Source organism: Melozone crissalis, unplaced genomic scaffold (assembly GCF_028551555.1).
Source record: "Melozone crissalis strain CALT ecotype California unplaced genomic scaffold, PUWL_Pcris_2 ptg000063l_1, whole genome shotgun sequence".
Classification (NCBI taxonomy): Eukaryota; Metazoa; Chordata; class Aves; order Passeriformes; family Passerellidae; genus Melozone; species Melozone crissalis.
Genome location: NW_026535841.1, coordinates 14,605,979 through 14,893,199, shown reverse-complemented (window position 1 = coordinate 14,893,199; position 287,221 = coordinate 14,605,979). Strand labels below are relative to the sequence as shown.

Sequence of the window (287,221 nt, the reverse complement as noted above, 5' to 3'; positions counted from 1 at the left end):
AGAAGTTTCCTCTGAATTGTCTCCTTGAATTGTTTTCTGCTCCTAGTAAATCAGTGGCTCTCCCTCACCTAAGGAGCTCTTTATTCAGGGTGCTTATCCTGCCACCTTGGAGGCTGCATTGAGCACTCTGTCAAATTTTATACCTTGATAAATAAATTGCACCTGACTGTTAGTGCAGATCTAGGTAAGTAAACAAAATATCTTTCTCCTGCTGAAGAGGGTTGGCTGTGCAATCAGAAGTAACTCAGTACCTGTTTAGCCTCAGTGCTGGCTAACAAAAGGCAGATTCCACGCCCTCATGGAAGAAAGATCAAAGCCTTTTTTGGCATTAATGAATGTTAAGCAAAAACCCCAAATATTTAATCAAGAGGGAACAAAACCTTAAGACTCACACAGCTGTAAGCATTTTTACAGGTTTTTGTAGTTCATATTTGAATCATATCTAAGGGTTTGTTTCCCTATACGTGAGCAGGATTAAAGTCCCGTGGCAAAGGGTGGGATTTTCAAAGTGTTTTTAAAACTCACAGATTCAAATGGGGCCCAGGGTGGGACAATAGGGGAAGAGCTATTAGAGGCTGTCACTTCTGAAAAAGCGTTTAATATGATGGAGTGTGGCTATGACTCAGAAACACAACGAACACTTTAGAGGGAGCCAGAAAGGAAAGGATGCACCTGACTGGTTTTGTAAGGCTGGGTACAAGTGATACAATAATTCTTTCACAACCAAAGGGCAGTCAGCTGATATCCTCAACCTGAAGATTTGATTGCCCTGCTTAAAAAACACAATGCACTTGTCACACAGTCACCCTGAGCAATTGTAATGATGCATTATTGTCACTGCAGTTGTGCTCCTGAGCCTTGGTGATGGATCAGAACCCACTTGCAGTGACCCAGCACATAAGAAACCCTGGGGGTTCTGTCCCAGGGAATTTATGGAAGATGATGGGCAGGAAAACCACATGAAAGCTGGCCACTGATACTGGCCCTCCCGACAGGAGGCAATCCCACTCCCCCAGGTGTTTGAGTAACACTGGTTTTGTACAGACAGCACGGCAGAGCAGAGGATTTCAGTATGACAGGGATTACAATGCAGTCACTGAGGAGATGTCTCAGAGATGCTCCACCTGCTCACACAGGTAATACAAACAAAGCTTAGCTGGAAAATAATAATTAAGTGATAAAGGTGCCATCCAAAGGAGCAGCTGTGGATATGACACCCAGCTGGTGAGTGAAGGGTGTGGGTAACAGAATCCACAAAGAGCTGGGCAGTGTTTGAAGTGGTGGGGAGGAGGCACCTTGCAAAGGGAGGGCAGAGCACACGGTGCCAGGACCACACATCCACGGGGAGATGATCCCTGCAGGAACGTGGGGATGAGCAAACTGAGATAGGCTGGGACTCGCTGGGGTGGCACAAAGAGGTTCTACCTAGCCAGACACACCGTGAGGAATCTGCGTTTCACCCACGAGCCAGGGCAGAAAAGAAGGATTGCAGCTGTACTCTGTGAGCAGAAGGGGAAGCCATCACATGCAACTTGGATGTGGTGGTCCATGGAGGAAGAACAAGGCAAAAATACAATTCAGGTTGTTCACCCAAAGGTTGGTAAGGACAAAAGAAAAAGAAGAAGCATCAAAGTTTCTAGGCAATCAACAGAAAGCAATGTGGAGATTGCAACTTGGATATGAGGAGACCTTCCTTTGTAAGAGCTAAAAGGAAAAACCAACTGAAAAATTAACATTCTGGTTAAAAAAAGAAAAAATAGAAATGGAGCCAGGTGATGATTTCTGTCACCCAGCCTTAGCAAAGCAGAGCTGCATCTTCCTGTCCATCACAGGACAGTTATTGATGCTTATGCAAAATCATTAATTGCAGAAGAGCCTTCCAGGTGCTGAGGAGACGCAGTAACACAGGGCTGTGACTGGAAGCGGAGCCTGGCACTGAGCTTTAATTACAGCAGTGATGCACCAAGTGGAGACAATCATCCTGCTCACCTCTCACAGCCCCAGCTGCATGGAGGACTGGCAGTTAAAAACCCATTATTCATTGAACTGTGCAGCTGCTGCATCTATTGTGGAAATCAGGGAGCCAGGGGAAAAAAAGCAGAAGATTCTGTGCAATTTGTAAGTGTCTTTCAAAGTAAACCACATGAGAAATTCATTTAAATGTTTTGGAGTGAAATGTTCAGGTGATGAAATAGGGGAATCTCCTACAAAGCCAATGAAGCTTTTCATCAGTAGAATATGCTATGGTTACCTCTGTACCTTTCTCTTTTTTTTTCCTCAATACAGTTGAAACCCAGTATTATTTATGTGGACTGCATAATGCCCCATTAATTGAGAAATCACCTGGCAGATGAAATATTAATGTAGATAAAACCAACAAAAAATTACCTGCTAGAAAAATCTTGTTTAACAAATACTTGTGTGAAGTGCTCAGCTTCTTAGAACATAGATGATGTTGAGAATTTTTATTATTCATTATTAAGAATGATGAAAAGAGAGATATTGCTCTCTTAATCCATCAAAGCCCAAAAGAAATCTATGTTTTACAGAAAAGGAATAGAGAAACATAAGTCATATTCCCTCGAATGAGGTCAATGTTCACTCTTGGAGGCCCAGAAAATGCACTTTGAAGCACATAATGATGGGTGGGGAATGAAGCCCATTGGGGAGAGCTGTAAATCCTAAACCACAGGTGAAAACCTCACCTCAAGGTCCTGTCCTAAGCCATGGTCTCTTCTACACACTCACTGAACTTGTCTCATTTTAGCTCTTCTTTAGCTTCAGGATGGAAACACCCCCTGCTTCTGACAGCACCTGCACTCAGCCCAGCTGGCCCCAGGGCTCCTCACTGCAACCCTGCCCAGCTCTTTGGGTGTGCCCACCTGGTATGGTGCACTTGGGGCCTGCCCTTTATCCTCCCTGCACGCCCAGTTGGTAACAGATCAGAATATTGATTAGAGCTGGCTCTGATTGATTCAGGCATTGTGCACAGAGCGGTCATTAGGGGAGGAAAGGCAGCACAGGAGCAGGGAGGGGGTGAGGGAAACCCAAGCTTGGGTGGAGCAAGGGAGGGGAAGGGTGTGAGCTGAGGTGGTGCTGAAGCTGCAGGCAAGGGTGACACATCCTGCACGGTTATTACAGTGCTTTAATTACCCCTCATGACTGACATTGCTCCAGCACTGCTGCCGTGGGCGGGGCTGATGGGCGCAGAGGGGCATCGCTGCCCTCCTGCCCCTGTGCAATTCCATCTCAGCAACAACTGGCAAATCCTGGTCTATCCAAAGCTGTGCTCTATCCCAGAGCTGTGCTCTATCCAAAGCTGTGCTGTACCCAAAGCTGTCCCATATCCCAAAGCTGCGGTGTATCCAAAGCTGTGCTGTACCCAAAGCTGTGCTGTACCCAAAGCTGTGGTGTATCCAAAGCTGTCCCGTATCCCAAAGCTGTGCTGTATCCAAAGCTGTCCCGTATCCCAAAGCTGTGCTGTATCCAAAGCTGTGCTGTACCTAAATCTGTGGTGTATCCAAAGCTGCGGTGTATCCAAAGCTGTGCTGTACCCAAAGCTGTGGTGTATCCAAAGCTGTGCTCTATCCCAATGCTGTGCTCTGTCCCAGAGCCGTCCTCTATCCCAAAGCTGTGCTGTACCCAAAGCTGTGGTGTACCCAAAGCTGTCCCATATCCCAAAGCTGTGCTGTACCCAAAGCTGTGCTGTACCCAAAGCTGTGCTCTATCCAAAGCTGTCCTCTATCCCAAAGCTGCGCTGTACCCAAAGCTGCGGTGTATCCAAAGCTGTCCCATATCCCAAAGCTGTGCTGTACCCAAAGCTGTGCTGTACCCAAAGCTGTGCTCTATCCAAAGCTGTGCTGTACCCAAAGCTGTGCTCTGTCCCAGAGCCGTCCTCTATCCCAAAGCTGTGGTGTACCCAAAGCTGTGCTGTACCCAAAGCTGTCCCGTATCCCAAAGCTGTGCTCTATCCAAAGCTGTCCTCTATCCCAAAGCTGTGCTGTACCCAAAGCTGTGGTGTACCCAAAGCTGTGGTGTACCCAAAGCTGTGCTCTATCCAAAGCTGTCCTCTATCCCAAAGCTGTGCTCTATCTACACCTTCCTGCCCCACCAGCTGGGAACAGCTCTCCCCACCCTGGTGCCTTTCAGGACACCGTCTGTGACAGGCTGTACAGCTCTGGTGCCAGTATTTGGGTTAACAAGCCCCATGGTTGGAGGGGATCAGATATTACACTAACAGGAGCCATATCGAGGTCTAGGATAGCAGACTCAAACCCATGAAATTGTGAGGGTTCATTTCAGTTACTGATCCGTGGTTCTGTTCTGTTCTGCACCAGAGTGCCACAATACATTTGTAGGGATTACTCCACTGTCACTTTCACTGTACTCAGTTCCTTTTCCATCAGAGGCCTGGGATACACCACTAACACATGAATCATGTGGCACTCATCCCACGGGACCACACAAAACAAATAGAAAGCAGCCATTCCTTTCCTAACATGAACAGCTCTAATTAACAGGAGGATTTGTTTTGCTGGTTGCTTTTGTTGTCTTCCGACATCACGTCTGTAAATAATCAAAAGGAACCTGAGAGATCTTCCTCCTTAAAAAAAACCCAAAAACAACACCACAAAAAAACAAAACCCACCTGACTACAGGTTCTTGAAGTGCTGCTTGTACATTTAAAGCACAAGTCTAAAAGATTAGGCCTGTCTTGAAATATGATTTACTGGCTTGAAATATCAACATGCCCAATATTCCCATGGTGAGAGTTTTATGTATTGCCAGATTGTGATGATAAAAAAGGATACTTCATCATTTACAACACTACTCACAGACTACAACTATTTGAGTCCTGTGTGGTTTTGAATAGATAAAATGAGAAAACAGTCCATGAAGCCCTCACCGCAGTGACCCAGGGTTACTGTGGAGCTGTGGCGTGAATTGTACACTTCTACATCAGTCACAAGCAGATTCTGTACTTGTTAAAATCAGCTGCAAAGCTGGCACTAGTGCTTCAAAAAGACTACTTTAGGGAAAAATATATAACAGTGGAGCCCCTGCAGCTTGGGGTTTGGTTTTGGTCTGGTTGTTTAAACCTTGTGGGAGGACAGGTCTCATTTACTGCAAAGTTGCCTTTTGGTGCGTGTATGGAACAAGAGACTGAGCTCCAGAGCAGGCAGGTCCTCTCTGTCAGCGCCAGAAACAATCGTACATTTCAAAGGAACCTCCTGCAAGGCCAAGGAGCTTTTTGTTATGTAAACGAGCCCAGCTTGTTTGTTTTGGTTGCTGTTTTTAAATGCCAAGTTGTCGATATGTCTGCAGTGTTAAACACATCAAACGGGGCAGCAGAACATCAGCCTCCCGCATCCCGAGTTCCGCTGCAGACGGGAGAGTTTGCTCAGGGCTGCATTTCAAACAGCAGCCCTTTGATGCTGGAAACGGGCCGAGAGCCCCAGCAGCACAGGGAGGTGGGAACAGCAACAGAGGGGTCCCTGGCAGGACAGGGACAGTGACAGGGACAGGGCTGCCAAAGCCAGAGCTGAGCTTCTGCCTCCAGGATCACTTCCCCTGGTCCCAAAACACAGACAAACCCAAAAGCTGTCACTGCCACCACTGCTTTTAAACCCTCCACTGCTCCTGGGAGCCAGTCCCTGGGAAGTTGAATTTGGAAGTTAAAAAAGGAGTAAAGGACGTGCCTCCTTCTGCCTTAAACTTGGCTTTGTCATATCCTGCAAATGAAGGGCTTTGAGGAGTTTTCAAAACTGATCAAAGAGCTGTGCAATACGCCCCTTCACCGTCCAGACTCTCTGGGCTCTAAGGGTGGAATTGTCAAAGAAATATGCAGAAGAACCTGTTGCCCCAGATAAGTTAATTAACAAAACCAGTAATGGCTGGAATTCTGGATTTGATTATTCAAACCTTCTCTTGCCACTGCATTGTGATTTGTTTCAAAACCCATACATTGGTGACTTCAGTTTATCAAAAGTTGTGATATTCTTCTAATTGTGTAAGATACTGTGCACAGAGCTAGATAATGAATCCACTCCAAATATTGATGCACTTCACCAGGATAACCAGGGAAGCGTGGAATCAAACCCCGAATGCCTTTCTGTGTCTGTGAGGGGAGCAGGGGCTCAGAGCAGTGCAATGGAAACCAAACTCCTGGGCACCACATTAGGTTAATGTGCAAAAATAAGCAGTTGAGTTTGTGCATCTCTAGCCTCAGGATTTAACAATGCCAACTCCCTTGAGGCACTTTCTCCTTCCTCCTCTCCTGTGGCTCTGTTCTCAGGATCTTCAGCCTGTTTTCCTTCTCCTGTCTTTTCTGGAGGAGCTCACAGAATGCAGTTTTGCCTCCCTCCATACAGACACACTCAGATGGTGTTTACTTTCTTGTGAAACTCGCTATCAAAGACAGCCCTACAGCACTCAGGATTCAGAAGTCTCTTTCCCACAGTTGTCCTTGTTAGATATGCAAAGGAGGTCCTTGAAGAGCTATTACAGAGTGTGAGAAGAAACATAAAATTTGGTGCACTCTTATGTTCCTATGTCAGCACACAACTCTCCCCACAGCCCAAGGGCCTCTGTTGGGTCAGACACCTCCCAAACGCTGAGCAGCACAGTTGGCACTGTCCTGGGTGATGGGGGCACTCACTGCGCTCGGAGAGTCCTATTTGTGTGTTCCAGTGAAGTTTCAGCATCTCAAGAGCTGCTCCAGAGTAGCTAAGCTGAAACACAGCTGAAACACCTTCCTAATGAAATCAGCTGGATGATTCTTTGCTTGTGACAGGCTGAGACCCAACAAAACATATCTGCTGTCTGTTCCACGGCCCCTGGAATGCAGAGCTCAGCCCTGGATGGCTTCACATAAAGATGTAAAAGAGATGGGGGAAAGAGCAAGCCAGGTTTTAGAGAGCTCCCAAAAATCCCTGAGCTGGGAATGAAAATCCCAAAACCTCAGCACAAGGGCTGTTCCATAAACTGGCTGCACCTCTCGCCTGCAATTGCCATGAGGACGCAGTGTCCTACTGCACCCTGCTCACAGGGCTGTATTATCCTGCAGCTCAACTGCAGAACTGCTAACAGGGAAATTGCTAAAAGCACCTAAAAGGATTTGCAAGCACAAAACAATCTAGAGTGATACTTGATCTGCCAAATCCCAGAATTCAGATTTATTTGGTGCAGTGTTCTGACCTTAAGCTTGCCTATACACCATGCCTATACTTGATTAAATAGCATTTTTTATCTGGTTTCAAATTGAATCAATTAATTACAAAATAAAAAGTGTATGTAGGTATGTGGCTTGGTTTTTATTCTCTCCTAATTGTCAATGAATAACTTATAAAAATATTAATAATGTGTCTTATGTCAAACAAGAAAGGTTTATTGAAGAAACAAAAAGGCTGCTTTAAGATTGTTGCAAAAGGATGAGAAGTCTAAGGAAACTGTCATATCTCATTGTTAAAATCAGGATCCTGAAGAACAAAAAGGTTCTTTAATGGAATTTTAAAAAGAAAAAAAGATTACATAATTAAAACCACCCCAAACATCTGCAGTGTTAAACCTCAATAGAAATCTGTCCTTTAAAAATCCATTTGCAAGACAAAATGTTGTCAATATGAAACAAAAATATTTTGACCACTAAAATGTTAAAAGGAAGAAATGGCATAACTGAAAGAGTGTGAAAGGTCCAGATGTCAATGCCATGACTCCGATGTTATCAGATTACTGAGTGCCCACGGGCCAGGTCTGGAATTTGTCTACAGAACCATAGGAACCACAATCCCTCCCTGTGATGCAGTTGTCAGAGCTGCCCTGCCGGAGCTGGGAGCGGCTCAGCAGATGAGGAGCCAGGCTGAGGGCAGGGGAATGCTCCTGCCAGGGCAGAGCTGGGCACAGCTGGGAAAAGCCAGCTCTGAGGCACACACAGCGCTCCTCAGCCTCAGAGCTTTGGGCAGAAAGGTGGCGGCTGTTTTCTCTGTTTTATCAACTGGTCAATGTTCTTCGTCCCCTTCCTGTTTTTATTTCACACAGACTTAGTCTCAGATAAAGGAACCATAAAATAACAAATATACAAGACAGAAGCAAACAATGTCTGCGTTCCACAAAAGAGCATTTTCAAGTTTAAGGCACCTGCTCAGAACTGGCAGTCTCTCCTTGACAGTCTCCCGTGTTCATCAGCACCTTTGCTAGCCCAGAACTTTGAATCTCTGCCTCTTACCACAGTCTTTACCCAAAAAAGAAAGATGAAACGCAAGTTTTGAAATCTCTTTTCGTTTGTGCAGAACAGAAAAAGCTCAAAGCAGCGGCAGGTCCTGGCCAGTAGCACAGGAGCTGTGTGTGGGCAGATTAGAGAGCGGGGAGGCATCACTGGAGAGGAGGGGAAGGGGAGCAGGCACATGCAGATGATGAAAGCCTGCTCAGCTCCGGAGCAGAGGTGCTGCTCAGGGAGGGGAGCAGGAACGGGGCCACAGCCACTGCAGCTCCTCGTTAGCACTGGGTGCTGCAGCTCTGAGGGGCGCAGGCACAGCGAGGGTGGGAACTGGCTGCACAATCTCTGGGGAGCTGCCTCGAGCAGGAAATGCAGATTTATTACACTGAGCATCTTGCAAGAACTATGTGTTCTCAAAAAGCCAAAATATGCTACATCAAAATACAAAAATAAACCTTCATTCCATCATTATCAGCATCCAGTATTTCTGAATTTCACTTTGAAAGGACAGGTGCTTTTGTGATGTACTGGGCTTTGTCCATTCTAACACAGCAGCACATTTTGAAAATATAACTGAAATTGTTTTGTTCACTGATACTTTTTCCTATATCATGAATTTTTGTCACATCGGGATTTTCAAAAGATGCTCTGATGTGGGAAAAACAAAATAACGACTTTTCCTGCAGCTCATGCTTTCCCTGAGATAGGAAGTTTGATTCAAAGCATACACTGAATTTAGCTGGACACCCATTGACTTCAGTGGGGCAGATCTATGAGGAGATCTTGAAGAATGGAAGGAAAAAACCAGTGACAACAAACTGAAGGAATTCCTCTTTAAACAATGCCCTACAAACACACACGAGGGCTGCCCCGTCCTGCCTTTGATGTCCAGCTCCCCAAAGCTTTAACTTTGCACCACAGGAAAGGCAGAGCTGGCCCCAGGAGCCACTGGGACTGCCTGATCCCACCCTGCTGCCTGCCCAGGAACTCAAATCCTGCTCCACAGCCTGCAGTAACCATGGGCACTCATTCTGAGATTGGCACAGCCCCTGGTGAATCAAAGCCCTGTTGGGCTGCTTTTGGAAATAGCCATTCCACTTCCCAAGCAAGACCTAAAGCTGTTTGAGCAGTATTTGCTGAGCTGAAATGGGATCTACCAAAGCAGGACCTGTTTGTTTCACTGAGCCGATCCTGTGTTTCTGCTGGAAAAACGTGTGGAGATACAGCAGGCTAAGGCTGAGCAGATCCAAGGGCAACATGTACCATCGTCTGGACCAAAAAAACATGGAAACCAGGTTAATATTAGCACTCAGACTGATTGGAACTTGTGGCTCCCTGAAAATAAAGCTCCTGTAATGGGGATGCTGATACCTGCTGACCTGTTACAGCACAAACACTGAAATACAGTTCAGAGGCAGCTCCATCAAGGAGCGTTTTGTAAATGAATAATGGCTTTGCTTAAAGCTAATCAACATCAAGTGTGTTAAAAAAGATGAAATAGTGCTGGAAGGCAGTGGGAGGTAGAGCAGCCTCAAAGTGCAAACAGGTGCTGATCTCCCTTCAGGGGGGATTGAGTGGCACAGACCTTACAGGGCTGTCACTTCTGATCAAAGCCAGCTCCAAGACCACATAATCACCATCACCCACCTTTTAAAGGATGCCCTGATTTATCATCTGTCACTGTTAATAACTTGGCTACTCTGTCTGAAATACTTTAAAACATTACACGAGGATAACATTTCATTTTTTTTAAGAAATGTGTAAATGTTTTAAACCGAAACGCACCGGGGCTCGTCCTTTGAGGCCATCTGTTGCTGCAGACCACCTGCCATCAGAGCCCACCTGGGCAGGAGCAGCCCATCCCTGCAGAGCCTGTCCCTGGCAGCCAGGGGTGCCGGGCTGGGGAGCAGGGTGTGCGTCAGCCGCGGCTGCTCCTGCTCTCTGCAGCCAGGGCTGACAGCCAGATGTGAGTGATGGCTGCACAATAACACGCACATGAAATGCTGTTCGGGCAGAGCCTGATAAGGGATCTCAGCATTCCTGGGCTGAGCCCCTCACATCCTCTCAGCCTGCACTGCACAGCTCGGGGTGTCCCAACATGTCAGGTCTCAACCTGCAACTGCTCAGCTTAATTATTTTTGGGTTATGAGAAGCATCAGCATTTCACTCAGAAACAAGAGTTTTACCGCTGTAATTAGAATTTTGTGGGGTTTTGCCCTGAATCCCATTTTCCCCCGCTGATCTCATACTCTTGCCTCATTAATCTCTCCCCAGTAAATCACACTGTTCTACCAAGCTACCTTTGCCAGAAAAAGGAACTTTCTGCCTTTCTTTTGCCTGCTCACAAGCCTGTGGCAAACATCTGGTTCTCGATTTGGTGGATGTACACACCAACAGAATGCATTTCTTTTATAACTTTTATCTGATAAATGACACTGGACATTTCTTCAACAAGTTTCCCATGGAGTGACTGGATTGTTAAAACAAGCACATACAGACACTTTTCCTAAAAGTCTGAGATAAGCAAATACCTATTGGGCCTTGACAGTAAAGAAAAATCCTATAAAATTTAACAAATCAAAATTCAAACACGATTTCACTAAAATATAAAATTACTGTGAAAAATATAGAATAATATTTTTGAGATGTTGCCTTAATGATTTTTAGTATTACTATGATTTAACTAATATGCAGCCTTCTAAGACAAGAGTACAAATTTGTGTTGATTATTAATAACTGTATTAAATTAATTGTTTTGAAAATAAGTATATCACTTTCCTTTAACAGTAATAAGCTTCCAATTCCTTAAGTAGCAACTTCAGTATTAAACTGTTAAGACCGTTAGGAGCTGTGGGACAGCAAGAAATACAATTTCTGACTTAATTAATTCTTAAACGTCTTCAAAGCCAATCATTACATGGTGCTGCATTTACAGTGCACTAGTGCTGATGTAAAGAATCAGCATCATTATGTACTTGAGGAATCTCATTTGCTTACCACTAACCTCCCCAAATAATTCCTGAATAACTGCAAGCACAAATAAAATCTGAATACTTGGTTTACAGTTTAGCAAGAATCTATTTGTTACGGGATGCCTCCAGCCAAGCCTCATTTGTCACTCCCATAGGAAAAGGTGCAGCTCTGCCCTGGTGACAGTGAAGGGCCCGAGCTGACAACTGAACAAGCTCAGAATGGCAGCAGCAGCTCAGCCACTGCCCAACATCTGTCTGCACTCCTTTCTCTTCAGCATCCTGACGGCAGGCTGTGGGAATTCATCATCAGCAATATAGCAAACAATGTTCTGCAGCCCACAGACAGTGAGGTGTGCATTGCAGTGACCCATGCAGGCTGGAGCAAAGCCCGGGACATTCCCTGAACAGCCCTGCCCTGCTGAAGCCAGCACTGGCCCTTGCCAGGTGTGCACTCCCTCAGGTGACACACACCCGAAGGCCTCCTGCAGCAATCTGCAACACACAGGCGATTTTAAACTCTGTATTTCTCAGGATCTGGGGCCATTGGTCTAGCTGGAGCACACACAGACGCACAGGCATTAGCTCAGCAGCTTCACAAGTGGATTTGTTTAGTGCAATGTCCTACTTTGGCTGCAGCTCAGTGTCCTCTGACAGGATTAACTTCCAGGGCATCTCAAAGCCCTGTGTCAAACAGTGGCACAAAAGAGAAAAAAGATCTTTTCTCTTCCTCAAAAGATGAATTTTGTATCAAAACTGCTTTATCTATGTGCACTTCAGACATGAAGATTATTGATAATAGCTGTAAGATCATTTCTGCCACTCAAGCTCCTCATCACTGCTGGGAACGCTTCAAAAGAGTACAAAAAGGCAAGAATTTATCTGTCACACTGCACAGATAAGTTGGAAAACCAAACCACTACTAAAGAACCTTTTGTTGGCAAACTCCCAGCCACAACATGACCGTCACAAGGATCCCCAGTCTCCCATTGGGATCGGTTCTCTCTGTGATGAGATCCCTGACAAAGGGATCTTCTCTGGAGCAGCTGGGTGAGAAAGGGAGGTTCTATCCCTGCCTCACCAGCACATCACCCAGCCTGGCATCGCCTGGAAAACTGCAGGGACAACTTCAGCTTCACACAAAAACACACGCCACCAAAACTCCCTGAAAATGATTCACAGTTTGAGCTCCATCAGGCAACCTCGCCGAAGCAGATTCACATCCTGCATCCGCATGTCCCGGTGTCCCCTAGGTCCTTGCACAAATGGCGATCTTTCAGCGGTGTCAGGGGGGGGATTCCCTGAAGGGCACAGACTGAATTGTGTTCCAGCGATCTTTAACATGCTGAACGCGGCCCATGCAAATGTTAAAGGGCTGTTAACCGGGGATCACTGCTGTAATCTCAGCGCTTTGTAAACACGCTCCTGCTCTACGCGCTGCAGCTCTTTACATCACTAAAGCCCATTCCGTTTTCTCTGTTGCAGAGGCTCACAGAAATCTGCACCTTCAAAATCCATTTATTTCACCTTGCAATTTCTTTCGAGTAAATTACCGTTCTCTCTATTTATACTTGCAGGCAAGTGTAACAACAATTATTATATTCAAAGTGTGCTTTTACCAAATCATCCAGAAAACAAGTTTATTAACTGCAAAGCACATAGGAGAAAGTTTAGAACACACAAAATTATCAAACTAAAGAACATATTTTATTTTTAATAAAATAGTGGAGCATGAAAAATAATTGTATATTACAAATATATACAGCAGAGAACTGTGCACCCCCAGCACAGTAAAGAGCATCACTCTATACAAAGCTTCCCTTTGCAGAATCTAGTGCTTCTTGATCTATTCATAGTGAGAATTTGTTTAACAATAGAAAGAGTCAATAAGCCCTTTGGGTCTCTTTGAATTGATCCCCCCCCTTTTTTTTTGCACAAATCAGTCCAAACGTGTATAACATTGGCTTGATTTCCATTAAAAAGCCACAAAATGTAACACTAAAGGGTTTCTGAGGACTAGACCTCTTAGTTCTTTTGTTAAGAGATTTCTTTTGTTGTCTTTATGTACAGCAAAATACTTGTTTCTCTTTTCATGTCATGGTAAGAAAAAAAAATGTATTGCACATTATTCTTATTCACAAAGTTTGTGTCTGGTGCAGGAAGTTTCTCTTTTGGTGAAAGAATATTGGTGAGCATTATAGATCCAGCCTATTTTTAGGCACTCCAAGCCCAGTGGGCTGAGAGGGGCTGTGAAGGGTTTCAAAGTTAGCACGGAGGTTGTTTTCCCAGAGAGCATCCTCCCCAGGATGGGCCTGCTCCCGTCCCTGTGACACAACGCTCACTTGGGCACTTCTACAATCAAACCACTGCTCCCTAACACTTGGCCATACCTTGTTACTCACAGAGCTGGAGAAAATCCAGCCCAGCTACATGAAGAAGTTAAATAAGTGTTGGTTGTTGTGTTTGGTTTTGTTTTTAGGTTGGTTTTTTTTTTTTAATCTGAGGGATGGATGTGATTCTTAACTACAAATTAGTAACAGAACAGACTGTTTCAATTCACAATATTTCTTTCACATCAAACCTTTCCATGAGTACATTTACCTTCAGCTTTTCACCAGGTCCTGAATTCAGCATGACACGTTTTTGTGCCTTGAGATATTAAAATGTTCTGACAAAAAAAGCACCATTTTTTAATTTCTGACTGCTACTGTGGACATTGGTAAGTCTGTGAGGTGAGATACAGTCTTTTCTACAACCTGGTCACACACAGGTGGGCGGCTGTAATGTTGATTCATATTTTGCAAGGTGAGTTTTCTGTGGATGTTGAGGCTTTTTGTAGATCCCACCACTCGTAATGACACTTGCGGGTTTTCTCCTACTTCTCTTCTTTAATCTCCGACTACAAACATTTTGCCAGGATTGAAGGGTCTTGGAAGTCCAGATCCACATGCCACTAGTAATGCCCACAACTAACAACATAAAAATTTTGACCATAAAAATTTCTACCGCTGGGATAGAGTTATTCATCATGCAGTCTAAATTTTTAGTCTGATTGTTCATCTTGCATTTCTGTTGAGTTGCCACAATTTTCCAGTAATCCATGTTCAGTCTCTCATAAAAATAGCAAGCTATCACGCAAGTTGCAGGCACTGTGTACAAGACCGAGAAGACACCAATCCTGACCATAAGCTTCTCCAACTTGTCGGTGTTTTCTCCACCCGTTTTCATCACCCTCCTGATATGAAAAAGGGCCACAAAGCCAGAAAGAATAAAAGAAGTGCCAATGATTAGATAACAAGCCAAAGGAACGAGCACAAACCCCGTCAAGGCGTTCACGTCCATGCTGCCGACATAGCACAGCCCCGTCAGCTCGTCCCCGGCCACCCTCCTCATCACCAGGATCATGATGGTCTTCACGGCCGGGATGGCCCAGGCTGCCAGGTGGAAGTAGCTGCTGTTGGCTTCGATGGCCTCGTGCCCCCACTTCTTGCCAGCCGCCAGAAACCAGGTCAGGGTCAGGATCACCCACCACAAGGAGCTGGCCATGCCAAAGTAATAGAGAACCAGGAACACGATGGTGCAGCCGGTGCTCTCCAGCCCCTCCTGGATGACATAGAGCTGGCCGCTGTCCCTGTCGCAGGCAATGCTTTCGGCACCTGAGAAGAGGCGGATGATGTACCCCACCGAGTAGACGCAGTAGCACATGGACAGGAAGATAATGGGCCTCTCGGGGTACTTGAACCGCTGAGGATCGATGAGGAAAGTGAGCACGGTGAAAGCGCTGGAGAAGAAGCACAGGATGGACCAGATGGCAATCCAAATGACAGCAAACTGTTTGTCATCCCTGCTCCAGTAGACATCCACCCCCGGCGTGCAGAGCGGCGCGCAGGAAGCGCTCTTTTCCACATGGTGGAACTTGCCGGGGTTTTCGCAGGACGCCCTGCTCAGGCTGTCCTTGTGCTGCTGCAGATCGTGCCCGCTGCTGGGCCGCTGGGGACGGAACATGGGGGGCAGCATGCCGGAGCCCCGGGGCGGCTCATCCGACCCGTTGTTGGGGGCTTCCATGCACAGGTAATTGGGGTCGTTCTTTTTGGGCAGTTTGCTGCAGTCCAACGAGTCCGGCCACTTAAAATTGAACTGCTCCATGATCGGGGAGCACTTCAGCCTCGCCTGCTCGCACATCACCCTGCAGGCTGGGATCGGGGTGGAAACCTGCTCCGTGCACATCGGGGCGTAGAGGGAGCACAGGAAAAATTTCAGATGGCCGTGGCACCCGTACTCCACCAAGGGGGCAAACTCGTGCAGCTGAATGGCAGCTTCCCTTTGGTTTTCGTGCCCCATCAGGTTGGGCATCCTGGTCATGTTGTAGCCGATGTCCTTGCACATGGGGATCTCGACGGGCTGGCAGCGGCCGTCGCCGGGCCGCTCGATGTCCATGGAGCTGATGGCCGCGCAGCAGCCGCTGAGCCAGCAGAGCAGCAGCGCGGTGCTGCCGGCCGCCGGCCCCATGCTGGCGGCTGCGGGGCGGCCGGAGCGCGGCCCGGGGGCCGCGGGGCTCAGAGCAGCGGCCGGCCGGGCCCCGCCCGCCGCAGCACCGGCCCCGAGCGCGGCGGGGCCGCGGCGCCGGCGGAGCGGGGCAGCATCGCCCGGGCCCGCCGGGGAGCGGCGGAAGGGAAGGCGCCCCCGCTCCGCAGGAGCGCCCAACTTACTGCGGGCAGCCCGGCAACTTTCCGCTCCCCGGGCTTCCACTTTCGCGATCCGCCTGCCCGCCTCCCGGGGCTCCGCTCCTTCCCGCGGCCGAGCGATGTCCGCGGAGCCGGGCGCGGGCACGGCCGGGCGATCGCCGCGTCCCCCGGCACACGTCCCGGGCGGCTCTGCTGCCGCCGCCGCCTCCGGAGACTCTCCGCTCCTCCGGCGGGTCGCGGCTCCTCACTTTCTTGCCGAGAGGTGGAGATTGGTTTATCCGAGCGCGGAATGAAGGAGGAGGAGGGGGAGGAAATATCTAAGCCATTGAAGAGGGGGGCCTGAGAAATCCCCCCTGCTCGCCGCCCTCCGCTCCGGGTTCGCAATAGGTCGGCTCCGGCGCGGAGTGTGCGCGGTGTCTGTGCCGGCTCCGCTCCCCCGCCTCGCCGGCTCCTGCGGCAGCTGCGGCTTTGGGGGCGGCTGAATCCGAGGGGAAAATAAAGTAAAAAAAAAAAAAAAAAAAAGCTAAACCCAAGAAGAAGAAAAAAAACCTGTGCAGGATCCGCCTCGCATACGACATCCACTTTGCATGAGAAAGGTGAAGCTGACACGGTGATTACTTTCCAATCACTCGGAACGCCTTGAAACCTCCTTAAGGACCCCTACAGGTTCTCCTCGATCGGCACAGATTAGAAAAAGCCCCATTTGTTTCTCTGTCCTTCTCTCTTTCCTTCCTTTCTGCTTTCCCTCCCGTTGCCCTCTGTTGAAAGTTTAACAAGATCTTTTCTGTAGAAGGCGTCAGCCTGCCCTCCCTCGCTCAGGTAGGAAGCCAGGGAGAGCGAAGCCTTCAGACTTCGTGTCTCCTAATAAGAGGGTTGAAGGTGGTGCCTCCTTGACTGCCTTTATTGGAGGGGGGGCAAAGCTTTAGCAGGGAGGATGTGGGGAGGAGGATGCATTTTATGGCGAGTGCTATAAAATCTTCGCTGCCAGGGTCATAAAATATGGTTGCTTTCAGCCTGGAGTCTCAGCTTTTTTCAAATGTGGTGCTTTGTCTCGAATTCCTAAGTGAACAGGACAGGCAGGATTGCTGGAAAAGTACCTGATTATGGCTTTAATCACAGTATGGCATCACTCGAAAAGTAGGCTGCTTTTTTTTTTTTTTTTTTTTTTTTTTTTTTTTTTTTTTTTCTTTCCCCATTCCTTAAATAAGAAATGCTAAGAGGACAGGAGACATACCCTTGGGGAAGTTACTTCATCCACTATAGAAAAGATACGTACAGGTTTTTGGAGACGGGAATCGTTCTAAAGTGAGTTGTGTTTACTTTTAAAGTTAAGCTCAGAGATTGATTTTGCTTATTGGTCTCTCGGAGCTAGAGAAGGAGGAAGTTAAACCCCCGGCCACACTCCAGCTCGCAGTTTCACAGGCGGAAAGGAGCGCAGTGAGCACAAGTCAAAGCTTAGCTCTGCTCAGCTCCCCCTTCCCCGCCCCCCACCCCCCCTTGAGCTCGGTTTTAGCGAACATATTAATGAAGAAGGGAAATCTCATTTCATTCATGCCCACCCGCACAAACCGGGCTCCTCTCCATTAGTGCCTGTTTCTTATCGAGGAGAACACGGATTCTGCTGGAAACTCCCAAATCCCGCAGGGTCACAGTTAATACCCCGGCAGCTCCAGAAAGGAAACCTTGGCTTCCTCAGCTGTGATAAGGGAGAAATGGATCCAGGCTAGGACAACAAACCAGGGCCAATGTTTGTCTCTGAAAGCCCCGAAGATGTGGCCGGCTCTTGCCAGGGAGTAAAAGCCATGATAAAAACGCGCCTTGCAAAGCGAGGTCCTTGCTGTGGCTTTCCAGGGCACCGAGATCAGATTTATAAAGTACTGCTCTGAGGGACCGGCCTTGCCTCGGACACTTGCACATTCCTCGGGGAATGCTTCAAAAGCAGGCAGTGCTATGAGCAGAAAAAGAGCTTTATTTATTTTAGTGTGTCTGTGTGTGAGAGAGGGAGGGTGTGCTGGGGCATTTCCATTCTTCATTAATCTAAGCCTGTTTTCTTAGTATTTGTATTCATCCTGATTCCTCTTCTGGAGAGCTCAGCTGGGGGTAGCAGGGAAGTGTGGGGAAAGCTTTTTCAAGGGACAAGTAAATTCTGCTTTAAAAAGTAGAATTTAAATAATAATAAAAAAATAGAATTTAAATAATGCATAACAGGCACATATTCAATGTTTGTTTTATCCAACTGGATTGCTTGGGAGCTTGTTTTTCTTTCGTTTTTTTTTTTTCCCCAACAAGTATTTTTGTAGAGCATATTCTATCAGCACTGACATTAAAGTAATCTAGAAAAAAAATACATGATATAAAACATGGCCTTTTTTCTTCTGTAACGCTGATAGCAACCTTTTTCTCCTAAGAGGCAGAAAAGAAACACAAATGAAAGTGAGAAAAAAGAAGGGGGGGAACCTCCAACCTTTGTAGTTGTCTCTCTTAATTGATCTTTCATGTGCCAATTTAAATCAGCCTTGTTTTTCTAGCCATTGCTTTAGCCAGTGCATCCTGCTTTAGATCATTTATTTTACTTTCTATATTTTTAAGGACTATCTACACATATCAGCCGTGTGCCTGAGTCAGTGAGAGTAAAAAACAGAACATTATTAGAGAAAAATGAGAGCGCTGAGAAATCAGCAACTGGAAGATACCTCTGTAACTAATAAATGAAAAGAACCTTTTGAAGGCTCCAGCTGAAAAGATATTTTATTTTATTTTTTCTCCTGTGTGTGGGATTTGAGATGTGTGATTCTATGGAGCAGCCAGGCACCCCTGCTGCTAGGCCCTGGCTAGGAGTTGGCCCCCCTCTGGCAAATGTTATGGAGAATTGGGAGGAATTTTATGGCTGTCTTTTCCCTCAGCTCTTTTTTCTTTTGTCTTCTTTGAAGAATGACTTTAGACATTTTATTTACATATTTAACCATGGATGAAAGAGGAAAAAGAAAGCATTTGGGCCGTTGTGGGAATAGTGATATGTTTAAATTAATGGAAATCTTATTAGGCTTCTAAAATTTTAAGCAAAAGATTTTTAATGAAACTTTATAATTAAACATGATTTCAAATAATGTGCCAACTCACAGGAAGGATGCATTTCTCCCTCTAGCTATCCATCTCCCCACCTCCCAAAAATGTGCAGAGGAATAATCTCTATCTTAAAGTCCAGCTCTTCTTGCGTCCCGTAAGGAAAAGATTTAAAAACTTGAATATTTAATAAGGCATGCGATAATTCAAACCATAACTAAATATTTTGTAGGTAAAGCAAACCATAAACGAGCCAGGGAAAAAAAAGCCCTCGTCCCTGCAATGGCAAAGTTTCATGCTGGATAATCTATTACAGTGGCAGTGGAATAAAACACTTTGATATGGCTGATGGTGAAAATCAAAGTTGCATCCATTCAATCCATGTTAGAGCCATTGGAAATTACAGAGCCAGGCAAGGTTTTCTGAAATGGGATTAAAGAAGACCCAAATAATCCATTTGCGAGAAAATGTTCTGACACTTCAGCAGAAAAGAGAAATGAAATGAGCAGCTCGGGGAGTTGAAGAGTTAATTAGTACATTAAAGATTTTAGTGAAATAGTCTAAATTACTTACGAAGAACAATGGTGTGTCAGGACAGAACGTGCACTGATATTGACAATCCTATATTTAAGAAGTCTGTAGCTATAACTGATTTTCAAGTGTAATATTTCTGGCCAGCCATTTTATTACACAAAAAAAAGAGAGATCAGTTTAATGTTAATCCCATTCAATAATGTTATTCTCATCTATACTTTTACACATTTGTTCATTTTTTAACTCACACATTTTATTGCAGTAATGAGTTCTATTTATATATTAAAACCACAGGTATTAAAACACATATTTTAAAAAATGTTAGCCATAGAGATAACAACTATGAAAGAAAAGGATCACACACATGAAAAGAAAGCTGATAGCTATTCTAGCAATGTTATACGCCTGCATTTCTTACTGAATTTCCACTAGATATTAATAAAATTAAATGTCATGCAGAGAAATGTTTACTTTCTAAGCCAAATGGGTTTATTTTTTCCTAGCTACAGAATCTTTGTAGCAGTTTTCCTCCAAAATTTAAGTAAACACGTCTGCCTAGTAGGACAGGCACACTGAGAAATATTCCCATGCAAGTGCGAATCTGCACAAAGCACAAAAGTTTTAATTGCCTTAGAGAGCCACCACCACCACGAGTTAAAGGAATTAAAAACAAAAACAAATCATAAATGGCTGAGTGGGTTGTATGGTATTGCTCTAATACAATTTAGCTGGCTATTTTAAGGGCACTTCCCTTGAAATGTGGTTTGAAATATTACCAAAGGTTCGACGGGGTGCATTAGTGTGAATTGCAAATCAGAACATTTCTTTAATCCCCTTTTCATGGCCTGGCTTCGGATCAGTGGCATCTAAGGGACTCCCCACTGCTTCTGGCTCAGGAGGAACCATTCACTGGGGCAGCTTCCCTCCTCTATTCCCACAGTCCAGAAAACAACACCACAGACAGACACCCTCCAACTAAATTAGATTAAACTCCTTCTCTTCCACAGCACATTAGCCTTTTCACTGCCCGAGATTCATTATTCAGCTACTCCTAATTTAAAGATACAGTATTTTTCTGCACTTGGGAACAAAAACAACGAACAAAACTAAAGCCAAAGCAGGAAAAAAAGAAAATTCTTGGTCAGAAATAAACCTGATAATGTTAAAATTACATAAAGGCAGGATGAAAACATCCTTTTCACTTATACTCTAATATTACAGGAGTATTATCATTTTAAAGCACAGGTCGCAGAAGAAAGTTCCACAGACATTAAAAACAAGAACAGGCTCAGTAGAAAAAGAAAATGCACTCAGATTTTCTTTTCTTTTAGACACCATTTGATACCCTTCATTCACCAGCTTTCTGCATGCATTTGTTTGCGTATCTTGCAGCCAAATCTAGCCTTGTAAAGGCATAAACAGTGAAAAGTGCAGATGATAGCAAGGATTAATTAGTTCTCTTGTTGTCATTTCCTCCCTTATTTCCATCCATAACTTCTCCACTCCTCCTTTCCAAGGTAAAACCAGTCTTTTGAACCTGTGTCCTGCGGGTCTGTGCCCCTGCCCCTTGCACAGAAATACAAATTCAAGCAGCCAGCCATCTCCAGGAGCAGCCAGCAACCTTTGAGAATCCTTGACACAGTTCAGACCCGAACCAAAGTTTAGCAGTTGAAAGAGTCCCATAGGCGTATGATATTCCCCACAGGAATACGTTGTTCCCCCATTATTTACTCTGATGTATTGAGGAATTACCAATGGCACCACGGCTTTATGTTCTACCCCTCTGCCAGAGGGCACTGGCAGAGACAGGATATCCTGCTGGAAGGGCTCCTGGCCTGACCTGCTGATCCTTTCTACATTCTCAGGTAGCAGGAATTCCTGATATGGGTTTAATCACTGCTGTAAGTTGCCCTCACACATTCTCCATCTGGCATTTGAATTTGAAGAGTGTGATGGCAATCACACGTTCTCTGAAGGAAGCATGAAGAGTGAGAAATTGGAATGCCATCGTTTGGAATGCTATTTATTATTTCCAGATCAGGAGAGAGAGATGCTCTGTGTACATTGCATGTGAGAGGCACAGGAGCGACGGAGCCGGCAGCGAAGGCAGCCATGTCACATTTCTCAAAATCAGCACAAAGGTCACATATAAAGGTTGATTCTATCCAAAGGTGCCTGGTGTGTTTCTAGCCCGGCCTTTCCCTCACCTGATGCCACCAAAACTGAATTGTAGCTGGAGGCAGCACCCGTAATTTCACTGTCAGGCTGCAGGACAGGGGAGACAGCTCAGGCTGAGTTGGGGCCAGAGGGGCTGTTGGTGCTTGAGCCCCACACTCACCCACAGCCCACACCCATCCCAGTGCCACCAAATGCAACCTCTTCTTTTACCCTCATCATACAGAACGTGGCCTGTACAGAGCAGGAGTTGGATAGAAATGTTAAAGCATTTGTCAGGGAATCCATCTGGGTCAAACCCACAAACTGCCAGCGTGGCACGGAGTGAGGCACAGAAAGCTCTCCTGTACAGTGGAGTTACACCACTAGGAAATATGGGGAGGAAGTGTTACATCTATATCAGTCTTAGATGTTCTGAGGTCTTTTTTCCTATTTAATTTATTATTATATGGAAGTGATTAAAACACAGTGGGAGGAAAGACCTGCTCAGTCTGAAGTGCTTGTACCAGACAGGGAATGCACAGACAACAGCATGGTAAAGTATAATGAGATATTAGTGCTGGAAATGTCTCTGTGTCCTCCAGCCCCTTGTCTAACTTTGTGTTTTCCCTGTCTTTAATGAGAAATACTCTGCTTGATGAAGGTGAACAGGAAGTGCTGGGACACAGTTGGAATGCCCCATTACTCCACGAGAGAGTGATCAGAAAACCCAGACATTTGGGAAGGGACTGCCAGACCTTTCTGGATGCACTGCCAGTTCAGCACACGTATATTTGAGTTTGGCAGTCTCCTGTCCAAGAGCGCAGGAACGCTGTTACATGCTGCACACATTAGGCAACCATGTATACAAAATCAATTCAAAGCAGCTGTTGGAGACCAGAAATTTTAGGGGACCTATAGGGTGAATTCCTCCATCTATACATCTTTTTTTTTGAAAGTGGGAATGCAAAGGAGGAGGGAATGAAAAATTGATACTGCTCTGTGCTCCAGATGAAAGAACAAACATAATTTTATTTTCTTTAATGACTCTACTGGATTCTGAAATTAAACCCAGCGGGTAAAAAGATCCTGTGCAGATTTCAAAAGAGATCATGTAGTCTGTCCATGTGCTAAGGCAGGCACATTTTTTAAGCCCTGCCATGTTCTGTAAAACTGAAAAAGGGTTATCCCTGTAAGCATTCTGCTTTTCAAAGCCATCTCTCTCCCTCCACCTACCCCAAGTCAGTGGATATTCCAAATAAATGTCATCCTAACTTTAAATGTCATTTTGTGGTTCCTCCCTCTAAGTTTAGAAGGAGAATTGCTGTATACGCTGCATTAAATATTATTAGACCTCAACATGCAGACAGCACGCCCATTTTTTTATCCTCTCAGCAGAACCAGACAGAAAAAGAAGCCAAAAAACAAACAAAAAACCCCCAGCCATATAAATAACTGAATATAATCCCCAGTACAGATTTCAAACCAATTGAACTGAGAATAGCTAACCTTGGCTCTGAACTCTCTCCAGCTGCAGGTTAATGCAGTTAATTGCAGAGCACCTGGTCTGAGCCTCAGGTGTATGAATCATCCCCACAGCACACCTTTCAACCCTTCATTCTCCTCCATGGCCCGGGGCAGCTGACAGGCTGCTGCAGCTTTGTTCTGCTGGGTGTGCCAGCCAAGCTCCCTGCTCAGGAGCTGGGGAAGGTTGTTCTGTACAGGGTCTGTGGGTACCTGCCGGTGGGTGTGCCAGCCAAGCTCCCTGCTCAGGAGCTGGGGAAGGTTGTTCTGTACAGGGTCTGTGGGTACCTGCTGCTGGGTGTGCCAGCCAAGCTCCCTGCTCAGGAGCCAGAGAAGGTTCTGTACAGGGTCTGTGGGTACCTGCCGGTGGGTGTGCCAGCCGGAGCTCCCTGCTCAGGAGCCAGAGAAGGTTCTGTACAGGGTCTGTGGGTACCTGCCCAGGAGTTGGGGAAGGTTCTGTACAGACTCCATGGGTACCTGCCGGTGGGTGTGCCAGCCTGCACTCAGGGCTCCCTGCTCAGGAGCTGGGGAAGGTTCTGTACAGGGTCTGTGGGTACCTGCTGCTGGGTGTGCCAGCCAAGCTCCCTGCCCAGGAGCTGGGGAAGGTTCTGTACAGGGTCTGTGGGTACCTGCTGGTGGGTGTGCCAGCCTGCACTCAGGGCTCCCTGCTCAGGAGTTGGAGAAGGTTGTTCTGTACAGGGTCTGTGGGTACCTGCCCAGGAGTTGGGGAAGGTTCTGTACAGGGTCTGTGGGTACCTGCCGGTGGGTGTGCCAGCCGGAGCTCCCTGCTCAGGAGCTGGGGAAGGTTGTTCTGTACAGGGTCTGTGGGTACCTGCCCAGGAGTTGGGGAAGGTTCTGTACAGGCTCCATGGGTACCTGCCGGTGGGTGTGCCAGCCTGCACTCAGGGCTCCCTGCTCAGGAGCTGGGGAAGGTTGTTCTGTACAGGGTCTGTGGGTACCTGCTGCTGGGTGTGCCAGCCAAGCTCCCTGCTCAGGAGCTGGGGAAGGTGGTTCTGTACAGGGTCTGTGGGTACCTGCTGGGCTGGGGGAGCCTCCGTCTGCCCAATGCTCCTGAGCCCGGCCCGGCTGTGCCAGGCTGGGCCAGGCTGTGTTAGGCTGTGCCCTCTCCCTCAGCTCTCCGGGCTCCTGCAGCCACTGGACAATCAGTGCCCTGGACAATGCCCTGGACAATGCCCTGGACAATGCCCTACACTGCTTGCACAGCCTCAGCACCCACGGGCACAGCAGCACTGCTGCTGCTCCTGGCACGGTGCCGGTGCGGGTGCTCAGAGCAGCGTGGCCACACCTGTACAGGTGCTCTGCTTGGAGCACTGCAGCGTCCCCCTGGCTGTGTGCACACACTGCACATCCCTGCAAACCCAAGGCCTGTCCTTTTCAGCTCTTTTTTACTCCACAGCTGAACTGCTCAGCCCTTCAAACGCCGGGCCAGTCCTCTCCAGCTCTTTTTTAACTCCCCAAGTGAGCTGCTTTCCCTTGTCCATGGAAAGCCTGTTCTTGGATGCAGATTTGTTTATACATCAACAGCAAAAAGGCTAACTGAATTAACTGTTTACCTAAACACTGTAACATAGATGCCTGGAACATATGTACAGCCATGTGTGTTTTATAAATAAATACCTATGTGCACATGTGTCAGGCACCGAAATGCCTACAGGGTCTTTTGGTAAGGGTGAGCTACTTGTAGATACTTGAAGTTCTTGCTAGTCTGGGATTGATTATGTTGCGCTTATTAAAGTGGTTTGCAGCTTTGGACTGGTAAATATAATTTAAAAAGGGCAGGACAGTGTTTTGAAAATAGTTGGTCACTACTTTGCACAGACATAGCTCTGGAAGTGCAGTTTCATTTATCTCACCAAGTATTAACTGAACTACATCTCTTTACAAGGGTGCAATAAATCCTGTCACATGGCATCCGTCAACTACTGTTGATACACAGATAAAGAACATGAAACTAATGGATATACAGGAGGCTGGTGGAGAAAAGTCCTGAAGAGAAGGCAAATGAGCTGTATTGAACCTGTACTTTATACACACAATGAATGGCTGTTTGTGCAGAAACTGTCCTGTAAGGACAGTCTGGAAATTATAAAACTGCCCTCTTTGGCAATACCGATTCCTTGTTTTTTGATGTGTGTTAGCACAGGAGATTAGGTTACTCCTTAATTACACACAAATAACAATCAGACATTGTGACAACAATCTTGATGTCATCTTTTCCATTGTAACATTCCACTGCACTGGCTGGCAAACTACCGCCCAAATATCAAAGTACTCCCTCCCAATGATTATTATTTCAAGCTACTTATTTTCAGTCTGCCTGATACTCTTGTTTTCTGCCTCTTGCTTCATTAAGCGTTCCCATATATAATGAGAATGTGAAAGTGTAAAATACTAAATCTCTGACTTCATAGCATTTGACATTTTCTTTGTCCCAGCACAATAAAGGAGCGGACCCAAGGGAAGCGTGAACCAAGCCCTGCCAGCCCCAGGAGCAGGAGCCTTCTGAGGAGCTGGGATGCCTTTCAGACAAAAAAGGCCAAGTCTGCTGCCATGGAAGTCCCCATCAGAACTCTTGCTGCCTTACACAGAGTCAGCACTTTGCAGCTGCAGAGGGGATATTCAAACGCAGCTTTGGAGGCCACAGTGGCAGCACAGCTCAAGGGTGAGTGGCAGACCCAGACAAGCAGGGCATGCAGCTCCCCTCCCAGCCACAGAGGAGCTCTGGACACACACAGGGATCTCTGTCTGTGATGCCTGGCTTAGGACACATGCTTATCTCTGATAACCTGTAGGAAAAGCGGTGTCTCTGCCCTAATCTATGGATAAGACTTAAGGAAACACAATAGTTTCCATGGTTACCATCAGTCACTGATGGGATCAATATTCAGATCAATACCTGAGGTCATTGCGGTGCACCTTCCTCCTGTGTAACCAGCATTGGCTCATTCAGCTGGGTGGGACAGCTCACCCTCTGCTGCAGTGACACAGATGTGCATCCATCCTGATGTGACAGGAGAGCCCAAGTCATACAATTCATTATCCAAAATTGGCTGCTGGAGGTCAGGCACAACGCCCCTACTGTAAATTCCCATCCTGTCTCTGCAGGGGCCTGAACAAGGCCTGGGCACCCCTGAAGCTTTTTCTGTAATGCCAAAGTGATGCAAGTGGAGAATTTCACCATAAGAAAAAGGGTCCCTCTTAAATCCTGTCTGTAAGACAGAATATATTAAAAAGCAGCCATTCAAAGTCCATGACATAAATGGGAAGTTGCTCCAGCAATCCAAATTTTGTTCAGTTACGGGCTCCAAAATTTGCTTTTAATGTTTTCACTGTCCTTGGCTTTGGGTTTATTAAAAATTCAACTTGAAGTTCAGTTAGATGATAGTTTATGTTATTGGAGTAAATACAGGTTTACCATCACATTGGTTACTTAATTTCAGTTTTACTTTACCATTTCAAAGCAGTGAAATAATACAATTACCATCACCTCCCCATTCCTACTTGCCCCAGGTACTCCTGCAGAATCTCTCTTTCAATTCTAGAACAAATGTTTATAAAATGCTCTGTCAAAGGTAAAGCAGAGGACAGACACATCCCTTCTTCCCTCTTATGATGAATGTTTGCTGACATAGGTCATAAACTTTATAGCATTCATTCCAAACAAAAGCCTGCTATTAAGTAGTGGGGGATATCTGTAACAGGGGAAAGAGGAATACTTGTTCTTGTTTCTATAGCTCAGTTTGATTTTATTACTATTACATTTCAGTGTTTGGGTTATTTGGGGTTCTTTAAGAGGGAAATAAAAGAAGCGTGGACTTAATTTTGTTTTGCTTCTAATCTCTTGCCAAATGAATGAGCTGGAAGCATTTTATCCTGACAAAATATGGTCTGAGCTGTGGGAGCTCTGACTCATCTGCTGCTGTCCAGCCTCCCTTGAGAAACAGTTTTGTGCAGCCAGGGAAAGTTCTGGTCCATGGAGTCTGTGTTAATGTGTTTTACTGGTGCAGATACTTTAGCCTGGGATCCCCTGCCCTGTGGAACAGGGGAGCCCCGGGTTTATGGGTGAGCCAGGTAATCAATCAGGGCAGACAACAGCGCCCTACAGACAAGATTTAATAAGAAGAATGAATGGAGCCAGCTAAGCCCCCAGGGACAGATGAACCTACTTCTCATTTTCTGTTTATTAAAACCATTCATATCAATTTGTCATGTGGGAGCATTTAGTTCATTCAAGCACAAGTGTAATTTAAAAGTCTTATTAATAATACTTTAAATACAGACTGTCAGATTCCTTACATACAGGTGATAAGAGAACCAGAGTGGCAGCTTAAGATACCACAAAATGTACTAAACCATGGCTCAAACTTACTTTTTCTGTAAGTTCTCTGAAGCCAGAGTAGTTGCAGAAAGCATGAATTTAGGAAAGCACTCCAAGGGCCACATATGAACTTTTCTGAAGTTGCCTTTTTTTTTTTTTTCTCGTTAACTTTCTAAAATGTATCTTTCTATTTGCTCTAATTGCCTGTGAACTGATTTCAAAACTTGTAAGAGTTCCTGAAAAACCCAAAAAGTTGGTTGGATTTTTTCTTCGGGATGAGAAACACCTTGGAGCTTGTAAGATTTATCGTCTGGTTGCAAGTTATCCTCTGGTTTCACAGCTATCCTCTGTCAAAGCAGAGGCTGACTCGTGGCTAAGTGCACGGCTGTATTTGCACACTCGCTGCTGTATTTGCACACTCACTGCGCAGGGAAGGTCTCCTCATACACGGAGCTGTGAGGAGCTGGAGCACAGCCCTGCTTCACCAGGCAGGACAAGGTCCAGCACTGCAGCTGTGGGCATGGCTCTGGGGAGAGTGCTCTTTCTGACATTTAACGCTGAAATTTATCCCAAAAAGTCAATTGCTGAGGAACTAGCCCTGTCAGGCTGTTTCTCAGCACGTCCCTGTGCAAATGTTGTATTTTTATGAAGTTTGGCTCAGTGTTCTAGCTGTCTGTGTACTGGTGTGTGCCTGTGGGCTTTGCCCAAAGCCTGCTGAAACGAGGGTCTCTCCATGTCCTTGAACTGCCCACAGCTCAGAGCCTCTAAATGCCAGTTCAGAGTGAGACAAATGTCTGTTTGTGAACTCTGGGAGGGCAATTGCAAAGAGCAAGGTGAGGTGCAGAAGAGTTTTCCTGGTGTGGCCTTGGCTTTGCCTTACCCTCTCCCATTCATCACCAGTAATCCAGACACTTAGCCCTGGCATAACATCCATCTTCACATATGTAATTAGTATCACACCTACAGGCTCTGTTTCTTTTAAATAATCCTTTGATGAATGCTAGAGATATTAAGCATGTTATTAGAAGGAGATGGTGCTTAGAAGAAGGGAAAAAATGCTGTGCTTCCTGACTGCTTTGTTCTTTTGAATTATTACATGGTAGAAAAAGAAAACAAAACCTTTTCTCTCTTCCAAAAGAATATACAAAATGTTGCTACCGATCCAATTGAACTGTTTCAGGTTCCAGTAGTTGTTAAAATTCCAAGGCAGAAAGGAAAGGGAACCTCAAACTCTCAAGGTATTCAATAAACTCATGGCCCAGGACTAGCTCAATACATGACAGCCTGTAAACATCAAGGCTGGGAATTGAAACAACCTCTTGATATGAATGGCCAGACAGACCTCCCTCCTTAAACTAAGCAACTACAGTACCTGGTAAAGTTTTATAGCCCTAACAAGACCTTTAACAAATTAAAGCCACTGGAACCGGGACTTTGTTCTTTCTTTTCAAGCTGCCCACCTTCCCATTCCTATCCAGAAACGCCCCTGCCCCACGGATGGTTTTAATTCAGGTCCCAGAATGGTACAAAGCTTAGCGTTCCTACAATAAACCCTTCAAAGGAGAATTTAGGTTTACTGGAGCTGTTTAATTGTTGCAGAAGCTCCGCTGTAATGAAGAAAGACTTCTGTCATTTTTGTATCTTTGTTATAATTGACTAAATCTATTAGAATATATTCATAGCTGAGGGAAGACTGGGATCCCTGTGACTGCACTTATATTTGCATTATTTATGTAGCAACAAGAACTAGATAAGGCAGAGAAATAAGATCCTTGATCATCATCTCCTTTGATCATCCCCTTCCCCCACTGCACGCACAGAGCTCACCACGGAGGTATTCTGGTTCAGAGCTGGGGTTCCACGGAGCCCTTCCAGGAGCCCCCCACCAAAGTGCTGCCCTTCAGCCTTCCTGGGGCTGCCTGTGTTGGCTGTGGCAGTGCCAGCACCAGCGGAGGGTGCTGAGCCCACCCGTGCAGTGCAGACCCAGAGCAGGGCTCCAGTGTGCGGTGCAGGCAGAGCAGGAGCAGCGAGCAGGGCAAGGGGGCTCCAGCTGCTCAGGCTGAGCCCCAGGGCAGGCTCCCCTCACAGACACTGCAGAGCCCGGCTCCTGCCTGCTCCTGCTGCCCCGGCCACGCCGAGATCCCTGGGCAGCGCTTCCCACAGCGCTGGCAATGTTCAGGCATTTCCTCTCCTTCCTTCCTCTAAGAACCTTCTGTTTTCTGGGGGCTTTCACTGCTTGAATTCCCAGCCAGAGAGAGATGCCCCCAGAGCACCAGCAGTGATCCAAGGGAGCCCCTTTGCACACACCTGTGAGAAATGCACAGCAAGGATTCTGCTCCACTCCCACTTTAGGGTTCAAATACCTGTGAGAAATGCACAGCAAGGATTCTGCTCCACTCCCACTTTAGGGTTCAAATACCTGTGAGAAATGCACAGCAAGGATTCTGCTCCACTCCCACTTTAGGGTTCAAATACCTGTGAGAAATGCACAGCAAGGATTCTGCTCCACTCCCACTTTAGGGTTCAAACACCTGTGAGAAATGCACAGCAAGGATTCTGCTCCACTCCCACTTTAGGGTTCAAACACCTGTGAGAAATGCACAGCAAGGATTCTGCTTCACTCTCACTTAGGGTTCAACTGAAAATCACATTTCCCAAACTGTTCTCTCAGTCTGCTCACGAAAGCTCTTGGGTATAGTACAAAGCTACCAAAAAGTAGAAAATTGCTACCAAGACTTTGCATACTTAAAGGAAAGGGAAAGCACATTCCCATCCATAATAGGATGTAAACTATGGCAGTGAGCAGAAAGAAAATGCTGGGAAAATCCCTTCCCATTACACGTATGAGATTTGGGTTTAGCTCTAGATGGTTTTTTGAATTCATTGTCAGGTTTGGCATGTGCCCTTCTGCTGCTTACACAGGAGCCCAAGAATCAAACAGAAATTCTGAGGATGTTGTGCTTGAAATCAGCCCCTGTTTCTTAGGGAGTTTTCATGGTCCAGGTGTAAAATATCCAATAAACATTAGACACAGCCTAGACACACAATGCCACCCCTGCTCTGACAACCATGAGGCCACGAAGTACAAAGAAGCAGCTTCTGACATCGAGACACACATGGTATTCTTAACTGACACCCATAAAACTGAAATTAGTCAAAACACATTCTTCACCAAGGCTTGGAGCTTGGAGCATTTACTGCACACTGAATAAAAATCCCCACTGATGAAACTAAACTTTTGGTGTCCAGAGTAAAAAGAATTGAATTCATCCTATCTTTAACATCTGTACTTCTTTGCCATAAGGTACAGACAGAATCTTGTAAAATAATTTTGTACAAGTACTTGGGCTTGGTTATTTTTAGACCTGTAAAGCTGTGATTGTACAGGAAAATCCCGATAAATATCCATTTCTATATCAGGGATTGAATACCTGTTGATAGCCAAGGCTCAGACAGTGACAGCGCACAAAATCCCCTCTCTGGAACAACCTCAGGGCTGAGCTGAGGGACAGGCATGGGCCGTGAAGTCAGAATTACCCGGAGCTGGGGCTCGCTGCTCGGGCATGAGCCGGAGGATGAGGAGGTGCTCAGCTTGCACTGAGCAGGTGGGGCTGCAGAGCCACGATGGATGTTCAGCACAGCTGCTGCTCTTCAGACCCCCCTGCTCACACTGGGCACCTCCCAGCTGAGCTCCAGCCTTGTGACAGCAGCACGGTGCTTACAGCACTTGGAAATGAACATCCATTTCCTTACAAGCTCCCCTGGCAGCAATGTGCTCAGGTAGAAGCTGGAGGGCTGCAGCAGTGTGCCAGTAAAAGTTTGTTTTCTCCTGCCAAGGAAAGTGCTGTTTTCAAGGCAGATTCAATTAAAGGCAGAGGATGTTACCTTGAGGAGTCACTCTGTTTACATTTCAAAGGGCCAGTCCTCTTCTTAGAGGGATCCTGTATCATGCAGATCCTTAATGAAAAGCAGTTGTTTGGCATTATACCTCAACAGCAAAGTAGATTCTCCCAGGACAGTTTGGCTGTGTGAGAAAGCTTTTGTGCCTGCCCAGACTTTGCAGGGTCATTGAGATAACCACCCTCACATCTGCACTTTGCAGTGCCCTTCTCAAGGAGAACACAAAAATTACCCAGATCTGTTACAAACTTACAGGATTTATCACCCCAGCTTGATTTAGATAACTTATTTTCCCTCTAAATTCCTGAACTCAACCTGAAATAAATTACAGGACCGAACATTTTGGTAGTTCCTCTTACCCAGTACCTTTAAGCAATGTCCCTTTCAGACACTGGCAGTGTCTGACTCTGGCCAGCAGCAGTGGCAGCTTTGCTCAGAGGGTTTTGGAAGGGTTCTCACCACACCAAGAAATGAAAACAATGGAAAAGTGACAAGGAAAATGACTGCAATCATGTTACCTATTTCCTGGCTCTCGCTTCTCTTGTATGAGCATTTATAAAAAAAGGTGCTCTCTGCCTCTACTGAACATTTCCCCTACTAATGGGCAGAAATCAAACTGAAATTCTACCTGTAAGTTACATTTGAAGAATTTCTGTGACAAGATCCAGAGAAAGCTACAAGAACTTCATGTATTTAGAGAAGCCAACTCCCCTGCAATGTAAAATAGCTATAAAATTGCTATATAGATATATATATATATAAGCTAGTGAAGCATTTTAGTACCCATCACTTTGATGCCTAGAAAATAACGGTAATTTCTTTGTTGAGAGATCTATACAGTCAGTTCTGTTCTGGAGTACATACCAATCCAAACCCCCTTCATCTAGAGGCTCACTAAAATCTAAAAGCCATGCTTCTCTTGTTTTGTTCCTGGGATGCTGCTGCACCCTGGTTTGGAGTGCTTGCTGAGCGAAACGTGGAAGATCCATCCCAAAGCCCCGAGAGTATTTAGAAGGAAACACCGTAATTGAGGTTTATTTCTAGTCCCATCTCAGACCCCTCCAGAAGGGTTTGTCACACACAGACACAGAGCCCATGGGGCTCAGCTGCCAGCTCCACACTCAGTGCCGGGGCTGGCTCAACCAGGTGATTCTGGCTGTGCCAAACAACGCTGGAAATGCTGTATCCTCAACGAGAAGAGCTTGAATGACAAGTGACTCGTATTAGGAATTCCTTCTGTTCAATCAGCTCCCCTTGATGTGAGATAAAGAGACTTGATGAAAACAGACAGAATCCAGTTCCAGTCTCCTCTTGGGAGGAGGGAAGACCTTTTTTACATAGGGACAAATTCATTCCTGGCATAAGGCTTTTTACTGGAGGGGAATTATAGCAGGGATGAAAACATGTCATCTTGTTTTGTACTACATGCTTCACATCAGTGATGAAATAAACTGGGTCTCGAAGGAGAGGTGATAAAAAGTCAGGCCTTGTGCTTTTTGTGATTTCTTTTAAACTATAAAACATCCTTATGCTTAGTTTTTAAAATATATTAGTTTGATTTATCACTGACTTATGCAACACTCTGTGCAATGACAACCAAAAGCTTTTTGTGGAAAATAGAACACACTCTGAAATCATCCAGAGCCAGCAAAGCACATGGACCAGGGCTCTCACAAAGAAAGCCAAAATCACCTGCTTTAAGCAGCCAGCTGGAAGGAGAAAAAAGACCAAAGCAATAAAACCCAGCAAAGGCTTCTAATCATTCTTTGTACCTCCCTTTTGGTGTGCTTGATTTGAGATGCTTTAATGAATCCTCATTCTCCAACAAGTGCTGGGTACCTGTTCGCTGGGAATCAGGCACAGCACAGCAGTCACCCACAGGCATTTAGGGGAATATTCAAGGACCTCAAGCACAGCTGAATATTTATTTTATGATTCTATCCCGGTCTGAACTGCAGTTCTTGTAACCTGAATATCTCTTTTGTAGTACTCTGAATATATTTACAGTACTCCATGGTAATGGTTGCAAATGCTGCAGTCACACTCTCATGCAGAGCCGGCCGCACTGCTTTGATCATCCCATTATTTGGGTTATTTTACGACAGTTTTAAATGGCTGAGAACTGCACAGAGATGACTCCATTGTATCATTAGCCATGAACAGCAAGTCCATGTTAACAAGCTGTAACTACCCCTGAACAATGTAAACAGGAAGCCTGGTGCTGGAAATTCATTCTGATGATTTCCACTCTTCTTGCAGGTCACAAAGAGAGTCACAAATTAAAAAATGTCTTCACAAAGTGCCAGCTAGGAGTTTAACTATTGCTGGACCTAAAGAATAGAAATTTTCAGCCATTCTGAAAGGTATTTTATGTCGCCATTCACAACAGAATTATGTGAAAAGTGTCTTAGCATTTGAATTTAGTTATTTCATAAAAAGCTCCCCATGATATGTGTGACATAATGCACAAAAATAAATAAATATTAAAAAACCACTTCAAAATCTTTAGGACTTTCTTGAATGTGGTTATAAGCATAACAGCCTTGGTTCTGTATTTCCATGAGTTCAGAGGGAAGTGCTGTGACTGAAATGCTGCCAGGAGATTCCTCTCTGCTACCCAGTTTATTCAGCACAGTAAGTATGTGGCCTAAACTCTTCTATAATAAGGATATTCTGGAAAAAACTAAATCTCAAATTCTGGCTATTTAGGATATGTATGCAGCGTTGTAAAATGCTATGTGTTGGCAGTGTTTGGGTGTTTGGTTCATTTGGGGTTTTTTGTTTGCTTCTTTTCTTGCTGTTCTACTTATCCCAGAAATCTTCCCAATAAGTTCCTGGGAGCAGCACCTCAGGAAACATAAAAACCCAATTTTCTACCTTATGTCCCAGGCACATTGATATAATCTGTAGTGCAGAACAAATTGTGCCAATAATTATACTTGATTTTACGTAAAAACAACCTCTACAGAAACAAGAGAACAAATCAAATGAAAACACAGTAATCTGAACAAATGCTTTCAGTGCTAGAAGGTGTAAGGTGAGCAAATTGCTGCCCTAAGGACAAGGTGAAAACCCCCAGCCCCCCTTTCCAAAGCAAACAAACAGCAGTGAAACGTAACTTGACGCTGGTTTCCACCGAGGGAGAACATTCTGCCCTCCGCCTTTCCTCTGAGGTTGCCTTGGGTTGGTTTTTGTGCCAGCTGATGCTCGCAGGAGCTGCCCCGTGGCTCTCAGCTGGTGTGAGCGAGGCCGAGCTCTCCCGTGCCCACCAGTGCCCACCTTGCTCACAGTGCTCCCACCACTCAGAGACATTTCACACGTGGATCAAGTGCAAAAGGCACCAGTTCCAAGGTGCTCAGTCTTTAAGAGCCCTCTGGAAGCTGCAGGTTTTCGGTGAGTGAAGGTGTTTCTCCCCCGGTAACCCACATTTTAAAGCAGCAGACATTGAGAACTTTTAAAAAGCTGGGCATAATTGATTTCTTGACACTCACATACAAATCAATAATGTAACTAGAAACACAATCCAGAAAATTTAAAATGTAGTACTTTGTACCATCCAGGTTAGCAGTGACCAACTGAGACACTGCAAATTTGTGTGTTAAGGACTGGCTCTGGTATGGATTTCTTAAGCGGGCTGAAAAACACAGCAAAGCACCACCAAAGCTTGTACCAAAGTTGTAGTTGGATTTTTTTTTGCTTTGATGAAAAACTATTTCACTTTGATTTTAGAGTTTCTTTATAGCTTTTGAGTGGCAGGCAGCCCTTTACATTATTAATAAATATTTTGAATTTAAAGTCTTTAAACTAAAAAGTTTTTTTGGGGAGGAGCTTTGAAAAACCAAGAAATAAAGGAACTCATCATAACATAAGATAAAGCTGCTTTTTTCACACTGAACTTTGGTTTAATATGTCAGAGTCATGATTTTAATAACAAATTCTATCTAATGTTGAAATAAATGCCAAGGATGATGACTAGAGGAGCTCTGTCTTTATAAATCTCCCATCAAGCAAAGTGGGGGGTGAAAGTCTGAGGAGTGTAAAGGAGGGATCACTTCATCGCCTCAGAACAAAAGTCGGTCCTGCAGAGAGGCCGAGCCCAGACTGAGCTTGTGCCCTGAGCACTGGAGAGGAAGCACCTGGTGCAGCCTCCAGCAGCAGTGGGAAAGCTCTTCTGGAGGTGACAGAAGCAAATCAGTGTACAGGGATGGGAGATGCTGCCCCTGGCCCTAGGGAATCCCTCCAGATCTGCTGCTATTTTCTTCTATTGATCTGGATCCTTTACTCATTACATAGGCTCAGTGCAGGGAAGAGTTTTCTGTTCCCCAGAGGTCAGAAGCAGCAAAAGGTCTGCTTGTGCTCCAAGCCCTGAGCACAGCCAGAGCCCAGGCCCGGTGCCCATGCACATGAAATCCTCTCTCCAGGCACACTGGCAGCACACACAGACATAAAACCATCCTCTTGTTGATCAAGCCCCAAGGGACAGTAGAACTGCCTTCAGAGAGCAGGAAATTGGGAATGTTTGCCAGCCAGTAACCAGCTCCAGGAAGGGCCACAGGAGGCGGCTCCATGGAGTGAGAGAACATGGGCACTCAGGAGGATGAGCCACTTCTGAGCCAAGGCGGGGGTGAGCCACTTCTGTCCCTAGGAGGGACCAAAAGCCCTTCCTCGCCTAATGGTGGCTCTACTCCTGCAGCTGCTAAAAGATGGGGCTGACAGATGTGCAGAGACGGCTCCTGATCACTCTCCTCCCCAAATCCACACCCACCTACCCCGGCAGCTCCTTTGGCTGCAGCAAAAGCAATGGAGGGAACAAATGGTGCTTGAGCAGCTGGTGTCCTCCTGCCCAGGACGACCATCCGTCACCTGCATGTCTGAATCTGCCTGAAGCACCCTCTGCCCTGGACAGGGATTCACTGGAATGTCACCCTGGATACCAGCATGGTGTTTAAGGCTCAGCAAGGAGAGGTTTTCAGTAACTGGATGGCAGAAAGCACAGAGGCTGTGTCAGCCATCAAACCTGCAGAGGCCTTTGGCAGAGGACCCATATTTCCCAATTGCTCCAGTCTCACAGGAAGGGGAGGCATTACCCACCACCCCTGCTCATCACCTGGTGTGGGACCATACACTGTGAACTCTTCAGTGAAGCACAATTTCAGCTGGCAGAGATTTCTGCTTGGAAAACACCTGCCAGCTGTCATTCCCATTCATGGGGTCACTGGGAAAACTCAGGGATGTGCAGCACAGTTTTTAAGTCTCTTGCATCGCAGCAGAATGTCAGCAGCAGCCAAAGGTCCCAGCCCACTGCAAAGCCCCTCGTGACAGTCAGTACAAGTCAAGTTTCTTGATTCCACTCAACAACACATGGCAGAAACAGCAGCATTCCTGTTAGAACCTGGGCTGGCGTTCGACACGCATCACATTGTAGTAACCTAAAATCTTAATGCACGGTAATAAATACCCTGGAAATAATTTAATAATATGCTTTGTTTCATCATAAATTGACAGGAACCAGTGAATTAAACAGCCCTCTCTAGGTCTTTTCACATGATAACTCTCTTAATAACTGTGGAGTATTCCACAGTTCACAACATAAGGGTTTTGTAAAGTACATTTTAACTTAAAAGAGCCTCTGTGTTTCTGCAGGGTTTATAAAGATTGATCTGCAGTAATCTATCTAGAGTTCTTTGCCTTGATGAGAGATATTTGAAGTGGTCCTTACTGTATTCTGAAGCTTCACCCACTGCATAAAGAGCTACTTCTGAAAAAGCCCATGATGTACTGGGTAAAACATCAAGAGCAATTAGATTTAGCGAAATTATTCAGAAGAGGGCCAAGATCAAATAAACATTGCTTTTCCACAGCAGAGGGGAGCAGTCTCTCACTTTTTGCCTAACAACAAGGTACTGACGGCGGGGCTGCGCCAGGATGGGGCCGGGCTCTGATCTCTGCAGGGGGCTCGTGTTCACCACCACTGCGGGCTGTCTGCGGGCACACGGGTCAAGCAGGTATTTTTAGTTCTATTTCCAAGACACAGAAACACACTTTCTCTCATTTCAACAGCAGAACTATTCATTTTGGGCCGGGGAGGGAGGGGGAGCTGCAGACAGATATATTGTTGAGATAAATCAAAACAAAGGAGACATTCGATATTTAGCCATTAAGAAAATACAGAATACTTCCTGTGTGACAGAATCCCTCCCACCTATTTCAATGGCTGCATCCCTCATAAAAGTTAACAGGGAAGAATTAGGGAACAACGTTCCACAGCAACAGTCCTAAACACTGCAATGACACTAAATGGAGCATTTTGGATGTTGCTGCAGAGCATTTCAGTGGTCAGTGAAAGAAATTAAAGAGAATAATTCAAAATGTATAATACTGCCAGGATCAGAACAAGCTATTGTTTAATCCAACATATAAAGATAGAATAAAAGCAGGAATGGAGACATTAATTCTTGGCTGTTACTGCAGCTAAGGACGATTTGAGTTCATCAAGGCAACCTAATGACCAAGCAAGAATGAATCCCATCTCATCTCCTCTCCTGCCTTTTCCCCAAGGACGCTGAGCAGGGCAGACAGAGGCTCCACCTGTTTCCTCCTTTCCTCCCCTGCAAAGGTCTGGGTGAAAGGGTTCTGGTGAAAGCTCTACTGGAAATAGCCTGTGTGTGGTTATGCCCCCGAGCCTGCAAAACTTGCACACATGAAATTCCCACCGACTTGGATGGGAATTTTGTGCATAATCATTTCAGTGTCTGACCACAAAAACCATAATTGGAATTAAAACATCAGCGGAATTGTTAAAAATCCAGAACCTTGGCACCAAGATAATATGGTTTTGCTTTAGACTGAATATATGACATTTACATTTATATGCCATTGTACATGATCCTGGGCATTTTAGTAGATTTTCATTTACTTCACAGAAAGAATACATTAAATGCTGCCCTAAATGATGTAGTAAGGATATTACAAACACATACCTTAAATCAAAGCAAATTGCCCCCCCAACACCCACTCACCCATGAAAATGATTTTTAAAAGTACAGTGCAAGCCACAACTGTTTCCTTGTATTTATTATAAAAGCTTTCTTTCCCTTAATGTTTGATCTAACTATAAAAGGCAAAATCTGTTTTGTTAGTAAAGCTCAACCTTTGGCAGCCAGCAAAGTGACTGAATTTCCTACAAACAATTTCAGTTACTCTTGTGTTTACCACTATGCTTGTTTCCCACAATCCCTCTGGGAGGAGATAATGTCCCTGTGCAGATGTTCAATGTTATAATTGGGCAGCATTCAGCAGAAATGTCATCAGTGACACAACACTTTAACAATAAAAGAAAATGAAACACACATCACAGGGGACTCCCATTTCAAAGCAAACCTTCAAGGATCTGAACAGGAAGCATATTTTCCATATTACAAGTTCTCATTTAAATTACAAAAGTACATTGGCATTTATTTCCTTAACAGATGAGTTTATCACCACTTTAGCAATGAGTATCAATGGCAACTGAAATTGCAGTTCCTTTCATACTGTGCTTCTTTTGATAAGTCCTTTCCTTTACTTACAGCCTCTTACAGATTTCTTTTCTTCTGACTGTAACATCCAACATTTTGCAAATATACAAATTTTCATTGTACCAAACTGCTGCCGTAACGCCTTTTCTTTTGCAGGACAGCAAGAACATCCCATTGCAGTGGCCCTGTGCCGAGTGCCCCTTTCCAGCCAGCTGTAGCTGAGTGCCTGCTCAGGGTCTAAGAGAGACAGGAAAGGGCAGCCGTGGCTGCACAATTCCTGTGCTTGCTGAAGCGGAGGTGACAGCGTGACAAGTGGACCCTGTGCCGAGATGTTTTCTGTGCCTGAATGATTCTGTTCACCTGCCAGCGGCACGCACAGCTAACAACAGTTGTTCCTTTCTAACCGCTGAGCACCCACTCGGAAATCTCAGGCTCCCCAGGGATGTCTGCTCTGAGTCCTCTCGCTAATAACCAGCCCTGTGGAGACCCAATGTGCTGAAAAAGCTGGGAAAAGCAATCCCACAAACTAATACTGGGGAAAAGGTCTAGAGGTTTGTCTAAAGCATTATGATTCAGGTTTTGTTCTCAGATACACATTGGGTAACTCTTACTATCTTTATTCACATAAGAATTCTGAGAAATTCAGAAACTGGGCAAAACTCAGCCCTATCCCATCAGCTCCATCCAGAAGACAAGTGACACTGGCTTTTCTGCATTCTCTCCCAGGATTTACAGAGTGCTGCTTCCTGCCCTACTCGCTGAACATTACCAGGAGTGTATTTAGGTGGTACCACGGCAGCCTGCAGGGAGGCTGTGGGGCACACACTGAGGACACTGCCACCATGCACAGCACAGTCCTGGGCCATTGGGGACTGCCAGGATGCACGGATTGACTCAGTATTGATGAAGCAATACCCAGTTATTGTCAGATGCCAGGCAAACCCAGTGTGTAACAGCAGCTACTATGTCTCACCTCTTATCCCCACGTACAGCAGGGCACAATGTCAGTCCCAGATGTCAGCAGGTCCAGAAGGATGAGCCTCAGTTAAACCTGCCTCGGCTGGAGAAGGTTTTGCATTTGGCTGCAGAACAAACAAACAAATCTAGTTCAGTGCATAAAAGAAAACTTTGAAGTAACTTTCTTATGCAGTCTGGGGTACAATGTGCTAAAGGCTCAAATGAAGAATTGCAGGAGTCCGTACCTGAGGGGGAAAGGAGGGAGCATAAATTGGAGCAAGGAATTCACACAGTACACTTCCCTTCAAAGCATCGTGTACATTTGCAAGCCTTGCAGCTGTCATTTGCATTTTTGTCATAAACATTTTGGTAACACAGTGGAAAAACCCCAGAGTGCCCAGAGTGCATCCCAGCCACCACGGTTTGCTGCACTGTGTCTGTCGTAGGGCCGGAGCCTGTGCCCTCCACAAAGCCTGGAGGGGTTTGGAGGATATTCTTACCAACTCAATGCACCCACAGCTGCCACCCCTCTGGGGCACTTTCAGCTACTGTAACAGTTTTCTCCAGAATCAGAAGAATTTCCTTAGAATTTCCCTAAGTTTTCCCAGCTCTATCTGTGCTTTGCCCCTCTGGAAGTGTATAACCAAGTAAATGCTGATAAAAATTACAAATTTATCGAATGAACAACATACATAGGAGGAAGAACTCTTTCCATCTGCAGAACTTCAGTCACCAAACTAACACCCTTTATGCTGCACTCCCACAGAGTAACAGCAGAATAAAAAACCCTAAAGCAAACGCCTATCCTGTCTTTTCCCAGCAGAGTTTCGACCCTTCCAAGGGAGACATTCCTGAGATTTTATGAAGTCCAGCAGGAATGTGGTTTTCTTATTGATCTTACATGGAAGTTGCAGAAGCGCTACCAGCCAAGGATGATGGTTTGAAAAAAGCTGTGAGAGAAATGCCATTACATGCACACACATGACCTGTAATGACAGGGAAGGAATAAATATAGAGCTGCTGCCACCTCCTCTGCCCTCCTCAACCCAAACCACCTGCAGACGTGGCTGCTTTCTTAAGCTCCTGCTGCTCTCACTGTGTCTTTGCCCACCTTCTCCAATCCTTTCATCCAATTGCATTTTCCTCTGCACTAAAATCAAATACTTGTTCAGGGCTCTGTGTAGGTGAGGGCAAAATTCCATCTCTTACTTCATTTTTTCTTTGCTGCTCCAGTCTGTCTCCTGAAGGTTCCCTTAATCTCAGCTCAGGCTCCGTGCCTTCTCTCCTGCTAAGCTCTTACACTGACAGCAAGGTCAGAGTTTTGTCATGCCCCGTTCCTCTTTCCTGTACAAATGCAATCTGCAGACTCTGCAGCGCTCCCCATATGCTGTGCCTGTATTTTCCCTTTTAACCACTGGCACAAGTGCCATGATGTGTGTTTTAGTGCCACTAGCCTGTTTCAGCACCACTGAGTGCACGGTTCTGGTTCCTCCTGTTTGCAGCAAACCCCACAAATTCAGTCCCTTTGGTGTGTGACATTTGTGTGACAGTGGGGCACAGCTGGGGGCTGAGGAGGAAATTATCCCATGTGGATCCAAAATAAACCATACAAATTCTGAGAGGAAAGGAAAGGGGGAAAATCGGAAAATGGCAGTGGGGAAAGGTGAGAAACAGTAAATAGGAGAAATTTTGTGTGGAAATTCTGATCATTACCAGATACTACATCCAGTACCTACTCCTAAAAGAGCTGACCCTGACACTGAAAATCTTTACATTGTGAAATAGAAAGTGATGGGAAGTGGGTAAGATAGGATAACACTTTCAGGAAAGCAGTTGTAGCCAGTGTTTTTCCCTGGCTAACAGTATGAGATCCTGATCTATACTCTGAATTGAACAGTGGAATTCCACAATCAATGAACACTTTTTAGAAGTTACATTGCAGTGCTTATATAATGAATCAGATCTCAGTGTGCTCATATACTTCAGTATCTTAACAAGAACACAGCAGCTGGACATAGGAATTCAAGAGCCTACCTAACTAATTCTTCTGTCATAATCCACAAACTAAGATTTGGCGTTTATATACTTTCAAATAAAATATCAAGGGCAGTGAAAGGTGTTGAGAACAGCTTCAGAAATTTGTCTTAATTCCTCTACCATACTACAATGCATGTACATCTGCGCTGGCTCCAGCAGATGTTGGAAAGTTTGATTTTTATTTTTTTTTTAGCTGAAAAAGAGACAACCAGGCCTCTAACAGACCCTCTTTGATCTCACCTGGAAGGAAAGTTCTAATCTGGCCCTGAGAATCTCCACAGTTCAGGCTTAAAAGACAAAAGAGAGGAGAATGTGAAAAGAACAGGAAGCAGCACATAAAGCAAATGGGCTTAGAAACGCAGCCTGGTTCCCGGGAATGGCACTGAGTGGAGTTATGTCCTTGGAAGGTTGTTTTTGAAAAAAAAAGCTGTCTCAGAGATGTGCCAAACGCCCTGCTTTTGATTTGGGTGGCAGCAAATGGGACACGACAAGTAGAGCAGAGCAGAGCTGTTGCACTGCCCACAGCAAAGGAAGCCCCACTTAGGGGAGAGCAGGAAAAGGAAAGGTGATAACCCCGAAATTGCCCACCCACAACAGAGGGTTTACAGAAAACATTCCTGGGAAGCTGCATCTTAGAGCACTTTGAGAACATTTATCCACACATATAATATAAAAAAATCAGTGTCTCTCTGACTCTGTATTTTTGGGGTTTTTGCACACACAACAGAATTTTTTGCATATTTATTTGTTGTCATTCTTAAATCACAGTCAGCGATAAATGTAAGAAGTTAAGAGGTACTGAAAATCTGTAATAGAAAGTAACAGTGGCTGCTGTGCATTGGAATCTGTCCATTAATTGGATTGTTCTGTACAGAATGTTATCAACAGAACTTGTGCTTGATGAATGAAATGTGGGGTGGCGGGGACTGTCTTTGAGTGGGGTATTTGCCTGTAGCAATAGATTCATTCAGTTACCAGACGTTTCTGTATTTACTTTTCAATTTTCCCAAGTTCCTCTCAATTTGCCCTTTTCCTCACAGACTGAGGACGTGGCAAACGGCCCCAGGTGTCCCCCAGAGGCCCCTGAGCAGAAGGCATGAGCTCTCCAAGGCAGAATCAGCTGCTCCCAAGGAGCCTGCGCTGTTGTGCCGTGTACCAGCACCCCCAGGAAAGGACAGTGACCCTGACACCCGGCTGTGCTCTGTGCACAGCAATAACCAACATTCTGTGTGCCTGCTGAGGCCAGCATTGCCGCCCTGGAGGCCGCAGCCTTCCCTGGGGCCGTGGTGCTGGTGGAGCTCGTGTGCTGCTCCAGCACAGGGCTCACCCGGCTGCACCCTCAGTCTTACAGCATTGCTCCTCCTCACCGCGTGCATCAGGGCAGGAGCTCCACCAAGTCATCTTTTGGGAAGCCTTTTAGTCCTTTCTTCCAGCTTTATTAATGAGCTGATGGCCATGGTACAGCAGAAAATCCCCGCACCTCTCAAAAGTAGGTTAGCAGCCTGGCTAGGAGTGATTCCTCTCCAGCACTCCTGCCTCCTCCCCCTGCACACGCCCTTTTTAATTGCACATTTTCTAAAATAGTCTGAGATCAAGATCAACAAATGTTCTTTGTGGTGCCAGCGCAGAAACAGGAGTATGTCAAAATGCCCTGCACAAGCTGGCATACAGTGTGTATCACTGACGGGATGTTTACACGCCTGCCTTTAACAGACGTGTTTCCAAGCACACCTTCAGAGCACAACAAGCTGCTCAAGTTTTTACCACATAAGCTTTTTTTCTTTCTTTACTTTCTTTTTGGGTGAGGCTTTTTGGGGTTTCTTTTTTTTGCGTGTGCGTGCTTTTGCTTTTGAATTGAAGTTGCTTGGGGTTTTTTCACTCTTTATTAACAAAGCAAATCCTGTTTTACTTGTTTACCCTCGAGGAATTCTGCTATTACAGTGATTTTCATAATTTTAATTGCAGCGCAAATGTATGGAAAAGTCTTTCTAAAACACGAGCTGTCTTACAATAGCACAGTGGTCCATGCTTGGGACCTGTTGTATTATCACTTGTAGAGTTCTTGGATTACTCCATGCATAACAAGCACTGCCAGAACACACAGTAAGTTTCACTTCAGAGGAGTCTGCCAGCTATATCAAACGTTCAAAAATCAAAATTAAACAATGTTGTCAGTGTTCTGAGCGGTTCTGATACTCCAGGCACTGGAAATGTCCTCCCAACAGCTCGGTGCCTGTGGTTCCACCCTCCTGCACCCTGGACAATGGGGCTGCACGAGGAGAGCTGAGGGCACAGAATGTGGATGAACGGCATGGGAAGGTAGAGAAAAGGTTCTACAGTTTGCCAGGCTTTCCACAGCTTGCTTGTGGAAATTTTTGACACTTCAGATCACAATTGAGATACTTAAGCTTATTAAAAAAATTAAATATATATGTAACATACCAGTCTTAAATTTTTGCTTCTGGCTACACTGAAAATTTAGTTATGGAGTCATTAACTAAAGAAAGGCATATCAGTTACATCAACATACATTGTATTTTTCTCACTAGAGGGAAAAGCTTTGTCATAAAAATATAAATCTTGCAGTTTCTCATGTGAAACAGAAGGCAAATTAAACTGATTATATACACAAGATCTACTATATGTATGAACTGAGAGGCATTAAATAAACAGTCTCTTGTTAGCCAAAAGATTGTTTCAGTTAGTCAGATGTCAACACAAACCTTTGTACTACCCCTAAACTGACCTCCTGTAGACAGGAAGAGAAATCAAGTTTGCATCAGGATAGTAAACATTAAACTAATCTTGATTTCCAGAGCTCAAATTTATATTTTTATTTTGACTTACTGGATATCAAGCGTCAGTGCAAAGTGAGTGTCAAAGAACGTTAGTTTTCAAACTCCTGAAAAGATGAAGAAAGCCCCTGGAGCAGTGAGCAGCACAGATCATGTTTCCTGTTCCAAGAGATTCTCGTTATAGAACTTTGATGGTAAAATAAAACTCTTTAATCTGGGGCATAATCCTGAAGATAGCATGCTAAAACTTGAAGGACACCAGCATGCAGATGTTCTGATGTTTTTAACCCTGGGCTACCTTGCTTGCCAAGAAAATTTAATCTCCTGACATGTACCTTCATGAAGAGTCTGCTGCTAATGGTGTCTGGGGGCAGCGAGGCTTCCTGCAGTCTGATCTGGAGCTGCTGCTGGGGATGGAGGAGAACAACTGGGACTCCTCTGGGGCTTGGCAAAGATGGGAGCCTGGCCTGTGGAAGTTTTCAGAAAACCTTTCTTGAGAAACCTCCAGTCTCTCGTATATTGAATAAACGAGGTAAGGAAATGTTCTAGATTTGTGCACCTGACATGCAGTGAGCAGCTCTGGTGGGAGTAAACACCCTGAGAGCAAGAGATGCCACTTGCCAGGTAAATGAAGCACACACAAAGAAGGCTTTACAGAGCTGAAGCCTATTAATAAAAACCTCACTTTTACAAAAACCTCCTGGGCTGTATACAATCCTTCCTTTAAAACAAGGAAAAACTGTGAAAATTGGCCGTTAAGCAAAAAGCAAGTTATCATTGAATGAAGCAAACATGCTTTGTAGAGTGATCCTAGCAGAGATTTCTGTATGTAAGCTCTAAAGCTCCAACAGCAGTGCAGAGTGAAGCACACCTGAAAACCCCACAGGAGGGGTGAACTGGGGAAGGATTTGTGCTGGCACTGTGCTGAAGGCAGAAAGAACCTGCTTGTGGTTTAAATTGGTTAAGAACCACTGGGCCCTGCTTTAGGTAAGGTTCACTGGATGCTGCCCTGTGGGAAGGATGGGCAGTCACGGGTCCCAGCTCCAGTCTGCACTGTCATTCCCTGTGGAGATCACCAGAGCCAGCTCTGAATGAGGACATGTGTGCAGGGCTGACCTCAGTGCCTGTGGGAGCTGGGGGAATTCTCCTCTGCTCATTCCACGAGAACACAAAGGAAAGTGAAGGCAGCAATCCTACCAACTGCACTTGTAAGCAGCTCATTTGATTAAGATCTCAGTTGAGCAAATGCAGTTTCCAACATAATCAATAAATCCATCCATGAAGTTTTCAAAAACCCAGCCTACCTGAGAGAATGGAACCAAAGCCAGCAAAAGTCTCTCATTCCACTCCCAAACTCTGGGACGTGGCCATGGGACTCAGTCTGGATCCACCCATTAGACCTGTCCAGCAGGTCAGACTCACCCAAGTACTTCAGGTAAAAACCACCTTTCAGGATTTCACCATTTTCTGGTGGGGAGGTTTCCCTGTTGGTAATTTCTTTTAAAAGGCCATATTTCAGGTTATTCCGTTCAGAGTGAGAAAGGGATGGACTGTATGGGTTTGGGGAGGTAAATGTTACAATGGTTACAGATGCCAGCCACAACAATGAAATCGGTCGGAGAGCCGACTGCCGGAGATGCTCGAATTCCTCTGTAATTAGCACATCGGGAACATCCAAATGCCAAACCCTGGCAACCCCGAGGAGCGTGCAAAGAAGCTGAGGAGCACAGCAAAGATGTGACATCAACGTGACCCTGGCTTTTTACACAATATCGGGCAGCTGGAAGGCTGGTGCTCCTGGAGGGGAGCAGTGGGGGAAAGGGAGCAAGAATAGCCCAAGTTATTGCTTGGAAATTTTAGTATTTTTATAACCGGGACATTCTTAGGGTATTCTCACTTTTCATTTATTCTACACTCCAACAAAAAGTGGGCTTAAAATGCAGCCCATCAAGCAATGTTACTCTCTTAGCTGATTTTCTGCTTCTGTGTTGTTGTTCTAGTAAATCTAAAAGCAAGGACAATGTACACTGCATAAATCCTTGTGGAATGCCAAATTAGAGAGGATAAGGAATACAAGAAGGATGTTGTACTCAAAGAAAAGTAAAAAATCAAGAAAGCAGTAAAGCAGGGGTCAGGAATTCAGTTGGCCCGATTCTCTTCACAGGTATTTTTGTGTCTGTGTGTGTTTTGCCCTTCCACAATGGAGCTGTAATAATTTAGCCCTTTATTTGGCTGTGCAGAGCACCGAGGGATGCTCAGTAAATCAAACAGGTGTGAAGTGGTTGCAATCAGCCTAACCCTTACTTTCCCCATACAGAGGTTTTGTACAAAGAAACTGTGGCTGAAATGTAGGTGTTTAAAATTAGATTTATTTTAGAGACTGAAGGGAAAAAACCCTCAAAGGATGTGAAGTGTTTTCTGCTAAGTCTAGATGTCACTGTCAGATTTCTCTGAATTAGAGGATTTCTTGGGGAATGTAGATACTGCTGTAAGGGTGCAGAAAAGCCAAACATGTGTCTGCACCATTCACAAGGCAGCTTCTGATTCCAATCAAAGCGAGCCAGGACTAACACAAATGGATGATATATAACAAATGGAGAAATCAAAAGGTGGCAAAGCTTCTTGCTCCTTTCCCTGGCTCTGTGCAGCTAGCCACAGGCATTGTGACACCTTAATGCCATTCAGCAGCTAGAGGTAAGTGATCTTCCTTTCCTGCAGGCTTGCTGTGCACTGTGGTTCTGTAGTTTCTTCTCCAACTTTCACATTATTGCAGTGTGGGGTTTTTTTCCAAAAAAGGCATTTGATTTCTCTTTTGGTTGATCTTGTCTCAAATTAGATTCTGAAACTGTACTTTAGCAGGCCATCTATTGCAAGGTGTCTGATCAGCGCCGTGTCCTGGTCCCACCAGGAGCTGCTGATATGAATGTATCAGCAGTGTCCATTGGCAGCAATCACAGCCTGTGCCAGGGGGCTGCATTGATCCAGGACCATTCCTGAACCACTGTCTTATCAGTGCTAACTAGACACAGCTCAGTGACTTCCATTCAGCTTTGCAAAGCAGAACCATAATGCAGGTTCTGATTCATTGTACGCCTAGGTCTGCAATGATTTCCTGGTTTCAATTGTTCCTAGGTTTCCAAAAGATTTATAATTTAAATGGAAATGTTCTTACTCCAGATAAGCAGGGTGATTGTTCCCTGTTTGTTATAAAAGGATATAATTCCTAAATACAGGGAAGATGGAGCTCGTGTTTTATAAGGAGAGAACACTTGTTTGTGCTTGGCTGAAACTCTATTACACATCATTAGGGCTTCGTGAGGCACAGATGCTGAATGGATGTGGGAGGATATTCTTATTAAAAACGGTTTCACATGCCCCAAGCAGAGCAGCTGCAGCTGTGCATTGCTGGCCCTTCTCTCTGTGATAACTCAGCCCAGGGTCCATTTCCCTGAGGGCTGGGGCAGTGTGACTCTGGGTGCCCCAAGCCCTGCGCCACCTGCACGGGAAGGGTTCTGCTTGACAGGCAGGGCAAACCAGTGAGCTGCGGGTTGTTTATAACATTAACGTACAAACAAACATTCAAACAGGCCGTCCAAAAAAGAGATAACATAAATGGGTACTTCCAAACGGGCAGTGGTGTATCACTGCTTTCTCACAGGCAGGTTCTTGCTGACTCGTTCCCAGTTCTGCCCGAGCTGTAATCCCCAGGAGCCAGCACCGAACGCAGGCTTTGCAGGGAGCAGTATCTGTGATTGGATCTGCTGACTAGAAAATATGTAAGGGCCGTGGTCCTTTCATCAGTTCTGACAACAAAGCTGCTAAAACAGGTTTAACCTAATTATGATAATCAACCAGACAATTTAAAAGAAAAAAGTAAGTCAGTGTGGAACAGAGTAAATGCCAGCAAAGAAAGAGGTGAAAGTTCCTGAAAGAAATTTAAAATATCTGTCTAAAAAAATCAAACCATACCAAGTTTCTGGGCTCCTAAGAATGCCTGCCAACATTTCCACTAAGTAATTAATTTTGCCATACCACATCTTTATTAAAGAATAAAAAAACCCAACAAAAATCACCAATAAGCCTCTCTTTTCTATTTGTCTCTCTGCCTTTGTCTTTAGAGTCATTGATAAGGGCAGCTGAAGAGAAATAAAGTGCTATGATTTGTGGAACTCCCTCTTCCTGCTGATTTGCTGCTACTTCTGTGGTGGAACCAACAAAAAAATTACTCCCCTACTATCTTTTTAACAAGGCCAGTGGAAAATAACCTTTGATCTAAAATAATCATCACTGGAGGAACATTTGGCATATAGGCTGAATGACAACAAAATGAGCTCCATCAAAGGGAGGGCAGCAGGAAAAGGAACGTGGGAGAAGGGCAGGGAGAATCGTTATAAATACAATGACAATAAACTTCATAGGGCAGAAGGGCTGATACAACCATGAGAACCAGCTGAATGTGATAAAAACTTCTCTTTTTAAAAGGATCATGCTATTTGTTTCTAAAAAAATAATCTGTGAACTGGCCTATCAGCACAAAATATGGATTAGGGCAGGTTTGGCTGGATTATTAAGTATCTAATTTACATCAGCTTTATCTGAAATCGTGTCCCTGACACCCCACAGGAGAGAAGAGAATTTGCAAATTCGCTGATGGGAGATGGAGCTTTCACTTTTTAATTTACACTGTACATTTTCACTTCCTGGAGTCAGCCTGGCATTTCTATCCCTAAGTGCAGTGGCTTTGGAGTGCTCGAGTGCTCTCAGATGGAATTCTCCAAGGTGTGTTCCGGTCCTACAGATAGCAAGGAATGTAAGGGAAGGAACAATTTTATATACATCTTTTTCCAGTTGTTTTAAAATCAACCTTGTAGAAAGCATCCGTGTGGCAGGATCCAGCACGGGGGAAATGCTCCAGCGTTGGGGAACGCGGGGATGCTCACGCTGCCCCTCTGAGGCCGCGCTGCAGCACCAAACAGGGATGGATTCAACAGCCCCGGCTGCCTGCATTGCGGGCATGGTAACTGCGAGGGAAAACTCAGCTCAGGGGGCTTACAGGTGGTCAGGGAAGCTGAAAGTAGTGTAAACACTTAAATACAGTCCTGTTCTTTCCAAAAACATCTTAGGCCTTTTTAGAAATCCTGCTTCTCTGTTGAACACTGAATAGACCAAGGAAATACAGTCTCCACACACATTTCTGTAAGTAAATCCTCAGTTTTGTAGCTTTCACATGTACTGACATAGGGGATACAGAGACGATTGAGACAGCACTCCTGAGTGCAAAGATGAAGAACAGGTACCTGTGCTCACTCATGTCAATCCCATCACTTTTGCAGATAAACTGCAAGTTTGCTGATAATTCAGTATTTTTACAGACAGTGTATAAACTTGTCAAACATCTCAAATTTCCAAATGGCCACTGAAATGAGCAGAGAAATATCTGTATGCTGCAGAATTGACCTGCAAATGTGTAGCAAGTTTGATAATGTGAGGACTGTTTAAAGACCTGAAAAGAAAATGCACTTTTCCAGAGGGTCTTCTGCTAGGAGAATCCAAAGGGGGTTTGGGCAGTTTTGGAAATGCAAAGCTTTGAACGTGTAACCCCCTTTTCAGCTGATTGCACAGTTGGCAGAGTGATTTTGTTTACTCCCATTTCCCCAGCCGTTTTGAGGATTAATGTTTTCCAGAGAAAGATAGCCACTAGCAGATAGAAGGCTTTATTCTTCCACAGAGTTCAGAGAGCTGGGCATTTAACTTGTCTCAAAATTTACCCTTCTTAGTTACAACTTCAAAAAAAATCTTAATCTGCAGAAGAGGAATAATGGAAGTGTTGGACTTGAAAGAGGCACTGGGAAGATGTCTCGTCTGGGGAATGCTCATGCTGCCTGAGGAGCAAAGGAATCGGAATGAACAGAGCAAAGGAGTGGAAATGCCCAGTGCTGGAGACATCCCTGACTCGAGGCAGGGCAGCAGCACGTTCCCCATGGCAGGGCGCTGTGTGTGTGAGGGCACACACGACATGGGCACACAGGCCGGGCTGAGCTGGCCGCAGTTCCAAAGGGGCTGCCCACGGGCAGAGCTCTTCTGGGGAATGTTCCCTTTGCAGGGCAATGAACATGGGAGCACCCAAACCTGCCCACGGGCAGAGCCGTTCTGGGGAATGTTCCCTTTGCAGGGCAATGAACACGGGAGCACCCAAACCTGCCCATGGGCAGAGCTCTTCTGGGGAATGTTCCCTTTGCAGGGCAATGAACACAACACGGGAGCACCCAAACCTGCCCATGGGCAGAGCTCTTCTGGGGAATGTTCCCTTTGCAGGGCAATGAACACAACACGGGAGCACCCAAACCTGCCCACGGGCAGAGCTCTTCTGGGGAATGTTCCCTTTGCAGGGCAATGAACACGGGAGCACCCAAACCTGCCCACGGGCAGAGCTCTTCTGGGGAATGTTCCCTTTGCAGGGCAATGAACACGGGAGCACCCAAACCTGCCCATGGGCAGAGCTGTTCTGGGGAATGTTCCCTTTGCAGGGCAATGAACACGGGAGCACCCAAACCTGCCCATGGGCAGAGCTGTTCTGGGGAATGTTCCCTTTGCAGGGCAATGAACACGGGAGCACCCAAACCTGCCCACGGGCAGAGCCGTTCTGGGGAATGTTCCCTTTGCAGGGCAATGAACACGGGAGCACCCAAACCTGCCCATGGGGAGAGCTCTTCTGGGGAATGTTCCCTTTGCAGGGCAATGAACACGGGAGCACCCAAACCTGCCCACGGGCAGAGCCGTTCTGGGGAATGTTCCCTTTGCAGGGCAATGAACACGGGAGCACCCAAACCTGCCCACGGGCAGAGCCGTTCTGGGGAATGTTCCCTTTGCAGGGCAATGAACACGGGAGCACCCAAACCTGCAGCCATTTCACCCTGCAGCGAGGGGATGGAACAGACACGGGGTGAGCTAACACACGGATCTGAACCCCACGGAACAAATGAATGCACAATGGGCTTCATGCGCTCCAGCTCATTTCCATTTCAATATCCCACAGATATCCCCTCTGCTGATTGTGCCCAAAGGATGTGCTTTCAACTTAGTTACAATCTCTTCTATTCTGTTACACATTCAATTTCTATTAGTTTTTATATCTGCGGACTCCTATGTAACTTTCAGAATCAGGGAGGATTACCACACTGCCAGGGGGTGCTTAGCTGAAATGGAGCATATGGCTATTAATATAATTATGAATCTGTTGCTTTAGGCTACATTAGATTGCCTTTGGGGTTCTGATTCTTAAGAAGAAAGGATTGAACTATAGTCACCCTCCTTTGGTGCAGAAGATGTGGAATAAATAATCACTTTTTTTTGGTTTTTTTTTTTTTTAATTATTATTTACATGCTTCATTGAGGTAACTTTCACATGGCAAAAATTTAGACAGGGTGCTGACTCATCACATTATCTGTGGCACATTTAGCTTTAAGCATTTGTTTTTGTTTGCCTTCCTTTGTTATAAAAAAGTTCACAATACCTTTCTAAGGCTTTACAATTTTAATTCATTGTAATAAAATTCATATTTGTCTTTAGAATTGCCTGCTTTTCTTCAGTCCAGTGTCTGGATGCATTCATGCCCTTTTGTTCCCTGTTACAGCAAAGGTGAGTTACTTTCTCGAAATAACATATTTCAGTCTATTGTATCTTGGGTAAGAATAAACCGAAAAGCGCTGGCCTGCAAAGAGAAGCTAAATTAACATTTTATAAGCTGGGTAACTTGAATTGCTGAGAGCCAATTACATCAAGCATCAGTTGAAATCAAAGCTTCAAGTTCTCTCTCCAACACACTAACTAGCTTGAATTTAAAGCATCAGATAAACGGGGCTGGAGATTTGCATGTGTGAATAAGAGCTGAGTTAGAAACAAATCTGAAGGGTTCCAATGTACCGAAGATAAGCCCCAGATTTTCACCTGACACCTCCATCGAGCTGGGGAACGGGACACAGAGTGACCAAATTGTGTCGGGGTCTGGAAAGTGTCAAAGGGTTTTTAGGGCGAATGGAAAAGTGGTATTCGGAGGGATAGATTTACACAGAATTACAGAACTGGGTTTTCTAACTTTTGTCTCCACTGACAATCCCCCTTTCTCTTCTCAGTAAAATGAGAATAAAGGAATTTTCAGGGAAAGGGAGAGAACTGAGATTGCTTAGTACTTTAAGTCCCACAGCATGAAAAAACAAACCCTCCTTTACAAGTGAGAAAGAAAAAGAGTATGAATGAAAAGATAGATTTACTAGAATAAGAGAATATAAGCAGATACTGAAGTTCTGGAGTGGCTCTGATTTATGAGGAATTAAAACAATCCCAAAAGAAGACGCTGTGGAGCCATTTTTTATTTAAGACCTCACGTTATGATGATTACTCGATATCTTTCCTCAAACAAGAATAACAACCTAATGTGACTGAGCTTAACTGGGAGCCAGGAAGGGAAGGTGAGTGATGGAGTTGGAGTACGTAGCCACCTGAAAATGAACTGTCAGCAGATCCAGATGACAAGAGGGAGATTAAAATCAAGCCTTATCTCGTACCTGGCCCTGTCCTCAGGGGGTTGCTCCCGAATGTGGGGTTGATCTTGTTTTACAGTTTGGCAGCGCTCAGCGGGGACTGAAACCACTGTGATATTATATAAACAACCCATTGAGCTCACACAGGGCTGAACATCCCAGGCAATAATACCCACGGAAAATACAGAAGTCATCAGCTAATTGCAAACTGCAGAGCTGCGTGTCTGAGCAGGCCCTGGAGAGTGCTAATATTAATCTGCAAGTGCAGGAAATAATTCTGCACAATGAACTCTGCTGTCTCCTAAGGCAAGCTGTTCATTTCACAGGTACCAGTTTGCAAACTGAGAATCCAGGCACTACTGTTTATAAGTATCTCAGGTGTAACCTCGCTGCAGGAGACTCGCAGAGCACCTTAGGTAGTTTGTGGCTCATCTTGCACAATATTTCACAAAGCTCACGCACATTTCTAAGGTCTCCTTCAAACTGCCACAGCCTGAGCGCCTTGTCCCACATACAGCAGATTTTCAAAGAACATTGATTCAAACCCATGATTTCCCCTTCCTCTCCCTCTCAAAACCAGAGGCACATTTTCCCTGGAAGCGACACTTTCTCATAGGATTTTATTTTGATATGTCTTTTTGTCCTGCAATGTTTCACCACCCAGCAGCACTCTGCTCATCTGCACTTCAATGGCAGAATTCACCAGAGGTACAGGTTTAAATAGCGCATCTTGAGATGGGAACAATGAGGGAGAGGGGGAATGGCCCTGCAATAAATAAATAAATAAATAAATGAAGTCCTATCACACACTTAAAGCCAAATGCCTGCTGGGACTTAGGTTCAAAAGCACATTTGGAAACTGATCCCTTGAGAAGATATGTTTGTTACGGTGTTTGGCCTCAGGATTTAAAAGGATTTGCTTTTAAGCTGTTACTTTACTGCAAGTATGCGACTGGAGGCCTCAGGTGTGAAAGTCCTTTGATAAAAGGGACCCGTGTGTGCCAGATAGAGCGAGTGAAAAGCATTAACACTCGCAGGAGCGGGAAGGGGAAAGCAGGGGAAGGCTGGGACAAAGTACATCAAGTTTAAGGCAAGCAAATGCTTGGAATGCAAGAGGGATGAGAAACCACAAAAGCCCTTGAACTTCTCGCTTTGCATACGAAAGTGATTATGGAACAAACTCTCAAGGAACTGAACACCAAAGTCGCAAGAAGGGTCATTTCCAGTCAATCGGGTGAAGCCCATCTGGAACCTGGGCACAAAGCCCTCCATAAAATGTTGTGGCTGGAAGGAAGCCCAGGGGTCACCCAGGCCCTCTGCTAAGCTCTGCTTAGGCCACTCCAGACAGACAAATGTTTATCTACCTGCACTTACAGACCTTTAGCGGTGGAGACACTGCGGTTTCACCGCAGGAAACGTGTTCCAGTGCTTATTCCACTTCCATCAGAAAGTGTTTCTAAATGTGTGACTTGGGTGCTTTGTGCTGCAGCCCAGCCTGTTGCTGTCTGTAGGGGACAAAGAGAGGAGCCCTCACCCCCTTCTCTTTGCCAATCTTTCGTGTGTTTGATGATCCTTTGGTGCCTGAGCTGTGTCGCTCTCATCATGCTGTGCTCCTCTCACACTGCTCGGGTTCCACAGCAAAACTGCATCTGCTCTCTTATCAGAGAATCTCTGCAGCATTTGCATTTTAGAAGTCAGGTGCACCATTTTTCCCAACCTCAAGATAATTCTACATTGTTTCCTCAACCACTCCCCTGTAACAGAGAAACTTTTCTTGCATCTCAAAATCTGCTCTGAGAAAAACTCCAGTAAGCACAGAAATATGTAAAACTCACACTTCCCCACAATCTGCTTGGCAGTGGAATTGAGCACTGTTGATTCAGTGCATTTTTAGTGCTCCAAAATGGTTACAACTGCCAAATCTGTGGGCTGCACTTCCAGTCTGCCAGACACTGGACACATTCATGGTGATTCAGCATCAAAAGCTTATGCTGGATAGTATAGTAAATATATCTATTGGTTTGTTTCCATTTGAAAATCCTGGAGAACATCTGAAACTAGAAGTAGGCACATGAAGAAAAAAAAAGGCAGTTCACGTTGCATCTGAATTTGACCTAATCTGGAGTAACTACATGCAGTCCTAGAACAGAACCCTTCATTTCTCTACTGAAATAGCAAGAAATAATAGCACTACAACTTCTGAACTACCTCAGGTCATTCAACCACATATTTTTTTGTCAGGACCCATCAATTTCAGAGTAACAAAGAATTCTCAGTTATCACAGCTACACTTATCTGTGGGTGCAACCACAAATAAGTTACAGGTGCACGGCTTCCATGGAAAATCAGGCTATTGACCTTCTGCGTGAGAATGTTCTCAGGGGCACTACCATAACAGGCTGTCAAACCATGTCGATGTCTTCCTCTGGAATGCTACATATGTATTACACTGACGGCAGGAAAAAGAACATTACAATTGTGTGACATTGTGTATTCTCTAGCAGCTAATTCAGAGCTGCCTTGCCAAATAAACGCTGCCTATCCCGTTACACGTTGCCCTGCAATCAAGTCCAAAGCCAGAATTCTTTTTGCAAAGTGCAGGCTGGTTCAGCTTTGGTGACCGATGCGCTGTCAGTGTTTGAGGTGCGAGTGAAGAGGGCATCCCTCGGCCGGCCCGAGCACGGCCGTGAGTGCCCGACGGGAGCCGGGCCGCTGCTGTCCCGGGCTGGCAGCGTTTCAGGTTCAGGTGAATTCGGCATCTCTCACGGCGGTGCCCGATGGGAGCCGGGCCCCATGCAGTCCCAGGCAGTCCCAGGCTGTCCCAATTAGAGGTCCGGGATGAATTTGGGGTCTCTCCCGGCCAGTGCCGCTCGCAGCCTGTCCCGATGCTGTCCCGATGCTGTCCCAGGCTGTCCCAGTTTGGGGTCCGGGATGAGTCTGGGGTCTCTCCTGGCCGATGCTGTCCCAGGCTGTCCCAGTTTGGGGTCCGGGATGAGTTTGGGGTCCCTCCCGGCCGCTGCCGCTCGCAGCCTGTCCCGATGCTGTCCCAGGCGGTCCCAGTTTGGGGTCCGGGATGAGTTTGGGGTCCCTCCCGGCCGCTGCCGCTCGCAGCCTGTCCCGATGCTGTCCCAGGCGGTCCCAGTTTGGGGTCCGGGATGAATTTGGGGTCTCTCCTGGCCGATGCTGTCCCGATGCTGTCCCAGGCTGTCCCAGTTTGGGGTCCGGGATGAGTTTGGGGTCCCTCCCGGCCGCTGCCGCTCGCAGCCGCTCCAAGCGTTGTGCGCAGCGCCGCCCCGTGGCCGCGGCCGCGCCCTGCAGCCGCTGGGAAGCCAAGCCCCAGTTTGTTATGTCAGCATCAAGTTATTCCATTTATGACAGGGAACAGGAGCACATACACATAATCTCACTGCTCACAAACTGTTTCCCTCTGCTGAATTCCCATTAGGGCCTCAGACATTTACTGAGGCCTCAGACATTTACTGGTGTCTGGATATGGGCTGTACTGGACTTCATAGGGGAAAAAAATGCAACAGGAACTTTCTTTTCAGTTTGAGAGGAAGCTCTCACATCTGATCATGGTCTGTGTCTGACTGTAATTGTGTAAAGCAGCTGCAGATCTTACTTTTCAGACAATTTAAATTCAATATTAGAAAACTGAAATGGCATTCAGCAACAGAGAAGGTAGAGCTCATTTAGAAAACTTTTATGTGTGCTGAAAATCCTGAACCACAACTTTTCCAGACCATCCTATTCCAACAACATGTCACAGAGAATTTTGCAATTTCCAGACCTAGGTCATTCACTATAACCAGTTTCAAATAAAAATGCAATTCAGTTGCATCTGGGATCCAAGTTGGAAAAATTGAAGTGATCCATGTAATCATACCAACAGAAATAATGACTCATTTTGCTTGAAGAGAACACAGCAAACACTGATAAAAGCTGGCAAACACAGGACTGCTGTAAGATGATGTCCCTGCTCTGAAACAGGGCATAGCAGAGTGGATTAAGTGCTTTAAACATCAAGGAATACAGGTGGCTGACATCCCTTCTGATAGAGCAGCAACAGATCCAAAATCCTGGCAAAATTATATGATGAAGACAGAGGTAGAGGTGAGGTGCCTGATTTTTGGCACCTCTTGACCCTAAAACATTGCAGTATTTAATATTGGTGTTTTCAGTTTTGGCTAGCTGAGAACCTGTGCACAACAACATTAAATGCTAAAGGGAGCATCTCAACATTCTCTGTATTCCCTTTTTCCATTGATCTCTTTCCAAAGAAGGAAATTAAGCAGACATAATACAAGCGATAGAATACAGATGAAGAAAATGCTTAATCACATCAGACACAATTTTGAAATCAGCAGCCCATGCCTGCCGGGAAATATGGATTTATGTGGCATTTCAAATGCAACACAATCTTTTGCCTTTCTCTATGTTGGGACACTTTTTACATTTTTATTCATTAGATAGACTTGCAAAGTACATCTCTAAAACATGATTCAAATCAAATCAGCTCACTGAGAGCAACAAAACGGGACAAGATAGTTGTGATATTTAGTTAAGGATGTTACAACATAGAAAACATAAAATGTTATTCCCCTAACCCTAAAGAATGATTCCCTAGGTCTCACCAAAGGTGCAGTAGCCCTGTCTGGTCACAGCCCCAGCAAAAGCACGAGGACAAGGCACAGAGATTGTGATGCTCCTCAGTCATCACCAGCTTCCAAAAATTTCGGACTCAGGATCTTTGAAACCAGTAAATATGCTTGAATTGAACAGTTTTTGGCACTTGTTTCCTGCATGATTTTGTCCAGTCACTTTTTAACTATTAGAACTACTGGCTGACAAAATCCCAAATTCATATAGTGTCAGGATTGCTTTTGGCAACACAACGGACATTCTCAACATCCTGTTCTGAAATGGATTTCAAAGTTTTGCCTTGGTACCTCGAAACACAATGATCCAACAATTGTTCAGGGCTGGAAGCTTTTTATGTGGTCTCTATAGCACCATTCTGGTTCTGCATAAAACAATTTCATGACCATTTAAAGGCTGTTTTACTGCACTCAGTTTAGACAGACACCACATTAACGTGCCGAACCGACACCAAGGTGAAAGTATTTTCTTTTGCTGAGAGTTTAGACCACAGGCTGTTGAGGTGAGTGACAAAAAGAAATGCGAGAATTATTGCACAGCCGGGCACTACAGAGGCGCTGCAAGTGAGGAGTGGGGACTGAAGGAGCTGCAGTTTGAAAAGCAAGGCTTGTTCTGCGCTGAACCCCCGGCTCCGCGGGGCCAGCCGTGCCGGAGGAGAGCGCGGGTGCCCAGCGCCGGTAGGTGTCAGCAGCCGCCTCTCCTGGTGTTCCCGTCCTCTCCGACCTCTCGTCGCTTCCACAGGCAGCAGCCCAGGCCCCAAGGCTTCAGGCTGCTGTGGCGGAGACACCTCAGCTCAGCCAGTGCCAAAGGAGGAATTACCTCTGCAACTCGCGTGAAAAGTGCTCCAGCCAGATATGTCCTAATCTATGTGTTGTTTGATGTGGTGTTTCAGAAATCATATCCATAGATCAATGAATTCAGTTACTTTAGTTCTGTGGATTTTACACTGAGGCTGAACCCAACATAAAATAGATTGGCAGATCGAGACAAAACGAATTCCTGTATTCTACAAGCTGTGAACATTATATCACATCACCTCAGCATCCAAGGGCTGATTAATGACCCTGGCATTTCTGAACTTAGCAATTCTTCCTTGTTCAGATATGAGGCATTGCAGAAGCTGTGACAAGTGTCCAAAGTTCTGTCCACTTAATCTCATTAAATTATGGCCCACTCATTTATCTTTCAGCTGTGTTATTTAGGAAAGGCTGCATTTTCAGGCAGCAACCTGAGCAATGACATCTCGGTAGGCCGGTGGGACATGCCTGAGTTATGGAACACTTCCTCCCAAAATGAATGCAGGATAACCTTGCAGAAGGCGCCATCGCTTTTCTTGGTGCCACAGCTCTGCCAGTGCCGACTGTCGTTATCCCCAAGGTCACAGAAGGGGCCTGGCAGGAATTGCAGGCCCTGTTTACACTGGGTTTGCCGTTCCCATCCTGCTCTCCGTGACCAGAGCACTCCTGCAGCCCAGCCAGAGGCACTCCTGGATTACACAGGCCACTGGCACTTTACAGAAAGTTTTTGAATTTGGGCCATCTGCCATGTCCCATTAACTTCCACAAAGCCTAACTCCACCACGAGGCTTTGAAATCTCAAATCCTAACACTTGTTTCTTCTTGACCTCTTTTGATCTTCCTTTCTCCTGCCATTAGCTGTGAGTTCAGAACCACAGCCAGAACAATCATAGTTAAAATGACTGCAGTACTTCCTGAAAATGTAACGAAAAGGGGTAAATAGGGAAATTTCATTTGGCTGGCTTGAGTACTGTACAAACTCCTGATACCTGGGCATTTGAGCATTAGGATCTACACCTACACCCAGAACAAAGAACTCTTATCAGAAATCTTGGAACCAAAAATTAAACTGGAAATTAAGCAATTCTTCTGCTGAACAAGTACAATTTGCTCAGACAGAAAAGAAAAGCAGGATATAAGCATCAACTTCTGTCTGGTCTTTCACACTCTACAAAATAATTTTGTGCATGTTGCTTTACAGGCAGATATTTAGAAAAAATATACTCTATTGTAGCATGTTTATGTACTCAAAAGGGTCATGTTCAAAACCACAAAGTAAATGTACTTTGAGATAGCCTGTCAAAAGGAGATACTCTTTTGCTTTTAATTAAAATCCATTAATTAGATATTATTTTAGAGCATGTGTGCTTTAAGTGACAACTCATGTTGATTTTCAGGCATGAAAATCTGAGTGAAGATGTGCATTACATGTGCTTAGTGGATAGAATATTTGCTATTGAAAGTAGTAAAAGAAGTGAAGTACTCAGGAAGTTCTGTTTGGTGAATTAAACAATTTTTTTTCAAACTTAGGTGTAATATCACATTATTTACCTAAAAAAGTTAATGCTGCGAATGACAGCACATGCATCGAAAACTCTGCTTGCTACTGTTAAAATTCTCCATCTCCTTTGCATTGCCCCATTGTAGCTTTTTTCTTCCATTTTGCCCATCCTTGTGACTTTTTTTCCATAGGAAAACTCTCACTGATTTTTACAAGGGCAGTACAGGTTTCCCCATGGCCAAGGCTGCAGTCATTCAAAAGGAATTACCCAAACATCAGCATGTTCTTTAACACTGCCACCAGCCTGTAACATGTGAATATATTCTGGCCACAGAAACAATGAACTACAGCTCCTTTTTTTTTTTCTTTTTTCCCCCAACTCACTGGTTTCTTTGTTTCTACATCCCATAATCTTTTCACTCTTCTTTGGCATGTCCAATTTAGAGGAACCAGCACTCTTCCTCTTCTCATTAAATATGCTCAGAACACTTTGTATAAAATAAATAAAAATACTGACTAGTTTGAAAAGTGTGTATTTTTGATGGGGGGAGGCTTAAAGCCAAGGCACTAATTAGCCAGCACAGATGCAGGAAGTTAGATTTTGATGATGTGATCAGATGTAAAAGAAGATAATACACAGTCAAAGAGGGGAAAATGATGCATTATACCCTCAAGAAAAGGATTTGATTTGTTTGGCTTTTAAAGTCAAGTGCTGAAGCCGAATGAGCTGAAGCCCAATTTTAATGCGTGGAAAGAAACATCTGCGATGGGGATGGTCCAGAATACGCAACATATGGAACGATGAGGCAAAGCCCCAGCTCAGCTTCAGAGGGAACAGCACAGCCCTCCCCTGCAAGTGCAGATCCTGCAGAAGATGCCGTGCAGAGGGAGGGTCAGCGGCAGGCAGCGCGCAGAGAGGTTTCAGATGTCAGCAGCACACCTGGGCCACATCTGGAATCTCGCCGGGCCCCGTGCTGGAGCTGCTCTTCTCCCTCCTGCAGCAGCAGCAGCCTCACTGGCTCTGGGAGCAGGGGAGGAGAAAGGCACGGCTCGCAGCAGAGCTGTGAAGGGCTCCTGCCCTCTGCAATTCACCCTGTGCTGCCCGAGAGGGTTCTGCTGGGGGTGCTCTGCCCACCGACCCACAAGGCTCATTGAAGGCTGCTAAAGGCAGGAGGATCAGCGCTCTGTGCTGGTACTGATCTGCACGCCCACCAACAGCAGCACGCTCAGTCTTCCCACTTACCCTGATTTACCCAGGGATTCATGTACTGAGCACTGCTCAAAGCCCTTCCGTAACAACTTTGGTTTTTGCTAATATTCACCATAATCATTCTATTCTTCTAGACTCTGTTAGGACTGAGAGACAGGCAAAGAGCCTGCAGACACAGGCAAAAAGCAAATATCTACTTCAGCCTTGTTTTCCTTTGCCTCCTAAGCTGCTGGACTTTGAAATTGCGAATTTCAGTCACAGCAGAAGTTCGCTAGAATCCATCACTACATAAACTGACAAAGTGCAAGGCAACTTCGTTTTTAGTAATGATTTAGGCTGCTGCCAAAGCTTTATGCTTCCCAACAAAATGAGTGACAAATGTTGCATGCATAGCTCTTTCCTAATAATACAGTGTTCAAACTTTTATCATGAATAGAAAAGGAAGCAGATATTTATTAGAAATCTAAAAGACTTTAAAGATAATTAAATTTGTTTACTCAACCACCCAGCTGGTTTGGCAGAAAAAGTAAATATTTCTTCGAATTTCCAAAATATTGTTCACCAATGAGAAGTTACTTCTGAAAACACCATTAAGAGGATTTTTACAAGGAGAAAAAGTGATAGGCACCATGACCAAAAGACCTTCTTAGGCTGAAGATCAGAAATGTCAGATGCTCTGCATTGGTTTTAGGCAAAGACATGTCAATCCAAATTCTGGTTTCTTGCATGTGGTATTTAAGCATGTGAAAAATATAAGACCATCTCCAAAAACTGTTTAATAAATATGTAAAGAGCCTTTTGGTAAAAGCAACTCTTACCTTTTCACAGAAGTTTGAAAATGTTTTTCCTTCACTTCCCTTGTATTTCTAAAAGCGGTTCTATGAGAGAAAGAAGTTAAATATGAATATCTTCTTATGTTTCTAAGGTGATTTTCAAATAAATTTAATTGTCAGATCAGAGGAAGTAAATCTCCCATCATTCTTTGTTCCCCATGATTTTTGAGGGACAGTTCTTTGGTTTCAGAAAAAAAGCCAGTATTCCTCAGGGGTATCTAGTTGATATTAAAAAGTCTTTCAAAGCCTTGGATAAAACTTTGCAAGGCAGGCCAGTATCATTACACCAGTTTTCCAGGTGCAGACTGACAATACCCAAACTCCTGGGTTTTTTTAAAGTATATATGTATATTCAGAACTTTTAAACATTGGCCCTTATGTGTCCTGCTCAGGGCTGCCCAGTATCAGACACAAAGGGAGTCTGGTTATTCTGATTTCCCAGTTTGTGATTAGGATTTTCCCCTTGGCAATCACACATGAATATTGCTATTTACTCAATTATGCTTTTTGGATACCAAAGTGACAAACACTTCATTTAGTAAATAGCTACCATTAGTTAATACTCCTTGTAAAGCAGTGCAAACCGCTTGGAATCCGATGTCAGAGGATCTTGAAGCAGGGCTAGAGGCCTGCCAGGAGCAGGGAGGAGGCTGGCACGCAGCAGTATTTACAGCTGCCATTCCCCGCCACTGAGAGAGGAATGTGCTTTGGAGCTCCCCTGCCCTCCTGCCTTTCCCCAGCCCCCTTTTAATGCCTTCTGATTGATGAGTACACAGATTTAGCTGTGAATACAGCACGCTAAATCTGCGTGAATCACAGGGGCTGTGTGAGGTACAGCGCTAACGTGCAAAGGACACGGCAGCACTTAAGGCAGCTCTCACATGAAATATCCTTTTAAAGCTCTGAATATGGAACCAGGCAATGCTGTAATGGCTGGAGTGGAAAATCAGATCCCCGCCTGTCAAAAACTAAAATAATTGCACCAGAAATAAAGGCAGACTCACAAGGGCTATTAAGGAAAACAGAAAAGAAGCTTTCTTTTAATTACTGAAGTGAGATATCCAAATTAATACAAGACTACATCTCTGTAATTGAAAACTCTACCACATAATATAATGTGTGCTAAAATAAAAGGCAATAAAGCATTAAAGTTCATGTGACATTTTAATCAGAAAGCCAAATAAATGCATTAGTAAACGGAATTGACTCAGGCACTTATTTTAGGTTTTAAAAATTAATTTGTTTACCATTACTTCATCCTTGAACTTGTAGCATTAATATCAAACGCTGTTTTCCAGCATGTCCATGAGAATATTCTCAGGGTATTTGAAAGCAGCTGAGAGGTAAGTGCTTACGAGATACATGCTTATGAAAAATAACTGGCACCACTGCAATATAACCTTGCTCACACAGAAAACAGGAGGAGGCACACCAGCAGACTTTACAGCCTCTGCGTAGCACCCCAAGGGCTGTACCCACGCTGTTCCCCTGAATTGCAGCTGCTGGAACCCCAGAGAGCCCTCCCAGCCCTCACTCACACACGGGAGGCTCCAGCTCCTCTTTGGGAGGCGATGTTTGCGCACGGGAAGCAGCAGGGTTTGACTGACCCCCTTTGCTGAGCTGTCAGCTGCTGGGCACAGCTGTGTTACCCCCACAGACCCTCGCTTTTGGGACACCCCCAGATATTAGCTTAAAAGAACAGGTGGTATTTGGCTCTGACATCTAAACATTGGATCTTTGCGGAAATTGGACACAGCTTCTCCAAAGGGAAATCCAAGAGTAACTTTCTCTAAGTCCATTAAGCCCTCAGCTTTCCATGCTAAGAAAATCAAGTTAAGCTTTTGATTTACCAGAGCTTTGCACTTTGGTGTAACTGCTCATACCCACTTAAATCCAACATAATGGCCGTGTTTGCCCCAAATTGTACACTTCTGATTTCTAGAGAGCCTTCAGTGCTACTGTGAGAAGGCTTGAGTCTTTACTTGAGCGCAGTTAATTAATAAAGAAAACATACATGTACACAAAAAGCAGAATGATGGATCACAAGTTTTATAGATCCTGCACTGCAGGATGCAGTCAATAGTGAAAAATGTCATTATTTCCTGGTAATGAAAAGTTGCCTGTGGATATTTTTCATTAATATGCCAACTATTTGTTTTCATCTGGAACTGCCAATTTGCAAGCTGGGACATACAAAAAACTGATTCCTGACAACTGAGACCTAAGTTTATTGAAAAAAGTTGCTTAAATTTTCCTAACTATAAAAAATGATGGTCCATCTTGTGTGCCATGCAGGAGGCTATCACTGCTCATATTTTCTAGCTCAGCTGAAAACCTTGTCTGAACTCAGCTTCTTTCTGTGCCTTGCACTGGTCAGCGATCACAGGACAGCCCCAGCACTGTTTCCATTCATGTCCTAGCAAAGCACATTAAGATTGTATTCATTATTTTCAGTGTTGCACTGGTCACACTACTGTTAGTTAATCAAGCAGTGTGCATGAACTTGCTTTGTGAAAAAACAGAACAAATCTGCTGGAAACATCCCATTCCCACACCAAATCCACTCACTGCTTATACATGGATTAATTATTTATTCATTTTGAAATACACTATTGAGATAGTCAAGACTTCCTAACTTGTAGTAAGTATTTAAAAGAAAGTGCAAAGCTATTTTAGGACATGAAGAACAAAACATTTACTGTTCCTGTACTTTCTTCCCTAGAGTCCCTTGTATGTCAAAAAATATTTCTTCAGACAAAGGAAAGTATTATTCTTAGAAGACATCCCTAGGAAAAGAAAAACTCGTGTTCTCAGTCTTGGAGCTAAACTCCAAAAAGCCAGAATAAGCTGGAAATATCTGGTTTCATTATTTATTTAGGGGAAATTAGATCTCAAAATTCATCTACAGCCTCTTAGCACTGTCTTAGAGCTGCAGAGTAGACAAGGTAAGAATAGTTCATTTTCCTTTCAAAGATGATGTTAATCCTACTCTGTGCACATCTACCCTGACTAAGCACAGGGAAGAACAAGAGGAGACAAATGCTTCATTTGTCCTACCCTAGAACAGCACAATATTTCAGAACAGAGAGGTCAGATAAAGAACAGATCCATTCTTTCTCTAAACAACTTTAAACCCAAGATTTACCATGACAATCAGCTTTCAAGACTTCATGTACAAAAATGCAGTCTTAGAAGGCAGGCCTATTTCTTATAACCTTTGGTCAATAAGAAAAAAATCACCTTTTGTTTTGATCCAACAGAACCTGTTCTACCTGTTGTTTATCAGCTCAAGCACACTTTTATGAACCGAAATGCAATATCAAAGTGTCTGATGTGTTTTAGAGAACGAGGTATTAATGATATTTCCATGTATTAGAAGCTGAGGGAAAATTGCATATTGATGATAGCAGAGTTGTTCCAGAAAAGAAAGAATAAGAAACCGCTTTTATTAGATATTTTCTGGATGTTGAACTACCCAACTTTAACACTGGCATAAGGAAAGCACTTCCTGGCTTTGGTATTTTTTGCCTGCCATTTACTGCAGATGCACATTTTACCAGGCAAGATGGCTTGGCTGCTTTCACAAATGGTCAAACCCTTCCAAAAACTCTCCTGATGAAATCTTAAGCCCAAACAGATGAACAGCAGGTTGTATCTTAGTTTCAATGCAGATAGATTTAATTTTTGTTAATATACCAGTCTTTCACTACCAGGCAGATACATAAAAGTTCATAAAGTGAAAAAACCATCATAGAATTATAAATTGCATGGGTTGGAAGGGTTGACGCTCATCCAGTGCCACCCTTGCCATGGCAGGGACACCTTCCACTGTCCCTGGTGCTCCAAGCTCAGTCAAACCTGGCCTGGGATCCAGGGCAGCCACAGCTTCTCTGGGCACCCTGTGCCAGGGCCTGCCCACCCTCACAGTAAAAAAATTCTTTATAATATCTAATCTAAACCTACTCTCTTTCATGTTCTGTGTGATTTATTTCCCCAAAAGATAACTTTGCATTAACAAAATTAAAGCTGCTTTCCAATCACTACTGCTTCTTTTAAAATCAGGATTAAATGGCAATTACTTAGGAAGAAGCACTATGCTTAATTTGCTCATTTGCAGTGCTGCCAAGCAGCACACTAACTAGATAGTTATCAGCTGTAAAAACCTTATTGAGCAGAAACAGGAATTAATTAAGGTTGCACGTCTAGAATCAGAGGGTCAGCATCCCAAGGCTGCCTGAGGACTTTTTGTCCTGGAGGTGATTGCACTCAAGGTGCTCTCAGGAAGTTCTCTCAGTGTGGAATCTTTTATTTACCACTTACAGCCACCATATGACTAAATAGCATGGTTGCAAATCAGGTTAAAACTGCTTATTTATTAGAAGACCTTAAGTTTTGAGTCCAGACATTCCTGTTGTATAATACATAAAAACTGTCTGTGATGCCAGCAGTCTAAAAACAAACACTAGGGCAGCTGGAGCTTTTTATTTCTATTGTACATGCAGTACCAAGCCATATCTGTAAGGGCTGTCTGCTAAGAGATCTCACAGAGTAGTAGTTACACACTTGAAGAAAGAGAACAGTTTTGAAGTTTCACACCATTTTGACATCATCCACTCAAATACAGCCTTCTCTTCTGGGATGCTTACTTTGTATGTTACTAAAAACATGTCTCAGAACTTGCTAATTACCCAGCTACTCAGGAAGAAAGCCTTGGCACACCAGTAAGAAATGGTCATACCAGTAAGAACTCCTCTTAGAATGTCAAAGTAGAAGGAAAACAGAAATGATAATTTAATTCCCATTTTAATTGAAATCTACTTTGGCAAAGAAGAGGTAGAACCAGTACCCTAAAATATGACCCTACCAACAGGCCAAAGGATGTTGTAAAGACAGATGAAGGCCACCCATGAGCTGGGTGGAACCATGAGCTGACTGCAGTGCTTGCCCTTGCAGGGTAAGGTCAAACTGGTACCAAAGAAGAAGTAGAACCAGTACCATAAAACATGACCCTACCAACAGGCCAAAAGGACGTTTTAAAGACAAACAAAACCCACCCATGACAGAACCACAAGCTGATTGCAGCGCTTGCCCTTGCAGGGTAAGGCCACACCAGTACCGACCAACGGGCGCCATGTCGGCCTCGCCGGGCTGGCTCCCCCACACGCGGGCTCTGCCCCGCCACTCCTGCTCACCTGGCAGGTCAAATGAAGGAAAAGATTCCCTCCTGCTGCCCACCCAGCAGAGCAGGCTCATGGTTACCTGGAGAAGGCAAACTGGAGGAGCCATCCTGCTGTCGGGGGGTACTGTGGCTGTGACCCCTCACGCCCGTCAGGCCCTGTCCAGGCGCGGCCCTCACAGCCCTCACGGCCCCTCACGCCCTCACGTTCCTCGGCCGGCCAGGGGTCTGGGCACCCATGGGCAGTGCCAGGGCTCAGGCAGGCTGAGGAACACAGTGCCAGGGCTCAGGACAGACTGAAGGACGCCGTGTCAGGTGTGAGGTGAGCTCCTGGTGCGGACCCTGCTCACCTGGAGCAGCCGGACTGAGCCGCGGATCCGTGAGGGAGGCAGTGACATGGCGGCCACTTGGGCAGAGGCATGAGGTGAGCTGGGATCTCCGCAGGGACCTTGGGCTGGGAGCTGGAAGCATCCCCTTCCCTTGGGAGGAGGGCTGCAGGTGGGGCTGCCCCTCACACCTGTGTGGGAGGACGGAGGAGGTCTGGAGCAGGGATGGGGGTACCCCTGGGGATACCCGTGAGTACCTGCCCAGCTTGGCATTGGCATTTCCATAGACTAGAAGCTGAGGGAAAATTGCATATTGATGATAGCAGAGCTGTGCCAGAAAAGAAGGAGTAAGAAACCATGTAAGATTTTATTAGATATGTTCTGGATGTTGAGTGACTCAACTTTAACACTGACATAAGGAAAGCATTTCCTAGCTTTGGTATTTTCTGCCTGGCAGAAGGTGCTGGCACTGCCAAGGTGAGTGACCTGTGGAGCTGGGCAAGGAGCAGAGCTCAGAACAGTGAGCAGGCTTTGTAGAGAAGGAAAACTACACCAGGCTGCCAGAAACAGCTGCTCTCAACAATGCTGAGAAAATGCCTGCACTCCTTCTGGATATGTATGGATGTGCTTGCATTGGGGTTTGAACTGTCTGTGGGTTCTGTTTGAGGCATATCCCTCAAAACCAGCATTACACTGAATGTCAGTATTTATCAGATTTATCCCAATTCTGATTTTGCAGAGTCTTTTCTATTTGCTGTTGGACCTGTGTGCTAAAGAATAGCCATAGCACAACCTAAATGTACATTTCACTTACCTGTTTAACAGACCATGAAATAACACAGGCCACATAAGAATTTCGCTTATATTAGGCTAGACCTTTTGTTTTCTTGTTATATACAGTGGTAGATTTATTTATGGTGTAATACAAACTGTAATTTATTGTAAATTTATGAGGAAGTCTGTAGAGGATCCAACTTTATCACAACAAACCTGATGAAACAAGGGGAGCTGATGCCTTGTGCTGAGGTGACTGAGGCTGAAAGTGCACACCAGCACTGCTGCTTGGTACACAGAGATCAGGAATGTCACATCTGTGTCACATCTGTGTCACATCTGTGGCACTGCTGGCCTCTCAAACAAACCCTGCAAAGGCTGAAGGAAGGGGAGAGAGCTGGCTATAAGCATTTGTTTCCTCTTGGCCTTTTCTTCTGTTAGTTTGCTTATTAACAGAATACTCTGTCCCATCCCTGGATTTTTTGTCTGCCTTCCTTTTTTCCATTTCAGTGGTTTTGTTGAAGTTAGCATTCACTTCAAATATCACACACAGGGCTGACATTGATTTCTAACCAGCAGTGCAGTTACATTTAGATGAAGGTGGAAGAGCCTTGGCTGGGAAGAGAAACCATGACATTTATCACAGATGCATGGAATGGGTTTGGGTTGGAAGGGATCTTAAATCCCATCCAGGGCCACCCCTGCCATGGCAGGGACACCTCCCACTGTCCCAGGTGCTCCCAGCCCTGTCCAGCCTGGCCTTGGGCACTGCAGGGATCCAGGGGCAGCCCCAGCTGCTCTGGGCACCTGTGCCAGGGCTGCCCACCCTGCCAGGGAAGGATTTCTTCCTAATATCTGATCTAAATCTGCCCACTTTCAGTTTAAAACCATTGCACCTCACTCTGTCACTACCTCATTTCTGAAAGACTGATTACCTCCTCTTCTCAGACACAGTGGTGCTGATCCCTAGAAATCCATGATGTATTCTTCTGACAGAAGGAATTAGATTTATCTGATCTCTGCTCCAAAAACCTATGGGAAATCGGTTTTCTTTCAGCAAGCTACTATTTAGCAGTGTGACTGTTGACTGAGGCAGATCTTGCATCACAAAGAAAAAGATAAGAATTTAACTTCTTGCAGAGTAACAGACTTTTCTCACACCCCTAAACTGAACTATTTTACTATTAAAATGAACTGTTTTGCTAATAATTTTTCTTCCAAAGATACCAAGCACACACTTTCAAAAAGGAGCAATTCCTCCCCAGCACAACTGTTGATCAAACTGCTTTTGTATTGGGAGATAGATTTGGAATATTTTTTTTCCAGAAATTCATTGTACTGGAATAGACTTCTGAGGCATAATTAACAGTAATAACTTCAAATGCACTGAAACTCCTGAGTGCTTGCTGCACACTCTCAGTTATCCATAATTGAATAAGCAGTTAAGATTTTAGTCAATTTGTCTGGAAGTCTTTCAGTTCATTGGCTTTAGAAAATCTCCTGGGCTCATCAGGAAGTGCTGCACACCTCCCCTCATCCCTTTCATTTTCTGGTTAATGCTCCAGCCTATTTCCATGCAAAGGGCTGCTGCTTGAGACAGGAACAAAGTGCATCTTGGTTTACTTGCATACATTTACATCCCAATGAAAACCATCATGTTGAAAACATCTGAGTTAATTTTAGGCATTAAATTCAGCAGGAATATTCATATGAGTAAATATTTTCACAATTACTTCTGTCCCAGAGGATAGACATGAAATGAAATTTGAAGCCTAATCTACTACTTTTTTCTGTGAATAAAAATTTCATAGGAGAACATTGGTTTTTTCACTCTTTGCTTTTAAAAGATTAGTTCAAATGATCAGGTTTATTAAAGGGACTCTATCAAGGCTTAATTTAGGAATTGATGAGGTAACAATATAAAAAATCAAATCCATGCTTCCTTTGTGCTGCTAATCTATGATTTTCTGTAAGACTGAAGTTGAGCGTGTGTAAAATACAGTTTTGTATTTGGAATTTTTTATTCTCATGAGCTAGAAAATGTAGCAATGTGGTTTTTATTACTATTCTTTCTTTCATGCTTCTGTTTTTTTCTTCTACCCCATAAAGGTTTTTTTGCATGTCTTAGCCTGAATGAATGTGTAGGTTCTTCAAGTGAAAAATATTGCATATTGGAGTATGAATATGGAGTAATAAACGTATTTGTGGTGATGTCCATGGTCTGTATTTGAAAAAAAAAGAAAATAACATTAAAAGAGGGAAGGACTAATTGTTCATATACTGCTTACACAAACCCAGTCCTTCAGTTCACTTTTATATCCACATGGAATTGAGCAGAGATTGTTATTCCCAGCGTCCATGCATAGATGTAGGTTTGAAAGTAATGCAGTTAAAGGCTGTGGAACTCCAGCTCTTTTCCTTTTTTGAAGTTCACATGATTGATGTAGATTATACTGTAATTTGTCCAGGAGGTACTGATGCAAAATTATCTGGAATTTATTAGATGACAGTTAAATCAGCCCCAGCGTGCCCTTTTGCCTTGCAGCCCAGCCTCCTTCCCAGGCTTTTGTTACTTTGCCATCACGAAGGGGGAGTCATCTGCTTTCTGCAGCTTTTTGGTTGAAGTGATCTTTTCATGTTAAATCAAATGAAAAGTATTCAACGCTTAACTGTTGTTGTTGTTTTGCTACCTGAAGCACTTACCTGACAAAAAAATAATCACTGCGATATCCCGTAAGGCTTCCTCCATTATCAGATTGACAGCAGCATGCTGTTTTGATTCAGATTAGTGGCTCATGATGGCTGCTGTTAAAACTCTTGCTTTTCCTAAAAACTCTATTTCAATTTTCTTTTTTTTTGTGCGAAGGTGAAGGAGCTGGTCCTTCAGAGAAGTTACCTAATAATTTTGCAGAGAAGAAGTGTTTCAAAGACAGGATAATTGAAGTGAGCTGAATAAACCTTGCAAAATTAGGATGCATTTATTGACCAAAGATGCTTCCTTCACTTGTGTGGTTCTGCTGGCTGCAGGAGCTGCCCAAGGCCTGCAGCAGTGTCCCCCAGCACCCAGCCCTGCTCCTGGAGTAGCTGTGCTCTGTCTGAGCTCCCCTCAGCCTTCTCTGCACACCTTCCACTGTTCTTCCTCCACACCTTCCTGGGCTTTGGGATGGAAGCAACAACAGGCTGAGCAACCAGAGCAGAGCTAGGCACAAATGTGAGTTACAATCTGCTTTTAGAGCTGAATGGAACAGAAATATTCCCTGTTCCTGCTGAACCCGTTGGAATTGTGTCCTACAATTAACGAAGCTGTGCTGATTTACCAGTGTGATGGTCTTGCTTAGAGTGGAGCTATAAACTCAGAGCTTGATGGATTTCTCCAAACATTAAAAAAAACAAAGGTGAAAACATTGCTTCATCTCTTACCTCAATTTATCAAACTTCCAGCAAACATCAATTAAAAAAATAAATTTACACAGCAGGTACTGAAATCATTGGCACAGAGAAAGATAAAATGGAAGCAAACTGCTGCAAAGAACCTCAGTGTCTTTTTCTGGTGACCAACATGGCAGTAGGGACAATGCCCTGGAATTGTTGTCCTGGGAGGCCACATGGCACTCTCCAAAGGGTCCAGCCCTAGAGCACCACAAGCATATCTGCCAGGAATGACCTGTATGTCTTACCTTGCAGAAGGCAGATATATTAACCAGCTTCTTTATCTTTATAATTTTAATATACAGTAAATCCTTGAGATTAATTCATAACAGATGTCAACAAAGGGTTTATCCATGTGTTGAATTAATTGGGAAAACAACAGGAGAAAAAAAGTTATTTTTTGTTTTATCCTTTATATCCTAGCCAGCCACCATCTCCCCAGACTAACCTAGAACTTTTCAAAGCAAATTATTATCATATTACTTTTCCAAAAAAAGAGTTTCCCTATAGGCTTTTTAAAAAATTCAGCTCAGTCAAAGTGCTGGAGCCTTCCCTTTATTTGGTGCAGTCTGAAGCCACGTGCTCTCAGTACCCCAGGGCAATAACTGCAGCCATGTGTGTGCCCTAGCGCAGGTTTTGCTATCAGCAGAGGAGAGCAGGGCTGGCTGCTGGAGCTCAGCAGAATTTCTCTCTGTGTGCTGACATCTGGGCTGGATTTTTGGTAAATGAGTGCCAAAAGGGTGACTGACAGCAAAGGCAGCAGCTCTCTGAGTGCAGGAAATGCTTGGGAAAGGATGCTCAGATATTTATTATGTGGCAGCAGGAGGACAAGTAATTCCACCCAGTTACCTTAACGGATTCTGGGATACCAGAACCTCAACCAGGCTCTAAAAATTACTTAATATGAATAAAATATTTATGTTTTCCTTGTATAATGGATGAGCTACCTTAAAATAGTGCCATGTGAATAAACCCCTCTAGCTCAACAGCAAAATGCTCAAGTTGTCATCACGTTTCTGCCTATGAGACATGACTGAATCAGTTCTGCTTAATTCAACCGTAAAAACAAAATCATGAGACCTGGGGATTTCAGTTACCCCCAGGAAGGGCACCCCAGCATGTGCAGAACTATTGTCTGTGCAGGACACTGCAGCTTAGGCCTGAATTATCAGAGGTGTGATTTGGGTGTTGCCTTCAGAGACAGACCCGAAATATTTTTCTGCAGGACATTTGCAGATGCATTGTGTGAATAAGTGAAAGGGACATTGAGCTGTGTATTAGTACTGGCAGTGGAACTGAGCAGCACCAAGTCTAGACCCTGTATTAATGCAAATAATAATCAAAGACATGGCCTGAGCAATATTTCTAGTTACTCTTTTCAGTGAATATTTTGATACCAAGACTAGGGAGGAAATTTCTTTTTTAACTGTTCAGCAAGCACACACTGAACAATTGAACAAAGAAGCAGTAAATTGTTATCAGCAACTCCAGCTTAAAAAGAACTAGGCCTGAGATCTGATTTGCTAATTCTGAGGCTGAGGCTATCTCCTAATATTTTTTCCAATAAGCATTTCTAGTCAGGTTTTAGTCATCAAGAACTCCGTTCAGTTCAAGTTTACACTGGTCTTGCTTCCACAGTTTCCTTGACTTCTACTCAACTTGTGGGAATTTTGATTTAGAGACCAGTTCAAGAACTAAATATCAAGAGTTGATGAGAAAATGCTTCTTTGTGCACTGCATAAAGGCATCATAACTTACATCCCCTCATTCTTCATTAATATGCAGTTACACAATTTATATACCACTTTAGTCATTAGCATATAAATTGCCACCAATATACTGCATTCCCAGTGCAAAAACAACAAGTGTGAGGAAAGGAAAAGCTACCACAAAATGCCTGGTATTTTTATATCTATAGCTGCTTCAGTGAATAATAACCCTAGAGAGTCAAACTGATACACTTGGCTTCGTTATGTAGAAATGCTGCTGTGGTCACTTCCTCACTTCTATCAATGCCTTAAAATTTCAAATATCAAAATATTTTTCTGTCTGGGAAGCCAGCAAGTATTTTTGTAGGACATTCTAAAGAAAACTCTAAAATCATGTTGATAATGTTTTACAATATCACTCAAGCTCCAGACTGGAAAGCATTTTCTTCCCCACTTAGAAGAATGGTAAATTTGTAATTGTCTCTATTAATGACCTGCTTGCTGGTCTTGATGCCTTGGGTTAACACAAAAGTAGCTTTGAGGGCAGGAGCCAGAAGTTGTGGCAACAGGACTGAAGTGAGAACCCTTTTGACACGGTTTGCTGCAGAGACATCTAGGTGTGCCAGGAGTCAGCCTCCATCAGGACATGCTGACATAGGTGGCAACTTTCCATTAAAATTTTGGGGGGTTTAAGCAGAGCTGGAGATGTTTCTGTTACATGGCAGATTCACATGGAAGATGGTAGTGGAAGTCTGTGAAGCTCAGATGGAGATGAGCAAGCCATCACAAAAAAACCCAAAACAAACTGTAAAAAAATCCGTGATTCACTAAGTGAATTAGCCTAACTTTATAAAAGACACTTTATTTGAATTGCAATAAAAACACCAGCTTGCATCCTTTTCTGGTTTAGAGATGCATTATTAGCTTCTCGAGATCACAGTTTCAGGTAGTTCAATTGTTCCTCAAGAACGCTCTTTGTTTTACAAGAGCAGAGCTTTTTGACAGTCTTGTTCAAGACATAATTAGAACAATTAAGTCATTTTAGGTTAACTTCAGCAGCAAAGAATCCCATAGACTTTAATAGGAGGAGGACTGGCTTTGAACTAAGCTTAGGCATGATTTTTTCTTATGCCTTTGAAGACACAAATAAAATAATCTCTCTCACATGGCTGGATTTGCTGGTTAATTATCCACAGCATCTGCAGCACAGAATCCAGTTGTGGGCTATTTCAGGTTTGGCAAGACAAATCTATGGCTCTGCAGTCAGAACACTGCATCCTTGCTAAAATCACTGACATCTGGAATTGCCAAGCGCCAGGGGCTGGCCAGCGTTGGTGACTTTCCATAGGTAAAAATGTATTGCAGGGTGACTGCACATTCATCACCATTCATGGCTGGGCTTCCCATCGCATTTGTTCTTGAAAACATCAGAAGTCTTTTATTTCTTCTAGAGATGCCATCTGATGTCCTGAGAATATGTGGAGGTTTTCCTACAATAAAATAGCAAAAAAATTTTGTGCTTTTTATGGAGTGTGAATGGCAATGTTCTCATTTGGAACCGTAACTCACCACAGTTTTCAGAGTGCTCAGAAATAAAATCAGAGTCCTGTAATAGAGGCTGTCACAATGCTGTGTCAGATGAAGTGCAAAACGTAGATACAAATTGTAACTGTGGTATCATTTCCCTTTCTATGGACAGATCTTTTTTCACAATCACCTATGAATACACATAAAAGTGACAGGAACTTCTCCCTTCTGGTCATCTCTGAGAGCTGAAGGAACACTTTGAACATACCAAACGATGTCCCAGCCACGGTTTCCTTATGAAGTGGTTAAAATGAGCAATGGTTCTTTCTGATAAAATGTCTGGGTCATTTCTAGTATAAATATTGTCAATGATTATTTACCAGTCTTTAAATACTCTGAGTATTATTTCCCCTGAAACTTGGCTTTCTGATTCCCTGGTACCATTCCACCCTGGTGCAGTGCTGTTCATGGGAATGCTGGAAGTGCAACAGGCCCCACTTTGTCAGTGTTATCTCTGCAGGTCTCTCACTGAGATGGAGGCCACTTGGAGAAGGAGGATATTTCTCACCATTTTGGGAAGTGTTACTGATCCCTGAGGAAATGTGAACATCCCACACTCAGTTACTTTATTCAAGTGTAATTTAAAACCGGCTCTCAAGCATAATGGGATGTTACAGCCAATATTTATTTTTCTTTCATTAGATAAATAGTATTAAATTGCAATCCTTGAGAAAATTGTACAGACTGTATCACATTTGAATGTGTTTGAGCTTGAGTCTTGCTCAGGCAAATTCTCATCATATTCAAATAACCATCATTATGCAAATAAGAAGATCCTCATTGCCAAGCAAGTTTAAAATGGATGGTTGTTTTTTATCGTGATGGATTATCTTCCCCCTGGTAGCAGCCACATGCAGCTCAGAAGAGCTGTACAGGTCCTGGTTATTCTTCAGGTTTCTTTTGCCAGTTGCAAGCTATGGTTTTTGCCAGGAAGGATGGACTTTGACTGTTCCTCTTCCCATGTATGCTGCTTGAAAAACAGCACAACCAAGCTTTGCTTATCACCAGGGATTTTGGTTTCTTGATTGTACTGAATTTTCATGTAACAAATAAGGTTATTCTGTGAGAGCCATTTTATTATATTACTACTGCCTCAAGGTAAAAATTAATTATAATTACAGTTCTGAAAACTGTAAATATAAGGCTGCAAAAGTCATCTTTGTGTTTTCTCTCTGATATACATGTTGTGGAAAAAGAATGGTAGCTGCAGTAAGTTACAGCATTTAGCCCAAACATAGGATCTCTACTATCAAAATACTTTTAAATACTTAAAAAGAAATGGATTGTATGGAGATGACAGTGTCACAAAGATCTCTTACTCAGTTTGTCAGACTGTTAGCAGATTCTTCTACAAGCTGTGCAGAAAATGGCTAAATTTCAGTCCAATTACAGATACTGCAGATGAAAGTCAATGCTTCAGTTATTTATGACAAACAGAGGAGCACAGTGAAACATGACTCTACAGCCAATAGCTGTTGCAGGACAATTTTTGCAGATGATGTTCCATTTAACTTAAGAAACATGAGTTCTATGAAATCAAAGAAATAAATTCATTAGAGCCCCAACTTTTTCACATGGTACAGGATTCACTGCAAATTTACCAGTGCCATCTATATGGAAACCTACAAACTTCAAATTCTTCACTCAATGTCTACAATCTACCACATTAAATGATTTTTCATTTTTGTTTCTATAATATTTAGAAGACAAAAGGTCTGCAGCAGAAATAATTATTTCTGTCCTAATTTTACAAAGTTCAATTAATGCAATAAACAATAAATAACAAAACTAATCCCCCTCATATTTGGATTAACTGCAACCCTCCAGGACCTTTCTGTTCTGTTCTCTTGGTTTTTCTGCCAAGCATAGTGAGGATAAAGAATTCAAAATAGGTACCTGGAAAAGAAATGCTTCATTCTCTGCAGAGCCATGAGAGAATGTGCAAGTGAGTTACAGGCCAGGCAGGCTTGCTCTGATAACAACATTGTTCTTATTTCTATTTACAGTCAATGTTATAGCTTCTGTAAATTAAAAGTGCCACCAAACTACTTGAAAAGGAATTAGAATCTATAAATAGCTACTTTATGCACACTGTATCGTTTCCAGTTCTGTTAAGCAAATTCATTTTCATCCTTTAGTGGAGCAGCTCATCCTAAGCAGTAATGTCTGCATGCAACAATGTGCTACAGGCCAAAATCTGCTTCCATTTACTGCTCTCTTTTTAAGATCACTATCTCAAAGAAGTGCAACAGGATATTTTCTATGACCAGATTCTATCCTTGGCCATTTGTGTGTAATCCTGAAATAACAATCAGTTCCTGAGCATGACTGATCATAAGCAGTTGTCAGGGTGGGTTATTTATAAAAAGGCTGAATTTTGTGCATTCTCTCATGTACATTTCAATTTCTTTGAAACTCATTCTTTCAGTAAAGTTAAATGTCCCTCAGATTTCTAAATGAATGGAAGGTTTGTTTTAGAGCAGGTCTTCACAGACACATGAAATCATGAGATTTAAACTACTCTTCTAAGTGCTAAGGGATAGGGGTGCTGTTGACATATTAGGCTTTTTATCTTTAAAAAAAAGAACAAAATATCTGTGATAGGAGGATTCTTGTAGATACCTAATGCCAGAGGGAAAGGCCTTGGCAAGGAATATGACATTTGTTGTAGCCTTTCCCAACAGCACTGGCTTGGAACTCTTGCTCCCATCAACCACAGAGCAGATAATCAAAGTTGTACTTTTAGTCTTACACAGAGCTAATCCTGGAGTGCTGGAAGTGCCTTTGTTTGGGAAGGATCAAAGGTGTGCCCAAGTCTGTGTGCAGCACGCTGCACTGTGGTTCAATTAGGAAAGAGGTGATCAGCTTTTGCAGCACTCCAGGGGTCACTGGATGGAGTTAATGAAGAAACAATGGGTGCAATAAGGCAGAGGGGGCAGCTCTGGGAGGAGCAGCTCAAGGGGAAGGAAAACACCCCCAGTCTGCCCCAAGCCTTTTTTGCTGTCCTAGGGATATGGAAAAGACTTGGCAAATGCTCACTGGAATGAAAGTATCCAGATTTAAAATTCAAAATTCCTTGTCCTGGGCTTGGAAAGAGAACTTAATGACAATAAACTGTTGCAGTCTACATTTTTTTAAAAAGCACAGCTGCATTTCAAAAATATAGACAGAGTAGGATCTGAGCAGTTGTGTTATAACTCCTGTTTATACCCAATGAAACTTTCCATGAAAAAGACACATCTAGCCCATCGTGCAGGACAAGGGATGTACATCCACCTGCCATGTTATTTTGCATAAGGTGGGAATGTATTGTTACATTTTAAAAGGCAAAACCCCCCACACCGGATAAATAATTGTTTTGGGGGTTTTCCTTTCTTTTTAAGGAAGCAACATGGAATTGTATTGTAAGAACCCTCTAACAGTTTGGATTTTTTATTGGGTTGGTTTTTTAAGGCACTGGCAATTATAGAAGCTTGGAGTATTTTCTAAACACAGAAGAAAACCCCATTGAAAAGCTGTCCAGTTTTGTTTCCGCAACTGATTCTATTGGGGAATTTGTGGTGTTAAGGGAAAAGAAACAACTATTTCAGAAAATGAGGCTGCCCCCCTTAGATGAAATAAATGAGCTAGAGCCTCTTTGTCATTATAGAGTTCAATTCAGCTTGGAAAATTCTGTGTATTTCCCTTCTTTTGCCAGTCTGTTGTACTTCACCACATAACTCTACAAAACAGGAATTGAGACACCTCTCATGCCATCATCTTTCCTCTAAAACAACTTTCTTGCACAGACTGGGATTAAAATTATTTTTCCTTTGGCTAATATGAAGGTTGTTAATTCCCATAATGCAACTGTTGTTTATCTAACACAGGCAAATCATTTACTTATTAATGGCACATTTAATTGAATAGCTTTGCTGCTTAGTGTGTGCAGAGTGCGTTGTTTGTGTCCTTCTTAAATAGCAAATAATTTCTTCACTGTCATCGTTTCCACTGGCCGGAATGGATGTGTTTATTAACTGTTCATGCTGTTTGCTTTGCTGCATTTTTGGATAGCCAATAACCCGCTTTGCTGAGAAGTGCGCGGCTTTCTTTTCTGTCATTAACTACAAGGACATTAGAGAGAAATCACTTTGCCCTGACCAGACATTTGCAAAGTTTAGCTCAATCCAAATTACCCTGTAGTGCTCTAAAATGGAATGCAGGGATGTTTCCCCCAGTCCTGCTCTCCCAGCTGTAATTCTGGCTGAGCACAGTGACTCCTCCTGTCCTGCAGCAGCAGAGTTACAACAGCACCTCAGCACATCCTTCAGTTCAAATGTTGTGCCAAGCTCACAGAGAGAGAACAACAAATACATGAAAATGAAATCAGCTGCTCTTAAACAAAATAAGAATTGCAGAAGGATGTAGCTTACCTTGTGAGCTCCATTTCATCATGACAGCTGGTTTATTGCACCTTTTACAGGCCATGTGTTTAATCAATATAAAACTCTAATAATGTAACAAGATCCCCCAATGTTTTCTGACAAGTACTTGTAAATTTTTCTGGAATACTTCTAGCTAAACAAAGATTAAATGTGGCTATTAAAAGCGGGCGATAATGTTCCAGGAAGAGAGCTTTATTTCCACACATGAAATGGGTACTGGGAAAGGATTGGTAGGCTCTGTAAACTTAAAAAAATGAGGTAGTGACAGAATAGCTATTACTTTATATAAACAGTCAAATAAGCAAGGCTGCACTTGCCTTGGACTCCATGACTGAGATTCTCAGCAGTACAGAAAGCAAACAAAAATTGTGTTCATTCCTATAGATCAGCACTTCAGGTAAAATAATCTGAATTGCATCAATTCCATGATATTAATTGATACTGTTTAATTAAATCACCTCAACATGCACTGCTGAGAGAATTACTCACTCTGTAATGGTGTCACTAATCTGGCAATTATCACTTTAATTTTCTGGGTACAAAACAACTTGAAAGGGTGCTGGAGAAAAAAACCCTGAAATGATGCTGAACAAAATTGAGGTTTTAATTTGCTGTCTGATCAATAAGTGCCAGATCACAGTCCCCACTCCCACTGACGATCAGCTGTGCATGGAAAGTCCTCCTGACCTGTTGTAACCAGCTCTATCTGCTGACGTTCATCACAGAAGAGAGCTCCAGTTCTTAACCTTCCAACCAGAGTTAGGAGGTCTCAGTGCTGCAGAGTAACTCCCTAATCCTTAAATAAATGCAAAAAGCACACCCAAAGCTTAGGTTTCTTTTAGCAAAGAAAGTGAAGCTGATGCCCATGAGCAAGAAGATCATCTGCATTATAGAAATTGAACAGTGTGTCAGCAATTTGCAGTCACTGTTAACTTTGTGGGTGAAACAGAATTCTGTGGGATAGAAAAGCATTTCCTGGGTTCTCCCAGACAGATTTTGTGGCTCAGACTCCATAAAAAGCCTGATTTTGCCGAGCTTTGAGGGGTCTGATACCCACGTGCTGCTTTTCCTCTTGAAGATGAGTCCTAGCACAACAAAGACTGAAAAGTACTTGGGTCTGGAAGGAGACAAAATAGAGCTGAACTGTCCTGGAGTGTTTGGACAAGTTGAGAATCCTGCTTGTGTAATTCTGGTGAGTGTTGAATACAAAACTGAACTGGGAATCACTCCCTGTTAGCTCTCAGGTGAATGTCTTCACCACTAGGTTCAAGTGTCACTACAGTGTCACACCCCTGACAGAGACCCCTGATGGAAAAATGTGATTTTGCATTGCCATTGAAGATCATCCCAGACCTGCTCGGGCAAGATCTCAATGTTTACTGCACATTGCCAGTTATGTAATTCAGTGTTAAATCTAGATTGATGTGATTTTGAGATAAAGATTGCATTTGCTCTAATCCTGGGATAATCCTTGCTTATTTTTGGAGATCCTTGAAAACAAACTCTGTGACAAGATCTACCCATAGGTATTCTTAAAAACTTAAGATGATCAATTAACAGCAGCTCTCTTTTTTGGCAATTCTCCGGGCCAAATAAAGTCTTTTGATGCTCATCCAAAGATGTAAGAGGTTGCATTTTTCTCCTTGTGCAAATCACAAGCCAGACTTTTGAAGTTAATCATGTCTTAATGATATGTACCAATATGAGTTAGATGAGAATTGGGTGAATTGCTTAAAACCAAGTATTGAAAGAATTCCCTCATAGAAACCACCAGCTAATTTCTTTGTTCCTGTTCTCCTGTGCATTCTCTCTAAAGCACTGAAGCTGAAGGTTGCTGTGGGAAGGCCTCTCCTTACAAACAACAAACTGCTTCCAATGAGATATCTGTGGATCCATGTGTAATTGATTATTTGGAGACTTTGTGCTTGTATAGGAAAAGGTGTCACTGGGACAGACCTTCAACCTAGGTGATGTTTTTGTCCTGGGGAAGGGTGCAACCAGAGTGTTTTGGAGGACAGAGGCTGAGCTCCTTCCCTGGTGTTGTGGGGTGGCATTAATGCGTGTTCTGGTGGCTGCACAAGTGTGAGCTGTGCCTGCTCCTGGCAGCCCCCGTGCAGGACTCACTCCTGGGTCACGCTGCATGCGCCCTGAACTCAGGGCTGTGCATTTAAACATTTACATTCCGCTTTCCTGGGAGAAACTGAAAGAGAAATCCAAACTTTCATCTCCTCCACGTGGCTTTCAGTGGGCTCTCGGTTTTGCTGGCTAGCTTTTATTCACAAAACAAACGTAACAGGCAACAAACTTGTGCCTCTTCTGTGGCTTGGGGACAGATAATTACAACAGCAGTGCTGTGGGACCAAAGGCTAGCAGCTCCCTTCAGTGGAGTGTTGAGCATCATAGGTAGTTCCTGGTAACCCTGGTTTAAAGTTAATCCATAAAAAGAAAAAAAATAAAATCAATCTTCTTCTTAAATTCCCGAACCATCTTATTCTCTCAATTTATTTTTCTTCCAGCTTTGCTACTGTACATTCATTGCTGGTTCTAATCCCTCAGCTTCCCAATTTTGCATGCAAATTTGTTTCTTTTGCACAGGATCTTGTTCTCAGAGTTGTTGGTTTGGGGTTTTTTTTTGTCACACATTCACAAAGCTAGTGTAATTTTCCCCTCCCCAATTTCTTCTCCAGCAGCTCCAACTGCAAGGACAGCCAATGTTTATAGTGAGAGGGTTAAAATATTCTGGATATCTTCCGTTGCTTCCTCCCGTTTACTGACACTGCAGTTTCAATATGAAATCTACTATAGTGTGGAAGCTGTTTGCAATATAGTGTAAGGGCTTCCTACCATATGCTCTCCCATCTGTGATAAGAATGAGGCCTTTGGAAAAAAAGGCAACAATTTCAGTGTGACTGGAGTTGAACCGCATGCAATTTCTGCCTGCTTTGAGGAAATCTTGAAAAGTAAATATGTGCATTATACATGTCATGAATTCTTCTTCCTCCTGTTCATTCCCCATTGCTGATCAAGCATTTTCTGTGTCAAAACCAGTGGCTAAGATCCCTGGAGAATGAGGGGAACTGAATAGACCTCAGGAGCTTAGTTCAGAAATCAGTTTGCAGACACTTTAATTGCTTTCAGTGGCTTTCAGCCCTTCAGCGCTGACTGACACTTTGGAGAGGGCAGGTACAGATGTTAAACTTACACACAAGTGTCCCTTTGAGTCCTTTAAGAGCTTTTGTGGAACCTGCTTGCCCTGGTTGCCTCTGGTATTTGCAATGTAAGGGAAGAAGAGGACTATGGCTATACTAGACGGCTTAAACACCCCCCAAACCACCAAAAAACCACAGAAGACGGCAAAAAGAGGAACTGTTTAATTTAAAATGTCTTTATGGAAATTACTTTTAAATCTTACATGTTTTTCTGTATTGCAAATCTTTCCTCCTGATGTGTTTGATGTTCCTATCTCTTATCATTCTGCAATGGAGTTAGAAAATCTGGATTTGGAGGTTAAAGGTTCATTGTCTTCTACAGTAGGTTTGAATTTGGCTCTATGTAACTACTATGTAATATTGGCTCTATGTAACTACTCATTTTGCTACACTGGATCTTCCACTAATAAATATTTTATAAAGAGCCAATAAATTATTAACCTCTAATAGCATTACAACATGGATATAATAGTAAAATGTAATAATCACGTTACTGTTGGGTATTTCCTATAAGCAAATAACAGACTTAATTAGACCTTACAAACATTTATCCTCCATTAAAAATCGATTAGACTTACACTTTATAGACCAACCCTAAATACACAGTGTGATCTAAAATACACAGAATTTCGTATGCAGACAAATTTATGCAGAAAAACATACCCAATATTTTGGGCAACAACAATTCTTCAGTAGCCAACAGAGATCTGAGATGGGAACCAGACAAATATTTCCTGTATAATTCAGCAAGTTAAGTAATCCCATTCCTTTTGAAACCATATTAAGGAAGATGAACAGTCAGTGTGTTTTAAGGGACCCAGCTAACAATTCTTTGATATCAAGAAATGGAAAAGTTTAAAAACTAGAAGTCTTGCTTTTTCCTCCAATATCCTTGGTTTACCGTTTCCTCATGCCATTTATTTCACTATAATTTATACATTTTTGATACACATTCAGTTCAGATGCCAGTTCTGGTCTGGTTTTGAGGAGAAAACCCGTCCTGCTTGGGTGTGGGGATGGTGCCGGAGGCTCGGTGAGTAACTGCAGCGCTAGGGGTCACTGGCACTCCATCAGTGCCGCCGTCCTGGCAGACCAGGCTGGGTCGTGGCGCAGCCACGAGCCCATTTCCCCGGCAATTTCGGGAATGCCGGTGCTGCCAAGCGGGCGGCTGCTCCAAGGTCTAACGTGTGCGCACCCGTCGGCACCATGCGTGTTTATTCCCCGGGTTTTTGGGTTTCTCGTTCCCCCCAAATTCCTGGGCTGTGCTCTTTATGTATTTCAGCCTAACCCACGGTCAGCTGTAAGCTCGTGTTCCACGGGGGCTGGGAAACTCCAGACCTGTGGATCCAGGTCACAGGAACCAGCCTGGGGCACTAAAGTGCTCTCCCTGCGAGGTTTGTGCAGCACTGGGCTCCTTCTTTCCAAGAGATGTCGAGCACAGAACATCAACTGGTTCTCAGAAAAAACAATTCTAATCACTGGAGATTGGACCGCTACTCACAGTATTGTATTACAGATTATATTCAGTGTGTTTAATGACCCTTCTACTAAAACATGTCAGTTGGTTTGGCGTAAAAGTTGCATTTTTAATCCTGTTTATAGAATTGTTGTAATTTCAGTATTTTTTCATATTGAATATGAAGATCTAAATGATGAATTAAGGAATCTCTTGGTTTTCCAGAGAAGGAAGCAGGCAGTACATGCAGGCGAGGTTTTCATATCTCCAGAGTAATTTTAAATGGGCTTTGCCTTCCTTGATTGCATCACATCCACTTGTCTTTAGTTACATCTCAGGTCAGGCAGGGTAACATCTGTTCTGCTGTCTCACGTTATGTGCTCCTACAAACCAGTGCGTTTCAGCTGCTCCCCTGGGAATGCTATCAGCTTTCCAGTTGGACACTGCCTGTGAGCACTGACATTCCAGCCACTTGGATCACTCTGCCTGTGGTAACTTGGCAGGTACTGGTGCTTTTGTACCTGTTCATTTTCTCACAATATACAGATATTTCTTCTCATACTGACTTTTCCCTGAGGTGCACACATACTGGTTTGTTTATTTATTGAGTTTTCTCTGAGCTGGCCTCTGCATCTTGTGTGATTTGGTCCTTATAAATCATTGTGCTTTATTGTGATATGAGTGCAGTAACTTGCAGCCACAGCAGCTTTTAAAATCCTACTGTCAGATGAAGCAGGTTAATATATTAGTTCATTAATTCAAATCAAAAAGCCCTCTTAGATACACCTTTGCCTATTAGAATGCTGTTGATTTGGCTGATAAGAGCCTAGCTGTGTTGATAAGGTCCTTTGTCACTTTTAGAATGACAAAGGAAATAATTTGGATCTGAGATATTTCTGAGTTTTCATTGGAAACAAGTGAAGGAGAGTGGAGATTCTGACATCATCTCCTTTCCAGCCGTTGTGCACTGACAGCAAGGCCAGCACCACAGAGCAGAGCTGTAGGAACGCTGCTCCCCACTGAGGCTGGTGTTTGATCGTTTAGGAGATGGCACTCAAGGGGCACTGCCACAGCCAGCAGAAATACAGGCTGTCAAACAGATCTTGCTTTCAGCCTGGCCAAGATTTTTCAGCGACTCTGCTTTTCTCATAAACAGAGGCATTATAAGGAAATCAAGTGATTTCATGTTTTATTTCCCTATGTGGTTTGAGTGAACAGATGAGAATTAGTTTTAGTCAAATTAACAAAGATTTAATGCTTCATCCTGCTGTCACTGAAACAAAAATCTAAGTGCTGGTTAATGTCAAAAAAGCGTAAGATGCAGAAATTAAGAGGCAACTGAAGTGTGTGACTCAGTGTGGTCTTTGTGGCATCTCCCATTAAGCTGTTCTGATTTTCAGAGCATTTCTGTGGGAGCATCACAGCTGTGGCTGTGGCGCAGCTGGCCCAGATGTGGGGTACACGAGTACCCAAAGGAAGTGCCTTCCCCCAAAACTCTGCATTGCACAAACAGAACAGACCACAGATAGATGTGCTGAGGAAATAGGGGATAGAAACATGAAATAGTAATGGAACAACTTGCACCGTGCAGGCTAGCGGACAGTCACAGTACACCTGCTGCCTCATCGCTGCTCAGTGTTTTGGAGACAACACATGAAATTGTATAAAATTGCTGGGAGGTCAAGCTGATCATGCTGATGCCTTTTCATCTTCTGAATCTCTGACTCTAATTGTTCCTCTCTTTGAATGTTGTGCAGTTGCAAACCCAGATAATCCATTTCAATGCCCTTTGTGCAATCCCAGGCAAAGGAGAAAAAAATAGGAGTAAAAATCTGTCTCTGTAAAAATCAATGGCAAGGCATGCACTGACTTCAGCAGCACCAGGATTTTTCCCTCAGAGTTTAATTGAAAGTGAAAAATATTTTTGGAGAAAAATGTCTAACTGCTCAGGTTAAAAGACTCAATAACATGCTCAGTTTTTCCAGTCTGTGGGCACTGAGAGACGAGTTTTAAATGCAACTGGCTTTTGGAATGAATTGTTTGCTTTCAGATCAGTAGACATATTCTGTATTTCCATGTCTGTTTATCTATCTCTGTGGACTTATTTATTGAGATATCTATATCTATCTGTCTGTCTCTCTAGATGTGAAATACTGGGCAGAGGAACATTTTTGCTCAGGTACCTGGCTCCAGTTTTCCCTTGTGCAGCTCTTTGCCATGTCACTGTGGCAGCCCTCTGCTTTTAGTCTGTCAAAGAGGGGACATTGCTGCTTAAGAAAAACCAACCTCAAACAAAAATGGGAATTGATAAACTGATCAGAACAATTAGCAATTTTAATGACATAAAGTTGACGTAACACACTGCAGATGAACCAAGAAGTCTCAGGGTGAGGATGGATCTTTTCATTACCTCGTTGGGTGCGGATTAATCAGTTTTCTCCCTTTTCCATTAGGTTTGGGTTTTCAGGTCTCCCCACTCTCTCATGTTTTCCTAATGCCAGTTCTTCCTTCACAATTAGTTGTGTTAATCACCCAGAAGAGATGAGGCATTCTTGCCAAAATAACATATTGCTAATGAAACAGGAAGATGTTCTGTCATTATGAGTTGTATGAATTGCTGTGATTTCCACGAGCAGAGCACAGGAAAGGTTTTCATCCCAGAAGCGTTGGCCAGGACAGAGTTTGCACAGCTGATGTGCTGCCACCTGCACTCGTGGGCACAAACTGGAACTGGGACACCCACTCTGCAGGGGCAAATTTCAGTGGCCCGACCTTCAGCTGGCACTTCAGTAAAATGCTCGCTAAACCAAACGTGAGATTATTTCTGGGCAGGGCGAGAAATGGGTGCACTTGTTCATCTCTGAAAGGACTGAAGACAACAGTTTATTCACTTGGTTTTGAGAGAGACTCGAGACCCAAATCTGGTTTGTGGGGATAACAGGATAGTGGAAGATGAAGAGGAGGTTGTTGATGAAATATTAAGTGTCCATTACTACCTCCTAAAAGTAAAAGGTCTGTGGAGTGCTCTGGAGGGGAAGAGTATTGATGCATAAAATTTAATAATTAGTTAGTGACCTTTCAGAATTACTTTAAAAAACCTTAAGGAAAAGTAATAGCTTAGATTAATTTTTTTCCCTCTCACAAGATCAAATTAAAAAATCAGTCTGTTCAGTGAGTAGCAGCATCCTAGATGAAGGATCCTAGGTTCCATAGTTGCCCTATTTGGGCTGAAAAATGAAGTAAGTGCTTCCAAGCCTATTGTTTCAACAACGATGTTGCAAAATATGAAGAGAAGGGAAATAAGCTAATTTTTCAAACATAACATGGCTGGCATTAAAACTCTCTCTCACTCTGCATTTCTGTGGGGACTTCTGCCCTTCATTGAATGACTGCAAGGCCTTAAAAAAGCCAATGCACAAAATATCTCCAAATGGTGCACAAAAGAACAATGTAAAGGCATAGGGGCAGAAACTGTAGAAGTAAAAGAAGAGAATCTTGGTTTGGTTTTCTTATTATTCCAGTATCTTTTTTTTCTTAAATTACTTTGGTGACTAAACTGCCCACACCTGTATCTGGAGAGAAAGCTCTTCCTTTGCACTTTTCATACTTTGCAAAGACTTCTTTTGAAGCTTCTTTACGAGAACACAGATTGACTGGGTTGTTATCCTGGCACATTCCACCCTGAATGAAGCTGGACACTGACTTCCTCCTCCAGAGCATGGCTGCTCTATCTGGGATAGAGTGTTGTTCAATAACGATTCTCCTATGTTGTACAACACTGCAAGGTTTGGCCACAACATCTGTCAAGAACAGTTCTTTATCCTCTGTCAGGTGGGGGATATTCTGAGCTGGTACATTTCAGTGCAGTGCCAGTTCTAGAGATGTGCTTCATTTCTGTGCTGGGGAGCCTCTCAGGAGCTGGGAATCCTTCCAAAGCTGACATGAACCTCTAAAATGACTTCACACCGCCACACAAAATGCAGCCTTTTCTCACTGCATGGGTAATCGTGTACTTCTCAGTGTTGGCAAACAGAAAGTGTGCAAAGTTTATTTTGATAGACTATTTACAGCTTCAGTGTTGTGGATGTTGATATACAGACAAACGTTGTTATTGCTCCCAGACATGTACTCCATGAAGGAAGAAAATGACTATAAATTCTTGTAGCTACTTCTTGTTTTGTTTTGTTTTGCACTGTTTTGTTCTGGCTCTGGTAAATTGCATTTTGCTGCAATTCTATCTGCCAAGAGTAATATAGATCTCATTTTTAAGTTTGACCAAATGTTTGGGTTAGTATTGATACCCTCTGTAACGGAAAACCTGAGGTCAGTTATTTTCCTCCAGCGCTTTTGGAGATTATTTTAGACCAAATGTTTCGCTGCTGTTTTTGCAGCACGTACGAAGTATTCCATTACACGCTCCTCACATTATTTCCCTATTCCGCCTGCACCGCACTTGATTTGGCTCACGACAGTTGCGGCGGCTTGGGGAGAGCTGACAGCACGGCAGAGTGGGCCGAGGGAAGGAGCCCAGGGCTCGCCACGTGCAGCAGCACGCTCCTGCCGGCGCGTCGCTGCTGGCAGCCGCAGGGATGCCGCGGGTGTTTGGGTGCGCGTCCGTCCGTCCGTCCGGGCCGCTCGGGGATGCTGCCGGAGCGCCTCGGGATGCTGGGGATGCTCTGCCTGCCCGCGCTCCCGGAGCCGCCGCTGCCCTGCCCTGTGCCCGGCGCTGTGCCCGGCGCTGTGCCCGGCGCTGTGCCCGGCCCTGCCCGCCGAGGACGAGCCGGGTTCCAGCCCGGGGATCGCCGCTGCCATCTCCCGCCGCGCCCGAGAGGAGCGGGCAGGGGCCGGCCGGGGGCCGGTCCGCGCATCCCCGGCCCGCCCCGCTCCGCCCCGCTCCGCGCCCCGCTGCCCGGGGATTGGGGCTGCCGGGCCGCCGGGGGCGAGGCGGGGCTTGGCTCGGCCCGGTTATTTATTTATTTGTTTGGCCGCGCCGCGTTGTTGTTGTCGGCGGCGGCGGCTCAGCCGGGACCCGAGCGGCCCCCGGGATGCGGCGGGGCCGGCGCGGGCGGGCGGGCCGGGCCGCGGGGGCGGGAGGTGCGCGCCGGCCGCCGCCGCCGGCCCCGGCAGCCCCGAGCGCCGTCAGCTCCTCCCGGTGATGTCCCTATCGCGCCGAGAGTCAGACAGGTCAATGAGGAAACGGAGAACTTGAAAAAGAGCGCAAGGAAAAAAGAGCGCGCACCGCCGAGCCCCGCGCGTGCGGATGATTGCAGGGCGGATCGGCGTCGCCTGAAGGAAAACTTCGGTGCCGCCCGGCAGCCGCCGCGCCGCTCCCCGCCATGCGGGCGCTGCCCGCGTGAAGCGCATCCCGCGGCGGGCGCTGCCCCGAGCCCGGCCCTGCCCGCGCCCGGCGCTGACACGGACACGGACACGGACACGGACACGGACACGGCGCTGCCGGGCACCGCGCTGCTCGCCCGCCTCGGGCAGCTGCGGCTCCGCGCCGGCATCCGAACCCAAACCGACTCCTTATTTATTGCGGGAGAGGGGGGCTTTTCCACAGCATCATCTGTTTGGAAGAAAGGAGGGAGGAAGGGGGAGGGTTAACGCTGAAGAAGTAAGTCTTCTCTGCGAAGGAAATCCCTTTTGCGCTTTCCAGATGACCTTTTCTGAAAATGTAGCTTCTCCAGCTGAACGGTTTTGATTTTGACTACCAAGTGTGTGAAACTGATCCCTAAGTGCTCCACAAACCGTAGGATGTGTGCTTCCGGGATTAGCAATATGGGGCATCTGTTGTCGCCTCTCCTCTTGAGCCTGGCAGCAGTTTTTTCCAAAGGTAAGTCTTAATCTCTTCTGTTTCGCTGCATCTCGTTCCTTATTTTGCACAGCCAGCCCTTCTCCCCTCTCTCTGTAGTGCCTTGAGTGCTGATACGATTCAAGACGGAGAGACTTGGGGGAAGCCATGTGCTAGTCAAAACCACAGAGGATGCGATGGGAAAGCCTGAATGGAAGGATCTTTCCTTGGTTGACCATGACAAACAGTCTGGCAGTTTCCTGAGGCATCTGTTACCTCCTTACTGTACTTTTGGTGGGGTAGAAGATGCTGCTGCTGAGCATAGCTCTGCTTTGGATTATGAAGGGTTTGTGGTATGGAAGTCTGAAATCCCCGGAGGTACAGGCTATTGGACTTGGTTGCCCCACCGTTACCTTCTGTGCCATTTTTCAGATTAAAATTCCTGCATCTCAGACTGGCTGGCAGTGTTTTACTGGACCAAAGAAACAGGTACACAGTGAAACATTTCAAAGCTTTGATGAGATGCTGTAGCAGGTGTCTGGTATCCTGCATGCTGAACAGAGTTGGAATGTCCCGATGGCATGACTTCACACAACTCAGTGATTCCTTCTTGGAGCCCTCGAGCTTGTTTACAGTTCAAATCAGAAAACCAGCACACAGGCAGTGCACATATTTTTGTGTGCATTTAAAGCTTCCTCGGAACTTAAAAGTTTCCATCGATGGCATCAGCCAAAAGGTGAATGCACTTTTTGCAATACTTAATTTAGATGATTCTGAGCATTCCTGTGAAATATAAATTAGGAGAAGTATACATATCTACTGCAGATACTGTGCATCAGCAGTTATATTTTGGCAGGAAAACAAAGTTTTCATGTGGTTTAGTCTTCAGAGGGGAATCAAAGCATATGCATTTAATCTGTGATTCTGCAAACATACTGGTAAAGAGTCCTGCTTATAAATATCCCTATTAAAAAATATATTACTTATTCTTAATGCCCTTTTACACTTCCAGAGATCAGCACTTTTCTTTTTCATTAAGTGAGTTATTTTTACTAATTAGTTTGTATCCACAACTGAGCTTACTGACGGAAGGCAGAATACCTAGCTCTCTGTTTCTGTGATGCTTCCCTGTATCAAATTCCATTCTCCTCCTTTTTTCCTTAGAACAGGTAAAGAAAGAAAGGAACAAAATTATAAGTCTTCTCAAGTGTTCCTAAATGCAGTGCCTACGTAAGTCCTGTTCTAAAGTTGCAATTGGAAATGCATTAGCAGCAGGGATTAGAATTCAGAGTCTCTTCAAGAGATTGCTTCATTCACATTGCACACCAGTAGCTTGTGATTGCCCAGCCAGGCTGTAAATGATGTATTTTGTTATAAGCAATATCATCAGTACTTTGGATAGGCTCACAGTGCAGTAAGAGTATGAACTTCATTTCATTCCCTGGCTTTTGCTGTGTTTGAGTTTGCTGCCCTAACACTGTATTCACATAATGTTGGACTGAGATTGCAGTTTATTCCAGGGTGGGAATAAATGGCATTTCAGTTTTACAAATACAGCATTTCTTTTATTGCCAACTCAGCAATTATAGCATTCAGATGTGATTTCATTCTGACCTGTTACTTGCATCTCTTTTGAAAGATGTATTAGGAGAAATTGCTTCTCCAAAGGGGCTGTCAAGCCCTGGCACAGCTGCCCAGGGAAGCGGTGGAGTCCCCATGCCTGGAGGGATTTAAGGGGCTGTAGATGGGGATGTGGTCCGGGGTGAACGGGGCAGTGCTGGCTTAGCAGGGGCATCGATGGTTTTGGGGGCTTTCCAGCCTAAAGAACTGTGTGATTGCATGAACCCTGAGATGAGGAGATCCCAGCAGAAGCACTGGCGTTAGCTGTGCTGTGGATCCTGCACCTCGGGTATCCAAGACACCGCTGCTGTGGGAGTGCCAGGGCTCTGCTGTTCAGTGACACAGATATCTGTCCTTAATGCAATTGTTTATTTTCTCTTTGGTGACAGCCTCCATCTGCACTGCTATGCCTTAACACACTGGAAAGACCAGAGTGTTCCAGAGATTTATAGTATGAACTTCACAGTGTAAAAGGTTGATTCCCACCCCCTCCACGCAGTAAGATGAACAGACAAAAAACACATCAGGCATGATTACTACTGCAGGGCATGTTTCTTTGATGCTTCTCTGCTGCTAATAGAAAAACTCTCTCATTTATGACACGATGACAAAGTTTTCCTAAGGAGATACAAAAGCTTTTAACATGCAACAGCAATCAGCTGTCTATTGTGTATAGGGCTGCTGCTTATTACTCAGAACCATGGCAACACACCTTGTACTGCACCGTTTCCAAATCTTTCAGGTAATAATGTTGAAGACTTGAGAACAGTATTGTGATTTTGCTTTGCTTTTATCTTGTAAAATGCAGAGCTCCAGCCTGAGAAATGAAATGTTGTTTTCAATAATGAGCTAAAGATCCTCCCAGGCCATCTTGTCAGCGGTGACAGAATCCACGTGTGTTAATGCACTGTCAGTCTCGCAGTCGGTGGATGTGTCAGGGCAGAGGCGATCATGCTCTGGAGCTGCAGTTCACAGCTTTGTCCTCAGCACAGTTCTCCTGAGTCAGTCCTGGGGGGCCAGTGCTGGCCCTCGGTCAGTTCAGTGTTTGCTGTCAAAGGTGGGAGGAAGTTCTTGGGAAGTCTTCAGTCAAAAAATAACCAGGTCCAGCTGATGTTAATGAAAACAGACTATATGCAACAGGCACAATAATGTGGGTGTTTTGTTCTCTTGCTTAAATGGAAATTCATCAGCTCCACTGCAGTACAGTAGGAACTTCAATACTGTATTTGAGCTCCAGGTTCCATGCCTGGCTTAAGTCTAGAATAAAACCAGCATCTCCCATAAGATGCCAAACACTTTTGGGGTGTATACTGTGAAACTAAAGATTGAGGAGCCTTTTTCATGATGAATGTCTCCATATAAAACCCGATTTCATTGATTTCAAATTTCAAGTTTAAGTTGACAGTAAAAACCAAGTGAACATTTTAGTGGCTTGTTCTGCTTGTCTTCTGCTGAGCATTTTGTGTTCTTCTGTGTCATCCTGGGCAGAAATCCTCCTGCAAGATGCTCTCTAATGATATTTCAGGCCATGGAGCTGCTGGTTTGATTTTCTTTTTCTCTCAATTAAATTGAAATGGAGGCTTGGCAAGCGTGTTAGGCAGGATTTCCTTGTATCCCCTCAGGGTGTTCCCCATAGCTAGAGATGTGCAGAGCACATGTGCAGTGATGCAGATCTCCTGTTACAGCAAAGTGAGTGTGGGAAAACAAGGAAACCAAACCCCCAAATGTCTAGTTTTGGTTCATTCCTCTAGAAAAGTGGTAGTATATTAGTAATGGGTTATAATTCTGTATATGGGATTAAAATCAAAGATTGTTTGATTTATGAGATGTATTTTTTTCCACTCCTTGGTGGTGGCTAGACAAGAGTTCAGGGTTGAATTACAGTTCACGTTGACTGATTGCGATTGTGATGACGAGGGACACACTCTTCTTCTCAAACTAACAGTGCTGGTGTTTCTTGTGGACAGACCCATTCCTGGCATCAGCTCCAGCTGTGCAGCTGGTCTGGATGGGAAATGTGGTGCTTGCTGCTTTCACGTGAGCATAAAGTACACGTGTGGTCAGTAGGAGCTTTTCCTTTGAGCTCTGCTTATGGCCAAAAACCCCAAAAGTTTTCTGTAAAACCCCCAAAATAAATTAAATCTTTCCAGCTTAAAGTTCAAGAAGTTTCCTTAAACCCAGAGTTTTTGTGCTTTGTCCCAGCTGCATTGAACTTGAAGTTGTTTGATACACTAAAAGGGAACACCATTTCCACTTTTTCACTCTTGCTGTGTTTCTTGCCGCAGAATATTTGTGGGAAAAACTCCATTCTGATTCCTTTTCTTTCAGTAAAAATAATAAATTCAGACTGAACAAAAAATTCCACAGCTAGACCCGTGTTTTATTTGTCAGCTGCAATACTGGCTTAATATGATTTGGTTTCTAATATTTCCCTGTAATGTTCTCATTTTTTACTTCTGTCTTTTCTTTTATTAGTTCCTTAGGACAGGCAGGCTCTGTGACACCAACCAATGTTTTAGATATTAATAAAAGCAGCTTTATTCAATAAAGATCAGTTTTATTTAATAAAGGAGAGAATCAAAAGATAATCTGATTTTTCATGCTGCATTCACATTAAATCAAGCTCCTGAGGTGGTTGTGGATGCCAAGTCTAGTGGCAGTCTATCACGGGTCCTAGGATACAGAAACATGACTGCAGACAGATTGATTGCAGGGAAGCTGAAGAGGCAGCTGAGATTCATCACAAGTTTGGTTTATAAAGTGGTACATTAAATTACTTGATTTTCACCAGTCTTTGTAGTATTGCCTGCTGCATTATTAATGGCAGCTCCAAATGAAGTGGATTTTAAGTAGGTCCGAGACATGTAGATAACACTAATTATCATGAGCAGTTTAAAGTACATATTTGAGGATCTTAGGCTACTTTGCCCCGGGGTTGAAATGTGGGCACAGTTCACTGGAGAATGAGGATTGGCCTCTTCATGTCCCTGATTTCTTCTTTTATTGAATAGACGTAATTCTGGTGTAAGGTGTTGGTCTGGTGGTCCCACAGAGCCAAGGGATTGAACCTGTTCATCTTCCAAAGCACAGCCTGTGTGGTACCGATGCAAACTTCCATTTCTTGCTTTAGTCCTGTGCCTGAACTGGACCCAGGGGAGGCTGGAGTTACACCCTGCTATTGAGCCCACTGCAGTCCGTCAGGGCGGTTCAGTGCCTTCAGCAGGCTTCAATTCAGACTAGACAGAGTTTTCTGGCGTGGTATTTTTCAGCCTGTAGCCCACACACCGGTGGTGATTCATAGAACATCTGAGCAGTGTTGTGAAACCAGTGCCAGAAACCTTCTGCGCGCAAGGGAGAAAAAACCGAGGGGAGGAAATGGAAGTAACAAGGCTGCTTTCAGACTGCATCCCAGTTTGTGCCTGCTTGTAAACAAAGACCTTTGTGACAATACCAAAACCAGGGCACTGTGTAAGATGCTCTGCATTTCTTTGGGGAGGTCAGATGGCTTTTTTCCTTGAAAGAGAAAACCAGTGCAGTGAGACTAGCTGTGGTTACTCGGAAGAGCTGCTGTGCGCAGTGTGGTGTTGCCTGTGTGCCCCAGCCACAGGCACTGCTGAGTGTTTGTGATCCAGTGCAGCAGAGGCTGTTCAAATCACCGCTGAGCAGGAGGACCCTGCCAGTCACTGATGGCATCTGCACCCTGGGGTCAATTAACTGCCTCAGAGCTTCCGCTCTGCACACACAGAACGCTTGTTTGTTCTCACACCCTCGCTGCTGGGCTCTTTTCATCAAGAGAGAATCCTTGAGGGAGTTTTCTGTGCTGCAGACCATCGTCTCCCTGGAAGTGGCTCAGCAAAATGCACTCTGGTTTCTTGTACAAGCAATGTATAAAAGGTTGGTAGGAGACTCATCAATGTTGCCATATTTTCCTGGTATTACAAAACAGAAGGCTTCTTTCCTCCTCCTCTAGTCACTTCACCTTCTCTCAGGCCCATCTGGCTCTGGTTTTAAAGTTACTTTGAATTGGTTTGTGTAGTTATTTGGGATTTTATTTGCAAATAAAGACTTTGCTACAAGGATGTTTTGGTAGAAGTGTCTCAGAAATTGACTGCAGTAATGGTTCATAAGCAAAACAGACCCACATCTGAAAATGACCACGTAGATTCTAAACTGTGGGAAGGGGAAGGATATTGAATAAGGTAGCTCTTATAAAAACAGCAGAGGCAATCAGTTAGCTGGGTATGTATAAAAAAGCAGCAGGGGTAATAATAACAAGCGCCACAAGCAGAGGTGTGGAAAGGTATCAACACACTCTTTACCCTTGGGGGACACAGCTTTGAGACGGACTCAGGAGCCACAGGAGCTCCTCTCCAGCTGCACCAGGATGCTCCACATCTTGTCCTTTGAAGTGTTTGCTTTCAGGAGAAGCAGACTGTTGAGCAGACAGTCTGCAGATCTCTTGCTGAGGAGCAAGGCAGATGTCCAGATAATCACACAGATGACTCTGCATGTCCTGCATGCTAAAAAAATCCTCCAAGTCACAGAGTGCAGTCTCATCTAATGCTGAATGGTCTCAAAACCTTGAATTTTGTGGGCCCTCCACATCACTTGCTTTTTATTTATATTTTTAAAAGTGTCGTTTTATGTCTTCAGTGAACACTATGTAAATTGATTGTGCAAGAGGAGGAACCCAAAGCTGACAGAGGTAACTTGTAGTGTCTGTGAATATTGACCTAATCCACAATATAGGGAAGAAGCAATCCCATTTAGTGTTCAAACCACTCCCGTACTAAAGATTCTGGATTAGCACATAATTGTATCCTCCATTTTCTGCTGAGCCATGGTGACTCATTCTGCTTGTCTTCATGGAAATAATGGTGATTTGCATCTGCTTACAGTTGCAATATCTGTATTTATCCTTTAGCGTTGCATCTCTGTCCTAATGTAATCAGCCTTGCTTGGTTAATTTTGATTTGCTGGTACACATGGGGTAGTTATCTTTCTTGTCTGTGTGTGTCAGATTCCCACATTTAACTTCCTACTTTGCTGCCAGCACTGGGTATATTGTCAGGTTTTCCTGCTTGACGTTGTTTCTGTAGATTGTGTTTTGAGCTACTGTTGAAAGAACTATTCAGCTCTGCAAAACTTTGCAGTGTGATAAATCTGTAAATACACCATGTACCTGCAGTTACACTCCTGTCATCCTTACCTTGTTCTCAGACATAAGAATAGGATCTAGTTTGCTCAGGGTCACAGGTCTGTAGCTCTGGAGATGAAGGAGGATCTCTTTATGTGGTTCTCAATGCAGGACTTGGGGCAGAGCCGAGCAGCTGATTGTGCCCACACACTGCAAGTTCAGTGCCAAACGTGGTGCAGAGTACAGGGAATCCTTTTACACTCATTTTCCATGTGTGTGTTCTGTTCAGGATCTGTTTAACCCAGGGTTTGTTAGGTGCTGTGCTCACCTGCAGAATTAGCCACTGAAACACTGAGCACACCGGTCCTTCCTTCTCTGGAAGGAGCACATGAGAAGGGGCCAGAAAGGTTCTGCAGCTCATGCTCCCTTGTTCCATGTCCTTTGCCACATTTCTGGGCTGTGAGCCTCCCCTGCCTTTGCTGTGCTCTGCTCTCCTCTGTGGCTGCCTGTGTCCCCTGCAGCACTGTCTGATAGGAGATGATTTCTTGCATACTGAACACTCGTGCACAGTGGGATTCTGTTCTGTGCTCCTGACTCTCTGACACCATCTGCCCAGCAAAGTGGTTTTAATGGGTTTCCACTGAGCCAGCCTGTACTACAGCCCTGGCAGCATGCTCAGTGTTTTTAAAAATAAACAAAATCTCTTCAGACAAGCCACACACGAACATTGGCATCTCCCACAAAATTGAGGATTTCATGCTGTTTGATATTTTGTGGAGCAGAAATATCTCTGTTTGATAGGCTCTGAAATGGGAAAATGACTGATAGCTTGGAGTGGCCTTCTAATAGTACTGGTTTATTATTGTAAATGACCTTATAAAGCATTATTTTCCAGCCCATTTTTTTAAAGTCAGGCATTATTATCCTTTTACAAAACTACAATCATTTTACCTTGTTAGAGTTCTCTTCTTTATGAGAGCAGGGGAACGTAGTGGTTCATGATGGCGATTTAGGAGTGAGGGTATCCATTGGCTTTCTGTAACCTTTGAAAAACCACTCCAGTTCCCTGCTTTCCCTTTTTTCAAACTCAGAATACAAGGTGTTCAGAGCAGAATCTGGTTTACTTACAGCTCTGCAGCATCTGCTGTACATTTTACCACATGATAAGAATTAATTTCTAGCATCTGTGTTAAATATTGGAATGTGACATTCTGATTGCTGGACAACATGAGCTGCTCAGAGGCCTGCAGGAATAGAAAAGAGTGGGGTAAGGAAGAAGCAAAGATCTGATGAAAGCATGTGTGTGATTAAAATATTCTAAGGGATTGAGTAGATGCCATCCGCTGATGTTACAATGAACATGCTATCTAAGCCTTTTCAAACAGCAGCATGGTAAAGGGAACATAAAAAGACTTTTATAAGAAGATGTAATAAAGATGGTTTTGTATTTATTTCTGTTGTATTCCATGTTAATAAACTATTAAAGAAAATATTTTCAATGTCTGTATTACCAATGCAACAAACCACTTATGAAAGGGTAGGTTTTTTTGGCAGATGGTACAGATCTTAGAAATATTTCATTCCTTCTTTGCCCCTCCAAGTCTTTGGAGTTTATTTTAGGCTCCTTCAGTCTGGTAAGTTGTGAACATAGTGGGCAGTGGGGGTAATGAGATGGTGAAAGAGACTCTTGGCTGGTCCCTGTGTTATTGATGGGACATGGAAGTTGAAAGAGTCAAAAGAAATGGATTCTTCTGACTTGTGAGCTAACTTGTGTGAACACACAGCGAACCAGACACAATCCTGTTCGTCAGCCTTTAGGTTCTTTCATTCTAAATTAGGTGGAGTCTGACTTGGAACCAATTTCATATTATAAAAAGCACAAAGAAAATATCACTGTGAATTCCCTTGACAAAGAAGGTGGCATTTCCTTGTCAATGCTGTCCACCAGGCTGATGTTTTGAGTGGTATCTCAGTGCCTTTATTGTTCTTATTTATTGATTTGTGTAAAGCTAACTAAGGTAAATACTTAAGATCTGTGATCTTCCACAGGTGTGTGCTGCTGCTGTTACCTTTTTTCCCTATTTGTCTGTCATAACTTTGGATATTGCTGAAGATGCTCCCTGCTGTTTCAGCTGCAGCAGTTTACAATACAAGTATCAGCATCAACTGGGGCTTTGCCTGCCTTTTTATTTAGCCTCTTTATGTGAGCAGCAGTAGATCAGAGTAATGGTACAATAATCACTGGTGAAGCATGTATTTGTTTGGTTTTGTTCTATTTCTATGCAGTCATGTGCTGCTTTCATCCTTTCATCTATTCCTGTCAGAATTATGAGTTTGGTTTGGATCAGACCCTGAAGAAAGAGAAATGCTTGTAAGTGGAGAATACTAAATATAGCAGACCTTTGTTCCTGTATTTATAGTTTGGTGCTCAGAATGTCTGCGTGTGCATTATAGGTTCTCATCAAATAATCAAATGGCATCAATAATAATAAAACGATGGTTCATGAGGAGATTCTCTTCAACTGTTCTCCTTTCAGCAGCTCCAGAGGAGAAGGGTGACTTTGGCAGCATATCTTTGCCAGCCCTGGGCTTTGGCAGCCCGAGTGAGCAGCAGCGAATTCAGATGGAGGTGCAGAGGGGGGCATTCCCAGACCTTGTAGGATTTCAGCAGTTGCAGTGGGTCAGATGGTAATTTCCCAGGTAGTTAACTCTCCCAGCCCTTGGGTACTTATGGCCTACAGCTTGTCTGGAAAGTTGTTGGGAGACAATGAAGATCAAGGGATGAAGAAAAGTCCCCCCCAAATGCTGACAGAGTCCTGCAGGACGTTACTTGGTGTAAGAGGGCTTTTCCAGTGTCTCAGTTCATCCTGTGAAGTGCTAAAGCCATCCTCTGTTTCATAACAAGGAGAGTCTCGTTGGTTTTCCGCCTGAGAAGAGCAGCCTGTAATCCTCCCATCTGTGCTGACTCTGCAGCGTTCCCTTCTGGGCCTCTCTCTGACTTGTTGCAGATGTTTGCTGCCACTTTGATCAATTTGTCACAAGAACTACACATTCTCTCCCTTGTTCTATCTTCTTCCTACAAACAGGCACGATCAAAACCTCCTCTGTGGAATTGTTGTGGCAGTCTCAGTTATCTTTTGTCCTTCTCTGACATCTGTCTTAGGAAGAGCTGATCATTGTGTTCCTTCCAATCTAAATCTGACCGGTCCTTAGCAAATGTCACTTCCAGCGCCTCGTCATTTTCTTCTCCAATTTCTGAATCAGTGTTTCTCTCAGACACTCAGCAAGTGAATTCCTCCATAATTCCTGCACTTTCTCCTGCCCCCTTATTTATAGGTCAGTGCTGCTGCCGTTCTCCTTCCAATACCAAGCCTTGTTTTCAGCAGTGGGATGAACAGAAGGAATCACGGAGGAAAACAGACCATATATAATAGATTTAGAGATGACATTGAACTTTAGTACTGACCTATACGAGTTATCAGAAAATAATTGAAACTCTAGGCTGGGAGCCCAGAAAATTAAGATTGAGGGCAAGCAAGAAGAAATTTATGGAAGTTGGAAGACAAGAAGAAGAAATAATGATCCAACTCTGTGTTGTGGTGGTACTCTGCAGAGTAAGAACTGATAGTGAAGATGGGATTGTGAAAGTTGCATGCTGGAGAAAATCAGAATAGCTGTGCTCTGTGAGCTGCTGCAGGCACACAGGGTGTGCACAGCCCCTCACCAGAGCCATCCCAGGAGGCCTGATGGGTTCAGTTACACAAATACTTGATCTTATCCAATGAAACTTGTATTCTACCAAACTGCAGAGTTGCCCTCATGTTCATTAAAGCAATTTAAATGAAGAAGACACAATTCCTTCTTTACACTTAAGTTTCAGACTAATACAAATATAAACTACCATAAATTTTCATGGAATAAATAAATTCTTATTTTGCTTATGCTGAATGCAAGTTGCCACAGCTAAGATAGTTTTGTTAATTTTCTCAACAATCTCATGTGAAATGGTTTGTACTTTATTTCACCCCCCTGAAAGGAAAACCAGAACAACTGATGCTCAGGTACTCCTTTGCATTCAGTGGTTGAAAATAACTCTTTTGTCTTTGCAGTAGAATATTCTGGCATGCATGCAAGCGTCGTCATTCTCACCTCTTCTTTGCAGTAGTAAAAAGTCTCTCTGCACATTCTGGCCTTTGCATAATGGAAGCTGTCACACTTTGCAGATCCTCTGAGTGTGTTCCCTTGACCTGCTGGCCGAGGGTGATAGCGGGAAGGGTTTTGTTTCGTTCTCAGCTCTCACAATAGAACTTGTCTTCTGCCCTGCACAAGTAGGCATCGGCTGGGCCAGGGAACGCTGCATTGTGTGCTCCTGGAGATGCCATGCAGCTCCAGAGGGGATCATGAAACCACGCTGCATTGCTGGGAAAACTCGGCTAAGTGCTGTGAAAACACAGCTGGGAACAATAAACCTTCAGGAGTCAAGGCCTTCACAGAAACAATGTTCAGAATTTTTGTAATTTGGCTGTAGAAAATGGTTCTGACAGACCTGTTTCTGGAAATTAAAAAAGCCCACTTTACAGGGATAGTGCAGGTGCAGTAGTTGACCAGTGGTACTTTCCTGTATTTTGTGTGTTGGATTTTGTTCACTTAAACCTAGACTGTAAGCTGGAGACAGAAAAAAAAAAAGATAATAATTCTTTAGTGGGCTGAATCTGCTCTGAAAAGGAGCATGGATGGTAGAGCTGCTCACAGCAGAGTCAGCCTCAGCTGGGGCTGCTGCAATCTCTTTCCTGTGTGGCATTGGCATTTCTGCAGTTGAGTAATGAGGCATGCAGGGAGCTCGCAGAGACAGCTGAAAACTAATATTTTTTCCTCATTTATAGAGGTTGGGGTTTTTCTTTGCAGGCACCAGCTCCAGTAATACTGCAGTTGCCTACTGAGGTGGTTGAGCTCCTTGATCTGCTGGAAAACTAACGGAGCAAAAAGAAAAGCTTTGCAACAGAGGTGGGACTGTGAACAATCTCACCCCGAGGCCACACGCTCACCAGATCTCAGATGAAAAAGGGCTGAGTGCCTTCATAGGCTGCAGTGAATGCTTTCTGTTTGTACATCTAACTGTACATCCAGTAATCTGTTGCCAGGCCTTTTCATTCTCACTCCCTTGCAGAGAGCACGATTATAGAGCCAGGTGATGTTCAACCTTAGCTGTTGTTCAAGCATAGAAACCAGGCCAGATGGAAGGAAGCTCGACAGTGATCACGGTGTATTTCTAATTGCCTTTGCAGCTGATAGGCCTCAGCAAGCTAACGTGCCATTGCAGCCCCAGAGCAGAGACACTGGCTCCCAGTGCAGCGTTCAGCACTGCAGACTGCTGTGGGGTGGGACCCTCACACCTGCCTGTCACCCAGACACTGCCCAGCTCTTCAGCCCTTGCTCGGTTCCTCCTGAACTGAACGGAACTGAACTGGTTAAGTGCTAATGCTCCTCGCATCTCATCAGTGTGGGCTTCCTGCCTCTGTCCCACCCCCAGCATCACCCCCAGCTGACACATTGCATGTGGGAGCTGTAGCTGTGCCACAGGTCCCACTGCTGCTCAGAGTGTGCAGGAAGGTGCCAGGACCCCTGCAATGCTCACTGATGTGCAGCACAGTTACCTTTTCTGTCCGTCTGGACTCTTAAGGCACTCAGCCTTTGGGTCCAGCTGCGAGCTCACAGGAGGGTTTTATTCCATTACAGCGGAATGGTGAGACCAGCATGAGGGCAAGTGGCTGTTTGAGTCATGGCCCAATTCCTAATTACACCTGTGTGCTTCCTTAATGGAATTCAAAGCAATGACGATGTTGTGTGAAAGCAGTGATATTGTATTTATTTCTAAATTCATTCGAAGGTGTCAGCGTGTAGCCCTGAGGATGTGAAAGAAAGGCAGAGCTTGTCAGCCTCCCTGGCTGCTCTGAATTACCCTGAACCTATTGGAAATGAAAGGTTCAGAGAGCACAGATGGAATAGATTGAAGCTTTGAGTGAATTGAAAGGGCAAGTTTGCTGGCTAATCATGATCTCTGTGGAGAGAGGGGTAGCTAATAGATTGGAATTGTCAGACATTGTGAAGTCCTCCAAAGAACTGCTTAAGGCATTTCACTTTCCAGCTCTAGCTTGTGTAGCTGCCTTCTCTTTAATTAAAATGGCTTTTGTTTCCACATAGTTAAAATAAAACATGGAAGCATGTAGTAATTAGTGAATATGTGATGTAGGAACGTCCTTATCTTGGCTGATTGTTTTCCTGCTTTTAAGATAACATTGCATTAATACATCTGTTTAGCAACACATTTCTTCCCTCTTTAGATGAAGGCTGGGTTTTTAGAAGCATCTGGTTTTAAATTTAAGAACCAAAATGCTCCCAGCTCAGTGGGTAGGATCTTGTCTGGAGTTTAGGGATGCTGATGTTACTATTACAACAGAAATGGATGAAACTGATGAATTCAGAATTTCTGTTCCCCTGTCTATATTCCATTCCTCTGTGTTATCTTCTGATGGCAGAACTTCTTTGTCTTGAAATTCAAAGTCACTTTCAGGTCAGTTGTGAATATCTGCAAGTTCTTCATTCCAAACCCATGTCCATGATGCAGAACTTAAGACTGCTTTAAAACTATCCTGAAACAGTTTTACAGATATCAGGTTCTTTCACAATTTTGCATGTTAGAGCCCAGCCTGAATTTTGTTGAAAGAGCAGAGAAGCCCCATAAAGCCCTAGGAAATAGGGTGGCAGTCCTGAGGGCAGCAGGAGTTTCATGTCAGAAGGTTGGATTAGGGCACCAGGAATTTCAGGGGTTTGTGGAGAAGCAGCCAAATCAGGCCAGCCTTTCCCTGAGACAAATGAACAACAAGCACGTCCTGATGTCCTTTCCAAAGAGATTCCCATTGACTGGATTGTTGTTAAGATTTTCATTGATCACAGCATTGAGCTGCATTCTCCCTTCCCCAGGATTGCACAAAGAGTGCTGTCTTGAAAGACAGTTTTTTATGATTCCCAAATAATGCTTTCATGCTTCCTGTATACACAGAACAGTCCATATCTGCCTTCTAAAATTAAATTCCTCTTGCATTGTTTCAGGGCTGGATAATATCACAATATTCACTCTCCACAGCTGGTGGCCCCAGAAGATGATATGCAGGGCGTTCTGTTAAATCAGACATATTGCAAGCAGGCCAAACTTCCATTTTTTGGAAAACAATCCCTTTTCACATATTAAGAAGTCTACATGCAGCTGGTTTTTTCACGTGCTCATACAAGCTTTGGGCAGGTGAGCTGATTGGATATCATTTTCGACACGCTGGCTACTGAGGCTTGAGTTAAACATGCAAGTAATTCAACATTTATTTCCCTTGGGACTTTCCTGGGAGTATCTGGTGGGCATCTTGTCCAGAGGCAATTCTCCCTGGGAGGCTGCCTGTGTGAGGAGCTCCAGTTACCATGACAAAGACCTCTTTTATTTATTTCTCTGGGGGGGAAGGCAGGAGCGGCAGAGCAGTGGGAGAAGAAAGCAATCCCCAGAGAGGTGAACCTGGCCATTGCTGTGGAAGCCAGCAGGACACCCTGGCAGGTGGGCATGGAGCTGGGTGTGGCTTGGCTGGGTCCTGCCTTTGTATCCCTGCCCAGCACACACAGGGAGGGGACAATGCTGTCCAGAGTTCAGGTCTTAAAGCCACCAACCAAATTTACTGTTGTTACAGCCTGTAAGGCCCTCTAGTCTCTCCATTTATAATACAAACATGCAGTTAGACCTTTATCCATGGTTTCACCTTTGTACTGAGTCTAGTGTTGCACATTCTCCTTTCGATCACCTTTAAAAGGGCAAAGCTTGTTTTTGTTGACTGTCACCTTGGTAATTAAATCTGCTGCTTTCCAGTTTGAATTTTCTGGTTTTCTGTTCAGCAGGTCCTGTTTTACCTTGATAAGGGTCCCTGTCTGTTTAGGTTAAGGACATCTTTAGTGCCCAGTATTGGGGCCTTTTTAATGCACCAAAATCCTGTCTGAGCCCTTCTGTGACACCGAAAAAGGACTTTATAGCTTTATACAGCCCAGTGCCTCTTGTGGCCAGAGGCAGCTCCGATGGAAACAGCTGTCACACTGGTAGCATTCCAATCAAATTCAGAAGGCCAGATTCAACCCCTATCTTTGGGGCTGTGTGGCCACAATCAAAATCAAAACTTGCCCCTCAGTTTGAGGGAACAGCAAGTCAGCTTTTGTGGTTCCTTGGGAATGGTATCACAGCCCCAGCATCCCTCTGCTGCTCACCTGCTCTAAATGGCTGTGTCAGTAACAAATGAGAGAGGCCTGGGCATAAAGAAGAATATTTAAAGGATCAGAAATTAAGTGCTTTAATAAAGCGTAGGTGAGGCGCTGGGATACAATTCGATTTCTGTTGTTATTATTAATTCAAGGAGGGAAAAAAATACTGTAAAATGAGCACAACCTCAGCTGAAGTTTATGGCTTTGAAGGAAATGGTGCCTCAGAGGAGTGGTAGGACTCAGGCTTGATTAAACTGGGATCTCAGAAATTCTCTGCACTGAACAAAATAAAAAGGCATTCAATCTAATTAGATAGAATTGTGGAGGGAGAGGAGGAAGAGAGGTATTTCTGACCTGTTGGCTTTTTATATAACCTTTAATCCATGGAATGTGTTTGCAGCTATTTTGGTAGATTTATTTTTCTTCTCAAGGGAATTTGGCCTGAAATTGTAACCTTTTGATAACTTTGTTTAGGAAAATCTGAGGAGAAGACCTTCTCATGGTCTTGTTAATATATGAAGACTTTCAGCAGGCCTATTCTTCCTGATGAAGAGTATTTTTTCATGATGAAGGTTCATATTTTGGCCAGATCCCATGCCTCTGTACAATTTCTTTTGGGTTAAATGGCTTTCCTGCAGTTTTGATTTCTAGAATATGCATCTCATTCTTATATACTTTTGAGGAGCTAATTGGTACTCACTTGGCAGTTGCCTATTAAGGCATGAGTATAAAAAGATGCAGAGATATGTTTAGAGATAGCTAACATAATGCTTTTTAAAATACTTTATAGGCACAGCTTTAGAAATGCCAGCTAATATTTTTGGAAAATCTCTACTACATTGTGAATGTCCTCAAGAAACAGAAGAGGTTGCAATTACTTGCTTTGAAATGGAATTAATCCTTGACCCTTCAGAGAAGCAAAATGCTATTTGTGCTTTGGGACTGACACAGATTAATTTTGATCATTTACCAGTCATTCCAGTCTTTCCATCTTCTCATTTACTTGAAGTTATCAGGCTTCAGAATTCCCCCTGGACTCTGTGATAAACAGACCTAGGCCAGGGAAATACTGTTCCCAGGGGGAGGATTTGGAGTGACCCAGGGACATTGCAGAACAGTTTCCAGGGCTGGTGTTCTTTGTCCTTTTGGTGTAAATCTATGTTCATGTAATCCCTGAAGGGCTGAGGAGCCAAAGATGTGCTTTTAGTACCAAATTTCAGTGTGCATGGACAGCTTGGCAATCAGTGAAAATACCAGCTAAGGAGCTGTCCACATTTCAGGTAAAGCCTGCGGGGAAGGCATTCTATGAAACGTTGCTTAGGCAAGGAATTCCTGGTGCCATGCTGTGTCACAAGGTTAAACAAGGGTGAGTTATCTTTCCTTTTCACAGCATTTTATTTCTAATATTAAATTGTGACGATTTCAGATGTGCAGCCTACAGCAAAGGCTCAAAGCAGAGTTTGATTTATGGTGGTTGCAGCTTGTGTTAAAGCTCCTTTGCTGGTCTCACGTTTGCTGCTGTTCCATCAATGCTCCCTTCGCTTGCTGCTCATGCTGAGCTGAGCTGTTGCAGAGCACACACACTCTTTGTACCTCATTAGTTTGGTGTCTGGGAGAATTTGGAAGGAGGAGAAGCCAGTGCTCGGCTCATGCAGACTGGCTCGTGCTCCAGGTGACGTGCAGTCACTTTGGATTCACATCTCTGCACTAGGGGCAGAATTGGCCTCTCTCTGAGGAATTTCACCATTCCTTTAGCTCCCGAGGAGCCTGATTAAACTCCATTCAGTATGGATTGTTTTATTTCCAAAATTGTGAGGTTTTCCTTGAAAGCAAAATCGTGGTTGGGACTGCTTCCTATTTTATTTGTGACTGGCTTGTATGTACAATTAACACAATGAACAATACAATTTAAACAATGAGATAATTGTTACGCTTTGTGACTGATATGGAGACATGATTTGATGTTTTCCGGTATGTAAAGCCGCCATGTGTTTGTTTCTTTTACAATACTTGATTCTGTTATGTCTAAATATTTAGTTACATCTATGTAACAGTGACAGAAACCACAGCAAAACATTCTGAAATAAATGTTTTAGTAAAAGAAGCATCTGTATCCCTGCATTAATAACAGCCCACGTAGTAGCTCCAAAATTCAATCACTGCAGCGGCTTCAGTTGAGGATTTGGCTGCAGCAATTTGTGTAATGGAGAAAACACCTGTTACTGAGCAGTGGTGAATGACTGGATTTTATTGGTTCATAACCAAACTCGGAGGTTAATATCTTTGTTTTGTGAAACAGATGTTTAATTCTGAGCCTGGGCAATTGGCTCTTTTCTGTCTGAAGAGGGAAAAACAATGGCTGTGTTGGATTACTGCAGACTCTGTAATTGAGTGTGACAGATGTAATGAATTAGCCTTTCCCCAAGCTTTTGGTGTTCGCCTCTCTGAACTGTGAATTTTACTGGACTGTCTCCCTGCAGGTGGCACGGCAACATTCTGTGCATGTTTCCTGTTTCTCTGATAGGACAGAATATCCAGGGTTTGCTGTAAAGTCCCAGCCCTTCCATGGGGGTAAAAGATTAATTCCCTGGGGTTCATGCCTCAGACTGTAACGTGAGAGGAGGACGGGGAGGAGCCCTCAAAAAGAAATGCTGCATATGCTTTTGGTTTTCCCAAATGCAGAAACAGAGCAGTGCCCAGGTGAGTGTCCCAGCGTGTGCCACAGCCCTGGGAGCACCAGGGCACCCTGGGGCTGTTTAATGACCCAGACACTGGTAGAGTTCATTAACTGTGCCCAGCCTTCATCTCGGCCCCTCATCGTCCTCTGCTGATTAAAGCAGAGGAACCTGTTACACCAAGGGGATGCTCTCTGGGTGTAGGTAGCACTTGCAGGGCTTCATTTTAATCTGATTGTCAAGAACCCTGACTAAATTCAGCTACTTGTTACCTTGATATAACGGTGGAGCGGTTTCTGGGGGATTACTCTGGATTTACTTTGCTTTAACAGGAGACAGAATTTATCTCTTTAGATTTCAGCAGGAGGAGAAACTTTCTAATTAGAGTAATTTCTGCTTTCCCAGCACATGTATTTGATACATGTGCTTTCCCTGATCTTATTCACTAATATGGCAAGCCTTTATGGGATCTTGAAAAATTTATATCTGTTTTGTTTTAAAAATTACCTTAAGAAAACTTTGCATTTGGGTTCCTTGTTTTATGATTTAGCTTTTTGTTGTATCAAAAAAGAGATTTATCACTCCCATGGCATTTGGGGCTTTTGAGAAGTTTTGAGGATTTAACTATAAACCTCTGATTTATTACAAAAACTTCACATTTCTGTGGTTTTGGAGGAACCCTTGAACATATTTGGGTCTTTAAGGTTTATGTCTAAAGAAAAATAAAAAGAAATCCATAAAATTTCTGTGGAAGTTATTGCAATGACTTCTTTTTGAGACACCAGAAGAACAGACTGAGACTACAGATATGAGAAGTATTAACTCTTAATCCCATAAGTGCAGGCTGAAAGATTAGAACTGTAATTGTTTTCTGTGTTGTTTTTTCTTTGGTGATTTGAGTGGAAGGAGAAATTCAAGCAGGACAGGGAAAATAGTTTGTTTAAATCCTTGTTATATATATTTTTGTGAAGTTTATTGGAACGATAATGTTTATTATAATGCCTTCAGCATCCTTAAATTAGGCATGTTACAAGAATGGGAAATCAGGTTTTATTGGTAAATTACTGACTTTATTTCTGGTCTGTGTAGACAAGAAAACAGGTGAAATTACAGGTGCAAACTTGAAATTACAGACATGTTTGCATTTCCATCTCAGGCTCAACTAATAAAGCTCCCCAGTATTTTTAGAATGCTCTGCTGCTGGTAAAGTCAACAAAATCTCTGGAGTCCTGCTGGGGACTTGACCCTAATATCTTCCCTTCTGCTGCTTCCCTGAATTGGGGCTCTAGCTGCATTTGGCTCGTTCTGGCATCTCTGCTGCAGATCAGAGCAAAGCTGTGTGACCCCAAGGGAGCTGGGGGAGAATGGGGACCCACAGATCACGCATTCCTTATAGGCCTGCCATAAATATGGATCTCTCCTTCCTCCACACACCTGCAGTGGGAGGCCAGTGTGTCACTGAAGAGCAGGCACTGGAGTCCCCAGATCCCACTGGATAAATGGATTTTACACGCAGCTCCAAGTGCAGTGGCTTGCAGTGGCTCAGTTACACTCACTGACGTTTTCATTCAGGCTCATTTCTTAATTCCAGTAGTATTTTTTGGCCTTTCTAACAATGCAGATGCATTTTATGACAGAATGGGGAAAATTTATTCTCTTGATGCCTATTTCTTCCGAGGTGATGGAAAAATGATAACACTGGAGTTTTGCTCTAAGTCCAGCTCCAGTTTTTCCCTGCTGAGAAAGGAGCTCCTGCACCAGGGCTGATGGATGGCTGGCTGGAGATGAGCTGTACACCTTTTTGCAATGAACAGATTGTGCTTTTGAGTAACTTTGTCTGGAAGACATCCTTCTCCATAGCAAGGCAGGTTTGGAGGAGTGATCTCTGAGACAGAAAAGCTGTTCCAGTCCTGCTGTGTTTTCCTTACTTCATCTGAAGCACTGAGGCCATTTACCCAGCCTCCTTCAATGCATGTTGCTATAATCCATGTTTCTGTGGAGTAAAGCTCACCACAAATCTCTGCTCTCCTTTATAAAGCTGAGCTGGAAAATGCTGTGTTGAAGAGGTATGAAGTGCTGTATTGAGAAGCCCAGCACAAAAGTAATTTTTCCATTTGTTTTCTTTGCTAGATACCTCTCACTACTGAAAGGCCTGCAGAAGTTGCAGCGGTATTAGCAAAGGGAAAGGGAGATGATGAGGAGGAATTAGAAGAAGAGTGGGAGTTCTGGCTAGCAGCCTGTCAGCTCAGATTCGTGTGTGGAGCTGGGAACGGCGGGATTGGCCCTCCGCACTCCCAGCAGCTACAGAACATTAGGGGAGAAGCTTTTGGGAAGAAAGGAGAACTTACAGGGGTGCAGAAGAGTGATGGTGCTGCTGGGTGTCAGAGAAAACAGGCATGTGCTCTGTGCAAATCCTCCAGTGGGGCTTTGGGGAGAACACTGCAGGTGTTTGGGTTTTGCTGTTGCTGTCTGTGTGGATACACGTGAAATTCAGTGGCATTTTGCAGCTTCCCTCATGCTTCCTGAGGCCATACCTTGGCTTTCCAGAATTATTTCATTCTATTTATTACTAACCCAGTTGTGACTTCAGCTCTTTAAGTGCTAAAAATAAATGCAAAAATACCACCCCTTCTGGAGGAGGAGAATAGAAGGTGCTTTTCATTTACATGCTTATTTTTCATTCATTTTTGATATGTCTCGGTTCTCTGGGTTTCTGGAGCACAGTGATTATGTACATGTCTGTACTGAGGCTGAAATTACTGATTTCTTTTAGAGCTTCTCTGCAGTAGGTCCTGCAGACAGTTGAAGCTAATTTGATTGTGTCTTGCTGAGAACTCTCTCCAATGGCAGACTGAAACGTAAAGAATACAAATGTCATCTGTATTAGGGGTGTAAAACATCCAGCTGTGAGAGGGGAACGGCAGAGCTGTTACGGAACAGACACATTAAAGATTTTTAAACTGTGATCCGTGGCCAGCAAGTGACAGCTAACACAGAATCACTCCCCCAGACGCCTCCATGGAAAACTTCTCCCTGGTCTTGGCTCTTCTCCGGGGCAGGGGATTGATGGGCACAGGAAACTCTCCTTGGAAATGCCTCAGGTCCTGGAAGCCAAGTAAGGTGTGACCCTTAGAACTGGATTGAAACCCAGTGGTTTCAGAGGAAACTGCTCCTGCCACAGCCTTTCAAATGCTTGATGTTAAGTGTTGTAATTCTGCAGAGTTACACTGTTGTGCCAGATCATTTCTATGTTCTTTGCTCCACTGCTTCCTTAAGGCACTGAGTTTTCTTGTTAATAATCCTGGTCAGGTGAAATATGGAAGAAATGCTGGATGTGACCCTTAATATTCAGTTCTCTAATGTTTTTATTGGCAAACTGAATTTCTAAAGGCTCAGAGCTACAATATTTTCTATACTTGAAGCAGCAATTTCCCTTCTACTGTGTATTAACAGCCGTATAGTAACATTTTTATTCTGTGCTAGGGGATAAAATGTCTTGGACATTTTAATAACATCTGGCAAATCATTTTCATTTTCCCTCTTATATGATTAATAATGGTCTAAATAGATATGTAGATCTACTCTTTACTTACTATGTGGGTTCATGCATATATAATGTATAATATGGAGATGGGATGGATATAGAAAATTAGCAACAGTATAATGGGTTATAGTCAAAAACTCTAATCTGGGCAGTTAAAAAACTTTGGGTGAAATATTCTGGGATTGGAACGTGAGATCAGTTGTGAATGTTGCAGTTCCAGTTAATCACACCTGCACATCCAGCTCCCAGTGCCATGTCCAGGGCTTTCCTGAGCTCCCCAGGGACGGGGACTCCGCTGCAGTCCTTGACAGCCCTTTCACTGCAGACATTCCTCCTGATGTCCCCCCTGAGCGAGTGTGAGTCTTTTGGGACACTGGGCTGGGGCTTACCGGGGGTCAGGAGCACTGGCTTGGCCACGGGGAGCTGCTGTTTGTGCTCAGTCAGGACTGGTGGAAATGCACACCCATCACAGCAATGAATGCCCATGGGCAGAGCTGTACAGCTGTGGTTACTCAGGTTGGTGTAGCACTCGGTGCTGCTGCACAGAATGCAGCCTGTTGTATGATGGTGCTGGTTTGTCCTGAAAATCTCCTTCAATAGATTTGCCTTGCAGCTGTGTTTCAGCATGGAATGATTTTCAGTGGTAATAACGGAATTATGACAGATTTGTACATCTGGATTTGGACCTTTTGATTCATTCCTGCTCCCACCTTTGCTCCTGTTTTTCCTAATGGAAACAGAACCTGTTTCACTTAATAGGATTTTTCTTAGTGCATGATTGCATGACTTGAACCTTCTTGTGTAGCAGCGGCTGATGGTTTGTTCCCAGACAGATGCTCTCTCTCCCACTGTCCTCTGATGTTTGCATCTCACTTTGCTCTTTCTTCATGGTAGCTTTTTTCATAGTTTTTGTCAAACTGCACCCTTGTGATAAAGTGGGGATCTCTGCTTCCATGTGGGCAACAAGAGCAGCTCACAAAATGCTCCCCCCTTGCCCGTGAAGGATTATTTTCCAGTGCCAGTCTGCAAGCACGACATTACAAATGTACCCTAAGTCTCTGTTCATCACAGGTCTGCCAAATCCAAGATTTGAAATCAACTTGGTAAATATCAGTGCTTTGTTTTTGTTCCTGTGCTCCTTCCAAAGGCCAGCTGAGGAGTTCAAGCTGCCTGCCTTCACAGGCAGCCCTTCTCCAGTATTTATTTAGTGAGAGCTGCAGCCTGCACAGAGTAATCCCAGTGCAATATCAACTCGCAAACAATTTTCTAAAGCATCTTTAATGTACAGTGTTACTGTACCCAGAGGTGCAGGGGAGCAGTATTAATGCAGGCATGATAGTTCTGAGTGTTCATATGAGTCCTCCAGGAATAATAAACAGCTTGAAATAACAACCAACAAATTCTCCAGATGCTTTTTATCCATGTGTTGGCAACTGTGTTGATTCCAGATCAATGCAGGGTATTAAGACATTTATATGATTGAGCTAAAAAGCTGCCAGGTTGTGCAAGCATTGGGCTCATAAAAGTAGGAGAGCTGAGAAAAGGCAGTGGTGTTCTGTTCATAAACTGCAGGATGGCACTCCCTGCTAACAGAGCAGATAGTGGCACTGGGAGCACGTGGGGTTTCATTGGGCAGGTGTGCTGGGAAACTCAGGGTGCGTGAAAGTCACTTGAGTACCTGATCCCAATACTGCAATATTCTGCATTTATAACATGAGGCTCCTGGTAGGAAGGTCCAAGCCATTCCTTAGACAAAGCACACAAAGCCTTTGTTTGAGATGGAACCCCAGCAGAGCTCAGAGCTGGGCCTGCCTCTCTGGTTCCTGGGCCAGCAGAGCTCTGGGACTCGTGGATGGGCACCATGGAACGCTGGGGAAAGCAGAGAACATCCAGAGTACTCCTGGGGCAGCCAGCTGCTGCCTGGGCTGGCCCAAAATCGGGACAAATACGCTGATCTGAGGATGATGGAGGCCTTTGGAGCCTTGGGTAATTGGCTGTGTGGAGATTTGGACCAGACTGTATTTTTTTATTGCATGTATCAAAACCACATATGGTTGGATAAAATGAAGTTACAGCCAGTTTTTCTTTGAAACAATTTAATAATACGAAATTCCCATGGCAGTGTAAACCCAGATAAGATATTGATGCAAATGCCTGTGAGGTGAATGGGTTCTGTTTGGTTCTTGTACCAACCTTTTATGGCAAGAAAATTACACAGAAAGCTCCAAGCTTTCAAAGGGTTTTGAAATATTTCAGATGCAAACTGTTTTCCTGCAGATGTGTCTGTAGCTGTGGGGGTTTAGAAGCTGAAAATCTTGGCTTCAGACCATTTGTTTTGGAAAGTGGCTTTATGTACTTCTTGGGCAAAACATTGTGAAAAACAGGAGGGGTTTTGTTTTTTTCCATTTGTATTTAATCTTGCATGTATTTCAGAATATTCTGGAAACACACAAGTGCTGTCAGGTGTTTGAATTTCCTTGTTTTGCTTCAAGGACTGTTTCGTGTGAAAGCATGTGATTTGTTACCTGTCATCTATTCCACAAAAAGTTTGTCAGCAAGTTAGGAGATCTAAAAGTATTTCTTTCATTTTATTGACCTAATTTCATTTTTAATTGCTTTTTCAGTTGACATCAAAATGAGGTAATATTCATCAAATAGAGAGACAAAACAAGCAAAAGAACAGAGACTTTACTTTTTGGCTTTTATGCTCGAATCGTGATCAGTATAAAATATTTTTAAAGTGGATATTAACTTCTTCAGAACTCCCAGGCTTTCATGTCAGTCAAGCCGTCTCTTCACAGGGATGCATTGCACAGTTTTAGCTGGATATTGAACAAAGAAAAGCTTTCTAAACATCATCACCTCAGGAATGTCCTGGGGTGACTTTATGATGCTCGTACGCTGGATGTTTGTATGCTTACGGTGCTGCTGGGACAACGTCCCAGGGCTCATTTCTGCAGCCTTACTCCTCGGACAGATTTACTCACATGAGTAATCTCATGGGCTTCAGTTGAATCCTGGCAGGAGTAACAACTGGGTGAGTAAACTAGTGATTATTTTTATCCCTTCTTCAGAAAACCGTATTAGAATTCTTCCCTCTGAAATATCTTCCCAGTGTCTCTTGCATCATTCAAGTTACACAGCACTACATAAAATTCATTACAACTCAATTATGAGGCTCATTAGGTAGGTAGTAGCATTTTGGCTATCGTACCAAGTTGTGAAACATATTCATTTATTATCCATGGTATTGTTAGAATCAGAATGGAACAATGAAACCAAACATAACATAGAAGATGGTTCAGAACATAAAACCGTGGATCTTTGCCAAGAGCAGGTTTTATGTAACCTGCTTTGAAATCTCCCTGTGCTGCGTTCATGGCTGGAGCACAGGGAGAACTGTCCTTTGGAGGTGATAATGAACTCAGAGCACCTTTGACAGAGTGCCACTGCGTGCTGGCTGCTGCTGGGCTGTATCCTTTTCATCTCCTGAATCTATCCAGCAGGTAGAAAGTATATTTATCTGCCTGTACATCTTTAAATATGATCCAGCTCTTGCTTTCTGTGTTAATTAGCCCTGGTTTCCTCGGCAGAGTGCTAGCAACAGCAGAATCTGTGACAGGGACTCAAACTTCCCGAGCACTGCACAGAGCCAGCAGAGTAATTTGTCCTGTTTCAAGCAGGCAGGGACAGTGTCCCCAGCCAGGCTGGCATTTCAGCATCCAGGAATTTCCTTTCTTAGGGGCTCGTTAAGGCCAGTGGCTGCTGATCGTTCTCAGGCTGACTCTGCTGCAAGGATGCTCCCAGGTGTGAGCTGGAACGGCTGGGTTAGGGTCTGCATTGAAGGGTTCTGCCTAGAACTGGTGTTTCTCTTGGGTCTGTGCCTGTAAATGTTCTGTGTGGCTCCCCTGTGTGCCGATCCCTGCGGCTGACACAGACCATGGCTACCCTGAGGTGTCCATTTCATTGTGGTGGCACAGTGAATGCTTTGGGATGGAAGGGAGCTTGAGGATCATCCAGTTCCAACCCTCCTGCCATGGCAGGGAGCCTTCCACTATCCCAGGTTGCTCAGAGCCCCATCCTACCTGGCCTTGGTATCCTTATGTTAACAGAAGAAACTTAAAGCTTTTTCCTTATCCTGTTGTTTCTTGAGTCAGTTTGTCCTGAATCCCACCTTTTAATCCAGTGAAATTCAGCCATCTCATACCTTGCTGTTATTTATTGAGTCCCAACATCAGGAAGTTGAAACTCCTTTAGGCTGCACCTCCTTTACACCGAGCCTGTGTCTCAGTTTGTATTGTTTGTATTTTGATGAGTTGTCCTATCATAAAACAGCAGATGGGAAGTGACAGCTTTGAGCTGTTCAGGAACAGGCACATCCCCATTGATGACTGAAGGCCTCCTGAGGAATGCATCACAGGGAGCCTGACTCTCGCTCCTGTTGCAAAGGTGAAACCCAAAGCTGAGCTTGTCACGGAGGGCTGGATGTTGATTGCCCGTGACGCGTGTGCTGCTGGGATGAAGCGAGGGCCGTGTCAGCCTGCACACATCCCCACACTGAGTGCAAAGGCTCCCGGTGCCCACAGGAGAGAACAGTGGCCCTGAGCGGTGAGGAGATCAGAAGAGACTGCTCCCTTCCTCCTCAAGCAGCATCTCCTCCCAGAGCAGGGGCTCTGGGACTTCCCTCTCCCACTACAGTGGTCACAAGCCTGCCCTTTGCGGGTCAGGGAAATGTGTGCTCGCCTGCCAGCACAGCACGGCACGGCACGGCACAGCGCGGCACAGCTGGGCACTGCCAGGCTGTCTCATTGCCAGGGTTTGCTCCTTGCCAGGGGTTGCTCCCTCCCCTGCACGCTGCCAGCCCCAGATGAGGAGTGTGGTGTTTGTTCTTTCCTCTCTCCGTGCTCCGGCAGTGTCTGTGTCCTGTCCCCCACTCAGGGACACTGAGCAAGGGAAATGATGCTGTGTAACGAGTGTGTAGGCATTCCACTCAGGGTTTGTCCATGTGGGCAGGGCAGCTCCTGGAGTTACCCACCATTGTCTGCAGATCTTCCTGCAGCAGGGGTTCACACTTAGCTTTTGGTGTTTAAACTGGAGCCCATGTCCCACAAATCTCAGATTAAGTGAAGTCTTTTATAACGTGCTTTCTTGCATGATCACTTCTTGTGCTTCCTATTTGAGAAGATAATGGACTCTGTAAATTCTGCTCTACGAGCACCTGTGTCAGTGAGAAACCGTGCCCCAGAAAATGAAATTCTTCTGCTGTATTAAATGCTTGGATTCCAAGCTAAAGAAACCTTCTGAGTAAAAGCTACTCAGTGCACAGTTTCTCTATTAGCAAAGTGCTGTATACACTAAATTATATTGTGTGGCTGCCTCCAGTTTAGATAAGCACATAAATGAGATGTGCTGAATCTACTCTTTTCACAGGCAGCAGTTCAAACTGGGTGTTGCACTGCAGCTGAAAACGTAAAATGGACATTATTCATGTGAATGGCAGTAGTTACCAGTTAATGCTCACACCTTGATCAGGAAAGGAGCTCTGCCAGAAAAGTCAAAATTCCAGCAGCCTCCTGAAATTTCTGCCTGAATTGAGTGATGCAAAGTTTTGAGAAAAGTATTAAAACAATATGAGGAGGACATTGATTATTCTTTTGCCAAACTGTGGCACATTCACCTCCTTTAGCTCTCCTCCTTTCAGTGTTACTGGCAGACAGAAGGGTGTGCTCTGCACCAGTAAGTGCTGCTCTGCCTCTGACAGGATCGTTTCACACCTGTGTCCGGACTTAGTGTGACCTCTGGGCAGGCTTAGCCCTCACACAGGCTGGTGAGCACAGGATAACAGCTTTACTTAAACCTGACCCCAGCATGGAACCGTGATCAGCTGCTTGAGCTGCGCTATAAAGACTGAAAATCTCTGGTACTCGAGGCAGTGATGTGAACTCAGCCGGTTTTTTGTCAACAGACAACAGACGCTATCCATGAGACAAACAAAGTCCTTATGGTTTGTAGTTTGATTTCCTCTTCAGACATCGTTTTCTTTTAGTTCACTGGCTTCATATGAATGCAAAATACTAATGCCAGGAGACCATCCCTGTTAGGGCTGAAGCAGAGAGGGGCGTTGTTTGTTTCTGGATCTTGACTGTGCTTGCCCATAGTTCAAGGTTTGAGATGAAAAAAAAGCAGATTTGGTTTGAAATTAAATTTCTTAGGTTCTCCTGAGATGCTAAAATCAAACATGGGCAATCCTAGAAGAATTCTTTTGTTTGGAGCTGCACTTAAATCAGAACAAATTAAAAAGCAGTTTAAGATGCGGAGAAATGGACTCTGAGTACAACCATGGAGCCTGTCAGCTCTAACGTTCTGCTTGTCTGATTTTGAGCTTCCCTTATGCCAGCTAAACCTAGTTTAGTGGATTACTCTGGGCTTTCTTGGGATAATTTAACCACAGCCAAGCTGCACTACACTGAAATCTCTCGTTACTGAGGTCCCAGGCAGGACACAGAGCCTCAAAAGCTGCATAATTAAAGGAATTGTGCTTTGCTTTACTTTCAACACTATTCTAACAAAAAGCAGATTTGCTGCTCATGTGGGTAAGACAATTATGGCCACAGGCTTGGATTTCTTTTTCTGTGCAGATTTCTGGGGTGGTGAGGGCAGTGATAGAATTCTGTGGTTGGCAGGGGTGGGACAGGAGTGTCCCTGTGGGTTTGTGTCTGTGCACAGCCCAGGAACAGGCACTCAGCACATCCACACTGCAGAGATGAACGGTCTGATGTTTGCCTTGGTGGTGAGCCCATGGAATTAGTTGTAAATGGAACATAAATGCTCTCCACTACATGCCCAGAGCCTTTTAGTTGCCTGTCACTGCAGCATTCCCAGGCATGGGGCAGTATTAGAACTCCTGTGCTCCAAAATCCGGGGTCTGGACTGCTGGTGCTGGAAGGCAAACAGTGCCTGGTACTGCAGCTCCTACACCTGTCCTGATGGAGCTGGACACCTTTACAGCTCATAGCAGAGCTGCAGCTAACACCAAACGTACCACATTCTATTTTCAGGCTGGTCTAATGGAATCATAGAGACAGCTGAAAATTGTGATTAGTCTAGCACTTAGTCTGGGACTCAGCGAGCTACAGCTGAAACCAATCTTCAAAGAGTTTATTCTTTTCAAATGCTTGGAGAGTTCTTACTTCATCATGAGCTAATGCTCATGAAGTCAAATGCTTCCTCTGGTCCTCGTCCTCTTAGCAAGTTTATAAGAATTTTGGTCTTTGCTTCTTTCTTTCCTCCCCTTAAGTAATAAGAAACCTCTCCTGCTCAGGTCTCAATCAGCCTGATCACCAATTAAGCTAATTGGCAACACATTTGAAACACTCCCTAATTACAGCTGCAGAAATTTTCAGAGAACAACCTTTCTGCAATTTGTCCTTCAATCAAAATGTAAAAAGCAATAAACCCCCTGCAACTCTTAACTCTTCCCTGATAAGACGCTTGAAATGCTTCCAGAAGAGCTTGGTCAGGTGAGCCCTGGGCTGTGTGGCTGCCCAGGCTGCTGGAGGTGCCATGGGGAGGTTCCCAGTGACTTTGCTCACAGGGAGTCTCCTGTGAGTCCCTGTGTGCAGGCACGGGTGTCAGGGCAGGCACTGCTGGACACAGCTGGTGCCAGTCCGAGTGCTGAGCAGCATCAAAGCTGCAGAAGGCTCTCACAAACCAGTTTAACTAGGAGCAGCTGTGGGGTTTTGCTAAGTCCTGCAATCAGCCAAACCATCCCCAGGTGTGCCTTCCAATTAAATGCAGAATTCTCCCTCAGCCCCCTTCATTTACAGAGCAGCTCCTGCTCACCTTCCTGTGTGCAGCTTTGAAAGGACGGCGTGTTACACAAGGCCTGCAGATCCTGGTTTTAAACAAAGTGAGTGGTTTGGGGTTCCTTGGGTGGTTTTTTACCTTTGGTTGTGTTTCAGTGGCAGAGAATTCCATCTATCCAAATTAAGACATTGGTAATAACTGATGCTATCTCATTTGCTACTACAAAAAAAAGGCTGAGCTACTTTGGTTTATAAATGAGGCTGATGTCATCTTTTCTTTGGGTTTTTTTGACCCAAGCAGGGGAAAAAGGTGCATCTTCTCTTTTATTTTTGTATTTCCTGTGGGTTGCTGATTTTGTGCTACTCCTTTCTATCCTGCATTATTTCTACTGAACTGCCTTGCCTTGTTTTCTGTCTCAGGAGCAGTTCCCAGCTCCAGCCTGCAAACAAAGCAGTAATTTGTTGTGTGAAGGGAGCACTGCTGAAGCAGGAATGGCACGTGGGGGGAAGCCAGTGACTCCTGACACTGGGAAATGCCAGCCTGGGACCTTCAGAGGGGCTGGAAGGGGCTGGAGGGCACCAGCCCGAAGGGCGTTGTGCTGAATGCGGGGTGCTGGCTGCCTTGGCGCTGGGAATGGTGATGTGTGGGGCCTCTGGGGCCAGCCTGGGCAATGCCCTGCTCTAGGAACAGAGCCCGTGGTGTTCCGCAGAGCGAGCACTGCTCTACTCGTAAAGCTCTGGGAGCAGTGGTGTGTGGGGCCTCTGGGCAATGCCCTGCTCTGTACCTTATGGTGACACTCTTACCTATTGCAATATTTCCTCCCGAGGTATTGCCAGTGAATGTGCTCTGGCCTCCTTCTGCAGGTGGAGTGGTTGGGTTCCGAAATTCCCTCCCATGTGTGGAGTTCCTCACTTTCAGTGGCTGTGGGATCACTAATGCTCCCTGCTATTTGTACAATTTAAAGCGCTCAAGTCTTAAATTTTATATGTGGCACCTCTGTGAACCATATGTAATTTGGCAGAACGCTTTTAATATGTCATCTTAATGCTTCTGATTTCCTTCGCTTCCAGTGGTTTGTCTTGGTTGATTTATTCCTGGATATTTCCTGAAGTGCCAGGCAGTAAATGTCTGTACATTGTGTGATTTGTTCCATCAAGTCAAACCATTTCTCAGGGAAAGGGGTCTGAAGTACTTGCAGACTGTGTACATGGATATGTAAAGAAGCTTATCTTAATTTGTAAAACAAGAGATAGTAATGTAAGTTAGATTAAGTAATCAGTACTTTTTGTTTGGTCTTAATTATATATTTGTTGCCTTCCAAATACAGGTTTAATCCTTCTTTTTGTTATGTAATAAAACAACAGTTGGTAGTGATTTGTGGTAAATCTTATGATAAATAAGCATAGAAATATTTGCTCAACTGTTTATTCCATTTATCCAATGATTTGATTTTATCCAGCTAGGAGAATGAGGGATAGCTGCTATGTTCAGGAACAGCCACTCACAGGGAAGCGATGTCAAGCTTTAAAGGAGCTGCCTTTGTTACGAATGCACCAAATTAAAAAAATTAAAAATTCCAGTAGCTCTTGCACATGCCATTGTAGTAGAAAGGTTGTGGATTAAAATGGAGATGTAGAATTACTTTTCTGAGAAAGGAATATTCAAGAAGTAGGATGGAACTTAAGAAGACAGGTTGGAAGCTTTAAATTTTTTCAATTTTAAAATGGTACTATTATGCTTTCCTATGTCTTTATTATGGGTTTTCTTTCCCTTTTGTAGTGCTGGGGTGCTGAAGGTATTTCACTTTGGATTGACCTGAGAGAATTGTTTTTAGATTTTGATTAGTTTGGCTTGGCAGCTGAAAAATCAGTTATTCACACAGACTTAGAGCAGAATCTGTGAAAATGCAGCAGCAGTTCTGTAAATGAACCCAGCTGAACCAAATGCAGTGGCCAGGGCGGGTTCCAAGTGGAGCTGCAGTGGGGTAATGCCTTTCTGCTGGGCTGCTCTTGCACACAGATCCCACCATCTGTCCTGCTCCACCTGGCACACACCGCTCTTTATTCTGGAGACTTCAATTAGAGAACTTCAGCTTTTCATCTGTTATTTGCAAGCAGTGATGTGAAGCCTCGGTCAATTACACAATTGTACGATCAATTTGGTGCAGACTTGATATACACAACTTAATATGTTTGCTTGCAGCAGGGTTTGCACTCAGCTACACACAAACAGTGGCATGAAATGTGAATTGAGCTGTTTCAGCTGTGCACATGCATTCACACATGCAGACACTCCCAGACTTGGTGAGGATAATTGGCTGGAATGTGTGGAGAACCAGCCTTAAAGAGCTGCCTGTGACAGGGGCTTCTGTGAGTGTGGAGACCTGCTTGGCAGAAAGTGCATCTGTAATTTGTTTTAAATGTGCTGTGATTGTTTCTGGGCTTTCCACTGTGTGTTTTCCACCACTGCCTCTGCAATCTCCTGGTGAAAGCTGCTCAGTGGGACTAGAATGCAGAGCTATTCATGTCCAAGGAGCAGGGATTTTAAGTATCCAAGGTAATTGCAGGGTAGGGGAAAATAACCTGAGCTCCCCTGCAGTCCTGTTGCTGCTGAATATCAGAAATCCTGTGGTCCGCACTCTCAGGAGGAGCTGTCCTGCCCGTAAGGCACCAGAGCAGGCAGCTCCGTGCAGCGGCATCCTCCTGGGGGGTTCTGACTGTGGCACCCAGCTGAACAATCCAGTTTCTGGTCAGCCTTCAGGAAAACAAGGTGTGTGTATCTTCTCTGGTGCCCTCCAATTTCCACACTCCTCAGGTATGAAAGGTGCCTGAACAGGGACCCATTTCTATCTTCAGCTCTTTCTGAGAGCACACTCAAGTATTTTTAAGCTGCACTTTCTTTATTGAATGTAAAATGTGTGACAGCAATGTATTTAATGAAATATTGCTGGGTTTATTGAAATTCCTGGAAATTTACTGCATATACCAGCGCTGTGGTGTTATTTAAATAAGACTTTAAAAGATTTTCTTAATTTTTTTTGGTCTTGTTAGTGAATGTAGCCATTGAAGATCAATATTGTAATTGTTGGTTGTACAAATTCAGTATTAGGCACAGAGCCTGCAGCAAGATGTAGAGTCACGATATGGATTAATAAAATTAAAATGAATTTAAAACCCCCCATACTCTGCAGAGGAAGAAGGCTCAGGCAGCAGCCACAAACACTCTGGGCTGCAGTTCCCAGAGCAGGGGCTTGGCTTAGGGTGCACAGACACGGGTGCCTTAGGAAAGGGCAGCTCGGGACCTGCTCTGCTCCTTCTGCTGACTCGGGTCTTTGTGGAATGCTTGGGATTCTTGTTTCCTCCCATCAGTAATGGCCTGGTAGAGAACTGCAGCCTCTGCACAGCCCTGGGGTCCCTGCAGGAAATGAGGAGGGGATTCTGCAGGCACACGAGGCAGAATTCTGATCGTCTGGTGAGCAGCGTAAGGCTGTCTGCCAGTCCTTACTTCTGTGTGTCGTGAGGAATTGTTCAGGTGATGTTGGGTTCCTGGCACTCTGCACTCCTGTTACTCAGCCTTGCCTTTCTTTCTATTGCTTCCCAAACATAAGTGCATGAAGAAACTGTGTTTAAGTCAGGATATTCTTGGCAGGTATTTCAGCTTTCTAATTTTGTGGGTGTTCTTTTGCTCATATGTTTGACTATGTTTTGTTCTTTACATCTCTGCAATCTTCATGTATGGCTTTCTCTGGAAGCAGAGCCCTAAGTGAGGAGGGGGCAGGGCAGAAATGGAGACACACGGAGTGGTGCTGCTGAAAGCCTCAGACACGTCAGTCTGTTGGGCGCAGCAGCTCTGGTCTGTCCTTTTGCTGCTAGAGCTCTTCAGCTTGAAGTGGCTCCCTGCTGTCCCTGTGTTCTTCATTGCATTCTCCTCTCCTGGCTCATTAAACACCTGCCCCAGGGGTGCAGGAGCAGGGCTGCTGTGCGTCAGGAGGGTGAGGCAGGGAGCAGAGCTCTGTGCCTGCTGGAGCAGTGACACAGAGGAACCGTGGTGCCTCTCACCTGTGTGGCACCTGCAGCCTCTCACCTGTGTGGTACCTGCAGCCCTGGTGCCTCTCACCTGTGTGGTACCTGCAGCCTCTCACCTGTGTGGTACCTGCAGCCGTGGTGCCTCTCACCTGTGTGGTACCTGCAGCCTCTCACCTGTGTGGTACCTGCAGCCGTGGTGCCTCTCACCTGTGTGGTACCTGCAGCCTCTCACCTGTGTGGTACCTGCAGCCGTGGTGCCTCTCACCTGTGTGGTACCTGCAGCCTCTCACCTGTGTGGTACCTGCAGCCCTGGTGCCTCTCACCTGTGTGGTACCTGCAGCCTCTCACCTGTGTGGTACCTGCAGCCGTGGTGCCTCTCACCTGTGTGGTACCTGCAGCCGTGGTGCCTCTCACCTGTGTGGTACCTGCAGCCCTGGTGCCTCTCACCTGTGTGGTACCTGCAGCCTCTCACCTGTGTGGTACCTGCAGCCTCTCACCTGTGTGGTACCTGCAGCCGTGGTGCCGCTCACCTGTGTGGTACCTGCAGCCCTGGTGCCTCTCACCTGTGTGGTACCAAATCAGCTGCAGCTGATGGCCTGGGCCAGCCCTCTGTGCGTACTGGTGCCCTGTGCCTGGACTGTCAGTAATCCTCCTCTGCCCCTCTTTCCCTATCCCCCAGTGGTTAGTGTGGCTGTGAGTTTGGTTTATTTATTGTTTGCTTTTTTTCCCCCTGATTTTTCTCACTGTAAACTTTGTGGTGCCCATCACTGCTTTGCCCTTTCATGTTCAGGCTGACATCATTTTGTGAAACAGCGTCATATCCTTTTATCTAAATACTCTTCTCTGTAATTATTACTTTGCTGCCTTTTCAGGTGGGAGCTTGCCTTTGTTATATGATCTTTCTCTGATCATTTTTGTATCACTTGATAATATAAAGGTGTATGTGTTCCTTGGAGGCCTTTTTATTTAAATTATTTCTTTATCTGTCTGTCAGTGTGAATAATAAAACACCTTCAGGATGGCTCATCTCTCTCCTAATGAATGATGAGGTGTCATGTGTTCTAATATCAATCATTAGTTTACAAAAGTTTGAATAAACTTCAGTAAAATGCGATATTCAAAGAAAATATTTTGTCATGAGAGCTGAGTGCTGTTGTCAGAAGGCTTTGTGTGCCTGTTGGTGAGGCCCATGAAGGCAGCTGGGGTTGCAGTGTGTGTGTGTGAGGGATCCCTGCCCAGCCCTGAGCTGGGTGCCAGGGCAGGCACGAGAGGGGCAGCAGCAGTGAGGGACCAGGGCTCTGGGGCTGTGCCAGCACTGCTGCTCTCACTCACCTGTGCGGGCTGGAGACCCCTTGGTGCTGCCCCAAGAGCTCCTGATGGTCAGGCTTGCTGGGGTCACTGCCTGCTCTCACTCACCTGTGCGGGCTGGAGACCCCTCGGTGCTGCCCCAAGAGCTCCTGATGGTCAGGCTTGCTGGGGTCACTGCCTGCTCTCACTCACCTGTGTGGGCTGGAGACCCCTCGGTGCTGACACTGAGCTGCCACAATGGCCCTTTAGGGCAGCCCCAAGAGCTGCTGGGGTCAGGCCTGTGAGAATGATGCGTTCCTGTGGGCTTTGGTTTATTGCCCAGCTTTGGGCAATCAGAGAGTGGCTCCTGCCAGGGCCTGGGATTGTTTCTGTGCTGCTGGCTCTTCTGTGGTGGAGCAAGAGCTGCCTTTGCAGAAAGCCTTCAGAATGTAACAGAACAAAGCTCAGATGCGCTTTGCTGGGCGGGCTGTGATGTTTCCCCTTGCGAAGGCCTCTGTTCAAACACATCAATAATGACTTGTCTTTCTGGTCAGGCAGAGCCCAAAGAAGTTTAAGCATCTTGGCTCAGAGTACTTCCTTCTTTGTCTGACTCAACACTGACAAATTCTTGGTTTCTCACTGCAGAGGTGATGCTTGGTAGTGTTCACAAAAAGAATGGTTTGAAAATGTGCAGTCCTTTTAGAAGTGATGGTGCAGGTGATTTGTCTGCATCTTTGAGAAGTTCAATTTGCTTTATTCAGCATCTGCTGTTGCTAAGTGTGTATTTTACTCTTTAAAATACTTGAACTTGTTTGACATTATCTTACAAGAAATGAGGAGTCACCTTTTCACCAAGAAGCTTTTCAGTGTGGTCTGCCGCCTTGATGTCTAAATCATCTTTCCCTGACTTTCTAAAAAGGTCTGCAGAGAGATGCAGAACTGGAATGAGAGTTGGAGTAGCTGGGGGAAGAGGGAGAAGTTGGCAGGTTGGGAACAGCATTGCTCTTGGAGAAGAATGATAATTTCCCAAGGATGAAACAGTCACAGGGAACGTTATAAAGTGAAGCAGGCAGAGCAGTCTGAAATGCTAATAAGGAGAGGACTTAAAAAGAAATTGGCGATTTTGGGCCTCGAAGCCATTTTTCTTTTTAATTTGTTACAGATAAACGCATGACTCTTGGGTTGCAGGGTTCTATTTCTGCCTCCCTCTTTGTGACACATCGATTTGGCCTTATCACTGCTCTCTGGGTGCTTGCCCTTTAGAGTGCTGCTGGCTCCCAAAAGCAGGAGGCTTTTTTGGGAACTGTTCTTCAGTGGTGCCACAGCACAGGGAAGGGAGATCAGGGTTCTTGCTGCAGATAGGCTGCATTCTTTGATTGCCGATTATGCTGATTTTTCTCTTCCAAGCAAGTGGGTGAAGAATAATGGGAAATCAGGGTGAATAGTGGCAGTTACTGGCTAGTGATCAATTGCTGTTTCAGCCTTGTGTTGCACAGCTGGGTAGGGAATGTTGGGATCACTGGAGACTTCTAAATACAATCATGCATCCATAGGGAGAGGCTCCTTTGAAGAACGAGTTCACCTGCAGGGCAGAAACACCCTTGGGCTGCTGCTGGGGCAGGGGTGACCCTCACGCTGTGTCTGTGCTGGGGGTGATGGCTCAGCCTCCTCACCTGCCTGTGCAGGTGTTCAGCAGGAGGGTGGGCTGGTTTGGAGGTTGGGTTTTGTGTATTTATCGTGGGTTTGGGGTTTTTTAATTTTATATGGCAAAGCAGGGGAAGTCTACAGGAAAATCAGACTGGTTTAGTCCTCAGCCTCCCCTTACTTCTTGCCACTGTCACAAAGCTGCTGGCAGTAAAGCAAAGCAAGCCTTAATCCAGAAGTGGAAAGTGCACTGCTGATGGTGCTGAGGAAGCTGGCAAAAGAAGGAAGATGGGCAATCATCCTTGGGAAGCTCCAGTTTGGCTGTGGAGGATGCTGGAACCTGAGGGTGGAACAGGACAAGCAGCCTACAAACCCTTCAGGATGGAAATGATCCCACTCAGATCTTCAGTCTGAACCCTCTCTGTCTGTTGTGACTCAAAGGGGCAGAGCAGAGCATCCCCCTGGTAAAAACTGGCTGAGCTGCACCTGGGGAGGGACTCACTCTGTTCATAGCATGGCTTTAAAATGCCTCCCTTTTGAGCATCAGCAGCTTCAGCCCCTTAACTGGGTTAAAGCTGAAATACCTTAATTTTTCAGAAGTGAGCATGAAGCTTCATTGGAGCAGACATCTCCCACAACGTTACTTTCCAGAGCTGAAAATATATCAGGCTAGCAAATTTTTTTTTCTCTATACTTTTGCTGAAATGATTTCAATTCATAGCAAGCCTAGAAGAGCAGAAGTGTTCAGAAGATTCAAGGAGAGCAGCTGAAATGAACTAAAAAGGTAAAATTTCTGGCCTTGCTGAAAAGAACCACTTATCTCAATCCCCAAGATACAGCAACAAATTCCATCTACTGCATTACCAGCCTGAGCCTGCAGCTGGGAAGGCAATTTCCCTAAGAAGTTGTTCCCTTCAATCTACAAGAAAAAGACAATTTACTTTTTTTTAATAGTAGCATTATGTAATTGATTGGAAGAGTCTCATGAATGCTGGATGATTGTGGATTGAACTGTTTTAAAAATAAAGTAACTGAGGGCTGAAATCCCAAGGATCTGGCACTGGAGAGTGGAGTTAGTGGGCTGGCAGATTCCTGCAATTTTCTGAAGCCGTGGTCAATAACTGCGGTAGAGCTGAGCCCTGAGGAGTGGTTTGAGAGCTGCTGTTCCGTGACACTGCAGAAATAAAGAGGGTGCCGTACAGAGTGAGTGCCCTCATGAGCAAGGCACTGTGACTGAAAGGTGGGTGCAGCAGGGGCGCCCAGGTGGTGCTGAGGGATTTGTGCCCAGGCTTTGGCTGTGCAGGAGCAAACTGAGCGTGCTGCCTTTGCCTCAGACGCTTTCAGACTCACTGACCTACAAATCCTTTGCTTCTGCCATCAATGGCAAGTGTTTTTTGAACTGCATCAGCCAGAGGAAGGTTTACTAAGGAGGACAGAAAACCATCCTGTGGTAACATCTCAGGTGGCCACGGACTGGAATCCTGAGCAGCCTCAGAGCAGGAGGGGTCAGACAGTCCCTGTGGCCCTGAGAAATGGTCACTCCTGGTACGAGCAGGGCACCAACACCAGGGCTGGCTGGTTTCCTTACCCTGCTGGATCCTCTCCTGGAAGCAGTGCTGCTGCTTCTGCAGCCAAGGTCTCTGTGTGGAGACGTTTCCAGACACAGTGGGACAGCGAAGGTCATTTGCAGTTCTTGAATTTATCTTTTGTCTTGATGCTGTTTCCTTTAGAGCGCTTCAATTCCCCATCCTCTGCTTTGTTTGATGTACTTACAGTGGGAGAGTCACTGTGTCACTCTTGACTTAACATCCAGGTGGGTTATTCCAGTGGAACGTGGGTTATGAGGGTATAGATGGAATGTAATATTTAGGATAGATTGTATAATTTAAATCTTTAAAACATTGCTTTTCTGCTGAGCCTCACTCAATAACAAACAAAATGGTAATCTTCTGCAATTCTGCCTTTGTAAAAACATGCATAATTTTTACAAAAATAGTCATGCTTGTAATTAAGGACGCTGATAGTTGTTTTTGTTTTTAATTTCCTATCCTTCTGAATCCTTAATAAACTTTCACGGTCAAAATCCAGATGGTACAGCAGAGCTCAGTGGTGTTTTTGAGACTTTTTTTTGTTTGTGCCAATTATAACTCTCCCCAGATAAAAGTTTAAAATGGTTTGGGTTTTTGGCCTTTGGCTGTTTGGAAAGCTGCTGTCAGCTTCCAGCACAAACCAGTTCAAATTCGGTGTGCATTCCCAGCTGGTGCTGGGGGAAGGGCACTTTGAGGGGACCGGTTTGCCCCTGCCCAGAAATGGAAAGCCAGTGCCCTTATTCCAGCTGTGAGGGTGGTTCCTATTTTCATAGGCTTTCATTCACCTCCTCTTTGATTTTTTTCCACTGTTTGTGTTGCTCTCCTGTTCTGAAGAGTCACTGATTTACAGAATCTGAGGAACATTGTCCTGTGGGGATGGGGAATGCAGAGGAAAAGTTTTTAATTCCTCAGATAATTAAGCACTAAAATAAATGATAAAAAAATTATGAGACGAAATACTCTGTTAATTTTAATATAAAAATAATGTACTTTTCCCTGTGGACCACAAGGGAGGGAGCTGCAATCAAAATAAGGGGAATAAAAAATTGAATACTCAGAGATTTTTTGCTCTTCAAGTTGCTTCTTTGATGCCTTGCTGTGCTTTGCCAAGATGTTGGGAGGAGAATGAAATGAGTGTGGAATCTATAAATGGGGAAGGATGCTGTGGGCTGGGTGAGCTGAGGAGCACACAGGGCAGAGCTCCAGCCCTGCAGCTCCCTGCCCCAGAGCCAGGCAGCAATCTTTGCTGGAGGACTGTCCAGAAGAGGGGCTTGAGAAGCTGCACTTGCTGTCAGTCAGTATCTAGAGAAAGAGTGGGAGCTCAGTGCTCAAAAGGCTAAGATGAAGGTGGTTTTGTGTGTGAGAAAGCTCTGCAGTTACTCTTTATTAAAAATGATCTTTACAGCAGATCTCGGATGAATTTGCCCCCTCTGGGGGGTCACAGGATTTCGGTGCTCCTGCAGTTCAGTCTCAGGTGCTGCTGTGTGCTGGGGCCATTTTCCTGGTCCTTCAGATAGACTTGATTTCCAGTGCTTTGGGGTTTGAGGGGACCTTAATTAAACTTTGTAATGTAAGGTTTTATTGCAGCTGTTTATTGGAAGAGGAGTTCCTCATTTTCAAGATGTAGAGAGGGATTTTGTGATGCTCTGAAACTCTTGTGTAATCTTTCTTCCTGGCCTCTTCCATTCTGAAATGGGTTCCTTCTGAGTGGAACCCTTATCTAGCGTTAGTTGGTTTTGGTTTGTTGCTGATTTTTAGGGGATTTTGTGGATTATCTTCTTTTAAGAAGCCGGATAGATTTGCTTTTTCATCTAGAAAGTCTTTTGCTTTTTTTTTTAAACTTCACTTTGTTTTGCATTGTATTAGGCCTGGAGACCCTAACCAAAATCCCAGCTTTGGCATTTTAAGTGCTGCTCCTACATAAATAGTAAGATAAGTTGGTTATGTTTGCAGTCTACAGACAAAGGGTAAGGGGAAAGAAACACTTTAATTTTCGGACAGCAGCCCAGGAAAAGTGGCTTGTCTGAGGTTGGACAGGGTGGGATGCAGCACCTAAATGGAGGATTCATGGTTAGGAGGAGTAAGTGGCATCAGTTTAGGCCACCACAGCACTCGTGAGCAGATAAATATTTAGGTCAGATGCTGAACAGAAAAATAAAGACTGCTGAAGCATTTGTGAATTAGAGCTTGAGAAACTGGGTTGTCTTTGGATGCCTTTGTCCCCTTTCTGAATAAGGGTAAGGATTTGAATTTGCTGTGGGGAAAATAAAAAGGCAATTTATTTCATAATTAGGGTAGAGAGTGTGAGCACAAAGGTCAGCCGTTCAAATGGGAAAGGTGACACTGTATTGGCATCTGTATTTTTAAAGTTTCTGTATTCTTTGGGACTGCCAGTTCCTAGAAAGGATGCAGAGCTTGCCTGCCTCAGGTAATTGCTGGCTGGCAGAGTTAAAATAGGTGCCCTGCAGTGGGAGAGGCTCGGGGCCATTGGAAATGTTCTTTGTGTGCAGTGATGTACAGCCTCCAGATAATGCAGCTGGATGAGGGGACAGTGGAGGGTTAGGCAACAACGAATCCTGATGGTGACGTACAGAAAAACCCTTTATTCATGTGTAAAGTGAAATAGAGGGGACTCTAAATTGGATGTAAATACAACTCCTTTTGAAATCCTCCCAGAGTGATGTAAAGGAGCTGTTGTGTAAATGGCTATTGTGCCAAATATTTTTAAAGTGAAATTCAGCCTTGTGGAGGCAACCATTGCTTGTATTGCTGGAGAGTGCTGAGAAGGTTGAAGTGAACTCTGGGCAGTCCATTTGCAGCATTTGATGTAAAATCATTGCACTGGATTCCTGCACAGGTGGAGCTTGCTGTAATGATCAGATTTTTCAGATGTGCCTGTGCAGTGATCTGGGGTTGCAGGTGCTGACTGGGTCATTTTGTCTCTGATGATAAATGTTCATTGCAGTGGAGATGTGACCTTTGGCACGTGTAAACCTCCACAAGCTACTTCTTTTGATCTGGCTGTCATGCAGAATGTACCATAAAGCATTGTTCTCCAAGCTGATTGGATAAATCATGTCAGCCTAGGCCACCTCCGCATGGACTGATGGAGTTTATTGCCACTAATGCCAGCTGCAGCACTGTCCAGCCCCTCAGTAAAGTCAGCCAGGTTATGTCACAGTATGACCTGAAGATCTGATCTCTTAAACTCTGCTTTCCTTCCAACAGTGACCGAGAGTCGAGGGATCCTGGAGAGCATCCAGAGGTTTTCTTTGCTGCCCACGTACTTGCCGGTGACCTATCGCATCCACAATGCCGACGTTTCCTTCTTCCTTAAGGAAGCCAACCAGGATATTATGAGGAACTCCAGCTTGCAGTCCCGGGTGGAATCCTTTCTGATCTACAAATCCAAGAGCCCCCCCGTGTTAAACGCCAGCTATGGGCCTTTTTCCATCGAACAGCCAGTGCCCCAGGACTTAATGCTGTCCTCAAATCCCTTTGGATCCGCCAACAAGTTCACGTACAACTGGAAGCTGCAGGCCTACATCCTGAGCAGCAAGATCTACCTGAGCAAGCCGCGGGTGCAGGTGCTGTTCTACATCGTGGGCAGGGACTGGGACGAGTACAGCCCCGCGGAGCGGCTGCCCTGCCTGCGCGTGTTCGCCTTCCGCGAGACGCGCGAGGTGCGCGGCAGCTGCCGCCTGCGCGGGGACCTGGGGCTGTGCGTGGCGCAGCTGGAGCTGCTGCCCGCCTGGTTCAGCCCCCCCAGCGTGGTGGCTGGCCGCAAGAAACAGCTGGAGAGGTCTGAGGGGAGCCCCGTGGAGCTCTACTACTCCATCCAAGCGGGGGATGAGAGAGGGGAGTGCGCCAAGGAGGACGTCAGGAAAAGCAGCGGGATCCGCTCGGGGCGCAACGACATCGACGAGTCGGGACCTCCCCTGCAGAGGATCGGAAGTGTTTTCCTTTACCAGACACGTGCTGCCCCTTCTTTAACTGAAATGAGATTGGATAATAATATTGTCATCCAGTATGCACCAAAGACCGTCAAGCAAGGGGACATTCTGACTTTCCTTGTATCTGTTGCTAAAAACTCCACAGAGGATCAGTTCACACTGAGGTAAGGCTGCTTTGTGTTTCTTGGTACCTTACTTTTAGTTTCTCTGCTCTTCGAAGTCGCTTTCTCTGTGTGAATGGCCTAACAGTCCATCAGTTGCTGCTCTCCAGTTCTCACGTTGCTTAGTGTGATACTGTGTGAATTGTCTGAGGTGTATCTCGTGGAGTGGAGGCCTTTTCCTGAAGCTCTCCTTTGAGGAATGCTTACAAAAATTGAAATGGTAGAGCTGGGACATATCTATGTACTAAGAGGTGATAACATCTAAATTCTTGAGAGCTGGAGTTTGCAGTTCTCCTAATCTCCCACCGGACTCATGTTGAGATTAATGAAGCTTAAATCCACAGAGTTATTTACAGGAAGTGAGCAAGAATTGGGCATTTAGGTGGGATTCACATGTTTCAGCATCTCTCATGTTTCAGCTTGTTGTGAGCTCTGTTCTATATTGCAGGATGTCTGAGGTTCCTAAAGGTTATTGGTCTACAAAACAATTTCTGGAAGTGAGAAGCTGCCCCGGGGGTGGTGGTTGGTGTTTGGATGTGCCATCAGGTGCCACACAGGTTCACCTCATTCTGTCCAAGCGCTGAGCTGCTGCAGGGGCAGCTCCCTGTAAGCACCAGTACAATCCAAGCCAGACCAGCAAGGGCTGGGCTGGGGCACGGAGCAGGGGTGTGTGCCTGCAAGGGGAACTGTCCAGTGTCTTTCCTTTCCAAGCTTGCTCCTGATTTCAGCGCTGTAAACTGTGGGGCTGATGAGTGGGAAATCCATGTCTGCAGAGATTATTCCATTTTTGATCCCTTACCGATGACTCGTGCCACCTCCTCCTGAGCTGAAGGTCAGCGTCACACTCTGGCTTCTGGGGTGAGACCGATTTGTCTCAGGTGTTTGTCCTAGATGTGGTGGGTGTGCCAAAGCTCCCAGAACGTTCCTAACACAGCAGGTGCATCCTAGAGGGAGCAGTGCCCTCCCCACTTGTGCAATGCCACAGGCTGGGAACTGCACTCATACCCAGCTGTGCTCAGCACCAGGGACACTTGGGAGCTGCCACCTCAGAAATCCTGAGAGGAAACTCCTTTCTCTGGTGGTTACCCATCTCCCGTGCCAGGCTGGAAATGGAACATTGATGGGCTCACACGTCTGCCTTGGCTGGAGTGAGGATCACCCAGATCGGGCACCACTGGCCTCAGTACAAAGAGCTCAACCCAGTAACTTTTCCCCTTCCCCCAGGGAGATTTGCGGGGGATTTCTGGGGAAATGGTTTGCCCTAAAATCAGGACATTTTCCCTTTGCAGGTGTGTGATGTATAAACTGAATAACCACAGCACTTGGTTGCTGACTCAAGGGCAATTATTTCTTTTTCATCTGGGGGAGAACAAGCACATCTCACCATATCAGTTGCTCATCCTGTGAGTCAATCCAAGATTTAAATTGTGTCCTGAGTACTGATTTCAAGCCAGACAATCCAAGTTCCTCATAGCAAGTGTTAAGGGATGGCTTTGTCTTTATTCTCTGCACTAATGACTTAATCACAGCAGCAGACATGGCAACTTCTACATTTGAAAATAGCTTTAAATATAAACATTAAAAGCAATTAAGGTAAAAAATGTTTATTGTTTTTACTCGGTAAATGGAGAGTCTGAGAGATCTCACGTCAAAGCTTCTCTGTTTCCATGAGCTGTAATCCATTAAAAGTGGAGCTGGTTACAACCATGATAATTGTTACATATGGGTTTATAAAATTTTCAAAAACCTTGCTTTGTTTAAATTAGGATGAAAATGCAGCACCTGAACTTTTTAAGGAATACTTCTAAAATGAATTTTCTGGAACAAAAAGGCAAAGATGTGTTTGAATTGTAGCTTTTTATTCAGAGATCTAAGGTAGCATAAAACAAAAAATAAGCTAAAAATAGGGAGGGAATATCAGTTCAAAATGAAAAGTGTGGCATTCTTGTCTTAAAAACAGCACTTTGGTGTTACCTTTTAAAAGCAGACTTTTGTAACAACTTGCTGTTGCTTTCTTGAGTTTTGATTTCTCGTGGCCTCCTTTTCTGCGAGCGCCTGGCTTTCAGACTGTGAGCTGCTGCGGTGTCAGAGTGGGTATAATATTGTTTAATTGTGCTTCTAGGGAGCCACTCCTCCCTTGGATCTGGGCACAGCATCTCTGAGGGGTTTTGGGTTGGGTTTTTTTGGTCAGAATTGTGATTTCTGTGTTCATCCCTCCATGGCATGGTCTCCATCTGTCTGGTCTCATTCTGATCTTCTCTGATAGAGGAAAAGATCTCTTCCCCCTCCCCCAATGTAATTGCTTTATGAGAAAAGATTGTATTAATTTTTATTTCAAACCAGTCCATTATTTTTCGAAGTTCTGCCTTGAGTGGCAGCAAGATTTGGAGCTGTATTCATGAAGTGAGGCCAAGGGCTGCTGGCAAAATGCTTTTACCATTGCTTTTGCTCCAGTGGACTGGAAACTATGGCTTGAACAGATGGAAAATATAGGATATACAGGTCAAAAATGAAGAAACAGACATGCAAAACAGCCAAAAGTAAAAAATTACTCATCACTACTGAGTATTTTCTGGTTCAGAACTATTGTGCCTAGAGTAAACCCCATCCCCTTTCTAACAGGAAATTGTCTTCAAGGGGAGCCTTCTAGAAACTTCTGAATACTAAAAGATTTAGGGAAAAGTACCCTTGGTTTTTATCTTATGCTGTTCTGCACAAGGGAAGATTTAGAGTTGTGAATGTGGAACTGATGGACTGTTTTTAATTTTGGGAAAGAGTTGGCCCATAAGAGCCAAGGCCTAGGTTTTGTTTTTTAATGAGATGAGAAAATTAAAAATATTTGTCTTGACTCCCTATGAGTGTAAGAGATGGAGCAAAGGAAGGAGATAAAATATAGATGATGGGTAAATATGGAATGTTGCTGTAGCTTGAAAGCTTCAGCAGGGCCTTAGCAAACGGAGGGATTTGTCAGCCTCATTCAATGCTTGCTTCCCCCTTTTCCCTTCTTTTCCTGTGCTGCTGGCCAGGGATGGCTGAAGGCTCTTCCTCCCCATCATGGGTGCTGAAAGTTTCCTGGTGTTCATAGGAAATACTCCAGTCTGCCTTGTTTTGCTGTTTTTCTGCAGTCTCACGGTGCAAGTATTGGAAACCGAAGTTAGGTCTTTATTGGAAGTGTTTTTGCTGAGAAAGGAAAACACGAAGCATAATTTCCCGTCAGTCCTTCCAAGTGCTCTCAGCAGTTACGGCCTCAGAGCTCTGGGGTGGCACAGTCGCAGCTCCTGTTGCAGCCAGCCCCAGCTGTGCTGGGCTGGGCCCTGGGCTGTTCCAGGGCTGCAATCCGTGTGTGCAGGGACCCGCAGTGCCCAGGGTCGGGAACGGGGCATGGCTGAGGGCACCCTGCACGGGCAGTTCTGTGCTTATTCGCTTTCGTTTGTATTGCCGGGCCTAATAAACGTAACCTTCCGATTGGTCTTAAAGTCAGCAGGATTGATACTTTCTGCTCGCAGCCTTTTAAATTTGTTTTCCTATTTCTGGAGATGAATCAGCAAAGAAATTAGAGAGCTAGAATTGCCTTAAGCTACTGAGTGTGAGGCCTGGATGCATTCATGAGCGGAAAAAACCAGCAGCTTTTTTTCTTTTTACATTTATTCAATTTCTAATTATACTTCATGAGTCCTGTGTGAGGGAATGACTGAAGGTTGAAATAGAAACTTGTAAACCTCCAATACTGGAGAAAAGTAAAGGGCTTTTATAAACTATCAATGCTATTTCTGCATTTGTAAACCCAAATTGGGGTTGGACATCAGTAGGTACCAGTTTTATAAACTCTTGGGAAGCTTTGTGCCTTCCCTGTGGGATTTTTAATGATGATAATTGTGGGAATACAGGGACTGGTGTGGAACTGTGGTGGTGAATAAGCAGTGCTTATTGATAATTGGGAAGATTTTCCCCAAAAGGCCCCAAGAGTTTGATACATGAGCTTCTTATTCTCTGTTTTATCTAACAATCAATGGACAATAATCCAGCAAACATGAAAAGGGCTGCATAAATACATGAGGGGAGCAGAGTCCAGATCATTAGCACTCAATTTACACAGCAAGAACATTTGAACAAGACTGGCATTTTATCAAAGTGCTTGTGTGCTCTTCTAGGGCTAGGCTAAATCAAATCTTATTCTTCGTGCTGAGCTGAATCACATTTAAATAGCAGAAACAAGTGGTGATCAGGAAGGTTACCAGCCACATAAAACTGAGATGGGCTTTTCTCTAGGCCTTAGATTATGTGGCTATTTCATGGCACCCCAGCCCTGAACTTGTACCTCCTCTGCCAGATTGAAAAGAATCCTATTGTACGCTTTTTACTCCTGCTTCCATAGCTCTGGTTCTGCCAGTTAAAACATCCTTGTCCACATTCTGGTTTAAACAGCTTCTGAAATCTCAGAACTGATTTTTTCCCCTCTCTTCTAACTATGAGAGAAAAGGGATTAAAAAAAAACCAAACAAAAGTTAAATTATCTCTTCTTTTGAAATCCAACCTCTGCATTTCAGCTTTTTCACTGCTCAGTCCTGATGTAAAAATAAGATTGAGGTAGGCAGGAGTCGGACACTGTGACCTAAGAAGACAAGAGTCCTGTGTCTTTAGTGTTTTGTGGTAATAACTGGTAATTTCTGTATTGTTTTGTGACAATAACTGTTCTTTCCCGGCAGGAGCTGGTCAGAGGTGTTTGTGCAGCGGGGCTGGGTGGAATCGCCCTGTGCTGCTGCCTGGGGAGGGGCTGCTCCAGGTGGCCCTGGGGGTTTCTGCTGTCTTCAGCACACTGTGCCAGTAGGAATTAACTTTCATTGCCTGTTCATCAGCTAGTCAAGCAAATATAATTTTTTCCATCTTCTGGATAGCAAAACAGCTTTCCTGCACTGCTAAGTGACTTGCTAATGGCCCAAAATTGTCAGTGGCACTGTGGAGACAAGTGCTCCAGAACTATTGACTTCCAGGGCACTCTATTACCTCCTGTTGCACTTGCAGATTATATTAAGAAGAAAATAGTTCCTTCTGTTAAAATTATTCCAGTTAACATCCTCTGCCTTGAGAATCAGCTCGCATTGCCTGAGCAGGTGTCAGAAAGCCGAGAGACAGATCCAGCGAAGCGTTACCCACACGAGTGGCCTTTGCAGCCATCTGTCATTTGGGGTTTGCTGCACTCCCGGCCTGTTCTCCTCTGTCAGAGCCATCCCAGAGCCTGGCCCGGGTGTGCTGGAGCTGTGTGAGCAGAGCGTGGGGGACACTGGGACAGCCTGGGGTCCCTGTCCCGGGCAGGCCGCAAGGTGTGTGCTGCTGCAAGGGCTCTGCCTGCCTCCCCTCCTCATCATCACCTGGAGACTGCACACATCAGGGAGCTCTCGGCCCTGGAGCCGCGCTCTTCGGGATTGCGCTGCTGCCTTGCTGATCGTGCACTCCACAATTCTGGCTCTGCTGCGCTCTGTGGGATTTGGCTGGGGAAAACTAGCTTCCAATGTAACCCATTAATTTAGGGAGCTGAAGATCATTAGCAGAAATCAACTGAAGGTGGTTATAGCTGGGAAATACAGGTCTGGGTTGTTTTGTAGGTGGTTTGTTTAGAAAAGGGGAGCTTTGGGGCACTACAAATCCCCTAGTTCATGGAGCAGGTGTCAGAAGTGTTTTATTGCCCCAGACCTGCTCAGTTCTCTGTGCAGAACACGTTAGCAGCTCCTTTGTGTCAGAAATGAACCAATATGGGAGGGGCTGTGCTGGTAAAGGCAAGACAGATGGAGAGGGCGATTGGCACTGACAGGGTGTGAGCTGCCAGGGTGCAGCTGCTGCTCCTGCCATCCATCACCCTTGGGGACATGTCACACCTGGGATGTGCTCGGTGTCACTGCTCAAGGGCAGGGACTGCAGGTGTGAGTGACACAGGTGAGGGCACTGCAGGTGTGTGAGTGACACAGGTGAGGGCACTGCAGGTGTGTGAGTGACACAGGTAAGGGACACTGCAGGTGTGAGTGACACAGGTAAGGGGCACTGCAGGTGTGTGAGTGACACAGGTGAGGGCACTGCACGTGTGTGAGTGACACAGGTAAGGGCACTGCAGGTGTGTGAGTGACACAGGTGAGGGCACTGCAGGTGTGTGAGTGACACAGGTAAGGGCACTGCAGGTGTGTGAGTGACACAGGTGAGGGCACTGCAGGTGTGTGAGTGACACAGGTAAGGGACACTGCAGGTGTGTGAGTGACACAGGTGAGGGCACTGCAGGTGTGTGAGTGACACAGGTGAGGGCACTGCACGTGTGTGAGTGACACAGGTGAGGGCACTGCAGGTGTGTGAGTGACACAGGTGAGGGCACTGCAGGTGTGTGAGTGACACAGGTAAGGGACACTGCAGGTGTGTGAGTGACACAGGTGAGGGCACTGCAGGTGTGTGAGTGACACAGGTGAGGGACACTGCGGGTGTGAGTGACACAGGTGAGGGCACTGCAGGTGTGTGAGTGACACAGGTGAGGGACACTGCAGGTGTGTGAGTGACACAGGTAAGGAACACTGCAGGTGTGTGAGTGACACAGGTGAGGGCACCGAGGGCCCTGCACGTGTGTGAGTGACACAGGTAAGGGCACTGCAGGTGTGTGAGTGACACAGGTGAGGGCACTGCAGGTGTGTGAGTGACACAGGTGAGGGACACTGCAGGTGTGTGAGTGACACAGGTAAGGGACACTGCAGGTGTGTGAGTGACACAGGTGAGGGACACCCAGGGACTGCAGGTGTGTGAGTGACACAGGTAAGGGACACTGCAGGTGTGAGTGACACAGGTAAGGGACACTGCAGGTGTGAGTGACACAGGTGAGGGCACTGCAGGTGTGTGAGTGACACAGGTGAGGGACACTGCAGGTGTGTGAGTGACACAGGTGAGGGCACTGAGGGCACTGCAGGTGTGTGAGTGACACAGGTGAGGGACACTGCAGGTGTGTGAGTGACACAGGTGAGGGCACTGCAGGTGTGTGAGTGACACAGGTAAGGGACACTGCAGGTGTGTGAGTGACACAGGTAAGGGGCACTGAGGGCTCTGCAGGTGTGTGAGTGACACAGGTGAGGGCACTGCAGGTGTGTGAGTGACACAGGCGAGGGCACTGCAGGTGTGTGAGTGACACAGGTGAGGGGCACTGAGGGCTCTGCTAGGCACACACACGTGACCTGTGCAGGGATTCCTTTGTGCATCAGCCCCAGGCATTGCACACCCAGGATGTGATGAACGTGTCCTTCCCAGCCCCTTGCACTTCCCTAGTTACTGCTGAAAAGTTTAGGAGCTCTCTCTCTTTTTATCTGTATTGTCTGAATGTGTAAAATATACATATATACATATTTTGTCTGAATATGTAAAATATTCTTGTAAAACTTTGGGTCAAAGAACTCTTCCTCTAATATTCTAGTAAAACATGAGATCTCATCCAGGTAAGGATTTTTTTCCTATTTCCAAAGTACTTCTAAAAATAAAGTCTAAGTACGTTGAGGAATAAGACGTTTCATGGGAGGCAAAGTAATATTTGATTTGAAATTATTGGAAATGTTTGACTTTTCAAATGTTGCTTTCACATTTTTTAAGGGTAACATTAATCCAGGATGAGCACGCTCATGTGAAATGCATCAGGCAATCTCAAAGTGCATTTTTGATCACAAAAAAAAAATGGAACATTAGTTTTCTACTTCTAATGGCAAATCTGAGCCCTTTCAGATTTTAAGGTTATTACTTAAACAGGTCTGTCAGATCCTTGTAACATCTTGTAAACCTCGGTAATGAATTGTCCTGTCACTTTATCAGATGTCAGGCTGCACAGCATCAATCACTTTGCAGCAGTTTCCTCTCTGCTGCTGCTCCCTCCTGGAGCCCTGGGCAGGTTCCACACACGGCACAGTGTCCCAAAGCCTGCTGTCAGCCCTGTCTGTCTGTCTGTCTGTCCTGGCTCCTGCTCAGCCCTGTCTGTCTGTCTGTCCCTGGCTCCTGCTCAGCCCTGTCTGTCTGTCTGTCCTGGCTGCTGCTCAGCCGTGTCTGTCTGTCTGTCCTGGCTCCTGCTCAGCCCTGTCTGTCTGTCCCTGGCTCCTGCTCAGCCCTGTCTGTCTGTCTGTCCTGGCTCCTGCTCAGCCCTGTCTGTCTGTCCCTGGCTCCTGCTCAGCCCTGTCTGTCTGTCTGTCTGTCCTGGCTCCTGCTCAGCCCTGTCTGTCTGTCCCTGGCTCCTGCTCAGCCCTGTCTGTCTGTCCTGGCTCCTGCTCAGCCCTGTCTGTCTGTCCTGGCTCCTGCTCAGCCCTGTCTGTCTGTCTGTCTGTCCCTGGCTGCTGCTCAGCCCTGTCTGTCTGTCCCTGGCTCCTGCTCAGCCCTGTCTGTCTGTCTGTCCTGGCTCCTGCTCAGCCCTGTCTGTCTGTCCCTGGCTCCTGCTCAGCCCTGTCTGTCTGTCCCTGGCTGCTGCTCAGCCCTGTCTGTCTGTCTGTCTGTCCTGGCTCCTGCTCAGCCCTGTCTGTCTGTCTGTCCCTGGCTCCTGCTCAGCCCTGTCTGTCTGTCTGTCCTGGCTGCTGCTCAGCCGTGTCTGTCTGTCTGTCCTGGCTCCTGCTCAGCCCTGTCTGTCTGTCCCTGGCTCCTGCTCAGCCCTGTCTGTCTGTCTGTCCTGGCTCCTGCTCAGCCCTGTCTGTCCCTGGCTCCTGCTCAGCCCTGTCTGTCTGTCTGTCTGTCCTGGCTCCTGCTCAGCCCTGTCTGTCTGTCCCTGGCTCCTGCTCAGCCCTGTCTGTCTGTCCTGGCTCCTGCTCAGCCCTGTCTGTCTGTCCTGGCTCCTGCTCAGCCCTGTCTGTCTGTCTGTCTGTCCCTGGCTGCTGCTCAGCCCTGTCTGTCTGTCCCTGGCTCCTGCTCAGCCCTGTCTGTCTGTCTGTCCTGGCTCCTGCTCAGCCCTGTCTGTCTGTCCCTGGCTCCTGCTCAGCCCTGTCTGTCTGTCCCTGGCTGCTGCTCAGCCCTGTCTGTCTGTCTGTCTGTCCTGGCTCCTGCTCAGCCCTGTCTGTCTGTCTGTCCCTGGCTCCTGCTCAGCCCTGTCTGTCTGTCTGTCCTGGCTGCTGCTCAGCCGTGTCTGTCTGTCTGTCCTGGCTCCTGCTCAGCCCTGTCTGTCTGTCCCTGGCTCCTGCTCAGCCCTGTCTGTCTGTCTGTCCTGGCTGCTGCTCAGCCGTGTCTGTCTGTCTGTCCTGGCTCCTGCTCAGCCCTGTCTGTCTGTCCCTGGCTCCTGCTCAGCCCTGTCTGTCTGTCTGTCTGTCCCTGGCTCCTGCTCAGCCCTGTCTGTCTGTCTGTCTGTCCTGGCTCCTGCTCAGCCCTGTCTGTCTGTCCTGGCTCCTGCTCAGCCCTGTCTGTCTGTCTGTCTGTCCCTGGCTGCTGCTCAGCCCTGTCTGTCTGTCCCTGGCTCCTGCTCAGCCCTGTCTGTCTGTCCTGGCTCCTGCTCAGCCCTGTCTGTCTGTCCTGGCTCCTGCTCAGCCCTGTCTGTCTGTCTGTCTGTCCCTGGCTGCTGCTCAGCCCTGTCTGTCTGTCCCTGGCTCCTGCTCAGCCCTGTCTGTCTGTCTGTCCTGGCTCCTGCTCAGCCCTGTCTGTCTGTCCCTGGCTCCTGCTCAGCCCTGTCTGTCTGTCCCTGGCTGCTGCTCAGCCCTGTCTGTCTGTCTGTCTGTCCTGGCTCCTGCTCAGCCCTGTCTGTCTGTCTGTCCTGGCTCCTGCTCAGCCCTGTCTGTCTGTCTGTCCTGGCTGCTGCTCAGCCCTGTCTGTCTGTCTGTCTGTCCCTGGCTGCTGCTCAGCCCTGTCTGTCTGTCTGTCTGTCCTGGCTGCTGCTCAGCCCTGTCTGTCTGTCTGTCTGTCCTGGCTCCTGCTCAGCCCTGTCTGTCTGTCTGTCCTGGCTGCTGCTCAGCCGTGTCTGTCTGTCTGTCCCTGGCTCCTGCTCAGCCCTGCCTGTCTGTCTGTCCTGGCTCCTGCTCAGCCCTGTCTGTCTGTCTGTCCCTGGCTGCTGCTCAGCCCTGTCTGTCTGTCTGTCTGTCCTGGCTCCTGCTCAGCCCTGTCTGTCCCTGGCTCCTGCTCAGCCCTGTCTGTCCCTGGCTGCTGCTCAGCCCTGTCTGTCTGTCTGTCCTGGCTCCTGCTCAGCCCTGTCTGTCTGTCTGTCCCTGGCTGCTGCTCAGCCCTGTCTGTCTGTCTGTCTGTCCTGGCTCCTGCTCAGCCCTGTCTGTCCCTGGCTCCTGCTCAGCCCTGTCTGTCCCTGGCTGCTGCTCAGCCCTGTCTGTCTGTCTGTCCTGGCTCCTGCTCAGCCCTGTCTGTCTGTCTGTCCCTGGCTGCTGCTCAGCCCTGTCTGTCTGTCTGTCTGTCCTGGCTCCTGCTCAGCCCTGTCTGTCTGTCTGTCCCTGGCTCCTGCTCAGCCCTGTCTGTCTGTCTGTCTGTCCTGGCTGCTGCTCAGCCCTGTCTGTCTGTCTGTCCTGGCTGCTGCTCAGCCCTGTCTGTCTGTCTGTCTGTCCTGGCTCCTGCTCAGCCCTGTCTGTCTGTCTGTCTGTCCTGGCTCCTGCTCAGCCCTGTCTGTCTGTCTGTCCTGGCTCCTGCTCAGCCCTGTCTGTCCCTGGCTCCTGCTCAGCCCTGTCTGTCTGTCTGTCTGTCTGTCCCTGGCTCCTGCTCAGCCCTGTCTGTCTGTCTGTCTGTCCTGGCTCCTGCTCAGCCCTGTCTGTCTGTCTGTCCTGGCTCCTGCTCAGCCCTGTCTGTCTGTCTGTCTGTCCTGGCTCCTGCTCAGCCCTGTCTGTCTGTCTGTCCTGGCTCCTGCTCAGCCCTGTCTGTCTGTCTGTCCCTGGCTCTGCCCCCCTCTGTGCTGCTGGTGCTGCCTGCCATTCCCCACCGCTCTGCTGTGTTTGTGCCTCATTTCCAGGCTGCTGCATCCTCCCCCCTTCCTATGGCCCAGAATCCCCCTGGGAACGGAGTGAGGGAGCTGCTGGTGCAGAATCACAGTTTGTGCCGCTTGATCCCTCCAACCCCATCACAAAGAATACCAATAGTAATGGCCCGGGGTGGATAGTTCATTGCACAAAATAATTGATGTGTATTATGGTAGATAGAATCTGATCTAAATCTATAACAACTTTAACTGGTGAAAGCAAGCCCTGGCCGTCAGTGCAGAGGTTTTGCCTGCGGGGTGTTGGAGCCGCACAGCCCGAGATGCTGGGCACCGTGGCCAGGCTGCTGGGGCCCTTGGACACTCAGGGATGTCCTTGGGAGCTTCACCTCTGGGGCACAGGGTTAGCGATGCGTTCCTGGGTGGGATATATTCAATATCCTGTGTAATATACTCAGTGGCACTGAGAGCAGGCAGAGCTTGTGCTCAGTGTTTGGGGGAAGGTGGCACACGGGGAGCCTGTGCCCGAGCCTGAGTGCTGGTTTGTTTGAGGGCTCTTTGAGTGAAGATGTTGACATGAAAGGGACGATTCTCCCGTGTGCTGGGGAGGACAGCACTGTGGGTTTGGTGCCCGGCAGGCTGTGCCGGGCAGGCGCCTCAGCCTGTGTTTGGCTGTGCTGCAGTCAGAGAACTGAGCTCACAAACTCTGATGTGGCCGCTTCAGCGGCTCTCTGACCTCTCTGGCACTTGGCTGGAGTAAGCAGCACAGACTCTGCTCTGAACTAATGCAGGGACCCTTCATTTTCCTATTATTTTTAATTGTGGGCTACCTGTTCCTTCCTCAGCTGTGCCTGCTGGACTCAGGTGCACTGTGCTTTGTAAAGGCTCATCAACAAAAGATATCTCTTCATAAATCCTGAGATCTAACGCCTGAAAGCTCTGAAGGGCTTGGGTTTAAGGATTGTCATCTTTTTGAGGAATTGCCTATTGCAAGTATTCATTACTCAAGCTAACAGATACTGAAAATGCCTTTAAATCACCTGCTGGGTTTTCCTTGCTTGTTTGCTTCATGTATTGTTTTATTTCAGGGATAGTATTTCCTGCATATAGGTCCTGAACTTTTAGAGTTGATCTATGAAGGCTTTTTTCCTCTGCAGCTGGAAATGCTAATTGACTTTGCTTTATCAAATAAAAATAAATGAATTCTGTGTTGAGAGACCCTTTCTAAACCATGTCTGTGCTCCAGATTTAGCAGCCAGTAACTGCTTGGCCAATCTGTGGATTGGAGCAATCTGTAAACGGTGAAAGAAAAATGTCACTCATTGCCAGCTGAAGCCATTGTTGGTGGACAGATTTGAACCCAGGAGGGGAAAGGCAGTTTTGGGTGTTCCACTGTTGTTCGTGGAGATGTTCAAATAAACAGAGAGGGCCTGAAGGGGCTGGGCTGCGGCGCCAATGCAAGTTCTGGCACTATTTTTGATTAATTTTCAAAATGTTCAACAAGTTTTTAAAAACCAATTTTTTGTGACCATACAGATGTTCAGCCCTCACTGAAACGTGATAAAGAAACCAAACTCTATGACCTGACACCTCTGCAGTGACTGGGGCCTTACTTTGGGACATGCAGGCTCCTGGCCAGGGTGGCAGGTTCCAGGAATTTACTGCAAGTTTCCCAGTATCTCTTAATAATGAATGAATGGTGGGAATTTCCTTTATTGTATCATTCTAGCTTCTTGACCCATTTGTTGGAGGGAATATATTATTAGCTAAAAATTCCCAAAGTGAGATACCTGCAGAGAAATGCTCTATGCATGGCTATGAGGTCTTGTAATAATTAGGTGGATAAAACAATTTGGAATGCCTGAAAAATCTCATTATTTAGCTAGAGATGTTTAGGCTTTCTTAACCACCCAGAGTTGGTGATACTTTTCATCTGTGGGGGAGGATAGGAAGTGCTTGGCTGTGCACTTTTTGGAAAACAGACTTCAAATCTCAGTTTGGGAAGGTTTTAAAATAGGAAGTTGCTCACCACAGGTTTGCAAATGGCTGAACTAGGACCTAACTGAATAAATAAAGGTTGCTGCAGGGAAAGAACTGAAAGAGGGAAAGGAGGAGGGAAGGAAGAAGGGCATTCCCCAAGATAAATTAACATCTGTGAAATAAGACACTTCTAAATGTATGCTAATGGCCTAAATGTTTCCATATTCAATTAAGTAATAAGTCCCGAGTTGGCAATATCCTCCCCAAACATTCATTTACTGAGAGAAGGCTCTGCTGGGACAGCAGAGCACCATAATGAACTGGTGTGGGCAGTAAGACATGATAATGCCTACTTCAGAGGGAATTACTGCTTTCATAATGCAATTTACAACAAGAATTTACTTGTTAGAAGAGTTTTTTCCCTCTTCATTATGACAGTGTAATTATGGCTCCAGTGGCTCAGAATAATTTTGAGAGGAATGAGTTACCAGAGCTTTCGTACTGAGTGTTCTCAGGCACTTTGAACACAGGAGCAGGGGCAGTTCTCTGTAAATAATCATCACATGAAGCTCTCACAGGGCAGCAGCCTGCTTGCAGCTCTCTCATCCTCCTTCCCTGGGCCCTCCTGCAATGGGCCTCACGTGCTTTTCCTTCTTGCAGTGTGTTTATTTATCAGTTTGATATAAAACAGCAGCAGCAGCCTGCTTGCAGCTCTCTCATCCTCCTTCCCTGGGCCCTCCTGCAATGGGCCTCACGTGCTTTTCCTTCTTGCAGTGTGTTTATTTATCAGTTTGATATAAAACAGCAGCAGCAGCCTGCTTGCAGCTCTCTCATCCTCCTTCCCTGGGCCCTCCTGCAATGGGCCTCACGTGCTTTTCCTTCTTGCAGTGTGTTTATTTATCAGTTTGATATAAAACATCAGCCCAGTTCAGCACTGGCAGCTCTGGTACAGTGCTTACAGATGTGGATTTACCGGTGCTGATGCCAGTGTCACCTGCAGGGCTGGCCTGGGTGGGTGGCACTGCCACTGTGAGCAGCCCGAATGCTCCATGGCCACTTCTGAACAAGGGGCTCCATCCCTCTGGAGTTCCATGCTTTCAGAATTCATGTGGATGTAGTGCAGGATGCTTCCAGTGCCTGCTCAAAGCCACAGCAATGTATTAAGTTATTGTCTAGCTGACAGTCTCTCACTTCAGCCTCTGAACTTAGCTGAGTGCATTTGAGCATGGAAATAATCCTTGATGTTCTGTGCCCCCTCTGGTTGTGTTCAGGTTTCTGTCGGTGTTTTCAGAGCAGCCAGGCACTGTTGCAATAACTGCTCTGAATAGACTCAATGTTTGTTTGTTTTCCTTCCTCCATTGTCTTAGGAGAAGCCTGTAAGGATGGCACTTGGCAGAGATTGCTCTGGCCTTGTCAGACACAAGCAGACTGGCTGTAATGTGCTTTTTTCATTTCTCTGAGAGGCACCGAGAGATTGACTGTGCATTTGTTACTTAAGACAGTATTGGTAAAGCCTTTTTCAGTTATGGCAGACTTCTCATCTTCACCGTGTGGCAGGTGTGGCTTTTTCTAGAAGCTGAGCTGGGTGTGCTGCAGCCTGGGGAGATGGCTCAGCCGAAACAAAGCTCTCTGCTCTGGTGAGGCATTTATTGCAGCCTGAGATGAACATCTGCAGCGGGATGTGGGTCACTCATGCACCACTGGCACTGTCTGGGGGTGGCTGCCATTGCCCTGGACGGGGCTCAGGACCAGCTCCTCACTGGTGGGAGCTTGTCTCCATGGCTGGCTGCAGCACCACACCAAAGCCAGGGGCTCTGAAACCTGCCAGGGACATCTCCTCTTGGCTCTGGGTGTCACCTGAAAATAACCAAACAAACTCTGTGTGTGAAGTGTAGAATGCATTCACAGAGGTGCTGACAAGAAATCTCAGTAGTCAGAGATGCTCTTTGGAGGACTGTAGGTCATGCTGCTAAATGTGCTAGGAAACTTTAGAAAAACTAGAAATTACCAGTATGTGGTTACCTGATGATTTGTATTCCTTAAATCTGAGTAAATGCTAAGGCAGAAAAAGTACATAAAAAGGACTTTTGCACTTAGAAGATTGATTTTATCTTTAGGTTTCATAGTGTTTTACAGAAAAACCTGACTGCATTTTGTAGTCAGGTGAGCTGGAGGAGGAGGTGAGGCTGAATTGCCCAGTGTCCAGGAGAGTTGATAATTTCCCTTCAGTGCTACCAGGGTGCCTCACATCCTTGCTGTATCAAACACGCTGCCAGGCTGTGAAGATAGGTCAGACAATAGAGGGGAACAGCAAGGAATTTTTCTCCTTTTGTGATTTAATAGACTCTTCTGCTCTGTTTGCCCTCTGAGGGAGCCAATAGATTTAATACCCAATTTCTCTCATCTGCTATCAGAATGCAAATGTGATGGCAGATGAATATACTTTCAAGAATGCTTAACCTAATGGGCATGTAAAGCCTGGTAATTACCAGTTGTTTGTCTCCTCGTGTATAATGGTTTCAGTAATAGGCAGCACCGCACACTGAGATCTTGGTGTGGGCCAGGGCTGCATTCCAGCGCAGCTTCTCCTGCTCTTCCACTGGAAACAACAACAACAAAAATACCATGTCCTCATTGCCATTGTTCCATTTTCACTACCCTGTGAGTACCAGCTGGAGTAGCAGGTTAATAATCCAAATTTAGCATTTAATCCACCTTTGATCCAACACGTGTAGCAAATGACAGAGATTTTGTATTGTATGTGCCACGCAGGCAGGGATGTTGATAGAGGAGACTTTGGGGCTTTGTGGTGGATACAGAAAGGATTCTACCTGCAGATCTGACCCTCCCGAGCCCCCTCTTGTGTGGAAAAGAAGCAAACAAGAAACGCAGCTCAAGGTTCATTACTCTCAAACTTGACAACAATGATAAAAGATAAAAAAACTATAATGGAAACACCGCAGACAAAGTAGAAGTTGGTCCATCTTGCTCCCTGCCTGCAGCACGTTAAAGCCATTGGGGACAATAAGCTACAGTGGCCTGAGCAGGGCTGGGAATCAGCACAGCAGCTCGTGGTGTATTTCAGAATTCACGTTGTCGCCGAGTGCCACCGTTGTGCCCGTGCTGGGGACACGCACCGAGCCCGAGGGGCACTGCCTGCCCGGAGAGCTGCGGTGCTGCTCGGGCACCAGAGCCAGGGCTGCCGGTGCGCTCCGTGCCAAGAGAGGCTGGTTTGGGTTTGGGGCCATTGCTGGGTCTGCGGGGCTCTGCTGGGGCTGAGCGACAGCGGGAGCTGTGAAACCCCTGCCTGCCTTTGATAAGGGCAAAGAAAAGGCAGAGCCATGGGCTGGGTTGGAGCCTTGGCGCTGGAGGAGTGTCCGGGCAGGGGCAGCGGTGCCAGTGCCAGCCGGGCAGGGGCAGCAGGGGCAGCGGTGCCAGTGCCCAGCAGGGGCAGCAGGGGCAGCGGTGCCAGTGCCCGGCAGGGGCAGCAGGGGCAGCGGTGCCAGTGCCAGCCGGGCAGGGGCAGCGGTGCCAGCCGGGCAGGAGCGGCCGTGGCAGCCCCCGGTGCTGCGGGGGAAGCTGCCTGGGCTGCTCTGCCGTGCCAGAGGGAGTCCTTTCCTCTAACAGGAGCTACAAAGTCTAATTGAGCCCGTAAATGTAACTCCCCCATCACTCTTAAAAGTTAGGTGCAGTAATCATGGATTTTCCAACTGAGCAATGTAAAGTTGAAAATGAGCTGCAAAATGTGTTTAAAAAGCTCTATTTTCTAAGTGATTAGCTCTCGCTGAATCTGTGTGGCAGCATGTGATCAGTAACAAGCCCAGCTCTATTAGAATACTCTTATTTATGACTGACCAATATAGACTCAGCTGTCATCACTTCTCTCTTGCAATCTGTTTTCTAAATAAAATCACAACTTAACCATATGCTTGACAGAATTATGTAGCAGCTTTAGTGTGTTTATTTTTCACTCTGCTGTATACATCAGTCCACACTCAGTTTGAAAGTCTGTTCTTTATTGCAGTTGTAAACCCAGCTGGGCCATTCATGCCCCGTGGGTATTCAGAGAACAGGCATTCAGTCAGATTTGTCCAATGATGCTGCAGAGGAGGCAGCATTCAAAATCCTTGAGAGGGGCATCGCCCTTCCTTCACAACAATAATGTTTAAAGGGTTGAGATTTAGAGAAAATTGTTTGAGGTACCTGTCTCTTTTTTTCCCTCTCTTTTCCCCTCTCGGCAATCATATTTCTTACAGGATGAATCAGAAGCAAGTTGTTCAGATGTTGGGTTTCTCTTTGGTTTGGCCAGCATAAAAACAGGCCGGGTCCCTGTGCCACAATGGTTTGATCTGTGGAGAATGTTATCAGCTGATTGGGGGAATTAAAACCTGGCCAGCTGCCCTACGGAGCTCAGCAAGCCACCAGTAAATCTTTGTGGTTCCCAGGGAAAGGTGGGCTTGAAGTCAAAACCCAGATATAAACAGAGAGAGAAGACAAATGTATATATTTCAATCCCAGTAAATTGGGCTTTGGTACATGTCAGAATTGCTCTGTATTCCTTTGGAGCTGGAAACTGCAGCTATTAAGCCAGAAGAAGTGATTGCCTGAAATCCTAATATAGACTGGGGAGAGGGAAATGGTGCTGCAGGCAGGTAGAAAATGACACCTCGTGTGTGCCAGTCACCCACGCACACCTTGCAAATGGAGCCATTAGGGGAGAGCAGCTGAGCCCAGCCGGGGCTGACGGGCCTGGCATCCCGCTGCATTCGGCTTGGATTGGGGCTCGGGGTTTTCGGTTTTTCTCTCTAGTTCATGGCTGATGATTCAGAGTGTGTGCCAGCACCTCCTGACTGTGCAGCCAGACCCAGCTGATGATGGTGCTGTGTTCTCTCCGCATTGAGGAGCTGCTGGAATTGGGTTATGGAGACGTGTAGGGGGATAGAATATAAGAAAATAAAGATAGTGTAGAAAGCAATCTCACCCCTAAGGAGTTGCAGCTGGGCCAACTATCAAAGATCAGGAGCAGGCCTGACTTTAACAGGGCACAGCTGCACCTGATGAGAAGAAGATGCCGTGAAAGAGTGGGGTGGCTGGGTGAGAAGGGAGCTGGGGTCACTTGGCTGCTGTGTGAGGAACAGAGTCAGTGCTCCGAGAGCTGCCCACCAGAAACACCAAGGAGGTGTGGAACTTTTGTGATAAGGAGACAACAGCGTGGAACCCCTGCAATAAGATGACAACAGAGAAGGTAAATCTCAGGTGGAGGCTGCAGAGCTGGGAGTGGGATTCACGTGGGGGAAAGGGCCACGAGCTGACTGCTCTGCTTGGCACAGCCAGCCTTGTAGGCAGTGAGGAGCTGGAAATGCAGGCTTTTCTTCTCAGTACATCAATACATCTTTTAAAATGAGAAATATTTTCAAATATTTTAACATCATTTAGAGAAATGTATGAATGTGTACCCTGCTGTTTGACAGACACAGCTTGGAAAATGTTATTGGCTATAGCACTCTTCTTCAGAGGTAGAGTCTGCAGTATAAACCTCAACAACAAATCAGGCCAAGTGGAGCCTGAGTTCATCAAATACAGCACAGCAGCACAAATAACATACCAGAGATCCTTGAAATCCCCAAAACCTTCTACTTCTGCGTCAGAATTAAATTAGTCACATAGCTGTTGTGTTCTGATATTAATACATGGTGGCTTTGAAGCACAACTCAAGTCTAGAGGAGTTCTGCTTAGTGATAGAGAATTTAAAAAAAGGTTTATAAAGGGAAAGATTAATTTGGTGAAGTGACAATAATTTCAGAATAACAAAATGCTTATCCATAATAGATAGTGTCATCTCCTCTCTGTTCCTTTGTGTACGCCCTGCTTTTTATCTTATGCAAATGATGAACTACCTTGCACTGTCAGAAGTTTCACTTATCTTTACTAAGCGCTAATTAGTAACTACATGGCAGAGTCTCATTTTTAATGATGTGGAAACAATGCAGGTGGGGTTGGACAATAGTGATGGAACAGGTCCCTGTCTCTGCTGTGCCAGCTGCAGGCAGCCCAGGGAACCCTTCAGGAGCTCCTGTGGCTCGGGACAGACAGACAGACAGACCTGCCTGGGACAGGGGACTGACACAGGGACACGGCTGTGTGGGGCAGCTGAGCTCAGGTACAGCAAATCACAGCACAGCTTCTGTTTTGTTGGGAGAATTTGGGGAGCTGCAGTCCCTGAAGAAAGCTGACAGGTGTGGTGCCTCTCAGGGTATAAGAATACAGGGTGCCCCCAGTTTCCATGGGAAATTTATAAGATCAGTTATAAACCTTTGGTTTTGAGAAGATTTATTAAATTGTTCAGAAGTTTTATGAAAACGAAGTATGTTCTGGAAGTAATATGGCTTATTTTGAGATCTGTTACGGATGCTGAAAATGTTCCCAACCTTGAATAAATCATATCACATATTTTTAACTACCTGTCTAGGAATTCTGAACTGAGAAATAGACATAATAAATAATTTATTGTGCAGACCAGGAGCAAATATGCGTATTACACCCTTTGATTTCCAAACATATCTTGCTGAGCAAACGCACTTGGTTTAAAACAGCTTTGCAATATTCCCCAGTGTCTGAAAATCAACTTGTGTGCGATGGACCTGAGCTATCCTGAATGAAATGCAGGGGTAGTTCCCAGCAACACAGTGGCAGCTTTCCAACCCAGCGCTCTCCTGTCCTGTTCTGCCAGTCCTGGAGCTGATTTTGGGAGGTGCTGCTTTCACATCGGCAGCTTGAGGAAGCTCCCATTTGTGTCAATGGCAACAGCCAAAATTTCTGATAGAAATTAATGGACTGAGAAGTTCATCAGTCATAAATAAATGTGTCTTTATTGGGTGAATGCTGAGAGGAAAAGACCAGGAAGGAGACAAATGATGATCAAGGACTGGAGACAGAAATGAGAATGAGACTTGCTAATTTCTGGGCAGGGAAGAACATGCAGAAGTGGGAGTTTTCTGTGTTTAGGGCAATGGGATTTGGATAGTCCCTGGAAAACTACAAAGGAATGCATTCCAGAACTTGAGGATTGGTATAGAACTGAATAAACCTCATGGGAGCAGGGCTGCCATCTGATCCATGGCTTCTGTGTGCCAGGACGAGAGCCCTGCAGGGAGCCAGTCTCTGTTTCTGGGCATGGCCTTGCCAGACCTTTTGGCATTGTTTTTCCAGCATGGTACAGAGCATTTCTTCTCTCTGTAAATATTTCTTTTCCAGAAGCAGCACAGAAGTGCCCTTTTCCTCAGAGCCTTGCTGGCACCCTGCTTCTTTGATGTCCCTGTCGCTTGCTTGGCGTGGCATGGGATATGATCCCAGTTCTCTCTCTCTCCCAAAGGCGAGGGATGGTGTTGGTACAGGAAGGTGGCAGATGGAGGAGAGCAGAGCTCATTTTCCCTCCTCTCCTGTTCCAGCTGAGGAGCAGCTCTCTGCCATGATGCCATGGGAGCCCAGCAGTGTCAGGAGGGCGGGCGAGGCTCCAGGGCAGGCAGGGGTGATGCAGGAGTTCAGAGCTCTCAAACACCCTCCCCAGGTGAGGAGCTCTCCCTGTCACTGCTGGCTTGGTGAAACCTCCTCTGTGACCTTTGGAGGTGCAGGAGCCTGATGGGACTTGCAGCAACTCTGCTTTCAAAGTGACTTCACAGAACATGAAACTTGTAAGAAGAACATTTAAAGTCTCTTGCTGGAATTAATTCTGATCTGACTTATACCCAATTTCATTCAAATCAGACAGTGCAGATGAGAGCTGGCAATTTGCATAGACACAGTAATTTGGAGAGGGCGTGCAGAAGAGCTTTTTAAAATCCACATGGAGTTCGTGTCCTCAGTCTCCGAGCATGAGTAAAATTGAGGAAATTCTGAATTCTAAGTCATTTTTCCCCCCTCTGACTCTCTTGTTTGCTCAAGTCCAATTATTCAGAACCAAAATATCCTATTATATCATGGACTAAACAGGCACACTTTGCAGCTGTGTTGGGAAATGAATGAACATTTGAAAACGTGACTCTCTCATATTGCTGTATTATCATTAGTTTGAGTATGTGCTGCAAATAACATTTTGAAGACCAGGTTTCCTTTTGGCCTTGAAAGAGACATATAATGAGCTAAAATCTTATTTTAAATTGCATTCTGTTACTTTAAATGATATTTTGCTATAAATTTCAGTTTTGTCTAATATTGCATTTAGCCATCTTTGGTTTTCAGCAGGTGATAGTCTCTTGCTCCATCACCACTATCAGCAGCAGCTTCAGTTTTAATTAATTCCCCGTTCTGAGCACATCCCAAGGCAGTGCCATGGCACTGATCAGTCAGTGCATAACCAGATGCGATAATGGCTCTGATAAGGAGCAGCACACCCAGTGACCCACTTTGCTCATGTCAGTCTGACTCTGCTCCAAGGGCAAACCCAAAGAACATGTGACACAGGTGATTCCCCCAGCTGCACCCAGGCAGGTTCCTGGCAGCCCTGCCTGGTGCTGGGCTCCGCAGCGCTGCCCGTGGCCTCTCCTCCCTCCAGAGTGCATTTCCCGGGCAGGTGGAGTGAATTCATTAGTGCAGCCCCTGTGCTGCTGCAGAGCACACACACGAGCAGGGATGGCTCTGTCACAAACTCGGCTTCCTGGAGGGAAGGTCTCCAAATTAGCCTTCAGGAGGGCCTGTCAGATTTATTTTTTCTACTTTTCTTTTTCAGTGCGTATCATTTTAGTAATTCTCCTCTAGCAGTCACTCCCAGACTACCCGGCGGATATTTTTGGAAGAGGAAAAATTTCTTTATTTAGCAGAAAACCTTGGGGCTGATTCATTGCCCTGTGTGCCTCCAGCCCTGGTGCTGGTGCTGATCACCCTTGGTGGCTCTGCCGGTGCAGGGGATGGTGCTGGCCTGGCACAGGGGTGCCAGTGTGCCCACGGCAGTGCCATGGGGTGGCAGGAACAGCCTCCCCAAAGGAAGCTGCTCCCACACTCCCCATCTCCACAGACTGAACAGAGTAGGGTGGACTTCAGTGGCTGCTGGATTTCAGCTGGTTTTCCGCAAATCAGCCCTGTTAGAACAAGTAGCTCTCAAAGATGATTTCAATATGAGCAAATAGGGATTCCTGAAACACATTAGGGGGTTTTGTCACTGAGATAGGGCTGAATTACAGGCTTTGCCAGGGATCTTATACAGTCCTAATGGACTGTAATCCATGTAATGCGACAGGTTTGTGATGGAGATTACTAAAATATTTATCCCTGGCATCTTTCCTTTTTAATACATTTGTTTTCTCTCTCTGAAGTGAAAGCAATACATTGACAGCAAACTAGAGGTATTTCATCAGTCTTATCAGCAGCCAGCACTAAAGCCAGCCAGAAGGGTTGGGGTTTTGAATAGCATTTCTTACACTGAGTTTTCTGTATTTCCTGACAAAGTTCCAGGAGAACCTTTGTAGCCCCAGAGAGCAGACTGACTCTTGCTTTTCCAACTCAGAGCAGCCTGTGCTCAAACACCTTTGTTCCCCAGCCCACACTGCACACATTTCCCCTTCTGCAGCTCTGCATTGTCACCTCGGGCTCACCAGGCTCGGGGCTCTGTGTCCCCAGCCCAGCACGCTGATGAAGAACAGATGTAAATCCAGATTTCAACACTCCCTGGGCTGTCAGTGCCTCCCCCAGCCCCTTCCAGGGCCGCTTGTTTTTGTGGCTGCTTTGCTCTTTGCTGGGAGCACGTGTGTCATGGCACCAGCATTTGCTGCTGCTGGGGCTGTGATGGCAGGGGCTGCTGTTTAATTGGTGTCCCTAAAGTGCCTCCAGCTGGGGCTGCTGTTCCAGGGCCTCACTGAGCCACCTTTGGGATGGGTTTGGAACGGGGCTTCAAAGAATCAGTGTGCAAAACACTCCAGACTGCTCATTTCTGTGAGCTGCGGGCTGAATTCTTCCTTGCCCTGTTTGTTGATTCATCCTTTGCCCCTCTGCAGTTTGGGAATAAAACAGTGATTTTCAGAGCAATAGCCCTGTGTGCACGTTTTGCGCAGGAGAAATTCCAGCTCCGGCTGGGAGAATGTTCTTTGTGAAGCAGATATCTGCCTTTCCCCTGTCTTAAACTCATTAAAAACCCCAAACCCACTCAAACAGTCTAAAACGCTAAAGCCCCAGCCAGACCATGGCTCAGAAAGGAGGATTCAGAGGCCTCTGCTGCTATTGGCATCTCATTTGGGAAGTGGGGGTTTAATGGTTGACACCTGAAACTGACCCACATTATTTGGAGTTTGAAACCACGAGGGGAGAGGCAGTGTCTGATAAATTTACAATTTAAGTTACTTTCTGGGCTCCATTCTGCCGTTTTTCTGTCTCTGTTGTGGTTCCTTCAGCCTCATGTTCCATCGCTCTCATCCCTTCATCACGCAGCCACTGTGGGGATGTCTCAGTAGCCTGCTAAAACAGCTTTTATCCTCTGGTGCTTTCTGTCCCAGGAGCTGGCAGCCAGGGATACAACTCTTTCCTGTCAAAGGCAGCTGTCTCGTGGTCACTTCTTCCTGGAGGATTTTAAAAGTAGCAAATTAAATTAAGAGCGTTAATGTTTTTGGCTACTGGGCTTTTGCTGCAAGAGTAAAAAAATGTCAGTCCTTGCCACAAGTAACATCCTGCATGTCTGCTCATTAAAACTTTTAAAACCCTTTTTTTGATAGAGCAAATTGGTGCCTAAAATTTCATGCACTGAACCTGGTGTCCAAGGCTACAAGGATTTAATAGAAAAGAGCAGAAAAATTCATGTGACTTGAATTCTTGCTCAGTCCATGTTTTAAGTTCCCTCATTCTGTTTCATGGTGTTTAACCTGGAGCACCGTGAAGGACAATGGGGGTTCTCACCCATTTGAATCCCACAGAGGGTCCTCAGAACAACTGTGCTGGGACAGGAAACCTCTCACTCCTCATCTTACACTGAGATGCACAAACAGAACAAAGCCGTGCAAGGACATGCATGAAGTGAGGCTGAGAGATGCAGTTACCATTTTTCAGGATTTATATGTGGAGAGGATCAGTAGTTCTTCTTGGAGAGCAAGCAGCAGGGGGTTTGTGTTACTCCAAGGGATCTCTTCTGCTTGTTTGGGTCAGCCAAGCCTGGTCCCATGGCTCTTCAAGATGGAAATCACAACCAAAGCTGTGCCCGGGCATGCACTGGAGTTAACTGCTGCGGCTGGATACCGACAGCACTGCGTGTACCCTACATTAAGGGCACAGGATAATTCTGAGCAGTGTCATTTTGGTATTAATTGAACTCCCTTCTGCATCAGTGGCTTCACTGAGCTGTTAGGCTTTGCCTGCAGCAGAACTCCTTGCTGTTATTTAGCAAATGTTGCTTTGGTGGCCACTCGTGCAGATGACAGAAAGGTGGTTACATGTGGCATTATAAGAGCTGTAGTGTTCAGCCAGGATTTTATGTATATAACAAAAATTCCTATTTGAATTACTTAGTGAATATCTATTTTATGCCAACAGCAACTCTTTGGAGCAGTGCAGGCTTTTTTCCTCTACTGAAGAATTTGCACCCTTTATTTATACAGTTCCTTTCTCTTTGCTGTAGCCCTGGTGCTGTAAACCTTAAGTAATGTCATCAGCAATCAGTGGAGGTGCTCCCAGGAGGGAGGAAAGGTCTGTGCAGAAAAGGCTTTTCAGGGTTTTTGCAGCAAAGACTGCTCCATGGGTTTCTGTGCCTCAGCTGCTGTTCTCTGAACATCTGACATGCGTGTCATTGGGCGAAGGACACACGGATCCGTGGGTTTAGTTCTGGCCGAGCGAACGGAACGGTCCAGCTGCTGCTCCTGTGCCACCTCCTGCAGGGAGCTGCGCGCAGCAATGGGTGAGAGAATGCCTGTGAAAGAGAGCTAAGCGCTCACAATTTCTGTGATGTCCAGAAGATGATTTTATCTGCAGCTGTGAGAAGTTGCTAGGGAACAGAGCTAACTCATTTTTGCTGATGGCTCTTCGTTAGTGCTGTGGAGCAACGTTCCTTCCTCTCGGCGCTGCTGCCTCATTCTGCATGAGGATGTGACTTGGAAATGCCTCACAACTGTCCTGCTGCTGGAGTCTGAGAGGAACTTTTCGGTAAGCAGCATTTTCCAGGTCACTTCCAGCAGCAGCCCGTTCAGCAGCAGTGCTGGCAGTGCCCAGGTGTCACCATGGAGGGCTGGGTCAGTGTGGGGCCCTGGGAGGAGCCCTGGGCTCACAGAGCCCCTTCAGCAGAGGACAGGAACATTTCCGGAGGCTCTTGATGTTCTCTGTGGCTGCTGCTGCATTTCAGGCTCAGCCAGAAGCACCTGCTTTAAGATGCAGGCTCCTTGTCACTGAGCATCAGGCAGCTGGGGCACTTGGGGTGGTGGCTGCTTGAGGAGGCCAAATTCCTGCAGTTTTGATTGCTGGCAACATCCCTCCTTTCAAGGCTTGTGAAAGGTCATTGGCCAGGCCACGGCTCTGAAGGAGTATCTGCATCCCTCAAAAACTGCCTCAGAGAGGCCCTGTACCAGGCACAGCTTTCCAGATCAACCCAAAGAACTGGTGTGACCAACCCATTGCTTCCCGGTCTATACAGAGAATATAAAGGTCTGCTCCTATTTCTGCAACGTTTTGGAAGACTCATGGTGCACAATTCACCAGTTGTTTCTTGCTTTTTCTGTGCTCAGTAGTGTTGTCAGCCAATTCAAATGAACATAAGAATTCCCCCACTTGTTGCTTTCCCACTCAGCAGAAATGTATATATGTACACGTGTACATGCATGTATACACATGTATATATGTGCATATGTATGTATGTGCACGTGTGCATGCATGTATACACATGTATATATGTACATATGTATGTATGTACACGCGTACATGCATGTATACACATGTATGTATGTACACGTGTACATGCATGTGTACACATGTATATATGTACATATGTACATATGTGCACGTGTGCATGCATGTATACACATGTATATATGTACATATGTATATAGGTGCATGTGTACATGCATGTATACGCATGTATATATGTGCACATGCACATGCATGTATACACATGTATGTATGCACACGTGTACATGCATGTGCACACATGTATATATGCACACAGCAACACGGAGGGAAGGTCCCTACAGCTCTCTGGAAATATTCTGTTGCTCTGTTCTCCTTCCTCCTCCATCTGCAGTGGAGGGCTGGCTGATCCATCCATCCCGTGGGCTGCAGGGTTCTCTGTGCAGCAGCAGCCCCAGCCCCATGCTGCTTGTGCTCTGGTGGCTGTTCCAGAACATGTTTGTCACCTGTGAAATGGGGCAGATGGCACTTTGTTTTCCCTGCACGGAGTGCCCAGTATACTGTGCTTTGTTTTTCCTGTCTTTCCTTAAATCTAAGTCTAATTTTAAAAAATTGCTGGTTGCACAAGCTGTGCTGTTAGCAGCTTTGCTGCTGTTTGGCCAGGAATAAAAGGGATGTGCTGCATTGTTTGCTTTCTTACAAGCAATTTAGAAAGATTTCAGACCCTACACATTATTTTTTGCATTTATTTTGGAAACAGTGCTTTGAAGCAGTCCACGGGGCTCCCAACCACTTTAAATCAGCAGGCAGCAGTGTTTATCTTTGCCTTTCATTTTGGTAAGCAAACACCTTCCTGCATAGCCCTGCATACAGAAGGGGTTTGCTGTGCTCTGGCTGCTCGCTGGTGCCCAGAGCTCCGTCCTGCAGGGAAGGCGCTGGGCAGGGCTCTCCTCCTCCTCCTCCTCCTCCTCCTGCCTGCAGCCCCCCGAGCAGCCAGAGCTGCAGGGAGCAGGAGGGGCCCAGGGCTGTGGGGAACCTGTCCTGGCCTTTGTGTCACACTGGGAGCCCAGGGTGGCTCCTGCTGGGGCACAGGTGCCCTTCTCAGCTGCAGCGTCTCTGGAGCTCTGCCTCCTGAGCCTCACCTAGCTCAGGGTCTCTCTGAGCAAAGCTCTGCTTCTGCTCCCACTGATGCCGTGTTTGGTGAGTAAACAGAGGTCAGAGCCGCAGACTGTATTTGTGTCTGCTTTCAATCGATTTGTATGCATCCTTTCCTTTTGGCTCTCTAGGGACTTGTGTGTTTTACATCTTGCAAAACATGTTTTAACAAGGACCTTGTTTGAAAGGCACAGGAATAAAATCTGAGTGTGTGCATGTGTGCAGATACCTGCACCTGTGTGCAGCACACAAACTTCAGCCACAACAGGCAGTTTTTGGTAGCCCATGAAATACACATTACAGACAAATCTATTTTATTTAACTCCTGGTATGCGCGATTCAGCTTCTGAAGCCTAAATAGTCTTGTGGCCTTTCACTAATTAAATTTCATTATAAATCCACCTGGGCTATGTTTTTGTAATATCTCCCTTTGAATGGCAGTGGCTTGGTGGCTGTGTGGAATGGGTTTTCCTCCTGAAATGTTAATTAGGTGGAGAATGTGTTATGCTTTGGAAAAGCTGCATTGCAAACCCATAGATAAACAGATTGATTTAATTTTAATCTGCTTTCATGGTGATGCATAATGATAACTGGTTTGTGTCTCACAGGGCTGAAAACCACAGACCTTAATAAGAGTTTGTGGGTATATCATACAGCTTTAAATAGCTTCTGTTGTGCTAGACCGCTCTCCATAAATTATTCCAACTCCATCAGCATCTCAGGGACTCCCCATTCTCTTCTGCTGTGGATTTTCAATCAGTGCAACTATTAGTGTAATCTGAAGAAAGTTGGAGGTATCTGCTCTGAAAACAACTGCCAACACTGGTTTGTACATCAAGTATTCAATGGGGAGAGCAGAACCAAAAAAGCCTTGCAGAAGCCAGCTCTGCACATCAAATCACAGGTTCCAAATCCTAACTTTTATAAGCCATGCCAAAATTAATTATGGAATTAAAGCCAGACATTCAGATGGTAGGTATGAAGTGTTTCACTACATGACCTGTTTGTTGTGATCTCCCTTTCCTGCTGAACTGAGAAAGGTGCAATTCACTTCAGCCAGTCCTAGAACAGCTGGTTTAAACGGGCCCTTCTCAAATACTATTTCCTCCGTTGAAAGAATTTCAGCTTTAAAGGTTTGTTCCTGATGGGGAAGTAATTTTTGGGTTTAATGGTCTAAATTTCTTCAGGGGTTTGTGGTAGATACAGATCCAGAATGCCTTTGTATGCTTGGTTTTCATGTGCTCCCAGCAAACATGCCTTAGGTCTGACAAAGATGGGTGAGTTGTGCCTGTTTTCTCAATGACAGCCACGTTTTATTTTTGACTGATGTTCAAAGAGCCTCTTTCAGGCTCAAATTCTGTCCTACATTAGCTTCAGCCATAAAAAGCAATGAAACTGCAGAGGGAGACAAAAGAAGAGTATGACCTCAAAGTGCATAAATTTACCATCACCCCAGTGCTGTACATAAAATTGGAGATGCTGGGAGCACAAATTCCAGCCAGCCCTCCCTGTGCTGTGGAATGGTTAATGTGGTCTCATCTGCTGAGGGCTTCTCAAGTGGGAATAGATTTTGGCCCAAGGGTGGGAGACCGGACAGACAAAGGGCTGGATTACCTCAGGGTTTGTTTTCTCTGTGAGTCTTGGCCTCATGCTTTGCCCTCTCACCGTAGTTCAGTCTGGTGGGCTCTGTAACATTCCTCATTCCCATTCCAGTGCTGTTCGTGACTTTGCCAGCTTCTCTGGCATTCACAGACCTGCTGTCCCATATTGCCTTCAATTCTGGTACTCCAGGGTTTAAAAGAAACTCTGTCCTGAAGTAAAGCCAGAACATTTGTTGTTGTTTTCCATTGTTTTGTGCATTTGAATATGTTTGTTTGAGCACAGAGGCCTCAGGGAGGGGAGGAGGTGGTGTGCAGGCAGTGAAACATCAGGATGTAAATGTCAGTAGAAGTGTTCTGGTATCAAAACGGCCTCATTTAAGCAACATACAGCTCCAGCCTGACCTCAGATCCTGCAGAGATGTCTGCATTTAATGTAGCACAGCATTAACAGGATCATTCTGCACTTCTTGCCAGCCAGAGACAGCTCCCAGGGAACTCTGTGAGTGCATCTACAGCTTAGTCATGCCACAGCTGCTGGCTGGATTTTACATCCCATGGTGGCACCTGGCCCCACGCTGCCTGACTTCAAGCATGACATTTAATTCTGCTCTTCAGAAGGCCCTGAGGAGTCTGCAGCTCCTGCTTGGTGGCTGAGGGTGTCTGGGTTTGCCCTCAGCCCCTTGCAGGCTCGGGGAGTACAGACAAGACAAGGTGTTCCCAGCTCCAGGAGTTTGCTCTTGGATGCAGAGGGGATGCCACCCAAAGGAGCCACCCATGGCATTGTCCCCAGCAAGGATGGGCTCTGGGCAGTGGAGATGTGGGGCTGGGAATGCCTGCAGGGTTTGGGCAGGGACTGTTCTGCTGCTGGCTCACATCAGTGCCTGTGACTTCCCAGTGAGTGCACTCTGACCTGACTGCTTTGTTTCATGCCATGAGGAGCTGTGCTCAGGCCCGTTTCTGCTCACATTTGGCTTGTGTTTGGTCTGAAATGGGCGGTGGGGGAAAGCCTGTCCCCAGCCCTCCTGCTGCCATCCCTGCTGCCCAAAGGAGGTGGGTGTTGGCAGGGGAAGGCTGCCACTCTGCTCTGCTCTGCTCCTCTCCATGGCTGGGTCAGGGTCAGGCTCTGGGCACGAAGAAACACTGGAGATAAACAGAAATAGAATCCCCTTCCAGTTATTTGTGAAATGCCTTGGGGAGATGCAGTGACAAGGCAATCTCAGAGGCCACTGTGATGTCTGGTGGGTGCCTAGGAGCTCTCAGAAATGCCCCCTCTCACACAATTTATCTGCCACCTTCTCCTCGCTGCTGGTGACAAGATGACAACCAACAGTAGCAGGGTGTTAAAAGGCTCCCTTTTCTTTTTCTCCTTTGATGTAGAAAGTAGCTCTCTTTCTCAGAAGGACCATGAAAGGTTCCCACAGATCTTTGCCCCGAGCACTTACAGTAATGAAAAGCTAACTTCAATGTCACGGGTCTGAAGCATCTTTATTTAGAGCTGTTTAGGGCTCGGATTGCCTGTTTGTGCTGTGCTGGAAAGGGGATGATGCTTGTGTGCTCTTTAGGGCTCGGACTGCCTGTTTGTTTGTGCTGTGTGTGAAAAGGGGGTGATACTTGTGTGCTCTTTAGGGCTCGGACTGCCTGTTTGTTTGTGCTGTGTGTGAAAAGGGGGTGATACTTGTGTGCTGTGAGCAGGGCACTGCCAGAGTGAGATGGGGAGGGGAACCCATCCTGGGCAGGGTGTCTGTGCCCATCCTGGGCAGGGTGTCCACGTGCAGGAATGACACTGAGGAATGAGCCCTAATGGTTGTAAACTGCAGAGACTGGAGGTGCTAAAGCAGCCCCTGTGATAAATGAGAGAGGATGCTGCCTGCATTTTAATTGCTGTTGCAGCCTCTTCCATCACTAGAGTAAACAGAGTGCTCAGTGGGTCAGGGATGGAATTGGGAATCACTATCTTCATGCACTTAGGTAATGCATTTCCTTGATTTCAGTTGTGATGTATTGATTCTGGGAGTTCCTTCTGTGCTTTTCTTTGCTTCTCCCTTGCCTTGATTTGTACCCTGTCAGCATTGACAAGTTTTTAGGGACGTGGACTCCCAGGGGCTTTGTTTGCCATGATTGATTTGGTGCGAGGGGTGAGCTGCTCAGGAGCCTGGGAAACTGATGTGAGCAGTGGTCCAGAGGTAAATAACAGCCAGGAAGGTGCTTAGCTGGATGGGCTCCTTGTTTGAAAAGAAACAGCAACCCCAAACCAGGCACAATTCAAGTGTTTATGGCCTTCCTCTCCTCCTCTCCACCGAGCAGACTCTGCCCAAAGTGAAGTGATGGGCACAAAACACTGCAAGCACTCCTGCTGCAGCCCAGCCCCGGTGTGTGACGGTGTTCACAGGGGTCTGAGCATGAGGGAAGAGACGAGGATCTGACTCCATGTTCCAGAAGGCTGATTTATTATTTTATGATATATATTACATCAAAACTATACCAAAAGAATAGAAGAAAGGATTTCATCAGAAGGCTGGCTAGGAATGGAAAAAGAAAGAATGATAACAAAGGCTTGTGGCTCATGCAGAGTCCGAGCCAGCTGAGTGTGATTGGTCCCCCCAGTCTCCCTGGGGATGGGGATCATTTCTCTGTCCCTGCTCTGGGCTGGTCCCCAGCAGTTTCCCTTCCTCGAGGTGCAGCAGGAGGGCAGGACCAGCTGCCAGTCCCCAGGAGTGGCTGCAGACACTGCTGAGGAATGTTTCACCCGGGTTGGGTGGCCTCTTTGTACCTCCCTCTCTGAGACATCGGAAATGGAGTTTAATTTCCACTCTGCTGTGACCGCTGATCTCTTGTCCTGAGGGATGTCTGCTCTAGCACCACTGACTGCACCTGCTTAAAATTCATTTTGTCAAATTAGCATAGGAGAACTTGCACAGAAATTGGCAGCCTCCACGTATTTATTCTTCCAGGTGTGCTAAGGAAATTGCAGCCGCTGCTATTGAGTTAGTGCTGGAGAAAGGAGATTTAATCCTTTTTGTTCAAGACAGTTGAAGGAATCCTTTGGCTTTTTGTTCTGAAAACATCTGTGTGGATCTTGTCCTTCAAAGATTTCCTGAGCAATTTCGTGCGGGGGCAGAGCTGACAGTGCTGTTTGCTGCTGTTTGCTGCTCTGCTGGCAGCAGCTGCTCAGACAAAAACCTCACGTACCTTTTGGGGTTTCTGCCCAGAGCCGAGAACTCGCCGTGGCACTGAGTGCATTTTGTGTATGAGAGTTTTAGCAAATGTAATTAAACTCTCATTTCCTGACACCTCGGGAGGCTTGACCACCATGGACTTCTTGTAAACGCATTCAGGAACCAGAAGTTACCAGCACCAGGGACTCCTCGTTCAGCAATTTGGCCAAGGTTGTATTTGTACCTGAGGGGTAATCCTGTAGTGCCCTGAGGTACAAATTCTGGAAAAGAGAGGCGGAATTAAAGAATGCCACACCTGATTAGAGGAATTGAAACAGATATTTGAAAGTGCATCTCTCTCCGTATAAAGTCCCTCTTCTCCACTTGTAGTTAATAACTTTTTATTCTGCTGTTCTTTCACCATGCAGCCCCAGAAGTATTTTACTAGCACTGAGAACTAGAAAGCACCTCTCCATAGCAGCCAGCCCAGTTTGCCACATGGCTTTTCCTGTTGTTGAGCCTCTCATGCATGGAAACAGAGCTCCACAGAAATCAGTTGCTTTAGGAAAAATCAGAATTTTTAAAAATAAGTGTTTTTAAGTTCAGAGCCGACAGGACAATGAAACACAACAGTACTAAAAGAAAATGTTGTGAACTCAAAAAGATGATGAAAATGAGAGCAAAGATAAGGATTGTGATCTTAGAGTAATCCAGAGAGGGAGGAGAGAAAGGGTGGATTTTGTTTGTAGTGAGGCTTAGCAATGGCTCTCCACTCCAGCACCCAGCTCCCTTTTCCAGCAGAAATGGCACTTTCTGTGCCAGTGCAACACCTTGCAGCCAGGAGGGAGCCTCAACGTGCCCAGTGGTGCCCAGAGTGTGGGTAAGGGAAGGGCAGGAGCGGGGAGCCTGCGCCAGAGCACACCCACCATCGATCCAGCTGTGACTGAAGCTGTAATTGCCATTAGTTCAGTCAGATTCTGTCTTGATACCCTTTCTTCAAAATAGGAATGTCTTAATTAATTCTCTCATCTCCTTTCCTTGTCCTGCTGTTGAACTCTAAATGAGAGGTGGCATTTTCTGTGGGGCAGTAATGAGAACACGGTGATGGAATAAGGAGCAGATTGAGCTGGCATTTCCTGTCTGATTGGTGCAATATATTGTTGTTTTCCAGGGCCAAAGTGAAGAGAGGTGTGAACGTTTTCAGTGTGAGAGCCAGCAGCCCCTACCTGTGGGACATCAGGGAGAGTGTGGATTACACTGGCAAGTATGCACCAGCTGTGGTTGTGTGCCAGAGGAGATCTGCTGCTGAGAACAGGTAGGTCATGGCTGCTTTCAATACATTTTAATGATTTTAATACATTTTCCTCTGGTGCATGAGGAAATGCTTTTGGAAAAGCTGTGGCTGTTGTTGTTCAATCCGCCACACAAACGTTACTCAGTCCTAGTGCTCAAAGGAAGTGAAAACCAACAGAAAATGCTGTTGTCACAAATGATTTGGAAGAACTTGTTTCATATCTTTGAGCTTGACTGTGAATAGTTTAATTTTTTAAAAATTATCTTCATGTGGCTGTTTGTGGTGGATTTTTTTTGTTTGGTTTATTAATTTTGCTTGAGGTTTTCTTGGTGGATTGTGTCCCTTTCCTTTCTTTGTTGGTTTTTTTTCTTGTTTCTGTTTTGGTCTTTTGTGACTACATGAAAATGATGCTGAGGGTGAGATTTATATGAATTTTTGATCTGCAGAAGGAATAGATTTTCTGTTTTCCATTCCCATTCTGCAACATTGACGTGTCTTAAAATGCCTTCATCTGGCAGGTGGATGTTCCTTTTTTAATCACAACTCACAATGGTTTAATGAATACATTTTTATATAATGTGCTGCTTCTTGTTCATTGTTTCTGGAACTGCAAGTCAAGTGCACATTTATAATGACCAGACTGCCTTTGTTTGGGGCTGGCATTGCTGATAGAAAAATTCCCACTTTATGTGTGTGATTCACATGTGAAATGTTACAGAATCTAACAGGGTTTGGGGATTTATTACGTTGTTTATGATATGTAAGTAAATACCTTCTGAACATAATAATTAGGAAGTTTCATCTTCTTGCAATCTGCGTGTATAAAAAAAGAGGAAGGGAAGAACTTCTCTTGGTAATCACTATATTATGATGGCTCAGATTCTACACAGTTCCTTTGCTATAGATGCTGAATTTTCCTCAGCTAAAGCAAATATTGTCATGTATCTGGCTGAATGGCATTGGGCAAAGCAGAAATGTGTGTGTATGCCAAGGTGGGAGCTCCCTGTGCTGGGCACAGTCTGTCAGATTCCTTAAAATCCCCCTTCAAAGCTACTGGAAAAAGGATGAATATTTTCATTGACAGAAATGGGCATTGGATCAAAATCAGAGATTATTTCAGCAATGTGTTTTCCATCACACTTTATCTTGTTGGGCCCATGGAGTGCATTTGCCTGATTTCTGTTTCTCAGCAGGAAAATGTAAAGCAGCCTCATGGGGAAATTGAATCTTGGCAACTTAACTTCCCTTCACTATTCATCATCCGGTGGCAATCCTTTAAAATGACCCCCGGTACACAAAAAAGAAATTACTATGTCATCTTTCATGCAGTGGTTGTGGATTCTGTGTGCTTGCACAGGCTGGGTATAAACATTGCTGGATGTTTATTGAAAGAAATCTGGGGCTGTACACAGATGTCACTGGAAGGAAAACCCAGGCAGGAAAAGGTGTTCATGTACCTCTCCCGGGACTCCTGGTTTGATTTGCTCCATCGAGTTCCCAGCTGAGATTTTCTGGTTTTCTCACTTTCGAGAACTTCTTCCTCCCTCTTTGTAATGAGTGCAAAGTATTTGCAATTCATTACCCAGTGTATTGTTTTCCTCATTAAATTTAGTTGGCTCTGTTTAACTCTGCATCTGAAGAAGCAAGATCAAGCATTACGTGGGGAAAGAGCGCATTACATGTGCTCTACAGATTTTGGGAAATGATTTTATCCTTATCTAGAAATGTTTGATGTCACCAAATAGGCATACTGGGTCACAGTTAAGTAATGAGGTCCTTTACCAAATTTTTGGCCTCCGTAGTTCATTTAGAAATTACAGAAACTCTATTTGCATATTGTTTAATTTCTCCTAAAAAGCAGAGGTCTGATCACATGGATGCAAAGGTGGCAATGTTAATTAACTGCAGATTCAGTACCTTTGTGTTCCTGATAGTTTTACATGGATCAGAAAATAGTGTTAATAAAGCTAACTCAGTGTGACAAGTGTAATTTCACGGCTTAAGGAGGCACTTGTGCAAGTGACAACCCAGAGCAGAATGCCAGAGCCTTCCCAGCCCGGGGTTTGAAATATATCCGTCATTTTGTTTGGAGAGGTTCTGGCAGCGGCAGCTTATCGTAACAGGATTAACATATAAATATTATCACAGCCAGCAGGGTGTTTTCAGATGAATATTAACAGCAAATATTATGATTCTGTCTGGGAATAACTAATTAAGCCCATCTGTCAAATACGATTTGAAGTTCTCGTGCCTTGCTTATTACGGGCTGGCGACAGTGTTCCAGATTAATGGTGAAGCAATTAGAAAGTTCTCCCCAGTTCTTCTGATTTCCTTCTGAGGCAGTAATAATTCTGTACCACTCTAAATCCAGACCCAGGAGATGATTAGATGGGTTTACTGCCTGTAGCATCTGCACAGCCCTGCTGCTGTTCCCTTTGAAGCACAGATCCCCCAGCCCTCTCCTGGCAAGCAGGTGAGCAAACAAGCAAAGAGAAAATGCGGTGGGAATGAAGCAGTGATCAGAAATGGGGCTGGGGAAACCCTTCCAGCACTGGCTGAGTCTGGGAGATGCATCCGGATCTGTGCCATCCTTTACTGCTGCCCTGGGGGCTCCTGATTTTATTTTTGGGGGTTCCCTGTGTAGTGAGGCGAGTGGAACAGGAGGGTGAGGTTCAGGAGTCCTGCATTTGCCGAGTGTTTCCTTGGCTTAGGGCTGTTCCTCACCTTACCCAGAATGGGCCTCTCTGCTGTGCAGGGGTGATGGAGAGGAGGGGCAGCCACAAGGTCCAGCTCTGGATTCCTGTTCTTCCCCTTGTTGCTGCTGGACTGGCACTGTGCCCGCTGGGATGGGCCTGGAAAACCCTTGGGGGGCTGGAGATGAGGATTTATGGGGTTTTCCTCCTGTGCAGAACACCACTGGCTGGAGATGAGGATTTATGGGGTTTTCCTCCTCTGCAGAACACCACTGGCTGGAGATGAGGATTTATGGGGTTTTCCTCCTCTGCAGAACACCACTGGCAGTGCTTCCCTCCATCCACAGCTGCTGGGGAGACATCAGGCAAGATGGTCTGGTGTGATAGTAATGGGTGTCTTGATCCTCTTACAATATTCTATTCATGTTTATATTTTGGGGTAGAAATGTTTGTTATTCCCGTTCCATTACTGTGCTCTGTGCCTGTGGCAGGAATGAAGCCACTGATTCAGTCAAATACAAAATAATCACAGGCGAAGCTTGGCCATCTCTGAGTAGAACCGTAATGAACATTTCCTGCTTTATCACCAAAAGTGTTTCAGTTATATAACGGATAATTTGCTTGGCAATTTCCTTCTCTTTTTCTGGAAATGTAACAAGGACAGCATTTGTTTTGGTACTTTTCCTCCTCAGTTCTGTAGCACTGAAGGAGTTGCTGGTTTGTGCTGCCTGAAACCAGATGCTGCTGTCAGAGAAACGGATTCTCAGTTTGAACTGCAAGCGACTAAATCAGTTTGTGAGAACGTGAGCACAGTGAGAGACAGTAACAGGATCTTCTAGGCTATATTCTTCATTTATTCCTGCAAGCCTCATTTGTTCATGGCACTGTATTTCAGGGCTTCATTTTCTTAACACTTTTATAACTGAAGAAATTAACTTGATATTAAATAACAACAGGGGACTGGAAAATGTATGCCAACACTGCCTTTGATTTTCTACACAATATTTTCTTTGTATTGCATTTATGCCATTGTCCTTAGTGCCCCGTTTCTCTCATTTTCCCATGCAATTATTAAATATTTTCATGTTGTAAATGCAGTGAGCTATTGCCTCACTCTCTTACTTGTTGCACATGCCAGTACATTTGATGGACTCCCAAGAGTGCTGTAGTCCTAAAACACTTCTGAAGCCAACAAGAGCAACAAATTTAACATAAATAACAGCCTAATGGCCACAATAATTACACTCTGTCTCTTGCTGGTGTTCATCAAAATGCTTCATAAAAGCAATTTAATGTTTTAGATCACCATTAATTTTTTTCCTTGCTCCCATGTGCTCACATGACTTTGTCACCTGGAAATGGATTATTGCTTGGAAAGAGAAGTTTCTATTCTAAAATAAGAGAAAAGGACGTGTGATGTAGTAAAAAAAATCCCTTTATATTTTGTCACATCGCATCCTGTGGGAATCATGTGAACTTCACTTTGTCACTATGAAATAGAAGCAAGAAGGAGATTGCAGAAATCAGATTTGAGAGTGGAATATACTCGAGGGTGATGTTTTCAGAGCTGGACAGGCCCAGTGAAGGGCTGGGCTAGGCTGGATGTTGGGGATTTTAGTGGCAACCCAGTGCATTATTTGTTTATGTGAATTCTAAGCAAAAAAAGATTTCTCCTATTCATTCTTTAATCCTGGTCTTCTTATTGAAGGAAACTGGAGGGAAGGGAGAAAGGTGATGCTTTTATGTTCCAAAATTGCTTTGTGAGAATAATTATTCAGCCCTAAAAATTGTCTGTTCACTCGGGATTGTTGGTGCTGATGTAATACATTAGGATGTCTCTTGTTGGGCAGGTGGAATGTGTTCATTTAACTCTGAAACAGCAGGGTTGAACTCCATTTCTGCTTCTGAGACGTGTGGGTAATGATCAGCTGAAAACATCTTTACCCTGGGTACTTTCAGAGTTTCATGCTGTGTACACTTTGGGTTTTTCTGTTTCCTTCCTGTGCTATTGGAAACCTCCAGGCTTCCAGGAGTTTGTCTGTTGTGATCATGTGAAAGCACTGAACATCTCAGAAGTCATGTTTACATTCCTCTGTTTGAAGGCAATTAGTCACAAGCCTCCATTTCTCATTTTAAAGCTTAAATGTGCCCTCAGAGAGAGAACCCCTTGAGATGTTGAGGCAAAATAAATTTGTCTGAACCAAGCCTCGGTGCATTATTATTTTACATGCTGACCCACTTTTTCCATTTTTTAAAAAAGAAAACTATTTGATTTAGCAAGAAATGCAGAGTCTTTCTTGAAATAATTCTACGCAATGCTAATACACTAGAAAAGATGTTTATGGTTATCATCTGGGATCAAGCAAAAGGAAAGAGATGAAATAATAACCAGTTATTCGATAAAGGCATTATTAGCCAACTCCTGCACCTGTAGGTTTGAGACATTCATTTTAAGAAAGCACTTCAAAGGCACGGGGAGGGCTTTGGCACCTCCGGGGGCACTGCTGGGTCTGGCATTCGCATGGAGCAGCTAACCCCGGGAACTGCAGCTCAGAGGGCAGAGATGGTTCCCTTTAATCTCAGCTCAGTCTCGGGCTCTCCCTGGGGAGCACGGCTGTTCCTGCTCCTTTGGTGTTGGGCAGGATGCTGCTGCAAGTGGGAAAGGTGAGAACCAGCACTGTCCTTTGAAGCTGTTAAAGAAAATAAATTCCCTCATTCAGGGATTATCCTTTGGAAATACCAATGTGTGACTTCCACGGTGCCCCAGATGTGCAGATCTCCCGGACTGGAGTCCTTGGAGCAGGATATTGGCAGAGCAGCTAATATTCAAACGTCCAGGGATCAGTGTGGGAGCTGTGCTGGCTCCCCACAGCCAGGGAGAGCTGGGCTCCCAACTCCAGCTCTCATGGCGTGTGTGGGAGTGATGATCTCATTCATCAGTAAACACAACTGCTAAAGGTGTTGTGTTCCTTTCAGAGGGCTTTGCAGGAGGGCTTGTTTATCTTGGCCATTCTTATGTTTGGCTCTGCTCCAGTGACGGTGTGTTGCAGGGAATAATGACAGACAGGGGGGCTGCAGGCTGGTGTCCTCAGGGCCAGGCTGCCCACACCTCCAGCACAGCTCTGCAGTCCTCCTCTGGTATCCAGAAACCCTGGGAGGAAATCCTGTGTTCTCTGCCCTGTCACAGCTGAGCACAACCTGGAAGAGTGTTCCTTAATTTGAGCTGGAGCAGTTCCACGTTCCCAGATGGCAGCATCAGGGTAACCCACCCCAGCTCAGCCAGCTGTGGCCTCAGGGCACAGCTTGGAGCAGAGGGATCCTGGCTGCTTGTAAGGAGGATGCATTTCATTTCCTGAGCTAGTTCATCTGAAAGCATGTTACCCCTTGGTATATTGGATTAGATCTTACTGGGTTTTACTTCACTTACAGAAACACTCATGGAAGGCAGGGCTCTGTAGGTACTTCATGTATGGGGCTCCCAAAGGACACCAAAATGGAACATAGAGCAGATACTCAATATTCCCTGTTCATGAACTCTGCTGGAGTACAAGGAAAGCTGTGCTGGCTCAGAGGTGGGGCTGTGCATGGCCCTGAGGAGTCCTGGCAGGAGTTGTGATCATTCCTGTGCTCACACAATGAGAGAGCCTTTTCTGATGCTCTCATGGGAGCAGTCAGAGTGTCATTTTTGGCATTTCAGAGGTTCCCCAGACACAGAGCTGTCTGTGCTGTGTGGTAATCCGGCTGTTCTCTGTGAGTTACCAGAGATCAAACCAGGTTCTGCAGCACCATGGTCAGCATCAGCAGTTGGAGGGAGTTCTCAGGGGCTCTTCTGAAGGTACCGCAGCTCTGCACGCAGTTGATCTGCAAACAGTAAATCATGTTGGGGCTTAATCCCCTTTCATTGAGAGCTCTTGGCATGAAGAGCTGGGAATCAGATAATTGGAGGGAAGCAGTCTAAGGTGAAGTCGTTTGCTGACAGAAGTCAGTTACAGAAAAGGCAGGTAATTCATGGATTTGCTGGGGATTTTGTCCTCTCCTCCTGGGTGAGGTGCAGGTGTTTCTGTCACCTCCCTTGTGAGCAGAGGCCCTTCTTTCTGTCTCATATTGAAGTAGCTAAAGGATATTTCCAATACTTTGGATAACCTCATTCATATTTATTGTCTGTATTTTTACCCTGGTTTTACCCAGTGTAATAAACATAATTTTAAGCTTGAGGAAGAATTATTTCCCTTAAGAACCTTCAGGATTCATCATTGTTATGCTTGCTCTGTGTTTGTGGTACTTAGCACTGTAGTTCTTAAACCTTTAGTAGCCCAGAGGCTAAAAATAACAATTCCAATGGGACAAAGCCAGTTTGCTTTCTATTACAAAAGAGACAGCAAGTGAGTAATCTCCTGTCTATTAAAAATCTAATATTAAATGCAAAAGTGTGTCTTGTGAAAATATCTCTAATGCTGCTGTTGATTTTTTTTCCCCTTGGAGGAAATCTTGTAAGAAGTAATACTAATTACTGAGAGAGTTGGAAAGTTGAGTGGATGACTTAAAATATGAGCTGAGGCTAAAAATATGCCTGTTGCTCTTGAGACATGGGAATTCCCATGTTTTGGGTGAAAAATTAAATCTGTCACATCTAAATCAACACACGACCAAGTGTGGGCCAGAAGGTTAAGGGAGTTATGTAACACAGCCTGGCATCCTTCTAAATCACAAAGGCAGTCCTAGATAAATTCCAACTGCTAGTACAAGGCTGAGTTCACTGGGCATTTGCATGATTTTATGGCTTCAGCTCCCCCTGTGCAGATGCATCAATGGCACAGTTCTCTGGAGTTATTGCTGGTGTGTCTGAGATCTCTTTTTGGAGTTTCTCTTTTTGGAGTTTCTGTTGGCTTCTGTGCCAGTTAAAGAATTTGGCTGTTTGGGATGCCTTGTCTTTGTGGGTGTCACTCAGTCTGACATGGACATGTGTGTAAAAGCTGGGCACAGGGCAGGGGTCTGAGCTGTGGGATTCCGTGCAGAGCCGGGTGTGCTCCCTGGATATTCTGGGTGCCACCAAGGAGCGTGCAATGTGCCCCATTCCTGCCCTGGCAATCTGCACCTGCAGCAGCACACTGCAGCCTGGCTGGCGTTGGCAGCCCGAGGCACGGTCTGGAGCTGAGTTCTGTGGGGTTTGGAGCTGAGTTCTGTGGTGTTATCCGGAGCTGAATTCTGTGCTGTTCTCTGGAGCTGAGTTCTGTGGTGGTCACTGGAGCTGAATTCTGTGGTGTTTGGAGTTGAATTCTGTGGTGTTTGGAGCTGAGTTCTGTAGTGTTTGGAGCTGAGTTCTCTGGTGTTTACAGCTGAGTTCTGTGCTGTTCTCTGGAGCTGAGTTCTGTGGTGTTCTCTGGAGCTGAATTCTGTGCTGTTCTCCGGAGCTGAATTCTGTGCTGTTCTCTGGAGCTGGTGCAATGTGCAGCACACTTTGTGTCTCTGTCACAGGCTGGATCTCAGTTTGCAATCCGTGCTCGTTGTGTGAGTGATGAATCCTGTTCTGTGTACGACGGTTTGTCACTGAATGTGAGCAGAGGAATGCACAGAGAAAACATTCCATAAGTTAGACAGGAGGATTTTAGAGTGTGTGGCAGTGGGATTCAGGCTGTACATCCATGGCAGTAAGTGAGCTGGAAAGGGACCAGTGGCTTGTTGCATGATTCTCTGGAAAAGTGCAGGAGTTACTGCAGTGTGTGTTCCCTTTGTTACTCAGGAGCCCTCGCAGTTCTTCATGTCAAAAGTATAAATGTGAGTTTGTATCAGGTATACTTGGAAATGTGATATTTGCAGCTCTGCTGCTCTGCCTGTGATGTGAGAGTGGCCTAGGCTGGGTGTTAGGTTAGACATCAGGGGAAAATTCTCCACTGGAGGAGTGATTGAATTGCCTGCCCAGGCGGAGTCACTGTCCCTGGCCCTCAGAGCCATGGTTTGGCTGATCAGGTGCTCTTGGGTCATGGGTTGGGCTGATGATCTCAAAGCTCTTCTCTACCCTGGTTAATTCTGCCGTTCTCCTGTTCAGTGATGAGAAGTCCCAGTCCATGGGAACGTGGCCCTGGCAGGGGTGCACCCACTGCTGGCTCCGTTTCCAGAAGGATCCAGAGCAGACCCAAGGCTGTGCCCGGGGTTCTGTGCCAGGGTGGCACTGAGGGATCACCTGCACTTATCAAATGTGCTCGTGTTGTTCTTACTTCCAGGGGTTACCTGAAGCTAATATTCAAATGTGCAATTAGCTGAATGGATGGCTACTATCTGCAGTGATTCTTGAGATAAATTTTCCCTGGCATGTTGCAGGAATGCCTGCCTGCCTTTTTGTCAGCTTTAGCTGAAATATTTGAAAATCCCTTCAGTGTTGACAAGATACCATCTTCTCCAGAAGTTTTACCTGTGACCCAGAGCCATAGGCTCCTTCAGCAAGTCCTTGGTCACAGGATGAGCAGAATCCTTGAAACTGGGACTGGAACAGGGCCTTTCACTGTGAGCTTGTGAAGTGCCGAGTGGAACTTCTTCATTTTCAGTTTATTATTGCACTCTTCATTTAATCTCATACTAGAGAGAAAACAATTAGCTTGAATAATTTTCAATCCAAATCATCTATTCCTGAGTGGCAAATATTGTACCTGGAAACAGATCGATTATGAAGTGTTTCCTCTGGGATGTATTTTCCTGTTAATTGTTGAAGCAATTAATTTCCTTACAGACACTTGCAGGTCTTTGTGTGAAGTAGTGAAAGCAAGGAGAGCAGCAGGCCTGGAAGAGAACAAAAGATGCCTGTAAGAAATGAGCACAGAACGGATAAATAGGATGTATGTGGAGCGCATTCTCTGTGCTGTCCATACATTACGCACTTGTCAGCATCCATAGCGGAGGAGCTGTAGCAGCTGCAGAAATCAGGAGATGCTGGAGTGGATCTGGGATGCATATTCATGAGGAGCAGTCTCACAGGAACACACGGGACTTGTTCCACGGGACCACGGGCACAGGGAGTTTGGCAGACAGGCTCTGACGAGTCTGGCTGTGACACGTGTTTCAAAATAACATCTCCCTCGTGTCCTGGGATCCACAGGTTGGAAACATTTGGGTGGATTTTTATAGGGAAAACAAAGTTCTGGTTTGCACTTTGGGTGCCAAACCCCAAATTTATCCAAGCTGTGTCCCTTGCCAGTCTTTGAGTCTTTGCTTGGAAGCATAAGAAACTTCATCATGTTCTTCTATTTCTGAGTGTTGATTTCCAATTCTAAATGTCTGTTAATATAAACAGACAAGGCTGTTCTCCTAAATTCCACTGCACTTGGCAAAATGGCTGCAATTTAACTTGGTGTTCCCAAAAGCTAGATACACCTCTTACATGGAAATTTATATCTTCATTTTATAGCTTCGATTCTTTGCCAAGTTGTCAACTACTGAACGGAGGATGGTGCAACAAATAATTTTGAATTGTCCTAATTATTTTTGTAGCTTTCAAATCCCCATGTTATATTTCCATGATCTCACCAATATCTATTTTATGTTAGAGATGCATTTACACATTCAGTGCATACCTATTGTCTATATTGCAATTCTTTTTAGGTTCTGATAGATTGAATCAGGTTTGATTTTATGCACGTTCAATACCAAGAGGGCTGAGGAAGAGAGGGGGGTTGTGGATTTATTCTGCATTTGTTTTCTATATTTGAGTAAGATAAACCTCTGACTTAGCCCATAAGAGTCTCAAAGAGAATTACAATGTCTTGATGAAAAATTACTGTTTGTTCAAAAATCAAGACTTTGTTCTCATAAAGGACATGAAAATAAATCTTGTTTGCAGTGGCTCTCAGCAGCAAAGGATCAGGAATTTACTGTCTCCAGAGTTTTGGGATAAATGACAGTTTTAGAAATGCAGCCTTATGATCAAATCTCTGAGATGGTGGGAATCAGCAGTTGTTTTGTAAAAGCTGTATTTTTGCTCTTTACTTTAGGTGTGTGGATTTGGCACTCTCATCATTCTTATGTAATTCTCTAGGAAAATATCTCTTGTGCAGTGGTTTAAGGGATTAATCTTGTTTATGAAAAGAAATGCTTCTTCTGCTTCTCGGATAAACCACAAATAAAGATTTTACTCTTCAGTTGTAATCAGGACTTGTAAACTCACCCCAAAGTCCTAATGAACTGCTAATGATCACCGAGGTGCTTCCATCAGGAACCGCAGAGTTTAATTGTATGGAAATGCACAATTAGCAGGCAGGTGAAGGCTCCAGGTAGGAGCATTGCTGTTGGGCACAGCCCTGTACCACAGACCTGCTGGGATGGAGATGATGCTCTCGCCCCCTGTCACTTCAGAGGCTGAATATTTAATTTTCCATTACTAAAAAGATGCAGTAAATGGAACTTTTTCACTTGTAGTGGAAAAGGAAGAGTTGTGCCAGGGGCAGAGCAAAGAAGGCAAATATTTAGATGTGATCTAGAAGGAGAAGCAGGATGTGCATTTATGGAGGTGCAGTGCAAACACAGGAAGGAAGGAGTAAATGACAGCCCTTCATTTGTCCCCAGCCTGGTTTCAGTGCTGTGATGTAGGGTGCAGGCTGCTGGAAACTGGCCCATGCCAGGAACAAGCCCTGTCAGCACTGTGTTCACACATCTGGCTCTGGGGCACCATTCCTAAATACCAGTGTTCACGGCAGGCTGCAGTCCCTCAGGTGCTGTGGCTGTTCAGAGCATAAATGTGTATTTAGATCCATCAGAAAAGGAGCATTTTTGATCTGTGCCTGTGCAGAAGTCTCCTGTTCTAAAATTAGAAAGTCAATTTGTCTGTTAAGCCAGGGGAAGAAGCAGCTCTACATGGCCTCTGAAATTAGCAATGGAGCAAGCTGTATTGAACTCATCTGCAGCTTTACACTCCGGGCAGTGGCTGCATCCAAGACTGACAATATTTCCCCAGGCTGTCACAGCTATTTGACAAGGGAAGGAGGGGGAGCAGGGAGTTGCTTTAGTCTGATCTCTAAGTGAAATAACCAACTGAACTTTTAAAATCATCCAGAAGATTAAAGGACACTTCAAACAGCCTGGTGTGTCAATTTATTCTGCTGAGTGTCTCTTCCTTAATTGTCACAAAAGGAAGGCATTAAAGCTAACAGAGTCATGTGCTCTGCTGAAAGGTGCTGCTGCTTTAGAGAAAGGTGTTACTGGGGAGGAGAAATGCAGAGGGAGGTCTTTCATGCAGTACAGAGCTAGGAGAAAAAAGGAAGTAAGGCAACAATTTGAATGCATTTGATTTTCCACAGATAGTACTTGGGAAGGATTCAGCATTGTTGTAGATATGCAAGAATCTGTGTCTCCAGTTACAGTGAAGTGATGGCACTGCAAAGGCAGAGGAGAGGCACTGACCATGAACAGCTTCAATCCCCACAAATTCTACAGAACTGCAGCCTGGAGAGGCCCAAGGGCCTGGAAAACTCCAGAAGCTTTCAAGGAAAAAGTGTGATGTAGTTGTAAAGAAGTGCACATAGCTTTTGCTGCTCCCCCCGCCCCCAGAGGCCTGGGTAGAAATGCGAAAGAAATTTGTGCAGCAGCATATCAGCCCTTGAGAATGATTTCCATGACTAATAATTCAAATTAAGTTACATACATGTATGTGATATTAGGCGATTGCAATTTCAATATATTGTAGATTAAATTCACCTAATATTTGTGCTGTGCGGGCCACATCTCAGAGAATGTGCATAAAGATGTCAAGTCAATTTCTCAAGCTTTTTTCTCCCATAATATGAGATTTTTTTCCATTAGCTCGTAATTTACATATTGTTTCTGCACTCTGTGGATATTGCTTTCTTTTTTGTTTATACATCAACAATATTCATGCTTTCTATTTTTAACATTATAATATTCCCCCTATTTCAGGGGAGTGTCAACAGGCAAGTGGATATATTCAAGTGCTGTGGTGTGTTGTGCAGATTTTTCACTAATAATAGGTGTAGGATGGTTTATTTCAAAGGAGAGAACTTATGCTTATTTCTGTCATAAATACAGCCAGCAGTACTGCACATGTGCTAGCTCCAGAATCCATTTGTCATTTTTAATGAAGGAAATAAAGCACCTAACTACAGCTAGATCAGTTTTTCATTAATTTCATTAAGTTTTTTTCCTTTGGAGAAAAAAAGGGGATTTTAGCCAGGTTTGGAGAGCAAACGAGTCTCATGCTGCCTGTGCATGTGTGCCTTAGATTTGACAGCACAAAGCTGACTCAGAGATGGGCATTTGTTATCTGTGTCAGGAAAATACACAGAGTAGAGGAAAAACAGAACAGAGAGTCTCCAGGCAGCTGAATTCTTATCAATAGGCAATTATGGAAAAATCTTAAATAAAAGCTTGTCGTTTCTTGGACACAAGAGCCAATCAAGCTTGAGACAGTTCTGTAGGAGAGTGGCTTTTTCTTGCTCCATCCTCATGGAGCCTCTTCTTTTCCATGCTTAAGTAATTGCCAGAAAATCTTGGCTCTGTAGTGCAGACCTGGCTTTGGGGCTTAACTATCAACATGTGGGACTGGGGAGGAGCTGAAGGATGTGCTCTGGAAGGCAGGGGTAGGAATTCCCTTCCATTGAGAGGGGCTGAAAGGTGTGCTCTGGAAGGCAGGGGTAGGAATTCCCTTCCATTGAGAGGGGCTGAAAGGTGTGCTCTGGAAGGCAGGGGTAGGAATTCCCTTCCATTGAGAGGGGCTGAAAGATGTGCTCTGGAAGGCAGGGGTAGGAATTCCCTTCCATTGAGAGGGGCTGAAAGGTGTGCTCTGGAAGGCAGGGGTAGGAATTCCCTTCCATTGAGAGGGGCTGAAAGGTGTGCTCTGGAAGGCAGGGGTAGGAATTCCCTTCCATTGAGAGGGGCTGAAAGGTGTGCTCTGGAAGGCAGGGGTAGGAATTCCCTTCCATTGAGAGGGGCTGAAAGGTGTGCTCTGGAAGGCAGGAGGAGCTGGCAGGTGTGCTCTGGAAGGCAGGGGGAGGATGGATGCAGGCAGGCACTCCCAGTGCTCCTGTCTCTGGTCAGTGCCAGTCCAGGGTGTTTGCAGGGCTGGGTCCCCCTGAGGAGAGCACCAGTGCTGTGGCGAGTGCTGCCAGTGCCAGGGCTGGACCTCCTGAGCTTGGGCAGGAGCTGCAGGTGCCCCCTGGGCTGAGGAACATGTGCCCACCTGAGTAACTGCTCTGTGCAGCTGCAGGTGCCCCCTGGGCTGAGGAACATGTGCCCACCTGAGTAACTGCTCTGTGCAGCTGCAGGTGCCCCTGGGCTGAGGAACATGTGCCCACCTGAGTAACTGCTCTGTGCAGCTGCAGGTGCCCCTGGGCTGAGGAGTTGTGCAGTTCCCCTGAGCTGGAGGAACGCAGCAGAGCTCACCTTGAGCAGCACACACACCAGCCGAGCAGGGAGGCGCGCCTTGCCACCTCTGCTCCTCTCCCAAACCCAAAACACAAGCTCTCTCAAGAGGGACAGGGCTCAGCAGGGAAAATGGAAGTCAGTATCTTCAAGGTTAAAAAGTTCTGTCTAACCTTTCATATTATTGCTCAGAAGAATTATATTTTTGAAGTTAATAAACCACGTGCATTCACCTCGTATGGCTATTTCCCTCCCCAAACAAATTGCTTTTATTGTCAAAGCTACAAATTCGGGCATTGTGATCGATACCATCGTTTTATGAGCTGTCAGGAAAGGGACTTGAAGATGCAGCTTTGCTTGATTGTGTAGGAATAAAGATTGATCAGCCCTGTTGCTGCTCCTGTATAGATCCTGGCTGATTCCCATCCAGAGTACAAAGCAAAGCACCATCCCCTCATCCCTCTTCAGAATCACACAGTCGATAGCTTTCCCTCTGTGCTTCTCTGCAGCTCCTCAAGGTACAGCCCCAGTCAGTGTCTGACAAAGGGCACAGAGGAGGAGCACATTCTGGTGTTGGGGGGTCTGTTCCCGTTCCACGTGTGCCCTCAGTGATAAAGGGCTGTCCCTGCTGAGGGGGAGCACCTTCCTTCCCTCCTGCCTCTGCTTTGGCTGGCAGGGAGCTGCTGTGGCATCAGAGTGCCAGAAAACAGCACTGCCAGTTATTGTGGTGGGTGCCCAGAAGGGCTCAGTGCCCGTGCCAGGGGTGCCAGGGCAAGGGGGGCAGCTGCAGGAGAAGGCACAGGCTCAGGTGAATCCAGCTCCAGCAGCACGTTTGGGGTGCCCTCAGCCAGGGGATGACCCTTCATGGTTTGGGTTCCACATCAGGAGTGGGGACATCAATGCCAAGGTCCTGACACTGAGGGATGGTATTAAACATCTCATGCTTTGTGTCTGTAAAAGCTTTTGACAGTTTTGGATAGGAGGCTTACACAAACAAATCTAGAGGTAAGAGTGGCCATCGTTCTGTGGCAAGTCCTGCTCTTACTTAAGTGCTGGGTTCCACTGGATCTTCTCTTGAGTTTGTACCTTTGCTTTTATGGTCTTACCAGGAGCCCTCTGGACCTCTCCCTGTCGAAGGTTGCCTGCCCTGGAATCCCACTGAAATGGAGTGGAAAGCCCATGAAAATCTCACTGCATTTGCACTCAAGTGACATATGGCCATGGTGTTAATTTAAAAAAACCCAAAACTGATGGTCCTGTAGTCTCCATGGAGACTGAGCATGCTGGAAGAGGTGGGAGTATAAAATATTTTCAATTTTGGGTTGAAAGGCAGAGATCAAAAGTTGTTCTGGTTAAAATGCTGGTGGGTGTCAACATGCCTAGTTGAATGATAAGGAATTTTGCACAAATGCTTTGCAAAATGTTTTGAAAATGAGATTTTAAAGCAGGTTTCCTGTAGTATTTTTAGTGGGTATCTGGAATAGAGCTGGATGTGTACTGTCTGTGCCTTTGTCACATTCCTACCAGAGTGCATGAGCAGGGAAGTAAAATACTCATCCTGGCAACAAGGAATCCTTGTTTTACAAGGCAGCATCCCAATTCTTTTAGAGGATCATAAAAAGTAAATGAAAGGAGACCCAGCAGAAATGGAGACATTCCATGTGATTAAGATGTCTGGCTGTCAAAGAAAACAAAAAAAAAAAAAAAAGCTTTCCCAAGCTTGCTTTGGGGAGAAAAGAGCAGGAAAACCACACGAGAAGTATTCAGCAAAGGAGCAACAATCCTGTTTGTTGGTAGCTGGTGAATTTGCTGTTCCTCAGGCACTTGGAGAGCATTGCTGGGAAGGTGTTACTGGGGGGAAATCACCTCACTGGCCAAATGCAAATGGACAGCAGCAAGGGGTGCATTCTGCACCTTTCTGTTCCCAGGTGACCATAGAAACAGCTTTGCTGACATCCAAAACGCAGGGTTTGTGAGCTGGCATTGAAAAATCACTAATTCAATGGTTTGCATCTGAAATGGCCGTGGGCAGGGTGGGACTGACAGGTACAGGACAGACAGTTTGCCGGCTAGGATGATTTCCATGGGGAGGTCAGTTAAAACAGCAGAACTGCCAATTCTGGCTGTTTGCACAGTGCCAGTCTGGCTGTTTGCACAGAGTGCCAATTCTGGCTGTTTGCACAGTGCCAATTCTGGCTGTTTGCACAGGGCCAATTCTGGCTGTCTGCACACAGTGCCAATTCTGGCTGTTTGCACACAGTGCCAATTCTGGCTGTTTGCACAGTGCCAGTCTGGCTGTTTGCACAGTGCCAATACTGGCTGTTTGCACAGAGTGCCAGTTCTGGCTGTTTGCACAGTGCCAGTCTGGCTGTTTGCACACAGTGCCAATTCTGGCTGTTTGCACAGTGCCAATTCTGGCTGTTTGCACACAGTGCCAATTCTGGCTGTTTGCACAGTGCCAGTCTGGCTGTTTGCACAGTGCCAATTCTGGCTGTTTGCACAGAGTGCCAATTCTGGCTGTTTGCACAGTGCCAATCTGGCTGTTTGCACAGTGCCAGTCTGGCTGTTTGCACAGTGCCAATTCTGGCTGTTTGCACACAGTGCCAATTCTGGCTGTTTGCACAGTGCCAGTCTGGCTGTTTGCAAAGTGCCAATTCTGGCTGTTTGCACAGAGTGCCAATTCTGGCTGTTTGCACAGTGCCAATTCTGGCTGTTTGCACAGTGCCAGTCTGGCTGTTTGCACACAGTGCCAATTCTGGCTGTTTGCACACAGTGCCAATTCTGGCTGTTTGCACAGTGCCAGTCTGGCTGTTTGCACAGAGTGCCAATCTGGCTGTTTGCACAGTGCCAATTCTGGCTGTTTGCACAGTGCCAGTCTGGCTGTTTGCACAGAGTGCCAATCTGGCTGTTTGCACAGTGCCAATTCTGGCTGTTTGCACAGTGCCAATTCTGGCTGTTTGCACAGAGTGCCAATTCTGGCTGTTTGCACAGTGCCAATTCTGGCTGTTTGCACACAGTGCCAGTTCTGGCTGTTTGCACAGTGCCAATTCTGGCTGTTTGCACAGTGCCAATCTGGCTGTTTGCACAGAGTGCCAATTCTGGCTGTTTGCACAGTGCCAGTCTGGCTGTTTGCACAGTGCCAATTCTGGCTGTTTGCACAGAGTGCCAATGCTGGCTGTTTGCACACAGTGCCAATTCTGGCTGTTTGCACAGTGCCAGTCTGGCTGTTTGCACACAGTGCCAATTCTGGCTGTTTGCACAGTGCCAATTCTGGCTGTTTGCACAGTGCCAGTCTGGCTGTTTGCACAGAGTGCCAATCTGGCTGTTTGCACAGTGCCAATTCTGGCTGTTTGCACAGAGTGCCAATTCTGGCTGTTTGCACAGTGCCAATTCTGGCTGTTTGCACACAGTGCCAGTTCTGGCTGTTTGCACAGTGCCAATTCTGGCTGTTTGCACAGTGCCAATCTGGCTGTTTGCACAGAGTGCCAATTCTGGCTGTTTGCACAGTGCCAGTCTGGCTGTTTGCACAGTGCCAATTCTGGCTGTTTGCACAGAGTGCCAATGCTGGCTGTTTGCACACAGTGCCAATTCTGGCTGTTTGCACAGTGCCAGTCTGGCTGTTTGCACACAGTGCCAATTCTGGCTGTTTGCACAGTGCCAATTCTGGCTGTTTGCACAGTGCCAGTCTGGCTGTTTGCACAGAGTGCCAATCTGGCTGTTTGCACAGTGCCAATTCTGGCTGTTTGCACAGTGCCAGTCTGGCTGTTTGCACAGAGTGCCAATTCTGGCTGTTTGCACAGTGCCAATTCTGGCTGTTTGCACAGTGCCAATTCTGGCTGTTTGCACACAGTGCCAATTCTGGCTGTTTGCACAGTGCCAATTCTGGCTGTTTGCACAGAGTGCCAATTCTGGCTGTTTGCACACAGTGCCAATTCTGGCTGTTTGCACAGAGTGCCAATTCTGGCTGTTTGCACAGTGCCAGTCTGGCTGTTTGCACAGTGCCAATTCTGGCTGTTTGCACAGTGCCAGTCTGGCTGTTTGCACACAGTGCCAATTCTGGCTGTTTGCACAGTGCCAGTCTGGCTGTTTGCACAGTGCCAATTCTGGCTGTTTGCACAGAGTGCCAATTCTGGCTGTTTGCACAGTGCCAGTCTGGCTGTTTGCACAGTGCCAGTCTGGCTGTTTGCACAGAGTGCCAATCTGGCTGTTTGCACAGTGCCAGTCTGGCTGTTTGCACAGTGCCAATTCTGGCTGTTTGCACAGTGCCAGTCTGGCTGTTTGCACAGAGTGCCAATTCTGGCTGTTTGCACAGTGCCAGTCTGGCTGTTTGCACAGTGCCAATTCTGGCTGTTTGCACACAGTGCCAGTCTGGCTGTTTGCACAGTGCCAGTCTGGCTGTTTGCACAATGCCAATTCTGGCTGTTTGCACAGAGTGCCAATTCTGGCTGTTTGCACAGTGCCAGTCTGGCTGTTTGCACAGAGTGCCAATTCTGGCTGTTTGCACAGTGCCAGTCTGGCTGTTTGCACAGTGCCAGTCTGGCTGTTTGCACAGTGCCAATTCTGGCTGTTTGCACACAGTGCCAATTCTGGCTGTTTGCACAGTGCCAATTCTGGCTGTTTGCACAGAGTGCCAATTCTGGTTGTTTGCACACAGTGCCAATCTGGCTGTTTGCACAGTGCCAATCTGGCTGTTTGCACAGAGTGCCAATTCTGGCTGTTTGCACACAGTGCCAATTCTGGCTGTTTGCACAGTGCCAATTCTGGCTGTTTGCACACAGTGCCAATTCTGGCTGTTTGCACACAGTGCCAATTCTGGCTGTTTGCACAGTGCCAATTCTGGCTGTTTGCACAGTGCCAATTCTGGCTGTTTGCACAGGGCCAATTCTGGCTGTTTGCACAGTGCCAATTCTGGCTGTTTGCACACAGTGCCAATTCTGGCTGTTTGCACAGGGCCAATTCTGGCTGTTTGCACAGTGCCAATTCTGGCTGTTTGCACAGTGCCAATTCTGGCTGCTCTTGGTGCTTCAGCTGAGGAAAGTCTATTGAGTCCTCCCTGGCTGCTGGTGGATGGCACTTGTTGATTTGAATTTTTTACATCCTGTTGCTAAAAGCCAGGGATGTCAATGGATTCAGCAGCCTGGGGTGGGGAAGAGGAGCGGCTTTGGGAGGGAAGTTGGCTGAGGGTCTGTGCAGCCCATTGCTCTGGTGCTGGTGTCCCTTGCTGCCTTTGGAGCCCTCATCCACTGAACTGACCCAGGGCAGCTGCAGATACAGCCTGGGGCTTCTCTTGGCTTCTGGGGGCTGGATGGGAATTGCTTGAACAAAAGTGAGTCTTACTATTTTGGGATGGAGTTTTGCCAACGATATAACCACAACAAGATTTCTTTATTAAAGTACTTTTTGAGCATTATTAAAATAAAAATTAAAAGTCCCTGCCGTCTTTCTCCTTTCAGATCAGAGCTGAACAAATACATAGTTTGGGGAAGACAGGAAGGAAAAAACCACACATGAAATGCAAAAATGCTTTCAGTTCTGTACCACTGTCTGCCTTGGAATTGCCTTCCTCTGTCAGTAAACAACTGAACAGATGGAAAAGGTCTGAAACAAAGGGAAAACATTAGCTAACAAAAATGCTGGGTGCTTGTTACCTGGAGAGAGTGCTTGAGTGAAGGCAGATAGATGAGGGCTTGGCTTGCAGCATCAGGAAATGTGCTTTTACAAATCACGGCTGTTGGGTTTTGTTTTAGGCAATGTGGTAATCTTGAAAGGAGCAGGCATTTCATGCTGTAGGTGCTGGCACCACCAAAAATAGAAATGGCTTTGGTAGCTGTGAACTTTCTCAGCAGTCAGTGCAGTGTTTTTCTCATGCTGCTCTGTGGGGGAAACTCCATCAGTGCCTGCTTTGCCCTGCCTGCTCCTTGTGTTCCCTGCCAAACCACCAGGTGATTCCCTGGCTTTCTCCATTTGCACGAATAATTCAGTAACAAGAATTTTTGCCTGTCATGCATCCCATTCTGTATTTTTTTGACCCTGTAATAGACTGACGTCAAATTATGGCTTAAATTTAGGCACCTGGTTTTGCAAGCAGCACTTTGGACAGTAATTCTTTATTTCTCAGAGGCTGGGAAATTACACCTATTTTTTAATTGCTTTGATTTGTTAGTACATTTATATTGAATCTGTTTATTCTTCCCCAACTCCCTCTAATCGAAATTAGACATGTAATTAATTTAATAATAGCGCCCGGGTCAAAGACATTATTTCATGCCACCTCTCAGTTAATAGGAATGAAGATATTTTATTTTGAAGACTATTGTGTATGCAGAAATTTTCCATTTCAGAAAGAATAATTAGCAGTATTGTTAAGTGAACCGGGTTTATCTTTGGTCAGCTTTGCCTTCCAGAATGAGCGAAGAGCAGAACAGCTGAAATGTTTTCTCTGCTGCTCAGTTCTGGCCTGGCACATGCAGTGTCCTTGGCCAGTGCAGTCACTGATTTCTGTGCTTAGCCTGACTGGGCCATGGGAACTGACTGGGAAGTGAGAAAGGAGCGTGCCAGCTCCTGGGGAGGGTCAGCACACAGCCAGCTGCTGTGGCTCCATGGGAATGTGAGCTGTCGGTGCACGGGGGGCAGATCCACCCTTACGGCTGAAAATCTCTGAAAATCTCTGCTAGTTCAGTTCTTCTTATCAAATTCTGATTTCAGGATAGGAAGGTGTTGTCCCTCTCCCCCCAAAACCCAACTAAACCCCTTTTGTCTGTGTAGTTCAGACACAAAGCTCTTTAAAAATCACTCTGTTCACTTGTAACCTGTATTCGTTTGCCAAGGCTCTGAGTGGGTGTTTAATTTTATTTAAAGGACAGTGTGAATAGCCTCTGGGGCTTAATTTAGAATTTATACAATTTCCCACTTCTCTGAGATAAATCCTAGTGAAGGAAACATCTTTCATATGTAAAGAAAGTTGTGATTTCCACCCCATTTAAAGTCATGTTTTATTTAGACCATTCTATTTCCTCTTCTCTTGGGGCAGTATCTGAATTCCTTGTCAGGTCATTAACTACATTAGATGCATTAGATGAAAACATTTGAACATTTTTTGGTCAGAGAAACAACATTTAATGAATTAATGCTGTGTACATATTCTCAGCGGGAGCTTTTTGCTCTTTTCCTGCCTGCCCAAAATTGCAGGAGCTTTTTGTCTTAATGGAACTGGAGTGGGCACTTGAGTGGGCAGGTCCCTCTGTGTGCTGCAGCTCTTCAGGGGCTCTGATGGTGAATTCTGAACCCTTTCCTGCTCACGGGCTGGGCTGGAGAGCTCAGCACTGAAAGAGCTGCAGGAAATGTCATTTTGGGAGGGGACATGGCAGCACCTGGTGCTGGGGCACTGCTCCATGCCCTGGGCACCTCAGCACTGAAAGAACCCCTGTAAATGTCATTTTGGAAGAGGACATGGCAGCACCTGGTGCAGGTGTGCTGCTCCATGCCCTGGGCACCTCAGCACTGAATGAACCACAGTAAATGTCATTTTGGGGAGGACAAGGAGCAGCACACCAGCACAAGGTGCGCAGAATCACAGCTGGGGCTGAGGGATGCTCCAGTGAGAGCAGGAGAAGCCGTCATCACGCAGATGTCATCACACAGACCAAACAGCCCCAGTGGAAATGGGGAGAGGAGCTACCAGCAGTGCACTGGTGACCTGCACAATGACAGCAGTGACCTCTTCCTTGGAAATGGGCATCGTTCACTGCTCACACCTGAGGGGATTTGAAACTTGCTTTGACTGGTTTCTTATATTCCTATTGATTTTACAGTTTTCCTTACAATTAACAGATAAGGTGCTTTTCTCCCTCCACTCAGCATGTTATTTATCCTTCCCAGACAAGGGTTATTACATGCTGTCTCTTTTTCAGGCAAAATCCAATAAATTTTCTGATCTCTGCTGTAAAACTGGGGTAAACGGATCGTGCAGAGGAGTCATCTGTCATGATTCCTCCTTAGTGTCTTGCAGGAAATGAGCAGCCAGGAAGAATCTACCAAGGCTGAAAGATGGCATTTCCTTCTTTTAGCTCAACCTCCAGGAACCCAGCCTCAAACAATGGAGTTTATATGAAATTCTCAACTTATTTCTCCCTGGGCCTGTTGTTTTGTTTTGAAGAAACCGAAAGCCTCACAAGCTTTTGAGGTTTCTGTTCTTTTTTTTTAAATGCTTATTGGATCTTTGGCTGGAAAAACACATCCCTTCAGTGAGCACTGGCACATTTGTTCAGTTGCACTTCATTAATATGCACATACTTAGTCTGCTCTTGATTGCTCTTGCTGCCACACCAGAGGTGGGGGATCAGCCACTGGAACCAACATCCAGCTTTTGGCAATAGATAAAACCATGGGAGAGCTAAAAAAGGGAGTGATTGCTGTTCACAGACTGGGGTGGTTAGCCAAGGAGAGGGACCATTCTGGGACCCCTCATAGCCGAGTTTAGAGGGGTGGGTTTTGCATAATGACTGTCCTGCAGTGCTCACTTGGCAGCCTTCCTCCGTAAGGTGCCCTGGAGCACAAGCTCTGTCCTTCCCTTGCTCCTGAGGCCCTGAGTATTTCAGTTTAACCTGAAATCTTGCTGGCATCAGTGGGATTAGGACGCTTGCTTGAATTTCAGCAATTATATTTTCTTGAAGCGTTTATTGGAAATGAATTCAGTGGCTGGGCAGCCTTGGAGCATGGGAATAATGTGGGCTTTTACAGTAAACCTGAGAAAGATATTCTAGGGCGAGTAGAGGACTTTGGATGCATCAAATTTGAATTTTTCAAATTAAAAACTGAACTGAGATCTGATTTTCAGCAATGCTGGAGTGCTGTTGGGGTGGTGGTGAGGGGAAGGGTGGAAAGCTCAGTCCCGTGTCCCCGGGCAGGCACATCCCTGGTCTCATTAACAATCCTGACCAGGTGCAATTGAAATCCTTCTCCTTTTATCCCTGCTTGCTTCAGCTCCTCTTTCCCTGCTGCTCATCAGTGGTGACACAGAACAAAGAGAGGGAAGTTCTCAGTGTTTCTTACCTGGTTCCTTGGTGGCCAACAGCAGAGAAACCTGTCCAGGTCTCGGCCAGACTGTTGAGGCAGCCTTTCCCAGTGAGGAGTGAATGTCTGTGGGGTCAGAGTCAGAGAGGATCAGTCACTGCAGAGCTGTGCAGTGCCAGCCCCTCGGCTGTGCACAGAGAAACCTGCCCACAATTCCTTCAAACCCAGGCAAAAAGAGCCTCGGGATGGGGCAGGTCAGCCCTGGCTGAGGCTTTGGCAGCGTGGCTCTCCATCCCTGGGACTGACATACTTTACATGCACGCTGATAGCTAGATAATGCTGTGTTCAACGTTCTGGGGGTTTTGCAGTTTTTTAATAGGAAAGTCCATAGAGGAGGCATTTATTTCATAAAGGAAGTTGATGCCAGTCTGGTCTGACAGCAGAGTGAGCCGATTAAAGTTTGGCAGACCCTATTGACATTTCTAATAAAGAAATCACTACCACAGCATTTTTCTCTACTTAAAGCAACAAGAGCAAGAATGGTGAAGAAATAAAACCTTTTGAGAGAAAGACGCTGTTGACAGCACCTTTTAACTTCCTCCATTTAATCACAAGTGCTCAGCTTTTGCCACCACTAGAACCCATAAAATGGCAATGCTGCAATATATTCATTACTCACCATCCTCTGGAGTGCCTGGGAGTTGGGGGTGTGCAGGGCTGGCTCACAGGGGGAAAGCAGAGCATGGAGAGTCTGTGGAGAGGCCGTGCCACGGCCACAATAAAATCACCCTGTGCCACGTTTGTTCTGGGGCTGCTGATGAGCTCACTGGCTTGCATCTGCCGCTTTTACTCGCACTCCATGATTGGGGTGCTTGGGGTGTTAGTGCCTCTGTGAGCCCTCCTCAGTGGGACTGAGCCCAGCCTAACCCAGGCTGGCTCCCAAAAGCAGTCCCTGCCCTGCCAGGCTCCATCAGGGGAATGCAGAGGCAGGATGTGAGCCCTGCAGCTCATTTTCACAACTAAAGCCTGCTTTGTGTCCATACCTTCAGGCAAATCAGACACTGGGGATGGTTTAGTTAATCCCTATCATAACCCAACGCAAACTAGATTATTAATTGCACAGCAATAGCAATGGGGTAATAATGGTAAGAGTTAAATGAGAGTTTGAAAACGCATTCCCACACCTGTGTCTGCCCCTTGTACCTTGGGATAACCATGGCTCTGTTCATTTGGCTAATGAGGCCATCTCAGGGGGGCCACTTGCATGCTCAGGAGCTGCTTATTTGGGTTTTCTCTGAGATTATTCTTCAGATTCGAAGCAGATTCCAGGGAATATCACAAAGTCATACTCAAAGCCTGGTTTTGAACCCTCAGGCTCAGCAGCAGTGCTGTAACTGGTGGATGTGTCCGGAGCTGTGTGTGCCTGCCCTGCACATGTGTGTGTGCAGTGTCCGGAGCTGTGTGTGCCTGCCCTGTACACGTGTGTGTGTGTGCAGTGTCCAGAGCTGTGTGTGCCTGCCCTGCACACGTGTGTGTGCAGTGTCCGGAGCTGTGTGTGCCTGCCCTGTACACACGTGTGTGTGTGCAGTGTCCAGAGCTGTGTGTGCCTGCCCTGTACACACGTGTGTGTGTGCAGTGTCCAGAGCTGTGTGTGCCTGCCCTGTACACGTGTGTGTGTGCAGTGTCCAGAGCTGTGTGTGCCTGCCCTGTACACGTGTGTGTGTGCAGTGTCCGGAGCTGTGTGTGCCTGCCCCGTGCTGCCCTGCACATGTGTGTGTGTGCAGTGTCCGGAGCTGTGTGTGCCTGCCCTGCACACATGTGTGTGTGCAGTGTCCGGAGCTGTGTGTGCCTGCCCTGTACACACGTGTGTGTGCAGTGTCCGGAGCTGTGTGTGCCTGCCCTGCACATGTGTGTGTGCAGTGTCCAGAGCTGTGTGTGCCTGCCCCGTGCTGCCCTGCACATGTGTGTGTGTGCAGTGTCCGGAGCTGTGTGTGCCTGCCCTGCACACATGTGTGTGTGCAGTGTCCGGAGCTGTGTGTGCCTGCCCCGTGCTGCCCTGCACATGTGTGTGTGTGCAGTGTCCGGAGCTGTGTGTGCCTGCCCTGCACACATGTGTGTGTGCAGTGTCCGGAGCTGTGTGTGCCTGCCCTGTACACGTGTGTGTGTGCAGTGTCCGGAGCTGTGTGTGCCTGCCCTGTACACATGTGTGTGTGCAGTGTCCAGAGCTGTGTGTGCCTGCCCTGCACATGTGTGTGTGCAGTGTCCGGAGCTGTGTGTGCCTGCCCTGCACATGTGTGTGTGCAGTGTCCGGAGCTGTGTGTGCCTGCCCTGCACACGTGTGTGTGCAGTGTCCGGAGCTGTGTGTGCCTGCCCTGCACATGTGTGTGTGCAGTGTCCGGAGCTGTGTGTGCCTGCCCTGCACATGTGTGTGTGCAGTGTCCGGAGCTGTGTGTGCCTGCCCTGCACATGTGTGTGTGCAGTGTCCGGAGCTGTGTGTGCCTGCCCTGCACACGTGTGTGTGTGCAGTGTCCGGAGCTGTGTGTGCCTGCCCTGCACACGTGTGTGTGCAGTGTCCGGAGCTGTGTGTGCCTGCCCTGCACATGTGTGTGTGCAGTGTCCGGAGCTGTGTGTGCCTGCCCCGTGCTGCCCTGCACATGTGTGTGAGCTGCTGCTGGGTGTCAGGAGCTGTCTGTGGGCTGTGCTGCCCTGGGTGCCCCGTGCTGTGTTCTGCTGCCCTGCTGAGAGCCATGGGTGACGTGTGCCTGCAGCAGGCAGGGCTGAGCTACCTCTGTCTGGTACCACGTGCTGGTGAGAAGAAAGCCGTCAGCCCTGTTCAGCAGATGCTGTGCTCCGCTTCTGACCCCTCTGTGGTGGATGACAGTATTTGCTGGTAAATGTAACTTTGGTTTTATCATCTGTATCTCTCACTTCATCGTACTTATCCATCACTTGCCAGGCCATTACTCACCTTAAAATAGGTATGACAGACAGAAGGATGAAGGAGGGTTGTAAATGATGGCAATGTTTTCCATCCCATGTGTCCATCTTCCTCTCCTCTGAAGGAACCAAGGCAATGTGGAAAATAGCTTTGAATTCTCCAAAGTCTGTTTCCCACCTGACACTTCCCAGGCAAGCCCTTGGCTGCCACTGCTGCTGTGTATTTATGATCAAAGAGCACTTCAGTCATTCTGGATAGCTCCATAACACACTTGTATTGTCCAAGTACTCTGTCCTGCACCAGGATTTATCTGCCTCACCTGTGAGCAGCAGACAGACAAACAGAAGTAACCTTGTAAATCTAACCATTCAGATATGAACTTTGTGGTAAATGCCTGTACCAGTAAACCTCAAATAACTGGAAAATCTTTTGTTTAAATTATTCTTGCATCCCCAAGGAGATGTTTTCTGTGCTAATGTCCTCTTCCTTCACAGGAACTTCTGCACGCGTGCAGTGACAGTTTACATGGAAAAGGCATCTTTAATGTGCAGTTTAGCACCCTCCAACACGTTCCTAGCTTGGAAATTGGGTGTGCAAAAAAGATGCAAAAATCTAATCTAAAAATACATCCAAGTGTCAGACTAAATTAAAATTCATGCTTCATTAAATGGGTACAGTACAACTTGAAGAAGTCTTGGTAGAAGCACAACTGCTTCTTCTGTTTGCTTTTTGGCCAGCTGGGGCTAAATCTCCTTAGAAGTGCCCATGGTATCAAGCTAATGGTGTTCAGCAGTTGTTTATTCCTAGTTTGCCAGAATACCTGATTCTGCTTTTCCAGCACTTGTTATGGCCCATCCTCAAACTGATTTTAGGCTTTACACATTGCCTTTATGTTTGATCAACCATCTTCTTGCTGTGAGTTGGAATACATGCCAGCTGCTGCAGCACAGCTGTGCTTTACAAACTGTTACTGGTCTGTGAAATATAAAATATAAAATATAAAATATAAAATATAAAATACCCCTTGGTCACCCAGTGGGTGCTGTGTGAGCAAACACAGCCTTGCAGCTGCTGTGGCTGCAGGCATTCTGTGCAAATACAGCCTTGGAAAAAAGCAAACCCAAAATATATCTATGTCTGGGCTGATTTCCCCTACCCTTTCATGCTCAGCACTGGGCCTTGCTCTAAAGAGGGATTTCAGCTTTTCTGTACCGGAGCTGAGGGCTCTGCCTGCTCCCAGCAGGTGCCTGAGCCTGGGGCAGCAGTGCTGCTGCTGATGTTCCACACGCTCAGTTTTGTGCTGCTTCAGCACTGGAGATACCGGGAGATCTGAGCCCACATCTGAGCAAGAGCCATGGCTGCTTTCAAGTATAAAATCCAGCAGAGGGCTTTCTGAAATAGGCAAGTTGGCTTTTGACACAGAGGCATCGATTGCCTCCCTGTCCTTTGAGTTCACGTTTTTACATTTCTTTGACTTCTGACACCTTGCAGATTTTTGCAAATGAATGTGGCGATAGACGGGAATAAACTGAATTGTGAGAGTCAAAGATGAGCCAGAGGAATGCAAAGTAGGTCAGGAAAGGGAAAGGTGATGGGGGCATTGTGGCAGTGACATAAAGGGACATCTCTGCCACATAACCCAGGGAGAGGTTTCAGTCCTGCAGAGCAGCCACGGGGCATTTCCACACTTTATTGCTCATCAGCCTTCACAGCCCCAGCCAAGTGCACTGGTGTCTCTCCTTAGAGCCAGGGTTTGGCTCAAAGCTGGGTGTGCTCAGCTGGGAGAGCTCCCAGCCCAGCAGAGGGGAGCAGGCTCTGTGTGCCTGGGGCTTGGTGCCCTGGCTGCTCAGGGTATCCATCACCCTGGCACCTCCACAGGAACACCTGGGAAAGGGCTGAAAGCAGACTCTGCCCAGTGACAGGAGGGAGCTCTCTGTGGGGACAGTGCTGGGGCTGCAGAACCTTCCTGGTAACAGCAGCCCCAACTCCCTGTTTGACTGCCTTGGTGATTCCAGGATGCGCTGCCACACTGTTCTCTGAAATATTGCAACTCTCCGAGGCCAGGGCAAGTGTTCCACTGAAAATGATAATGTTCTCCTTGCTTTATTTTAATTAGCATTTCAGTGGAAGTGAGGAATTTGCTGATTTATGTAATTCTTTAAAAGAGGGCAGGGCAGCAAACTTGAGAGTAATTTATTTTTTGACATATATATTGCAGTGGTTTCGAAGAGTTTTTGCAGCAGTTTGCAATCCTTTTCCGCAGAGCAAAATATTCACCTCAGACAGTGGAATTGCACGAAGTCATCACTGGTTCGTGCATTTCATGGTTATTTGCTATTTTTGCAGCCTCATCTGTGCATTTTTACTCTGTGGCATCCTGCAGGCGCGTTCATTTCTATCTGCTGTGCTGAAGTATTAAGCAATATTTAAGAATATGTTTTCAGTCAGTTTAAGCAGAGCAAATTCTCTCTTCAGAGCTGCTGGGGCTCTGCAGGAGCGTGTTCCTCACCTGCAGCACCTGGGCAGCTCCTGCTCAGACCCAGCAGGTCCCAGTGCCCGGAGCCTGCTGTGCCCTGGTGCCCCCAGGCTGCCAGGGAGGGAGGGCAGAGCTCCTGTATTGTTCAGCTGCTGGCACAAGTGACTGGCAATCGTCAGCAAGTGTTTCTTTTTCTCCCTTGGCATCTCCTCCTAGCAGCACGGAGGATATACATTTCCTGTCATTTGTAAGGCTTGCTTTTTCCTTCTCCAATTTTATGAGTCGGCAGCAAAGTGCTGGGTACAGGGAGAGAACGCACAAACACCAAGGAGGTCTCCAAGGCCTGCAGCAGAACCCACCAGCAATGTTTTCAGGGCATTCACATTTAACTCTCAGCTGTTCCAGCAGCTCAGGAGGAGATAAAAAACCTCCAAGAATTTTGCAACAGCTCTTGAGAAGCCGAGAGCACACAAAACTCAACCGAAACAAAATAACATTTCTTACACTTGAATGAGTTTAGAATTGGCGTCATTTACTAGAGAAAAATAGAAAAGTGAAGGCAAGAATGTTAATAAATTCCACAGTAGTCCTTAGCATTGAATTATAGCAAAAAGTGAAGTCAAGGATGTGTGTGTGTTCATATGTGAAAGCCATAATTTATTTAAACTTCAGTGTGCCTCTGGTGCTTTCAGCTGCTGGATAATGAGATGATGGTGTTTCACCTTAAGGTCATACTTTACAATAAACTCCAGATATTATTATTTTCTTCTTGAGGTACCTCTAATATCTTAGGTGATTTTAAAATATTGCATAAGAACGTCAGAGACTGAAATTTGGACAGACAGCTGAGCAGTGGGAAAGGGCAGCATTGGCACAGAGTTTATTTATACAAGGCGAGCCAAAGTTTCACCTGGGAGAAGGTTTTTGGAAAGGTTTGGCTGCAGGCAGGGAAGGTCGGTGCAGATCAGAGCTCTGGGATGAGCTCGCTCGGTGGCTTAGCTGCACCACAGATGACTTGGAGATGGGTTGTGTTCTGTCAGGATAAACATTTGAGGTGGGCAGGGCACCAGGAGATGGAACAAAGCCGCACCCCCTGCTCTCAGTGCCATGGAACGTGTGGCACCGTCAGGGCACTGTCAGTGCTGTCCCTGAGCGGCTTTTCCATCACAGCCCCTGTGCTGCTGCCCCCCGGGCCAGGGAGCCCCTGGGTGCTCTCCTGCCCTCCCAGCACCCCTGAGCCTCTGGGCAGGACAGGGGCCCTGGTGCTGCATCAGCCAGGGCTGCTGGGTCAGCTCTGATACACCATTTATCCCTCTTTCAGATCTGTTTCCTTCTCATCTGCACCTCTGAATGTGCTGTTTCTTCTGACATCTCAGCCTAGGGCTGACCTTTACCATTCCAGAAGAATCCAGGGCATTTTTAGGCTTTTGAGCAATGCTTGCTGCTTCATGTAAAATGAGCAAAGAACAGAAACTCAGCAATGCTACTCCAGATCAGCTCTGAGGAAGGCTTGGGGCAGGAGCTGCCCCTGGTGAACAGGCTAAAACATGGCCAGGGCTCATGTTCAAAACCCAAAAGACACAGATGCAAACTGAAAATCCTGTAATAATAATGCTGACCCTTGCAATATTTCACCCAACCATTTAAAAACAGTATCTTTTTCCAAATGTTTGGCTCCCTAACGCTGTTTTATTTCCTTTTGCCCCACAGAAAAGTGATAGTTGCCTGGCACTTGTTTAACAGTTTCATCTCTCACTGTACCAGACTCAAATTGAGCAAGTTGCTCTTTAAAATTGGAAGTGTGAAAGGTTGTAGAATTGCCCTCTGGAGGTCAGGCAGGCACTCAGCTCAGGCTGTGCATCTTAACCTCCTTTTCCTGTGCTCCTTTTGCTGTGTTCCTGCTGAACAGGTAGAATCCCTGCTGTGTGGCTAGCTTGGTTCCCCACCCCTGTCACTGCCCCCCCTTCAGTGTCTGAAAGCAGAATTGCCCCTGCAGCACTCAGGGACGAGGCTGCAGCTGGCCTGTGTGAAGATCTCCTCTGCTCCCACACTGGGCTGGATAATTGACACCAGTGGCTGTAAAATCCAGAGCTCAGGGGCTGCTTTGTTGTGGGTTGTTTTTTTTCCTCCCAAGCCATCCCTCTGGAAAAGAGTTTGATCAATGGCTGAGCATTTCACACTGGTATTAATAAATGCAGAATGTTAAAGAGCCACTTTAGGAATAAATAATCTAATTCAGTTCATAATCCTAACTGTTGTTTAAAAAGAAATAAAAGTAATAACAAAAACAAATTAGCCTTTATTTAAATATTAATCTTTGATGGCAATTGTGCCTGAATAAATATTTCAGTTGCAAAGAGCGGTTGCATTGTCAGACTGAGGGCTGTGCTGTGACTGAAGCAGTGTCCTGTGCTGTGGCTGCTGCTCTGAAAGCTCTCTGCTGCTCTGTGACTGTCACTGTGCATTAGCAGCAGCTCCCTGAGTGATGGGGCTGCTGAACAGGGCAAGGACATCCACTTGGCTCAGGCTCCTCACTGGGGCTGCTCCAGTCACATCAAAATGATAGATAGAGATATATATATATTCATAAAAACAGCAGCATTCACAGCTCTGGCGCTTTGTGTTGTCCAGGAGTGCAAAGCACAGCTAAAAATTCACTCTGTTGTACTTTTAGGGGGAGCTGGTGTGGCTGATGCTCCCAGTTCCTGCTTCTCACCTAATCCAGTTGTAACACGTGCACCACTGAGCTTTTCCTTATTTAACCAGGACTTGGATCTCTGCTCATGTAAAAAACTGCATTATCAGCTACTGCTTTTATTTTTGTTCCTTTCTGTTTCCCTCTGGACCTTGTGGAATGCCAATGCCCTGGTGCAGACCAGAACTACCACCCAAAGAGTTGAATCAAAGAGTTGAAGGGCTTCAAAACAAACTCATGGAGGACTTCTATCTGTGTTTTACACTGTCAGGAAGGCAAATGTTGCAGTGGCCTGGTGCAAATTGAAATGCAGTGGAGAGGAGTGATATAGCTAGAAAAGAGCTCTGCAGTCTGACCCTTGGACTGGGGACTGCCATGAGCTGTGCAGCTCTGGAGCTCAGCAAGGTGGGATACAGGTACTCGAAGGTGGGACACAGATCCCTGACCCTTGGATTGATTTGGGACTGCCATGAGCTGTGCAGCTCTGGAGCTCAGCAAGGTGGGATACAGGTACCCGAAGGTGGGACACAGATCCCTGACCCTTGGATTGATTTGGGACTGCCATGAGCTGTGCAGCTCTGGAGCTCAGCAAGGTGGGATACGGGTACCCGAAGGTGGGACACAGATCCCTGACCATTCCTCAGGGCATTCCCCTGCTGGCTGATCCTTCTATGTCAAAGGATGGGGTTCTGCTTTTGGAGGATCTCAGTGGTCAGGATTTGTGCCTTTGAAAATCTCAGTTTAGCCCTGAACTGTTCCTTTTGGCCTCCAGTGACAGATGCGGAGCCCTGAGTCACACTGAGGATGTCAGAGATGTGCAGTGACGAGTGGGGACGTGGCTGTACGGGGTCACTGGGCAGAGCAGGGACACAGCCAGACGTCTCCTGTGCTCCCAGCTGAGTGTTCCACGTCAGCTGCAATTCTTCATGGCCGTGTGGCTGCTCCCGTTGTGTTCCTGCTTGGAAATGGCCCCAGTGCCATGGTGTCCCTGAGCTCAGTCCAGTTCTGGCCCTGGGTTCCACCTGCGGCTCCAGCAGTGCTGTGGCAGCAGTGGAGGTTTCTCTTTCTGCCACCTGCGATTGATGAGAACAGCAAAGGGTGATCATGTTTGCATGGGACCTTCTGCAAGTAGGAGCCCCCTGTAATTTGTGATTTACACTCATCAGGGCTGATGGAGGTGTCACTTTCTTTGTACCTATGGGAGAAATGTCTGCTCTGGAGCCACTCCCTGCTCCAATGCTCTTCATTTCTCTTTCTTACACAAACGGCTTCCAAGTTGTTTCTACTTCATCTTTTCTCCACACAATTCATCTGCCCACTTCTCACATTCATGTAAAAACTCTGGCACCAGTCCTTGGCTGTTTCATGTTTTAGATTACTTTGCTCCTAAGCATTGGAAAAGTCTGCACCAGTAATTCAGATGATTTTGTTGCTTCTTGTCTTACATCTCCACAAATTCTGCAGAACACAATGTTTCTTTTATGAACAAAGAGTGAGAGTTGTAAATCATTAAGCACAGAAATAAGAGATAGAGACATATTTTGTAGTGCTTTTCTTTTGGAATTGTCCAAGAGGAGTTTGATTCATTCGTGTTATTCCATGTTTTTACCATGAAAAAAGAGTTATTCCTTTTCCTTGCTGCAGTTTTGGAGTTGCTGCTGTTCAGTGTGTGTCCTAGGATGCTCTGATACAGCAAATACCCGTATTGCATTTTGAATTTCCATTAGCTGTGCTGGCAGTCAGAGGCAGCCGTCCAGACAGGGAGTGTGCTGTGTGTGAGCAGCTGAGCAGTGGCACAAATGCACAAATGCCATTTGTTCCTGCATGGTCCGTGCTGGTGCCTGTGCTGTGCATGTCTGGGAGCAGGAGCCAGGCCGTGCTCTCAGTGCTGGGATTGCAGGGTCATTTCCATGGGCGAGGGCAGGAGTGATTCTGTCAGTATAAATTGGTGAATTTACTGAGATGAAGCGCAGATTTGGGTGATCAATGGGAGGCCAGCTCAGCAGGATTCGGCTGCTGGGATTCATGGCTGTTTAGCAGAGCACTCCCTGTGTGTGCCTGGCTGAGGAGATGAGTCCCAGAGAAAGGCAGAGCTGCTGTGGTTTGAGCTGTGGATGGAGCTGAGTCCCAGAGAAAGGCAGAGCTGCTGAGGTTTGAGCTGTGGATGGAGCTGAGTCCCACAGAAAGGCAGAGCTGCTGTGGTTTGAGCTGTGGATGGAGCTGGGACTCCAGGGAGAGGCAGAGCTGCTGAGGTTTGAGCTGTGGATGGAGCTGAGTCCCAGGGAGAGGCAGAGCTGCTGTGGTTTGAGCTGTGGATGGAGCTGGGTCCCACAGAAAGGCAGAGCTGCTGTGGTTTGAGCTGTGGATGGAGCTGAGTCCCAGAGAAAGGCAGAGCTGCTGAGGTTTGAGCTGTGGATGGAGCTGGGTCCCACAGAAAGGCAGAGCTGCTGAGGTTTGAGCTGTGGATGGAGCTGGGTCCCACAGAAAGGCAGAGCTGCTGAGGTTTGAGCTGTGGATGGAGCTGAGTCCCAGAGAAAGGCAGAGCTGCTGAGGTTTGAGCTGTGGATGGAGCTGGGACTCCAGGGAGAGGCAGAGCTGCTGAGGTTTGAGCTGTGGATGGAGCTGAGTCCCAGAGAAAGGCAGAGCTGCTGAGGTTTGAGCTGTGGATGGAGCTGGGACTCCAGGGAGAGGCAGAGCTGCTGAGGTTTGAGCTGTGGATGGAGCTGGGTCCCACAGAAAGGCAGAGCTGCTGAGGTTTGAGCTGTGGATGGAGCTGGGTCCCACAGAAAGGCAGAGCTGCTGTGGTTTGAGCTGTGGATGGAGCTGGGTCCCAGAGAAAGGCAGAGCTGCTGAGGTTTGAGCTGTGGATGGAGCTGGGTCCCACAGAAAGGCAGAGCTGCTGAGGTTTGAGCTGTGGATGGAGCTGGGTCCCACAGAAAGGCAGAGCTGCTGTGGTTTGAGCTGTGGATGGAGCTGGGTCGCAGAGAAAGGCAGAGCTGCTGAGGTTTGAGCTGTGGATGGAGCTGGGACTCCAGGGAGAGGCAGAGCTGCTGAGGTTTGAGCTGTGGATGGAGCTGGGTCCCACAGAAAGGCAGAGCTGCTGAGGTTTGAGCTGTGGATGGAGCTGGGACTCCAGGGAGGGGCAGCAAGCCATGGAATGGGAGCAGTGCCCAGCCAGCAGCCTCTCCTCTGTGGTGCCCAGGAATGGGGGCACTCAGGGCGTGCTCTGCATCCCTCCTCACACAGGCACCACCCCCTCCCTTCTGCTCCCAAAATCTGATCATTCTTCACCTCTGCTCTTCGCTCTAATTCTGCTGAAATTGGTCTAATGTACTGCAGGGAATGGCAGGGACTCAGATGGACTGATTGCATAATCCTCTCTTTATTAAGGAGCTTGGAAGAAGAAAAACAACTCCCAAACCAGCTTGTTATAGCCATCTATGCCACTGCAGAAATGATTTCATTCTAAGCATTTTATCCTCTCTACTTTTAAACCTTCCCAGATATTGTGTTTTCCATTTCATTCTGAGGCTCTTCCACTGTCCTTTTGCTTTGAATTTGCTCCATGTTTCCTGTTGTTTCTAATTATACTCTCCTGCCTACCTGCTCTAGCAATTTTCTCTCCTTGACGGATAAATCCTTGAAATATTTGTGAAAAGTGAGCACTTTCTGCTTCTTGTGCCTTTTAAGCCTCACCTACTGATTTTTTTTAGAAAAATCACCAACCTACCTTCTGCTCTACTTGATGTTCCTTTAAGTACTGCTCATTCAGGCCCTCTGGAAATCGGGCAGATTATTTCTTCTGCCGTTTTTCTAAAAGCCCTGCCCATTTCCTGCAGTCCTCATGGCTCTTGTTTGTACCTTATCCTGCTGTGCAATGACAGCAGAACTAAAGTCAAGCAGCTTGAGCAAAGCAAATGGAAAACCATGCCTGAAAACCCATTTATATTCACAGACTGTAGTGATAATTCTGGCAGGGCTGTGTTTTAATTCCTCACATTGGCTGCTTTTAATGCCCATAACAGCTGCCCGTTGGATTTCTCCACACAAATTCCAAGAACCGTGGTAGTTTGGAGGTTTGGAGTAAGTTCCCCATCCAAAATTTCCATTTTGCTTGCTTGGAGCAGATACTCTAAGCCCACATTTCTGGTGATTTTGTGTCCCAGCTCATACCCCCTCGAGGATTTTCATTGCAGGGAAAGAAGAGCAGTGTCTGTATTTGCAAAGGTTCCATGTTAGCCTTGCAAAGAAAGAGAGTTTACATTCGATTAAGTCATTAAAGACTCATAATTGGACGAAGAAACTGTGAGGCAGTAGCAGTAAGAGTGAAAACTAAATAAGAGTGAGTAGTTCGAGCAGTCCCGTGTTTAGGTGTGTGCTGTGACATGTTACTGGAGCAGAAATTGATCTTCGCTCACTGCTTCTCCCCCTTATGTGAATGATTTATGAACCTGTTGAAGCTGTTAATGATTACTAACATTACTGAATTCATAATTATAACAATTAGGGTGTCTCTTCCCCTGCCTCCAGCTCAATAAAATCGATATGTCTTTTTCAAGGGCTGGATGTGCACCTTTCCACAGTCACTAGCAAAGATTTCTGAGCTCAGGCTGAGGCTCCCCAGGCAGGAGCAGGGCTGTGCTGAAGCTCAGCAGTGAATCTGCTCTTGGGGTCCCTGCACACTGAGCTCTGCTCTCAGAGTGGCTGTGGAGCCCAGGTTCCAGCAGCTGGAATTTGGGAAGGGTGGGTGATGTGTTCTGACCTCCCCAGCTGGCAGCATGGGCTCCTCACCCTGGCTGGGGGATATTTCCTGTTCTCAGGGGATATTTCCTGTTCTCAGGGGATATTTGCTGTTCTCAGGGGATATTCCCTATTCTCAGGGGATATTATTTCCTATTCTCAGGGGATATTCCCTGTTCTCAGGGGATATTATTTCCTATTCTCAGGGGATATTCCCTGTTCTCAGGGGATATTATTTCCTATTCTCAGGGGATATTCCCTGTTCTCAGGGGATATTTCCTATTCTCAGGGCCACATTCCTGAGGATTCCAGGGAGCATTTCATGCCATGGCTGTTTTTCTGTCTCCTCCACTTCTCTAGTTATTAGTCTGATCATGTTATTATTTTTACTGAAAGAGTAATTTCCTTTTGGAAATGACAAACAAGTGCAGCCACGTTCCTGCAGAGTGCATTGAGGTAAGGAGGTGGGAGCCCACCATTCTCATCTGCCTCCTTAGATCAGGCAATATTTAAAGTCCATTTAAGTCTATCTGCAGTAATGGGTTTGTTTACAGCTGTTTGGCTGGAGGTGATTTGAGGACACAGAAACTCGGAAGGAATAATTCTGGAGGAGGGAGCTGTTCCCAGCCATTGCGCGTTCCAGAAGCTCACAGGCAGGAGGAGGAGCTGCGCTGGCCATTATCCCTGGCATGTCTGGGCTGGGATGGGCTCTTGGAATTCTGACTTCAGCTCCAGCCAGGGTGGCTCCTCCGGTTGCTTCAGCCATTGGAATAATCAGCTTCTGCAGAAGCCTTTCAGGGAATAGGCATTTCACATCCCTAAGTGCTTTTAGATGGAGCTTGGTGAGGTTATGGAGAGATGGTTTGGTGTGGTGGTTGTCCTGGCAGGGAGCGGCCCAGCCCAGGGTGCAGCTCTGCTTTCTGCTGCCTTGGATGTCCCTCTGCAGGGGAGGATCTGCCTGCCACAGGGGTCTCTGTGCTTGGGGTTTGCTGCTGCAGCCCCTGCACCGCTGGCAGGCTCCTGCACCGCTGGCAGCAGCTCCTGCACCGCTGGCAGGCTCCTGCGCCCCTGACTGCAGCTCCTGCACTCCTGGCAGCAGTGACACCGCTGGCAGGCTCCTGCACTGCTGGCTGCAGCTCCTGCACCCCTGACTGCAGCTCCTGCACTCCTGACTGCAGCTCCTGCACTCCTGGCAGCAGTGACACCCGGCTGCAGCTCCTGCGCCCCTGACTGCAGCTCCTGCACTCCTGGCAGCAGTGACACCCGGCTGCTGCTGCTGCTGCTGCTGCTGCTGCTGGGGGACACAGAGCCACCCGAGGGTGGGACTGGGAGCCCCCAGGGACACAGACCCCAGCAGGGACACAAACCAGTGCTGCTGATTCCTGCACTTATTGCTGCACTGCTCCCTGCCCTGGGGGGCTTTGCTGCCTCTGGGCACCCCCTACGGGATAATTCCCTGCAGTGTGACTACAGTCATCCCCTGTCACTGCTATTATTGTTAATCTTTTATATTTTTATTGTTTTTATCCTTCCCATCACTCCTGAGAGCACACCCAGGGATTGCCAGGCCCTCGTGTCCCCGTGCCCCTGCCCAGCCCCGAGCTCAGGGGCTGCGCCAGCAAACCCCAAAAGGGTTGACTCCAGCAGCTCATGCTGATAACAACATGACTTCTGAGAGCTTTTGAACTCACACAGGTTTTAATGTCAGCAGTACATCACAAGCAGTGATGTGGTTTGACAGGCCCTGGGACTCGGCTGCAGACCTGTGCCATCATCCTGTCTGCGTGATTTCCTCATGGCTGTCACATCAACCCAAGGTGCGTGGAGGGGAAACATCTGCTCCAACACATGGACCACAGCTGGAGCAGGGACAGGGCCTTGTCCTGGTTGGTACAGACAGAACAATTCACTGACAAATAATCCAACCTGAGAAAGGTGCTACACCAGGTGGATTTCAGAGTTCTCTCCTAACCAAGATTGCCCTGTAATTCTGTGATTTAAAATATATTTCAGCCTAAAGCTCTTTCAGAAAGCTGGGTTTGGAGGGAGGCAAGGTGTATCTTCTCTCTTCAGTTTATTTTTCATATTATTGCTTAAAAATAAGAAACAAACAGGATTCTGGAAACTTCTCTTTCAATATTAAGAAAAGTGGAAAGTATTTCCTCTTTTAATTCTAGACTTGGCAAACGCCGAACAATTGTGTAAAGAAAAGTCTTTCTAGAAATTTTTACTTCAATTGAAAGGGACTTTGCAGTTTTGGAAGATGTATGAGTTCAGCAGAAATACTTGCTGAATAGTTCACAGCACAGGAAATTCTGTAGCTGAGGGTACTAATCCCATATATTGGATGTGCCTTGGCAGGTATCTCCAAATAAGTCACTAATTTTGAAATACTTGGACAGCTTGAGTCTTGTGGAATGTAATGCTGCTTTTATGTATAATTGCATTTGTGGAACCAGTGTGGACACTAATAAGCAAGGCATTAAAAATGTGTTACAGATCTCAGCATGGAGAGCTGCAGCTAAATGCTAAGGCACCAGTCTGGATTCAATGCCACAATTAATTTATTTAAAAATTAGTGGGGGCATAATTTCAAAGGCATTCTGAACTGCAAAGTCTAACCCCACAAATATTAATGCACAAGTGTAAATGTGCTGGTCCTGTGTGAGAGGGGTTTTCAGTGGGTAAATATTGGTGGGATGAGGAGTGATGGTGCTGCAGGGCTGGGTGCTGAGCACGGTGCTGGGTCCCAGTGTGGTGTGCTGGGATTACTCCACAGTCAATATTTGCAGGGCTGCCTCTGGAGGGTTTGGCTTGGAGATCCTGGGTCTGGTCCCCTCAGAGCAATGCGGGGCTTGTGCAACTCCTGCCATCCACAAAAGGTTTCTCTCATTTCCAGGAGGCTGTGAGGGTGTTAACAGCCTGCCAAATTGCGTGTGAATGAGACGTGGAAAGCTCTTTTAGGAATGCTCAGAGCGTCATTGATCCGGAGGCTCAGCTCTGGGGATGCTGTGAATTCTCACTGGGCAGCACCTCCTGCCTCGTGTGCTGAGCTGTTCCTGACCGAAGCCTTCAGACCTGCCTTTCCTGCCCATGCCCTGGCAGCTGTGGTTCATTTTCCATTTTGTTCATGACCACATTCCCTGGTTGTCCGGAACAGGGTGAGCCTGGGCTGGAGCCTGCAGACCCTGAGCTGGGAGCGCCTGTGGCTCTGCGCCCTCCTCCTCTGCAGTTTCACCGCGTTACCAGTGAGTTATCCCGCATTTATTGTGATTTTTGTGCCGAGGACAGTAAAGCAGCGGGTGGAGAGAGCTGGTCGAGTGTATTTGCAGGGTTTTATTGGGCTTTGCGCTGTCAGTAAAAGCATTTTTGTAGCCTTCAGCTCTGCCTCCTGCACAGGAGCTGGGGCTGTGCTGCTCGTGCCCCGTGTGGGGCTGCTGCAGAGGGACTGGTGGCCCTGACTGCTGGGTGATTATCACATTTATTGGGTGATTATCACATGGGATAAAGTCAGCGTGATTCACCCCTCCCTTGGCACCACGTGGGAAATGATCCCTGTGTCTGCCCCGCCAGGGGATGCTCAGAACCCTGGTTCTGAACTGAACTGCTGGCTCGGTGGGTAATGATATTATATTAAGAGGTTTGCTAGTTTTTGCTAACTTTTGAATTGAGTTATCTGGGAAAAGTGCTATCAACAGCTGGAAAATCATATAGTGAATAATTTATTTGACAATAGCAAAAAAATAAAAGTCAAATAAATAATTCAGCAAATATTTCTCAACCAACACTACTGATGTCAAACTCCAGAGAAATGGATCAATTTTTAAAAATAACTCTATTACATGATTAGCAGACTCATTTCTTGGTGATTTTTCTTGCTAGTTGGTTCTTCATATGGTGATTCCCACAGAAAAATGACTTTTCAGTCTACCTATCCTGAATTTTTAATAGTAAGATGACACTGAATAAAGTTAAATTTTAATGTAGTGCTGTATGTACCACCTTCTCTTGATCCATCAGTGGTGAGCAATGATCTTTGCTGTAGCACAGTGCCACAGGTTCTACAGACATTGGGTTTAGAGTGCCCTCTCTGACCTTGGGATGGGCTGAGCCCCAGGTCTCACCTTCCTGTCTAAAATATTTTAGTGTTGTTATTTGTGTGATGTGTGGAGGATGAGCTGTCAGTGTGCTGCCCCGCGCTGCTGGGTTTGGGTTGATGAAATTCCTGCTCTTTGGGTGAGCTCTGAAGGCTCCTCTGGGTGCCAGGGCGGGTGCGGGTCCTGCTGGCCTGGCCTGGCAGGTGCCAGCCCTGGTGACAGGCCCCTCTGGGTGCCAGGGGGGCTGCGGGTCCTGCTGGCCTGGCCTGGCACATGGCAGCCCTGGTGACAGGCTCCTGTGAGTGCCAGGGCTGTGGGCCCTGCTGGCCTGGCCTGGCACATGGCAGCCCTGGTGACAGGCTCCTGTGAGTGCCAGGGCTGCGGGCCCTGCTGGCCTGGCCTGGCACATGCCAGCCCTGGTGACAGACTCCTGTGAGTGCCAGGGCTGTGGGCCCTGCTGGCCTGGCCTGGCACATGCCAGCCCTGGTGACAGGCTCCTGTGAGTGCCAGGGGGGCTGCGGGCCCTGCTGGCCTGGCCTGGCAGGTGCCAGCCCTGGTGACAGGCCCCTCTGGGTGCCAGGGCTGTGGGTCCTGCTGGCCTGGCCTGGCACATGGCAGCCCTGGTGACAGGCTCCTGTGAGTGCCAGGGCTGCGGGCCCTGCTGGCCTGGCCTGGCACATGGCAGCCCTGGTGACAGGCTCCTGTGAGTGCCAGGGGGGCTGCGGGTCCTGCTGGCCTGGCCTGGCACATGGCAGCCCTGGTGACAGGCTCCTGTGAGTGCCAGGGGGGCTGCGGGTCCTGCTGGCCTGGCCTGGCAGGTGCCAGCCCTGGTGACAGACTCCTGTGAGTGCCAGGGGGGCTGCGGGCCCTGCTGGCCTGGCCTGGCACATGGCAGCCCTGGTGACAGGCTCCTGTGAGTGCCAGGGCTGTGGGCCCTGCTGGCCTGGCCTGGCACATGCCAGCCCTGGTGACAGACTCCTCTGGGTGCCAGGGGGGCTGCGGGCCCTGCTGGCCTGGCCTGGCAGGTGCCAGCCCTGGTGACAGGCTCCTCTGGGTGCCAGGGCTGTGGGCCCTGCTGGCCTGGCCTGGCACATGCCAGCCCTGGTGACAGACTCCTCTGGGTGCCAGGGCTGTGGGTCCTGCTGGCCTGGCCTGGCACATGGCAGCCCTGGTGACAGGCTCCTGTGAGTGCCAGGGGGGCTGCGGGTCCTGCTGGCCTGGCCTGGCACATGCCAGCCCTGGTGACAGGCTCCTGTGAGTGCCAGGGGGGCTGCGGGCCCTGCTGGCCTGGCCTGGCAGGTGCCAGCCCTGGTGACAGGCTCCTCTGGGTACCAGGGGGGCTGCGGGCCCTGCTGGCCTGGCCTGGCACATGGCAGCCCTGGTGACAGGCTCCTGTGAGTGCCAGGGCTGCGGGCCCTGCTGGCCTGGCCTGGCACATGGCAGCCCTGGTGACAGGCTCCTGTGAGTGCCAGGGGGGCTGCGGGCCCTGCTGGCCTGGCCTGGCACATGGCAGCCCTGGTGACAGACTCCTCTGGGTGCCAGGGCTGTGGGCCCTGCTGGCCTGGCCTGGCACATGGCAGCCCTGGTGACAGGCTCCTCTGGGTGCCAGGGCTGTGGGCCCTGCTGGCCTGGCCTGGCAGGTGCCAGCCCTGGTGACAGGCTCCTCTGAGTGCCAGGGCTGTGGGCCCTGCTGGCCTGGCCTGGCAGGTGCCAGCCCTGGCTGGGGGTGCTGAGCTCCCGTTCTGGGGCTGAGGCAGCCCCTCAGTGCTGCCAGGCACTGCCCTGCCTGTGTAACTCCTGCTTCGTGGCAGTTCCTGCAGCATTTGATTTTTTACCTTAAGTACCAGTTGTAGGAACAAACAGTCCACAGAAAAACTGCGGTTGTTATTGCAGGTATAAAAGCTTTCTCCAAAAACAAGGTGGAAAATATTCATGATTGCATTCCAGCTTGGAAAGCAGAGGGAAAAGTCAATTGGATTGGATTCATTAAATAAGAAATGTCTCTCTGTAAGAGAACTGTGGGGGTTTTACCTTGTGGTGCCTGGGAGAGGAACCCAGAGAAGCTGCCCCAGCCTGGCCAGCCCCAGAGGGCTCCTGCAGGAGTCAGGGATTTTATTGCAAACAAATCTGGGTCTGCTGGAAGGCAAACCTGCACTGAGAGACACGAGAAACAGGGGAAGGATTCCCCTGATGGGTGAAGGGAATGAGAGGGGTTTGTCTTTACAAAGCAGCTGAGGGTCTGCTGGCAGGGGAAGTTAGATACACAGAGATGGGAAATATGGGAAGAACCATGCGTTCCATAGGAAACTCACTGACTGGCACAGGGAGAGGAAAAGGGAGGTTATACATGAAAAGGGGTTTTAGGGGTTCTGGGAGGTCTGCACCTCTCAAGCACCTCAGGCAGTGGGGAAAGAGAGAGGGAGATGTGGCTGGGATAAAACTGGGATAAAAAGGAGGCTCCGTCCTCCAAAATTTCCTCCGAGCGACCCATGGGGAATGCCCCTGGGCTCTCCCTTACTCAGGCAGGGTTACAGGGCTGCTCTGGCTCCTGTTTGGACACCAGCCCCGGTGTTGGTGCCTCCCTGTCCTGGCACTGCCAGGCACTGCCCTGCAGGACCCCCACACGAGGGGCTGGCACACACAGAGCAGGAGGGCTCAGTGCATCACAAGAGGCTGTTTATTCTGCAGAGATGTGAGCTCTGGCTCCAGCAAATGTGGACAGGAATGCAAATGTCCCTCCTGCCACAACAGTTTGACTCAGATGTGGAGACTGCTTAAAACGAACGGAAAACCCTCACAAATAAAAGGATTCTCTCTCCTGAGACCAGGGTTGTGGATATTTTTTAAGAATTCAGCAAAGACTAGACAGACAATCTTTTCTTGGTGAAAATAAACTAAAAGATTATCGGGATTCTCTCCTGGCTACTTTAAATATAGATGGGATATATATATAAATATATTCCTTCTGGTACAGGAGATTTTTCACTCAGTGATTTCTTTTCTCTTAATATCTTCTAGTTTCCTCCTCCTTTTTTCCCCCACCCAAAATCTGTTTAGGTGTGAAGACAGTTTGTTACTGGGCTGCATGTTCCCAGGAGCACTGCAAAAATATGGATAAAATCCACTTTATTTAAAGACTTTGGCAGTGCAGGGGATCTGCTGCTCTAGGGGGGTGTAAATGCAATGCCCATGGGCTCTAGGGGAGCTCTAGGGCTGGGGAGGGAGGGGAAGGAGGTACCAAAAAGCAAATATTCTGAAGGAAGGGCTGATTCTCCAGTGGTCCTTTGATTTCCTTTGCACCTCCTCATTCTTGGTTAGGAAACAAGTCCTGTTCAGTGATGGTATCAGGAGTAATGGCTTAAAATTCCAGAAGGTTTGTGAAATCCTTTTAGTGAAATTGTTTGCATTCTGGGGAAAATACCATAGGAAAAGGTTTCTTTTTTTCATTTTAAACAGAATCTGTATCAGAAATGAAATGTTTTTTTAAAAATACAGAGCTTTGTTCCAGCATGGCAGTGCTTTGGCTTTTCAGGCATTTCTCCTGCATCTGCTGTGGGTTGATGTTGTTTCCTCCCACACAGGGAAGGAAACTTGGGGGTTTGTCTGAATGACAACACGGCACATGGCCTTACTTTTACCCAAAAAATTAACTTCTGTCTGAAATGTCACCTTTTTTCCGCTTTGTGCTGCATAAATCATCTCATCGCCTCTTTTTAGGAGAAAGTAATTTTCAGTTTAATTTTCTCTCTGCTGTAATGGTTTTCACAAACCCCTTCAGGCCTGCTGGGGTCAGCTGTGCTGCTGCCACCCTTCTCCCTGCTGGGAAAGTTTCCCAGTTATGCCAGGGCCCATTTCTCCCTTTGCTGAGCTCTGCTGTCCCCCTTGCCCTGGCTGTGCAGTGTGTCGGGCCACAGACTGCTCTGGTGCCTGCAGGAGATGTGCTGGGCACGTTTGTGGGGCTGGAGGAGAATAAAATTCCCTTTTCTCTCCTCTGCTGTGCCCTGGGCTTTGCTGTGACCCATCCTGGCTTGCATATCCATGGCTCCAGGCTGCTGCAGCCAGGGATGGAGCTTGGTTCAGTTTGTGATGGGAGCATTGCAGGGCTGCTCTGGGGAGGTTCAGTTTGTGATGGGATCCTTCACCTGAGAGCACTGCCCATGTCCAGAGCTGCCCCTGGGTGTACAAGGTGTCCCCTCCAGAGCAGGGTGTGAGATCTCTCTGAGCAGGGATCACTGAAGAAGTGTGGTGCCAGCACTGGCCAAGTGTAGCCATGGTATTTTCTGAAAAATCCTTTCCTTAGGATTTTTCCTCCTGAGAAGCTGGGAGGCCTCAGGAGCAAAATGCAAACAATGGTTATCTGCTGCTGTGGGATGCAACAGGTGCATCTGGGATTGGGCTCATGTGGTTGTTTCTAATTAATGGCCAATCACAGTCAGCTGGCTCTGACTCTCTGTCCAAGACACAAACCTTTGTTATCATTCTTTCTTTTTCTGTTCTTAGATAACCTTCTGATGAAATCCTTTCTTCTATTCTTTTAGTATAGTTTCAATATAATATATATAATGAAATAATAAATCAGCTGTGTGAAACACAGAGTCAGATCCTCGTCCCTTCCCTCACCCTCAGACCCAGTGAGCACGGGCACAGCCCAAGGCCTCGGGCACAGCCCTGTCTGAGCCAGGGGCAGCAGAGGACATTGTCTGAGCATTCCAGAGCTCCTCAAGCACAGAACTGGGGTTTAGGGAACCCTGCACACACCAGGCTCTCTGCCAGGGATTGCAATGCACTGCCCCTGCTCACACAATCCAGGGAACTGAGATTCAATGGTCACAGCTGCAGAAAGCAGCTTCTGATCCCACCTAGGGCACCATGAAATGAGGCTGCATTCAGGGCTAGTTTAGAAATCCTGCTCTCTTTTCCACAGCATGAAGAAATGAGAAATTGAACACAATGTGTTCCGTTTTGGCTCACTTTAAATTCCATCCAGGAGAGAAAGAACACAGCGCATCCATTGAAATACAAACCTTAGAGATGATCAGAACAGCCTCTTCAAGAGGCATTGGGTAAAGCTCTGAATTCAGTCAGCACAGTGGAAAGCTCTGAGGATCTTGGGAGGAGTCCCAGTCTGGGGCTGTTGTCATAAATGGTCTTCATAAAAGTGAATCCTTAGTTTCAGCTCTTTTCCCACATCAGCTGGGAGGCCTGCTGGGGTTTGGGTGCATTTTGGGATTCTCTAATCAGTTGCTGAAATGTTCCTTTTTTCCTGGTTGCACTCTCCAGCAGAAATGCCTTGTGACACCTCAGTGCTGTGCCAGTCTGCCTCCTTGAGGATTATCCCATAGAAAGAAATTCTGCTCTTTCCTTTCCCCTCCACACAAGCACTGAAGCTGGCTCAGCATTCAGTGCTTCAGGAGTAAAAGCATTCTCAGGAGATTGAGTTTTTTCTTGTCTCTCTCGATGCCACTGGCCTAAGGAGCTCACCTTAATGCAATCTTCACTGCCTTTCCATGCAGTTAGCTGGTTTTGTAACAAACTTTACAGGAACTGCATCAATTCAATCAAGGAAGGACAGCTCCCAAAGTGTGGAATTCTGTGACACAAACCTGGAACCCAAGGAAGGACAGCTCCCAAAGTGTGGAATTCTGTGACACAAACCTGGAACCCAGGGAAGGACGGTTCCCAAAGTGTGGAATTCTGTGACACAAACCTGGAACCCAGGGAAGGACGGTTCCCAAAGTGTGGAATTCTGTGACACAAACCTGGAACCCAGGGAAGGACGGTTCCCAAAGTGTGGAATTCTGTGACACAAACCTGGAACCCAGGGAAGGACGGCTCCCAAAGTGTGGAATTCTGTGACACAAACCTGGAACCCAGGGAAGGACGGCTCCCAAAGTGTGGAATTCTGTGACACAAACCTGGAACCCAGGGAAGGACAGCTCCCAAAGCCCCCACAATGTCACACCCAGCCAGGATTTGCTCTTCTCTGGGGCTTTTCTCTCAGGGATCCTGCCAGGACTGGCTGCTGTTAAACAACCCAGTTTTGTAACTCTCACAACAAGCTCCATTATCTGTAACTCCTGGGTTAGCAAAGGACAAAAGGAGCTTCCCACTGACACTCACAGCAAGGTAGCAGTATAGCCAAAAATTAATTCTGAGTTTTGCAGTCCTCTGCTCCCTGCTGCCCTTGTTCATGGACCCCATCCAGAGCTTGACCTTTCTTCTATGCCTGTGTTTTCAATAAACAGAAAATACTTTGGTGCAGTGGTTTCCCCTTTCGGGCAGTGATTCCCTTGAGGTTTGTTCACGTGCTGCTTTAGCAGGGAGGAGATGCAGTGTGCTCACTGAAGGGGCTCACAGTCAGTTTGGGCTGTGCTTTCAGCCTCTGTTTGCCTTTGATCTGGTTGTGTTTCTCCCCTGTGAAACGGAGCAGTGCACAGTGATCCAGTCACAAACTGTTACTGAGCCTCTTGAATTGGTGGGAAATAACCTGAAATCTTAAAACAAGTACAAATTATTAATTCATTGTTAAATCCATCATCCCACCAAATCCTCTCTTTGAAGGAGCCTTAATCCAAGGTATTATTAATATAAAAGCAATTATATTCCTGGCTTATCAGTGATGTGAGTGAACATTTCATCCCTTTTTTCTGCAGTGCGGAGGGTCCTGCCTCTGAAATCATGCAGATTGATTTTGAAATTGAGGAGCTGACTGACCTGCCCGAGACCCAGCTCATCACCTGGCAGGTGGAATATCCTGGGGACACCACATCAGACCTGGGCATCTCCAAGATCTACGTGAGCCAGAAGGACCTGGTAGGAGTTCTCCCTTTGGCCATGGTAAGGAGCTGTTTGGCATTCTGCAGGGATTTAGCTGGGAGGGACAGAGGGAAACACCTGGAGAGGCAGATCCTGCCTTGGGAGGGGAGAGCACAGCTCCCCTGGGAGCCAGCTCCTGCTCTGGGGCTGCTGCAGTGGGTTTGGGGGCAGAGGCTGAGCTGATGGCATTTCCCTGCTCAGGAGGTTTTGGGGTGCAGGAGCTGGGCTGATGGCATTTCCCTGCTCAGGAGGTTTTGGGGTGCAGGAGCTGGGCTGATGGCATTTCCCTGCTCAGGAGGTTTTGGGGTGCAGGAGCTGGGCTGATGGCATTTCCCTGCTCAGGAGGTTTTGGGGAGCAGGAGCTGGGCTGATGGCATTTCCCTGCTCAGGAGGTTTTGGGGTGCAGGAGCTGGGCTGATGGCATTTCCCTGCTCAGGAGGTTTTGGGTGCAGGAGCTGAGTGAGCTGATGGCATTTCCCTGCTCAGGAGGTTTTGGGGTGCAGGAGCTGGGCTGATGGCATTTCCCTGCTCAGGAGGTTTTGGGGTGCAGGAGCTGAGTGAGCTGATGGCATTTCCCTGCTCAGAAGGTTTTGGGGAGCAGGAGCTGACAGAGTTGATGGCATTTCCCTGCTCAGGAGGTTTTGGGGTGCAGGAGCTGAGTGAGCTGATGGCATTTCCCTGCTCAGGAGGTTTTGGGGTGCAGGAGCTGGGCTGATGGCATTTCCCTGCTCAGGAGGTTTTGGGGTGCAGGAGCTGAGTGAGCTGATGGCATTTCCCTGCTCAGAAGGTTTTGGGGAGCAGGAGCTGAGTGAGCTGATGGCATTTCCCTGCTCAGGAGGTTTTGGGGAGCAGGAGCTGACAGAGTTGATGGCATTTCCCTGCTCAGAAGGTTTTGGGGGGCAGGAGCTGACAGAGTTGATGGCATTTCCCTGCTCAGGAGGTTTTGGGGGGCAGGAGCTGAGTGAGCTGATGGCATTTCCCTGCTCAGGAGGTTTTGGGGGGCAGGAGCTGAGTGAGCTGATGGCATTTCCCTGCTCAGAAGGTTTTGGGGGGCAGGAGCTGAGTGAGCTGATGGCATTTCCCTGCTCAGGAGGTTTTGGGGGGCAGGAGCTGAGTGAGCTGATGGCATTTCCCTGCTCAGGAGGTTTTGGGGAGCAGGAGCTGAGTGAGCTGATGGCATTTCCCTGCTCAGGAGGTTTTGGGGGGCAGGAGCTGAGTGAGCTGATGGCATTTCCCTGCTCAGGAGGTTTTGGGGAGCAGGAGCTGAGTGAGCTGATGGCATTTCCCTGCTCAGGAGGTTTTGGGTGCAGGAGCTGAGTGAGCTGATGGCATTTCCCTGCTCAGGAGGTTTTGGGGGGCAGGAGCTGAGTGAGCTGATGGCATTTCCCTGCTCAGAAGGGTTTTGGGGTGCAGCACCAGGTGTGCTCAGGCACTCCTCCATCGTGGTGCATCTCTGGTCTGAGTGCTCTTACCTTGGGCTGGGACACAATAATCCTGAGAGACAGCATTGCCACTGAATCCTGACTCCATGTCCATTTGAGAGTGAGAGAAGAAATAAAAGGAGTGGCATGAGCTCTGATTAATTTGAATTAGTGGGGAGCACAAAATGCAGTGTGTAGCCAGAGAAATGCATTCAAACAGGCACCCCGTGGTCACAGTGGAAACCACAGGACATGAAAATGGCCTGATCCTTCAGCCTTGTTTTTACCTAAAAATGCCTGTTAGATACCCAAGTTTCATGTACAATCAGAAATCTGGGCATTTCTCTTCTGTCCCTTTCACATTTCTGTGTTGCTGGAGATGAAGCACACTTGTGTAAGGTCTGGCTGTGCCTCGTTTCTGTTCTTAGGCAATCTGTTAGAAAATATTGACACGTTATTATTTAGTGCTGAAAGAAAACCAAAAATCAATCTCAAAGCATTTAAAAGATGTAACCTGGATGTTTGCCTGGTGATAGCAAGTTAATTATGCCATTACTGAGGACTGGAGGTGTTCTCTGCACTTTGAGACTCCCAGAACTGGCTGCTCTTGTTATTTGTATTTACCAACTACAGCTACTGAGATGCTGTGGTTCTTTATTTTACCAAGCCCACGTTTTCTCCCTGGTGGCTCACAAATGAGAGTTGTGCCACCCTTTGCATGGCTGCGTGCTCCTGCTGAGCCCTGGGGAGCCTCTGCTGCTGTGCTGGGAGGGAAGAGGCTCTGCAGAACACCCTGGGCTGGGGCACCAGTGCAGCCCTGAGTGCAGCCACACGCGTTCTGCTGGGGTTGAGGCTGTGGGACTGACGTAGTGTGAGATGTTGGGGGTTCTGTTCTCTCCATACATAATTGAAAAGATAAAGGGTTTCCTCCCCAGTGGTCCCAGGAAAGCAGAGTTCTCCTCAGGTGTGCCCACGAGCCGTGATTGCTTTATTATCAAGTGATATAGTGGCAAAATATAGCTCTGAGAACAAAAATAGCTGCTGCTGGCAGCTGCCACAAATCAGCTCAGTCTCTTAATTTCCATTAAAGATGAAGAAAAGCCGTTCTGCAGCAGCCCAGAGCCGTGTGCTCAAAGGTCACAGCAGCCTGTAGAGCTGGCAGGAGGTGGCATTTGCAGCAGGGGGGGGGACGGTGGGAGGACAGGGGGCACAGACAAGGGGCAGCGGTCCCTGGGTCCCCGACAGGCGGGAACAGAACCCTCCTCTGCACTGCAGTGCCAGGGAGGGAGCTCTGGGGATTCCCAACCTCCAGATCTTTGTCCTGCTTCACTTTGTGCTCAGGAAATGAGGATTCACGTGCAGCCCTTTGGGCGTCCAACTTTGATTAGTTTGGTACTTCAGTTTTCCCTGTGCTCCTTGCAAAGCTGCCTTGGCATTTGCAAATTCAAGTGAAATTTAAAAATAATTTCTCCTCTTCCATTTAGAAAGAAGCACAATGGAAATAATGTGTTATGTTATTTCGCTGGTTTTGGAGACAGGAATCATTTGGGTTGGTTTTTTACTGGTCTTTATAGCAGAACATAAAATTTCATGTGTGCCATTGTTTCAACCTGCTCCTGATGTTCTTTTTAAAACTTTAATGAATGTGTTGACAGCAAGTAAACTGTTCTACTTACCATCAGCATGAGAAGCTGGATAAGCAGACCAAGTAAATAAATAAAATCAGTTGTGGCAGTAAAGAGGCTATTTATTATAAAGGAAACTTTATTTGTACTACAATTATTTCTAATAATTACAGGGATCAGCTGTCATGGCAGTGGCTGGCTCTGATGGATTCTATAAATACCCAGGGCATTAATGCCCTATAAATACCTGTACCTGACACATTTCATTGGTAAATAGTTCATGTTCTGCTGGGGACTGGGGGTGCATTCAGGCTTGGCTACCACAGTTCCCAGTGGGAATCTGGGGCTGTTCAGCCTCCTCTCCCCACCCACGCTGTGAGCTGACAGCCAGGGTGCTTTGGGGTGAAATCTGGGCTTTTCTGAAGGCTGAGGCTCCCCCTTGGCAGGGATGTAGATGAACAGATTGATTTTGGGGGATCTGTTTGGCCGGGAGCAGCCTGGGCTCTGCCTGGCAGAGGAGCAGTGCAGGATCACGTCAGCCAAACGCTCTGTCCCACTCAAATTCAATGAGGGAACGTTCCTAAAGACTTCACTGACAGCTTTATGAAAAAGAAAGAGATGTCTAGAGAGTAGATAAAAGCTTTTACCTTCCTAATTCATAGCTTTTAAATTGCAATTACAGTAGTCGGCAAGTTTTCAAATATTTAATTAAAATGTTACCCAGTGCTGAAAAGGAGCCTTTTTAAATCAAAATGATTAGTGAATCATGGATGAAATCTACTCCTAAGAAAGGGAGGAGCCGTTGGATCACTGTGACATTGCCAGCAACCACTTTCTTTTCAGAAATATATTCTATTGCTTCCTGAAATTAGCTGGTCAAGGACTTCAGATGTCACACCACAAACCAGACCTGCCATTCCCCCAGTGATGGCTCAGCACTGTGGCAGGGCCAGCTGTGCCCACCAGCCCTGGCTTTGGTTTGTGTGCAGGGTGGAGTGAGGAGTGCAGGCACTCAGCAGTGGAGCACATCCATCTCCAGTCCAACAAATGCCACCTTCTTCGGGGTTTCCCTGCAGATTGATGACCACCCTGGGGTCCTGAGCATTTGCAGTGGCAGCAGCAGCTCTGTCCCTGCACAGCCAGACCTTGTGCTGATGTGGGGAGCCTGCAGTGAAGGAATCCCTGAGTGCACTGCAGGAATCCCTGATGTGAGGAGCGTGCACTGCAGGAATCCCTGCTCCCTGCAGCACACACCCATGTGGCTGGCTCCTCACACCCCATCAGTGACACCATGGGGCAGATCTCCCTCAGTCCAGCCCTTCTCTGCCCCCCTCACCACAGGTGATGGAAGGGGATCCTGGTGAAGCTGTTGCTGAGGACAGGAGGTTGGAATGTCAGGTTTGTCCCTGGAGCTGCAGTGGGGCTGAGTGATGCTGTGCTCACCTGGAGCAGCAGCAGCCTGGCTGTGGCAGGGGGCACTGAGGGCTGGGCTGAGTGATGCTGTGCTCACCTGGAGCAGCAGCCTGGCTGTGGCAGGGGGCACTGAGGGATGGGGCTGAGTGATGCTGTGCTCACCTGGAGCAGCAGCCTGGCTGTGGCAGGGGGCACTGAGGGATGAGGGCTGAGTGATGCTGTGCTCACCTGGAGCAGCAGCCTGGCTCTGGCAGGGGGCACTGAGGGATGAGGGCTGGGCTGAGTGATGCTGTGCTCACCTGGAGCAGCAGCAGCAGCCTGGCTGTGGCAGGGGGCACTGAGGGCTGGGCTGAGTGATGCTGTGCTCACCTGGAGCAGCAGCAGCAGCCTGGCTGTGGCAGGGGGCACTGAGGGCTGGGCTGAGTGATGCTGTGCTCACCTGGAGCAGCAGCCTGGCTGTGGCAGGGGGCACTGAGGGCTGGGCTGAGTGATGCTGTGCTCACCTGGAGCAGCAGCCTGGCTGTGGCAGGGGGCACTGAGGGATGAGGGCTGAGTGATGCTGTGCTCACCTGGAGCAGCAGCAGCCTGGCTGTGGCAGGGGGCACTGAGGGCTGGGCTGAGTGATGCTGTGCTCACCTGGAGCAGCAGCAGCAGCCTGGCTCTGGCAGGGGGCACTGAGGGCTGGGCTGAGTGATGCTGTGCTCACCTGGAGCAGCAGCAGCAGCCTGGCTCTGGCAGGGGGCACTGAGGGCTGGGCTGAGTGATGCTGTGCTCACCTGGAGCAGCAGCCTGGCTGTGGCAGGGGGCACTGAGGGCTGGGCTGAGTGATGCTGTGCTCACCTGGAGCAGCAGCAGCCTGGCTGTGGCAGGGGGCACTGAGGGATGAGGGCTGAGTGATGCTGTGCTCACCTGGAGCAGCAGCCTGGCTGTGGCAGGGGGCACTGAGGGATGAGGGCTGGGCTGAGTGATGCTGTGCTCACCTGGAGCAGCAGCCTGGCTGTGGCAGGGGGCACTGAAGGATGAGGGCTGGGGCTGCTGCTGGCACAGCTGCTGACAGCCACCCTTTGATGTGGGACTGGGAATGGGGCTCCCAAGAAGCAGGAACAAGCACAGGGGTATTTTCCTTAGGAATTAACGCCTAAGAAAAATGGCTTTGCATAAGAGCTGCTCTTTCTGAAGTGTGAGTTACATGTGTTTTCTTTGATTAGACTGAGCAGGGTTTGAGACAAGCCCAATCCTTCACCCTGACAATCTCTGTGCTGCTCTGGAGCTGTGAAATGTGGAAGGACCAGGAGAACATGGCAGATGGGAATTTAGAGCAGGTTTCACCAGAACCTGTCCCTCCTCTGGACGCAAGACTTAGAAGTGCTGGCCTGTTTTCACACTGCTGTAAAACCACTGTTATTACAAATGTTCTGAGTTTAAAACAGAAACAATTTGGTGGTGAATTGAATTTTCAGAATGACGGTCTTGTAATCATTTTGTAATTTGATAATTTTTGTGGAGCCAATTTCAGCCAGCTGAAGGTGACCTCATTTTGAGTAGAAAAGTGCTCCAGCTGTGGGGAGCAGCAGGGATCCAGCTGTGGGTTCCAGCTGTGGGATTCCAGCTGTGCGATTCCAGCTGTGGGGTTCCAGCTGTGGGGTTCCAGCTGTGGGTTCCAGCTGTGCGATTCCAGCTGTGGGGTTCCAGCTGTGGGCTCCAGAGCAGCCCTGTCCTTGCCTGGGCTCTGCTCTCCCTTGGCCTCGCAGCTGTAACTGGTGTGCTTATGGAGAGATTGTTCCCTTTTGGCATAATGAAGGGATGCTGCCTTAATTGGTTCCCTTCAGATGAGTGATTTGAATGCAGCATTGCTGAAGAGAGGCAGAGCATTTCTCCCTGCTGAAATAGATCATCACCTCTGTGCCGCTGCTGGGGCACACCAGGCTGCCATCTCTCTTTGCAGTTTCTTGACATTATTTTGAGATGTTATTCCTAATTTTGAGGTACAGTTTGGTGGCTGAGGGCTTCCTTTTTTTTCCTTCTTTTTTTTTTTTTTTTTTCTCCTGGGGATTTAAGGTTTTGAAATTATTTATTTATGAGCCATGAAAATCCCCCCAAAATGGATTTTAACAAGTGTGTAATTGGATAATTTGACAACTGGTAAGCTGAAGCCCCAGAGATCAGGAATTACACTTCACCACAGAATAGTGCTTCTTCATGTAGAATTAATTAGATTTCCTCTAGATTACAAGTAGTAAGAAGAGTAGTCAATTAAGAGAATTATTCCCTGATTTTTCCATCCTTCTTCAAGCCAGTGGTTTTAAGAATTCCTTTTCCTTTGTGAGATGTTCTCAGAGGCAGGATGGTAGTCAGAGGATGAGGGCCAGTGGATTGAGCACAGGAATTCAGGCTGGGCACTGAGCACAGGAGTTCAGGGTATGACTGAGCACAGGGGTTCAGGCTGTGCACAGGGTGTTTTTAGGCATTCCCAGGTGTTTCCAGGAGCAGCAGCACAAGCACAGGGTTCAGGCTGTGCACAGGAGTTCGAGGTATGACTGAGCACAGGAATTCAGGCTGGGCACAGAGCACAGGAGTTCAGGGTATGACTGAGCACAGGGGTTCAGGCTGGGCACAGGGTGTTTTTAGGCATTCCCAGGTGTTCTCAGGAGCAGCAGCACAAGCACAGGGTTCAGGCTGTGTACAGAGGTGTTTTAGTGGCTCCCAGGGCCCCCCGAGCCTGGTGCTGCCCCCATTGCAGAAGGAGCAGTGGATATCACACAGAGATGTGCCCAGAGGGAGAGGACAGGGACCCAGATCACCCAGATCACCCAGACTGGGTGAAGATCTCAGAATTGAATGTTTCCTGAAGGCAGAGAAGATAGGTTTTGTAACAGCACATCTGTTTCACTTCCATTGTGACCTTCAGAGAAGGGATGAGGAAAGAGTGAAACAGGAAATCTGTGCAGCTGAGATTTTGGAATACCTAATGTTGTTTTATAATCACTGATGTCATTCCTAATTGTGAGGAGAATACCAAAAAACCCAACAACATCAAAATGTGGAAAGTGCTCATTTTAAAAAGCTTGACATTTAAAGAGACTAAATTATAGGCATAGAAGAAATGTAAATGTTAAATAAAAAAAGTCTGGTTCTTTTTCATACCACTTACTCATAGTTCTATCATAAAATAACAGAATCACTGCCCTGGAGTGGGATTCTGCAGAATTACTGCCCTGGAGACACAGCAGTTACAGTTCAAAGTGACTTTGCCTGCAATGCTAAACTTCTGTTTCCTCCACCCATCAGCTCCAAACAGAGGGAACATCAATATTGAAACCACTCTACACCTGGCCTGAAAATCAGTCCTGACAGGTTGAAAATAACTGGCTGGACTTCCAAATGTTCCAAGTGGCTGTAAAACCCAATAATTGTTATGTTATACAGAAATATGAAACTTACACAGTTCAATAAGGAAAGACAATACACTATAGTAATGAGACTTCCCATTGTAATTCAGGGTAAAAATTCCAAATTCTAGTTGTAGTGTTTGTGAGGCAAACCAGCTTTGAATTTAAAAATAATTCTCCCTGTTTCAGTGAAATGAAGGTGTGTTGTTTTCACATGTGTATTTTCTCTTTGATCTTAAAAAGATGTCAGAAAATGGAATTAAGTTTCCTTGTCAGAAGTGGTACAATCTAATATATGTATATAGCTCTTTGCTGATAAGGTGATAACAGGAACCACTAAAAAAAGTGAAAAGCTTAGACATGAGGGGGAAAACAAAGCATTTCAACATTTAAAACAGAGAGGAAAAAAGCTGAACATATGTAAAAATATGTAAAAGTATACATCTAATTTAGCCCTAAAGAGGAGCAGAAGAGAACAGATCTGTACTGCAGCTGGCACCAAGGAACCACAGCTCTCCTTCCTTCTCTGGGGATTGCTTGCGATGCAGGGAAAGCCAGGCTCAGGTTTGACAGGTTATGTTTAGGGTCGGTTTAGGTTATAAGGTTGGGTTTATAGGTTTGTTTATAGGATGTGTTTTCTGTTCTGTGCTCTGTCACATGAGTTATGAATTTCTTATTGTGAAAAACTGAAATGTTTCAGACTTGGCTTTCTGAGGGTATTCTGAGCTGTGTCTCTCAGCTTTCACAGCGTGGGTGGGAAGTCTTCAGGAGGAGGCAAAGTCCAGTTCCAGTTTTCTTCAGCCATCCCAGAGCTGAGAATGAGGCTCAGTCTCAGGGAAGAGATTGGGAACTTCCTGCTCAGAATATTTTCCTTTGATTTCCACACATCCCAGTAATCCAGATTAACAGTCTAGGAGGAAGCATCGTCAGGGATCTCTTGGGAGATTGAGGAGGAAGGTTTTACTGCCCTGTCCTTGTCTCTAATGGTTTCTCATAGTCCAAAAGACTACAGAAATTGAGGTGAGAGGATGCTTTTCTGTTTCTCCTGATAACATTGCTCGGGGATATCAGTGAAGAACACAATCTGCAGAGAAACTCGGAAAATTCCCCAGTAAAGGAAGAGCAGCAATTGGTTTTTCTGCCTTTGCCATTTATCAGGGGGGCTGAGGTTCCTCTCTGGAGCTCTCTCACATTCCCAGCAGAGGCTGAATGAACCAGCAGGGAGCACTCTGACCTTGGGAGCTGGCCTGATTGCATCCCTGGCCATGCCCTCTGGGCACTGCCCAGCCTCACAGCCAGGTCCTGCTGCAGCCCGAGGTGTTCTGTGCCCCAGGGACCTGTGTTCTGTGCCCCATGGTGTTCTGTGCCCCCCCAGCTGGCAGTGCCACCCCTGCACCTTGCCGGGCCACCAGAGCCCTGTCCCTGCTGGGCTGGCTGGGAGCCAGGGGCCCCAAGAACAGATCCCCCCTTGGCAGAGCTCTGCTCCTCTGCTTGGTTTCTGTTTCTGTCCTTTCCAGATTTACAGAATTTCTTGCTGCTTTCTGGAGTGGCCAGCAAGGAGGCACTTTAAACTTCAGTGACTTTTTAATAATGGTTTGGTTCTCCTTCCTGAACGAACTTTGTTATCCACATCTTAATTGCAAGAATTGCTGCAAACATGAATCTTCTGGGGAAAAAAGACTTAGCAACCAGCCAAGCTATCAGTAAGGCACACTGTGACACCTGTCTGGGGCTGCTGTGGGCTGCAGATTAACCAGGTGAAGCTGTTTGTGCTGCTCCCAGCTGGGGAGGCAGCTTGGCTGTGCAAACACAGAGCTCTGCTGGTGGAGCTGTTCTGGGATCTCTCTGGTGCTTTTCACGCTGTTCAGCAGCGTGTGCCTGAAGGCTGCTGTGCAGGTCTCCACATCCTAACCCCCACTCTGGGCAGCCTTGGAGTAACAACAAATTAGTTCTTCAAACACCCAGGGTATTGAGATGTAGTCACAACAATGCTGTGGCACTTAAAACCCAGGTTGCAAGTGGGGATTTAATGTTCCCAAAGAAGGATTTGCTGCCTCTGAGGAACCACCTGACACTGTGGTTGTCACAGGTTCTGGACAGACCAGTTACATAACTGAAACCATGGCAGAGAGGGGCACTGGTATGGAAACACATCCTGGGAACATTGGGTACGGAGTCAGGAGAGGGGACTTGTAATTCCTCCTGTGACACGGGCTCTGTGCATGTGCCTGAGTGGTTCTGGCACAGCACAGGGATCTCCAGGCCCAGCTGCCCCTCTGTGCATCCCCTCCTCACCTGTGTCAGGGCACTGAGGGCTGGCTCCTCGCTTCTGAAGCAGCACGGGTTTTACTCAAATAACCTTGTCAAACAGTCTGAATCCCTCCAGCAGAAATTTCCCAGAGGCTGAGAATGGAAGGAGAATGTGGATGTTCTGCTAAACTGAACACACCAATTATCTTCCCTTCATACCTGTCTTCCCAGTGCCCTCTGCTGGGAAGTTCATCCAGCCTTCCCGGGATGGAATTTGATCACACTTCAGTCTGTGCCCTCCACCCCTGAACATCTTCATGGTGACCTTTGTGTGCTTTGCACAGCCCTGGCAGGGGAGAGGCTGCCCAGCCGTGCCCTTTCAAAAGTCGCTATTTCCACTAGAAATGTGCGTGTGTAACATCCCTTTAGTGCTGCTGGTTGGGGCACTGGAACCGAGGGGTGGGAGAGAGGAAGGGGAGGGTGGGAGAGCAGCAGCAGCTGCAGGGTGTTCTGTTAGCGGGGTGACATTTAGAAATACCTGCCAGTGGACTCTTATCTCCTCTCAGTCTTTCTTTTGTATCTTAAATGGATCCAATCAAGAGTTGCTTCATGGACAAATAGCTGGAAGAAAGCATTTAACTTGTTTCCTGCTTTTAAAAGTCTTTAAGCTAAGAAGCACTGAAAACAGTGTGTAAGTGCTTAGAGTGCTTACAGCCTAATGTGAAATTTATTTCCTACCCATGCAAGAGCCCAGCCTGGGACTGTCCCCCTCCCTCCAAACCCCCTGTGGGAGGGCTGCAGTGAGTTCCACATTCCCCTTTCCTACCAAGGCCAAACGCACTTGCAGAGTGTGTGCCTGCTCTGTGTTGGATGGAAGGAGCTTTCTGTGACTCTGGGGAACATCTGGGCCTTGGTTGGACCAGGCTGGTGTCCCCAAACCCACGGGAGGGCTCACAGCAGCAGCTGTGCTCTGGGCTGCAGTTCGACTTTTCACTGCAGGCATCTGACAAATAACTTCAAATGTCAACCCGAGAAAACCCCTGTGCAAACAAGAGTCAGTCCAGCTGCTCCTGAAGGGAGCATTTTACCTGTCACTGAGGCTTGGAGGCAGTGAGAGAGCACTCTGGTAATGGGCTCTGATTGGTTTTATTTACAGAAAGACTGATCTCTCTGTGGCCAAGGAGCAGCTTTTGGTTTGTTGTTTCTTTTATGTCTGTCTGATTCTCTTTCCACATCCATTCTCTGCCTGTTGGTTGGAACTCGGGAGGGAAAGGCAAAGTGAACCTTTCCCACCTTGCTTGCATAAACAGATCATATTTGTTGGAGAAGTCCTCAGCACTGAGCAAATGGAATTATTCTGGCAGGAGAGGAGCACAGGAATATGTGACTACACTTCTTTATGGCTGCAGAAATGACTTGCAGCTGCCCTCGTGTACTGTTCGCAGGACAGTTGACAAAAGGAATGATTTTCAGAATTCACTGGAAAGAAAGGAAAAGAAGCTTGTTAATAAAGGTATGAGTGCAGGAGCTCTGAGTCACAGGCCTGTTGGCTTGTTCCTCCTGAGCAGGCTCCCAGCACATCAGCAGCTCCCTTTGGAGGCACTCGGGACAGAACCACTCCTGTTTCACGAGTGTTCGTGTGGAGAGATTGATGCCCTACTCCTGCCCTGGATATCAGTGCAGATGTTTATGAAAAGATCATCAGGTGGTCCTCAAAATGATTTTAAAGGACTGAAGTTGGTTATTTTTGTTCATGTGGGAGTGGCATTTATATTGTTTCTGGCTGGAGGCTTTCCATAGAAAAACATGAACTGAGCTTCAAAGGTGTCTGTCTATTTGCTGTTTTATTTACTATTTCTAGGCCTAAACCAGTAGGATTTAATATTTTCCTGGATGTCTGCAAAGCACAAAGCCTTTAAAGCAGCCTTGGTTTGTGAAAGATTCCCTTCTGAGTCACATCTAAAGGGGAGAGGGAGCGTGGGGAGGGAAAGGGAGGGCCAGGAAAGAAAGGCATTTGTCAGCTTTTAGTTAAATGCAGGTTTATTTGGAGAAAAGGGAATAAAGAGAAGCTCATCCATCTGTACATATGAGTTACACCTTGGTGGCTGTATGTGTAATTGCTCAGCAGAGGCAGGGCTGGTGCTCTGTTGTTGGTGCAGATACCCTGCTCACCAGGGCAGGGTGTGACACACCCTCAGGAGATTGAGTTTTACTGCTCCTGCCTCGGCAAAGAGGCACGCTGAATACCTCAGCTTGTGGATATTGCTACTGATTTGTAGTCTGTTTCTTCTCATTTTCTTAAAAATGTGGATTTCAGGTGTGTTTCCAGTTACCAAGCAGGTCCTAGTGCATGTGTAATTTCTGTGCTCAGCCTGGGGGGTGATGTCAGTGCCTGCAGTCAGCCCTGGCAGGGCATGGGCTGGGATCAGCTCCTGTGGGGTGTCACAGAGGGCTGCATTAGGGGTGATGTCAGTGCCTGCAGAGGATGGTCTGGGATCAGCCTTTGGGGTGAGGTTCCTGCAGGAGCTCTTGGGGTGTCACAGAGGGCTGCATTAGGGGTGATGTCAGTGCCTGCAGAGTCCTGCAGGAGCTCTTGGGGTGTCACAGAGGGCTGCATTAGGGGTGATGTCAGTGCCTGCAGAGGATGGTCTGGGATCAGCCTTTGGGGTGAGGTTCCTGCAGGAGCTCTTGGGGTGTCACAGAGGGCTGCATTTGGGGTGATGTCAGTGCCTGCAGAGTCCTGCAGGAGCTCTTGGGGTGTCACAGAGGGCTGCATTTGGGGTGATGTCAGTGCCTGCAGAGTCCTGCAGGAGCTCTTGGGGTGTCGCAGAGGGCTGCATTTGGGTTAGGGCAGGGCTCAGGCAGCAGCCAGGGCTGCTGGGCACACTCAGGAGTGAGTGCTCACCACACTGCAGGCTCCAGAGGGCACAGACTGGGACCTGGCATCGTCCTGGCTGTTTGCATACAGCCCCTCTGCATCTCCGTTGGATAAAGCAGAGATGAACCTGGGCCACCTTCACTTGGGCATCGCTGCGGAGTGGATGGGGCAGTCAGGGCATGAGGAATCCATTCCCAGAGGGGCTCAGCAAACCCCTGCTTGCCTGGGCACCCCCAGCCCCATTTCTGCAGGCAGGGTGGGCAATGCCCCCGTGCAGGGCCTGCCTAGGGCACAGTGCCCCCAAACACCAATGGGCCTGTGCCAGCGCTGTGTGCAGGGGAAAAGCAGCATCCTGTGAAAAGCCATCCCTTTGGACCAAATCCTGGCCTGGGATATGCACACTGAACTTCCATTGGCCTTGGCAGGCTGTGCATGAATACACTGGGGAGAGGAATTTCATCCTTAGTTTTTCCTTTCTTTTCTGCAGCTTCCTGCAGCTTTTTGGTTTCCCTTGGTTTAAGTAATCAAAGCATCCCTGCCTTGCTGCATTAAAAGGAATTTTCTTGAGACCATTTACTGCTTAGTTTAAAATTATTATTCTTGAAAATCAATTAAATGAGGTGTCTACTGTAATAAAATAAAAATTTTTGCTTTATTCACCATGCATTTGGTAGGTGGCTGATACAATAGCTTTAGAAACTGTGCCATGTGTAGTTACAAGAGAGTGGAACTTGCACAGAACACAGACATGGAGCACAGATCAATGACCTGAAATCTTTAACAATAAGTAGGAGTTCCATGTGTTAACTTGAGCATTGACCTTTTATCTTTGTTGAGCAGAGGATCTGCAAATTAAATACCAATCAGTAATGAGAAATAGCCTGGTATTTGAGCAAAACCAATCAGCTGGAGCCTGGGCAGACTAAAAGAGACTGAATTTTATTTTTTTAAGGCACTGAGTCCCCCTGTTGTGGGCAGAGCCTTCCCCAGACAGGCTGGGCTGTGAAGGAGTGCTTGGTGTTCACGTTGGTCACCCTGGCTGTGACAAACCCCCACCTGGCACAGATGAGCATTTCTAATCAGCGGGCTCTGAGTGCAGCATGCAAGCTCACAATTAGCACCTTCAACACAGGGAATGTCTTTTCATCAGTCCTGGCTCTCATTCTGGTGTGAGGAGAGGGACAAAGGAGATGTTTTCCATGCTGGGTTTGGCTGACACTTTATTGCTGCTGTTGAACTCCTACCTTCCCATCCAGGTGACTCCTAAAACAGCCTTGGCTCTGCTTTCGTCTTCCTCTTTGAGCCTGCCCTGCTTCTGTCTGAGCCTGTTGCGGCCCAGGTGAGCTCTGCCCCAGCCTGGGCAGGGATGGGAGCTCGGGTGGCACTGCCAAGGCCTTCCCAGTCCCTGGGGCTGGGTACACAGCCCGTGCCTGGCACTCCTGGGCTCTGCTGTCCCCACATCCCAAGCCAGCCTGGAATCCCAGTGTCCCCTGGGGTGGGATTTCACACAGAGGGAATGCCATTCCATGGAATCCCGCTTCCCATCAGGAAAATGGTAATTCCCTCCAGGGTAATCCCTGCAGGTGTCAGGGTGCAGAGCTGGGTGCTCTGCCTGTCCTCCTGAGCAATGTCTTTGGCCTGCAATGAGTGTTTCTGTGTCCACCTGCTTTGCAGGGTGTTCATGGTGGAATGGAAGCTGTCCCATTGATACAGCCTGTTTCTATCAGGGCATTGAGAAAGATTGTTTAAGTGTGTCAATGGTGATGAGTCAATTAAAAAAATCCATGCTGTACAGGCAATATGGAAACAGCTCATTTGTTTGCTGAAGTCAGGTATTCAGGGGACACCAACACTGCCATCATTACAAAGCCTCTGCTGGGAATAATCAGAGTGTCTCACTCTCCATGACAGTTTTTTGGAAAGCAGCTTGTGACAGACTATTTAATGAAGCAGAAAGTGGAGTTGGGTTTGCATTATAGAATACTGACATGAAATACCATTCTCAAAGAAAAACACCCCTAACTTTCTAGCTCCTCTTCTTCAGATGTCTTCATTTAAATGCAAATAGCAGCTTCATCCACAATGAAATAAAAAAAAGCCTTTTTTCCCTGGGAAACAATAATGAGGGTAAATTTAAGTAATTTCATTTCTGTAATAAGATAATCCTTTTCAATGCTCGTGGTAATATTATGATAAAGGTTGATTTTAAAATTATTATTTTTGAGTAAGGGAATGTATTTTTGGCTTTAGTAGAAGCAGGAATTCTGAATTCACTGTAACTGCCCAGATGCTGCTCCTGGGGTCAGGAAGTTCAAGGATCTGATCTGGATTCCACTGAGCCCAGTGGGCAGATAATCCATAATATTATCTCCAACTGAATCTTGTTCCACCTACGCTTGATTTGCTGATGAAAATGATGGTTTGGTTGTGGTGGGGTTTCCTTGTGCTGTTTGTGCACAAGCAGCTTTCAGTGCTCAGGTCTGGGGCACTCCCTCATTTACTGACCTTGGGGACAGGGCAGGGAGGTGACAGAGTGACTGTGGGCTCCTGAGCAGCTGGTCTGTCCCACGCTGTCCCCAGCATCTCCCAGCATGGCCCAGACTGTGCCCAGGGGGTGGATCAGAGGATGTTGTGGTGTGCTGTGCTTGGTGGCACTGAAATGCTGTGTTTGGTGAGCTCTCTGTTCCCCTGAGAGGCAGGGATTCCAGCTGCCTAAACTGCAGTGCCTGCACCAGCCTGTGATGGCTTCATCTGCACCTGCAGAGATTCCAGCAGGATAAACTGCAGTGCTTGTGATAGCTGGATAAACTCCACCAGCTTGTGATGGCTTCATCCGCACCTGCAGTGATTCCTGGTCAGCTGCAGTGCCTGCACCAGCCTGTTGTAGCTTCATCTGCAGCTCTCCTCCACAGTTACTCCAGCCCTCCTGCACCTTGCCCACCTCCAGCAGCTCCAGAGCTCTCTTAGAGAATCCCAGACAGAAATGGTTCCTCTCAATGGAGTGAGGCCCAGGGTAGATAACAGGCATGCAGAAAAGGAGTTGGAGCCTGTAGGTAAGAGGAATAAGAATTTTCTATAGCAGTTTAATATCCAGAACTGAAAATGTTGCTATTTAGCCATGGAAGGTGCAAAGGCAATAGGATATCATGGAATATAGATAAACAGCAATGTGTTTCCAAAGGCAATAGGATATCATAGAATATAGATAAACAGCAAGGTGTTTCCAGCAGTCCAGAGAGCAAAATACACTTTTATTGATGTATCCTGTGTTTCTCAAAACTCAAATTGTGAATGCAACTGCTAACAGATGCCAGAGCACTTGTAGAGGTCCTGAAAGAGAATGTGCTCCCTGGTTTCCAGGGGTTGCTCAGATCTACCCAGATGCCTTCAGCTGTCTGGGGGGATTTCTGTCTAAGATAACCAAATGTCATTTTTTCAGCCACATACAGATCTAATAGAAATGAGTGGGAAGATTTAAATCAACAAGGACCATTTTCTGCAGCTGTTATTTGTGAGCAGTATTAGTTCTAATAGCACTGCCAGCAACATGCAGGGTGTTTGCTTGGTTCAGTCAAGGCTTTCAGGATGGTTCATGTTCATGTCAGTAGTTCCTGGCTGATTCTTCAGATAACTGGGTTCTGTCCTGCACTTTGAAGTCTCTCTCAGCTCAGCAAGAGGTCAATAACACGGATTATGTCCAAGATGGTCACTGCAATATAATATAGATATACATTACCTGCATTTGGGTTCTCTTTCTATTGCGAATTTTTCCATTGTTAGACTTTAATTTGCACATTAAACACATAGTTTCCCTTTATGAAGCCAGAAGGGTTTTCTTTGCAGTGAAAATGAGTGGCTCAATTACCCTCCTACTAATGGATAAAATGTAATTAACATTGTCTTGGGGCTAATTTTCATTTATGCTGCCATTCTGCGTAAGCTGAACATCATTCTCTGGAAAAAGTCAATGTGTCACTTTTATTAGCCCAGTTTGCACTTTAACACCAAGAAAATTAATTCCAGATACATTAAAATACTTAACTTGAAATCCAGCGGAATGATCTGAGGGCAGCAGCTAACTCTGACGTGTCTTTATGAAGTCCTGCATTGGGGGTGCCTGGTAAATGGGGTGCAAACCTTGGTGGGAAGGGCAGGGCGCAGGAGCAGCTCCCAGCCAGCTGCTGCCCTGAGCCCACCAAGGTTTGCACACCTGAACAGCCAGAAGGCCTATTTTGGGTGGGATTTGTTCCCATCAGCTTGTGCTCAAGGGCTGAAGCTGTGTGGTTGCGGTTAATTTTCAGGCCTGAGGAATGGGAGAGGAGGCAGGCAGTGTCCTGAGAGCTCGCCTTCCCCAGAGCTGGCTCTGCACAGGGCAGCCCCAAAGCAGTGACTCTTGTCCCATGCAGAAATGGCGCTTTGGGGCTCTGCCATTTTAGGTACTCAGGAGCAGAGTTTGCATTAGGTTGTGCAGGATATGGGCAGTAGCAGCATTCAGAGTGCACTTCAGCATGCCTTTGGGTTCAGCAGGAGTTCTCCATCCATCGCCTGTCTCTAGGGTGAGAAAAGCAGTAACAATCACAAATATATCCTGAATAGCCATGGTTGGTAAGCTTTTCCTTCTCTGCCCGTTCCCAGGTGCAGGGCAGGGCCCCAGCCCTGTGCTCTGCAGGATCAGGGCACTGGAGGAGGTGAAATGTCCCTGGCTGCCCTCAGTGTGTGCCAGGAAAACTCCTGCAGGGTCAGGAGCAGGGAAAGCTCCCGGGCACTGCTGTGCCTCCGTCTGCCTCCCTGCCCAGCCTTTCCAGGTGGCACCTGCACGTCCTGGTGCCTGTCTGGGAGCTGAGGGGAGCAACCAGAGCCTTGCTGCCATCCCAGCCAGCGAGCCAGCAGCTGGAACTCCTAACTGCATTTTGGCAAACGCACGGAACCACCAGGTACGTGGCACAGAGTGAAGCCTTAGCACAGCTGCCTCATTTCTGCACATTTTCAGCGTTCCCAGCTCTTTAGGCTGAGCATGTGTTTTAATGATTTAGGTCCAAGTGCATCAAATATAGGAAGAAAAAGAGCATAAGCACTAAATCCAGAGATAAGGCATGGTTTGCACCAAAGCAACAGATTTCTTCCTCTTTTCTGGATTTGAATGTAGTTAGAAAAAGAAATATGTTCCAGAAGAAATCCAATTGCTCTGGCATTAAATATAAATATATATCCGTGTGCGTGTGTTAGTGACAAGGCTGTAAAAGGCCTGCCTGACAAAGGGAACATGAAAAGACACTTTCTGTTGTAATTCCCAGCCTGGTCCTGTGTACAGATTATGTTAAGAAGCAGCTTCAAAGGGCAGATTTTCCTGGCAGGATCTGATCCTGGCAGGAGCCCTCAGCCCACCTGCCCCTTATTGTGCTCATTAAATCCCTGAGCCCCATCTCAGCTCGTTTCAGGTCTGTCAGCATTTCCATTTCATACCCAGCTCGTGGAATGCACTGGCCCCTTCCTTTGTGCTGCTCAGGGGTTATCAGTATGCTGTGGACACTATTGTATTTTACAATATATTTAAGAAGCAACAGGATTTTAAATTTGCTGGAACAGTTTTGTCTGAGGTGGTGGATTAGCATTTCAAATATTTCTTTTGTGCTAACCTCTTGGGTAAACCGTAATTATTTAAAAGCAAAAAGCTTTCAGAAATAGATGACATTGCTAATTGAAACAGTCACCAACGAAAAACTAATGTAAATGCTTTAAGTTACCCCAAACAATTTGTCTGTCTGTGGGGAACATTACAGCAATCAGAAGTAGATTAACTGTGGGGAGGAGCAGAGGGAAACAGGGAGTCTGTAGCAACATTTACTAACTGGAAGCCAAAACTCATTTGTTACAAAAGCTGTACAGCCTCAGTCTTTGTGCTATCTGATGGTGTCAATTATTACTGTACATCATGGGTATCTTGCATAATTTCAGAATAGGATTCCTAGAAAATGGCATTTTGTTTTCCTAGTAGGAAAGAACAAAACAAAATCCAGGAGACAATAAGAATCCAAAGAAATGCATTACCTTTGGACACCAAAATTCTGCCTAGTACTTTTGAGAAGATTAATTATTTTAAGCAGTCCTTCAAGCTGATGTTTAAAATATTTTTTTCCCGTAAACATCCAGGGTCACAGTGGTTTTAGACAGCTCATTTAATCTGCAGCTTGAATACAAAACCCAATTGCTGCATTACCTGGCAGCCAGAGCCAGGAGGGCTCCATCTCAGCACTGTTTGAGGTGTGCTGCCATGGGAGCTGGGAGGGTTTTCCCTCCAGCAGCGTCTCCCTGCACCCCTGGGAAGGGCAGGAAGGGCAGTTCATCCCTGAGCATCCCTCAGTTCATCCCTGAGCCTGTCCCTCAGTTCATCCCTGAGCCTGTCCCCCAGTTCATCCCTGAGCATCCCCCTCAGTTCATCCCTGAGCTCTCCCTCAGTTCATCCCTGAGCATCCCTCAGTTCATCCCTGAGCATCTCCCTCAGTTCATCCCTGAGCATCTCCCTCAGTTCATCCCTGAGCATCCCCCAGTTCATCCCTGCGCATCCCTCAGTTCATCCCTGAGCATCTCCCTCAGTTCATCCCTGAGCATCCCCCAGTTCATCCCTGAGCATCCCCCAGTTCATCCCTGAGCATCTCCCTCAGTTCATCCCTGAGCATCCCTCAGTTCATCCCTGAGCATCTCCCTCAGTTCATCCCTGAGCATCCCCCAGTTCATCCCTGCGCATCCCTCAGTTCATCCCTGAGCATCTCCCTCAGTTCATCCCTGAGCATCCCCCAGTTCATCCCTGAGCATCCCCCAGTTCATCCCTGAGCATCTCCCTCAGTTCATCCCTGAGCATCCCTCAGTTCATCCCTGAGCATCCCCCAGTTCATCCCTGCGCATCCCTCAGTTCATCCCTGAGCATCTCCCTCAGTTCATCCCTGAGCATCCCCCAGTTCATCCCTGAGCATCCCCCAGTTCATCCCTGAGCATCTCCCTCAGTTCATCCCTGAGCATCCCTCAGTTCATCCCTGAGCATCCCCCTCAGTTCATCCCTGAGCATCCCCCTCAGTTCATCCCTGAGCATCCCTGCACCCCAGGATGGCCAGGAAGGGCAGTTCATCCCTGAGCATCCCCCAGTTCATCCCTGAGCATCCCCCAGTTCATCCCTGAGCATCCCCCTCAGTTCATCCCTGAGCATCCCCCTCAGTTCATCCCTGAGCATCTCCCTCAGTTCATCCCTGAGCCTGTCCCCCAGTTCATCCCTGAGCCTCTCCCTCAGTTCATCCCTGAGCATCCCCCAGTTCATCCCTGAGCATCCCTGCACCCCAGGATGGCCAGGAAGGGCAGTTCATCCCTGAGCATCCCCCAGTTCATCCCTGCGCATCCCTGCACCCCAGGATGGCCAGGAAGGGCAGTTCCCCCTCCCAGCAGGGCATTCCGCCACCCCAGCTGCTGCTGCTCCCAGTGCACAAAGCAGAGGGGTGATGAAATCCTGTATCCAAAGGCCAGGCTCCAATTTGTTCATTTCTTTCCCACTGTAAGGACGCCTTCCTCTGTTCAGAACCTCTTTCCCCCCTTGCTGACCCTGGTTTGTGCCCTGGCTCTGTGGCTGCACTGTTCCAAGCACGGCCAAAGGCCACAGCAATGGAGGCAGAGCCAATCTTTGTTACCAGCTTCCCTGGAATCCCAAACCCTTCCCTGCAGAGCAGCAAGCCAGCGCTGCCACCCTTGTATGGCAAAGCTGAGGGTGAGTTCTTCACAGGGCTGGGGATAATTGAGAATTGTTCAGAGAAAAGAGAAAGAAATGTTCTGGGCTGTACTGTGGAGTTCTATCCCTCCACCCTAATGCAGTTTCAGAGCAAATCCCTCCATGTCATGTAAGCAGAGCATTAAAGCAAGCAGCACTCAAGATGATGCTGTAAAATGTGCTTTAATACCACAATCATTTATTATGCTCCTGTTGTGTCTTTCATAATAATAATAAATCTGAAAGCAAGTGTTTATGCAACATAAACCTAGCTTAAGGCAGACTGCAGAGTTTAGAAAGCTCCAAAAGCTGTTCAAAATCTCTCCCAGGCTCTTAAAAAACTTAAATTCTTAGTGTAGGATTTTTCCAGCGAAAGCTGTTCCTTTTCCTCCCGAGGACAGTCTTTCCCTCAGGTGGATGAGAGGGATATTTTTATGTCCTGGAGCTTTGCTCTTTGATCTGTGTGAGAGCCTTAGGAGTGCCCACAGCCCCAGAGCACATCTCAGAGCCCTGGGTGGGGCTGGGCTGGGCTGGCTCCCACAGGCTGTGTCTGCTGAAGGCTCTGCTGGTGCTGTGTGTGCCCACAGATGGGCATTCCTGGGGCCTCAGCTGCTGGGAGCCCCTGATAACACCCCAGGAGCTCTGCTATCCCTGTAGGGATGTGTCTGTCTCGTTTTGGGTTCTCCTTTTTCCTGTGTGCTGAGCCATTTGTGTGTCTGTGCTCCCATGGCTTCCAACAGTGCCTTGTCACTGCCCTGGGCTGGCAGGAGTGGCTGTGCCTGCTCTCACAGGACACGGATGTGGTTTTTGGTGGAGCACATTCTGTAGGGTGGCAGCAGCTCTTTGTCCCTGCAGGGACCCTCACTGTTCCCCTGCCAGTTTGGGAAATAACTGACAGCAGAGCTTGTCCCGTGGGAGAGCATGGAACATCTCTGTGCAGCCAGCCAGCTGTTGGATTTATAACACTGGTCCTTGTTCTGGCAAGGAACTCCTGGATGGTGGAACCACCCCTGGAAATGTCCTCTGAGATCTGCACTGCAACCTGGGAACACTTGGGGTTCCAAAGGAGCTGTGTGCATCCCAAACTGGTGTGCATCTCAAAACTGGTGTGCATCTCAAAATTGGTGTACATCCCAAAATTGGTGTGCGTCTCAAAACTGGTGTGCATCCCAGAATTGGTGTGCATCTCAAAACTGGTGTGCATCTCAAAATTGGTGTACATTTCTAAATTGGTGTACATCTCAAAAACTATGTACATTTCTAATTTGGTGTACATTTCAAAATTGGTATTCTTTTCTAAATTGGTGCACATTGCAAAATTGGTGTACATGTCTAAAGTGGTGTACATCTCCAAACTGGTGTACATTTCTGAATTGGTGTACATGTCTAAAGTGGTGTACATCTCCAAACTGGTGTACATTTCTGATTTGTTGTGCTGCTTCCAGCTCCCTGCTCCTTGCTGGTGCCCCAGAGCATTGCCCTGGTGCTGGAGAGCAGTGCAGCCAGGGAGTGTCCGTGTCACATCTGCAGCTGCAGGTCCCTGTCCCGCAGGGCTGCACTGACACTGCACAGCCCCTGCCTCTCCCACAGCAGGTCCTGCTCTGCCGGCTGGCACTGCATTGTATTTTCTATAATGAGGCATGGTCTAGCCCAGGGATTTAGCATAATGGAAGAACAATAAAGCATTCTGGAGCTGTCAGCAGAAGAGTTGGGTGCTTTACATGAGGTAAATAAACAGTGCCTCATTAGAGCAGGAGGCTGTGTGAAATCAGGAGGCAGGAATTGTATTACTTTGTTTCCAATGGGTGATAATTGTTTTAAACCATCGGAGTGAATAGGTTGTAATTCATTTGTCCCTCCCTTTTGTGTGCTGCTGAAGAAGACTTGAGAAATTGCCGTGCTTGTAAGCAGAGCTGTGTGTCTGGCACTGATAAATGTATCAAACTCCAGCGCGACTTTATCTGGGAAACAGATTTTGATAGCTTGCTAGGATTTAGGTCATTGGATAATTCAGTGCAAACTGCAAATCTTAATGCTATTGACAGAAGACAGAGCACAAATAGGCAGCACTTTCTATAAATCCCAGACCTGTAAGTAGCTCTTCTTCCACAGATTTATGGTAAATGTCCTTGAAAGCTGTTGAGGAAAATGAGCACACGGGCTCTGGATTGACAGGTTGCCTTTTCAGATTCATGGCACCCACGTTTGCCCCACAAGATGTTGTAAAAGATCTGGAACAGCTGTGGATCTGTGCAGAATACAAACTTTGCAGGATTTACAAACTTTGTAGGGTGCAGGTCTGACATCCTGCAGTGCTCAGGGAGAGCTCTGAAATTACTGGGGCCACATGGCTGCCAGCCTGATTTATCTGGGACTGGAGAAAGTTCCCCCTGCTCAGCTTTTTGAATGCTAAAATTGTAAACCAAGAGGCTGAGATACACTCAGACACCCAGGAGCGTGGCTTGTGTGGAGGAAAGAAGTCAAAGAAATTATGAGCATCAAAAGGAAGGGTGACATAAGGTGAAAAGATTGATGATTTTCTGGTACATTATTTGGTTTTATTTAGCTGTAATTAAAACAAATCTCCCAAACAACAACAAGCTGCCCTTCAAGCACAGAGTAAGCCAGGTGTGTCCATCTTCTGCACAATGGCTTTTTGAGCCTTTCTTTCAGAGGCTGGTCATCTCCATGCCAGGAATAAATCTGACATGACATGTATGATTGCAAAGTTGCTTTTATTTTTTCCAAAACTTCACGTCTAGCCTAGCATGAAACACTCAGAGACAATGGTGAAGTGACATATGTCACACCTCAAGGAGAGTGCAGGCTGTGTGACAGACACTGCTGGGCTCGGGCTGATCTGAGCCCTGCCTTGGCACTGCTTTAATTCGGCAACACAGGGAAAGGGCTCTGCCAGCCTCAGCACCTTCTCCTGCAGCTGTAAAAACCCCAACACAGCTGTGCTGTGTCCTGTCACTAAAACACAGCCCTGGGGCTCCGTGTCATTCCAGTGAAAATCAAGGGAATGAATCCCATTGTTTGTGTTTTAGGGTTGGCAGAGCAAGCTGTGCTCATCACCCTTCCCTCACAGAGGAAATTTGGACACAAGAGTTGAACACCCCTGGTGTGCATTAGCACAGCTCTGCTCTCTGAGGTGCTCATGGAACTCTGAGCAGGAACTTTGTGTTACACCTCTGTACCTGCTGGAATTGCTGTACGATTTTGACAGATGGAGAAATCCGAGGGTGTAAGTATTGGTATTAATCATTTTGTCAGATTTAAAATCAATTAATGCCTGCCTTTTGCTTGTTCTGTGATCATGGAAGTTTCCTGATTTGAGATTCATGTTTCAGAGCTGCTCATTTCCCAGGAAAAATCAGAATAAGATTAGTAGGCGTGCAGTGTGTACATTCTCTGTAATGGCTGTGCTCCCTGAGATCAAAGGCAGAGCTTTTCAATATGCAGTTGCACAGTATCATGATCAAGAGCTGGCAAGAATAATCTCATCAGATCCGTGTAGGCAGGGTGATAACAAGTTGTTTATAGAAATTAATAGTGTGAGCTTAAATTTTTAAGATTTCCCCATGAGTGTGCTTGACCTTTTCTTCTTCAAACACTGTCAGTTCATTTTCTGAGATTCTTTGGTTCTTCCTCACTTACTTGGAGCCTGAAGACAGAGTTCAGGTGTCACCTCTTGGTCAGGTGTAACTATGGTAACAAGGCAAGAAGCAAGCTTTGTGGGCTTCCAATGCATATTTTGCCTGTGGTTAATAATGACCCCAATATTGGCAGCACTTAATATCCCCAAGCAATTACAGAAGGAATTGAAAGAAAATGAATGAGGATATTGCTAGTGATAATTCTGGACATTAGAGACCACCTGGGAAGGAAATGAAGTTGTGTGCTAGGTGGGGAAGGCAGAAGTTCAGGTTCCAGTCTGTGCTTCTCTGAAGATCAGACATGGACAGCTCTCCTGTTCCTGTTCCTGCTGCTCCCCACCCGCCTGTGGCCTGGGATGAATATGGATTAAACTGTGCTTTAAGTATTACTTCTCTGATTGCAATTTCTGGTCCTCCTCCTGAAATGGTTCCTCTGGTTGGTTTGTGTTATCAATGGGAATGCTTTGAAAATTGCTTTGGTGCTAAGGAGGAAAGCATTGCTTCATGGTGAGCATTCTGAAAGAGTGTTTGTACCCACAGCATCAAATTAATTTCCCCAAAGAACAGGTTGAGCTGATCAAAACCAAAAATGATCATTGGTTTTGCACATATTTGAATACAAATAATTTAATTTCAAGAAGTCTGTTAAATGCAGCAGCTCGTGGTCATTTCCATATTTCCTCAAGCACAACGTAATTATTTTCTTAGACTCCATTTTCTTGGTTTTAGCCATGGAATGAGCTGTAGCATCCTTGTCTGGCATGCAGGCAGGTGTAACTCAGTGGCTGGGCAGAGTCAGGGCACAGCCTGAGCCCTGCTGTTCCTGATCTCAGTTCCTTGGGGTGCCAGCCAGGGAGGTGGAGCAGCAGCACATCATTCCTGTGTTTGCATTTTTCATGTTTCTCTGCAAAGCTTCTGATCCTCAGTTCAACTCCTCTGAGAATCCTAATGGAAAATGGTTGAAAGCTTTAAAATATCTAAAAATTTTGCCAGATCTTTGTAGGCTCTCAGAAATCCTTTAGCATTTGTGAGAATTGACAATCAGCAGCACTGCCATGCTGAGTTTTTAATACATTATATATATCCAAATATATATATTTATATATTTCTATTTTTTCTATGTGCCTATCACAGCGGTGAGTGAATTGCATTACAGGTGCCCCATGCCCTGCAGGCTGGAGGATTGTGATCCTTTGCTAAGCACAGAGGAGCTTAGCCGGAGTTCGGAAGTGTTCTCCAGCCCTTTCAGGGTGTTTGTGGCTGGAGCAGGAGTCAGGGTCAGGTCAGCTCTCCTTCCTCTGAGTCCTTTGGTCCCACACTTGGTAATTGCTGCCCAATTCCTTAAACTTGTTCTGAACCTCATCTCTGCGAGGGCAGGGGTCACAAACAGCAAAATAGACTGAAAATGCCGGGACGTGACTTGGCTTACAAAAGTCTGGATTTGTCCTCCCTAACAGCAAAGTTATTTAACATAAGAAGGGCAAAGAGGCCTCCAGTGTGAGGCTGCTCCTCTGGAGGGCTGAACAAGCAGGACGGGAAAGCTCCCAAATGAAGGAGAGCTGGTCCAGCACACCCAGGGGATGGGGCTGTGCCTGGGAGATCTGCTCTGCACAGCTGCATTTAGCAACAGGTCAGACAGGAGAGTGCCCAGTGTTCTGAGAAGAACCTTTGTAAAAATGTTAGCTAGCGAAAAAGCAAACCATTTCATTTGATTCTAGGGAGCTTTACCAACCATTCCCATGAAGCCATACACCAGCAGGGGCTGTCTCTCTTTCTGAGTCCAGGCAGGTGTGGCACCTGCCCACACCTTTGAGAGACTGACACAGACCTCTCTCCGTGGGTAAATGTGAATCTAGTTACCGAGAGTTAAAGCAGAAACCCTGACATTTTCAAACCAAGGACCACATTCTGATGGGCATGGTTCAAGCGTGACACCCAAACTCAGATCCAGACTCTGCATTTCAAGGAGCCTGATGACTGAAGTTCCTCAGCAGGCAGTTCCCAGGCAGATCACTTCTATTGAATTTTAATGGACTAAATTCACTCAATTACACCTGTAAAGAAGAATATAGGTGAGTAAAGGCACACAAGTTTGACAGTGTTGTGCTTTGGCTTTTTGTGCAAGCTGGGGCAGTGGGAGCTGTCCCTGCCCATGGGATCGGAGGTCCCTTGCAGCCCCTCCAGTCTGGGATCCTGTGTGAGTGGGATGAGGGGGCACAGAGCAGTGCTGCTCACAGAAAGGCAGACAGCAGCGCTCAGGATACCAGAAACAATATTTTCCTAGATAATTACATAGAATAAATAAGCCTGGTACGGAATCTGTTCACACAGTTGAGGAAAAGCAGATTTTAATTTCTCAGCATACAGTTTAATGTGAGCAGAATCTCTAAACAGAGAGTTGACACTGTTAACAAAGGTAATATTAGATTTGAATGAGAAACTTTGTATGGTTAATTAAAAATCAAAGGCACAGTTATAACAGGAGTAATTATCCAGGAGTATTAAATCAGTTGCAAGTCCGAGCCCATAAAAGAATTAATCAGGAATAATTTAATATTTGATATTGAGGGCTTATATTTTCCAGTAATGCCAAAATCCATTCCATTTACCAGTACAATTCTTCAAGTCTATCTGCAAACTGGGTCCCTAAGCAGGACAGGAGAAGAAGCTTTAATTCTTCTTTTACAGTGCAGTTCCAGTAAATAGAGGGGTGTTCCATTGAGGATCCCTGTGGCTGAGGCCAGGGGTTGTTCTGATCCCTGATCCTCTTGTGAATTTCTGCTGGAGCCTCTCTCACTCATCTTTTATTCTTGCCTCACCTCTTTGGCCCCCCTGGGGCCCTGCTCAGTTGTCCTGGTCATGCACAGGAGATAACTCAAGGAAATCAGAAGGGATGATTTGCTTTTTGTGATGAGGGAGCTGAAATGCTGCGGGCACTGGGAAATTCCTGAAGCAGAAAGCAGAAAGACACAGGAGCAGCACTGAGTGCTGGGGATATTGCAACCACCATCTCACTCCTGAGTTACAGAGATTGTGATCACCATCTCACTCCTGAGTTACAGAGATTGTGATCAGCATCTCACTCCTGAGTTACAGAGATTGTGATCACCATCTGACTCCTCCTGAGTTACAGAGATTGTGATCACCATCTCACTCCTGAGTTACAGGGATTGTGATCACCATCTCACTCCTGAGTTACAGAGATTGTGATCACCATGTGACTCCTGAGTTACAGAGATTGTGATCACCATCTGACTCCTGAGTTACAGAGATTGTGATCACCATCTCACTCCTGAGTTACAGAGATTGTGATCACCATCTCACTCCTGAGTTACAGAGATTGTGATCACCATCTCACTCCTGAGTTACAGAGATTGTGATCACCATCTCACTCCTGAGTTACAGAGATTGTGATCACCATCTGACTCCTCCTGAGTTACAGAGATTGTGATCACCATCTCACTCCTGAGTTACAGAGATTGTGATCACCATCTCACTCCTCCTGAGTTACAGAGATTGTGATCACCATCTCACTCCTGAGTTACAGAGATTGTGATCACCATCTGACTCCTGAGTTACAGGAGATTGTGATCACCATCTCACTCCTGAGTTACAGAGATTGTGATCACCATCTCACTCCTGAGTTACAGAGATTGTGACCACCATCTGACTCCTGAGTTACAGAGATTGTGATCACCATCTGACTCCTGAGTTACAGAGATTGTGATCACCATCTGACTCCTGAGTTACAGAGATTGTGATCACCATCTCACTCCTCCTGAGTTACAGAGATTGTGATCACCATCTCACTCCTGAGTTACAGAGATTGTGATCACCATCTGACTCCTCCTGAGTTACAGGGATTGTGATCACCATCTCACTCCTGAGTTACAGAGATTGTGATCACCATCTCACTCCTGAGTTACAGAGATTGTGATCACCATCTCACTCCTGAGTTACAGAGATTGTGATCACCATCTCACTCCTCCTGAGTTACAGAGATTGTGATCACCATCTCACTCCTGAGTTACAGAGATTGTGATCACCATCTCACTCCTCCTGAGTTACAGAGATTGTGATCACCATCTCACTCCTGAGTTACAGAGATTGTGATCACCATCTCACTCCTGAGTTACAGAGATTGTGATCACCATCTCACTCCTCCTGAGTTACAGAGATTGTGATCACCATCTCACTCCTCCTGAGTTACAGAGATTGTGATCACCATCTCACTCCTGAGTTACAGAGATTGTGATCACCATCTCACTCCTGAGTTACAGAGATTGTGATCACCATCTCACTCCTGAGTTACAGAGATTGTGATCACCATCTCACTCCTCCTGAGTTACAGAGATTGTGATCACCATCTCACTCCTCCTGAGTTACAGAGATTGTGATCACCATCTCACTCCTCCTGAGTTACAGAGATTGTGATCACCATCTCACTCCTCCTGAGTTACAGAGATTGTGATCACCATCTCACTCCTGAGTTACAGAGATTGTGATCACCATCTCACTCCTGAGTTACAGAGATTGTGATCACCATCTCACTCCTCCTGAGTTACAGAGATTGTGATCACCATCTCACTCCTGAGTTACAGAGATTGTGATCACCATCTCACTCCTCCTGAGTTACAGAGATTGTGATCACCATCTGACTCCTGAGTTACAGAGATTGTGATCACCATCTCACTCCTCCTGAGTTACAGAGATTGTGATCACCATCTCACTCCTGAGTTACAGAGATTGTGATCACCATCTGACTCCTCCTGAGTTACAGGGATTGTGATCACCATCTCACTCCTGAGTTACAGAGATTGTGATCACCATCTCACTCCTGAGTTACAGAGATTGTGATCACCATCTCACTCCTGAGTTACAGAGATTGTGATCACCATCTCACTCCTCCTGAGTTACAGAGATTGTGATCACCATCTGACTCCTGAGTTACAGAGATTGTGATCACCATCTCACTCCTCCTGAGTTACAGAGATTGTGATCACCATCTCACTCCTGAGTTACAGAGATTGTGATCACCATCTCACTCCTCCTGAGTTACAGAGATTGTGATCACCATCTCACTCCTCCTGAGTTACAGAGATTGTGATCACCATCTCACTCCTGAGTTACAGAGATTGTGATCACCATCTCACTCCTGAGTTACAGAGATTGTGATCACCATCTCACTCCTCCTGAGTTACAGAGATTGTGATCACCATCTCACTCCTGAGTTACAGAGATTGTGATCACCATCTCACTCCTCCTGAGTTACAGAGATTGTGATCACCATCTCACTCCTGAGTTACAGAGATTGTGATCACCATCTGACTCCTCCTGAGTTACAGAGATTGTGACCACCATCTCACTCCTGAGTTACAGAGATTGTGATCACCATCTCACTCCTGAGTTACAGAGATTGTGATCACCATCTCACTCCTGAGTTACAGAGATTGTGATCACCATCTGACTCCTCCTGAGTTACAGAGATTGTGATCACCATCTCACTCCTCCTGAGTTACAGAGATTGTGATCACCATCTCACTCCTGAGTTACAGAGATTGTGATCACCATCTGACTCCTCCTGAGTTACAGAGATTGTGATCACCATCTGACTCCTGAGTTACAGGAGATTGTGATCACCATCTCACTCCTGAGTTACAGAGATTGTGATCACCATCTCACTCCTGAGTTACAGGAGATTGTGATCACCATCTCACTCCTCCTGAGTTACAGAGATTGTGATCAGCATCTCACTCCTGAATTACAGAGATTGTGATCACCATCTCACTCCTGAGTTACAGAGATTGTGATCACCATCTCACTCCTGAGTTACAGAGATTGTGACCACCATCTCACTCCTCCTGAATTACAGAGATTGTGATCACCATCTCACTCCTCCTGAGTTACAGAGATTGTGATCACCATGTGACTCCTGAGTTACAGAGATTGTGATCACCATCTCACTCCTGAGTTACAGAGATTGTGATCACCATCTCACTCCTGAGTTACAGAGATTGTGATCACCATCTCACTCCTCCTGAGTTACAGAGATTGTGATCACCATCTCACTCCTCCTGAGTTACAGAGATTGTGATCACCATCTCACTCCTGAGTTACAGAGATTGTGATCACCATCTGACTCCTCCTGAGTTACAGAGATTGTGATCACCATCTGACTCCTGAGTTACAGGAGATTGTGATCACCATCTCACTCCTGAGTTACAGAGATTGTGATCACCATCTCACTCCTGAGTTACAGGAGATTGTGATCACCATCTCACTCCTCCTGAGTTACAGAGATTGTGATCAGCATCTCACTCCTGAATTACAGAGATTGTGATCACCATCTCACTCCTGAGTTACAGAGATTGTGATCACCATCTCACTCCTGAGTTACAGAGATTGTGACCACCATCTCACTCCTCCTGAATTACAGAGATTGTGATCACCATCTCACTCCTCCTGAGTTACAGAGATTGTGATCACCATGTGACTCCTGAGTTACAGAGATTGTGATCACCATCTCACTCCTGAGTTACAGAGATTGTGATCACCATCTCACTCCTGAGTTACAGAGATTGTGATCACCATCTCACTCCTGAGTTACAGAGATTGTGATCACCATCTCACTCCTGAGTTACAGGAGATTGTGATCACCATCTCACTCCTGAGTTACAGAGATTGTGATCACCATCTCACTCCTGAGTTACAGAGATTGTGATCACCATCTCACTCCTCCTGAGTTACAGAGATTGTGATCACCATCTCACTCCTCCTGAGTTACAGAGATTGTGATCACCATCTCACTCCTGAGTTACAGAGATTGTGATCACCATCTGACTCCTCCTGAGTTACAGAGATTGTGATCACCATCTCACTCCTCCTGAGTTACAGAGATTGTGATCACCATCTCACTCCTGAGTTACAGGAGATTGTGATCACCATCTGACTCCTCCTGAGTTACAGAGATTGTGACCACCATCTCACTCCTGAGTTACAGAGATTGTGATCACCATCTCACTCCTGAGTTACAGAGATTGTGATCACCATCTCACTCCTGAGTTACAGAGATTGTGATCACCATCTCACTCCTCCTGAGTTACAGAGATTGTGATCACCATCTTACTTCTCCTGAGTTCCAGCCTGGCTGAGCTCAGAGCAAGCCACCACAGGTCCTACAGAGCTGATTTTGGATAAGAGCCTTTTGTTGAGCCAGGCTGCCCTTGTACAGCCAGGGTAGCTCAGGAGCTTGGTACAGATTGTGGCTGCAGGGCCTGGAGCTTGCAGTAAATTTTGAACTCACAGGAAAACCTGACCAGAAGAAAGCGAAGTCAGGTTGTGTTGGTCCACTGTGTCTGGCAGTGTCTTGCAGAAGCAGCAGCATTTGTTATTGTCATCTACAGACTGCTGTCCTGCTTTGTAACCCAGTGAACAAGCTTGTCACAGAGCCCCGAGCCCCTGCAGCCATTTATCAGCTGGGCAGGCTGGCAGCAGGGAGATAAATGTGGGCACAGCAGGCCCACGTCTGAGGCACTTATTGATCACATCAAGGGCTTTATCAGCTCTCAATAAATGCTCCTCACCTTCCCCTTCCTTCCCAACTGTGAATTGAGCCCCACACAGCTTACCTGGAAAAAACCCCATTCCTGAAGCAGGTATTTCTTACCTCTCAGAATTTCCTAAAGAAACCCCAAAAGACCTTGGGGTGCTCCCAGCTGGGTTTGTGTCAGCGTGTGCCCTCCCAGTGACAGAGGGCAGGTGAGCTGTCAGTACAAGCAGGGCATGTTTGCATGGGGTCAGCAGAGCCAGGTGAGTGAGCCAGGTCCTTGCTGGGTGTCTGACCTTGGGAGCTGCTCCCCTGCACCCTCCAACACCCACTGACACCAAAGGAATTGTCAGGTGCAGATCTCTGCGTGCACCAGATTAGGAAAGTTCTTCAGATGTCCTGGTACAAAATATGCAATTTGACGTCAAGTCCAGATTTATTTCCTTGAGGACATTGGGCTGATACCAGCACGAGTTCTCTACCAATCCTTCTGGAAGGATTAGATGTTAAACAAGAGTCACAGGAGACACAATATGGTCTTAAAGGCATTGAATCTGAAGCAAGCATGTTCCCCAGGATATTATTACAAGATTCTTCATGTCTTTTTTCTAATGGCTTTTTGGATTCCCTGCTTTCAGCCTGCCACAACCAGCTTTACAAGTGTCCAACCTCTCTTTTTCTCTGTTATTAATGTTTTTTCCTATTGTAAAGTGTTCTTCTGTCTGTCTAACTGCTTCTCAAGTTTATTGCTTTTCTGTGGTGCTGTTAGGGATTTTATTTCCCAATTGGTATTACTTTTTAACTACTCATGTAAATCTGTATCAGTTCAGATTCATGCAGAAAAAACAATTTGTCACAAATCTGTAAGGGCTAAATGATCAAAGCAGAGCTTGCAGGCTCACTGCTTTCTTTCCCAGCCTACTTCTAGACCTAAAAATGTTTTATCTTCCTTCAGATTCTGCTACTGCCCTTTAGCACAGCCTTTATCTGTGGCAGGAGTCAAGTGTACGGGTCACTTCCTTGGCATGGCTGTGAAACCAGCAGAGTTTCACCCATTTATATCCTGGCAGTTGTCACTGGCTGATCACTGAGAAGTTCTGAGTGAGTCGTGCCACTGAAGCCACAAAACCACCACTGTGGGCACTGAATTTGTAAGTAGGGGGATTGTTGGAAAGAAATCTTTGGTTGTTGTGTTCTATTAAAAAACATAAGAATAGTTATTTTCTTCCTGAGACCAAGTGCAAAGATTTGGCTCCTGAGCTGCAGGGCTGGCAGCGGAGAACCAAAGTACCCGGTGATAAATGGGTTTGTGCCTGGAACAGGGTGTGGGTGCCCCTCTCAGCCCCAGCCTGGAGGAGGGGGCAGGCTCTGCAGGCAGGGGCAGGGTCCTGTCCCCTCCCTGCCGTGGCTTTGTGCTGGGGACGTGCTGTGATTGCCCCAGATTCTGCCCTGGCCACCGCGCTGTCCTCACCAAGGTCAGGCTCACACGTCTCACAGCAGACTTTGGCCCCGTTTGCCATATGGGAGCTGGAATGTCATCTTTGTCTGAATGTCCCCTTTGTTTATTTTTGTGTTTCTGTTTAAAGCTCAGCTGAGGAGCTAATTAGGAGGCAGCAGAGCCCGCGGGCTGCAGGCTGCCCCCTGCTCTGCCCTGAGCCTGCTCATGAATGAATTGTTGGGTTGCAGGCGGCTTTCCAAGGCCCTGTGATGGTCCCAATTTAGCTCAGGCTGCTTCTTGCCTGACATTCCTAAATGTGAATGTGCCACTCAAACTGCCAGGCCAGTCTGGGAGGAGTTTTGGAGCAGGAGTTTGGTCACTTCTCCTCCCCACAGTGACCTGCAGAACTCGAGTTCTCTGTTGCTTACAGCCTTCTTCTTCTCCTTAGAAAAGTGAGAAACTGGAGGCTTGGGCATCTCCTGCCCTCCCTGCTGCTCAGCTTCCCCTCTGGAAAGCTGCAGGAGCAGCAGCAGAACTGCTAAAATCATGGGAGAATCAGCTCAGAGTGGATGAATGTGTTGATAAATGGATTTCTTGATCTGAGAGGTCTCTTTCACCTCTGTGGTTCTGGGTGCACCTTGATTTGCACCTTCATTTACTAATGGGTGCTGCTCAACCCCAGAGAGTGAAAGCAAAGCTGTGGGAGATGGGAGGAGAGAACAAACAGGTCTGCTGGAGATGTGCAGCATCCTGTAATGATGGATGCTGGAAATCCTGACATCCTATCCTATAGTCCAGCCCTCTGCAGCTCCAAAACCCCTGCAGCACCAAAACCCCTGCAGCACCAAAACCCCTGCAGCACCGAGCCTCTGCAGGAGCCTTCCCTTCCCACTGGCACAGGGACAGTGACCCTGCTGGCACAGGGACAGTGAGTGACCCCAGGTGTGACACCCTGACTGCCTTTGGTTCACTTGGCACAGCGTGGCCCTGCCAGGGTCCCCAGCCCCGAGTGGCAGCAGGCACAGGGATCTCCTGTCCCCTGGGCAGGTTCCCAGCTCTGCTGCTCTGCACAGGCTGCTCTGAGGGTCCCCAAGCCTGGCCCCTCTGTGGGGGTGCCTGGCGGCCCTGCTGGGGCAGAGCCAAGAGGAAATCCTCCCCAAACAAACAGGTTTGTTTGTTTGTTTGTTTCCTTTCAGGAGCAAGCTGTGCTGATGAGCAGCTCCAGCAGCCTGTCTGGAGACTGAAATCGAGGATGCACACACAGCTTTGTGCAGTTACACTTTGGGGGCTGTGAATTAATTAGCAATTCCTCTGAAGAACCACAGCCTGACAACTCTGAGGCTTCCTGGGTGAGGCTTTGATAAGCAGGGAAGGTGCATGACAGCTCCCTGGGCTGGTGGCAGCCTAGTTAGCACTGCAAACCACCCAAACAGCATGGGACAGCTCCCCAGAAGGATGCTGGCACAGCTCCTAAGTGCTACACATCACAGGGACTTTGTCCTCTTGAACCTGAGACAATTAAATTGGCACTGCCTGTACAGCCGGGAGAGGTGAATTCCCATGGCAGGGTTTGGCACTGACACTGCCTGTGCAGCCGGGAGAGGTGAATTCCCATGGCAGGGTTTGGCACTGACACTGCCTGTACAGCCGGGAGAGGTGAATTCCCATGGCAGGGTTTGGCACTGACACTGCCTGTGCAGCCGGGAGAGGTGAATTCCCATGGCAGGGTTTGGCACTGACACTGCCTGTACAGCCGGGAGAGGTGAATTCCCATGGCAGGGTTTGGCACTGACACTGCCTGTGCAGCCGGGAGAGGTGAATTCCCATGGCAGGGTTTGGCACTGACACTGCCTGTGCAGCCGGGAGAGGTGAATTCCCATGGCAGGGTTTGGCACTGACACTGCCTGTGCAGCCGGGAGAGGTGAATTCCCATGGCAGGGTTTGGCACTGACACTGCCTGTGCAGCCGGGAGAGGTGAATTCCCATGGCAGGGTTTGGCACTGACACTGCCTGTGCAGCCGGGAGAGGTGAATTCCCATGGCAGGGTTTGGCACTGACACTGCCTGTACAGCTGGCAGAAGTGACCTGCCCTGGAGGGTTTGGCTCCCCAGCTGTCAGGGTGGGAAGGGGCCCCAGCGAGCCTGCTGCCTTTGCTGTGCTGTCCCAGTGCCAGCAGCTCACTGCCCTGTCCAGTTTGCCCCCAGAGACACAGAAAGCCCATGTTTAGCATTCACCTCTGCTCAGGGGAGTCCCTGTTGGAGCCCTGGGACCCTTGGGTGCCCCTGTCCCAGCCCCAGGGCTGTCGGGAGCAGGGAGCCCCAGGCAGGAGGCAGGAGCCCCCCTCCCAGCACTCTGCATTTGCTGTGTTTGCCCTGTTGGACCTGCCAGGAGCTGTTACTGCTCCAGCAGCCTGACCTGGGTCTGAGGGGGCTGGACACTGCACAAACCCAAACCAAACCCCAAATCCCTGTTTAGAGCCACTGCAGCTGAGCCAGCGAGGCAGACAGGGGTAGGGAGAAGGGACGCAACAGGCAGATGTGTTTTTCTCTCCCTGGGAGTGAGATGATTTATTTCCTGGCTCTTTTCATCACTCAGAGCTGTGGAATTGCATCCTGCAATCACAGGCAGCGTCCACAGTCGGGATTGCCTGTGTTTGCTGCACACCCTGGCAAACAAGGGAATTACCAGCCTGCTCCATGGGGCACTACAGCAGCAGCCCTGACCCTGCCTCTGCCTGCTGAGATGCATTTCTGTCCTTCCTGAGCTTTTTCCCGAGCATCACAGGCTGTGGAATGACAAACCCCTCACTGCTGGTCATCTCTAATGATCCCCCCGTTCCTCGGCACCCCCTGCCTCTCCCTTTGCTCCTTGTCCCCTCTCTGCTGCTCTCAGCACTGGGTTACATCTTGAGCTTTTCTTCTTCCCCACCCCTCCTCCAGCCTCAGTGATAGATTCCATCTACACCCAGATGAAAGTTCCTTAATAAGGATATAAAATAGCTGGAAGGCTTTGCAGAAGTTAAGTCTGAGATGAAATATAATTAGGTATTTTCCTGGCTGCCTTGTGTGTGACAGTGGGAGGGGCAGACAGGCTCTCTGACTGTGCCACGTTGCTTTTTCCCTACAGCACAATCCAGCCATTGGCTGTTCTCTGTTTTTTACCTGGAACATTGTCATTGCTGGGCTTGGGGTGTATTTGGGGTTTTGTTTCACTGCTCATCCTTGCCCCATCTGCTCCCCCAGTGAGGAGCAGTGACAGCGTGGCTGGAGGTGTCACCATGGAGTCAAAATTATTCCAGGAATCACAGGCTGAGGAAGAAAGGGTGAAAAATATATCCTAGTATTGATTCTGCCACCCACTCCTTTCTAAACAATGGTGTGCAATCACATTCTGCCATTCAAAGAATCCATTTTCCCCTCTGTGGCAGCTGTGTGGGAGAGTGGGACCAGCGGGCAGATGTGTCCAGAGGTGCATTTGGGTTCCTGGGCTGCTCCTTTCCCCCCTGTGTCAGCACACCTGCCCCTGGAGCTCTCCTGCCTGCTGCAGGAAAAAGGGAAACTGATTAAACAGCAAGGGCTTGAATGAAATGTGATTAATTTGCTTGTATCCCCCTCCTTCTGCCATTCCCAGGGAGTTCAGATTTCATTCTGCATGATGAAAGGTGCCCACATTAAACCAAACATTTAACCTTGGAGTTCATGTCAGTCTTTTCACATTTTCTCATTCAGCTTTCACCATGATTTCTCATACTTGCAGTATTTCAACTTGTACTTTGAACTCTTGTGTTTATATTAAAGGTCTCACAAATTAATTTGGGTTATTTCCAGCCGCTGCTCCTTTATTCCCTTGGACACAGAAGAATTGCAGCTGATTTTTCAATAATTTTACCGGCGCATCCTAAAGAATCTGGAAACAACAGGGGAAATAAGGAAACCAGAATTATATTTTCTATATTTCAAGGTGTTTGCCAGCTCAGAGCTGACAATAATGCACTACGGGCGAGGAAATCTGCTTTGGAGCAATTTTGGTTTCTCCGCACCACCTTGTATCTGGCCCCAGCAGCTGCTTCTAAAACTTGTACCTGAGCTGCCATAATCTCATCATTAAAGGTGGATTTAGGGTTTAAGAGGCGATGGAGAAACCCTTTTTCCTTGCAGCCAGGGGCTGGGAGATGACTCTGCATTTCAGGTGCAAGCTCAGCTCTGCTCCGGCTCAGAGTTAATCCCGACTGAGGGAGGGTTGGTGCCACGACCCTCAGCAGTCCTGGGCAGATGCTGCTCCTGCCTTTTCTCTCAGCTCCTGCCTCCTGGCTCCTCAAATCCCTTCTCTCTCGCTGCCTTTGTTTCCTGCCCTTGCAGTGGAACGGGAGGAAAAAGCTGAGTTCGACCACATCCATGAGAATGTCAAGCCTTTAGACTTTATTGGTTTAGAAGCTTACTAAATTTAAACAGAAGCATTAACATGGCCTTAGGCTCTCTTGACAGTTATAAACTCTTCCTTGGGGGGATTTCTGTAATGCTTTCTAATCAGCTTAAGGAGTTAATTAAACAGCTGTCACTTAGCTGCTTAATTCTGAGACTTGATGCTAAATAAGATTTGAAATTGGTTATGCATGACTGGAGCATGGATGCTCTGATATGGGCAGGACGGCTGCTGCTTGGGCAGGAGGCAAATCCAGGCCTTTATACCTAAATAGTGAGAAGATCCAGGGTGGGACCCTGGATTAATGCTCTCCATGCTGATTAATAGAAAACACATTGCAAATGGAGAATTTAGGGAATGTCAAATGGGAGGCATTTCCAGGCAGCTGCTCAGTCCTGTCTGTGCATGCTCTGGACTGCAGGAGATTTCAGGGGGCAGTTTATTCTCTCCCTGACTGCACTCTGTGCATAACCCAGGAGCCAGAATACCTCCTGAAACCCGAGAGGAGCATTCTTGATTTTTGAAATGAGATTTTTAGCCTGCAGATATATTCCCCTGCTCTAATGAGGAATGTCTCTGGAGATCTGCTGTGCTTCCAGAGCAGGAGTTACAGTGTCCTGGGGGGCTTTAACCTCCTGTTCCCTGTGCATTGCAGCAGGACAGGCCCCTCTCCTGCTGAAGGGTGTGAGTGCTGGGTGGCAGGATCACTTCAGGGCAGGAGAGAAGCAGCAGTGCATTTTATAGGTGATGAATGCAGTGGGGTAAATCCAGTGGTGAATGTGGTTGGACAGGATGCAGTGCAGGGCTGATGAGCATTGCCAGCCAGCTCAGAGCAAACTGCCAGGGAGAGGCTCCTGTGGAGGCCTGAGGGGCAGAAGGGACCCCTTGAGTCCCAGGCATATATATATATATATATATATATATATATACACACTGTGTATACACAGACAACAGAAACAGAAACAGACATTTGGAAAGATTTATAAAGATATTGTAAAGTCCTTTTTTGCACCCCAGGAAAGATAAGGCAAAAGATGTCTGAAGGGAAATTAAATTTCAGGCAAGCTACCTATTAAAATTGAAAAAACCTAATACATACTCACTTCTGCATTTCAACTTAAATTGATGCTCACTGTGTACATCTTCTGAATATGTTTCTGCTGGAGGGCTTAATATGCTCAGTTATTTAATATGAATCTCTTCAGTGAGCAAAGAACACTCGCTCTGGCATCTTCTTTAAAGTATTACTGTTTATTTACCGTGGTAGCAATTTCAGAATAAAGATTACCTGGTCTTCCATTTCTATTACATGCAGAGACATGTTTTTCTCTGATTATTTCATTTTGTTATTGGAGGGGCTCAGTGTAAGTGAATTACAGAGCTACGCTGTGTTAATAGTTAGAGAAAGTTCAGCACCTTTTTAATAGCTGCTGAGGGAATCAACTTTCACCAGTGAGACTGTGGCTGTAGCTGTGCAAAAGCATAACTATTCTCATCCCGAGGTGCCCTGACGCCTCATCTCCTGTAATCTGTGTTAGTTATAGATAAAGAACATCATATTTCTTCAGGAGATTCCTTTTCCACTCAAGCAGCAAAAAGCAACAGTTATAAATTAGTAACTATTTAGATTTATAGCTTTTCCGTGCTGAGCTCTGAACTATAAATCTCAGTGAGGCTAAGTAAGAACGGTGTTTGTTTCCTCAGAATGAAGCAGTGTTCACATGCCTTCAGCAGGGCATGTCCAGCCCTTCCTGGCTGTTCAACAGGGGCATTTATTGCTCTGTGCCCTGCAGGGTGAGCTGGGTCAGTGTTGGCATCGCTCTGTGCCCCTGTGAGCTGGGGTAAATGTTGGCATTGCTCTGTGCCCCTGTGAGCTGGGGTAAATGTTGGCATTGCTCTGTGCCCCTGTGAGCTGGGTAAATGTTGGCATTGCTCTGTGCCCCTGTGAGCTGGGTCAGTGTTGGCATTGCTCTGTGCCCCTGTGAGCTGGGGTAAATGTTGGCATTGCTCTGTGCCCCTGTGAGCTGGGTCAGTGTTGGCATTGCTCTGTGCCCCTGTGAGCTGGGTAAATGTTGGCATTGCTCTGTGCCCCTGTGAGCTGGGTAAATGTTGGCATTGCTCTGTGCCCCTGTGAGCTGGGTAAATGTTGGCATTGCTCTGTGCGTGGTGGGGTGCAAAGCAGTGCCTGGAGAAACCGTCGTCGAGTCCTTCCCTGGATAAAGAGAAATACCTTTTCCTATACCTGGGGAGGGGCAGAAATGTCTGCAGGCAGAGCACCCAGCTCAGTGACTGCAGGGCAGGACAGCCCAGAGCCACCCAGAGCCACCCAGTGCCACCCAGAGCCAGCCAGTGTCACCCAGAGCCAGCCAGTGTCACCCAGAGCCAGCCAGTGCCAGCTCAGTGACTGCAGGGCAGGACAGCCCAGAGCCACCCAGAGCCAGCCAGTGTCCCCCAGTGCCAGCCCAGAGCCACCCAGTGTCCCCCAGTGCCAGCTGGGCTGGCACAGCACTGCCAGGCGCAGCCTCCCCAGGGGCTCTGGGCAGGGCAGGGTCTCAGAGGTGCTGCAGGGCAAGGCTGTGAGCAGCAGGTGCCAGGCAGGGCAGGGCAGCAGCAGCAGGTGCCAGGCAGGGCAAGGCTGTGAGCAGCAGGTGCCAGGCAGGGCAGGGCAGCAGCAGCAGGTGCCAGGCAGGGCAGGGACAGCTGCCCTGGGATGGATGCACTCTGTGTTCACAGCATCCAAAGGCAGCCCTGCTAAACTCAGAGACTCAGAAGAAATTCCTGGAGCTTCTGAGGCTCGTTCTCAGTTAGCGGCTCTTACCAGGGGAAATTGCATTTGCCTTTGGTAAGCAGAGCTCATTAATCACGCTGCTTCAAAGGCTCAGTTATTAAAGCTGCCTTTGCTTCATGCAGTAATTGTGGGGGTCACACTAATGGATGCAGGGGAGGCAGGAGCTGTGGCTGCCTGGGGGAGCAGCTCTGGGCAGCTCAGCTCAGGTGTGAGCAGCAGCAGGTGGGTGCTGTGGCCTCCAGCAGCCCCAGGGAAATGGGATCGGTGCCTGAGGGCTGCAGCACCGAGAGCAGGGCCTGACCCTGCTGCTGTGATTGCTGCGGGTGCTAACAGTGCTTGTGCTGCCCCCTCTGCAGCTCTGCAGGGCCATGGGAGCAGCAAAAGGTGCTGGGGAGCCTGGGTGCATATCTGGGTGCAGAGCCCAGACCTGGGAAAAGCCACAGAACCTGGAAAGTTCATTGCAGAGCTGAGCACTCAGTGCCTGAGCAGTGCATTCTGCACTGAGAGCCAACCTGTGCTCAAGGCTGACTCCACAGGCAGATATTCTCACCCCTGGATGAATTGCAGTTTAAAAATATCTGAAGGGCTTTTGTGCTGAGGGAGGGAGGGGATTTTCTTCTCAAGTTCTCTTTTTGTGAAATCCTCTTTCTCCCTTCCCTAAAGATCACGGTGAGGATGGGGCAACCTTAGCAAAGCAGCTATCAAGTGACCAGGAGGGGTTTTTCTGTCTTTAAATATTGCTTTGAGTCTGAATAAAGTGTGTCTGTTTCTTTAAGTAAGAGGAAAAGGTCTTTTTGATGTGAATACTTTAGAGGAGAAAAATCTCAGCTTGTCCCCTTTAGCCCAAGAGGCAGTAGGAGCAGTCATCATCCTGGTTCCAATCCCCACTCTTGTCTTGCAGGAGTAAAATCAGGTCAGTCTCAGAGCTCAGAGTGGGAGCTATTTAGGTAATGAGAATTTAGCACCTGGGGGGCTTTGGGAGCCTTTATTGCACAGGAGCCAGCTGAAATCAAGAGCCTCTTGTTCTGCAGGATGGTCCCAGCGCCACAGGCACAGCTCTGGAAGGCTCAGAGACCCTCCCAGAAAAGTGAGGAGGGTGTGATCCCACACAGTGCTGGGGGGCACAGTGCCTTACCCAGGAGCTGAGAGTGCCCCTGGTGCCCCCGGAGGTGCTGTCAGGAGGGGCAGTGGCCTCACAGGCTCTGGGTTCTGGCCTTCTGCTGCCCTGGGAGCAGTCCTTGCCACAGCCTTGAGGAATTGAGGCTGAATGCAGGTGGTGCCAATGAATTAATAGCAGAATATATATCCACTAAGTGGCCTTTGGTTTCCTTTTCTCCTAGGAAGCAGAGATCCTGAACACAGCTATTCTCACTGGGAAAACAGTGGCTGTCCCTGTCAAGGTGGTTTCTGTGGAGGATGATGGCACTGTGACAGATCTGGTGGACTCTGTGGAATGCAGATCTTCAGATGAAGACGTCATTAAGGTAGGACCAGGCTGCTCCATCCAGGGAGGCAGAGGCCCTGCAGAGCAGGGCTGTTCTCTAATGGAACAAGTCCTTTCATTTTCTGACTGCTCTGCTGCTGGAACACCAAGATTTATTATTGCTGCTATTGCTGTGTGGCTCGCTCCAGTGAAGCACAAACCAAACACAAAATCCCAATTTCCATCCTGCTCGTCAGGCACGTGGGGCTGGCTGGCACTGCCCATTGGGGGGCATTTCCAGGCTGGCACATCTCTCCTGTGCACTCCCCTTTGGGGGGCATGTCCAGGCTGGCACATCTCTCCTGTGCACTCCCCTTTGGGGGGCATGTCCAGGCTGGCACATCTCTCCTGTGCACTCCCCTTTGGGGGGCATGTCCAGGCTGGCACATCTCTCCTGTGCACTCCCCTTTGGGGGGCATGTCCAGGCTGGCACATCTCTCCTGTGCACTCCCCTTTGGGGGGCATGTCCAGGCTGGCACATCTCTCCTGTGCACTCCCCTTTGGGGGGCATTTCCAGGCTGGCACATCTCTCCTGTGCACTCCCCATTGGGGGGCATTTCCAGGCTGGCACATCTCTCCTGTGCACTCCCCTTTGGGGGGCATGTCCAGGCTGGCACATCTCTCCTGTGCCTCTGCAGCCCCTGGCTGTGGGTGCAGAGCCCTGGCAGTGCTGCTGCCCCTTGCTGTGGCTCAGGGCTGCTTTCAGCCACAGGTTTGGTGGCTCCCTGTCACAGAGCCAGTGACAGCTCAGGCACAGTAAGTGAAGAACAGAGCTGGCCAGAGGTGTACATGGTACATGGTTTGTCCTGAGCTATCTCTTCTGGCAAAAAAAAAAAAAAAATTGCAATTTCTGTGTTCATTGGACTTGTTTTAAATAATTTCCTCATGGTAGTTTCTTGTACATGAGATGAACCCCAGCAATTTCAAAGTTTGGTGTTTGTAATGCTTCCCTTTTAGAACCTTCTCACTGCTCCTGTTTACCTGGTTAGCCACCATGTTGGTATTTTCTGATTAAGTGTGTCTTTCTGGCTGTATTATTAGGAACCTTTGGGGTTTGGGGGTTTTCCTCTTCTGTGAAGCATTTTGGATCTGGTAAATCTGCCAAATATAGCAAATTGTTGGACTTAATTTAGATTTGGAAACAGAAGGAAATTATTTGTCCTTATGTTGTGGGAGTTAATGGACCAAGTCCTTACTTACTCACTCATCTTCTATTCCATTTTTTTGGTGAATAGGGAAAAAAATATTTTAAAGCAAATACATCATTTGGAAGACGTAAAAATCTAGTTTTGCTCTCTGGTGTTTCAGTCATTGCCTGTAGGGACATGGATGTCCCAGTCAGTGCTGTGTATTCCCATCCCCACCCCATTAACTGGGCTGTTGGTGACAGCCCTGGGATCAGGATCAGGGATCAGGACGTTCTGCTCCCTCCTCAGCAGCACAGAGGGCTCTGCACAGCTGAATGAGGTGCCAGCTTAAAGTGAGCTCTTAATTGGAAATGTGTCTGGAGTTTGCAGTTTACCTGCTCTGGTTCAGAGCGAGCCTTGTTCACAGGCTCCTAATGAAGATAAAGATATATAATTACTGGCCAGCCTTCAGCATGCAGCAGTAATTAGAGTTCTGTTCTCTGGGCACCAGAGTGGGGAATAGAAAATGGAAGGAAAACCTGCTTAAGATGCCCATTGAAAAATAAAGATTAAGATTACATTTCTTTGGGTCTTTAGTGTTGCTGTTTTTCAATGCAGCTGTCAAGTAGCATCTAACAGATTGATTATGTCTTCGTGGCTTAGCTTTTATTCCTGGTTTTTTGGTGTTGATTAATGATGAGGTTAAGCTCATTTTCCTTGCAGAATGAGGGTACCTCATTCTTCTCTTCGTTTCAGGGTCCGCATTTATTACTCACTTCTTTCATCTGAAACTTCAAAGAACTTTAAAGAGCTGGTCCAAACTGCACTGACTCTTTTTGTGCCAAAATGCACCTACCTGAACCTGGTTGAGTATGTCAGAGCAGAATTCAGTCAATTGAAACAATATTTTTGTTGACAAATGATTATCAGAAATTACTTGGTCCAGCCTGATAGAATAACCAGAAAATGGAGGTGTGTTATAGACTGTGTTTCACTAATGAGACACAGAAAAGTTAAGCAGTGAATTTCAAAGTGCTGTCAAGTACTGACCATTTGTGGATAGTAAAACTTCTACTCAACTAATGGGGAAAAAAAGAAATTTTTTGAGCAGACTTTATTTTGCTGAGTTTTTAGTAAAGAATAAACTCTCAGGATGATTTTAATCAAGAATAAGAAGAGAAGAAAAACCAGCTTCTTTTAATCTTTCATTTTGAAAAGACATTTCTGTTTCCAAATGGCCATTTTTTCAGGGCTCAATAAAGCCTGGAAGTTTCCAAAGCAACACTTTCCAGTGCTCTGGGTTTTCAGTTTGAGTTAATTGAAAATCTGCATTTGGTTACCCTGAAACGAAAACTGCTTTTTGTTCATTTTGTTTGATCACACACCTGAAAGTTGCCAGAAGTCACCCAGTGCTGGGGCCAGCCCTGGGAACGGGATTCAGCTCCTGTTCCCCTTTTTGTGCTGTACTGTGCATTTCCTAGAGGGCTCCTTTTGAATTCAGTCACCCAAAGCTGTGTGCCTTTCCTCCAGAACCCCTGCAGCTGATGGATTGATTGATTGATGATGGATTGATGGATTGATTGATTGATTGATGATGATGGATTTCCTCCTGCAGCTGTGGCAGGGCTGCCCGTGGGGCTGGGCTTTGCCTGGATGGCAGGAGCTGCTGGGCTCAGGGAGGGGAAGGGGTTGGTGTTGCTGCTGGCACCCCTGGCACAGCCTGGGCACTGCCCCAGAGCCCTGCAGGGTGCCCAGGGCGGCCCTCTCTGGGAATTCCCTCTCACAGAATCACTGAAACACTGAATCACACTGAATCACACAATCCCAGAATCACACAATCCCACAGAATCACACAATCAGAATTCACAGAATCACACAATCAGAATTCACAGAATCACACAATCAGAATTCACAGAATCACACAGTCACACAGAATCACACAGTCACACACAATCACACAGAATCACACAATCACACAGAATCACACAATCACACAGAATCACACAGAATCACACAATCAGAATTCACACAATCACACAGTCACACAGAATCACACAGTCACACACAATCACACAGAATCACACAATCACACAGAATCACACGGAATCCCAGAATCCCAGAATCACTGGGTTGGAAGAGACCTTCAAGATCGAGTCCAATCCAGCCCCAACCCCTCAGCTAAGCCCTGGCCCCCAGTGCCACGTGCAGGCTTTGTTAAGCACACCCAGGGATGGGGACTCCACCACCTCCCCAGGCAGAACATTCCAGTTCTTTATCACCCTTTAAACACCTTTTCCTGTACCCAAGCTGTATATCTCTCCTTTGGCCAGCTTCCCCAGAGCTCTGCAGCCCGTTGTGGGGCTTGCCTGGTGCTGAGCTTGTCCTCTGCAGGCTCTGGTGTCCCTGGTGTCCCTGGTCCCCAGGATGCTGCAGAGCTGGGCACTCACTTCTGGTCCAGGGAAGGGTTGGCAGCTGCTCTGCTCTGACACTTTGGAGTGTATTGGAGGGGAGAGCAGCTCACTTGGCAATTTGTGAAATATTACTGCAGGCTAATAAATCTTTCACTGACACTTAGTGTGGCTTTATCAGTGGCAAAATAACATCTTTTAACCATGTGACAGACTTTACAGAAGCTGAAGTGTCAGAGCATGTGAAGTAGCCTGAAGCAGACAGTGTTTTAAAGCATGAAACTTTTAACAGCTGTTCCTTTTCTCCCTTACACTGGTGCACTTCAGGGAGAAGTTGAGCTCTTCTAAAGTCACTGGTGTGACAGAGTAAGAGATCAAAGGGAGCAGAGAATGGAGTGGGGGATGCTCTCTGCTCCTGGCTCGGCCTGGCAGCTGCAGGGCTGCAGATCTGAGCTCCTGGGTGTCCAGAGTGCTCCCGGGTGTCCCTGGGGCACTGAGTCCCACTGTGTCCAGCTGGAAAGGGCCAAGGCTGAGCCCTGTGGGGGCACTGACACACAGAACCCTCCAGGCAGGGCCAGTGCTCGCCCCAGTGCTCCAGGATCAGTGCAGGGACCAGAGAGGGATCATCCTGCCCAGGAGCAGGGCACAGTGCGGAGCCAGCAGGAGCAAGGCCTTGTTTGAGAAGCAGTGATCTGTCACACTGCCTAACCAGGATGTGCAATATTTTATATACATAATATATAACATAGCTGATGCATCTGTGCCTTGGGAGGTCTTCACTGAAGATCCAGGTTGTGTCAGGATTTTCCATAATATAAAGGGTTTCTCCCATCAGCTAAACTGCCTTATTCCAGCCCCAAAAATTTTTGATCCATCTTGGAAACAGTCTTAAGTCAGCAAATGTATGTTTTTATTTTCTGCAATGTCCAAACATTTCATTTTGATAGAAAATGATGAAATCATGTCCTGTCATTTCAACTCAGTTTCAGTACTCCTGACATCAGAATCCATCTGACCTTTTCACCTTAGGATGGAGCAGCTTTAAAAATGAAAATGCTTTTTGTGCTCTGCTCTAGGAATACAGGACACACTCAGAAAAATGCACTATCAAAACTAAGAGTTGTAATAATAACTATGGAGTTCAGTTCGTGTGCTGCTGGTGTTGGTTATGAAGGGAGAAGGCCCAATTTTAATCTCTCTCTGGTATGAAAAACAGACATGGCAAAGATGAATTCTGAATGTGGAACCAGTACAACAGACTGGCACCTCCCAGGAATTGTCTGGAACCCACCTAAAGCTGCTGGAGTTACTGGATTTGTCTCTTTCATATTCTGCCAATTCATCATTCTGATGGGAGTCTTGGGAAGTAACGAGGTTTCTGTGGTGTTATTTGCCTTTTGTAATCATCCATGCTGAAAGGCCCAGTGGGGCTGCCACAGTCACTGTTGCCTGCACCTCCTTTGTGTTTTTGAAAGGCTAGAAGCTTATAAGATAAAAAACTTCTCTGTAATGGAAAAAAAAACCCAAATAATTTCTGAATTGAGGCTTCTTCAGAATTCTCCAGAAGATACCCAGGAATCTGGGGTTTTGTGCTTCATGGGAAAAATATGTGTGGAAGGGATTGGTGTCGCTAAAATAGAAATACATGTGACATCTTTACAAGTAGAAATACATGTGACAAGATCTTTTCAGCTGATTCAAACATGCCCAAATGCAAGGACTGTGTCAGTATTTGCTGAGCGTGGGGCTCGTGTGGGTTAGAGAGAAAGGCTGCTCAGAGCTGGGGTGTCCTGAACGTCAGCTGTGGAGTCCTTGCAGGTTCCCAGGGCTCTCAGAGGCAGCTGCAGGAACAGGGGGTGACTCTGGACATTGATCTGTGCCGGAGCAGGGGAGCCTGGGTGAGTAAGGAAGGCTGGGGTGTAATGAACCTGAATTTTTAATGCTGTCCTGCTCTGCCTTTGCTCTAATGAAGGAAGGAAGGAATTGTGCTCTAATGGCTAAAGCTGGGATGGAATTTAGGCATTGCAGGTTCTAATGAAGGAAGGAAGGAATTGTGCTCTAATGGCTAAAGCTGGGATGGAATTCAGGCATTGCAGGTTCTAATAAGGGCTCAGCCTGCACGCAGCCTGTGACACTCGATTTTCATTTCTCCCTAATGAGAGTGCACACCAGTTGGATGTCCTGGGTGGTTTCTGGGGTGCTGCACTGACACTGTGGGCTCTGGCATTCGGCTGGGCCAGGCTGGGCCATTGTGGGCCTGGTTTACCTGATCTGCCTCAGCAGACACACAAAAGGTGTCAGGGGCTGAATTACCCTGCAGACAAAGAGCATTAATGCTAAATCCCCAAGAGTGCTTTGGGATGTAAAATGTAATGCATGAGCATCCTCATTAGGGCTGTTAATAACATCCATAACCCTAACTAGGACAGAGCACAGGCTCTCCAGAAATCATTCCTGTTCAATTGCACTTAATCACAGCCCATACCAAATTCTGTCCTGATAGAACATTGGTAGCTGAGTAAGGAAGGATTTAGAAATATTTTCAGATTTCTTATGTAACAGGCTCTGTGCAGGTCAGTTGACTGGAGGATTCTTCTCTTTTATTCACTGTCTGGACCATTTTGCATTTCTTTCAGATAGTGACTTTGGTTACCCATGGACTTTTTCTCTTTGCAGTTATATAAAAAATTCTGCAGTAGTTAAGGATTTCAAGAGAAAAGAAAGTAAAGCACTGACACACATGTGGAAAGTGCTGGAGGTGCCAGAACACCAGGGGCTCCCTGGGTGCAGTTTATCAGCAGAGATGACTCTGTGTAGCTCTCACTGGGCTTTACCTGTGTCTGGCTCTGCTCTCAGGGCTGGGTTTCTTTGTAGGACACACCAGAGCCATTGGTTTCCCCATCAGCTGCCCACAGAAATGCTGGACACCTCTCCTGTTTCAGCCTGGGTTTGCAGCGTCCTGTTGAACTGGTTGTGGGATGACAAGCCTGATTTCTGAATCAATTTAGGCATTCAAATCCAATTAATTTAATTGCAAATTAGAAACCTAAGCACCTACAAAAAGTGGCTTTAATGGCTCTTCAATTTTAACTAAAAGTGTAACTGTGTATTTAGAGCAGGTGGGTATTATAAAAAGCTGATATTTCCTCCCAACTTAAATAATCTGTTCCTTATAATAACTTAAAATAATGTGATTATTTGCAAGCAGGTAATTATTTTGTAGCTGTAAAGGGGTTTTGTTTGAGTAAATTTAGGGCATCTTCTTTAGACTTGGGGATTTGAGTGCTCTCAGCAATTTCTTGGAGCATTTGTGAGCGTGTGAAAAGCTGCTGTAGTGTTTGAGACTTTGTGCAGACCCGGAGCTGATACAGAATGGGATCTGTGAATATGACGTTCCATTACATGCTCCATTTCATTGCACTGAGAGGGAGAATGAAACTTCAGTGATGAAGGGAACTGTCATTGGCCCTGCTGAGGAGGCTTCTAGAGGCACAGTGCATGGGACTAAATGATATTTTATGCATTGTCTGTGAGCATTACACTAATTGCACTTGGCTGGCAGTAAAAGAAGAAGTCAGTCTCACACGCACCCACACACACAACTCTGTTAATGACTGGATCTCATTTCTGCCCCTGCCATCCCGGTGTAACCCGGTGTGGTTAATGGGATTGCTGTGCCTTTATGGGATGAGGAGAGGAGGAGTTCCTCCCTCACTGTGTGTTCGTGTCTGAGCAGAGTTCTGGCTGGCACTGCCCCAGTGAGAGCACAGAGCAGCCACAGCCGATGGCGCTCGTTCATGCCACAGCCATGCCTGCCCCTGTTCCTTCAAACTCCTCACACTTTGTGATGGTGCTGAGCTGGGTTTCAGCCTCGTAACAAACCTTGAAAGGCAGTGTTTGCCCAGGGCTCAGAACCCACCCCAGGCTTTCACAGGGGCTGCACAGGAGCAGCACAGCCCCTCTGGCAGGGCAGTGTCTGTGCCCTGCTGATTTCTGAAGACACCTTGACAAGGAGCTCTGCAAACGGTGCCCTTTGTTCCAGGTTAAACAATGCGTGTGTCTGATCTCATCTGGAGCTCCCTGAGCAGATTGGGCTGGGCACGTTCCCTGGCCCTCCTTTCTCTGAGCTGGGTGCAGGTGTGATTAACAACCTCATCCTGGGCCCTGCAGCTCCTGAGCTGACAGCTTTCATCTGATCTCCAGCAAGGCTCAGCACTGACAAGGTTTCCTTCGCAGGCTGCTCGGTTGTTTTGTTGCTGTTGAGTGGATAGAATGAGACACTGAATATCATAAGGTGTGCCCAGCACAGGAAAAGTGCAGGAAAGAAATGTCTGGGGAAGAAGGAATGGGGTGGCCCCACAATGTCATTGCTGAGGGAGGACTGCCTTTCCTGAGCAGCACAGGCAGCAGTGAGGGGAGAACCTGCTCCGTGCTGGGTGGCAGTGTGTCTGGAGGCAGCCCCAGTGTGCCAGTGTGTGCTGGCAGGCCTGTGGGCGCTGCAGGCTGCCCTGAGCCCTGGGGATTTTAACCCCCCACCCCTGAGCCAGGCTCTCCTGGAGCTGGGCTTCCCTGAGCCCGGCCTGCCCTGCGGTCAGAGCTGCCCTGCAGGGACCTGGGGCAGCTCCTGAGGCTCCTCTGCCCTCACAGCAGGGCCAGGCTGGGCAGAGTCTCTGAGGTGGAGCTCTGACGCATTCCATGCGCCTGAAGGAAGAAAACGAGGAAAAACCTCGCTGGAAACAACCTGGCTGTGTCCATGGGTGTCATGGCAGAACAGAGGCCAGCTGCAGAGGGGGGTTTTATTGGACAGATATCAAACGAGTGCCAGCCTCCCGTGGAACAGGCCCAGCACCAGGATCTCCCACTGAGGAATTCTCTGCTCCACTAAAACCTGCCCAGCCTGGGGCTCCTGGGGCTTTCATCAGGCCTTCATTTCTTTCAGGCAGATTTTACCCTTTCCCGCGCAATGTAGCCTGAAATACAGAAAAGAGCAGTTCCCAATTAAACTCCTGCCTAAATCCATTATAGCTTCTGAAGCCATTGAGACAGGGAGATGAAAAGAACCTTAATGATCCCAATATGTAAATAGAGATGTAAAAGTTTGTTTGGAGGAATGAAGGTTGGAGGCCAGCTAGGAAACCAAACATAAAGCCTCTTGGTAGAAATTGAATCACTGCATTAGTTATCATGGATTTTCATAAAAATAAAGTAATAATGCACATCTAAGTTTCAGTTGGTAAATACAAAGTGACAGCCTCTGAGTAAGGCACTGAAATTACATTATAGACCTAAAAAAGAATAATAGAGGAAATTGAGAAAGCATAAGAGGGAGTTGTAATAGAATTGGGCATTGGTATAAATACAAATCATGAAAGGGAGATTGATTTAGTGAATGATGAAACTCAGGAACTCGAGGTGTTAAAAAGATCATCTGCTCATGTGATAAAGAATGCCTAGGGCTGCACAACTTTTAGCTGAAACAGCCAGATTTGCTTAAGGTAGATAAACTTTGAAATTGTGTGAGGAATAATGTACTGCCAGGGAGCTTGCTTCTGCAGGACACAGTTGCTGTATTAAGACAATTGCCTTTTCTCATCAGTTTAGTCAGAAGTTTTACAAGGAGTTGTGGGAGTAGGAGCTGCTGTTTCCAAGGAGCCTCCTCAGGGACATTCCATGGCAGCCAGCAGAGGGGACCTGCAGGAAGCCCTGGTGTTTGAGATGGTGTCCAGGCTGTTCTCTGGTGGTGAATGGGTGTCCAGGCTGTTCTCTGGTGGTGAATGGGTGTCCAGGCTGTTCTCTGGTGGTGGGAAATGGTGTCCAGGCTGTTCTCTGGTGGTGAATGGGTGTCCAGGCTGTTCTCTGGTGGTGGGAAATGGTGTCCAGGCTGTTCTCTGGTGGTTCTGTGTCCCTGCAGGAAGCCCTGGTGCACATCCATACACAGAGGGGGGTGAGACAGCAGAGAGGAGTCCAGGGAGGAACTCTGCACATCCTGTAATCAGCTTTTCTCTTCTTTCCATGCTGGGGCTCACCTCTGCTTCTGAAAAAAAAAATAAATCTGAATAATCTTAGTGAGTCCAGAGCATCCTCCTGAGGCACACAGCCCTTGCTCACCCCTGGGGATTGACCAGCCATGAGGCTTTGTTATTGCCACCATCAGTTCCCAAACCCAGAGCATGCAGGGAGTGTGTGTCAGCACAACATGCACTTTGTGCTCAGATGGAGCCCCTTCAGAGGCTGCCTGTTCTTTGCTCTTGCTTGTTTGGAGATAGTTCAGGTAGCAAGCTTCAGGACTCAGCTCAATTTCCAGTAAATAGATCCGTGCTATGAGTGCTTGTCAGGATGGAAGGAGTGTGAAAGCATTTGAGAGATCAAAGCAGCACGACTCCCATCAGAGTCAATGGGAACAAGCAGCTAAAATCTTACAAAATGCTTTCAAATTATCCTCCACCTTCAATTCCCTAGCCTCCCTGAAACCAGCTCCTGAAATACTTTATTGAAAGTGTTCTCTTGTCATTTCTCTGCAATAAAAGGAGGCTTGGAGGAGCGGTGGGCTCAGGCTGGCAGGGATCCTGTGCCTGCCCTGCTGTGCCCCCTGGGCTGCTCGGGCAGCTGGGCACAGCTGGGCTCTGTGACCTGGCTTGGGAGAAAAGCTGATGTTGCTGTGCTCTGCAGGGACCTTGGGTGTGTTCTGGAGCTCTCTGGTGCCAGAGCCAAGCCCTGAGCCCCGGGGCTGTGCCTGGGCTGTTCCTTGCTCTGGCAGGCCTGGCACTGCCCCTTTGGGCACATTTGTATTGGGAGAGCTCCTGCAGCATCTCCCAGCACACTGAGCCTCGTGCAGGAGCTGCAGAGCCCCTCAGAGCCCGCCCTGGGACATGAGCAGCCGTGAATAAAACATGGATGAACAAACAGAGCACAAAAACTCCTTCTGTGAGGTCAAATGGCAGAGATGGAATAGAAACTGCATCTCTGCAGTCCTCACCTGGACTTCCACCCATTCCACAAGCGTGGGCTTGTTAGTAAGTTTTTCTGGGCTATGTGAGAGGAGATGTTTCTGGCCTGGCTTTCCTATTTATGCTAAATGTAGCTGTTTTCATTGTTTGGTTGATTATTCTCCAAGTCACAGTAGTGAGACTTCATTTCTCACCCCAGATAGCACTCTCAGCTAACATTGCCCAGCACTCTGTGGCCATGGAGAGCTTTGTAAACAGTTAATTCCTTCACTCCCACAATGAGGATAATGCTGGCTGTGCTATAGAAATAGGTGTTTCTATGAAAAATGCACACAGGGACACTCAGTTGTGTCATGAGTACTGAGCCCTCACTCTGATGTGCTTTACAAAGTGTTGCAGGAGGTTTTTTTGCAAAATGCTGAAGTGCTGTTAGATAATGGGAGTAGTTCAAATATAAAATGTTCATCAGCAGCACCATTGTTGTTTTTATTTTACCTGACTGTGCAAAGAAAGACACAGAAATGAAACTATTGATCCATAGTGATTGCACTGTCCTTAACCAGGCTTTTGTTTAGCTGTCTGAGGAAAACAGAATGCCTTTTCTTCCATTTTCTTAATACCTTTTTTCCTTGAATCTTCTTGATTTAATGCAGTGTGATCAATTTTCAGGCAGTGGTTTGTCTTGCACGTCAGGATGCTTCACAACTAATGCTATAAATACAGGTGGGAACAATATCTTTAGCATTTCTCACATCTAAGAAGGAAGTTTGAATAATATTTACTTTGTGCACTGCACACTTATTTACCTGCATGCCAGCACCATGAATTACTGAACTTTGTGCCCAGATGTGGTCAGGAGGGTGCTGAGCACTCAGGGGCTGGGAGGGGAGGGTGCCACAGGGCTGAGCTCTGCTGCCTCTGGTGCTGTGCAAAGCACATCTCCCACTGCAACAGGGCCTTTTGCCTTTGTGATCAATATTGAATCTGAGCAACAAAGATGAAATACTTGTGTCCTTTTTTACCCAGAAAAACTCCATTTCTTGTGGATGGCATGCAAGGACTACAGACAGGAAAAGTTGTGATCCCTTATCTCACCATAAGGTGCAAAAATCACTGGAATTTTCCTACTGAAAAGAGCATGAAAAAGAGATTAAAAGAGCAACACTTCCAGCTATGGAAAACATTCTCGAAAGTCATTTGTGTGAGCAGTTTGAAATGTTACTGCAGTTGTTAATTATCATCTCAGCCCTCAGTGGTCCCCAGAGTTTTTAGTCAGATCCTGTCTAGTTCAAATCCTTTTCTGCACTGATGTCACCAGGCCAGTCTTCCCCATCCTGCATTTAATTGTTTCTATCCAGCTTTGTACTTCGCCCTTACCTTTCTTCAATCTCATCTATTTATTTCAGATAGTTTTCCACACTACAAAGATCATTTTGAATTCTAAGCTTGTTCTCCAGAGAACTTTTAACCCCTCCCAGCTTGGCATCATCTGCAAATTTAATGAAATTAATTAAATGAAAATTAAATGAAAGGCTCGCATTGACTTCAAGGGGCACTGGAGTGAACCCAGCCTGTCTTACATCTTTCACAAGTGGTTCAAGTGAAATACACTTATTGCTTCACAGGCCATTTCTGTAAGGGAGGAAGACGGATGCATGTTGAATAATTCAGGCTCCTCGTTGCTGACTGAGAGAGATTTAACTAATTTGTCAAAATAATGACCCCTGTTCACGGCAGGGAGCAAGTGCCTTTGGATGATGGCTGTCCCCAGAGAGGGGCTGGAGCAGCCTGGCTCAGCCCAGCCCTCGGGATCAGGGCAGGGCACAGGTGTGCAGGGCTGGGGCTGTGCCAGGGGAGAGCGGAGCTGCTGCCAGGGCAGCCAGGCTGCGCACGGGGCGGCACTGAGCCCCAGCCTGGTGAGGACCCTGTGGCACAGCTCGGTGCCCAGAGCCCTCCCTGCTCTCAGGGCACCCCACACATGGCAGAGACGCAGGGGAGCTGCTGTGGTGGCTCAGGGGAGCACAGGAATGCCCTCCCTGCTCGGTGTTCCCTCCTTTCTTGGTGTCCCCTCCCTGCCCGGTGTCCCCTCCCTGCCCGGTGTCCCCTCCCTGCTCACTGTGGTTCAGGGTCTCTCTCCCACTCCCAACTCTGGAGCCCCTGTCACAGCCAGGGAGGGTTGGGAGCATCCTCTGGCTCTGCAGCCTGTCCCGGTGGCAGCTTTCATCTGGCACTTGTGTATTGTGGCTGCTGTTGGAGCACAGCCCTGCTTATTTATGCTTCTCTGCAAGTGATTCTTGGCTTGAAAAGGCGTAGGACTCTTTCAGAAATTTTTCATGCTTTGCTGTTGCGTTATTTTCCCCCTGTCACTTCAAAGTGTTGGCCAACTTTCCAGAGCCTGCCGTGTGTGCATGAGTATATGTATATTGCAACAGACTTTTCCTTTTTTCCCTAAGTTGTGATGTTGGATATCTGAACACTTGCCAGAGGAGTAGAACCAGACTTTTCCTGGGCAAACTCTGTGGCAGAAAGAGGACAGGATCCTTAACTCTCTGAAGTCCTCCTGTTACCAAGATGGAAATCTCTTTGTCCTTGCAGCTCTGAAGTGTGCCATTGCTGAGAGATTTCATCTCATTTAGGCTGTGCTGAAGTGGCTGAAGGGCAGTGCCCTTGCTGGGGTGGTGTCTGAGTCCCACCGGGGATGCCAGCAGTGTTTGGGCATTGTTCTGTTCATACCAGCAGTGTTTGGGCATTGTTCTGTCCCACAAGTGATGCCAACAGTGTTTGGGCATTGTTCTGTTCATGCCAGCAGTGTTTGGCCATTGTTCTGTCCCACAGGGGATGCCAACAGTGTTTGGGCATTGTTCTGTTCATACTAGCAGTGTTTGGCCATTGTTCTGTCCCACAGGGGATGCCAGCAGTGTTTGGCCATTGTTCTGTTCATGCCAGCAGTGTTTGGGCATTGTTCTGTCCCACAGGGGATGCCAGCAGTGTTTGGGCATTGTTCTGTTCATGCCAGCAGTGTTTGGGCATTGTTCTGTCCCACAGGTGATGCCAGCAGTGTTTGGGCATTGTTCTGTTCATACCAGCAGTGTTTGGCCATTGTTCTGTCCCACAGGTGTTGCCAGCAGTGTTTGGGCACTGTTCTCTCCGTGCCAGCTCAGAGAGCCCAGCTCAGGCTGGTGCCTGCAGCTCTGGGCACTGCAGTTCAGACTCCTCCTCTCCTTTCATCCTGGCATTCTCTTCTCTCTGCAGGGGCTTTTCAGTCCCTCTCCTGTGCAGCTCTCATCTGCTTTAAGCCTGTGGAGGTCTGCTCTCGTGCCTGCCTTGGGCCACATCAGTCCCCAGTCTGTCCCTAATTAAAACTGATGAATGACCCAGTAGTGTTTGGACAGAAGTTAAAATCTCAGGACGTTCCTGTTTGGGGCTGTGTGGGGTAGGATCAAAGCTTTCCAGAGCCAGAGGGATGTCACCCCTGCTGGCTGGGATCTGGCTCTCCTAAAGGCTGGATGGATCCTGGAGCATCCACTCCAGTTACTGGTGCAGGGCTGGGGCCGTGCCCTGCCCGTGCTGTGTCCTGCCATGGCACAGAGGTGCCCAGCCTGGTGACACTGTCCATGCTGTGGTGTCTGCAGGGAGATGTGGAACTGAACTATGCGGGCACAGCTCCCAGCTCAGAGCTCCCGGTGCTCAGCTGGCTCTGTGCGCTGTAAATCCCCCAGATCTCTCAGCCTGGGCACCCCTGTGCCCACAGCCACCCAGGTGCCCGTCCCAGGCTCTGTGCACCAATTCCCTTCCTGTCCTCGCTGGTGTGTTGGGAGGGCTCGGCAGGGCCACATCTGCAGCTGCTCCTGTGCCAGCTGTGCCCGCCCTGGCGTGCAGCCCTGCAGGGCCGGGCCAGGCTGTGCCATCCCTCTGCAAAGGGTGCAGTGCTGTTCTGAGCCTTGCCTGACCACCTGTTGCTGCAGCACAGGCTGCATAATCAGAACTGACAATCCCTGTCTAGAGATCTCTTGGAAGCTGGAAAAATGAGAATGTTGTCAAAAAAATACCAACACTTCCAGTCTGCAATGCAGTGATGGAGATGAGAGATGAGTGAATGCAAGGAGGCAGGGAATATATCAGCCCAGTGCTTTTTTCTGACTAATTTAGGAGTCCAGAATGGTCTGGAAGAATTTACATTTCTCTTACAGCCTTAAAGAAAAAGCATTTTAAGGCAGTTTCTGTATTTATTTTTCTTTACAAAGAAATACAACAGCTGTTGGTTTGTCGGACCAAAGTTTAATAGCAGTCATGCATAAAACTACACTAAGGGTGGTAATTTCTTTTTTCATCAGTTGATGCAAAAGAATTTTTATATTTTATTTGGAAGCAATTTTCTGTAAAGTTATGAAAACCCTTTAAAGGAGGATCTTATTTTTTTCTAACAGAGCAAACATAAATTTCACTGGGGATGAGCACAGGGTGTTGGAGGAGCTGCAGTCCATGGGGAGGAGCAGAGGAGCTTCAATCCACACTGCCCAGCACCTGGTGCTGGCCTCAGCCCCTGGAAAGCAGCACCTGTGTCAGGGTGTTTGTGCTCCCAGGTGGGGCACAGAGCCCTGCCCGGGCACAGCTGTCACACCTGGGGACAGCAGTGGGCAGGAATGGCTCAGGAAAGGGAAAAACAGGAGCTCTGCACCAAGAGAGGCTCGTTAATATAATTGTGTGATGTGTGATGGCAGTGCCAGCAGGGCAGGCACTCGGAGCAGGGCATGGGGTGTGTGCAGGTGTGCCAGGGATGCAGGGAGCCCCAGCAGGGCATGGGGTGTGTGTGCAGGTGTGCCAGGCATGCAGGGAGCCCCAGCAGGGCATGGGGTGTGTGTGCAGGTGTGCCAGGGATGCAGGGAGCCCCAGCAGGGCATGGGGTGTGTGTGCAGGTGTGCCAGGGATGCAGGGAGCCCCAGCAGGGCATGGGGTGTGTGTGCAGGTGTGCCAGGCATGCAGGGAGCCCCAGCAGGGCATGGGGTGTGTGTGCAGGTGTGCCAGGGATGCAGGGAGCCCCAGCCCCACACCTGCCCCTGGTCAGGCAGTGAGAGAACAGGTCCCTCACTGCTGGAGCCTTTACAGGAGACACTTGGCTTTGCTCACACTGGTCCTGCAGGCTGGGGACAGGGGGCAGGGGTCTCACACACGGGGTGACAGCCCCTGGAGCTGGCTGTTCCAGGCTCTGTGTATTATTTACCTTCCTGTCCTCACTGGTGCCTCTGACCAGCTGCATCTGACCAGCGTGGGACCTGACTGTCCCCTTTGCAGCCTGGCTTTGGTGTTCAGCCCATTGGGCTTGTCACGCTGCTCACCAGCTCTGCTCCCTTGGCCATCAGGTATTTGTTGCCCAGAGAGCAGGGACAGCCTCCCTTTCACGAGTGAGAGGCAGAGTTGTCGTTGTCATTCCTGCTCTTTTAGCTTTGCTGCTGGGGGCAGAAATGCCATTCTCAGCTCAGAGATGGGAAGCTCGGGGTGCTGGCTGTGCTGGGATGGCTGCAGTGGGTGATGCAGAGAGAGAGGGAGATGGAACTTCATTAACGGGAGCAGGAAAGTGTTGTCATGTTGATTACAAACAACTGCGGCTCCTGCAGTGCAAAGCAGGAGGTGGGCTGAGCCCGGCGGGCTGTGGCAGCTCCTCAGGCAGTGCCAGCCTGGCTCAGGCTGCGCTGCCATCCCGTCCCTGACTGCCAGGAGCAGCCGCTGGGCTGTCCCAGTGTCACTGAGCGTCCCGGGCAGCAGGTGGGCAGGGAGGCTCCTCATCCAGCTGGAAACAGGAACTGGAGCAGCCGGCAGCAAAGCAGGGGGATGCTGTGGCAGCAGGGAGCGGGGAGCAGCAGGAGGGAAGGATTGGATTGTCTGTGTGTGCCCTGGGCAGAGCTGCACCCCCAGAGCTGCCCCTGCCCCCAAAACTGCCCAGAAATGTCATCAGCACAAAGGTGCAGCTGGGCAGCTCCAGCACCTGAGCTCTCCTTGTTCCTTACACATCGGGCTTTGCAGAATCCCTGTAAAACAAGGCAGAGCAGCCTGACTGTACAGATGCATCAAAGGAGATTAAAGGCTGGATTCTGGAGAGGTTTAACACCAAACTCCCCTGGAGTTCAGTGGGAGTTTAACACTTTAGCATCCTTCAGAGCATTGATCTCAATAAATTACACAGCCAGCTAGCAGGTGTGTGAGGGAGCAGGGAATTAAAGCCAGGCTGGTGCAAAGTGCTGCTGTGCCTTCCTGTCCCCTCCTGCACGTGGGAATAGCACATTCACTGCGCCAGAGGTACCACGGCTTCCATGAGATTGCATTTTAATTGAGCAGGTTTCATCGTGATGATTTTGTTTTGATTTGTGGCCCCAGTTGATTAAGGCTTATTGGGGGAAATTTGGCAGGGTTTATTCAGTCAGAATTTGTACTCCTGTAAAGCAGCTTCGCGAAATGTTGCTAATTTCCTTGGAATTTCATCTCTGACAGAAGAAAACAAGAAGAAAAGGATGCTACCAGGTTCTTGTTGTGTCAAGGAAACAACTTGTTTTGACATTTCCAAAATGAAATGTTTTGATTTTTTTCATTTTAAAATAACTTTTTCCTTGATGTTGTGGTATTTTTACATAATTTTAATCATTTGAAATTGAAATGAAAGTGAATTTCGTGACCCAAAAATGTAAGCAAATGTAGGTGTCTTGCAGGCCCTGGTGAAATGCGCATTCATCAGCTGGAGTGGCAGTGCCACGGGAGAGGGGACACAGCGCCAGGGACACACCGGGGGGGGACAGGGCAGGAATAAATCACAGCTGAGCACGGAGTGTGCAGAGACTCCAAAACGTGCTCACAAGGGCTGGGCAGAAGCTGCTCTGCTCTCATGCCACCCCAGAAAATTGTAAAACCTGTGCAAATCCACTGCGCAGAGAAACTTGTGGTGGTGTTCGCAGGGGTCTCAGGATGAGGGAAGAGACAAGGATCTGATTCCATGTTTCACAAGGCTGATTTATTATTTTATGATATATATTATATTAAAACTATGCTAAAAGAATAGAAGAAAGGATTTCATCAGAAGGCTGGCTAGGAATAGAAAAAGAATGATAACAAAGGCTTGTGACTGACCGAGACAGTCCAGACAGCTGGGCTGTGATTGGCCATTAATTACAAACAACCACACAGACCAATCCCAGATGCACCTGTTGCATTCCACAGCAGCAGATAACCATTGTTTGCATTTTGTTCCTGAGGCCTCTCAGCTTCTCAGGAGGAAAAATCCTAAGGAAATGATTTTTCAGAAAATACCACAGCTACAGAAACTGACTGTTCTTAGTAGTGGAAACAGGGGCAAAAGAAACAAGGAAGGGAAAAACCCACTGAAGCTTTATGTGCCAAGTCTGGATTTTAGAAAGCACAAGGTGATTCCTGAGGGGAGGCTGTTAATGAGGGGATTTTCAGGTGGTAACACCGACCCAGCAGACTTGTGTCACACCACAAAGGAGCTGATACACGTGCAGCTCCAGCTGGATGTTTGCCCAGGATTGTGAGTCCCTAAAATGTCCCATGGCGTGCTTCACTCGGGTATGTTCACTGAGGATAATGCATTGATGTTTGTCACAGAGCTGCGCAGCAAACCAAAATAGTTCTTAGAAATTAATTGGTATCAGAGTTCCCTTAATCAATGTGCTCTCTGAGATGCTTCAGGTGGATTAGTGCAGTAAAAACCATTTTTCATGTGCACAGGTCTCTGCTGCTGTCTGTTTATAGCAGGGCTGGGTGGGCTTGCATCGTGTCACTGTGCAAAGGCTGGCAGCAGGCAAGGCCCTTAGGAACTGAGGGAGGTGTTGGGGTGGAAAATGCTGGAGTTCCTGATCCCTTGGGCTGGGCTCAGCACCCCCAGAGCTCCTGCTGTAGGCTGGGCTCAGCACCCCCAGAGCTCCTGCTGTAGGCTGGGCTCAGCATCCCTGCCCTGCCGCTGTGGGCTGGGCTCAGCATCCCTGGAGCTCCTGCTTTAGGCTGGGCTCAGCATCCCCGGAGCTCCTGCTGTAGGCTGGGCTCAGCATCCCCGGAGCTCCTGCTGTAGGCTGGGCTCAGCATCCCTGCCCTGCCGCTGTGGGCTGGGCTCAGCATCCCTGGAGCTCCTGCTTTAGGCTGGGCTCAGCATCCCCGGAGCTCCTGCTGTAGGCTGGGCTCAGCATCCCCGGAGCTCCTGCTGTAGGCTGGGCTCAGCATCCCTGGAGCTCCTGCTGTAGGCTGGGCTCAGCATCCCTGGAGCTCCTGCTTTAGGCTGGGCTCAGCATCCCCGGAGCTCCTGATCCCTTGGGCTGGGCTCAGCATCCCCGGAGCTCCTGCTGTAGGCTGGGCTCAGCATCCCTGGAGCTCCTGCTGTAGGCTGGGCTCAGCATCCCCGGAGCTCCTGCTGTAGGCTGGGCTCAGCATCCCCGAAGCTCCTGCTGTAGGCTGGGCTCAGCATCCCTGCCCTGCCGCTGTGGGCTGGGCTCAGCCGTGCCCGGGTTAAGCGCGGCTCAGTAAAGGTGACTCTGCCCCCCCGAGTCATTCATTAGTGACTTATGGAGCTAATAATGGCCTCATCCTTTTGTACCTTGGTACACAGCTTGCGTTCTGGAGTCTTTTATAGCTCAAATGAGCTGCTTTTGCTTATTTATTTCCCCGCTCATTCATTTTTAATGGTTAGCAGAGCCTCCCCCATCCTTCTCCTGGCAGCAGTGATTTAGGCAGGGCTCATTATCATAACTTACCTTACTAAATATCCCCATTTGTGCTGCTAGACCCAGGAAAATGTGTGCAGTGCTAAATCACAAGAGGTCCCATGAGCTTGCCAGGGTGGCAGGGCTGTGTTTGAAGTGTGTATTATACACAGAGAGCCCTCAGAGGGGGAAGGATCATTTACAGGGACAGGGATGGGACAGAGTCATTCCCAAATACTGATTTCTGTGGGGAATACCAGAGGCTTACCTTCCCAAGTGGCCACCCTCGAGATGCACTGACCCAAACTGCTCAAGATATATTTTATTTTCAAAGATACATTTTATTTTCACAGACTTATTAGCTGCGACTTCCTAAGAGTTCCAACAGAATTACTGTAGCAGGAAAGCAGTTTCCTGTGAGGGCTTTACTGTTATCCCATGGGAATTTAATAATGATAACGAGGTGGGGAAAGACTGTTCCTGTTATTTCTGAGAGCTGGCAGTGAGGTTCTGGGTGCCTCCCCTGGGGGTTGGGATGTACATTCCCTTTCCCTCCCTCCCTTTAAGGCTTTGCATTCTGTTCAGCCAAAAGCTGCCACTGGGTTTATGGGAGCAAAGGAATCTCAGCCCAAATTCAGCTGTCTCACAGAGAGCCTGCACACAGGGGAGAGGGAAAAGCAGTGAAATGCTGTTAGGAGAGGGATGGGAGCGGTGCTCACTGGAGAGGCAGGGACTGTGTGGGGTTTGTGAGGGGCCTTTTGCTGCTCCCCACATTTCCCCAGGCTGGGGAAGCCCTGCTGCAGGGCCTCCAGGAGTTTGGTGTTTGATTCCACAGATAATGGCAACCAAAAGAGGGGAAAATAATAAAAACCAATTGCTCCGTTTGTGATCACACCCCAGGAGCATTCAGAAGGGGGAGTTTCAGAGGACAGAGATGAGCCCCTCTCAAACAACACAGTCAGGCTTTTCAGGTGAATGTAAAACTGCCTTGGAGCAGCAGTGCCCCTGGTTGTGTTAGTGTGTGCAGGAGGGGCACAGCAGCATCCCTGCATCCCCTGCTGCCAGTCACTGCCACAGAACGTGCAGAGTCAGTGTTCCAGGTGTGCTCAGCCCTGCACTGAGCCCAGTGCCAGCAGGGCGTGTTTGCTCTGGGCACGGGCACGTGGGAATGTCCTTGCTGGCTCTGTGCTGTGGGCACATGGGAATGCCATTTCTGGCTCTGAGCTGGCACTGTGGGCACATGGGAATGCCATTTCTGGCTCTGAGCTGTGCTGGCACTGTGGGCACATGGGAATGCCATTTCTGGCTCTGAGCTGGCACTGTGGGCACATGGGAATGCCATTTCTGGCTCTGTGCTGTGCTGGCACTGTGGCACAGACAGACCTCTGCCCCAGAGCCAGCACTCCCTGCTCAGGTCTGTGTTCACTGCCTCAGCTCTGCACTGGTGGAAGGAAAAGCAGGGCACCTGCAGTAGCCCAGAGAAGCCCAAAGCTCTTTTGTAACCTGCCAGGTTCGTGCCCCAAAAAGCCATTCAGAGCTGAGTCCCTCAAGAGATGAAAGCCCCCAGTACTGAGAGAATTTCTGGAGCATCTAGTGAACACTAAGCACAGTCTCCCCTAATTAATGGAGCCAGCTCAGTGCAGGTGTGTGAAAAGCTCCAGTGACACAAAGCCTGGAAAGCTTCAGCAAGGGAGCACAGCAGCAGAAGGGTTTAATGGCATTATAATGTCCTTGGATTGCAGTGGCCACAACACAGAGATGTATTCCAGCAGTCCATTAGCAGGAAAAGAAAATGGCTCTTTCTCTCTTGAGCCCTTGTCACCTTTGCTGGAAGCTGGAGTTGGCATCTCTGGGACAGCAGAGCCCAAAGGCAGGAGGAGGGGAAATGAGAGATGGGGGAGTCCCTGGATTTTGGGAAGGAAGCAGATTGGCTTTCCCCACAAATCAGCCACCTCTCCCCAGGCCCTGTGTGGCTCTGCTGCATTTCCAAGGTGCTCAGTGGCTTTCTGGAGTGGCTGTGTGTGCCCAGGCTGGTGCTGGCCACCCCTGATGTGCCCCAGGAGCTGAGCTGGGCCAGGGCAGAGCCCTCTTGCCCCGTTCACAGCTCTGAGAACCCAATCTCAGGAGATATTTCAGTTTTGTGCCCCCCCTGTGTGTTCCCTCTTGCTGAACAGCTCAGATGTGGCTGCAGGAGCAGGGCCTGGCTGATCTGCTGCCCATTGAGGAACTGATTCTGCACGTGCTGATTTATGGACATGTTCTGGACATTGCCCCGTTTTGCTGTTGCTCTGTTGGGCCTGCATGCCAGCTGCAGCAGAGCAGTGCAGTCATTGGTGCAGGCAGGGAGGGCTGCCTGGGAGCTCAGTGAGCTCATGGTGCTGCTGGCTTCACCCACAGCCAGGGAAACAGGAATCCCAAGCACAGGCACTTCTTCCTGACCATCAGTTTGTTCTGTAAACCATAATCTTGAAGGCACAAGGTCATGGTATTTATTTAATCATTCATTCATCAAGACAGTAGTCTTTTAGGGATGGATTCTTTTTATAGCTCTCTTTGTGCAGTGAACCCTGATAAAGTTGGAATCCAGGTCTGTTTGCCTGCCAAATTTTCTTTCTCTTGTTATTGCTCAAGCATTAATGAATTTAGAATCTGAGAGCCTGATTGCCATCTCTGCCCAGCCCAGTTCAGCATTTCTCTCTGTGGCCTGGGAGAGTCTGTGCTGAGTTCCAGCCCCCGAGGCTGAGCTGCCCTTCACAAGCTCATGGACCAGTAAAACCAGCAGCAAAATCCCACCAAAAATCGCTGTTCAGGCAGTGACTCCTGAGCCAGGTGCCCTGGTGAAGGGCAGAGCAGGGGACACCAGGGACAAGCAGGGGCCTCAGGGGACAAGCAGGGGACTCAGGGGACATGCAGGACCCAGCAGCTGCCGTGGCAGTGCAGAAGCTCAGCTTGAGAACAGGCTCACCTGAGACACAAAGCCCATAAATCTGCTGTAAACAAACTCCTTACCCTCCTGCTGAAGCCAAGAGCAGCTCAAGAGTTTGACCTTAGAGCAGAGGTGGCTTGAAGGGAGACACTGCAAGAGCCACGATAACCTTTCCTTGGTGTGTCACTGGGCTCACACAAGCCACGATGGAAGTGCATTTGCCATGGGTCTGTCTGTGAGGGGGTTGTTGTTATTTAAAGATAATAATGTTAGGAATGCCAATTATCCTACAGAAGCTGGTGATATTTAAATATGATTTAAATTCATTCAGCATTTAAACAGAGAAGTAGAAAATGGCATTAAATTCAGACAAGGACGAGACTATACATTGCAGAGTGAGAAGTATGAAATACATTGATGGAATGGAATAGAAGGTCTGGCTGGTAATGGATTGTGGAAAGAGCTCAGGGTTCTAATAGATCATTCCTTCAGATCATCAGCACGGTAAAGTGGTAGTTAATAAATTATTTGACGTGTACATTCACTCATATATTTTAACTAAGTGTAATGAACAGGTCCTGTCAGCTCACCTAGATCCTCGCAGTTCCTGCTAAATTGCTTGAGTGAGATTTACTAACTCTCTGCAATATTGATGTCCAGAGCTGCAGGTGATAAATGGAGGGACACCAGGGCTGGCTCCTGCTGCAGGGCTCTGCCAGGCTGGCAGCAGGGCTGGCGCTGGGCCCTGGCCACCCCTGAGCCCTTCCTGGGAGGGCTTTGCTTGTGAGCACCCCACTCACTGCCTGGTACCTGTGCAGGACTGCTGAGGAGCTCTGTCCCGTTCTGGGCTGGATTGGAGAGCTCTGTCCCATTCTGGGGTGCATTAGAGAGCTCTGTCCCATTCTGGGGTGCATTAGAGAGCTCTGTCCCGTTCTGGGCTGGATTGGAGAGCTCTGTCCCGTTCTGGGCTGCATTAGAGAGCTCTGTCCCATTCTGGGGTGCATTAGAGAGCTCTGTCCCGTTCTGGGGAGCATTAGAGAGTTCTGTCCCATTCTGGGGTGCATTAGAGAGCTCTGTCCCGTTCTGGGCTGGATTGGAGAGCTCTGTCCCGTTCTGGACTGGATTGGAGAGCTCTGTCCCGTTCTGGGGTGCATTAGAGAGCTCTGTCCCGTTCTGGGGTGCATTAGAGAGTTCTGTCCCGTTCTGGGCTGGATTGGAGAGCTCTGTCCCGTTCTGGGCTGGATTGGAGAGCTCTGTCCCGTTCTGGGCTGGATTGGAGAGCTCTGTCCCGTTCTGGGCTGGATTGGAGAGCTCTGTCCCGTTCTGGGGTGCATTAGCGAGCTCTGTCCCGTTCTGGGCTGGATTGGAGAGCTCTGTCCCGTTCTGGGGTGCATTAGAGAGCTCTGTCCCGTTCTGGGGTGCATTAGAGAGTTCTGTCCCGTTCTGGGCTGGATTGGAGAGCTCTGTCCCGTTCTGGGCTGGATTGGAGAGCTCTGTCCCGTTCTGGGGTGCATTAGAGAGCTCTGTCCCGTTCTGGGCTGGATTGGAGAGCTCTGTCCCATTCTGGGGTGCATTAGGGAGCTCTGTCCCGTTCTGGGCTGGATTGGAGAGCTCTGTCCTGTTCTGGGCTGCATTAGAGAGCTCTGTCCCGTTCTGGGCTGGATTGGAGAGCTCTGTCCCGTTCTGGGGTGCATTAGGGAGCTCTGTCCCGTTCTGGGCTGGATTGGAGAGCTCTGTCCTGTTCTGGGCTGCATTAGAGAGCTCTGTCCCGTTCTGGGGTGCATTAGGGAGCTCTGTCCCATTCTGGGGAGCATTAGAGAGTTCTGTCCCATTCTGGGGTGCATTAGAGAGCTCTGTCCCGTTCTGGGGTGCATTAGGGAGCTCTGTCCCGTTCTGGGCTGGATTGGAGAGCTCTGTCCCGTTCTGGGGTGCATTAGGGAGCTCTGTCCTTCTGGGGTGCATTAGAGAGCTCTGTCCCGTTCTGGGGTGCATTAGGGAGCTCTGTCCCATTCTGGGGTGCATTAGAGAGCTCTGTCCCATTCTGGGGAGCATTAGAGAGTTCTGTCCCATTCTGGGGTGCATTAGAGAGCTCTGTCCCGTTCTGGGGTGCATTAGGGAGCTCTGTCCCGTTCTGGGGTGCATTAGAGAGCTCTGTCCCGTTCTGGGCTGGATTGGAGAGCTCTGTCCCGTTCTGGGCTGGATTGGAGAGCTCTGTCCCGTTCTGGGGTGCATTAGGGAGCTCTGTCCCTTCTCAGTCTGAGTGCAGGCACTCACTGCTCCTCCCAGGTGAGGGGGCTCTGTGGGCTCTCAGGGAGGCCTGGGGATTCTGAGCTGTGGGGAGAGGACAGGAGCCTTCTCTGGAGTGGGAATTAAGGACCAAGAAAAAGCTGTTCCCTTATCTTAGATTATACCAGAACTGTTTACAGCAGGAAAAAGCTGCCTCTTAAAGTGATGCTGAAATGCACAGGCTATTAAGGGCACACCAGGCACCTTTCTCGTTATTCCATGTTGTCCTCTGAACCTGGAGCTAGTTTAAACCCAGATCTCTTCTCTTCCTCCCGCTCACTTACCCAGCGTGTGGTGAACTTTATAATTAGTGAAGAGACTCATTAATTTTTTTTTCCTTTTCCTTTTTATTTTCAGGTTTCTGACAGATGTGACTATGTCTTTGTCAATGGGAAGGAAATGAAAGGCAAAGTGAATGTCGTGGTTAATTTCACTTACCAGCACCTGAGTGCCCCCCTGGAGATGACAGTGTGGATCCCTCGTCTCCCGCTGCAGATTGAGGTCTCTGACACAGAGCTCAATCAGATCAAGGGCTGGAGAGTCCCCATCATCTCTAATAAGAGGTAGGTTTCATTAGGGGATGTTCATTCTGGGCTGTGCACTTGCCAGGGGCCTGTCAGGGCCAGAGGATCTGAACATGCTCATTTGGCCTTAATGCAATTCTGCTGTAAATTTGAAGGTCACCAGACATTTATTCAATAGGCTCCTGCACTGGACTGGTGAGGGAAATGGAAGCTGCAGATGCATGAACCTGGATTGGAAATCAATCTCCTTTTATAGCACTAATGGCTGAGATGGGAAGGGCCAATTGGTCAGGTTAGGCAGGATCAGGCACGAGGCAGCAAGGAGGCATCAGCAAGAGGCAGCTCTGGCAGGGCTGGTCGGTGTGCAGCCTGCTCACAGGTCCTGCAGCTCCTGGATCCACTGCCAGTGTCACAGTGAGCACAGAGCTGCTGCACCCCCGTGGGGTGCAGTGATCAGTGCCCCACAGGCAGGACACAGAGCTCTGGCACTGTCAGTGCCCGCAGGACACAGGCTGGATGAAGCAGGTCAGAGCTGGCTGCGTCTCTTGTCAGTGTAATTAGGAACAAGAGGAACAAGTTGATAAAGGAGGTGCTTGGTATTCCCACCTGCAAATGAAGCCATTTATTACAGGTTTCTGTTAGCATCAGAGCAAAGACATTTTGGTGGAGATGTGATTTCAAATTGTGCTGTACAGAGAGGGATGTGTGTGTAGGTGCAGGGAGATTTCCATGGCAACACCAAGATGTTTATGGGAAGATCCAGAAAGAAAAGAAGTGTGAAGGTCCTGAAAGCAAGGACTTGACATGGGAAACAATGGAAGATGCTTGGGGAGATGTGTGGTGGCAAAGCTGGGAGGCCAGAGATGGTCTCAAGTGCTGTTTCTGAGTTATGAACACGGGAAACAGGACAAAAGTGGGGGAGAAGCTGAAGGAAGCAGCTGCAGGAGCAGGCTGCAGGCTGAGGCCAGCAGCAGCTCTCAGCACAGCTGACCCTGCCCCTTGTTGTCCCCAGGCCGGCCAGGGACAGCGATGACGAGGACGAGGACGAGCGCAGGGGCAGGGGCTGCACCCTGCAGTACCAGCACGCCATGGTCAGGGTGCTCACCCAGTTCGTGGCCGAGCCCCCCGAGCCCGGGGCCCAGCTCAGCTTCCTGCTGGGCTCAGACTGGCAGCTGGACATCACCCACCTGGTCAGGGACTTCATGCAGGTGGAGGAGCCCAGGATCGCCCAGCTGCACGAGGGACAGGTCCTGGTCGGGCTGGAGCTGGGCATGACCACCATCCAGGTAGGGACATCACTGATGTGCTCATCACATCACTGTTCCTCCCTTAATTCTGCCACCATCCAGGTGGGGACATCACTGATGTGCTCTGTTCCCTTGCCACAATCCAAGTAGGGACATCACTGATGTGCTTTGTTCCCCTACCACCATCCAGGTAGGGAGATCATTGATGTGCTCTGTTCCTCCCCAAATTCCCCTGCCACAGTTCAGGTATGGAGATCATTGATGTGTTCTGTTCCCTTCAACTCCCCTCCCAGCACTAAAAACAGAAACTGGAGCCACGCGCTTCTGAATGGAACAGAATTGGAGCAAGGACCAGAAGACATGGCAGAGATGGTTTTCTCTCCTTATCTGCTGCCCCAAAGTGCAGTAGATCACAGTTTCATTTAATTTAATCCTGGCTGTCTATTGGGAGGCTTTTTCTGATTGTTTTTGTTTAAGGCTGCTTCTGAAGCTGGAGCCAGGATTTGATCACAAGGCGTGCAGCTGCTGAGCAGCTCAGTGTTCTCCCAGCCCGCACTACAGAGCAAAGGGTAAAGTGAAAATTATCCAGGTTAAGGAAGTGAGACTGGAATACTAATCCAAATATTAATTAAAAGAAAAGGAAAAGGAGATGGGGAGAGAGATTATTTCAGTGATACTGAAGTAGAATACGTGTTAACAAACACTAGAACAGGGAGAAAATCTCTCTCCAAACATGCTTATCATCCCAAAGTGTCAAAGCACAAAACAAGCAGCACACCTGTCGATAACAAGGTTGTCAAGGCTGCAGAAATGGGATTTGAGATTTTTGACTTTCTGCACAATCTGCAGAGATTTTCTGAATGCCTTTCTAAAGCTCTGGAATTTACAGTGCTCCAGCCAATGTACATAAAACTGTGGAAAGAAAAATCCAAGGGTAAAATCTGAGAGCAAGTTATGTTTAAAGAATACCTCTTATGAGCTGCTTCAGAGATGCTCTGTACCCTGTATGGATCATTAAATTCAACTCTCTGCTAATGAGCACCGTGGATGTCATGTATCACTGCACTGACCTCTGTGTGTATTTTCTTAACCAAAACAAATTCTCTCTGTCAATTTTGCATTCAGTATCATGAGAGGTTGTTGTAGCAATACATTACCCTTCCTTTCCACAGCTTAGATATAAATACCATTTATTCAGTGGATTTTATATAAATCTACAGACTACATTATATTTATGCCACTTCAAAACATGAGGATTAATCAAATACTTCAATTTCTCATGAAGATTACATTTACAACTAGTTACTACACGTGAGGCAGATGTGTGTGGTAATTACATTTACCGTTAGCACATCTGAAGCAGATGTTGGCACACTGCAGAGGGGAGTGGCACAGCTGATTACAGTTGACAGGTAAAAGGTGTTATAAGGCCCCTGTTATTGCAGAAGAGTTGCTAAACGTGAGTAGCCCTTTTAAATCATATTTTAATGGTGTCTGCTGTGAGAAATCCCATTGCCATGAGCATCCCTTATGTGTGTTCCATGAATGCTGTGCAGTTATTTCACGTGGCGCTGTACAAAGTGGCTGTTGGTAACTGCAGCTTTCCTTTCCAGATCCTGTCCCCCCTTTCAGATGCCATCTTGGCTGAGAAGACAGTGACAGTGGTGGACGAGAGGGTGACGATCACTGACCTGGGAGTGCAGCTGGTGACAGGACTGTCCCTCTCTCTGCAGCTCAGCCCGGGCAGCAACAGGGCCATCTTTGCCACTGCAGTGGCACAGGAGCTGCTGCAGTCCCCAAAGCAGGTCTGTGCCCAGCTGGGCTGCTCTGAGGCACTGCTGGTGAAACACTCTGTGTATGGGACTTTGCTGAAGGTACCAAGGGTCCCGAGCAGCAAAACAAAGACCCACACTTACACACAGACACACACACACCTTTTCTGTCCCATCCAGCACCCTCTGGGTCCCAGGATATCCTGCCATGTTCGGCCTGTCACCACAGGTATCCAAATCACCCCTTTCATTCCACCTGTACACGAGAAAGTGCCTCGTGTTGTGCCAGACTCTTCTCCTTTAGTCACTTCCTGTGAGCACTTTAAGAAGTCAGGGAGCATCCCTTTCACTCTGATTCATTACTAGAATGTGAATCAGCATCGCTGACTCATTTCCTGATTCATGATTTCATAAACCATTTTTTTCCCTTATTACTGTTAGTTCCTTTATTAGGGAACCAACAGTTACCAAGGGCTTTTGGACTTTGCCATGGCCTCATCAGTCCCTGCTTGGTGTTTGTCCTTGTGCTTCTGTACACATTTGAAATGTAAACTTGTTTTTCCAAACCAAATCCATCAGTCTGGGACTTTCATCAAGGATACATTGGGCTCTTAACACTTGAGCATGTTCTGAGTTTTAAAGGCAAATGGCATCCCCATTTGAAGTTTGGCCAACTGCTGAGGTACTTTAATTCATCATGGGCTGAATTAAAATCCCCATTTTCCTTGGGATGCAGGATGAGAAATAATGCAGAGCTGCTGTCGTTACAGGGTGATAAAAATGTGTAGTGTTCCAGGAGTGAAGGAATCAATGGCAGGCAGGTGGAGGGAAGGCCAGTGAGCTCATCCACGGCACAGGGGGTTGGACAAAGGGCCCTGAGGCCAGCCCAGGGCAGGGCTTGGTGCCAGTCTGCCCCACTCTGTGCCCAGGGGCAGGGCTTGGTGCCAGTCTGCCCCACTGTGTGCCCAGAAATGGAGTCTGGGCAGGTCCTTCCTGCAGGGCTGCAGTCAGGGATCCACAAAAACCAGAGAGGAAACTCTGTGCCCCCCAGTCTGGCAGGGCTGGCTCTGCTCTCAAAGGCAGCTGAGTCCCTCCATTGCTCAGGACGTGATTTTCAGAGCAGTCCCTATAAGCAAAGCAATGCAAAATTATTAAATGATTATGCAGGTTTAAGCAACACAGTGGGAGGATGAGAGTTGATGACATAAATTCTATGCAGCCTTCAAGAAACAGCCAAAGATTAATAAACACAAAGCTGGGATTTATGACAGTGTCAGCAAAGTCTTAGGGCTCTGGCCTGAAATAGAGACAGAAGCAAATCTCCCATTGAAGCAGGGGGAGCTTTGTGGCTCGGAGGATTTCGGAATCAGGCCAGTAGAATCAGCACCCTACAATCCCAAAGGACTGGAGCTTATTCTCCATGCTCTGAACAGGTGAATGACTTTGTGCTGTGAGCACTTTAAAGGATAATGTGTTTGTTCTCTGTACATATGTGGAGTTAGAATGTAAATGCTGTCTGTATGAAAAACTGCTTATTTACAGAAACAGGACTTTGATATTCACAGTTTTCACAAGTTGATTTGTTGGATGGGCGTCTGTCTGTCTGTCAGACTCTCACAGCAAGGTGAGCCCAACTCTGACCATAGAAAAGCTCATTTCAGACAGTAGAGAATCCACAGATGGAGCCAGGTCTGTCTGGTGGGATTCTCCAGTGCAGATACCCCAACCAGGGCAGCTCAGACCATCAGAAGCAGGAATGAGATTCCAGAAGAGAACTTGAATTTTATCTGTAAATGATCAATGTAGGAATACAAAGTTGTTTTTCAGGTGCCACAACAATTTTCAATAGCCATTTGAGAGTCCATAGAGGATCTGATTTTCAGAAATGGGTGAGCGCATGTTTTCTGAAATTCAAAAATACTTTACAATGTTTCAAGTCAGAAGCCAAAAGTCAAGGATCCCAGGAAAGCTGCAGCATGAGGCATGTTCTTAGTACCCAGGTCAGATTCATTGGCATTCAGTGAAAGCCTCCATGCACGCTGGAGTACACAATCTGCATTGCTGTGACACAAGATTAAACTTTATTATTGTCTTGCTTTTAATTGCTAACAGGCGTAAAAATTGCCCTGGCTGTTTTCTAAAGAAGCAACTGATTGGTTTCCTCTGCTTATGCAATCTGCTAATTTAATTTGAGAGACAGGGATCAAGGAGCGAAGGTGTGGAGTCATGTGTGGACCTGTTTGCTGCATTAGCCATCTTTTAACATGTGCTTTGTGTAATGAGAGGAGACTTTGTATTTTAAGCAGTTTAGAAATAATGTTGGGGTTTTTTAATGTAAATGCACAACAATAAGTGATCTCAGTCACTGGTAATGCTCCCTGACATGCAATTTATTATGGTGCTGAAGTAGATTCTGCAGAGCCCAGGGGATACAGGTCCTTTAAGCACCTTTGTGGAAACCAATCTTATTATCAATGAGTGTTTGAGCCCAGTATTTCTCTTCGCACCTTGGCAAGATATTAATTTCACTGCTCTCCCTATTTATTTCTGTTCTGATCGCTAATGGTGTGAGGATCCTGTGAGGAGGAGGGAGCAGAGCAGAGCAGAGCACATTTCCCTGAGGATCACTCTGAGTGGGTCTGTGTTTGTTTTATGTATTACAGGAAGCAGCCATCAGCTGCTGGATCCAGTTCAGTGATGGATCTGTCATGCCCCTGGATATTTATGACTCCAAAGACTTCTCCTTGTCAGCCACCTCTCTGGATGAGAAGGTGGTGTCCATCCACCACGACCCCAAGTTCAAGTGGCCTGTGATTGCTGCTGAGACCGAGGGCCAGGGCACGCTGGTGAAGGTGGAGATGGTGATCAGCGAGTCGTGCCAGAAATCCAAAAGGAAGAGCATCCTGGCTGTCGGGAGCGGCAGCATCAAGGTCAAGTTTGGGCAGAGTGACGGCAGCCCCAACGCCAGCGACAGCAGGCACAGGGGTGTCCCGCTGGAGAGCGACCGGCGCCACAAGAGCCCCTGGCAGGAGAGAGGGGACGGGCACTACTCCAGCTCCTCCATGGGCCACGAGCAGGGCAGGGCCACCACCACGCACAGGTCTGTTCTGAGCAGGAAGGAGGACAGGGAGAGCCTCCTGGACGACGCCAGCCAGAACGTGCCCCTGGACTTCACCAGCTTCCCCGCCCAGGTGGATCTGCCCAGGGCCGGGGGGGACGCCGAGGACAGCGAGCTGGTGCCGTCCCCACGGGGGCTGAGCGACCTGGAGATCGGCATGTACGCCCTGCTGGGCGTCTTCTGCCTGGCCATCCTCGTGTTCCTCATCAACTGCGTCACCTTCGCCCTCAAGTACAGGAACAAGCAGGTTCCCTTCGAGGAGCAGGAGGGCATGAGCCACTCCCATGACTGGGTGGGGCTGAGCAACAGGACAGAGCTGCTGGAGAATCACATCAACTTCTCATCCCAGCAGGATGAGCAAATCACAGCCATCGACAGGGGGGTGGACTACGAGGAGAGCAAATACCTCCTCAGCACAACTGCCACCAAAAACATCAACGGACAGTCCTTCAGGTCTCCTGAGTCCACGTTCAGTGAGGGCAAGGAGCAGAAAAGTGAGCCAACCGCTTCTCCTACCTCCAAGAGGAAACGGGTGAAATTCACCACCTTCACCACCATCTCCTCTGACGATGGCTGTCCAACTGTCAACTCGATCCTGATGAGTAACGAGGATGACATTAAATGGGTCTGCCAGGACATGGACCTGGGGGAGTGCAAGGAGCTTAAAAACTACATGGAGAGGTTACACGAAAATGCGTAATGAGACGCAAAAGACTTTTTTGGTTTGGTTTGTTCATTTGTTTGTTTTTCACTCACCTTCTGCCTTTAATTTTGGGTAGTGGGGCAAAGTGTTGTATTCTGACAGGAATCAGCTGGTGGATAATTACTCACTGGAGCCCCAAGAAGCCACCCAAAAGCAGCTGGGAGAGCAGAGATCCTGGACAGCTGTTAAAATTCAAGTCCTCTCTGTGCTCAGAGATGGAAGTGAGAGATGTGTGTGGGTTTTTGATACACGATAACATGAAAAAAAACTTAGAAAAATAATACAGTCTCATTCTCTGTGCTTTCCCAGGAAATCAATAAATATAACAAACTCCAGTGCAGTTTGGATATTACAAAGCTCACACAGCTCTGCCGTTCGATATTGCAAGCTTTGGTTAAAAGCAAGAGATTGGTCTGAGAATAAATAGATCCATGAGAAGAGCATGTCGTTCAGGCCACGTGCAGAGAATATCCATCCAGGAACATTCATTTAAAGCTGACAAAAACCAACAGTAAATGAAGCAGCTCCCAGAGCTGAGGAGTCAGGATTTCCAAAGAGTCTGGAGGGGATAAAGGCGTAACTGGGCTGTTTACAAACCAGCATGTTTGCCTCCCAAGCACTGACAGTGGATATACAGATACAGTTCAAACTGAAACTCTCTTTTTAAGTAGATGCCAAGGTCATAAACTTTGCCAGCCAATTTTTGGGTATTTGTTAATTTGTAAAATAGGAGAAGAGATGATCTATACTCAGACTATCACTCATCCTAAGGAGGGTCTTTTGGAAAGTTTGAGAGAACGAGCTATTTTTAAAAGCCCGCTTTGTTTGATTGTCCTGTTTTGGATTTGTATTCCCAGCCCTTTCCCTGGAGCTCCCCATCTGGTATCCTGAGGGCACTCACTCCCCAGATCAGTCAGCCTTGGAGCTGTGGTCCCTTCCCTTCCCTCCCGTGCACATCACTCCAGGGCTGCTCCTGCCGAGCACAGCCCTGCTGCTACCACGCTGTCCTGGCCCTCCCTGCTGTCCCTGTCCCTGGGCTCAGTGCCCCGTGTGCTGAACTGCCCCCAGCAGCTGCCCCTTGGTCCATCCCCTGCCCTGGGGAGCTGGGGGTATTCAGCTCCTTGTGCCCCCCATCCTTAGCCCAGCACGTTCAGAGGGCACTGGGAGGTCCCAGGGAGAGCAGCACGTTCCACATTGAACCCTGCACAGCTCAGCTCAGCAGATAGCATTTGTTTCTCCCAGGGGTGATGGTTATCTTCTGCTTTCTTGATAAGGATGTACATACAGTAGGATTTCAGTGACTGCCCTTCCAACCCGACGTGCCCTCCAGCCTCAAACCAGGACATGTCTTGTGAGGTCCAACAGCAGCCTCCAATGGCCGGTGGCAAAGTGCCAAAGCACTAGCTAAAATCCAGGTCATGGATTTGATATAGAAAAATATTTCAAGCTCCCCTTTATTTTCTGGAGTCAGTCCTTGCCCCCTTTTTGTTAAGTCTTCCAAGATTGAATCTAGGTTGCTCAGTTTAATACACACCCACCCTCCCACAAACACTTAGATTGAATCCCTCTGTATTTAGAATGTACTGTAGATTGTAAGAATGTAATATATATATTTATAAACATGCCAACTGTGAATAAAATTTGCATTTTAGTGGCTTCATCTTTTTTTGCTACTCCGCACGCCTCTTTCCTCTGGCTGTCAGAGCGTTCACCCTGAGGAGCCTGGCAGCAGTACAGACAGGAGGGCTTTGATGGATGCAGGAGGCACAATCCACTCACAGAATTGTATTGGCAGTGCTGGGGGACCACAGGCAGCACCAACAACCTGTCATGCTGCAGATGTATGTGCACCGAGT

At 46.9% G+C, this 287,221-nt stretch overlaps 2 protein-coding genes across 4 annotated transcripts; one reads left to right on the top strand and one right to left on the bottom strand.

The window, feature by feature from the left end:
• Positions 1–13,794: 13,794 nt before the first annotated feature.
• On the bottom strand, positions 13,795–15,693 carry FZD10 (frizzled class receptor 10). The gene has a single exon (XM_054288792.1). The coding sequence runs from the start codon at positions 15,691–15,693 to the stop codon at positions 13,945–13,947; it is 1,749 nt and encodes a 582-aa protein (XP_054144767.1). The 3' UTR covers positions 13,795–13,944.
• Positions 15,694–89,766: 74,073 nt separating this feature from the next.
• TMEM132D (transmembrane protein 132D) lies at positions 89,767–286,387 on the top strand. Of its 3 annotated transcripts, none has more exons than XM_054288889.1 (9): positions 89,767–90,153; positions 130,956–131,844; positions 164,596–164,739; positions 211,384–211,543; positions 253,466–253,609; positions 278,359–278,564; positions 279,538–279,811; positions 281,386–281,577; positions 284,208–286,387. In XM_054288889.1, the coding sequence occupies exons 1-9, from the start codon at positions 90,075–90,077 to the stop codon at positions 285,360–285,362; spliced, it is 3,243 nt and encodes a 1,080-aa protein (XP_054144864.1). In that variant the 5' UTR covers positions 89,767–90,074; the 3' UTR covers positions 285,363–286,387. The 3 variants fall into 3 exon arrangements, with proteins under 3 accessions (XP_054144864.1, XP_054144862.1, XP_054144865.1); XM_054288887.1 differs by having other exon boundaries at positions 211,384–211,567; XM_054288890.1 differs by lacking the exon at positions 130,956–131,844 and having other exon boundaries at positions 90,107–90,153; positions 211,384–211,567.
• Positions 286,388–287,221: the final 834 nt, after the last annotated feature.

Coding starts and splice junctions, on each gene's coding strand:
- FZD10 (XM_054288792.1), bottom strand. CDS start 15,693: ATGGGGCCGGCGGCCGGCAGCACCGCGCTGCTGCTCTGCTGGCTCAGC.
- TMEM132D (XM_054288887.1), top strand. CDS start 90,075: ATGTGTGCTTCCGGGATTAGCAATATGGGGCATCTGTTGTCGCCTCTC. Junction 90,154..130,955: donor GGCAGCAGTTTTTTCCAAAG/GTAAGTCTTAAT, acceptor TCCTTCCAACAG/TGACCGAGAGTCGAGGGATC. Junction 253,610..278,358: donor CAGATGAAGACGTCATTAAG/GTAGGACCAGGC, acceptor TTTTATTTTCAG/GTTTCTGACAGATGTGACTA.